Genomic DNA, 271,852 nt, shown 5'->3' on the forward strand with positions numbered 1-271,852 from the left:
CCGTGGAGCTCCAAAGCTTGTCTCTCTCACCAACAGAAGTTGGTCCAATAAAAGATATTCCCTCGCCTACCTTGTCTCTCTCATATACTGGGACCGTCAAAACGACAACAACACTGCATACAAGGTACTTAGTTGTCGAACTCCCATTGAAATCTGTGGGAATTGGGCACCTAAATATCTTTGTGAATCTGGTACATTCATATTTTCCAAGTATGCCCTTGTCTTTATTGGTACCATTTTTCCAAGGTCTTTATACATTTATTTTTATTTTTCTTGAGACCAATTCACTCTGTCATTTTTGAGCTGTGCTTAATTTCATCTCCCTCTTCATTTATTAATGCTGCTACCTGATAAATACTCACCCCATCTCCAATATATTTGTCAACATCCTGTTCATTCATGTTAGCCCCTTTTAGTTGTTAACTCGGACTGTGTCCAGCTGCCCTTCTTTTTTTCAATCAAACCTTTACTGACTCTGGGCTCTTTGTTGCCTATTTCTTTTCCATTCCCAATACAATGTGTTGAGGGTTTCCCCATGTGAAACATTTCTTGTTCCTTACGTTGTCCAGAGGACCAGTGTGTTGTCCCTGTGTCTCATTTAGAACTTCCCTACATTAGTAGGGACATTTCAGTCACTTCCACTCTTTAGTGTACATACATGGGATTTAAATACAACTTTCCATTACATTTTGCTCCCTAAGGGTGAAATCCTGGCCCCATTTAAGTCAATGGGAATGGGGCCACTCAGATGTCTTAATTCCCCAAAATGTGCCTTTCCGGAATCCAGTACCTTTGTTCTCCGGCATTTGGTAACTCATGGTGAAGTTTAGTAGCTTGTCATCATTGGCACCAATTCCTTCCCTATTCTCACATTTTCAGCGGGTATCTTCCTGTAAGTAAAAGTTAGATCCAGGAGGTCTAATTGGCCTCTGATTGAATTTTCTTCTTAAAGATCTTTGATGTCCTCTGTCTTGAGACTCGGCTTGCTGCAATTTTGGCTCTGTTACCCAGCAGATGTCTGGATATTTAAAATTCCTCCTGAGTGGTGTAATCTATAATTTCAAGAACTAGGAACGTAGATCCAGGAATTTTTTTTCCACTCTCCTTTTAAGGGGAATTGATCTCTAGCAGATGCCCTCGCAGTTTCTCCTTTTGTCTTCCATTCCTTGGCTCCTTCTCCAAATAATTCACAGCCGTGCTCTTCATTGCTGAACAGGAGCTAATGGCTTTCCTAATACTTCTGGTGTATGATGCCTCTCTACCTCTTGTATGATGTATACCACCTGTGGCATTCCAGATCTGAGATCTATCTCATCAGGCCTTGTTAATGCCCACTAAATCGTTTAATATCACTTCTAGTTCTTGCTTGTCACCCAAACACTTGAGTACATGTACTCGTTTCAGAACGGTTCCATCCTGTGTTATTCTGTACTCTACAAGTACTCACCGCATTGCCTGAGTTAAGTGAAAGCTCCCCTCGTTCCACTTCCCAGCCCAAGTGAGCCCTGGAAGTTTTAAACCACATTACTGAAACCATCTAATCCAACCAATAATCTCTTATCACAGACATTATTTCAATGCTTTTTTAATCCAGCACCTCCCCATCGGGGCAGACATTTGTTGATCACCAGTTCTTTCTTCCATATAGCTAGGTACTCTAGTGTCTTAGTACCTCCCCTGTATATGTAAATTGAATGGGATGTAGAGGTAGAGAACAGATTATTATCCCCATTTTACAGTTGGGGAAACCGAGGCATAGAGAAAAAATGACCTCGGTCACACAGGAAATCGATGGGAATAGAGTCCATATCTCTTGAGTCCCAGTCTGGTTTATGACCACAAGACCATACTCCCTCTTCCACTCCTGCTTGGCATTTGAAGGAACTCTACCTTCTTTCCAGTTTTCTCCACATGCACTGTAATTGCTGGGAATTCCCTGTCACTCTGCAGGCTGTTTGGCCCCCTTATTTTGCCATCCTTTGCCCTAGTTCTCAGAAGGCAGAGCTCCCTCCTGTTTTCTTGATCTGGGCTACAGAAGTGAAGTTATTAGCCAGCGGTTATGTTCTCCTTGCTTCAGACAAAAAATGCTCCTGAAACCTAACACAAAACAATTAAGCAGGCTTAGGAAATGGCAAAACTTCAAAGCATTCAATTCTAAAGTTTCCCGCCACCCTTAGAGAGCTCAGAGATGCTGTGTGGTTAGCCCTGAAGCAGAAGAAAATGGTATTAAATCTCCCTGAGCAGTTGGGGAAATCCAGAGGCTGTGCCGGATTGTGTGTAGCGAGAGTCTGAAGACAGTGATTTATGAAGAAAGATTAAAAGAGGTAAGTATAGAGCACTTGGCCAAAGTACAGCTAAGGAGGGATGTGATAACCAGGTAAGGACCTGAAGGTATAAAGACCAAAGAGGGAGGAGGATTTCTGAGGCTGGTACGGAAGGGTTAGGAGTAATGAGATTAAATTAATCAAAGAAAAAGTCGGGCTCAATATCTGCAAACTATTTCAGCTGTGACTGGGATAATCTCCCAAGGGAGGTCCCTGAGCTGGGGGGACAGTGTACAATCCTTGAGCTATACTGCACTGGCTGGAAAGATGAATGGACTAGATGATTTACTAATCATTCCCATCGCTAATTTCAGAGTCTGTGAACTATGGCCCTGAATTCAATGGAGCGCTTAAATCCCACGGGAGGCATTGCCTGCATGATAGTCTAGTCTGCTGAGGGCTGTAATACTTCACTCTAATTTTGCTTGGTGGGTTTAGCGTGCGGCTGCTGAGTGGGGTTGGTGGCCTGTGATGTACAGGCGATCAGACTAGATGATCTGGTGGGCCCTTCTGGCCTTCAACTCTATGACATAGAAGCCATGATGCCTGCAAAAAAATGAACCAGCAGCCGTTAATATGCTAAAACCACTGCCTATCACTCTGGCCAGCAGTCTCCTTATTTCCTTGTGCTCCCCCATGGTCTGTTTCTATTCACCTGTTGTCTCCCTCGGGCAGGGACCGTCTCTGTGTTTATACAGTGCCTAGCACAATGGGGTCTTAGGTGCTACCGCAATGCAAACTATACTACTAAGCATGTGCTTACAGTTCAGGATGGGTTTAGATGCGCTGCAGAGTACGGATAGATTTAAGCACATGCTTAAGTGTTTCACTGACGTGGAGACCTACAATTGTAAATAAAGTGAATAACACCATGGGACAGTTAATTATATTCTGAGTAGTCCAGTAGATAGGGACTGGTGTGGGACTGAAAGAGCTGGGTTCTACTCCTGGCTGTACCATTGACCTGCTGTGTGACCAGGGAAAGTTTCTTCACCGCTCTGGGCCTGGGTTTCTGTTCCCACTCTGCCTGTCTATTTACCCTGTAAGCTCTTTGGAGTCTCTGACTCTGTGTACGTACATCACAACGGGACTCTGATCTCAGCTGGGGTCTCTGGGCACCAGCGCACTCTAAATGTTAAGACAATAATTCTGCTGTATTTCATTTGTTTACCACAGTTTTGTCCTATATCTCTGCAATTACAGGGCCAGATTCTGCCACCCTGACTCACATTGCATAGCACCTAACTCGGTGATTGGCTAAAGTTGGGACTAGTGATGGGGTAAGGTCCCATCCAGGTTCAGTAAGGCTTCTGGAATCTGGCTTTCTGACGATAGTGCTCTAGGGCCTGACTCTGCACCACTGATCAGGCTCAGAGTCATCCACACTCCTTAGCCCTGAGCTCCGTTCAGTCATCAATGGAATTTAGGAATGCTGAGATGAGGTACAGATGTGACACCCTCCCATACGACACTTCTGAGCCAGGGGACAGATCGCAATCCAAACAGCATCATGGAAAAATGGATCCATTCTGGCTAAGATGTGAGGGTAGGTGTCTTGCCCTTTAAGGACAGTACTACCTACTCGTCAATCCTCCCTGATACATGGCATGAGCCTTTTACGAGTTTGGGTGATCACACAGCCTGAGGCGATATGAGAAATGAGGAAAGGGGTCCTCAGATTTAGAAGGAATCCTGTTACTGTACCTTTAAGGGCCCAGGACTGGAGGCTTGCAGAGAGTGGGGCAGGGACTCCTCTCAGCCAATAAGAAAGGAGCTGGGAGAAGGGTCCAGTATAAATGCTGCCACCCCCTTCACAGCAGCCAGCTGGGTAGATGATTGTAGGGAGTAAGAAGGTTGCTGGTAGGCCCTCAGTTAGCCAAGAGCAGACACCCGCCTGAGAAGGCTGCCAGCCTGGAGACAAATTGCAGCCCAGCTCCAGGAGAAGAGCTGGGGATCCTGGTAAGGAGAGAAACAATAATTGCTGAAGCTACCCAAGCTCCAGGAGGAAGCCAGGGACTCCTGCTATAAGGAGAGACATAGAGATTGAAAGAGAATTTTGAGGGGACTGGGAACAGAGCTTAGTGGACCAACCCCAGAGGAACCCTTAAAGCCAGAAGCATCTTCTGTTTGTTTGGGATATAGTGTTATGTCTCCTTTTTGTATGAAGTTTTGTAATTAGCCCTAAGGAGGGTATTATTGAGTCAAGAGTGCCTGCAGTGAAGTTATTGGCTTTGTAAGAATGGAAACTGAGGCAGGGATTACATGCAGTGCCATGCTAACTCAGCAGGGGCCACTACAGGGCAAGCATGCCCTACAGCATAAGGCACCACTGTCTCCTAGAAAGAAAGCGGAATGAACCCAGACTTAAGACTGAGTCAGATCATGGCAACAGCCAGTTCTTTCCGTTGAAAATGAAGGGGAAAAGTCTGTGGCTGCAGATCCTCAAGTTACAAATGATAGTGATGAATCTGCTCTGGAAAATTCCTGTGTCAGATATTCTTAAATTATTCTAAATTGAGGCCAAACAAATGTAATCATTAATGGGTGTGTCTTCAAACAATTTCCTCTTGGAGAGTGAAGAGGAAATGAAGGGAAGAGGTGCAATTTTCCTCATCTATCTTTGTTTTAAATCCAGCCCATTGCAGTAGCAAAGACAAAATCAGCAAATAAAATGGACTGAGAAGCTTGACATCAGTTCTTGAAGGAAATTTGTACACTATGATTTTTCACCAACTGACCCAAAATGACAGAACACTCAAAATTATGATGTTTGATTTATTATCCAGTGATGAGGTTGGGAGACCTTAGCTATTAAGAATTTCAATCAGGTGTTTAATCAAATTTAATTGACCTAACAGTAAGTGGATTTTCTGTGTGTGCAAATGTGCATTGACACACACATTTCACTGAACCACACTGTCTTCAGTATAATCCTATTGTGCTTAGATATATAATAGTTAAACTGATTTATGGTGGAAAATACATTTGATTCAGATCTGTATTTTGCTCAGTGTTCTGTATATTTAACTCCCAGGGAATATAACTTAAATATTTATTTCTATAATGAACAGATGATGAAATTTCATATTCATCAAAATGGAAAAAGACGGGGGAGAGCCTCTAGTTGTTAGTAATCCTATTTATTTTCTCATCAATCCCTTCTTTCTTAATCAGTTTTCATCCCCCTTTAGCTTTGCATTAGAATGGAATTTATCTTTACAATAGCATCTGTCATGCTAGAAGTGTCCTAAAGCATTAACAATAAGCTAAAAAGTGGTACCATAGTGACTCTGTTGCTAAATGTAACAGCCACTATGGATTTGCCAATGAGGACAAGGCAGTTGCGGAGAAGGTAAATGAATCCCTTTAATCAGCCTTCGCTGCAAGGGAGAAAGGAGATTCCCAAACCTGAGCCATTTGTTACAGGTGACAAATCTGTCCCAGCTTTAGGTGTCAGTAGAGGTGGTTTTGGAACAAACGGATAAATTAAACAGCCATAAGTCACCAGGACCAAATGGGATTCACCCAAACGTTCTGAAGGAACTCGGAGGTGAAATTGCAGAACTGCGAACTGTGCTGTATGTAACCCATCGCTTAAATCACCTCTGTACCAGACGACTGGAGGGTACCTAATGAAACACTGGTTTGTTTTTTTTTTGGTTTTGTTTTTTTTTTAAAAAGCCTCCAGAAATGATCCTGGCAATTACAGGCCAGTAAGTCTAACTTCAGAACCAGGCAAATGGGTTGAAACTATAGTAAAGAACAGAATTCTCAGAAACCTAGATAATATGTTGGGGAAGGGTCAACATGGCTTTTGTAAGGGGAAAACATGCCTCACTCGTCTATTGTTTAAGGGGGGGTCAATAAAACATGAGGACAAGGGTGGTCCAGTCAATATAGTGCACTTGGACTTTCAGAAAGCCTTTGACGAGATCCTTCCTTTGCCAAAGTCTCTTAGGCAAACTAAGCAGAAATGGGACGAGGGGAAGTCCTCTCACCAGTAACTCGTTAAAAATAGGAAACAAAGCGTTGGGATAAATGGTCAGTTTCACAATTGAAAGTGGTAAATAGAGGGGTCCCCAGGGATCTGTACTGTGATCAGTGCTGTTCAACATACTCAGAAATTATCTGGAAAAGGAGGTGACCAATGAGGTGGCAAAATTTGCAGGTAATACAAAATTACTCTCGATATTTAAGTCCACAACTGAGTGTGAAGAGTGACAAAAAGATCTCACTAAACTGGGTGACTGGGCAACAAAATGGCAAATGAAATTCAGTGTTGACAAGTGGAAAGTAATGCACATTGGAAAAAATAATCCCAACTATACATACAAAATGAGCTCTTACCACTCAAGAAAGATACCTTGGAGTTGTCATGGCTAGTTCTCTGAAAACATCCAGTCAATGAGCAGAAGCAGTCAAAAAAGCTAACAATGTTAGAAATCATTAGGAAAGGGATAGGTAATAAAACAGAAAATATCGTAATGCCACTATATAAATCCATTGTACGCCCACACCTTGAATACTGAGTGCATTTCTGGTCATCTCATCTGAAAAAAAAAATAGAATTGGAAAAGGTACAGAGAAGGCCAACAAAAATGATTAGGGGGATGAAACAGCTTCTATATGAGGAGAGATGAAAGAGTGGGACTGTTGAATTTAGAAAAGTGATGACTAAGGGGGGATATGATAGAGGTCTGTAAAATCATGAATAGGATGGAGACAATGAATAGAGAAGTGTTATTGACCACTTCACACAATGCAAGAACCAGAGATCACCCAATGAAATTAATAGGTAGCAGGTTTAAAACAAATTAAAAGAATTACTTCTTCACACAACACACAGTCAGCCTGTGGAACTTGTTGCCATGGGATGTTGTAAAGGACAAAAGTGGGTTCAAAAGAGAATTAGCAGGGTTGATAAAAATCAATGATTTAAAACGATTTTTTTGGTAAAATGCTTTTTGAGGGAAAAAATTATCTGAAGGTAGTTTTAATGAAGATACATTATAGCTCAAAGATATCTCATCATGGAATAGGGATTATAAATTCTAATTCTATAGTATGAGACAATATATTCATGTAATGTTTAAGAAAAGTTTTGTAAATGAATTCCAATAGTTCATGGATTAGGGACCCAATATTATGGGGTTCCAGGGGCTTCTGTATTGATTACTTAGGTTAATCTTTCTATCTACCCAATGGGACTCAGTGCTCAGCCTAGAAGATACCATCTAAGATGCTTAGTTTTGCAGTTCTCAAACTGTGGATTTGTGTCTCCAGAGGTAACATGCTAGTTAACAGCAAAAATGTTTTTAAATAAATATATAGAGGTGAGAAATAACAGACCTCAACCCTATTGTCCCTCTGCAAATTTGTGTACACGAGTCAATCCCTTACCTCTCTCTAAAAGTGCAAAGTTTCAAAAAGTTCAACAAATAGAAGATTGTTGGGGGCGGAATAGATCTGGACAAGGAGAAGAAGTCTGGAAATAAACATGAGAAGTGAGGGACATATGCTTGTTTTGTTAAAATATTAGATGTTTATGTTGAAGAAAAAATCCAGAATACTTAATATTGTTTTAGTTAAATGAAACAATTGAAATGCCTTTCTGGTGATGTTCTCCTCCTAATACAGCATGGCAAGAAAATCATCCAAATATTAATAATTATCCTGTTGAACTGGAGATAGTTCACCTCCCAGTGACTTCATAAATATCAGCTTCAGTTACCTTTGGTAAATAAAATAACCAAACAATCATTCATTTTCTGATATAGTTGTAAAACTAATCTGAAAAGTTTTCAAAAAATAAATCACTGTTTAAAAATGTATAGTGTACCTTCTAAAAATGAAACCTACATCTATCTCTGTGTTGTGAAGAATATGTATTAAGGTTATAACAACCAACAAGAATGTACTTTTAAGTAGAAAACTATGATTAAATTGAGTCTTCCTGACTAGTGATTTAAATCAAATCCACCCTCAGAATTAGATAAGGTCCTGGGAGGATAGGTCCATCAATGGCTATTAACCAAGATGGTCAGGGACACACAACCCCATTCGTCAGTTGTCTCTAAACCTCTGATTGCCAGAAGCTAGAACTGGACCACAGGCAATGGATCCCTTGATAAATGCCCTGTTCTGTTCATTCCCTCTGGGGCACCTGGCATTGGCCACTGTTGGAAGACAGGATACTAGACTAGAGGGACCATTGGTCTGACCCAATATGGCCATTCTTATGTTAATAGTTGTCACCTAGTCATGACCATTAGAATCAGGCCCTAGGTAGTACCATTTAGCTCAATCGGACTATCATCTGTTTAATGTTAATCATCTGCAACAGGATGAAGTCAGGTCCAGAACCTCAAAGATATTTAGGCACTTAACTCCCAGTGAGAGTTAGACACCCGAATCCCTTTTAGGAGTTAGACCTGGCTATTTCTACTGGGAAGGGCAAGGTTAATTTTTTTTTTTTTTAAATAGTGACAAGTGCTTGACAACATAGAAACCCTTGGAGGCAAAACTGTTTATAGCTCCTGCTTTTTAAAATTTTTTATTTCTTTTGAATAAGGCACCTACGGTTGTTTAAATTTGTAAGTTGCTGCTGTGTAAGTATTTGCTATTGAAATTTAACAGAGAAACTCTAAAAACCAAAACTCCTATTTTAGCTCAACTCCTTAGCTGTGCTGCTAATACCCTGGCAAATTAAAATGGAAAGAGTTCTACAACTTCCAATCTCTTGTCCCCCTTTTTGCACTTCATTTATTCTGGGCAGGGAATCCAGCTTGCTCAGTGTCACATTCTGGTTCTCATGCATTAGCAGAGAATGCAGTTGTGCGCTAAGTTATTCAAACGCTGTTTAAAGTGCTTTCATTGCCATTTTAAAAGCAATATGAAAACAACCCTAGTTGGGATTTGCAAAGTCCCTCCCCTGTTTTGTGTGCCTATGTTTGCTTACAAAACCTAGGTGTCTTGGATTTGTCTTCCCTGAGGTTAATAGTCCTAGCCCAGAGCCAGCTCCCTCAGGATTGTCCTGGAGTCTCCAGGTATTAAAGATTAATCTTTACTTAAGGATTGTGTCATGTGATAAAAACTTCCAGGAATATCTCCAACCAAAACTGGCAACCCTAGGGGAGAAACAGTCACAGAGGGAAGAAGGAGCAAGGAGACTAGCTGGGGAGGCTGGAGGGAACATGGCTGGTCCCTGGGTCCAGGGTGGGGCTATAGAGAAGCTATAGCTGCCCTGGGTTGTGTTATTCTCGGGCTAGTTTGCTTCAAGTACCAAAACCAACGTGATTTTCCAGCGACCTGCTTCCCTTCTCTCCCCCCCGTAGCTCTTGCCTTTGGCCTTGTCTCTGTGCACCACAGCCCCCTTTAGCCCCCCAGCCCTGCCCCTGAAGCCCCCCAGACAACTCTAGCCCCCCCAGCCCTGCCCCTGAAGCCCCCCAGACAACTCTAGCCCCCCCAGCCCTGCCCCTGAAGCCCCCTAGCCCCCTCTAGCCCCCCCCGCCCTGCCCCTGAAGCCCTCTAGCCCGCCCTGCCCTGCCCTGCCCCTGAAGCCCCCTAGCCCCCTCAGCCCTGCCCCTGAAGCCCCCAGGGTCCTCTCCAGCCCCCCCCAGTAACGCCCGGGCGGGTGATCGCGGCAGCGGGGCTCAGGCGCGGGTCTCCCCAGGGAGACTGGTTGGAAACTGCCCTCGGGGAAAACCCCACGGCGGGGGGGAACCGGCCCCGGTCCCGGGCCGGGCGCGGCCCCTTTGACGCCGCCCCCAGCCTGGCCGACGCGGCGGGCGGCCTGGCGCTGAGGGCGGCGCAGGGAGCCGGGCGGAGGCGGCGAGCGGCGCGGCCCAGCCCAGCGGAGCAGCGGGGATGGCCGGGGGGCCGCAGCCGGGAGCCCCCGGAGCCCCCTCGCCGCGGCTGCCCAGGCTGGGGCTGGTGCTGGGCCTGCTGGCCGCCCTGGCCGCGGTGAAATACTATCGGGACGCCGAGGCGGCCCGGCGGCAGGTACCGGAGCGGGGGCGGCTCCGGGGGAGGGTAAATTGGGGGGCGCGGGGGTTAGTGCTGGGGGCTACGGGAGGTTTGGGGGGCTGGAGAGGACGCTGGGGGTTGTAGGGGCCGGTTGGGGGGTGGACAGGACGCTGGGGGCTTCAGGGGAAGGGTTGGGGGGCTGGAGGCTTTGGGGGCTTTAGGGGAAGGGTTGGGGGGCTGGGGGTTGTAGGGGCTGGTTGGGGGGTGTACAGGACGCTGGGGGCTTTGGGGGAAGAGTTGGGGGGCTGGAGGCTTTGGGAGCTGGGGGTTGTAGGGGCCGGTTGGGGGGTGGACAGGACGCTGGGGGCTTTGGGGGAAGAGTTGGGGGGCTGGAGGCGTTGGGGGTTGTAGGGGCTGGTTGGGGGTGGACAGGACGCTGGGGGCTTCGAGGGAAGGTTTGGGGGTTGGGGGGAAGAGGTGGGGGATGCTGAGTGATTGTGCTGGGGGCTTTGGGGAGACTTTGGGTTTTGCTGGGGGGCTCTGATTTGGAGGGGTGTGGGGGGCTGGGGGGTGGAAGGGTGCTCTGGGGAGATGCTGCTAGGGGGCTCTGGCTGTGGGCAGGGGGCCTGCCAACCTGGGCACTCCTAGGATTCTCTCTGCTCTTCCCTTCTTGTCCTTGGTTCCCTATTGTGTGTCTAAACATGTATTTTTATTCTAATTTAGCAAAGTACCCTGGTCAGATCCCAGCCCCTTTTCCTGAGTGGACCTGGAGAATCTTATTATTTAGCGTGAAATTTCACTTCTCTCTGAACTGTAATGACCCCCTCGCTCCCCAGCCAGGACAACTCACAATCCAGATCTTCTCAATGCCCCAAATCCCAACCTAGCTTATCCGTAGAAGGGAGAAAAAAACTTACAAAATAAAACCGACACAGGTTCACACGGAGGCACCTACTTCAGCAGCAAACTGGGATTTGTGTTGAGGAGAGAAATTGAAGCACTTGGCTGTGGGTTGTCAATAGTACTGGACAAACATCCTATATATTGTTATTTATGTGTATTGTAGTGCTTAGGAGCCCCAGTGATGCACCAGGACCCCATGTTGCTAGGTGCTGTACAAACATGAAACAAAAGGATAGTGCCTGTCCCAAAAAGCTTACAATCTAAGGCCATGTGTGCAGTGTGGGTGTTACAGTAACATTGCTATGGTAGCGCAACTTTGGTGCTGTAAACCCATGGCGTAGGCACAAACTACAGGGAGAGAAGGGGTTTTTCCATCACTGTAGTGACTTCACCTCCCCAAGTTATGGTAGTTTGGTCGATGGAAATAGGCTTCTGTCAACTTAGCTGCATCTGCACCAGGCATTAAGTTGACAAAGCTATAGTGCTCAGGGGCATGGGTTTTTCATGTCGTCCTAAGTTTTAAGTGCAGCCCAGTCTAAGACGCAAAACAAGTGCAGAATTACAAGGAAATGGTGAGGCAGTATTGGTCAGCATGACAGGCACTGGTTTCATCACACCAGTAGCCTAATCGTGGTCAAGTTTTTGTAGGTTTCATGGCAGAGGCGAGTTTCAAGGAGAGATTTGAAGTATAATGAGTTAGTTTTGCTGTTGTTTACTGGGAACTGCTGCCAAGCATGATGGTCAGGATTGGAGAAAGCACAAAGATGTTTGTTTGCAAGTTTAACAAGGTGAAGAGGTAATGTCCAGTGACGGTTCTGGTGGCAGGGTGGACTGAGTGTAGGCTGGCAGGCAGGAACATGTTCATTATAATCACATCTTGGGCTGTGGGGAGATCAGTTCTCTGTATCTTCGTTTCCCCATCTGTAAAATGGGGATAATTGACTGTGCCTACCTCGCTGGGGTGCGTGGTCAAGGATTGATTTAGAATTTAGATAGTTTGTAAAGCGTGATGTAAGTGGCATGCAGCCAAAGGTGAGAGATAAGTTCTTAGCATCTTAGACCCTGATCCTAGAAGCTGACTCAGGCAGGCAGCCTCTTGTACCCAGCCAGCTAGTAGCATGATGGGCCTTATGGTAGTAAACTCTTTGGGGGAGGGAATATGTCTTGCTCTGTAAAATGCAGAATAAATTATGAACTAAGGCACTGATCCATTGAAGTGGTGGGACTGCTTACATGAGTACAGCTAACCATGTATGTTAGTCAAATCAGGACCAAAGCTCATAAATTAGCAACAGGATGTATATGTGTAGATATACGTACATACCTGTATGTATTTCTAGTTTAAAACCTCATAGTTGAAATCAGTCGTTAGTGTGCTTGTCAGACCCTGAGTTCAGGATTCTCCTTCTGCTGCAGCAGCTGAGAACCTTTCAGACTGTATAAGGATACAGTTCCCGTCTTAATTATGGGCATTCATGCTGAAAACCACTGCAAGACAAGCAAAGGCACACGTTTACATTGTACTTGACCTTGGTTCCTGTTAGCTCAAAAGATTTTAACTCAACTTTGAAGTGACCTATAAAGAAAAAACGAGCTTTGGGGCCCTCTTGGTGTTTTGTTCTGTATAAAGAAGATCTGAATTTCTTTTAAACTTTTTTTTTTTACACTAGAAATTCAGGTCTTGTCTGCCCTGAGGCTGTATGGTTACTGTAGAACTTGTGAAATGATATTGCAAGAGTGCAAGTTGTGCAACAGAGAAAGAAATAGTGTTTTTTATCCAACTGATTAAAACTTTTTTGTTTTAATAACTATGTAACTCAAATGACTAACATGAACCTTGGAACAAGGTCGTCTTTGTTAAAGATTCTACTCCCCCTGAATTCTCATTTAAGGTGGGAAAGCCCCAAGTTTACATCTAGGAGGACCTCCAGCAAAGATCAGACTGCAAATTCCTGATATTTCAACGATAAAACAGTAAAGAGTAAACTTTTAAAAGTCCTTTTTGGCCTTTATGTATCACAAAAAAGCAAAAATGGTACAAGCCCATTTTATAAAAAACATGATTTGAAGGTGACCATAAAGGGCAAATATCTCTGTCCTTTACTGCTGCTGTAGGAGATGCATAGAGAGTCTGAGAGGATTTCAGTTGATAAAACTCTTTTCTGACTGTCTTTACATAAGAAATATCAGGTCTCGTCTACTCTGCTCTTGCGAGGGATTCAATGGATGACAGGCAAACAGGTTGGATTGGGAACCGTAGAAGAAAACGTTGAAATCTGAACAGCTGAGAGAGTTTTTCTGTTCAGATTTTTAAAATCTTTTTATCCATTTCCTTTGTTAGCAACTACCTAATTCAAAGGTCTAACAAACACTTGGGGGAATAAATCTTTGTGAAGACTCCGCTCCCTGCCACTATTACATTTGGGGGCTGAGAAAGCTCCTGCTCTTTGTCCTGTCAGCAAAAACAGTGAAGGCAAAACTTTATTATTCCTGATATTTCCAAGGTTAAAATAAATCTTAGGTGCCTTTTTTGGCTTGCTTTAACATGTGTGCTATAAAAAAGCAAAAGGGCACAAACCCAATTTCTCTTTCCCTTTGTCCTTCTTCACCATCTCTCAGAATTTCAGGACTGATTTGCTCACTTCCATGTTCCGGATCATTATCTCCTGTAGGGCGGAAGCACTGGGGTTTCCCTTTCAGCAGGTCCATGTTGAGGAGCTGGAGTGTCCATGCTGGGCATATATAAATCAAGAATTCTGATGGAACAAGGCTGTGTGTGGAACTGATGTACTGTTGGAATATTGCCTGGAAATGTGCCTATCAATCTCATTTACTCGATGAGCACCAAGTTTAACTCATCTTGCAGAGGGGAGTGATTGCTGGAGCTGAGATTTGATAGGTTCGAGTCCTGATGGCACATGTACCGGACACACTTGGCCAGGAGTGAGGGTGTGCGTTTACAGGTCTAGGAATTAGTACTTAATATTCTAGGAAAAAATCCTGCTGCCTGGAAATGTCCCACTGCTTGTCCCGTCTGAAAGATGTCTGAGATACTGATCGGACATGCAAATTGGCTCTTATCTCTCTCGAGAGTAATTCATTCTGGAGTCTTGCAGCACCAATGAGCATAACATCAAACATCTATATTGAGTTCTCTACATCACAGCTGCTGTGCTTGATGCTGTTTGGGACAGCATTTCATCCATATGCATGGGATATAACTGGTGCCTTTCCTGTTTGACGGGGCACTGGAGGCCAAAGATAGAGGTTTCCCAGGTCTGAGTGTCTGTGCTGTCTGCTCACTGTAATGTTGGAAGCCAGAGCCTAACCCACTGAAAGGCTCATCAGCTGTTGCTCTCTGAATGGAATCTCTTGGGGTTCAGATCAGTGGCATTCTTGACCTGCTAAACGGGGGGGAAAAAGAAAGGACCAGAGACTGGAGAGGGGTCATCAGATAAATGATTGCAGACACCAGGGGAAAAGAGAAGGAAAGGACCCTCTGTGACCATCTCTAGAGCTCTGCATGTGCTCAGGATGGTGTGATCTGTGGAGGGAAGCCCCTGTATGAAGCTGTTTACTTGTCTAAGCTGTTCTGGCTCCTGTGCCTGTGTTCGCTGCTCCCTGCCAGACGGGCTCTTGAGGGGGACGCAGAAGGAAATTGTAAAGCAGTGGAATGGGCATTATAAAGGCTGTGTGTTTGGATTAGGGGAGTGACCTCAGCTCCTGGGCGATTCCCATTCCAGTAACGCTAGAATAACATCATTGGTAAACGTGTGCATCTAGCTCCGTAGGTAGGTGCATGGCATTTTACACACACAGTAAAGCTATGGTCCCTGTCCAAAGGAGCTTGGGGTGTCTTAGGGGATTGATCCAGTGTTTGAAATAATTAGCATGCTCGTTCCCTTTCCTTCCATAGCATAGCTTTTGTCCGCCCTCTTTTCCAGGTATTGGGTTCTCACCTTGCTTCAAACGGGCCTTCTTCCCGCCCTTCCGCGGTTCATGTTCCAAGAGCTTCTCTGCTTGCCTTTGTTTTTTCTTTGCCTTCCTTGGCCCAGGAACTACCGTATATGGCTCCAAGTGCTTCTCTCATTGTAACTGACAGGCGCTGAGCCTTCCAGCCTGCATTAAATGGTGTTTCAGGCTGGCAGGCAACAGATGGAAACTAAACTGGTTCAGGAGCTTTGGGGATGTTAATGGTGCTGCAGGCATCAGAGGACACACACATCTAAGCAGCAGAATGAGGAATAGTCTCTTGCTCCTATAGGCTTTGCACAGGGGTGGGGGGAGCTGTCTCCCCTGCCAGTAAAGCCCTGGATCTGCTGCTGAATGGCAATGAGGAATATGACTTGTCTGACTGCCCCACCACTCCTTTCCTTCACTCTGTCTCATTTTCTTCTCCCTCAGTAGAGCAGCTCTCTCCTTCCATCTGTGTATTGTCTCTTTCCTCAACTGCGCTTGCTGCAGTGTGGAACTGTCTGCGTCTGTTCCAAGCGAGAACTGCATTTCTGTAGCCCAGGGGTTCTCAAACTGGGGGTCGGGACCCCTCAGGGGGTTGCGAGGTTATTACATGGGGGGTCACGAGCTGTCAGCCTCCACCCCCAAACCCCGCTTTATATCCAGCATTTATAATTGCTAATTATATAAGAAAGTGCCTTTAATTTATAAGGGGGGGTCGCACTCAGAGGCTTGCTATTTGAAAGGGGTCACCAGTACAAAAGTTTGAGTAAAACTGCAGCCCCTTCTGTTCGAGGAGCTCCTGTATCTTCAGATTGTAACAAATGAGGCCATGCAGGCTGCTCCCTGTGAGATCTGAAAGGGTTAGTGTCTGATGGGGGAAACTGAGGCCCAGAGTGGCTGTGATTACCCACTTCCCAAGGTTATACAGTATTGATGGCAGAGTAGGAATAGACTGTATGAGTCCTGGATCAGTGGTAGGATCACTAGGCAACACTCCCCACCAGGAGCTGTGAGGTGGAAGCTCTTGCCTAATCACAATTTGCTTATGTGCTCTAGGATGTGAACGTGGTTCTAGCTAGAGCGGGTCTCCGTGGCAAGCGATGTCTGTGGATATTGGTTGGAATGTAAATGTTGATTTGGCCGGGTTCACTTCCTTTAAACATGGGAGGGCCCAGTTAGCTCTCCTCCTCCTTGTGAAAAGTGACTCTTTAGAGCAAATCCTCAGGTAATCATTGGTGAAGTTTGAATAGTCTATATTTGACCGTCTTCATTCACGTGACGTTGGCTAGCTACCTAAGTCACCGTGTCAGGATGCTGTAAAAATGCCCTGTGGTGAATGCTCACTAGCAGCACAGAGCCTCCTGCAAATAGCAGCAGCTGGCAACGTTCTTGCAGGCCCAGAATCACTCGCTGCTGCAGTTGACAGATTCCTTGGACAAAGACTCACTAAGAGAGAAGACAAAACAGAACAAATGATTTGTTGTCAATTATTTGTTGTTCATCCAGATATAGTTTTAATACATTCATGGAAACTGTTCCTGGATCCCAGTTGCTATTGTTGATAGTGCAGAGTCCTGCTAACTGTGTTACTCTTTTTATTTGATGGCTTTGTTTGCAGTTGTAAAGGATGTATAATAACTCAAGGGCTGATGGGGCCTAGATGAACTAGTAAAACAGCTCCAATTAAGACCTACCTGCCTCTCTTCTTCCCAAACCAGGAGATGGCCTTGAAGTCTCTGGGGAACGAGGGGCTTTTTCTCTTCTCCTCTCTGGACACTAACAATGATCTGTACATTAGCCCTGAGGAGTTCAAGCCAGTGGCAGAGAAATTAACAGGTAGGTATTTACCTTGCAAGGTCAGTTGTGCAATAAAGGAAAGGAAGGCTGAAGATCTCAGCACTGCATGTGCACAATGGCTAATTATCTTTTTTTGTGCTGGTCTGGGGCTGATTTACACAGCGAGGGGCTGCAAAGCTTTAAGTGTTTTTGGAAAGGCTTAAGCGTCAGACACCACTTTCACAAAGTGCACTTTTAATAAGACTGAATCTCCCTTTGCTGGACTAGTAAAGTGCACAAGTTACTTTGTCCAGGGCTTAAACGGGATTTGGAATGGATGAATACAACGGATATAGCTCAGCACTGGCTAGACCAAAACTATTTCATTCATATTTTCCTGTGGCTTCCGAAGTCTCTGTCATGCAGTATCAACGTAGCAAATGTTTCTCAGCTATGCCAAAATGCATGAAACCCTGTGATGTCAACATAGCATGCAGGAGGGATTGAACTGCAACCGAAATACCAGGAATACTTTCTCATAATGTAATGAAACAGCAGCGTGTGTATCTGCCCCCTGCTGGATGCCCCAGGAGCCACTGAACCATGTGTCATAAACTTTATACTGCTATCAATTAAGGGGAGATTCTCCTTTAACTCAAGTAGCAGGGACTTGTGCCCTTGAAGCAGGTGGGTCTGAGTTCAGTTGCTAAGGGCTGTCACATGCAGCAAAGTGACAACTGCGAGGTTCCACGTACCTGCCCATTAGACTATTATAAAAGTATAATCATTTCCCTATGGTGTTAAATAATTGTTCTGTTTAGGTGTTACTCCTGTCCTCGAATTTGAAGAGGAAGAGACACTGGATCCCAGTGGGGAGACGCTATCAATTGTTGCTAAATTCCAGCCCCTTCTCATGGAAACAATGACAAAGAGCAAAGATGGTTTCCTAGGAGTAAGTATCATACATCATGTGTATGAATAGAAAACCCAAATTCCCAGCAAAACCCATGCAATGTAGTAGAGGCTCTAACTACCCCCATAGGAGTGAACATATAGTGCTTATTTTGTCAGTTGTTCCTTCTGTGAGCAGAGATCAGACTGAGCCAGTGTGCATTGGTGCATTTTGGCATTTTTGCTGGTGGCATCATCAGTTTATTCAGCACTTAAACATTTTTTTAAGAATACATGTACGCTTCCAGCTCTTATGAACGTGCAGAAAATCTTCCGTACGTGACCCGGTGCAGTGTTGTCTACAGGAATTTGCAAAACCATTTGAAACAATAGCTTTGAGAATCATAAACTGCCCCCATTTCTCAATGAGATGTTAACTCTGGAGTGTAATGGTGCCCACCTTATATGTGACTATTTCCATGGCATTTGTTGCCATGTTATCTGACTACTTGCATTATCAATTTATTTTACTGCTGGCCATTTTTTGCAGAAACTTCTAGCTAATGTGGGATTTTAAATGGTGCTTTGGATTGTGGGTGGAGTTTAAAAGGAGTACCACTTTCTCTAATACCAGAATCTGACTTCTGTGCAGTGGTTCATATCCATCTGCCTCCTATAGAACAAAACTCTTCAAATGTTATTACATCCCATTAGCTCGTTCTGACACGTGTTTCTCTTTGTAGATTTCTCATATTGCGCTGTCTGGCCTACGGAACTGGACAGCCCCAGCAGCCCCTATGAGCATAATGTTTGCCAAGCAGTTCAAAGCCTTTCTTCCCCCAAAGAATAAGATCGAACTCGGCGATCCCTGGTGGATAATCCCAAGTGAATTAAACATCTTCACCGGCTACCTTTCCAACAACCGGTTTTACCCTCCGGTCCCCAAGGGCAAAGAAGTAAGAGCACCACTTAATATGAACAGTGATCCTTCTCAGTGGGAGGATATTGCTTCTAACAGATGCTTCCATATTGTCCATTTTGCAATTTTCACATCCTAATGAGCAGCAGGTAGCCAATATCATCTTGGGCTGTCCTCTCATCAGATCTCACACACTAAGCATGGTCACCTCAGTGCTTGGATGGGAGGGTGCCAGAGAAAATATGCATGCTACAGGGAGTGGTGGGGGTGAATCAGTAAAGCCTTGTTGAGGATGTTCAGCCGCTCTTGGAGGGAACCCTAGTGTAGACAGTTCTCTAGCTTGCACAGCTGTTTCCAGTGCCATATCAGTTGCATTTATTTCTATACTAGGGTTCCCTGTAGCTGATATTAGTGGAGTTGAATGAGTCTCAGGCCAGGTCTACACTAGAAACTTTTGCTGATATGATTATGCTGTTAGGGGCGTACGATTTTTACGGCATTTCTTTACCAGTAAAAGGCCTGGTGTAGACACAAATTATATCAGCAAGAGTGCTTTTGTCAGTGTAGCTTATTTTGGTTGGGGACCCAGTATATGTCTACACAAAACGGGGGGGGGGCAGTATAGCCAGCATCACAGAGAAGGAAGCAGCAGCAAATGACAGAGAGGAATGGAGGCGGCTAGTTTCCACATGTGTGCCATTGTTGGCCTGGGTAGGATATAATATATAATGTAGACTGGGCCTTACCAATGGTGGAAACGCTCTGTACAGAACTTCCCTAGTGTAGATGAGGCTGTAGTTTGTCACTTCTCTGTAAATCGATGTCTCAGTGCAGTGTTAAGGGAGCCATCTTTCAGAGGAGAGGTAAAAACCAAGAATTTTGTTTGCGGTCTCAGAAGATCCAAGGCATTTATAACAATAGTACGGGGTATCCACAGCAGCCAGACCAACTACTAATCAATTTAAATAACAAAAATCCTCATTTAGTCTGACTTGGGTAAGATTTTCCACTCCCCGTCTAAACTAATTGTGTAAAATTAATGTGCTTCGTCAAACGGTGACCTCATGTTCCACCCCACAGCGGTCAGTGAAGTGATTCTTGTATGTGGTCTATAAAATCAGTCTGTAAATGCTCTGCCCTCATGGGTGTTTGGTTAGGCTTTAATTCTGCCATATTGAGTACACTCCAGTGGATGGTGTATGCGATCACTTCAAATTGCAAACTGCATCAAAGCCTTATTGTTCAGTATAATGCACAACATGAAATCCGATCCGCTTGCAGTACTCAGCCTCTGTGCTCTGGAAATATTGCGTATATGGAAGACAGTGGTTAGTACGCTTCCAGACAGAGGATAAATGTGCAAGGTGGTGGAAAACTATAAATTATAGAAGGGAGTCCAAAAAAATAGAAGATGGAAATTGTTAGCTAGATCCAAGTCATGTTAGTTGTTTTATCTTCCTGTTCTTATAGGGGAGTAGTTTTAGAAGTGTAGCTTAACTGAGGTCTACATTAAAGGCCGTTGCTTTCATTTTTTTTGCTACCTCTCCCAATTCTTTCCATAGATCGTGATCCACAAACTCTTGAGCATGTTCCATCCTCGTCCGTTTGTAAAAACTCGCTTTGCTCCTCAAGGAGCTGTGGCCTGCATCCAGGCAATCAGTGAGTTCTACTATAGGATAGCGTTCAGGTAAGAACTTCCCAAATGGGACTGGGAGATGCAGGGTGTTAAAGGTGGGGATTGGTGCTGTTTTAATTAGATCTGCATCTTTTTAAAGACCTAATTTTCCCCCCCATTCAAAATAGAATCAAAGCAGCTAGTATAATGTGGAGGTTGGGACTTTCACAATTAGTCTGTTAATTATGTTCAATCTGTTTTGGGGGTGGAAGAAACCTACGAAAGGGGCTGTCAAGCAAAGGGGTCATGACACTGTCCCGGGCTGCCAGGAGACCCTGGGTTTGATAAGACAGCATTAGATCTGGGGAATGGGAGGGGGAAAATATGGACATGTCCAGCTGGCAGCAGCCCCATGATTTCCCCGTCCTCCAGGGAACATAAACCAGGAGCAGCATGTGGGCATGTTACTTAACTGTGATTATGCTCCCTAACAACATATGTAAGTGACCGAGGGCTGCTAAGCAGCTTGCAGAGGAGAAGGGTGTGTCCTCCAGGAAGTGGCTTTGAATGTGTTACTTCCCTTACGGCTCCATCCATGGATCCAACGCTCCTGTTTTTGTCTGAACTGACTGGGTGAGAGGCGCTATTGCCCTGTAAGTCCCCAGTCCCAGGTCTAAGCAAACGCCCTCTATTTGGTGATGTCCAGAATCAAAAGGGGAGGATCTAACTGTTTTAATTAACAGATGGAGCAGTTCTCTAAAGCCAACAGTCCCTAGAAGCCTAGAAGAGTGATTCATCACGCTGCTCTGGTTCATCTTGCAGACAGTTCTTGTCTAGTCTGTTCTGTTCAGGTCCTTGTATGGCCGTTATCATATGGGGAAATCAAAGCACAGGGAAGTTAAATGCCGTTATCACCATAGTATCTGAGTCAATGGCACTGGAACCAGGAGGGCCAGGGGGCCATACCCTTTCCCTTTTTAACATGGTGTAGTTTTGGGGGGCTGGGGGCGGTGTTGCCCCCCGCAAACTGTAAGCCTCGGGCAGGTGTGGAGCAGCAAAACGCAGCTCCTGCTGGCACCTCTCTGCACCTGCTCGAGACTTGCAGCTGGGGGGGGGGGGCAATGCTGCCCCCCAAACTACGCCCACGTAAAAAAGTGGGGGAGGCATGGCCCCTGTCCCCTGGTTCTGGCACTGGTGGCCCCCCCACTCCTACAAAGGTTCCGGCACCCTTGATCTGAGTGCCTCCAGAAGCCCATGAAACAACATGACTAGCATCTGGCATGTATGACCCTTTCTCTCTCCTTCTCCCTGGTTCTTGGTCTTGCTTAGGGCACCAAGGCTGATGATGATCTTCCTGTTTCAGGATCCATGCCGAGTTCCAGCTGAATGAACCTCCAGATTTCCCTTTCTGGTTTTCCCCTGGCCAGTTCGCAGGCCACATCGTCCTCTCCAGAGATTCCTCCCACGTTCGAGAGTTCAAGCTCTTTGTCCCTAACAAGAGGTATGACCATCTCTTTTCAGTGTACGCTGAGCAAAGACCTGAGATTAATTGGAAACCAGAACATGAGTGAAGCTCGAGGGGCTCTGCGATCCTGCAGCTGTGCTGTGAGTGTCGGAGATCTAGAGGATGTTCCTTGCACGTACGGTGCCATCTCCTGTCTGATGATCTCAAAATGCATGTGCTGTTTTAAACAAGATTTGCATCTCTGTGAGCCAGGTATCCCTGTCCCCATCATGTATATGGGGAAATCAAAGCACAGGAAAGTTAAATGACTCACCTAAACTCACACAGAAATCTGTGTTCGGGTACGAACTGGAACCCAGGAGTCCTAGGTCATTATCCCATGCTCTGATTACCAGGTAACAGTCTCTCTCCTCCACACAGTACATAAATTACCATGCGGGTAATAGTCTATAGTCAGATTTCACTCTTGAGCTCTTGGGACTGGGACCCAAGAGAGCTAGAATCTGTTCCTGGGTCTGTCACAGACTTGAAGTCACTTTGGGTTCTTTTGCCAAGTTGCTTGAACTTCTGGGCCTGTAAAAATAAGAAATTTCTCCAACCTGTGCATGAGTCTTAATGAGTGTTTGTAAAGTGCTCGGAAAACTTTGGATGAAAGTTACTAAATGTATATTCTCCCCTTCATTGCTTGAGCTACTGCAAACCCATATTCCCGAGGAATGTCTGGCTAGCTACCCTTGAAAGAGTTCCAGAGATGGCTTAGTTTGCAGTTAGAGGTGAGGCTGCTGTTATGACTATTGCGCATGCAGCAGGGCCATTGAAAGCCCCAGAAGAATCATGCAACGCCTGTGTTCTATTACACGCCTCCGGGCTGTTTACATTTTGCAATAAGTCCCTTGTAAATAAAAGTGAAACAAGCTCCACTGTTGTCATACCTAAAACTGAGAGAACCCCATATTGCAGCGGCAACACGTTTTTAGTAGAGCCACTGAGAACACTTAACTTAGCCAAGGATCTGATTTGTTTAACATACTGTAAAATGGTAATCCTTGAAACATCGGGATGGGGAGAAAAACCCTGGTGATCTCCACGTGTGTTTTGGTGCACTGGAGTCTGGCATAGTGTGACTCACTTGCTTTGAGATATTCTTCACTTCATATTTCAAAGGCTAATGTATTGTGTTGTATAGGTTTACACTCTCTCATTATTTCTCTCTGGCAAGTGGCTGGAAGCATTTCAGGAGATAAAAGCTGACATTTTTCTCAGCCCACGGTGGCTTGAATCGAAATTGTATACAGAGCATTACCCTGGTGACTTGATACTTGCAGTTCTGGCAGCATGTTCGTTATGGGAGCTCTTTGCTTGCAGAAAAATATGTTTTACAGGAATGGAATTCCCAAATTCTCAGGGTTTGGAAGGAAGAAGGGATACTCCTCCCTCCCAGTATCTAAACACATTTAAAGCTCATGCATGACTCTGCCTCTCCTTTCGTCATATTGGGCAGGCACTTGGGCCCTGGTCCTTCAGTGGGATCCAAGAGTGGTGGACCTACGCAGAACCCCACTGACTTCAGCAGAGCTGTGCAGTGTCCCTTGCACACCTGGCCTTTAGTCCTGAATCCGGCCTAGGGATGTTGGATGTTTAGGGAGAAATGGCTCAAGTTTAGTTGAGTTATCAAGTGCAAAGCTCTTTCGTCTGCACATGGCTGTTACTGAATGTGCTGGATTCTCTTGCTAGGTCTCTCAACGTTGACATGGAATGGCTATATGGGGCGAGCGAAAGCAGCAACATGGAAGTGGATATAGGTTACCTACCTCAGGTGTGTAATAACTTTCTCTCCTTTATGTGTGTGCAGCATCTTAGTTGGGATTCCTCGTGATCCACCCCATGGCAGCTTGGCAGTGTTACCTCTATCACTGTTGTTTTTCATGTGGCTTCTTGTAAACTTGGATGTGATCCTGGTGTTTCCAGTGTATATGTGGGGCACTGTGCAGAAATGCCACCCAGTGTTCTTAACTCATTATTTTTATCATGAAACACAATATTTAGTGTTTTTCTTGAAGCCTGAGCTCCTGGAGTCATGTGATTACACGGGAATCTTGGTTTAAAAATTAAAGTTCTCGTATGACCCAGATGGCTATAGAGGAGGCACTTGGGACATCAAGTGTCAAAATCCAGAGAGCAAATAAAAAAACATAAAATCTATTTGGCTTAAAGTTAATTTTTTTTTTAAATCTGTTGAGTGGGGCTGACTTGTGATTTTTGGATGTGAATACAAATCGAACGGACGATCTATCCTGTTGTCATTAAAATGACTCCGAGACACTCATGTGTGTACATCTTTGTTCTGGCATGGGCCTGCACTTTGGGGGTGGGAGCTACAAACGTAACTTCCTAGGGACTAAACTCTCTGACCTTGTTGTGCAGATGGAATTAGAATCTTCAGGGCCGTCCATCCCTTCCGTGATTCATGACGAAAACGGCAACGTGATGGACAGCCGAGACCCTGCGGGGGAGCCGATTCAGTTTGTGTTTGAAGAGATAAACTGGCAGCGTGAACTAAGTGGGGAAGAGGCAGCCCAGAAACTGGAAGTTGCCATGTACCCATTTAAGAAGGTAGGAAAATAGCCCACTCCATTGCTGCGTCAGCATTTTGTTTGGAGGGGGCACTCCACTGAGATGCTCCAATCATCCCGGAGAACTACCAGAGCTACGGGGCAAGGTCCTGTGCTAGTTTGATTTAGAAATAAGAGGTGACTATAGACGTATTAATATTCTGCACCTCGAGCACCTGCCATCCAGGTGCATTGCCATTGGACTTGGATGAATCCAGCCTTGCAACACTTCAGTGAGCTAAGTGTATGATCCTGCTTTACAATTGAGACCTGGGGGAGGGGAATGGTCACAGAGAAGCCCAGGGCCTCGCAGAACACCGGTGGTGGAGGCTGGAATAGAGTTCTGATCTCACATGTTCCAGGCTTATACTTAATGTTGGCTCACTCCTCATTATAGTAGCTACTGGTGCTATTTTGAGAGAGGCGAATAATGGTGGTTTTCTTTTTGCACCAGCCGAAAACCGCAGAACTATCTTAGGGACTGAATTTTCCTTATCAGCGGGAAATACACAAAACACTTGTGGCTCAGCGTCTTGCAGGGAAAAGTGAATCTGTAGCACAGGGTGACCAAAATAACTTCATGCTCCCGTGGCAGTTAGAGTGGATCGCTGCTCCCTGCCCCTGATTCCTTGGCTGAGGGGAAACGTAAGAGCAGCCATGGGAAAAGATGTCCTTTGGAGCAAATGTTTCCAAGATGTTAATAAAGTTCAGTGTGTGTGAATGATTGGAGACATCTTTCTGCAGAGTGTCTCTGTGGCTAGTTATTGATACCTTTTCTAACAAATCCTCCTGGATGTGTTTGGATGAGTAGAGTACACAGCTGTGTGCCAACGCCAGCTCTGGGTGTGTAAATGCGGACAAATAGCCCACGCGCTTTGCTGATGTATCCGTAGAGGCATGCTGGAAATCGGTCCCTCGGCAAAATTGTTGAACAGGGTTTATGAGAAGAAAGTACAAGATGGTTAAAAATTCCTTGAAGACTCAGGTATCCTAGGTAACCATGCCTCTAACCTTCCCAGTTCTTGCCTTTCCATCGTTGCTTTCATCCGGGGATCTCATAGCACTTTAAAAACAATGAAATTGAACCTCATTCCCCACACCTGGCACAGGAGGGAAGAGTTAGCTCCTTCTGTACACGTGAGACTCATGGAGAGACCTTCAGCAAGTCAGGGGGAGAGCTGGGAATAGAACCCACAAGTCCTGGCAATAGCTTGTGATTTAGAACAGCTCCGCTGCAGATTAAAGGGATGGTATAATCCGGTGGGAGGCAGGAGAGCACGGAGGCTTAATGTAAGGCCAGGAGGGGAGCTGAGAGTACTGCTGCTGGGGTTTAGTGGCTGTGTCTTTACTTGTACATGTGCCTGTCACATCACCTCTAAACCCTGCCTCACCCCATGGGCTGATTTGGGATCAGCTTCTCCAACTGGCTCTCTGCTTGCAGGTTTCGTACCTTCCCTTTACGCAGGCTTTTGACAGAGCGAAAGCTGAAAACAAACTGGTGCACTCCATCCTGCTGTGGGGCGCCTTGGACGACCAGTCCTGCTGAGGTGAGCTGCTGCCGACCTGTAGAGGTGTGTTCGGGGGACTCTGCAAGAGCAGCCAAGCCACCTTCCCCTGCCAGCTGGGCAGGAAGGGCAAAGAAATGCTTCATCCAGGCTTCCGCGAGGCCACTGGGATCAGTGGGGAAACCAGCTGCAGGTGTCTCCTGTTACACTGCATTGGTAGCAAAGCCCCTGGGTTTGAACTAGAATCGCTGCCCTAAATTCTGGGAAAGGCTGATCAGAACCCTGCAGCTGCAACCTATAATGGGCCCATACCCAAATTCAGATGTTTCATCTCGGGGAAAGATTGGAGCTAGGTCTCAATCTGGTGGCTTAAACCCATCTTTACTTCTAATAGATTTATACTGGGGTAGCCCACAGTGCTACAGCATGTTTCCCTCTTCTCCCTGTGATACCTCTCTGCCCCTGCCCCTGCCCCTGCCCCACATCAGTCTAATCAGGCAGCTGCAGCCTCTGGCGAATACAGCACGATTCTTCCCCTGCCTGGCACCTTGTATCATCTCGCATCTGTGCATAGTGGGTGGAAAATGCTGCTAAATCCAGGTTCTCCTTGTCTGGCACCCACTCTGCACAGGTATAAATGGCAGCCCAAGCTGCAAGGCCAAGGAGAATCGAGCCCTGTACCTCCCAGAATGCAATGAACCATTCTGATCCAAATAGCCTATTCTGCCTGCCTGGGACCGCTAGTTTCTGCAGGCTGCGTCTGGGTTAAAGGGGAAGATGGCTGCAAATGGTTAATTTACTCTTGGAGCACCCATTGTGTAGGGGCTCACTTGCAGTGCACACTTAAAACAGTAAATTACATAACACAGCCTGTGATGGGTATAACTAAACCCTCCTCTCCTTGCTCAGGCAGAAATAAAACTTTTTGTACCCGATCAGGGGTGTCCCATTCAAGCTGCCATGGTAGCCTTCAATTGGCAAAGCATTAGCACCCCAAGTTACCCCTGCAACATTGTGTGTCAGGCAACTTGGCAAACCAGTCTCTCTCTCTCTGTGCCAGGTTCGGGGCGAACTCTCCGGGAGACGGTCCTGGAAAGTTCGCCCATCCTTGCTCTGCTGAACGAGAGCTTCATCAGTAGTTGGTCACTGGTGAAGGAGCTAGAAGAGCTACAGGTAAGCATCATTGTAGCATCTGGCTTCCATGCGTGTAGTGCTGGTAAAAGGTACCAGCTTGACAGTCCTGGGGACTGAAGAATTTACAGAACAAACGATAGTCCAGTGGCCAACATTCTAGGGATGTCTGGGTTCAATTCCCTCCTCCGCCAGCTCCCGCAAGTCGCTTGGCCTCTGTGCCTCACTCAGCATCAGTAAAATGGGACGAATACCCCTCCCTGTCCTGGAGGGGTGTCCTAAAGATTGAAGGTCTCCCATGTCCTTAGACAGTACTGCGTGGGCAGTCCTGTGCCTCTCTCTTGACCTGAAGTGACCGCTCCCCCTGGCCACGGGAGGGTATTGCACTGTTGCAGGTAGCTCTGCCGATGAATGCCAACAGTGTCACATAAAGATTCATGCAATAGCCAAGAATGGCTGGATAAATAGCTGACGGGTGACTGGATGGTCTGCAGAGCCTTTCATCGCTATCAGTCCAGGTTAGGAGAGGCAATTGCATTGGAAGTTTGAGTTTCTGTCCACTTCCCAGGAGGACAAGTGATTGTGCAATGTGGACGCTAATTAGCTCCTGTGTTGGCTGCCCTGGATTGGCCTGACTGAGGCTGACCTCCTCCTGGGGGTCCCTTTAGGTTGACCGGGGTGCTCTGGCAGGGGGAAGCTTGTGCCAAGTCTCAAGCTGTGCGTGTTCTGCATGTATAGGGCGGGTGTCTGTCTCCAGGCGTCTCAGTCAGACTCCTTTCACTAGAATAAAAGCAATGCACAGATGGAGGTAAGCTAAGGAAAGAGCGCGGGAGTCTCCCTTTAAACAATTGCCGTGCCAGGGTTAATCACTAACCAGGGAGCTTCATCTGTAGCTGGCCCTGCCCTATGTAATTACTGTGTCCGTCTCTCCATGCACCCCCCACCACAGGGGGTTGTGAAGTGTGCACCAAGCTAAGTGCTCCGGCTTCTGTTGGCTTGTAGCAGACCCTTAGTAGATCATTAAGGGTGCCTGTTTCCTAGCTCGTTAACGTCCGTCTCAGCTTATGCTAGGAGTCTAGATGTCAGTCAGTCACAGTGATCCAGACTCTGAATATCCAGACCTCTGGCGAGCGGGCAATGGCAGGGGTGATATTGACTATACGGTGACAAGGTACATTCTAGTGGGGTGTCCTGACTGAAAGAAGCAGTCAGGCAAATAAAACAGGATCCCTTTTTTTTAATGTTACCATACTGAAGAGCTGTTCGGTCTTGCCTTTGCTGCCCCCACCCTATGTTCCTTCTGGTGTTCCCACATGCATATTGCATTTATTTTTTCTCCAGTCCATTAGGCGTGATACAAACTCTCACTCTTCTGGGGTCCTTTTTTTTACAGACTAAGAGGCAGAATGAATTCTACAGCAGACTGGCTGACCTGCATCTAGAGAAATATAACTTCCCCGTGGAGATGATGATCTGCCTTCCCAACGGAACCGTGGTACATTGGTCACGTCGGGTGGGCCAGGTTTTGGCCTTTCCATCTGTACCCCACTCTGTCCTCTTTTCCTCCCGCTTTATTAAGAGGGCCTTTCTCAGGGAAAGGCTTGAAAACTACCTGGCATATGTTAGACACTAAAATCTACATGCTAACTGTACTTATTGGGGTGACTGTAAGGGCTGTGGGGTAAAATAAGCCTATGCTGACTTGAGCCATCAGAGCCGCTTGTAATTACGAAATGACCGAGATGTTTCACTAACGGCTGAGCATTCGCGAAGCGCTTCTTATTGTCCGTGAACTTAGCAAACGTTCACTGATCCTCACCTAGCCCGACAACTACACTTCCTAGCTACCTGCGATGCACCCAGCATGCTCTTAGTAGAGCTGAATGAGAAATGGTAAATAGGACCATTTTACAGATGGGGAAACTGAGGCACAGAGTTTTGTTCTCTGTCACAAGGAGCTGATCTCCGAGCCAGCCTCAGGGCTCTTGAGTTCCTAGCTCCCACCCCTGTCTCCACCCCTCCCTCTCTAACTGCTGTTGTCTGCTAACTTCTAAAATACCTGCGATTGCAGCCTTGGCTGAGCTCCCGTTGGTGGATGCCCACCGGGCTCCTGTGCTGGACCCAAGCCTCTGGATCTCATGGATCGCCATGAGGCTGGGACTCTGCAATCTAGACATTATCTCTGGGTCTCTAGCGCACTCTCAGGGTGCGGATCCTCTATCTGGCACCCTGCCTGAGATATGGGGCACTGCAGCCCACCTGCCTAGGCCCTGAAACTAAAGCCGCTCTCCCAAGCCTCCACAGTGGCTGTTGCATGCTCCTCCAGCGTCCCACCAAAGTTGGTGACCCATTGGGTTTCTCTTTCACCATTTGGGGCTTTGAGACAGTTAAGGCAAGTAACACACCATTTGCAAAGGAGTCTAAATGAATCACACTCCACCAACATAAAAAATATATACAGATCTATGGAGAATAACTAAAACGGCATGCAGACCCCTGTCTCTGTTTCCTCACCCCTCCGAAGACTCCTTGGGTCGTAATTCCCATCTTTGAGAGTGCACTAGATTCTTCTGCTCCACTTTCTTCTCCTGCCTTGTCTTGTTTTCTGGCCCTGGTCTGTGAGAACGCCTCTCTTTTAACAGCGGATTCCAACAGCTTTGTCCTTTCCTGTCCCTCCTGTGGGTTTGTCACAGCGGATCAGAATCATTACAAGTCAATAGACTTTGGGTCCATTGCGTCCCCTTTGGACTTAAACAGCAGCTCTTAACACTTGTATTGGTTTGGCTAAATATTGGCAATTGAGATGTCCACACCCACTGTCTGCAGTAGCCCTCTAGGACTAAGTTAACCCTTTGAAGCCAGGTAGCAGAAACGTGGTAGCAACCATATAGAGGAGCATATAATAATTAATAAAGTCTCCCACGCCTCTCATGTCTACTCCCTGAAGTTAACTAGTATCTAGGGTTTTTTTTCCTGGCTCTGCCATAGGGGGATTCCTGTATGTTCTTGCCCAAATTACCTAAGGCTTGATATTTTCAGAAGTACCGAGCAGCCATAGCACCCACTGTGGTTCATGGGAGCTGCAGGTACTTAGCGCTCTTGAAAACAAGGCCATCAATCTCTTGGTCCCTCCATTCCCCATCTGTAAAATGGGAGCCATCCTTGCCTTCCCTCCCATAGGGGTTTGGAGGCTTCATTCATTGACAAAGAGCTTGGAGAACCTGGGACTTAAGGTGAAGGGCAAACTACCTAGTAGTTGGCTATAGGCTAATCCACTGGATGATGCAGTGTCCTTGTACCTGTGCTTATTCAACTCCTTTCCTTTCCCAGATTCATCATATCAATGCCAACTATTTCCTGGATATTACTTCTATGAAGCCTGAAGAAGTCGAGAGCAGCATCTTTAGCTTCTCAACCAATTTTGAAGATCCTTCTACTGCAACCTACCTCCAGTTCCTGAAGGAAGGACTGCAAAGAGCCAAACGGTTCCTGCAGACCTAAAACAAAGGCAAGTGAACTCGCAGCAAAGATGGCCAAAGATTTTAGAGTTCTTCTATTTTGACTAAGGCAATTGTTCCTGATCTACAGAATGGACGTGGTACTGATACTAAAATGTAAAATATTCTAGGACTGGAGTCTTGATCTGAATAGTTGGGCTGTAGATTCTAGAACACATCTTTTTTTAAATACTTAAAAGGATAAGTTAAGTGAAATTAGAGTTTAGGAAACTTCTACAGGAGCTGAAATACTATAATTTATATACTTAATACATTGTTTGTACATATGTCGCAAAGTCTGATCTGTTACCAGTCCTCATATTTTCCATCTTTAGTTAAAAGATTGTGTATAGTAAAACTCCTGTTATAGCTACGCTGACTGAAAATCAGAAATGCTTGTTATCTAGGGCCTACTTTCAACTCTCATCACTCTTGCTGCACAGCACCATGCAATAGTCCCAATGAAATTAAGTGCTTATGTTAAGTGCTACACCAAAGTGAATAAGCATTGCAGAATTGGGTCTCCAGTGTAGAATGCTTTCTACAAGCATTTTGCAAACTACACCAATTCTCTTTGCTTCTTTGTGCAATTCAGAGTGTTGACTCTGATCTGTAAACTGTTACGTATTTAGGTCCTGAGTAATTGAGATGGCCTCTTTGAGTTGCTACAGCGGCCAGTCAGCTAGGACACCTTTGCTGACACTGTCTAGATCTGAAGGTAGGATGTTCTAATTGGAGAGCATTCAACTCTAGAAATAATCCACTCCCAGGTCTGCTAGAGCCCAAGTGAGTTGTGCTTCATGGCATGGTGTAAGACCCCATTTTATTTATTCAAGCTTTTGCCTTCGAAGAGGGATTATCAAATTGATACGGTGCAATTGGCAGTGAGGAATTAGTCAACAAATGTCTTCAGTGTTGTTCAGTGCCTTGAGAGTTCTTATTCTACGAGATGTCCTGGATGTGACTCCAAAATGCCAGGGTCCTCCAGAAGTTCTCCCATTTCCTGTACAACATGCTAGTGTCCATATTTACCTTTTTTTTGCACGTTTCATGTGTCCAATTTGCATTATGTAAATAAATCCAGTCCTCCTTCAGAAGCAAAATGCAAAAGTTTCTTTTGAAATGGAAGGTTCATATTGTTTCTTGCACATTACCTCCAATTTAAAAGTGGGTGTTTTTTGTTTTTTGTTTCTACTAGCTGCTTTGAAAACTGCACCTGAGAATTTTCAAAGTACAAAGAATGAAGGAGAACTTGCCCAGACAAAATGCTTTTCATCCTTCATCTCTAATCATCCTGAGCAGCAGCATTTACTTTATATAAGTACTTGGCCACAAGACAAACGTGGCTTGAGAGTGGGGGTTAAATTTAGTTAAGATCAGAGAGACAAATTTTAAATCACAAAATTCTTCTATTATGAATGATATAATAACTATTGGATTTTACATAAGAACATAAGAGTGGCTATACTGGGTCAGATCAATGGTCCATCTAGCCCACTATCTTATCTTCCAACAGTGTCCAATGCCAGATGCTTCAAAGGGAATGAAAAAAACAGGGCAATTATCAAGTGATCCATCCCCTGTTGTTCAATCCGGCATCTGGTAGTCAGAGGCTTAGGGACACCCAAAGCATGGGGTTGCATCCTTGACCATCTTAGCTAAAAGCCATTGATGGACCTGTCCTCCATGAACTTCTCTAATTCTTTTTTGAACCCTGTTATAGTCTTGGCTTTCACAACATCCTCTGGCTACGAGTTCCACAGGTTGACTGCACATTGTGTGAAAAAGTACTTCTTTTTGTTTGATTTAAACCTGCTGCCTATTAATTTCATTGGGCGACCCCTAGTTCCTATGTAAAGGAGTAAATAACACTTCCTTATTCACTTTCTCCACACCAGTCATGATCTTATAGACCTCGATCATATCCCCACCTTAGTTGTCTCTTCCAAGCTGAACAGTCCGTCTTTTTAATCTCTCCTCATGTGAAAGCTGTTCCAGTCCCTTAATCATGTTTATTGCCCTTCTCTGTATCTTTGCAATTTCTAAGATATGTTCTGAGATGGAGTGACTAGAACTGCATGCAGCATTCCAGGTGTGGGCTTTCCATGGATTTATATAGTGGCATTATGATATTTATTGTTGTCTTATTGATTTCTTTCCTAATGGTTCCTAACATTCTGTTAGCTTTTTTGACTACCACTTCACATTAAGCAGAGAACTAGCCTTGACGACTCCAAGACCTCTTTCTTGAGTGGTAACAGGTAATTTAGACTCCATCATTTTGCATGCATAGTTAGGATTATGTTTTCCAACATGCATTTATCAACATTGAATTTCACGTGCCATTTTATTGCCCAATCACCCAGTTTTGTGAGATCTTTTTGTAGCTCTTCACAGTCTGCTTTGGACTTAACTATCTTGAGTAATTTTCTATCATCTGCAAACATTGCCATCTCACTGTTTACCCCTTTTTCCAGATCACTTATGAAAATGTTGAACAGCACATGTTCCTGGGGGACCCCACTATTTACCTCTGTCCATTCTGAAAACTGACCTTTTATTCCTATCTTTTGTTTCCTGTCTTTTATCCAATTACTCATTCATGAGAGGACCTTCCCTCTTAGGACCACTTAGTTTGCTTAAGAGCTTTTGGTGAAGGACCTTGTCAAAGGCTTTCTGAAAGTCCAAGTACACTATATCCACTGGATCACCCTTGTCCAAGTGTTTGTTGACCCTCCTCAAAGAATTCTAATAGATTAGTGAGGCATGATTTTCCTTTACAAAAGCCGCATTGATACTTTCCCAACAAATTGTATTCATCTATGTGTCTGATCATTTATAAAAAGGATTTTTGCTTTTCAGTAGCCATAAACCATTACTTTTGTGGCAGCACGTTTTAATGCACGTTCCTGTAGGTAGATGAGACAGCATCCGTGGTAGACAATCAAAAGGAGCCAATTGCTACAGACAAATAGCAGAGCTGTTGTCACCTTTTCTGCTCTCTGAAGCACATTTGAGTCCAAAACGCACTCGAGGGACCAAATGGAAAGGAGAACACCCCCCAACGCTCTGTACTGTTTGGGTATCTTGTTTTTTTTTCCTTCATGGGTGTGTAACCCATGACAAAAAGCTCACCCTAACCTACTTGTTGTAGTGACATTCACCCATGGGATGTGTTCAGTGGTGAGCTGGAGCTGGTTCGCACGAACCGGTTGTTAAATTTTGAAGCCGGTTTAGAACTGGCTGTTAAAGGGGTGGGAAAACTGTGGCCCGCGGGACCGTCCTTTCTATCCCACCTGAGATCTCGGCTGGGGAAGCTACTCCAACACCCCTTGAGAATTTTTACTTACCCAGCGGCACTCCGGGCCTTCGGCAGCACTTCGGCTGCGGGTCCTTCACTCGCTCCGGGCCTTCGGCGGCAGGTCCTTCAGTGCCGTCAAAGACCTGGAGCGAGTGAAGGAACCGGTTCTTCAGCTTCTGGCAACTCATCACTTGATGTTTCCCAGTATTAGCTTTCTAACTGTGTTGTGTTTTGGCTCCGGCTGGCATCTCTGAAACATTAGAAATACATTACAGCCTCAGGTTTGGCAGCATGTTTGATGGTGATTGTGACAGTTCAGTGTCTGTAAACGGTATTGTCTGAACAAAAAGAACCTTGATCACTCATGCAAGTAGCCTTAGCCACACCGCAAACATGCAGTATCCCCAATGTTAAAGGGACTCCATTGGCTCTGGCTGCGATTTGGGGATTGGGGGGGGAATCCTGGCCTTAGCTTAGACCAGGGGTGAGCAAACTTTTTGGCCGGAGGACCACATCGGGGAATAGAAATTGTATGGCGGGCCGTGAATGCTCATAAAATTGGGGTTGGGGTGCGGGTTCCACCTGGGGGTACAGGCTCTGGGGTGGGGCCACAAAAGAGGAGTTCAGGGTGCGGGAGGGGGCTCTGGGCTGGGTCGGGAAAGTGGGGTGCGGAGGGGGTGAAGACTTTGGGATGGGGCTGAGGATGAGGGGTTTGAGGTGCAGGAGAGGGCTCTGGGATTGGGATCGAGGGGTTGGGGCGCAGGGGGAGGCTCCAGGCAGTGCTTACCTCAAGCGACTCACAAAAGCAGCGGCATGTCCCTTCTCCGGCTCCTACCTAGAGGCACAGCCAGGTGGCTCTACATGCTGCCCCGTCCACAGGCACCACCCGTGCAGCTCTTCTGGGGGCATCTCTTGGGGTGGGGGCAGCATGCAGAGCGGAGCCTCCTGGCTGCCTATATGCATAGGAGCCGGAGGGGGGACATGCCGCTGCTTCTGGGAGCCGCGTGGAGCTGCCCCAGACCCTGCTCCCTAGCAGGAGCTTGAGGGCCAGATTAAAATGGCTAGCAGGCCAGATGTGGCCTGCGGGCTGTAGTTTGCCCACCCCTGACTTAGACCAACCTTTAGGTTTTATAAAACTTAATATAATTAGAAGCACTTTCGTTGCTTTAAAAAAAAAAAAAAGTCTCAGGGGGTTTTAACCTTTCAACCACCCCTTGTATAAATATCCTCAGCTTGGGGAAAGAGATCAAATGGTCTGCCCTCTGTCCAGCTTTGCAGTAGCAGAACCAAAAATTACGGGCCCCACGTGAACAGCTAGAGATTGTTTTCAATTTCTTGCGGCATGAAAAAAGTGGGATTAAAATATAAAATCTCCAGGGCCTCCCTGTCTGCATCCAGGAGTCATCAATGGCTCTGACCTTAAATCAGTGAGAAGTGCTTTATACCTGTACTCAGAATCGCTTAAATTTTGCTGGCAGTGCTGTTAGTGCAAATGACCCCAACTGGAGGCAAGAAAAGCATCACTGGGCGCTAAAGGTAGCGATGATGTGTTTGCATCGTACTACTGTGGAAAGACAATCGGTGCAAGTATTTCTCTCACTGTTGTGCTAAGGTGCATCCGTCACCACAGCAGGATAACCAGGAAGCAGTGCTAGGAACTCTGGGATACATTCACCGAGGACAAAGGGCCACAATTAGCACAGCATCAATGTGGACCTAGGGCAAAACCTTCCACTACTACAACACTGAATGTGTCTACGGGTAGTGGAAATTAGAACGGTTGGGTTGACGTTGATTGATAGGGTACCAGTGAATCTTTAAGGCAGACAGTGCCTAAGACATTCCCAACCAAATTAGAACCCAAACCGAGACCTATGGTATCCTTAACATTGTCCAAAACGGCTACATCTCCCTCTTATGTCCCTGAAATGGGCATTTTCCCCACCTTAATTAGAATCAGCTCATTAGAAATTAAGCTTGGTGGGAAGAATTCTTCAGTTTCAAGAATAATCAATGTACTCCAGGGGCTCGGAAGCTGTTGCATGGCTCTCAAAAGGCGTTTGATTCCAGTATTAATCTTGCAGTCGTAAAGCTGCCTAGAAGAACTATTTGCTGTTTTTTTACTATTGTTTAATCTTTGATGGAGTTTTGAGAGGTGAACTCTGAACAAAAGCGGTGTCTTAAACTTTTTTAATATGCGCCAAATTTTTCATATTTTTACTGTATACTTCATAGGCTTTTATAGGCGGTTTTGATATCTCCGAAGAGGATGGAAGTAGAAACCTTTTTTCCCCTGATCATCTGTGCTTTGTGACGGCCTGATCTTAAATCATTAATGGGTCAGGGCTGATTTCCCACAGCTGTAATTCAGGGAAAAACTTATTTCATTTCCTCCTCCTCTGTGAGTTTTTTAATCAGCATATGTAAAATATATTTTCATCTAGTGTTCTTGCCCAGAGACAATTCACGTTTAGAGGTGAACATTCTCAAATCGTGTATTTTTTACAAAAGTAAATGTTTCCGTTCTGATGTGTGAGACTAATTTTAAAACACTGTAGTCCGGCTATGCTGGACAGTTTCTGTAGCGGTATTTGAGAGAGCTCAAGGATTATTTAGTGTAGTGGAGGGAAGAATTACCCAACATAAAGGAATACCAGCCAACCTATAACTCAGATATATACTGTGTGTCAACCATTGATGGTCTTCATTTGTGTTCCCTAGTCATCTTGGAATTAAACAGCGGTGTGGTAATAAGCTAATACACACAGAGGTCAATATGGAATAATGATTTTTGTGTTTTGTGCATACCTCATTCTTCTAAAATGGCTTTACATACTTAAATACCTATTTATAGGTTTGTTCATAACTGCACCTGCAGAAAAACCATTACATTAAGCATTAGCTCAGTGTTCTGATTGAGCTTTACAGGTAATTCTTGTGAGAAATGTTCTCAATTTTATCATCTGTACCAGCTTAGTTCACTCATTTTTGCTTAGTAATAATAAAAAAAAAATCTGAAAAATAAATGCTTGTTTGGCTTGTCATTTGGATATGTTGGCAATTGGACTAAATCAAGACTTGTTTCCAAACGAGTAACGTGAGAAAGGATTAGCAGGGTTGAAATGGCTGGACACATATTGAAAGATAGGAGGCATAGATAGTGTGAGGGAGAGGACGTCAAAACTTTTAACGTCTCAAGGCCAATATTTTGAGCCAGAGCCAACACAAAGGTCAACTCAGGGGTGAAAGTAAAATTGAAAACTTACCAGTATGGGGCTGGCTCCGCCCCCCCAGGAAGAGGCGGGGCCTCAGGTGGAAGGGGTGGGGCTGGAGGGTCAGTGTCCCCCAGCCAGCCCTTCCATGCTGCCTGGCTAGTGCTGCCCAGGGCTCCAGTGGTGATGTAAAGGGCCCAGGGCTCTGGCTGCTGCTACCGCAGCAGCGGCCGAAGCCCCGGTGCCCTTTTAAATTGCCAGCCCTGGGGCAGCTGCTCCTCTTCCCCCCAACCCCCCTGTTGGCAGCCTCGAAGGGGGCAAAAAGGGCAGCGATGATAAAGTGCTGCCATGGCAGCACTTCAAAGAAAGGTGGTAGGGGCCGGTACCGGCAGCCACCTTTTACCAGTACGCCATACCAGCCTGTACCGCTTTACTTTCACCCCTGGGTCAACCCTCTTTGCATACTGCAGAGCCTCAGACCCATACAATCTCATTCTTCCTAGGCAAAACTCCCTTTGATGCTGCTAGAAGTTTGGCAGTGCGACACCTACATTAGAATATTGCTGTCAACTCTGAACCTCACCAAGAATCTTAGAAGGAACAGATGGTGAAAGTTCTGGAACTGACAAAGGAATCCAGAACAAAGTCCATTTTTGAGGCGACTGATTCTCCTGTAGTCTGGATGTGGATAGACTCAAATGCCAAGGTATTTAAAGTTTGACTGGGTAAGGCCAAATAGGCTATGTTGCCATAGAGATGGGATTGGAGTTGAGATGCGCTGACTCCTGGACCCTTCCTCATGGGGCATGTTTGTGTCACTTTTCTGCCAATGGCTCTAGTCTCTTCTTTAGCAACTGGCCTATGCCCAAAACTCCACAGTAAAATCAGGAAGAAACTGAGTCAGACAAGGTAAATTCCCTTGTCGCAAACTGATTGTGGCCGACTCCTCTCGGAGAGCTCTAGCTTGAAGGGTTACGGTACTGGTGTAGTGGGGGTGAAGGACGTTCTGAAATGGAGTGGAGATCAAACCCCTCACTGCTGAGCACCCCCTAACAATCCAAAATCACTCTGCATTGTGTCCTTAAGCTAAATCATCCCAATCAGCTATGGGAAGGCCCCTTGCAAAGTGAATAATGCTACTAAATTGCTACTACGTATATACCGTGGCCTTCTGGTCTTTGATTAAAAATTGTTCGGGCAGTAGGAATTGGTGTGCAATGGTATTTGATAGCTCTGGTACAGTTGAGAGACTGGGCAACCTCCAGCATGGAGAAATCTGTCTCTGGATGGGGTGGAGAGTAGGGATACATTTTGCATAGCTGAGTTGTGCACCTTACCTGTGGGAGCACCAACCAGCCCTTGGGAAGGATGTATCCCACCACAGGAATGTAGGCATCTGTGTGTTGGAGGGCAGGGAAGGGGAGCTTTGACAATGCCCGTCAAACCAATATGCATCCTGATTTGGGTACTCCTTCAATGTGTCCCCTGTGGTCGTTCCTCACCCTAACCAGTCCCTGCATGTAGGCTTCTACCAAAGCACTAGGTAGAAGGGAAGGAGCAAGGACAAGAGCAGCATGTTGGTGATGGGGCACTACTGAACCTGAAGGGGATCAGAGGAAGGTAGAGCTGGTTAGGAATTGTCCCATGAAAGAAACAGTTCAGTTGGAAAAGGTCAATTCATTAAACCACAAATGTGTGATGGAAATAATTGCTTGGAACTACAGACATGTTCTAATTGAAACCTGTCTTGGTTCCGGATGGGCTGCTGGGAACCCTGGGTTTCTAGAGTCTGTGACTAGGGCAATCTTGCCCTGGAGCCTGTTAGCCTGAGAACTCCAGCTCTCAGTGGGGCTGGCTCCATAAGGCCCCAGGCTCCAGCCCACTTCTCCCAGGAACTGGGTGCACCTGGCTGCTTCATTTATTTTTGGGAAAGTTGAACCAAAATGGTTTGATTTCTTTGGAACTGTCCTGTTTTGTTCTGAAAGTGCCTGAAAATTGGGGAATTGCCAAGGGGACAGAAATTCTGATTTTTTTGACTGGCTCTACAGGAGGGATTCATAGGGATGGCCCTGTGTCTCTGCCCTCCTATAAGATAATGGGGGTTCCCTGCGCCTCTCCCCATGTCTCTGCACCCCCGCATGGGGTGAAGGGGGCTTCCTGGGGTAGGGTTGCCAGGTGTCCAGTTTTTGACTGGAACACCTGCTTGAAAAGGGACCCTGATGGCTCTGGTCAGTACTGCCAACCGGGCTGTCCAAAGTCCGGTTGGCGGCGCAGCAGGGGCCCGGGTCTAAGGCAGGCTCCCTACCTGTTCTGGGCTCCTGGACGCAGGCGCCGGGTCCCTGCGGCCCCTCAGTGCTGGGGCGGCCAGGGACTGGGAGGCTCTGCGTGCTGTCCCTGCCCCAAGTACCAGCTCCGCAGCTCCCATTGGCTGGGAACTGTGACCCATGGGAACTGTGGGGGGTGGTGTCTGCAGGCACGAAGGTGCAGAGCTGCCTGGCTGCCCATGCATCTAGAGGCCACAGGGACGTGGGGGCTACTTCCCTGGAGATGTGGTGCTACCGGGCCCCCACCCCCGGTCCAGCCCAGCACCCCCTCTTGCACCTCAAGCCCCTCATCCCTAGTCCCACCCCAGAGCCCCCTTCAGCTGGAATCTTCCCCAGCCTGGAGCCCCCTCCTGAACCCCTCATCCCCAGCGCTGACCCCCCTCCCACACCCCTGCTCCAGCCCAGTGAAAGTGGCAAACAGTGAGTGGTGGATGGACCGAGCGGGGGGCGGAGCCTTAGAAAGGGGCGGGGCGTGGGCGTGGCTGCAGAGAAGGGGCGGGGCAGGGGTGTTTGGTTTTGTGTGATTAGGAAGTTGGCCCCCCTCTCCCCAGGGCCCCTGTGTCTCTGCTCCAAGGAGGACGGGGGGGCCCCTCTTGTCTCTGCCTCCCCCGCCCCCCTTGCTAGGGCCCCTCCCTCCCTTCACGCCTCTCGCCCCCAGGGGCGGAGTCAGCCCAACAGCGCCACGGCACGTCTGGATGTGACGTCACCACGCACTGGAGGGCCCGTGCGACCCTGGCACTGCGCGGTGGCTCACGGGAGGGGGCGGAGTCGCTCGCTCCCCAGCAGTAACCGGCGCGGCGGAGGCGCCATGCGCCGGCTAAGGCGGAGGGACGCGATACTGCGCAGGCGCATAGCGGGGGGCTGAGGAGCTATCGAAGTATGTCGTGACAGCTGCCTGAGTCGGTTATCGCCTTCTACTTCCGGGTCAGGGCCTGATGGCTGACCGGAAGCGGAGGTGAGACGGGAAGAAGAGGAGGCGGTGCCGGTACCGGCGGGTACCTCCGTGGAGAGAATTTCAGGGGGAGGGGTGACTGCGGTGGAGGTGCAGGAGGGGTTTGCGGCAGGTAAGTGAAGGGGGGGGAGTCGGGGGCGATTGCGAGGGGAGGGGGCGCGCAGGGCGGGGGAGTCGGGGGCCGTTGGGAGGGGGGGGCGAGGGGGGCGCGCAGGGCGGGGGAGTCGGGGGCCGTTGGGAGGGGGCGAGGGGGGCGCGCAGGGCGGGGGAGTCGGGGGCCGTTGGGAGGGGGCGAGGGGGGGCGCGCAGGGCGGGGGAGTCGGGGGGCGCGCAGGGCGGGGGAGTCGGGGGGGCGAGGGGGGCGCGCAGGGCGGGGGAGTCGGGGGGCCGTTGGGAGGGGGCGAGGGGGGCGCGCAGGGCGGGGGAGTTGGGGGGCCGTTGGGAGCCGCCTAACTGAGTTATGTACGAAGCGGGACGTGTTTTACTCTCAGGTATTGCCTCTGCCACTCTGGGTTTATCGGTAAAGTGGGTGAGAGACTGAGAGTCCCAGGCCTGGACTGGGGGAGAGGAGGGTGTGAATACAGGACCTCGCTAACAACACCCCCAGCTTGATCGTTCTGCAAACCTTTCCTTCTCTAGTGCTGCCCTTGCTGGGTTTTAAACAGCAGGGAGGTCTACTCGGAAGCAGGTCACTGTCTGTCTCTCTCTCTCTCTCTCACACACACACTTTACATATGAGGAAGCTGAGGCACTGTGAGGTGAAGCTGATAATCAGCAGTAAAGGTTGACAAGCCAGGAATAGAACTGAGGCTCCTGCTCTAACCACTAGGCCACATTCCCTCCCAGAACCAGGACTAGAATCCAGGAGTCCTGGCTCCTGATTTGACACTGAACCACTTCACCACACTCCCTCCCGAGTTCATCTTGTCCAGTCTTTTTTAGTTGGAATTAAAGCTGCAACACTAATAGTCTCCAATTCTCTCCCTAACACAACAGGAAACTGGAGCGTGAATGTCTAATTTTCATATCGCTTCCTCAGGGGCCCGAATAGTAAAATGCACTGTGTCATCATCATTAAATGTTTTTTTTTAAAATGAGTACTATTAAAATAAAGCTCCCCACTCAAACCAAAAAGGTCCCTAGCCCCACTTGGGACAAGGCTAGGAAAACAGATGAGCCTGGCTTTCTCTAATGGGCATATTGAGTTTCTTGTATTTTCCACTGCATGCATCCGATGAAGTGTAGCTCACGAAAGCTTATGGTCAAAGAAGTTTGTTAGTCTCTAAGGTGCCACAAGTCCTCCCCTTCTTGTATCACTGTAACTCAAGAGTGAAGCTTGAGTGGTTTGTCTCTTGAAACATGGGAGGTTTCTCGTTAATAGTGGAAGCAGCTGAGCTTATCCTGGAGCAATACAACCATACTCCATACTGCAGTTGTTGTCAATTCCTCTTTGGCTTCTCCCCCATTGATTACGCTGCGGGCTCCTGGGTACACCAATGTTTGTACTCTTGTGTAAATGACATGAGCCAGGGGACAGTTAATGGTGGTTCTGTGCATGCTGCAGGCTGAAGAACACTTTGGCAGTGCCCCTCTCTGTCATGCGTAGTTATTTTTGGTTGACTGAGCTGTGATACTGTTAGCATATGTCACTTAGCTGACCTTGGCTCAGTATGGAGGAGGGCTGTCATGTCTTGTTTTCTCTACATGGCTGATGTTTGTTTGTCCTTTGCCACACTTGTTGCTCTTGAGCCACCAATTTTGTGGTAGTCACTGCTGAAAAAAGGTGGTGATTTTATCACAGCAAACCTGAGGTGAACTTGTATTTGCATATGAAGGCACCTGGATGCTATGGTGACTGCAGATCTCATTAGAGACAGTTGCTTGCTTCATGAAGTTCTCCACGTAATTCATATAGTACTAATGTTACTGCAAGGGATGAAAGTGAACTATGGCAAATTAACCCTCTCCCATGAGAAATCAAGGAGAGGAAATGAGCCGGGGGAAAAAAATTCCTTTCAGACAACTAACTGCTAAATCTCGAGAGGCCTGCTTACATTAGGGAGACATGTCATTTTAAATGCCTTTTTTGGCTTCTCTTTGGATCTTGGCAGTCAGAGCAGCAGCTTCTTGCTGCTGACCTTTGTCAGCATGAGACTTTCTCCGTTGTTTCGCTGGCGCTTGTTAAAACACCCGAGGCATGTTGAAAATAAGGAGCTTAAAGGGACACCATCAGCTGAAAGGTAGTCAACTTCAAAACCCTGAGTTAGATGTATTTCCAAGTATACACCTACCGCTGAGCCCCCCCTTCCCCCCCCCCCCAGCCAATCTCTATGGGTTTTTAATCACATTTTACTAGTTTTAAATACCCTTCTCTCTGTTGTGTGAGAGATTCTCTCTTCCCCCCCCCCCCCCCAAACTCCCATCCGGAACTGACCAGGGGAACAAAAATCCTGTCAAAGGTACAAAGTTGACAAAACAGGAACACCCCCCCCCCCAAAAAAAAAAAAACAAAAAAAAAAAACAAAACCTAATTATTCTCCTCTGTGCCCATCAGTAGACGATTCTCTTTCATGGGTCTCAAGCATCCTTAAGGCCAGATGGAACCGCCAAAGCTTAATGTTTTTGGATGGTGTCGTACCCTCCCCCTCCGGTTCCCCTACCAGTAAGTGGAATGTTCTGATCCTGTGCTGGGAGTAGTACAGTGTTCAACTGCCTCCAACTGGCAGTTCCTTTTCACTACTAGCAGGTGAGGAGCTCCCCTCTAACTGCTCCTGTGGGTTGGGGGCGTGTGTGTGATTTTTCTGCCTTTGTTCTTTCCACCTTCCTGGGGAGTGTGAGTTTAGATGTGAGAGGCCTGTCTTTACAAAACCTTGCTAAACACATTTCCTGTCCCCTTTATCTGCCTGAAAACCTGCCTCGTTGGTACCTACCTCTAAGGAGCTCAAATAAGAGATGCCTCAACTTACCCACTATCCTCATTTGGGAGGCAAGTGCCATGGCTAAGAGGGAGAAACTGCCAGTCACCATGGTAACTTCATGGCAGAGCTAAGAGTAGAACCCAGGAGTCCTAGCATCCAGTCTGGCTCTTGAACCATGTGATCACACACTCTCCTTAGTTCATTTTGTACAGTATTTTTCAGCTGGGATTAAAACTGCTTTTTGAGGAAGGCTGCCTGGTTACCTCTATTCAAGGTCCAGAAGTACTGTGAGTTCAGAAGGACAACATCCCACTTGATATTCACCTCAGCTGTTAGGGTGGCAGAATTCCTTGGCCTTAGGGGCCTATCTTAAAACCACTGATGCCCAGAAAAGGGCCACGTTAACTACCCTTCTGATAAACATAGGGCTCTTTGTAAAGTTGACTTCGATATTAATGTTAAATACACAAATGCAGAACTTGTCCACATCTAGGCTCATTGTGGGGTGTTGTTTTTTAGTGAGAAAATCTGTGTTTTTCAAGGTGAAATAATATGAAGCTGCCTTATGTTTCTTGGCACTGCAATTTTCATCTCTGATTTAATTGATCATCCAGTTTGGGAACCTTCTCTACGGCCTGAGATGGAAACAGAATCAGTAAGTACAACATTTCTTTGAAAAATACTTAATTATGCAGAGCCAGGGGATCCCAAAACTCATTCTGCAGAACACATCATGAGAGAGACCGTCTCATTTGTCATCTCTCTTCCCAGTACCTCAACCTTTATTGCTTGTTTAAGAGCTGCAAGAATGGACTGTCACTTCATATACTCACTATCTATTGGGTTTTATTATATATAAAATTTAGCTATTCTGTTTGGAATTGTGAGATTACAAATACATTAAGGAACTCTTGGTATACCATAAATCAAGTGTTGCTTTGGCTTTCAAATCTATATTATAGGAATTGGTGCATTTATAGCCCTGGTGACTCAATTTATTATTTAATATACGGGTAAACAATTTAAAACCAGCACTATCGGGTAGCTTAGGTCCAAAATACAGACTTTGGGTGTCTTAAAACATTTTTGTATCAACCAACTATTAATAGAGGTTTTTGCATGAATTGAAAATAATAAACTTGTTTGGATTTAAACATTTACCTCCAGAGTTTACCAAAGTCTAGAAGATGACTATAAACAGACATAAAACTGACTAAGGAGGTGATTTTCAAAGGCGCAAATACCAGTTAGGCACCTCACTTTCTTTCATTGGCTTTTATGGTTTTGTAGAAAGAAGACCCTAATTTGAAAATAAATATTGGTACTTGTTGGTACTCTTGTTAACTTTTTATTCTTTTAAAAATGGCTAAAAGAGGTGCAGTAGGTTTGAATTTAGTTTATATGGTGGCTTTTGATACTTTCAGAAATTGCCTTTTTAAAATCTGTTTCTTTATTTTTTGAAATATATTATAAAATATTGTCTTGATTCTCAGACTATCCCAATTTGGCAGAACAAGCCCTGTGGCTCATCACGTAGTGTTGTCAGGAGGATTGGGACAAATCTTCCTTTAAAACCCTGTCCTAGAGCATCTTTTGAGGTAAGGGGAATGCATGAGAGATTCTGGAAATATATACAGGACTCTGCAGTTCTTTAGCAACAGAAATAATTCTGATTTGCCATTCCTTCCCATAGCAAAGTAAAGTATTTTTGAAATTGAAAATGCACCACATGCAGTCAATAGGGTTGTATAAATTATCAGTTTTAACAATTTTAACTCTTCCTAGTTTTGTAAATCCCTGAAATGATCAGTGGCAATCTGGGAACAACACGTTCTATACAATCATGCCTACAATCGGGAAGGAGCGTGAGCTAATGATCAGAGGGGACTGAGTCCAAACTTTTGGATCCTATTCCCAGCTGAGCCACTAACTGAGTGTGTGACCTTGGGCAAGTCACTTAACCTCTCTGTGCCTCTGTTTCCCAAACCATAACATGAGGCTCATGATACATACCTACTTCATTGGGTGTTTGAGAGTTAGCTCAATAATGGTATTGCTTTGTAGCTGAAAAGTGGTGTTCGTGTGGATGCCAATTTTTTTCCTTTTTTGGCTGCATTTAGGCAATAGTGAGTACATTTTTGCAGGTTCATTTTCCAGTTTTATGATACATATCAAAAAAGCTAAGAGGACAGTTTCATAAACCAGTACATGAAACGCTGGGTGTGTTTATCTGAATCCATCTACGCTGGCTTTGTACAGCAAAGGCTCAGCTATGAATCTGATGCAGAGAAGGCTTCATCATCTTTAAATTGTACCAAACACATTAAACAGAACAAAAACCATTATGTTTATTATAATGTCACTATGTTCTTCCTAGGTTCTACCAAACATTTCAGATCTGTATCTAAACGATGGACCTCCAGTCCCCCACTCTGGCAGATATTGCATGGATAGCAGCAGATGAAGGAGAAACCTATGCTAGAGTCAGGTATTTTTTACTTTCTTTCTCTCCCCATATCTTTCCGTTCTTCCATTCTTCCTGGGTGTTTTATGAAAGATAAAACAGTAACTGATCAAATGCTCAAAATTTCTCGTCACTTAGGCATCTGACCAGAACAACTCATTGATTTATTTTTTTTCTTTGAAAATTGTTCCACAGAGAGGAGGGGATGAGAAATTTTGGCCAAGGACACAAGGGCAAACTCTTACAGAAAGTGCCAGGGGATACTTAACGTTCAGCTAGAGTGGCTGGGCTCTTCGCTTTTAAGATCGTAACTGAAAGACCTCCACCTAATAAACTACATGGTGCTCAGGGTATCTACTTCGGAAGGATGAAGGGCTGTCATATCCCTTCTGGGATTCACACCTAGTGGTCCAGGGAGTCCACTTCTATCCATTTCACTTTTTGAAGTTCTAGGGAAGGCCACATTAATATTAATGTCTTGTGAAAAATAAAATGTAGGCCTTTTGCAGTTCGAGAAACTGTGAAATGGGAACAGGTGACGCCCCCATTTGCATACACTATCAAATGCCACTCCATTGTACAGAAATGTAAACCAGCCAGAAGAGAGGAATATAGAATCATAGAATATCAGGGTTGGAAGGGACCCCAGGAGATCATCTAGTCCAACCCCCTGCTCAAAGCAGGGCCAATTCCCAGTTTTTGTCCCAGATCCCTAAATGGCCCCCTCAAGGGTAGAACTCACAACCCTGGGTTTAGCAGGCCAATGCTCAAACCACTGAGCTATCCCTCCCCCTCCTGGTTAAGGCTCTAGACTGAAAGTTTGGAGGCTTGCTTTTTTTGTTCCTGCATCTGCCACAGACTTCCTGTGTTGGGCAGCAGTTTTTGTGTAGTTTCTGTGCCTCATTTTCCTCCTTTATAGAACAAGGATAATATCTACCTGCCACGAGTATCCTGATGTATTGTTTGTAAAATGCTTTGCACTTCTTAGGTGGAAGGCTGTAGAAATACAAAACATTATTGCTTGAGTGGGGTCTGTTCCATTTGTGTGATTGATGGGCTTTTGTGCTGTTCTTCTTAGGAGTGACACTCGCCCATTAAAGCACAAGTGGAAGCCCAGCCCATTCTTTGTTATACAGCGAAATGCTTCAGTCCCCAACTTGAGAAAGCAGGAAGAGAAGCTGCTGGTCTTGAAGAAACCTGGTTTACCGGCCCTCAGTCGGACGACAGAGCTTCAAGATGAGCTGAGTCACCTGCGGAGTCAAATAGCTAAAATTGTAGCTGCAGATCCAGGTAGGAACATAAGTCTTCTTTTCTAACAATAAAAGGCTTGAGACAATGAACCGTGATGATTCCACGATAAAACGCAGTGAGTACTGGTCAGATACTATATCAAAACATTGCCAGTATTCTGGCTTTTTGCATACAAATGCAAGACAACAGATATTTTGTCGTCTTTGGACCCCTATCTCTAGCATGTGACTTAGCGATCTAATACAATATATGTTTGTAGTGGTATGCATAGCCAAAGCTGTCCAAACAGCTCATTGTTGCAACTACAGCTGAGTGGAGCATCGTAGGAGTTCGACTAGTGGGGAGATGACAACCATGCTGATCCTATTGCTTCGTAAGAGCTGGCAGTGGATTAAATGGAATACAACCATTTCCAGTATCCATGTAGTGAACATGAATGACATAAACGGCTAGAGTTGTAGTCAGCCATTGTGAATTCTACGTTTCTTCCTTCCCCTTGTTTGTGCAATGTCCTCTATGATGTCAGTAGAACGAATGGTACTGTTTGTATGTATTGGCATTTGTTTAATACGTTTAATATTTACAGGGGAGGGATAGCTCAGTGGTTTGAGCATTGGCCTGCTAAACCCAGTGTTGAGTTCAATCCTTGAGGGGGTCATTTAGGGATCGGGGGCAAAAATTGGGGATTGGTCCTGCTTTGAGCAGGGGGTTGGACTAGATGACCTCCTGAGGTCCCTTCCAACCCTGATATTCTATGATTCTAATTAGTACTACCAAAATCAACCGTAACTGTACTGGAGAGAGAAAGGTAGAGGGTGTTTTAGTTTCCAGACTGAGCGACTTCCATTGAATGAAAAGGTTGGGGATTTAGTCTTGTCATTCTTGCCCCCAGGCCTGTTGTTGATGTCTAAAAAGGGTTGTTTTCCTCTCTCTTTGGGAGTGTGATGTAAATGTTCTGGTTTTTCGTGACCAGAGATGAGTACTAATTGTTCTCGGGCCAGTTAAGCTTTTTGAGAAGAGGCCATCTGGAGTTCAGATTATAAAGCCAGAAGGGATCATTGTGATCATCTAGTCTGACCATGTGCACAACATCATCTTGAATTAATTCTAGTTGGTTGACTGCTGCCTGTCATAAACACACTGATTTTAGTTGTGTTTTAAGCTAAAAAAATGCAAGTAAATTTAATGTGAAAGGGGAAATTCCATCCTTCAGTTTGCTCTTATGGTCTAGCTTCCGCTGGGTGGCTCTGGAAATAAACAGGATGCTATTTTTGGTGAAACCTCGAAGTACACAGTGGCATCACATGCTTGTTCGTACTGCTGACCAGTCTCAGAGCCGTGCAAGACCAGAAGTACCCTTGAGGCCTTGTCAATCTTACAACTTTAAAACCTTTTAAAAGTAGCAACTTGGCACATTCCTGGAACTTGAACCTTCTCCAAAACAGCTTCTCTTGTAGGAAGCTGCATCTGTTATTCGTGTGCAGTGTACTTGAACTGTTGGTGTACAACCAAGGTACAAAGGCAGTGGTTATAATTTGCCTTTCTGACAATGACATAAAAGGGGGGAAATTGTAACTTTGTTATGGCAAAAAATGCGAAAGCCTTTTCCATTTTTAAATAAAATGCAGTGAGCTTTGAGCAGGGGGTTGGACTAGATGATCTCTTGAGGTCCCTTCCAATCCTGAGATTCTGATTCTATGATGTCATGACACTATCTTAAATACTGCTGTTTGTCATGGGAAATTGTGTAAGTGAAATATCCTTTATTCTGCAATTAAATATAGTTTTGCTTGTTTTGTTTTTTTAATTTAAAACCCAGGGCACTCTTCCCTACTCGACTACAGAACCAAATCTAATCCTTCAGGGAGAAGGAGACAGTTGAGTAGGGTGACCCTTCTATGAAAAATACCTTGTCCTAGGATCTGTCCAAAGTCATAGCTGTGACGAACTTACAACCTTATAAACAATATAAGCAATTGCTTATAGTTAGTCCTGTTATAAGGGGAGACACTTACTCATTACATCCTCAGACGATACTGGATTTAGTTTGAATGTTGGCCTCTGCATTTCAGACATGAATCGTATGTATTCGGTTCAGCCCATTTTAACTTATTTTATCCATCTTTAATATATGAGATGCCCACTTGGAATACATAGGATGTTTTTGTCTAGATCACAGTTAATTTTTAAATGAGATGCGGTACAAAGTTGGCCATCTAGTGTATCGATAATCCACTCAGGACAGAATTTGGCCACAAGTTCATGGGTCACAGTTACATGCACAGAATGCCTAGGGGAGAGCTTGTGTGAGTTTGTTTTTTTCAGATGTGGAAACTGAGGCAGAGAGGTTCTCTGGGACAAGACTACACCAGATGAGAGTGAAAAAGCTGCCTTTAGAACGTCAGATTCTTGATTCCCAGGCTTGTATTCTAAGCAGTGGACATGCTGCCTCAAAAGTAACTGAAGGCAGAATTTGACCCTTAAAATGTCAGTGTACACTGCCTCTTAATCAGCTGTTGGTACCTTTCATTCTCCTTAAGCCGTACGGCGTCAGGAACAGCTTTAACGCTTCCGAGTTCAGTAGTAAAATGGGGTTTTAATGATAGAATAATTATGGCTCTTGCTCAAACCACATGAGCCTTGTCTCATCCCCACCCTCTCCCTATGCCAGGTGATAGTATATTTTTGTGTAACTGCCTACCCTGGTCCAGTCATCATTTTCCAAAAAGATTCACTCAGTGATTTCATGCATGTAGGAATTGTTTTTGCTGGTTATTTTGCTAGGAAACTAGAGTATTTTCCATGCCTTTGGATAGGGCATGGTGCATTCTTTCTTAGAGGCAGACACACTCTGACATGAGTGTGATACTATATCACAGAAAATTAAGAATTTTTCCAAACTCTTCCAAGATACTTTGTGGTCATATTTAGGTTGCATATGTAGAACAATAATTACTTTTTTCCTGATCTCTGGTGCATTTGTACTCTTAGAAAAAGACAAAGCACAGACGAAGGGGGAAAGGCATTAGCTGATCTGTATGGAAAACAATCCGTAATTTAACACAGAATGTACTGTGCAGAGGTCAGGTAGTTTAAGGGAAGTATATTTGCATCTTGTTGTCTATTAAACCATAAGGTATCACAGAACATACACACTAAAAGGCTGAAAGAACTCTCCAGGGGTGGAGGAGACCGTGAAAGTGAAGCATGTACCCTCTTTGGAAAGGCTGTTACCCTCATTCTTCCTCCTCCATGTAAGATCCAAGAGGAGCAATCGAATTAGAAACACAGACTGGAGAAAATGTCTTGAGAGCAAGATGCCGGATCAGTCAACTAAACTGTTCAACTCCCCTTAATTAGAGGAAGATGATGACTGAGCGAATAAGAGGTCTACATGGGAAACACTGATCATGTGTTTCTCCCTCCCTGCTCCTTCCCTGGCAATGTGACCAGGTTTGTCAGCTCGCTTATAAGGGCTTTTTGCAAAGTCTACAGCATATTTTGATTTCAGTACTTTGGAATTATAATTGAGAAAATAGTTGCAGCCAAGTAATCTGATAATCCAAGTGCTAACTACCATTCTCAATCTCCTTTTGGAGGTGTTGGTGGAAAGTAATAGATACTGTGTAACTGGCTTTATCTACATCAACAAAATGACTCTGGTCGCTGGAAACTGAAAGCGAGTCTGTGTAGTTCTGTAACCTCCTTTCTGACATAGAAAAGGCCCTTCTAGAAGATGCGTGTACTCTAATGTTAAATAAATTAGGGAAAAATCCAAGGTCCCAAAAGGCATTCATATCAGAGTCAATATTTAAAATGCAGGAGTGCCTAGTTCCCAGTCGTGTGTTCGTACTGTCATGTGTAGAAATGCCTGAGATCCATGTGTAATGGTTTTCAGAACAAAATGGAAAGGAACGACTTGGTAGAGGCATTGTGTAAAGGGGACAGCCCTGGTTAAAGGCCTGGGATGGTGCTGTAGGAGGAAGACCCTGGATTGGAAGAGGAAGAATGGCCTTCTGCTTAAGGAATTCGACTGGGACCCAGGAGACCTTTGTTCTGTTCCCAGATTTCACAGATGTTTTGTTTGTCCTTAACTATGTAACTTAATCTCTGTGCGTGAGTTCCCACCTGTAAAATGGGAATAATGCTTTTCTGGCTCCCAGGGGGCTTGTGAAGATAAAGTCTATCTTTGCAAGATACATGGTAATATAGTGATGGAGGCTGTATGTGGACCCAGATTTGTAGACAGAAGCATGGTATAAGAGGCAGTGGGGATGAGCACTGGAGGGGCGGGAGGGCTGTAGGAAGCAGTGGGCATGTGGAGGGTAAAAGGGAAAGCCCTGGGCCATGTTTATTTTTGCATCACCTGGGGGAGGTTGGCCAAGATCTGAGCTTGATTTATATTTTACTGCTTAGAAAAATAAGGTGATTTGGCACTAGTTTACGTATCCACGTTTATTGTTTTCTTTTTCAGCTTCCGCTTCATTAACGCCAGATTTATTATCTCCAGGAAGTTCAAATGTATCTTCTCCCTTACCTTGTTTTGGATCCTCATTCCAATCTACAACTTCCTTTGTCATTAGTGATATCACAGAGGAGGCAGAATTAGAAATTCCGGAGCTTCCATCAGTTTCCGTGCTTTGTTCTGCAACCTCTGAATGTTGTAAACCAGAACCAAAGGATGTTGACGAGGAAGATTCTGTCTCTCTTTCGAAGGCCAGCAGTTTTGCAGACATGATGGGCATCCTTAAAGACATTCATAGGATGAAACAGAACAAAGATTTGTAAGTCTCTCCTGAACCTCTTTTATTTTCTGAATGAATGTTCCTGTCCTCTTTTATTTTTTGTTTGTTTGTTTTGTTTGTTTCAAAGCATTGTAGACGCACGGAATATTGTGTTTATCTGCTGGTCCTTCGTGCTATAATCAAGCTTTACGAGGAAATATTTGTTGTACATTAGAACTGCTGCTATTTCTAGATCTGTTTTATTTGCCTCCAAAATGATTCCCTTTGAGCCGAGCCAAGCCTTTGAATTTAAGGGTAGAAAACACTGGAGAGAGGGGGGAAGTAGTGCAAGTCTGCTAGTGCGCTGCTTGACCACTCTGCTTCGACCCATCCACGCCAAAAATCATCTTGCTTTTTTTATTGTTTAACAAAATGTGTGGGGAGAGGAGACCTCCATGCTGCGACTCTTCATGTGTGAAGCCCTCTGAGACGCTGCCTTACTATTGTCAGATATCTGCACACCCCTCACCTCTAAGCTCTGTGTGCGTTCCATGCAATGTCTGATTAGGCAAACCGCCCACCTCATGCCTTTTTCCTCATAAGTGCTGTCCTGAAAGCAGATTTATCGTACTGTTGTCTTGTAACCTGGGAACGCCAAGTCATTGACATGCTTACCTATGCATTGTCGGGAACAGGACCCTCCCAATGAAGAAATACCTTCTCTAATATCTCAGCTGGCCTTTGTACTGTCCTTGTTTCACATGGACAACATGGAATTAGACTGACGAAGCTCAGCCCTTTCACCAGCGCACCCCAAAATCCATGTGGCCACTTCTGTGGTATTGTGGGGAGCCCTATTCGATATCAGAATAAAGAACATTTTGAATCATCATTATGCTCCTTATGAATGTTATGCCTAATCCAATTAAAGAGAGAGTGTCTGGCACCAAACAAAAGTATACCAAAAAATAAAACACTGAAATATACTCTGTACAGCTCAGCCTGCACCTGAAGTATCATTGCTCTCAAATTTTCCAAAGAAATATTATTCAGAAGTGGAAATATATCCCTCCTCCATTATAATTCTTGTCATTAATCTTTCTGGAGGCTGGAGTAGGAGTCAAACTTAAATGAATTTCTCCCTCTCATGAATACACACTGGATATGTATCCTCTTTTGAATTGCAGATTGAAGTTTTTTCCTGCCCGTCCAAAGGAGCTTTTTTTTGGCATCCTTTGCAGTTTTGATTTATCACAGTCAAAGGAGATGTAATTTGCAAAAAAAAAAAAAAAGGTACTTGTCGTTTTGCAGGATTTAGCAGGGTTGCATCAATTTCCGTTGTCAGGCATTAGGTAATTTCGTCTGCAATGTCGTATTTGGGAAATGTGAATCATCTTCTTTTGCTGATAGAAAACCAGACTTTCTTCAGAATGTTAAATTTGAACTCCCATCAGAAATGGGCTAAAACGTAGCTAAAGTGCCTACAAGCATTTGTTACACTTGTGCGACACAATATTTAACCCTAATTGCGTAAATTCATTTTCAAATACATAAAGTAAACTTCCCCTGGAGGCTCATTTTCAAATACATAAAGTAAACTTCCCCTGGAGGGGAAATTGCCAAACACCTGGGGCATATTGGGCCTGGGAATCGTGCACTATGCAGAACAACGCTGATTAGGGAAAGACCTGCAATAATTTTTTTCAGCTGGGAGATTCAGGAAGCTCATTCCATGTGTCAGAAGCTGCAGAGAAGGCGGCTCTCACACCAGCATTCCCAGGTTCATTGGGAAGGTGCTTGATGAAGAGGGATTGGTGCGGAGGCATTTCACAAGGTCTTTGAGGGGGACCTGGAGCAAGTTCGTGAAGAGTTTTAGGAACAAGCATGGTGACTTTCTGAGGCTTATTCTTAAAATGACTCTTGAACTAGTGGATGCACTTGGTTGAGCAGCTTGGTTAGCGTGAGAATGCAGGTCGCAATATTATCCCCATGTCTGTTGAGTCATCTTGTGTACGCTCCTGCGTGGATTAGATATGGAGCACCACTAGCCCAGTGCCTTCAACAGACGTAGCTGAAGTCCTCCTAAAGCCTTGTCATGGATGGGGTCGGGGCCTTATGGTACAAGTGCTCATATTTTGACTTTATGCCTCCCTGGCCAAAATGCATAGGGATAACTAATGCTGAATGAAAAGGACGGTTCGTGGAATGTTTACATCTTGTTCCTGAACCAGCCGAATAGGAGAAGGAAATAACAAGAGCTATGGCTCATACACAAGGAGAAGATTGCCGCTGGAGGGTAGGGGGAGAGAATGTTAGACATGACCTCTCCCTAGGATCAGCAGGAACGGAGCACGGCCACTGAGAACAGTCTAGGTGAAACTGTGCCCGTCTGTGACCCGAGGATTTGAAGGCAACCGCAGACTTTAACTCTTCCAGCAAATATACACCCCCATTGTGCAGGGAGGGCTCTAGTGTGCACCCTCAGGGCATTTCAGATGCTGTGCCGGACAAGTCCTTTCACTTTAAGATTTGATGGTGTTGACATATATGTGGCTGGTTATGCAGATAGTTCTATACAAGGTGTGTGTTTGACTTTCAGGGTAGCATCCTCATCTGTCCCAGTCATTCTGTTTCCCCAAATGAGATGGAATTGCATGATTCCCCAGAAAGTCAGTATACAGACACCTGAGCAGTAGGTGAGTCTCAGTCCTCAGGATTAGGCTATTGTAGGTGGGGGGAAGGTAGTCTGAGCCATGGGAATGGTAACACACAGCTATGCAGAACTGAGGGTGGCATAGAGAGAAGAGCCCCAATTTTCTTGCTGCTTATTTATCAGCAGTTCCCATTGACTTCACTGGAAGTCGCTCAGATGCAGGAGCAAGAGAATGGGACCAGTATAATTTTAGGGACTGCCGGTGGTATGCATGGACTGCTCCGATCGTGCTGCTGTAGCACCCTAACATAGACCCTTCCTGTGTCGCCGGAAGGGGATTTTCTGTCGATGTAGTTAGTCCACCTCTCCTAGAGGTGGTAACTAGGTTGGAAGAATTCTTCCACCCAGCTAGCTGCCTCTACACTGGGGTAGATTGAGTTCACCATGCCACAACATTCTTCAAAGCCCTGAGCAACTTAACTAGATGGATCTAATTTTTAATTGTAGACCAGGCATGTATCTGATGGTTTATGCCTTTATCCAAAGAAGGGGCTAGTCCTTCTCCAGGTAGCTATGTTCCAATGGCCTTATTCCGTGAAGGGGAGCTATTACCAGTAACTATTAGCACAGACGTCTGTAAAGTAGAATGCAAATGTCTTGTATGAGGATATCTAACAAATTCTATCCCACTGGGACTGGACGGGCAGAGAGCCCTGCTTTTCTGTTCAGCCAAGGCCCGTTTCCCACAGGGAATAACTGCTCGCCTGATTAACAGGAGAAGCTGAATCACATTGTATGCAAATTTATTTTAGTGTGTTTCTGATAGCTCTGTTTTTTTTCCTGATTTAAATTGGTGTTCAGAATGAATGGCCCAGATCCTAGGCAAATACTGCGGTAGCAATAACATGAATTGCCATGTCTCCAGTGGATTTACCGAAAGATAACGGCATTCATTTGTGGAAAGGTTGTGGTGATGTGTGTTTTCCCTAATGCTTCCTCTTACGCTGTATGACCAAATCTATAACCATAGCTTCACACCATATATTGCTTCCTATTGCCTTGCCTCCAATGTACAGTACAAGCACTTGGAGATGAGGGTTACAATATCTGAATGAGAGCTGGGTGAATAGCTGTGAATAATGTATTCCTTGTGACTTAGCAATTAACTGGTGAACAATTGTCTTTGTTGTTTGACCAGCACAAATTGACGATTGCCCTACACGCTGGCCTCATACCATGGTGACGTGCCATATATCTGTTGAGAGTTGGTTGGGACTCCCTAATATGCTGTGGGGGTGAGCAGCTTGTACCTCCCCGACCAGCTGAATACAACAGTTATTGTGTGCCTGGAAAGCAACAAGATCCTAGAAGCCCGGATTTCTTGTGGTGAATTGCTGGGCTTTTGCTGTGTCTTATCCTGTTGACATCAGTTCCGTATTTCACATAAAATGTTTAGTGAACAAAAACAAGTGAATGTGAAAAGATCTAGTGGGGTTATGCTTAGAACATCTGTTATTTCACAGCTGATGTACATTAATGAGTTGTGAAATATCCTGCCATAGCCACCTATAGTAAATGATCTCAGTCAGCTTAGAACTGATTATAGAGTCCTTGATCTCTTTGAGGTTATTGTGGTGATTATACGGACATCCCAGCAGGTGTAGAAGCAGCATCATGTAGAAGAATCATGAGGCAGCATGAACTGAGGTTGTTTTCAAGCGGCAGCCTCCCTGGGGTCTGTCCCTCGTCTGACCAGTTTCCCGAACTCCGACGGTACCAGAGCCAGCAGTATAAAGTGAATGTGTAAAAAGGGAGTTAAATGACCATTTTAATTTTTGTGGGTGGAGATGCCATTTACACCTAACGATGATTAAATCAATGCTTCTCTGATGCTCCTGTTTAGGAACTGGTGTTAAAACCCACAGCCTGGAAACTTCAGGAATGAGTATGAGACACATTTGCATGTTTCCACCATTAAAATCAGAATAGAGCCCTTTTAATAGCTGATGCCCTTTGGAAAGGAATGGTCTGTGTAGTGTTCCAGCTGATCCGTTCATTCGGTGTGTGGTTAAAAACATTTAGCGTGAGGATCTGCTTTGAATGTGAGTACGTTTTTTTAAGTACTGATGGTGGGACTGATCTAATTCAGGTGTAATTGTGCATTAATTTGTCCATGATTACTTCCCTGGTTGTTGTAGTTCTTTGGTGAGAATTTCTAAAGAATCAAGATGCTGATATTTAATTGCAGTGCTGCTTGATGTTGGTTGAAGGTACCCCCTCTGCTGCCAGTTGCCGGGTGTCAGTTTTCTACAATAGCTGCTGGTTGTGCGCTGTTGCAGGAGGCTTGTTCTCTCCCTCTCATAGATTTCCCCCACACCGCTTTTAGCTACCCATGGTGGGGATGAGCTTCTTCCTTGTGATCAGTACAACTTCAGTCTTTATTGCTGCAGTCTCACTTTGCCTCTTCCTGCATCTGCTCTTGGCTTCTCTCCTGTACCCATTGCCCTTTGGAAGCAGTTTCTTGGAACGCTGGATGATTTTGGATTCTCTTAAGCTTCCCCAGCTTCAGTAGTTCTTTCTCCCTGTCTCTGCACTCGTATCAGAGGGGATCCTGATTCTGGTGAAATCAGTGGGGTGTTTCTATCTACCGTCATGATTTAAAAGCTGAAGTTAAACTATATATTACAATTGTGGGCTAAGGCCTTGCCCCTTGGGTTACTTGTGAACTTCTTAAATTTAATCACTTGGTCTAGTAAAAGCTTTCAGTGCAAATTCAAGATTAAGTGGCTGCAGGTGTTTAAAACAAATACAGCAAACTGTAATTTATTTTTTGCTTTCATCTAGTTAAAAATAATAAGCTCTTTTAGAGGCTTTTAAAAGATTTCAGAACTCATGGAATGTTTTCCAGCCTATAAGAAATTTTTTACTCTAAAATATTAAACTCTGAAATCAGTGGCTGTTATGGGATCCTTATTTTCAAGTATCATGAATGACCCAATATAATTCATACATTTTTGGTTTCTTGTGAAGTAGGTTCCCTTTTTGTAAAGTAAACTGATCACTAGGGCTCATAAAACGCAGGACCCACTGCTTACCTGTCATGCAAGACTATTGTTGGATTATGTGAGAAAAGGGGAGGTAAAGCAGAAGAATCCTGTTTTTATTGTACAAAGACATGCAAGTGAGCAGTGTACCCATTTCACAATTAACATCATCATAGATAATTAGTTCTAACTATTTCAGTTCAAAGTAATGTCTTTTGGTTTTAATAAAGAAGGGGGGCAGCCTGCATACAGCTTGTATTTTGCACATTTCCTCTGACCTGTTAACACTTCAGATTTAAAATTTTGGAGGTGGGGGAATGAAATGTAGACTGAGATTTTCTACACCACTAGGGGCATTTAGACCGCACAATTTCCCCTTGAAATTAATGGGAACTCTGTCTCTACATTTCCTAGGCAGCTTGCAAAATCTCAGCCTTAATGAACATTCGCTTTGTCTTCTATTCAGGTTTTGCACTTTACCCAACTCTGACAGACTGTCAGGGTTCCCAGTGCTGCGGTGAGATGCTTAAATAAAAAGGGGGTTTCAGAGATGCACCATTTTCTCATAATTTGGTTTATAAAACAATTTTTTTAAACAAAATCCTAAAGCTTGGGCCTAGCAGAGACAGTGTCCTCTGCAGCCTTTGGAGAATCTCTACCCAAATTGCTGTTAATAAGTTAATTTTGTATCCTCCATCAGGAACCGAACTTTACTGAAGGAGGAAGACCCCGCTGTTCTTATATCAGAAGTGTTAAGAAGAAAATTTGCTCTAAAGGATGAAGATGTAACCATGAAAGAAAACTGACATTACACTTCCATTTAAATCTGTAAGCAAGTGTATCGTGCTCCTAAGATTTTTCTTCACAGTAGCTGCCTTCCTCAGGATAAAACTTTTTTGCCTCTTTACTAATTAGAAATGATTTCTGCGCTGGAAACTTATTCAAGAAAGAAACTATGGATTTGCAGTGTTTTCCACGTCTCTAAATATATAAAAACTTTTTAAGAAAAAGGAAATCGTTTTCCACATATATTTTGAAGCATTGCTGGTAACAGATTCTTCTACAGAGTGATGCTAAATGAAGTTATCTTCCTATCTGTGTTTTCCCCAAGGTGACTTTAACTTGAATCATTAATTTGACTCATGATGGTCTTGTTGCAATATGACTAGCTACTAATTTATAATATAAATGGACATAAAGCATCTAATTCTTTCTTCGTTCAGGGAAAGTCTGGTGCAAAGCTATCAATGAAACTAAATTGCTTCTTCCTTCTAGGCTGTCAGTTTTTAGGAAGTTCTTACTGTAGCGAGGGTGGTTTAAGAGCTTACATTATTTTCTCAAAAAAGGATTCCATTCCCTAAAGTTTCTTCCAATTACTTTCCTGTCCCATTTGGGATGGGAGACATTAGAGGGAATGATCAGTCCATTTAACCAAGCTCAATTTGCTAGACTGGTGAGTGACTTTCAAATAGTTTGTAATATTTGAAAGATCAAAATATCCCAAGTCACCTTACATGACACTTATATCCTGCCCTAAGGTAACTTGTCAAGAATTCCATGTGTTTCATTTAAAATGATCTTTTTATTCAATTAACTTTATTAAAATTCAGTAAGGATTTCATCCAGTTAATGTGACTTAAAGTTTATCTACTGAATCATCAAAGCTAGGAGTTGAGTCCTGTAGGAAACCATGTGGGGAAAAGGAAAGGAGAGAGTTAAATCAAAGTCACTGGTTGAAGTGTCATTCTGCGCTAATATGTCTCTCAGCTGTCTTCAAGGTAGATGATGATAATGCTTTTATATAAATGGATCCCTGTACTTAGTTCTCCAATGATATTTGCAGGTTTCCTCAATAGCCAACAGCTGTGCTGGGTTTTTTTTGAGGACTGGTTCTGTCTGTCTGCTTGTACTGGTATCTGAAACGTTGCTCGTAGCAGAGTATTGGTTTTTGGGCTGTTTCTGCTGCAGCAGCGGGCATGAATCACCCTGCTGCATGTTGCCTCAACTTGACATCTGTCTGTCAGCAATCACTGGGTCCTGTGGCTCCCTCTTCCTAGTCTCTCCTGTGTTGCTTTCTTGTGAAGTCATTCTACTGTCCTTACAACTCAGCAGAGAATTGAAAATTCAATGCATGCCTGTTTAAAATATTGGGTGTCAGGAATGGGGTGAGTGAGCAGCTCCCACACCATAATTCCCACAATATTTGTGCTGCAGGAAACTATACATGACATTGTCATTCTGCCTGAAACACACCACACACAGTTGGTATCTAACCCCATTAGTTCCTACTTATCACCACTTCTGTAGGATGGGAGAGTATAACTGGGCGGCCTGGCTAGCACATATTTTAGTCCTTGGTGTGGAATAATATTCCAAAGGTCCATTGCACAATTCTACACACACACGCAATCCTCTGCTGAGTCAATAGGGAAGATTAGCCATGTTTTCCCAAGAATGCATCTATATCTACACAGCTGTGGCCATACTGTATTGTCAGAGGAAAACATGGGAGCCTAGTCCCACATAAAAGGGACAATATGGGGTCAGCTAATGCAAATGATTGCACTTTTGTGTGATCTTCCTGCCCTATACTATCATGCTGCTTCTGAATGGGGTGAATTGGCCTCTCTCTCCCCAAACAGATGCAAATGTACCTAAGCCAGATTCTTCCCTACACTGGTGGTGTGACCAGTGTGGGGAAAACCTCACTTCAAGTCCAGATTCGCTCCTGCAGCCAGTAACTGGCTTAGAGAGGGAGGAAGCTTGCTCTGTTAGAAGCCCCTGGTGGTAGGGCCAGCAAGAAAAGTCACACTGTGACTTTCTTGCTGTCCCTCCTTACTGTGGCAGTTGTGGGGCCCTGCAGATTGTGAAGCCAGATCTGGCGATAGTGGTAATGTCAAGGTTTCTATTTTAAAATAAGTAAACCTGCCACTGCACTCTTGCTTTATTTAAGCACGCTGGTGGCAATCACAATTAGTACTGAACGTCTAGGATCCCTCCCTGTACACAGCTACAAACTTTGGCTTGCAAGGTCTAAAATGCCTGTTATGTACATCTCTTCCTTCTCCACACCAGCTGCCTTGGGTGGGGATGGTACAACTACAGTTTCTGATGATGATCTTTGATTTTTCTATTGAGCAAAGTAGCTTAATCCTACTAATTTAATGAAGGGACATGTATAGCTGACAACTGTGCCCCTTAAGAAGCATTATAGCATGCACACTCCCTTTAAGTCAAAATACTGGTCTGTTGCTATAGTAACAATTACCATACAGCAGACCATGGGGTCCATCTAGTCAAGTAACCAGTACCACATGCTTCATAGGAAGTTGCTTGCAACTTTGATCCAGTGCTCATAACACTAGTCAATTAGGGGTTGTTTTGTCTGCTGACACAAGAGGCTCTGTGTCCTTTACAAACTTGTTTTTAAATATTCTCAGGGCTGTTCTTAGCTATATACATGTCCAGTCCATTTTTGACTCTTTTAGTGACATCCTCTACCAGTGAATTCCACAAGCTAACTGTGTTATGATTAAACACTTGACTGGGCAGCTGAACCTAAATTTGGGGGGCAGATAATCCACCTGTAGATGTGTTGTGAGACACTAGACTACACAGTGTGGATCCTCAGGCTTGTGGACTCTGACTTCTGAGACATACTGCAATATTCAGATCTTACAAGATGAGTGGCAATGTTTTAAATTAATGGCAAGGTGTCTCTTTTCCCTTGAATAAGTAACAGGTCCTTATTCTTCAAATGTGGGATTGAAGTACCCTTCATGCTTCCTTTTATATAGCACCACCACTAACCAGAGCCTTGCCAAACATGCAGATAGATGGTGTCACACAGATACAATGTTTGACAACGTGGTCCCTATGTTCATATGAGCAGGGCACGGGTAGGAGCAGATGTGGAAACTTGATTACAACCCATCTTGCTATAAAATTATCACTTTATTTGCACATGTATAATCAACAACAATTCTGCATGCAGCATAAATAGCCTGCGTGTGTGGGTCTATACCACTCATAGCCAAAGGCCATATATGCAAGGTGTATGCTTACACAGTCCTTGTATCTTAAAGAAAGTGATGCACTGTGGAGGCTTCAGAGGAATTTTCACATACATTAAAAAATGTCAATTTTTCAGCAGCCCATTGTATTCAGAAAAAAATTACTACTGAATCAATGTTTGATAATTCTATTTCCTTCTGAATCCTCTGTGAATAGCAAATCATAGCATGACTCAGGCTCACATAAATTAATGGCTGTAGTAGCTAAAGGAGTCCTGTCCAATGCCCCTGAAGAATAAACTTTAAAGCAATCCACAGAGGGTGGGCTAGGCACCCTCTGGACAAAATTGGTTTTGTCCTGTAGATACTTTTTCTGCAAAGGAGATCTGACATTCTCATAGAAGCACTGGTGAGAAATGACTCTGTATCCCTCTGAATCCTGGGTAAACAACTGTGTGGTAGGACTACTCTTACTGTCCCCCTGCTCTCCTGCTGAACCAGCCATATTGTGAGAATTTCTTGTCCAAAAGTCAGCAAAATTTTGACTACTGTCTCTCAAAAGCTCTGTTTTAGCTTTTCGCCCCTGGGAGAGAGGACAATTGGTCTGCTGGCCTTCGTTACCCTTGGGAACAGGACTTATATTCTCAACCTCTGAGAAATCCATGAAAGAAATTCCACGAGAGGGCAGGTTTTTGCATCTCCTCCTACCTTGCTTCATCAGGTGTTTAGGTTTGAGACCCACTCTAGTTATCCCCCTCTTGGAGCACAAATGAGCCTCTTTCTCACCTATCCAATAACTCTCGCTCTTGCTTGAAATTATCCCATTTGCTACAGAAACACTTCCAGTGAATGAGTCAGCTGAATTCCTGTGAGCCAGAACCCTATTGCCCTCTGAATCCTGGGTGAAGTTTATGGAGACAGAGTCTTCTGTCTCACCAGCAGAGGTCCTTGCAATGTCTGTGTGCTCACTCCTGCCGTTAGCCTGTGCTTGTGGGAAGGTATAGTTCACCAGGGGAATGCTCAAGCCTTGTGTGTTTTGTACAAGCAGCTGGCTACACTCCTGAATGTTGTCCTCCTGAGGGCTCAAGGTTGGTGTCTGGACTTCCTCTAACTTAGCAGCTCCCGAGTTCTTCATAGAGGAGGCAGCCAAGAAATCAGAGCCTTTTCCTAGGTGTGTTTTATTTGACATAAGAGGATATGGCTTTAAGTTTTCTTCATCATCCTTTTCACCTGGAAAAAACAATGTATTTGAATAAGACAACACAGCTGATATGCAAGCTTTTCAAACTCAAGATGAGCGACCACACAATTATGCCTCTCCCATAACTCTACACTGTGCCCCACCCCTCCTTTAACTAATTTGGACATGACCAGACTCTCCCCTGTTTCACAACATCCTAATAGCTCTACCTCCTTGTAGAAATTAGTGAGAGGGCTGGTCCAATATGTGAAGCAAGAGGACAGTCAAGCAAGTTCTGCCTCTCATGAGGGAGAAGTGAAGTGACATCTGAGCAGTTCCAAGCTCCCCTTGGTTCTCTGTCTCTTCCTCAGGCCTCCCTCCCACAAAGAGTCAAATTCCAACTTGAGTAAAGCCATTCCACCTACCTTAAGTTCCCCTTACACTTTCAATAGGATGTGCCATTTAACAGTTATGTAATGCCTCTGCTTTCCACACCTAAGGTGGCTGCAGTGATTTTGAGGACACTGTATATTTGTGAAGTGCTTTACCAATGAATAGTGCAATAGAAATTAAGATTTAATAAATCTTCCTCTGATACAAAGTGGTGTGATTGATTAACTACTGGAAGATGCTCCACTTTTCGAAATTAGTGATGCACAAGGAATGTGGAAAACTGAACTGTAAAATTTTCCAGACACCTCATCATCTCTTCAAACGGAGGAAAGAAACAACAGAATAAGTCTTCTGCTTTTGAAACCATTTGAAATAGTGTAATTTCTAAATCCTACCTCAAGATTCTAGCTTTTTCTCAATTTCAGAATAAAGAGTTAATATTTACACAGCAATAGAAAACTTTGTAGAAATTACTGCAGGGAAGTCTCTAAATCTTGCCATCGGAATCTATACTGAATGAAAGGATAGTGGCCTTCATGCAGTAAATCCACAGGGAGCAGGAAACAGCACAAAGCATAAGCAGAGGCTGAATGGCACTACTACAAGCCCGGCCCACTAGAGACAAATAAAAATCAGACTCACTCAGAGTAGTGTGTGCACGTGTTTAAACAAATATCATGCCAGATTACTAGGCTCAGCTCCCCACAGGCCATTGTTGCGCTCGCTCCAACAGCCAGAGCACACAAATGTAAAAAGCACTTTTCATCATAAACTGAGCCATGGCTTAGCTCGCAGTCAGCGTTTCTGAGCTGAAATACCATGTTAGATAAAATTCAACGACACTAGATGGACCCAGTTGACTAAACCAATTAGAGGTGTGTCCATAGTATGAGTACACTCCTTCCCCTACCATTTCCTCTCAGCTTCAAGACTTCAGGGTTAACATGCTACCCTTCCCAATAAAGGTCCTGATCCTGTAGCCCTTCCACAGCACAATGCTCCTGTTTAAATCAATGGGAGTGTTGCACAAACAGTGAATTGTAGCATCAGTTCCAAATTTATAAAAACACATGGGATGAATTTGGCACCTAATTCTTTTAGGTTAATCCCAGCCTTTAACATTAGTAGGGAATACAATCTGGCAAACGTGGGAATGGATCTGAATGGTCTTTGTTCATTTTGGGTCAGATTTACCCATCCCATGCTATTTAGCCTCTAATCTACTTTAGGCTACCTGACAGAAGCAATGCTGGAAAGTGTCCAGACTCCTAACTGCACACCAGTAAAGGCATTCTCTGTCTCTGCCCGTGCAAAATGCCTTAAAATGAGACTAGGTGGTTTTTCTGTCCTGTCAGGAAAATATATATATATATATATATATATATATATGTATGCACAGAGATTTGGTCAATCTTTCGAGCGTACTCAGAGGAGGAAGACTCCCCAGCCAGCAAGCCATAATTTTTAGCCAGGTTCTGTGAATATTAACCTGATCCTGAATAAGTAACATATAATGTAGCATGATATAATGTTTCACTGTAACTTCGCCATATTAAAAAGTTCTGTGTGTGGGTGTGTGTGAGCGCACAAAAATTGCTCTACAGTACCTGTTGGTTGAATGCTGAAGAACGAAGAGATGGTAGTTTGCCTGGTATATGGCTGAGAAAGTCTTGTCTGAGTAAAATTAACTGAAATGTGACTATTACAGTTCCTCTCAAGAAGTGGATTTGGCGTGTTTGAAGTTGGCTTGGATACAAGAGTCTGGGTGGGGAGAGAAGTGCTAGAGTGAATTTAACTTGTTAACAGTGACATAACTCCCCTCTCCTTGTTATTCCCTTTATCTCCTTTCGTCTACAGTTGTACCACACTGCTTGAACAACCCTCTTCCCCAATAAGCCACATTTCCTACCTCTTCACCTTTTTTCCTTGCTTCTTTGCACTGCTAGTCTCTATTAGGATACTCCCCTCTGCCACATCTGAGACAATTCAGTGATGGCTCATTTTAAAAAAAGGAGAGGTAAAAATACTCTAAGCTGCTTCTTCTGCCAATCTCTTGTTCCCATGCTATTTCATCCCCGCATGTGAGCCCTCTAACTTGGATTGTAAACTCCTGAGGGCAGAGAACATTGTGTACTAGGTTTGTAAAGAGCTGTACAAAGCTATGACATCACAAACAGTACAGATTTATTACCTGTATTTTGCGCTTCTTTAACTTTGCAGTGTCCAGCCAGATGCCACAAGTCTCAAACTGTTCCGCAGTGCTTCTTTTTCTTACACATTTCATGGCTGATCCTTTTTCTGTATACAAATAATGAGGGACCTGCTGCAGCGTGAAATAAGAAGGCAGGCTAGAGCATCATTAGCAGTGTTCTTGTATATACTCTGTGCGAGGACAGGAACAATTTCCAGTGCAGTAGTGGGAGAGTGGGCAACAGCGATACGAAACTGACTCACTGTGAGACCTTGGGCAAGTTATTTCATCCTTTGCACCCCATTTAGCAAGGGATAATTTGGTAACTGCTTGGGAAGCCCTTTGAGATCTACTGTATAAGTGCCAAATAATTATTTTGATGATGTGCTTTGTAACTGGCTGCTCCTAAAAACTTTTGCTGCTTCTCTTTCACACAGTTCTTAGCACAGCTGGATTTATAATTGCTGGAAACACTTGAGGCTATGGCTTCACTGCAGAATTAATAGGAGTTATCTACACTGGAGTTCGCCTAGCTTCAGTGAGACTTGCCACACGGTGGGTATGTATATATTGCAATAACTGAGATGTACCCAAGCTAGCTTTCATCTAGCTAGCTCAAGTCCCAGAGCAGCAAAACCATGGCAGCACTAGCTGTACGAACTTGCCCAGAAACCTGGGTAGTTACTTTCGGAGGGGGGAGGGAGCCCTAGTCCACACTGAAGCTTATACTGCTTTTGCTTCACTGTTCCAGGACCCAAACTACCTAGCCCAGGTATGTCTGCTCAAGCTGCAATCACACACCATGGCTGCAACCTGAACATATCCTGTGAAGTAGCTCAGAAGCTGCATGTCTATACTGGTGCTGCATGCACTGTTGTGTTTTAAACAGGGCCACGGTGAATGGTCAATAGCTGATCTGCAGGGAGGAGATGAGACAAGGGCCTATGGCCCAGGGCAGTGCGAGAGAAAGGGGCATAGGAAGGCCAATAAGGCTCCATCAGCAGCTCTTTAATGACCTGAAAATCAAAAAGGAATCCTACAAAAAGTGGAAACATGGACAAATTGCCACGGTGGCGTACAAAAAAACAGCACAAGCATGTAGGGACAAAATCAGAAAGGCTCAGGCATGAAAGGAGTTACACATGCCAGGGGACATAAAACCCAGTAAGAAGAGATTCTTTAAACATATTAGGAGAAAGATGAAGGAAAGTGTAGGTCCTCAACTTAGTGGGAAAGGAGAGCAAATAACTGATGACATCAAGAAGGCTGAGGTATTTAATGCCTATTTTGCTTCAGTCTTCACTGGAAAGGTTAAGGGTGAGCAGATACTCAACACAATATTAACAACCAGGGGGAAGGAACATAAGCCAAAATAGGGAAAGAACAGGTTAAAGAATATTTATATAAAGTTATATGTATTCAAGTTGACAAGGCCTGCTGAAATTCATTCTTTGGTTCTTAATAAACTAGATGAAGCAATCTGAGAACCATTAGCAATTATCTTGAGAACTCATGGAGGATAGTTAAGGTCCTAGAAGACTGAAGAAGGGCAAACATAGTACCTTATCTTTAAAAAGGGGAACAAAGAGGACCCAGGGAATTATAGTCCAGTCAGCCTAACTTCGATACCTGGAAAGGTGCTAGAACAAATTATTGAACAATCAATCTGTAAGTACCTAGAGGATAACAGTTATAAAGACTAGCCAGCATGACTTTGTCAGGTTTACTAGCCTAGTGGATGGGGGGGGGAAGCTGTAGAGGGGATATATCTTGATTTTAATAAGGTTTTTGACACAATTTCACATGACATTTTGATAAGCAAACTAGGGAAATGCCATCTATATGTAATTATTATAAGGTGGGTGCACAACTGGTTGAAAGACCACATGCAGCATGGTTTTCCATGGTTCACTGTCAAACTGGGAGGACATATCTCGTGGGATCCCTAAGGGGTCAGTCCTGGGTCTAATAATATTCAAGATTTTCATTAACAACTTAGAAAATGAACTGGAGAGCATGCTTATAAATTCTGGAGATGACATCAAGCTGGGAGATGTTGCAAGCACTTTGGCAGACAGGATTAGAATTCAAAAGGACCTTACATTGGAGAAGTGATTGAATTCAACAAGACGAAATTCAATAGAGATAGTGCAATGTATTTTATGTAGAAAGGAAAAAATCAAATAAAAGACCAGGGTGGTAGTACTGCTGAAAAGGATCTGGAGGTTACATGGAAGATATGGGCGGTAACTGTCCCACTCTATTCAGCACTGGGGAGGCCACAGCTGGAGTACTGGACCCATTTCTGGGCACCGCACCATAGGAAAGATGGGGACAAACTGAAGCGAGTCCAGAGGCGCTCAGCAAACATGATAAAACGTTTAGAAACCTGACCTATGAAGAAAGGTTAAAATAACCTGGGCACACCTAGTCTGGAGACTGAGGGGGGACGGGATAGCAGCCATCACATATGTGAGGGGCCGTGAAAAAGAGACCGATTGTTCTCAGCAGCCTGTGAAGGCAGGACAAGGAGTAATGGGCTTGATGGGCAGCAAGGGAGATCTAGGTCAGCTGGTAGGAAAACTTTTGAACTCCCGGGACAGATGCTAAGGGAGGTGTGGGGGGGCGCTCCCCATCACTCCAGATGTTCAAGAACAGGCTGGATAAGCCCTTGCGTGCTCCCCCCACCCACTGCTGCTTGCTCCCAGCCCTTCCTGAGCCCCCCTGCTCTGAGCCCCCGGCTCCCCATCCCAGCCTCGCAACCCACCTCACCCCAACCCTTCCTGAGCCCCCCCGCCCCCTTGCTCCCAGTCCCTCCTGAGACCCCCGTCTGAGCCCCCCGCCCCCTTGCTCCCAGCCCCTCCTGAGCCCCCCTGCTCTGAGCCCCTCGCTCCCAGCCCCTCCTGAGACCCCCGCTCTGAGCCCCCCCGCCCCCAGCCCCTCCTGAGCCCCCCCACCCCCTTGCTCCCAGCCCCTCCTGAGCCCTCCCGCCCCTTGCTCCCAGCCCCTCCTGAGCCCCCCGCCCCCTTGCTCCCAGCCCCCCGCCCATGGCTCCTCCGGGGGGCTCTGAACGGCGGCGAGCTCCCCCACAAACGCCCCCCACCGGCCCTCACCGGGCTAGCGGCGGCCAACGACCTCTCCCGCCGAGCAGCTTCCCTTCCCGCCCGCTCCCCACGCCCGGCACGGGGGGGCGGGCTGGCCGGGAGAGGGACCAATCACAGCGTCCGGCTAGGCCCCGCCCCTGCCCCGCGCGGCCGCAGCGAGGGGCGGGGTTAGACTCGGCTCTCCGCGCGCGCGCCCGGCGCCCCGGTCCCTAATTGGGCGCTGCGGAGCGAGGCGTCCCAGGGACCCGCCCCCGCGTGGCAGAACTATGAGAAGTCAACAATCTCACAAAGGGGGCGGGGTGCAGCTCAGGCCGCACGTGTTTATCCAGCGCCTAGCAGCCGGGGGGGGGAGCAGGGGCTGGGCCATGGTTAAGGGGTCCGTGCCCCCCCCCACTATGCACAGTAAATAATTCTGTGATGAGGGAGGAGGAGGGTGGAATTTAGGCAGAATGGGTGTGTTTGTACAGCACCGAGCACAAAGGGGTCCTGTGCACACCCACACGATGAGCAGTCAATAATTACAGGGCAGGGCGGCTCTCTGGGCAGCTGTACCTAGCGGTACCAGGTCCCGCCCCTCTGGGAGCAGTCAGAAGGAGAAGGGGCGGCGGCCAGGAAGCAGCTGCGGCGCTGCGATAAGCTCCCAGAGGGATCGGTCAGGACCACTGTGGGTGGGGGGGCAGGACGGAGCAAGGTGTAGCCAGGAGCGGGGAGCACCGAGGCTCTAGCATGGTAGTGCACAGGCCCCCCAAGCATGGCCTGCCACCATCCTAGGTGCTGTACAAAGACACCCATTCTGCCTGAGTTCCACTCTGCTTCCCCCTCATCATAGAATTATTTACTATGCATAGCGTGGGGGTGCTCAGGCCCCCTAAGCATAGCCCAGCCCTGCCTTGAAATCATCATGCCACTGGGGGCGGTGGAAGATCTACACCACACACTAGGTTTGCATCTGCTTTTACTGGCTTCATTTAACAAAGGTTAAGTTCACCCCACAGCAGAGGGTGATGAAGCCCCCACATTTTACTTGTTAAAGCTTTCCGAAAGGCAGATGGTCATGCACATGCTCTCTGCCTCAGGGTGAATTTCTCTTCCGCACGATGGGCTAGCTATGGGACAAATGGCTCCTATTTATTGTTATAAACAGGCAACAGACAAAGCCAAGCCCAACATTGCATAAAGATGGGAGGCAGGGAGGGAGGGATTTCTCAATTGCTTTGCAGATTGGGTAAGGGGAGAACGTTTGTAAACTAGGAGTTAAAAACTAGCACCCTACTCCTGAAGCCTGTTCCATCAGGGTGGATCTGTGCTCCTGTGTAACCCAATTATCCTCCACTGCTGGGTCCATCACCATGGCACCAGTAAGAGGAGCAGGGCAGAAATTTTTTCTTAAAGCTAGTTGATTTTTAAAAGGTTTGTCAAAAACATTGCACCTAAAAACGCAAATAAAGTGAAGTGTAAAGGGGAAGTTTTGTCATATGTTTACAATTAATGGTCTTGAGTTTTTTGTACTCAGCCTATTGCAGCAAGATACCAGATCCTCTAAACAAACACACAGTACTAACCTGATTAGACCCAATGTAAACCCACTCAGCTGTTGTTTCAGCCACTGGATGAAACCCAACAAGTGCTGTTTGTCATATGATGCAGCAAACTGGAATCCAACATGGTAGATTAAGAGAGGGACAAGGTGGGTGTGGCAATATCTTTTGTTGGACCAACTTCTGTTGGTGAAAGAGACAAGCTTTTGAGCTCCGCAGAGCTCTTCTTCAGGTCTGGGAAAGGTAATTGGAGTGTCTCCCAGTGTCTTTCCCAGCTGTGAACAAGAGCTCTGCAGAGCTCAAAAGCTTGTCTCTTTCACCGACAGAGTTTGGTCCAACAAAAGATACCACCTCACCCACCTTGCATCTCTCATTTTCTGGGACCAACATCATGGCTACAACTACACTACAAACACGATAGATCAAGACAATTGCAAAAGAAACGAAGCTGAATTGCACATTCGTTTTATTTTGTGCTCACCGCATATAACACAGGATCTCCAAAACAGCACTTGAGGGATACCTACATAAATGCTATGTGTCCTTACTGGGGCTTTGATTCCAGCCTGTCCTGATTCCCTTATCGGTTATGCTGCTCTGAAGCTGGCACAGCAAAGTAGGGGATATTTGACAATAGAGTTTGGTCATTTGAATGGATACCTTTGCCGAATGTTATGGCTTGCCAGTTTTCACAGCTCCTGATCATGCCGGCTATTACATGTTTGTAATATGGTCACTGCTGCAGACACTATGGAAGCTGTAATATCATTCTGCTGAGCTTGTGATCACAGAAAAGATTGTTCATGTAGCCCAGCAACGCCGCTCCATGCTGGGTCCAGACCTAGGGACTGTTAACAGGCCGAGCTCAGTGACAGGCTGAACTTGACACAGTCAATGGGAGTTGTGGGAGTGCAGAATGGCACTGGATCAGGCCATTCGGTCCCACACAGGACTTTCCAGATGGACGCCTAAGACAACAGAGGCAAGTGGGGCTAGCAAGGCAAGCCATCCTCAGTAGTGTAACTCATCACTGTTATTGTTACTCTTGCCTCCTTTGGGGATTAAAAAAAAAACAGAGTTAGCATTCAGTTCCTTGGGCCAAGGATGGAATGTGTGCGTAAGAGCAGCAGGAAGGAATGGCCTGCAGTATAAACAGTGACGCGCCAGTAACATCTGCTTTGAGAATTACCAGCCGGAGCAAGGGGGCTGAATCCTTTGGCTGCAGAAGAGCCTGATCACTCACGGAGGCTGCAGATGGGTCAGGCCAGGAGAGGCATCATCTCCTCAAAGGACAAGGAGAAGCTTAGTATCCATAGAAGTGTTAAAATGAACATCATGACCAGGGAACGTCCCACACCGAAGCTCAGATCCGAAAACTCTCAACATTTAGGGGATGTTTGAAACCTGCACTCACATCTGAGCTTGAATTTTACACATGTTCCCCCACCTTTATACTGAGCCCTAATATGCCCAAACTAGGGGGCTGTTTGAAATCTGGTTCCTAATTTTCATGGGCCTATTTCCAGTTGCAACAGGACTGAAGATAAAATTGCACAAGCTTTGCTGTGCTGCATTCAGTCCTGCTCCTCCGGGGACTGCTTGGCCTTTCAACACAATGCAACCAATCCCATGTGCTGCCCGGTCTGGGGCTGCAAGTGAGACGATATAGTCCCCCTCAGAGGAGGCACCGGCCTGCACGTGGTGCTGCAGCAGGTCTTACGGTGGAAGCTAGGAGCATGGGAGACATTGCTCACACGGGTCAGATCTCGTTCTTGTTGCTCTAACAGCTCCTCTGTGGCTGACCAATTACCTCCTACAAGGAGTTCAGCAACACAAACTCTGCTGCCAGCAAGAAGATGTGCAACTAAACAAAGATCCATGTCAGCCCTGCTCCTGCCAACAGAGGTTTGGCCATTCTTTCAATGGCAGCAGGATCAGACCCCAGGGCTTTTTTCAAAGCCCACCAAGCTATCATCTACATCTAGGCATTCCCTTCCCTGAAGTCTTTCCAAGGTGAAAAGTAGCCCAAGTGTTTGCAAATCAGTTTTAAATCACAGTGAAATAATTTTCAAGGAAGCAAAGCTTTTAAACCTGTCCAGGAGTGATCTCTGGTGAAGCACAAATCCTTCCTGACCATTGGTGATGGGCCCTACTCTTCACCCCAAACCAGGCAGCCCCAGTCTGGGGACATCAACGCAGCTTGGGCTGATAATCCACATTGACTGATCTAGTCTATTCATATGACATATTAAATATTTTAATAGTTTATACAAACGAGAGATCAGTCCAAACCAAAGCTCTTCCAGACTTTAAGAATGGTCCCTATTCCTGTCACAAGTTGAATCCAAATCCTAGATCCAAACACACCCAAACACTGGAGAAGTTCAGATCCGGACCCTTCCCCATGTTTGGGAGGCACATGGGTGTTAGTTTGTTGCCATTCTAAAATCTTAGGGGCAGCGAAATCCTGGATCCCCCAGTAAAGTAAACTAAAATTCAAACTACATCCTAAGGCTTTTTGTGTCGCAATAGAGGAATAAAATATTTACATTCAGAAAATACCACCTACCAAGAGGATAAACTTTAAGGAGAACTGAAGTCAACTGGCTCATTCAAGCTCCATATTGTTCATGCTTGTGAAAAGCTGGAGTGAAACTCCCTCGCTTCAGGATTTTAGGAACACAGAGGAACCCTTCAAATGGGTTGTGGGGGACACAGAGCTGGTAAAGTCACTCCTCTCCCCCTTCAAGGGAGAGAGAGAGGAGAGAGGCACTAATGCCTGTTAATTATATGATTCTCTAATATTTGTTAACATTTACACAGTGTCTTTCATCTTCAAAGCATTTTACACACATTAAACTGCCATAAGAGTTTAGCGCCTGAGCCAGAAAAGTCCATTGGGAGCTGCAAGGGCTCAGCACCTCCCAGGATCGGCAGAACAGAAATGCACTGATCAAATAATTTTAAATATGTGGGTTATGCATCTTAAAGTCAATTGGTGTCCAGTGAGCACAGCTATGCTTCTTTACAAAGCTGTCTCATTAGCCATTAGAGCTCTCCGATGAAATTTGTGTAGGCTTAAGAACCATGCATATGGCTAATGCATTTTAAAGCTTATTTAAAATACTTTCTACCTGCCAGGACTTGAATTAGGCCCCGAGAGGTCTTTGATTCCTCCTGCAGCCATAATTACCCAAACCAGATCAGGCAGCTGGATTCCTTACATTGCAGTAGGCTCCAGCACTCGGAAACGACAGCGTTCGCAAACCATTTTTCGCTTACAGCTCTTAAAAATGGTTTCAGGAGAACCTGCTTTGCTGGCTTCTGCTGCCCAGCTTAGACAGGTCAGAATTTTTTTTTTTTTATCATGATTATTGAAAACCATCACCAGGAGCAGCCGAAGTAACCAGGTTCCTGAAACCCTTTCAGACTGGACAGAGTGAGAAAGCAATTTCAGGACATGGTCAATTTCGCCACTGTGGGCAAGGCCTTAGTCTAAAACACTGGAGGGCAGCAGAGGAAAGGGAAACCCGGGGGGAAGAGGTGGAATGAGCTCAGGTCCTGGAACCAATTTTAGAACCAAAATTAAGTCTAGGTTCAGATCAGTTGTTTTAAAACTTTTCTATTCACCCCACCTCCCAGGCCAGAATCTTGGATCATCTTTGCCTCGGCTTTCTTTCTCCTCCACAGCCAAATTCTTGCTAAATCTCAATCACTGCTTCCTTAACATCGGCCCTTTTTCATTAACCCAGTTGCTGCAGCACTCACCCCAAGCTGAATCCCCCTGCCTTTGAACACAATCATCTTCTCCTCCTTAGTCTGTCCCAAAAACTGCTGCTAAAGTCATCTTCCTGCCCTCCACCCACATTCCACCTGCTTCAGTCCAGGCCCCCCATCTTGAATCTTTCCCATCTCTTGCCACATCGAATCCAGGCTCCTTGTACTCACCAATCTCGCCCCCCACCCATAGGCGCCGACTCCGTGGGTGCTCTGGGGCTGAAGCACTTGCACTGCGAAACACCTGTTTCTCAAGGCAAGCGCTGGGAGGGAGGGGCGAGGAGGAGGAACGCAGCACGCTGGGGGAAGAGGCCGGGCTGGGGCGCAGATTCGGGGAGGGAGTGTGAGCACTCACTTTCATTGGCGCTTTTGCCCCCACCTATCTCTCACTGCTTGCAGGTCCCCTTCCTTCTGCTCCTTTTCCCACCTGCAGATTCACCTCTGCATTCATGCCGCCCCTATGCCTGAGACACACTCTGGCTATCAAGTATCAGGGGGTAGCCGTGATAGTCCGTATCCACAAAAGCAAGAAGAAGTCAGTGGCACCTTAAAGACTAACAGATTTATTTGAGCATAAGCTTTCGTGGGTAAAAACCCCACTTCTTCAGATGCATGGAGTGAAAATTACAGATGCAGACATAAATATACTGGCACATGAAGAGAAGGGAGTTACCTCACAAATGGAGACCCAGTGTTGACAGGGCCAATTCGATCAGGGTGGATGGTGTCCACTCCCAACAGTGGACGAGGAGGTGTCAATTCCAGGAGAGGCAAAGCTGCTTTTGTAAAGAGCCAGCCATTCCCAGTCCCTATTCAAGCCCAAATTAATGGTGTTAAATCTGCAAATGAATTTTAGTTCTGCGGTTTCTCTCTGAAGTTTTTTTGTTCAAGCACAGCGACTTTCAAACCTGTTCTAGAACGTCCAGGACTCTGGCTACGTTTACGAGAGCGTCTCTCTTTACCACTCTTGCCAATGCTGGTGTAACGACAGTGCCGGCAGCTGTAGTAGAGACTAGCTGCCAGTGGTTTTATCACCCGGATCAGGTCTGCAAGACACGGTGGTTAAAACACCAGGGATTCTCATTATTGCTACCTGCAATGGAACTGAACCCGTGGTGGCAACAGAGGGAACTTTTAGGGGTACAGGGGCAGTAAAGACAAAATTTCCCTCTTCTCAGTGGCCTACTGGCCTCTCTCCTCCTTCAGATCCTGCCTAGAAACCCATTTCTTCCAGCTATCCTTCCTCCCTTCTCCTCTTCATCACTGATAACCTCCTCCCCCTCCTGATAGGGCCTTGTCTTCAGTGTATCTTGTCTTATTTAGATTATAAGGGCAGGCCACATGTCTTTCTCTGTGTGTAAAGTGCCGTGTAAAGTTCCTGTGCTATATAAAGTGACCTGAATAGAAAAAAAATGTCTGTCTTGTCCCCTTGTTTGCTTCTTTGCGACATGTAAAGACAAGCTGGACTTGTTTTTTCTGTCTTAACTTCTGCCTGAGAAATATTAGAATTGGCCACTCCTGGTTTTGCTAGACCTAGATCTCAGCTGTGCAAGTCAGCTTTCTCAGCCCTTAGATGTCGGGGCAGCGGGATGCATATTTAGCAAAGAGAGCGTTGCTCCCAGCTCTTCATTGAGGTCTTTTAAAGACAGCACCGGAATTTCGAAGGCAGAAAATCAGCAGAAAAAGAAACCGGTTTAACACTTATACACACATACACCTTTCCAGGTCTTCTTTATCCATCATAAAAAATCCAAAAGAGCACAAACTTCCAGCATTTTCCCTTTGCAGATCACTTAACAATAGCACATTTCCAAGCATTCCATCACACTTTACACTTGTCCATAGCCAGTTTTGAATCCAGATTGTTATGGTGGCATCCCCTCAAACAGCCAGGATGGGAAAGATCAGGAGCTTCCTCTCCACAGCTTTCATTCTCCTTTGCAATTCAGTTTGCACTTCACTTTGCTGGTCATGTAAGCGGCAGTGAGGAGGCAGCAGGCTACGGTGAAGAAGCACAGGGCAGAGAAATTGTGAGTCTGGTTACCATGCAGACTGGTGTAGATCTCCCTCCTTGACTCATAGTCCAGAGCCACCGCCTGCACCTGGGCTAGGGTGCACAGCACCAGAAAAACGTGGAAGATCTGATGCCCCTGCCCAAAGAAATGACATTTCCCCGGAAACCATTTCTCTGGATAAGGGTACGAGAAGAAAAAAGCACCGATAAGAAAAAACAGCACCTGGCATTTGTGGTATAAAAGGGCTGGATCGGCCTGCTCAGAGGGCTGAACAGTGTAGAGCCGGTGAATTACTGGGCTAATGTCTAGAGCATATGCCAGGCCCAAGGGCATTTCCTGACACACCCTGCTCAGATGGCGGGGAAGCTGATGGTATCTATATTTAGCATAACAGGAACCTGCACACGATAACCAAGCTAGCAAAGCAGCCCCCGGCATGTAAAACCCCATGATCCTTGCATGCCAGTCTGGCTCAATGGCATAGTAGTAATGCACCAAGGCACTGCTGTACTGGTAAATGGCTACTCCCACATAGTCCATGAAAAAGAAGCTATAATGCCAGACCTCTGATTTGGCTTGGAGGAGGTGAGCCAGGGTGCTGAAGGTTAGGTAGGTGATAGAAGCAATGGCAATGATGAACAGGGGATGGGCATGAGGATCGCTCACAAAATCCACCGTCTGGGAAAGACGCTGGAACCTCAACAGCAGGATTAGTGCAGCCACGAGGTGAGTCCAGACGTTGACAGCTTCGTTGTGCGGCTGGAAAAGCGTCAAGAAGTAATACTTCCAGGTCCGGTTGAGGGGTCTGTAGCCGGTGTGAATGTAGGGTTTCCAGAAGACCTTAGGCACATCTGAGGTACCCACGGTGCAGGGAGGCGAGGGGAATGCCGTTTCCAGCAGCCTGGGGACCTGCCAAAGCTGCTGCACATTAATGAAAAGGCGACTAAGTTTTTCCGGGACAATGGTTGCCATGACAAGGAGACCAGTACACTCAATTGCTGCCAAGCAAGCGAACCTTCATGAAGAGAAGAAAGGAAAGTTTAGTTAGTTTTAAAAGCAGCATTACTGGGGATCAACATGTAGGGTTCATTTGTTTGTTTTTAAATCTTGGCAGATCTGCTTATCAGAGATAATGGTCTCCCGACATTTACAATAAATGAAGAATGAAAAGTAGCATGGAGGGTTTTTTTGATTTGGGTTTAAACACTATTATTTGTATTACAGCAGGGCCTAGAGGTCACAAGCAAGTTTGACCCCATTGGAGCAGGGGATACAAAACACAAATACTCTAAACACATCATTTAGATTCCCTAACACATTCTGTGGGAGCAAACTGTTATGTAGTTGCATTCTACTCAGAAACTACTGTCCCTGAAGAGACAAAAACCAAACTTCTGGGCTCCTTTTACCACATTCACACTGGCCTTGGAAGTGTATTAAGACGACCCTGTTCTAGGCTAGAACGTTCTTGGTTTTTTTTAAATGTGTTTACCCTAACTCTATTTGCTAAAGACCTGTTTAAACACAAAGTTCAAACCCCATTCCAGGCTCTGTGCAACTGGGCGCTTTAGATTAACTCTTACATTTCAGACATGAACCCTGTCAAGGTTCCTTCCCCACTCTGAACGCTAGTGTACAGATGTGGGGACCTGCATGAAAACCTCCTAAGCTTACTTTTACCAGCTTAGGTTAAAACTTCCCCAAGGTACAAACTATTTTACCCTTTGCCCTTGGACTTTCGCTGCCACCACCAAACGTCTAACACCGGTATTATTATTATTAGGAAAGAGTTCATCTGGAAACGTCTTTCCCCCCAAAATCCTCCCAAATCTTACCCCCTTTTTCTGGGGAAGGTTTGATAAAAATCCTCACCAATTTGCATAGGTGACTACAGACCCAAACCCTTGGATCTTAAGAACAATGAAAAGAGCATTCAGTTTCTTAAAAGAAGAATTTTAATAGAAGAAAAAGTAAAAAAGAATCATCTCTGTAAAATCAGGATGGTAAATACCTTACAGGGTAATCAGATTCAAAACATAGAGAATCCCTCTAGGCAAAACCTTAAGTTACAAAAAGACACAAAAACAGGAATATCCATTCCATTCAGCACAGCTTATTTTATCAGCCATTTAAACAAACAGAATCTAAGGCGTATCTTGCTAGATTACTTACTAAGTTCTAAGACTCCATTCCTGTGCTGTCCCCAGCAAAAGTATCACACAGACAGACCCAGACCCTTTGTTTCTCCCCCCCTCCAGCTTTGAAAGTATCTTGTCTCCTCATTGGTCATTGTGGTCAGATGCCAGCAAGGTTATCCTAGCTTATTAACCCTTTACAGGTGAAAGGGTTTTTCCTCTAGCCAGGAGGGATTTTAAAGGTGTTTACCCTTCCCTTTATATTTATGACAAAGCCATTGGAACAGCTCAGGGTACAGCTACACTGTGATAAAAAACACACAACACCGAATCTCCTAGCCCAATAGGGTTGCCAACTTTGGTTGGATGAATTCCTGGAGTTTTCATCACATGACATTACCTATAATTAAAGGTTAATCCCCTGAGACTTCAGGACAATCCTGGAGGGCTGGCAACCCTAAACCCAGGACAGCTGACTAAAAACTGCAGTATAGACATTTGGGCTCTTGCTGGACCCCTGGCTCTAAGACCCTCCTCACTCTTGGGGGTCTCAGAGCCTAGGCTTGAGCCTGAACATCTACACTGCAATTTTATAGCCTCTCAGCCTGAGCCTGTCAGCTGACCTGGGCCAGCTGTGGCCATGACACAGGTCTTTTGTCACAGGGTAAATGTACCCTTAGACAAGGTTAGGGGCATTATTTATTATTAATTATTATTATTAACGACCTGCTATCATTACCTCTACATCAAAATAGAAAGAGCAGATACATGCCCCCCCATGCTGATATCTGAAGATGAACCACACGCATTCAGACAAAAAGATTGCTTAGTGCTCTGCTTCTACACTGCATCCCTTTCCCCCACTGTCTGTCTAGAAGATTATTTAGATTGTAAAATCCTTGATGCAAGGACTGTTATTCTAGGTTTGTACAGCAATTAGCAAAATGAGATCCAGCTCGTGGTTGGGACCACTAGAACACACTGTGATATTGAAAAAAATAGGCTTGAGGACAAAATAATATTTCCTGCTCTGTGCAGCTCTGATTAGTGCTGAAATCACATTACATAAAAGAATTCCAGGGTACGAGACAGAAAACTCTTTGGGAGGCAGCCTCCGAACTGCTCCTGCCACCCTCCTCTCCTCCTGATGGGAATCACCAGAATGGGGAGGGTGACAATGGAAAGTAATCACCAACTTCTTCTACACTCCAACTAATCCTCAACAAAAAGAACAGAAACCATCCTGATCCCTGCTGGGGAAGGCATGGGCAAGAAGGCAGCTGCACACGTGGTTCCTGACTCAAATACATTGTTGGTCACATACATTAAGTGATAGAAAATCTTCCATGGTTTGGTAAAAACCTCAAGCCTCGTCTGCACTGAGAATATGTCCTGATTCCTGCTGTCAGTATAGCTGCACACCAGTGCAAACCCCAGGTGGAGACAAGGAAAGCCACGATTTGCATGGGCAGTGCTTATCCAGCTCCGAGCTATATTGGTGGATGGGTGGTTGGTTCATCAATTGTTGGAATCGGAGCAAATGCCCAGTAAAGCTAAGGCCCCAGTTTGCTACATTTTAGGAGACACTGCTCCAGAATCTACAAGGCAATAGAGAAATATGCATTTGAAGCAGTGGTAAGCTTGCTAGGCATAAGCAGACTAAGTATTTACTTAGGCCCCCAGCAGCTCAAGAGTTCCCTGATTTAGTATTACACCCAAAGTACCCTTAACGTGGACTTGTTACCACAAGTGCATGAGTATGTGTTGGTATATTTTTTGGTTTGTGGAAATAATGCACATAGTATTTTTAGTGGGGGTGGTGAAAAGGGACCCAAAAATATTCCTGTAGGTTAGCACCACCTCTGATTCAGAGTCTTAACAGTAGCAAGGAAATATATCATTCACAGAGTGACCTTCCATGTGGCCAAACAAAACAGAAAATAGGAAACAGAAAACAGCTTAAATCAGGCAGCCCCAAGACTGGTTTGAGCAGCACTAATCTTTCACTAGTGAACTTCCTTACAACATAGTGGGAGCAAAGAAACAATAAGGGCCCTGTACAGTACCTAGGAAAATACTAGTCTCATTTACACTCTGAATCAAGAACATCTATGTACCTAACTAGATTTTAACAGTGCTGCACCAAATACCCAGGCATCTCCAGTGCTATAAACTAACTCTCCCACAAGGTATCCCTGACTCATGTTGAGTAGCACTTACATCGGAAGTCTCATAGAGTGCTACTTAATGTAAAGTTTGCAGCATCTGGCCCTAAATGTTTACATGTGTATTTGCTTGTGTACAAACGTAAACATCCTGTTAAAAGCATAAATAAAATTTGGTATATTTTAAATGTCAGTCACTATGTGGTTTCTTTTAAACTGGGGCAGGATCAGCAAAACTCACTTCAATTGCTGGATTAAACTCAGTGTGCCCTGTAGGGATCAATTTCACCTCAATTGAATTTTTATCTTATTTCTCAAAGTTCTGAAAAACTTTCCTCAGACAGGCAGAAACTGATCCAAAACAGAGCTGTGATTTTTTTGTACTTGGTTGCTGGGACTGCATGAGCAGGACCCAGCTATGTACAGGTGGCAGACTCCCCTAAAGCTCAAGGACCAAATTCTGCCAGTGTAAATCCAGGATAGCTCCACTCAAGTCAATAGGCATTCAGCCACATAACTGAGAGCAAACTCTAGCCTCCAGATACCAGGGTCCCTTGATGTGCCATGTATTAGGGGCCCCCAAAAGGCTCAGGGTACTAGGGTTTCTGAGAATTTCCTAATATTAGGATCTATAGGATTAGGGTCCCCCCAGGAGTATGCAGTACCAGGGCTCCCCATCAGTCTCCAGGTACCCGAGAGATCTGTAGCTATTAGGGTTTCCACGCAGGGTACCCCATTTTCTAGTGCCCTAAGTTTTTAAGTATTGGGGTCCCCTGCAGATTCCTGCCATGAAGGATGCCCCAGGGTGTCCCCTAGAGATCCTTGGTATTAGGCTTAAAGGCTATGGGGATCTCAGAGGTTCGTAGTGTTAGGGAAGTACCCAGTATACTGGCTCCCCAAGCAAACAAGGATCTCAGAGGTGCCCGGCGCAAGGGAGTACCTAGGCTACTCCTAGTTCTCAGGGGTCCCCAGAATCGTGCGCTCCTGGCACCCCCCAAACAGCTCAGTCCCTCCCTCGTCCCGCTCAGGTACCTGCGAAGCTCGAATTCCCTCGGCCCCTGTCCGATGCTCCTGGCTCTGCCCCACCCTGGTCCCAGTGGCACCTGGGAGACAGAGGGGAGGGAGGCGATAGCCAGTCCGGCCGGGCCGCCCCTCTGCAGCGGCCGTCATCTGCTTCCCTGCCCCACCCAGCTGGCAGGGACGCCTGCGTCGCTGCAACCCAGGGGCCGAGGAGCTGCAGCGAGGGAGCTGCGCCATCTGGAGGCCGTGGAGACCTGACGCCGGGGCAGCCTGCTGCGGGGGGCGCAATGGGGCAGCAAAGAGAGGGAGATGCCGGGAGCTGAGGGTGGAGGGGGGGTTGCGGGGAAGAGCCGACCCCTGCAGCTCTACCTTTTCCTGCTCGGACATTAATTTCCCTAAGAAGTTATTTTAAAACCAGCAGCTTGAATCCCAGCCTCAGGGTGACCCTGTCCAAAATCTGCCTTGATCAGGCGTGGGGGATTAGGGGCATTTCTAGAATTCAGAGTATTTACATTTTGCAGGATGGGGAGAGGATTTAAGATCCTTGAACTTTCCCCTCTGCCCATGGCTAGCAGCTCCATCAGCCTGTATTTTCTGCATGAAAACGAAAAAACAATGAGGGGTCCTTGTGGCACCTTAGAGACTAACAAATTTATTTGGGCATAAACTTTCCGGGCTAGAACCCACTTCAACGGATGCATGGAGTGGAAAATACAGTAGAAGGTATAAATACACAGCACATGAAAAGTTGGGAGTTGCCTTACCAAGTGGGACGTCAGTCTAATGAAATAATTCAGTTAACAGTAGGATTTTTCCTGCCTTGCTCTCCTACTGTTAATTGAATTGCCTCCTTAGACTGACATCCCACTTGGTAAGGCAACTGCCATCTTTTCATGTGCTGTGTATTTATACCTGCTACTGTATTTTCCACTCCATGCATCCGATGAAGTGGGTTCTAGCCCGGAAAGTTTATGACCAAATAAATTTGTTAGTCTCTAAGGTGCCATAAGGACCCCTCATTGTTTTTCCTGATATAGACTAACACGGCTACCCCTCTAAAACATGAAAACGAAGTGACCATTGCATTATTACTGCTTAGGTCGCTCTATTGACACCTCTTTGTTTTCAAGCAGGCAGCTCCAAAGTCTAGTGAGGGGCACCTGCCTTCCACATGAACACACACTTCTCACACCCTCTCCAATGGCAACCCGTCTGGATCCTTCTGAAAACCTTGGCAATCTTCCCACATTTCCCAGCCCAGCTGAGCTATCATGTTACAGTGGTGGCTTTTCTGGAGCCCAGTATGTTGTGCAAACTCTTTTCACTGGGTTTTAAAATATTTATTGATTCAAATATATGACCATTATCTTTACATGGCGATCAACATCCAATCACACTGGTGTAGCTTCAGATCAAGATTTAAATAGGCCCATTCCCAGGGACACCTGCCTTTCTGCACCGGTTCCTCAATAAAATATAGCTCTATGATGTGAATCTCAGTGTAGCACTTTCCTGCAAATTCCCTGCTGTTTTCATGACACAGTGCTATTTGTACCCATATTACCAGGCATTCCATCTATAAAATAGGCTCAGTAATATCACACAAGTGGGTTGTGAGGTTTAACTCACTAATGTTAGAGAAGAAACTTCAGGTGACACAGGAGTTGACAAAGGTTCTTCTATTGTTTTGTCTTCTGATTCTTCGTGGTTTGGTGTCAGTTTTATCGAACAGGAGACAGGGATCAGTGCAATATCAGACTGCTGTATCTCTGATCTGAATTCATCCCCAAATGGCCTCTCAGCTCTCCTTATTTCAGACCATTTCATCTCGATACCCAACCTGTTTCTGCCATGAAAAACACTTTAGTGACTATTGACATTTGTCAGTATCTGCAAGATCAGGGCGTTAGAAGTACCCAGTGCATTTGGGTACCATTAAAAACCATTAATAAAACACAAGACCTTCAAAATAAACGCAGGTCATGGAGGATGTGAAAAGTGACCCACAGAGAATCTTTAAAAATTTGGCTTGTGCATCTTTTTTTGCTTCTTTATGATGGATAAAGAGCTGAGTTTCTGTTTCTTGACTTTGGAAGTATCAGGAATGTCAAGTCTGGTCTTCTCTGGGGTTGGCAGAAAATGTATTTCATGCCTCAGAGGATGTGTATTTTACACTGAAACACCTTAACTTACCTTGAAGGGTTGGGAGTTAAATAGGTGTTATGTTTGAAAAAAATGCTTTAAAAGTATGATTAAAAATTCCTTCCCTTCTCATTTGCTCAGCTTTCACTCTCTAGACTTATAATTTCACCAGATCTCCAATCATACAAGATTCACCCAGTGCAGACAGAACCTGGATTTCTATTTCTATTAGGAAAAAACTCCTTCTAGGTCTTCTTTATACATCATAAAGAGGCAAAACAAGATACAACCCCCTTTTTCCCCCCTTCACAAGTCACCTTTAAAATAATCTAAAAGTCAGTCAAAAGCCAGTCTAGACAGGTAATTCTTACATTCTGACCTGAAGCTTGCCAAATGCAGGCTCCAGGGCAGTGATTCTCAAGCTTTCCAGGCTACTGTACCCCTTTCAGTAGTCTGATTTGTCTTACGTACCCCCAAGTTTAACCTCACTTAAAAACTACTTGCTTACAAAATCAGACCTAAAAATACAAAAGTGTCCCAGCACACTATTACTGAAAAATTGCTTTCCAATTGTTACCATATAGTCATAAATCAATTGGAATATAAATATTGTACTTACATTTCAGTGTATAGAGCAGTATAAACAAGTCATAGTCTGTACCAAATTTTAGTTTGTACTGATTTTGCCAGTGCTTTTTATAAACTAGGCAAATATCTAGATGAGTTGATGTACCCCCTGGAAGACCTCTGGTTGAGAACCACTGCTCTAGGGAAATGGCCAAAAAAAGGTTCCTGCAATATCCTCAATGAAGAATAAATACTCAGCCATCTGTCCTTGAGCGGTAGGAACAATAGCAAGTATGTCAAAGCCATTTATAAAGGAACACAGATCTTTCCAACTGGATTGCAGACCATTTGGGGCTCTCTAAATCATAGCTAGAGCCCCTATGTAATCCATGATTCGGTGGCTATGGAATTCACCCCTTGATGCACAATTGTGCTCCAGAATCTGAACTTGCATTTTAAAAAAAATTGTCTTTGTAGCACTCATTATTGCAAACATAACCCTGAAAACTTGAACAGAATAAAGGCTTATCTACATAGGGAAATAGGCTGCAGTAGCTATTTTGTACTACCTCCCCATGTGGATGCTTATTCTGCAGTGAATGCCTTTATATAGTTTAGCTTAAATCACTTTGCAAGTGTAATAAGCTAAATATGCAGAAATCACTCAGTGTGGAATAAGGGCTTGTCTACACTACGCAGCTTTTAGCAACAAGGCTGTGTCAACACTTGTCAGGCTTGTCACTGAAAGTCAGCGTGTGTGAATGCTCTCTGTCGATATTTTGTCGGCACTTTTGCCGACAAAATACTTCCAGCCCCGCCAGCGGCATTAGCTTTGTCGGCAGGAGAGCACTCCTGTCGGCAAAACTTTTTATCTTTCGCAGGGGGGCTTTTTTAAGTACCCGTGAAAGACAAAAGTTTTGTTGACAACGTTGCAGTTTAGACAAGCCTGTCTAAGAGCGTATACGTTTGGAACTAGTGTGGAATAACTATCATGTTTTAAATTCACACCCTACCTTATTTTGCAATAGCTTCTCCGTGTAGACAAGCCCTAGGGCCTATATCAATGCAGTGACATCTTCCAGAGTCTGCAGATAACTTGTAACAATACCTGAAAGAGGTGTGAACTGGCCTGTTCATCTGAAATGAGTTAACTCTAAAACATAAAGATGACATAGCAAAAACATCCAGCTAATGTGTTTATTCTGCAATCCCAAATTGTCATCCATACCAGTGAAGGCGTCAACCCCAAATATCCCCTACTCAGATGCCAAACGTCTAGCGTCCCCTGACAATCTCTATGATGTAGTTGGACATCATCACTGCAAAAATCTGTGGTATATTGAAAACTGAAAATATGAGGGCAGCATAAAAAAACCATGGGATTTTATAATACTGGCTATATTAATTTTCATAGTTAATCCAATAAAAAACATATCACAGCCTTGTTTCGCAGCCTTTTCCCACTTTCCAAGCCACAATTCTTCTAATATGGACCCAAGAATTATTATATAGCTTTGTAGTTTCATAGATGTTAAGGCCAGAAGAGAGCATTAAATCATCTAGCATAACCTCCTGTATACTAGAGGCAATTAATTTTCAGTTACACCTGTAATAAGCCCAGTAACTTGGGTTTGGCTAAAGCATACCTTGCAGACAGGCAGCATCTTGAGCTGAAGACATCAAGAGATGGAGAAGGCACCTTCCCTTTGTAATTGGTTCCCATGGTCAGTCACCCTCACTGTGAATCCTAACTTGAATTTGTCTGTTTTAACAAAGCCTGGTGCTCTTTACAGGCTGTCCAGCCTTTCACTTTTTCCAGATGTCTATTCCCTTTCTCTCGCCTCATCTTATCTGTTCCATCCTATCTCTCCCTGTAATCCATTACTTCACTTTTCCCCTCACTTGCTGTGTCATCCTTGCAATTCCTGGGTCCCTCCTTCCTCAAATTCCTTTATTACCCTTCTTTTAAGACCCTTTTCTTCCACCAGTCTCCTTCTTCAAAAAGATGGAAGGAGACCAGTTCAGCCATATCCCCTTTGTGTTGTTCCTTTTGGATATAACAGGATCTGGGTTAGGCATGACCAGATCTTTAGACAGGGCTCCAGGGCCCATCTGGCAACCTACTACAGGAATAATGTCAAGGTTTTAGTGGGTGGTGCTCTTCTTCACAGCATGGCACTAGGGTGCTGACAGGGCTGGGCTTTTTCCCTAGGTGAGACAAAATCAATGTGATGAATACTTTGGGAGCCTCTGACTTTTTTCACAGGAATGGTTTAAATGCAGCACTGTGTATTTCAGGAGAGATGCACTGGACTGGTAGTTGCCAAATCTATGGTTCATTTCTGATTGGCACTGCTGTGTGATCTCAGAAAAGTCACTTTGCCTCTGGTTCTGTCCTGTCTCCCTTTGTATTCTTAGTTTTTCCCTCATTGATGGAGTAGCACCCCACAATACTTGGACTAAATATGCAGAATAGATTCTTGATCTGATCAGATCTGTCATTACACAGGTAGCAGCTAGGAGGAGCCCCAGTCACGGACCAGGGTCTCACTGTTCTAGATACTGTACGAACACCAAATAAAAACACTCCACATGGTATGTAAGGACCTGCAGAAACAAGGTTTCCATATTAACGGCCCCCAGAAAACTGGAGGAGCAGCTTGGAATTCAGGTCAGTAATTTAAAAACCCTAGAAGCCTGGCTCAGCCATCACACCATCCTCAGGACATCAGATGCCCTGGGACTTTTATTCCCATGAAGTGGAGCTGGATTGTGAAGTAACTGTTGCAATAAGAGCAACAAATTAAACGGTGTCCAATTTTGAGCCCTCAGAGCCGTTTTAGCAGTGCTGACCACCCCAAATTCCAGATGAAGTCAGTGGGAGCTGTTAGTGCTCAGTGCCTCTGGAAGTCAGGCATTAGCTGTCTCATGTTTGGTACCTTGCCTCTTACAAGCTTCAGTGGTAAGTGTATATGGTGTCAAGCCATTCAATGGGTACTCCTGTATTTAGCTAGAAAAGTTCTCTGGGACAGATTATAACACAAGCCTGAGTAACAGGGCTCACTAAGAATGAATCCTACCTATGTCTAGGTTGGAGACTTTATGGTTGTATAGCTACTTACATGGGCAATTTGCAGTTATTTCTTTTCCTCATAATTAGCAGTATACATTCATAAGTGTCTACAAGACTGCTTCTAGAGTCTTTCACTTTGGAAGGAAAGCTACTGAGTTGAGTGACATTAAGTGAAATAATGGCCTGTCTCCAGTTAGACTCACATGAATGAGTTAAATAGGGACAACATATGATAACAGTAATTAAGGAAGTAGAGTTTTGGGGGACTATTTTGTAATGACGATGGGAGTTGGGTTCCTCTCTCTTCCCCTTAAGCTCTAACTACTGTTTGAGTTAGAATAAGCTATTTTTTGCTCACAAAGTGTAGCTCCTCTTAATTGATAATAGGTGTAGATTGCACTGTACCACAGTTGATGTACATGGAAAGTACTGGAAGTCTTGATAATATGCCCATTTTTAAATTTAAACCTCTGTTTGTCATTTGATTAGGGAAGTGCAAGAACTGCATCAAGTTTGAAGTCACTTTCCCCTGAAGTCTCTCCAAAAAGCTGCATGGTGACACTTGGATTGCTCACTTAGTGTTTCCAGAAAAAGTTGTTTTTAACATAACAAGTCAGATAAGTCACGTGGTAACAAGGATTTATTTGTTGAAGTGTCAACATCCCGAGGGAGGTGGTTCTGAATTGTTTAAACAAGAACCGTAACAGCTGACAACTGCTGAGGTGCCACAACAAAGCTCTTATTGTAAGATTAAAACAATGAAGACTGCTCTAGGGAAAAAGGATGCTATACAGTATATCCAGTAGCTGGGTGTAAGAAAGAGTGCTGCTTCAGGCTTTTCTTTCTAATGTTAAGGACAGTCTGTTTTAGACACAGTCATCTATAAAAGTTGGATTTTTTAAAATGTATTGTCATATTAGTTCCAGAAATAATTCACTTGTGATAATAGCACTGTGCAGCTTTATTAAGTCACTCAGTTACAGTAGTATCTTATAAGACTGGGACAGTCAGATTTTGAAGTGTAACAGATATTCAGCATGGAATAGTATACTACATATTCCTTTCACAAACATGTCTTACAGAGCTTATACAGTACTAGCCATCAGCCCAGTAGCAAGCTCACTGGAGTAGAAAAGGATGCAACAAGATAGCTACACTGGAAAGACAACACTTTAGAAAAAGTGAAACATGTAAGATCTCCCCTTTAGTCCCCAAAGCAAGTGTACAGTTTGGATCTAACTATACAGCTCTACATCAGTTTTCTAGAAATTCAACAAAAAAACCCACTGGCCAATACAGTCTTTGGATATTTAGGGGAGGGGGAGAGTCATTTTCCAGAATGAAGGTCAGTCAGTTTCGTTCTCACCAGGTTCTTTGCCTTCTTTGTTCTTTCGTACTTCTTCAATATGCTTGTCCTGAAGAAAGGAAAGGTGATTGAGCAATTAGTTGTTTGAATTAGTCTACTAAAGAAACCAAGACTCTAAGTTTGTAGCAGCACTCAGGTCTACACTTCAGCTGCCAAATCTTCTGATTCCACCTTCACACCTGATCCCCAAATGACAGGGTGAATTGTAGCATACGCCACTGAAAGTTTTGAAGATCAGCGACTTCTTACTTCCTTTTTTAAAGTGCATGAAAATTCCCTCCAGTCCCTCTTCCCAAGAGAATTACTATACGTCTTTTGGGGATTTAATAAGATATATAATCCTCTTTAGTGTGGAGACTGACCAAAAGATACCCCCCAGACCTCCAGATATCTAATTAGAGAATTACCACTCTGCCATTAGCAGGTTATGTTTAGCTGGTGAGCAGAGAAAAGAACATACAAGAGTTCGTCCCAAGTGGGAATTAGAACTCGACACCTACTTTCTCCCTCAAGCGCTCCAGTTTAGCAGCCATTTGTGCCTCTCTGTTTTCTTTGTTAGCTTCCATTTTGTGGGTCAGCTTCTCTTCTGCCATTTTGCTGAAGTTATTATTTTCTTCAATTGCTTTCTGAAGCACTTCTTTTTCATGCTCTCGTTTCTCAGCTAATTGCTTCAAGACTTCTGCTTCATGAGACTAACAAGATAGACCACGTATGTTTAGACACAAGACAGATGAACTATATAGCAAGGTACCTAATTTGTCTACATTGGAGACAACATTTTCTACTGCCGATTTCATTTGTGACTGTAGTCTTAACACATCAGGCACAAATCCCCAATGCCTTCCTTCTCTACTTGCCCAGATTCCATCATAGTTGAGTACACAAGAAAATAAGTTCTTGCAGTTAAGTATAAGAATCTAGTAAACTAGATAGCTTCTGAAAGAAAAAGGGTACATTGCTGCCAAGTTTTCTGGGTGATTCTATCCTCCTCCAGTCACCGTACGTCTTAACATGAAGCCATGGACACTAGAGACTATGCAACTCAGATATTACGTTTATGTTAAAAAGCCTTCACATTTGTGGCCCTCCTATTTATAATAATTAGGAATTTGAAGCCATGTCTCAACAGCAGGTGCCATGTCTAGTCCAACTTTCAACCATGGACTTCGTATTAGGAGTGTTTCGGAGATTTACCAATAGCCAGATTTTTCTGGGAGGAGTCCAAGACTTTCCCCATGAAGTAAGAGGTAGGAGGAAGAATTAGAAGGAAGACAACCTTTCAGTAAACTTTAGGAGATCACAGAGTAGCAGTCTCTCTCCCTATTGTATGTCCCACCACCCCCATGTTTGGGGCAATCTCCTGAAGGGTCACTTTGGGAATGAAGTTCAGGTCTTGCAGATATATTTAATACAACTGAGTAAGAGCTTTAGAAATTCTACTGCAAGCCATTTAACAAGCAAACAATCTCCTGCTCTTTTGCAGCGCTATGCTAGCATGTGAGTAGCTAGCTGGTTGTCCAAACTAACAAGTGCCTATATTAAGATTAAAAGGAGTACTTGTGGCACCTTAGAGACTAACCAATTTATTTGAGCATAAGCTTTCGTGAGCTACAGCTCACTTCATTGGAATCCGATGAAGTGAGCTGTAGCTCACGAAAGCTTATGCTCAAATAAATTGGTTAGTCTCTAAGGTGCCACAAGTACTCCTTTTCTTTTTGCAAATACAGACTAATACGGCTGTTACTCTGAAACCTATATTAAGACTGAAAGTCCTGCAATATTAGATTTATCAGAAAGGGGTTTTTGTTGGTTTTTTTAAAAGTGAGCTTTACCTGACTGGCCTTTTAAGCTACTGTTACTTTGGATTTACCTTACGTCTCTCTTCTGCAGCTTCCAACTTTTTCTGAATTTCTTCCAGTGAAAGATCCTTCTTCTTTGGAGGGGAGAGGGGAAATTCTGGGACTGCTTCTTTTGAAGGAGGACTAAGTATCAGCTCAAATGCCTGCCCAGATGCACGCTTTTCCAGCTCCTTCACCTGAATATCTAAGAGAATGACAAGACACATCAGTACTTGGAGCCAACTTAAGTGTTGACTTTGGTTCATTACACGATTCTTAGACTTCGATAACACAGCTGTTTAATGAAGACAGTTTAAAATGAGCAGATTAGCCTATTTAAAGCAGCCGCATAAGCCAACAATACATTTGTTTCTTAAGTCACATAGCCACAACAGTATCTGTGCATCTTTACACATTAATTTATCCTCAACATCCTAGTTAGATAGGCAAGTATCCCCACTTTATAGATGGAGAACTAAAGGACCAAGATTAAATAACTTGCCCAAGGTCCCACAGAAAGTTGTGGTAAAGCCAGGCATTGAACCCTGGTCTTCCAACGCCCTTTAGCCAGCTGGCCAGCCTTTCTTCCAGAACTTCAGACTATGTTTCTCAGGACAGAGCACAAATGGCTTCTAAACTCCTGCAGAACTGACTTTGTCTTCTTATAGGATTTAGGGCATCACATGCACATTTTATAGTCACTTTCATCAACCATACCAGATGGCTTTCAGTTAATCTAATGCTATCTGTTAGCAGACAAAGCTTTGTGTGTTTTCACATGCATTTAATTTAAAGTTTTCTAACCCCTGCATTAAGAGACAGTAAAATAGTACTTTGCTTACTGCTTATTTAACATCAAAATTAGGGTAGTGAAGGAACTTCCCATTTATTCAAAACATTTACAAGTTATTGAGAAGATACAATACAGGAATATTCCATAAAGTTTTCTTAACACATTACATACCAGAAGAAGCCATGACTAAGAAGGTAGACACCAGAAATGTGCTCTGGAAAGACTCCAATCAGTGGAACCCCTAAGTAATTAATAAATAGTCATTAATTCTTTGAGTAGACAACCATAAGAGTTAAAAAAAATTGTTTTACACAGCAGAATGCAACACCAATCAAAAATCACTGTATGTTACAATAAGAGAATACTGAAGAGGCATTAATTACTACAACCGGATGACCTTGCGGTCCCTTCTAACCCTATGATTTAAGAGTTTGTGGCCAATCTAGGCAGTTGGAGAAGTTTCTGCTATTCCAGTGCCTCTAGGCCCAGTTGATCCGAATATTTTCAGACCTTGTTTGCACTTCTAAATTGCAAGTGCCACAAAGTAAGTGTTTAGTCCAATAATTTCTCTGTCCCCACAAAGGGCTACTAATCCTGCTTTTTTCCACCAAAGATTAAGTCATTTCATAAACTGAGGAAAGTAATAGATTTTAAATTTCAGGGGTGGCACTATAGTCCAAAGGAAGTAGATTCAGGACTGCAGCCTATTCCAAATTTCAGAGAATTGCAGTGACAATTTAGGCTTAGTCAACACCATATTTAAGACTACAATGAGACAACTAGTCATTAGACAGCTGTCTCTCAAGATACTTTAAGTTTGGTTGTTCTTGTGCGAATAGGATCAAATTTCCCTTGTTTTTACGCTATGACTGATACCCATCTACTGAAGAGACACCAAGCCACATTATACAGCATGCTCGGAGCATAACCATTTTGTAACACTTAGCTCTTAGGGTCATTTTCCACCCATAGATCTCAAAGCACTTTACAAAGGTGAACAGTATCATTATCAGTTTCAGAGTAGCAGCCGTGTTAGTCCGTATTCGCATCATTATCCCCATTTTAATGGGGAAGTGGAGGCACAGAGGGGGAACTGACTTACTCAAGGACCCAGCAGTGCAGTAACAGAGCCAGGAATAGAAAACTCAGATTTGAGTTCCAGTCCTGCATTCTATCCAGAGGATCCAATGGATACAGGCCAGCTACAAGTGCCTCCATTTACTCATGTACAAAAATGGGTACAGTCCCACTGATGTTGACTCTGTTTAGAATGGTTATTTAGAAGCCATTAGATGAAAAGCACTACATGATACTCTGCACTTTTAAAGATAGACAGTTGAGCCATTTTCCTTAATGCCAGATTATGACAGCCTCACTAAAATAAGAGCAGAGATCATTGCAAAACCACAAAAGCATGACTGATAGTTGAGGTAAGCGAGACAGCTATGAACAGCTGGATTGTTAAATAGCGAAGATTAGAACCAGAACAATAGCTACAGAGGGGCAAGGACTGTAAGCCTGGAATAGTACAGAGGGGCGCCCCCTTTGGAGGCAGAACAGACGGATGGGGCTCTGGAAGAGTAATGGTGGAACAGTCTGGCTATTGTGGGTAAGCGGGGCTGTGGGGGTCAGAGTAAAGAGCTGACCCCCCAGGTAGAGTAATCTCCAGACAGTGCATGGGACAGGCTATAGCTCATGGGGCGGGGCCAGGACCGGCTCCCTAATTGGCCCAATCGAGATGCCCCGGACGGGGCAGGCAGATGCCCCACATAGCCACTCAGAAGCGAGCTCTCTTGAAGCCCCTCCCTCGGCACGCGCGTTTCGAACAGCACCGAATTCAAACCGCTGGAGAGCGCGCGCAGGGGCTAAGGGGAGGGGGCGGCGCTAACTGTAACATCCGGGCACCTGGGTACCCCCTCCCCAGCCACCCCTCCCGCGCGTTTCACCTGACACGGGCCCCCGCCTGTCGCGCGCCAAAGCTCCTCAGGCGGCAGCCCCTTCCTCCGGGGAGCCTCCCCCGGCTCGGCCCCTGCCCTGCGAGCCGGATTCGGTCCCTTCCGCGCCCCTCACCTCGCAGCGAGGCGGCCCCGGTCCCCGCTAAGGCCTCGAGGACGGCAGAGCTGGCTGGGCACCGCCCCCTTCCCCGCGAACAATGCCGGGGCCCTGTCAGAGGAGGGAGGGAGGGGATCGGGGACAACCGCCGCTGCCTGAGCCCACCCCTCTCCCCCTCCGTCGGGAACCGCCCCGGGCCCCCCGCCCACACGGCGGCGGGGACAATGGAGCCCCAGGCGGAGGGAGGGGACGCGCCCCGCCCCGTCCCCCAGCTCATTGTCTCCCGCAGCCCTGTCCTCTTTGTCAGCCCCGCTCCCTCTGCGCCGCGGCACCGCTGTGGGGGACCGGCCGCTCCCTTCACCCGCGGAAAGCGCGGAGCCGCCGCCGCCTCCTCGCCCCAAAGCGGCCGCGGTCCCTGACGGAGGCTGACCAATTCCGCGCTGTGGCGAACACAGCGCCCCCCCGCATTAACCCCGACCATCCCCTCCAGCGCCGATCCGCACCGAGGGGGGGGGGACCTCCCGCGACCGCCGCCCACGGGCACCCGCCCTCGTGGGCTCCCTCGCGGGCACTGACCCGCTGCTTCCCCGCGCCTCTCCTAGGCGCCCTCTGTTCTGTCTCCCCCCCGCACCTCGCTCCGCTCGCCCACCTGCTCCGTCCGCGCGGCTGGCCACACTCAGCGCTTAACCGACCAGCTGCTCACAAAAGCGCCAAACAATGGCACGTGACCAGCCCCGCCCCGCCCCCATTGGCCGAGAGCGGCGGCACGTGTCGCCCAGCGGGGGGGGAGGGGGCTCGCGTGCCCCCTTCGCCTGGTGCATCGTGGGAGCTGTAGTCCACAAAACAGGGCGTGGGGGGCCAGTGCGGGAGGGCCGGGGCCGGGGCCGGGGCGGGTGAAGGTGCTGGGGATAGCAGGGGCTGGGGGCAGGAGGCCAGGGTCTGCCCCCGCTCGGCTCCTCCACGCGCTGCGGCACGCGCCCCCCGCCTCGGCCTCACCGTCCCCACGTGTGAAATGGGGATAACGGGACTCCCTTTGTCTCCTGCTCCCACCCCTGCCTCTGCCTGGGCTAACGCTGTGCCAAGGCTCCGTCCCTCCCAGCGCTCCCCGAAACCCACTTGCCCCCGGAGGATCCCAAATTCCCAGGCACGTGCGAGCCCCAGCCCTTGCAGGGCAGCAGCAGGAAGGCTCTGCCCAGCGCTGGGGCTCCCAGGCTGTCTGGGGCTTTGTCCATCTTTCAGGCGGAAAGAGCTCGGGGCAGGGCCAGATCAAGGCTACAAGGTGCTGAGAGACCTCAGCTTCCCCCCGGGGTGCTGCAACCAGATGCCTGCCTGAGGAGCAGGGAAGTCAGTGGGAATTGAGGCTGCTCTGACCCATTGAAAAGGGGGTCTCAGCGCAGCAACGTGCCCTTTTTGTGCCTTGCCCGTTGGGCTGGGATTTATGATAATGAATACCTAATTCAGAGGGGAGTAGTCCAGCTTCATTCACTAATGTATGTGAAATGCTTTGAGAAACCTTCATGGGAGATGCCACAAAAGGGCTAATTATTATATGACATGTGCTGTCATTTGTAGGAAGCCATACATGTACCTGTTACTTCAATGCGAGTGAAATATAGGAAAGAGAAATCAGAGGGAAACAAAAGCAAGGAGGAGTCTGGTGGCACCTTAAAGACTAACAGATTTATTTGGGCATAAGCTTTCATGGGTAACAAAGCCACGATGCATGGAGTCTGAAGAAGTGGGGTTTTTACCCAGGAAAGCTTATGCCCAAATAAATCTATTAGTCTGTAAGCTGCCACCAGATTCCTTGTTGGTTTTGTGGATACAGACTTAACACAGCTACCCCTCTGATACAGAGTGAAACATGCACCCCCAAAACCATTTACAATCTAAAAGTACCAAGAGGTAGTATAATATGATAAATCCTTGGCACTTCGACAGTATCTTTTAGCCAAAGGACTCAACGTGCTTTGCTGAAGCTTCCCCTAAGCCACACATGCCTGTGAAGGAGGTAAATATTATCAGGGTACAATACAGTTAAATAACAGCATACAGCCTTCATTGATGGTTTTTGTTACATACAGTACACTTGGATTTGTGCAGTTACACTGGAAACCCCTGCAGCCATGCCACCAGCCAGCTAGTCCGATTTCTTCATCCATAATGATTATTTTATAATTACGTTCATGTAGGCTGCTTTAAGAACCATCCCTATTTGTGTTCTGGGGTACATTATGAACAATTCTGGTTCTGAGGTATTGAATTACTAAGCATAGCTAAGTGGTTCATTCCCAGACGAACTTTGAATGAACTAGCTGGGTTTTAGTGTGTTCTTTAAAAATTATTTCAATATGATTCCCTTGATAATTTTTGTGATCCACTCATTTAAATTGCATCAAAAGTCAATATGCATGAGAGGTAAATGACCGGGGTAGAGCAGCCTTAATGTGTTATGAGCCAAGCTCTTTATTTCAAAGGCTTTGTATCTGTAGTATTGAAATAGGAAGGTTTTATTAAGGGGATCCACCCCTGTTGTGCATACTTTAAAAAAACAAGGATTTTACACACATTAAGGTAGGTTAATATTGTGACACAAAATTATAAAGCTTTCAAAACACAAATTATTTTAAACACTTGCTCTGTTTTTTTGTGTGTGTGCTGATCTAACGTCTATTTCCATGGAAACAGCATCCAGCAGCAGAGCTGTTAGAATTAGGTTTTCAGCTGGATCGGCTAGCTCAGCATAGCAAGAGCCATTTTTAAGCAGTATTTTAGAGCTGATTTTAGGCTCTAGTGGCTAGTGTAATGTTTCAGTTTTGAAAGAGGGTCCATCTGCTTGACCATTCAGTAACAGACCTGGTATACTGGGAGAAACAGGGCAGGTGCTGCCCTATCGACAGTGTGGATCACTCTAAATGCTAGCAGCCACATGTTACAGTGCAGCAAGAAACAGCAGCCAAGGGGCTAGTTATAAAATATATATACATACTGATCATTTTGAAATAAAAGAAATATCTTAAGTGCTGTGATTACACTGCTTTAAATATTGTTTGGAATGTCGTTGACCTGCTGAGAGCTTGTCATTCCTAAATCAAGTGTTCTTTTATCATTATGTATTAATTATTATTATCCATATGATTTCAACAGTGTGTTAGGTGCTTGTATTTTAAAGCCTTTTAGTAACAAAAGGGAGCTTGTCATGGGGTGATCTCAAGAGTCACAGGGTCAATGACTTCCTGGGTTTGTGGGTTTTGATTGGCATTCCTGTCACTTCCTGGTGCCAGGCCCTCAGCAGAGACATGAAGAAATGTCATCTGTACCTCCTGCAAAAGGGAAACGGGGTTGGATCCCACTGCCAGTTACTTGGGGCCAGACTCTGTGCCCAGATTCTATACATCTTCTTGGCTTGTTTGCACATAGTAAAGAACTAAAAATAAAAAAAAGGTCTGAGACTAATTATTTTTTCTTTAAAGCTCAGATGCCTTTCCTATATAACCTCTAAAATTTAGAGGCAGCATTGTCCAGTGGCTAGGGCCCAGTTCTGCCTATTTCCTTCTGCGTCACATTGGGCAAATGACTTCACCTCTCTTTGCCTGCCAACCCTTTGTCTGCCTTGTTTATTTAAACAGTACTCTGTTTGGGCTAGAACTATCTTTAACTATATGTGTGCGGACAACACCAACACAGTAGAACCCTGATCTCAGTGGATTCTTTGGCCCTACCGTAATACAAAAAAAAAAAATATAATATTCAACATGTATTTCCAATTTCTTACAGCATTCTCAAACATTTACCTTTTGGGATAAAATGTCTCATTTTTGGTCTCCCCTCAGAAGCGATTTTAAGTTTCATAAAACCCACTTGTTTGTCTGGGGCTGGGCTTTGTCACTGCTTGGCTGGGGATCTCCCAGGGAAAATGCAGTATAGGAAAGTCAGGCATTTAATTTGCATTAGACCATTGTTTATAGGCATTGCTAGTGGGAGACCAAGCAGATTCCTCTTGAGCTCAGTACATGCCAGCAGCTTTTGGTTGCAGGATTCCTTGCAAATAAGAACAATCTTTCCGTTTATGTCAAGCTTTCCAAAAAAGTTCGCCTTTCGGAAGAGAAATTTCCCAATGAAAGGTCACAGTTTCTGAACACTGTAAACTACCAAAAATCAGGGCTCAAGAGTGAATATGCTCTTTCAAGCCTAACTCTAACCAAATCAGCTAACGAATACGTGCATCTTGGCAGCAAGAAAGGACAATGGCACAGCCTGAGGAGGACATTGCAGGATGCAGAAAGGTGTCGATGGCCTTGTTTATACTGGGGATAAGATTTGATTTCAGCAACTGGTGGCTAGCAACCAAGGTCACCCCAAGGGTAGCTGCAGCTGCTTGAAACCAGGCTCAGCTCCACTCACGCAAATCAAAGCTTTCCTGGTCTGATCTGGGTGTTTGTACCAGTGCAGCTACAGCAGTAACTGGCCACTGATTGCTGAGACTGGGGCTAATTCCCAGTACAAACAAGGCCCCTCAGATGTTTATTGAACACCTGAACTCTCATGGATTCAATGGAAGCAGGAGCAGGCTCTTTGTCTTCCAGGCGAGTTGAGGGTGTTCAGCCCCACCGAGGATCAGGCCCCTCAATGAGTCATTATAATGGGTGCTCAGACATCTCTGCACTTGCACTCAGTTCCTGGCAGGATCGGGCCCTTCATTTCCCCACCAATCAACCTGTGAAGCATAAAAACCCTGGGGCCAGATTTTCAAAGGTGTTTAGGTATCTAAAGATGCCCATAAGCAGCTAGTGGGATTTTCAAAAGCACCTAAGCAAGTTAGGTGCCTGAGTCCCATTGAAATCACTGTGCTGTGTGACCATTGACTTCAGCCTGAAAATGGACATCATTACACTTACCTACTTCACAGAATCAATTAATGCTTGTAAAGCTCTTTGAGATCCTCGAATGATAAATGTAACATAAATACAAAATATTTCGAGGCAATTTACTTGGTCACTGCCTCAGGTGCACTAATAATATTTAGCATTTATAATCTAAGGGTCTCAACGTACTTTTAAAAAGGAAGGTAAGTACCCCATGAGAAACTGAGATGTTGTGTGACTTGCCCAAGGGGACACATCAGGTCAGTGGCAGAGCTAGCAAAAAGAATCCATGTCTCCTGACTCTCAGTCCTGTACCTTGCCCACTGGACAACAGGGCCTCTCCTCAAAAATTGTCTGAAAGCATAAAAGACTGTATTAAAATAGTTAGGTTTTTCCTGTAACTGGTAACTGCAATTTGTATTCTTATATGTTTCAAGGTCTCAGCTGGAGGACTGTTTGTACATGGAATTAGGACACAGTGATCAGATTTAGCATGAAGATTAAAGATGCTCCTGTGATGTACTTATCAAAACACCCCACAAAGAGACTGACATAATTAGGCGACAGCTCAGCCCACGGCAGCGCCTTTAACTTGCCAAAACATTTAATCTCCAACAAGAAAATGCACTTCTTGAGTATTAAATTGCCATCCTTACAGTGTCCGTGGTAGATGGACTGACAGATATTTGGTTCGTTATGCAGAGAATGCCTTAAAGCACCTTTGTAAGTAATGTCAATGGCAGATATTTTCTACATTTGGACATATTAGTAACTGTGTCTGAACTAGGAATCAGAAGGGTAGCCGATGCATGGAGTGGAAAATACAGCAGCAGGTATAAATACACAGCACATGAAAAGATGGGAGTTCCACTCTGATGAAGTGGGTTATAGCCTATGAAAGCTTATGCCCAAATAAATGTGTTAGTCTCTAAAGTGCCACAAGGACTCCTCGTTGTTTGAACTAGGAATGTTTGTTGATTTCAGAATAGAAATCCAGTACATGCTTTCTGATGTATTATTATAGCTGGTCTTAAAATGATCTTTAATTTTTAATGATTTTTAATATGGTCGCCTGCTAAGAAAGACATGGGAGCTAAAAGAGATTCAGCACCTGAAGTTAGAGAGAGGCGGCCTGGTTAGAGCAGGGGACTAAAGTCAGGATTTTCTTCCCAGCTCTGCCACTGACTTGCTATGTTGACCTTGAGCAATTCACTTAGGCTCACGTCAGCCTAACAACTCCCATTAAAATCAACAGAAGTTGGGCTCCTAACTTTGAGGATCTGGGCCTCAAATCTCCCCGTACCTCAGTTTACCCATTGGCACAATGGTTATAATAATACTTACTTAGGGTAGCTCACGAGGGTATTGAGAGAGTTAATTAATATTTGGAAAGCACATTGAAATCTTTGGATAACATACATTCCAGACTATTATCCTGCACCAGATAAAGAAATCAAAGAATCTGCAGAATTTGCCAAAAACTAAGACTTTCAAACAAGACTTTCAAGGCGTGATTCCCACTCAGAGAGAGTTCTTCAATCGGTGAAACAGAAATAGTTTGGAAACGATCTGTATATGCTAATCAGGATCTATTTGCTTATGTATATATTAATATTAGCTTATTTCTTTCTTAGTTTTTTGAGACTATTTGGTATCTTTATGCTGAAAACATGAGTATTAGTAACGAAATGCTTTCTTTAGGATTAAATTTTGCCTTTGGCAGTAAGGCAGTCAATACTCTTGGATATGGCCCTGGTTAGAGCAGTAGCTGGGGAGTTAGGGTTCTGGATCCAGTTCATCCACAGACTTGCCGTGTGCCTGTTGGAAACCCACTCAACCTTTTGTGTGCTTCTCTTTATTCCCCCCTAAAACAAGGATAGTAATAGCACCTCATTAACTCAGAGGGGACCATGTCGGTGACAAAAGATATATAAATGCAAATTAATTATTATTATAATATATGGGCACAATGATCCTGAAATTTCTTACCCTTCATAAAAAAAAAAAAAAAAATCACGTGACAGCTGTTGCTTAATGCAGTGTTGGAAGGTGCTCAGATGCTATGGAGGGTGGTATAAAAACCTATATTGAACAGAATAGAACAGTACATTTAGGATTTTATGAAAATACTCTACTGCCTTTTCAACACTTTCTGGCCCCCAGAAATGGCTACTGACAGAAAGTCCCTGTACGTTATATAGTCACAGTAGGATCCTGCTTGTTCTCATATTCACCTTAAGACTGAACTCTATGGTTTTCTCTCTGGATGAAATTCAAACCCTCCACATAACTCCTAAGTAACTGGGCTCTACGGTCAGCTACACCAATCTATATGAGATTCTACATAGTCACAGATCTTGTGGCCCCAACCGTCCTCAACCATTGTGCTAGCCAATGCAAAGCTGGCATGGAGATCCCCTTTCACTGAGAGCACAGAGTACAGAGGAAGGCCCTCCCTTCCCTTTCTTGGCTACTCCCCCTGTCACTCTAGTCCTGATCTTAGGAGATATGCAGGGACTTACACCAGCTCTCTGCACCCTGGCTGAATTTCATCCTGAGCACTTCGCTTGTCAAGGAAGCCCCTGAATAACCAACTGCTGAAGGTTCAGAGATGACCACTGGGCTTGCAAGGCTCTCTCAATAACGGAACAGCAGGAAGAGAAGAGAGGAGATAAAGTTTTTTTCTTAGCCGACTTGAGGTGCACTAATTAGATTTCAAGAGTGTCAGAGTCTCCCACTTCACCTGGGATGCGGAGCAAAGGAGACAAGGTGAATTTGACAACACAGAGAATAGCAATGCATACAGAAGCCATAAAATATTCAACAGAGAAAGAAGGTTCCCGTAAGACATTTGCTCTGGCTCTTTGAAAATGAAATGAAATGAAATAAAGACGTTTGGTGTAGCACTAATTATTCCCCAGTCCCTAATTAGACTCTGGGATTCAAAAGATGGGTTCAGAAGTAGAAGAAGCTCAGAAAACCCATTGTATTATTAATATTTTCTCGGCATGATACCTTTAAAAATGCCACCTCCCTTTCAAGACAGAAATTTACGTTGCAATAATGGGAGGGGTTTTTAGCTGGAAACCCTCTTAAAGGTATATTCCTGGTAAGTAAGATCATTCACATTATTGATCTGAAATGGCAGAAAAGACCTTAGATTGAGTCAACTCCAATTAAAGTAAATGGCCTAGACCCCTGGGTCTCAAAGCTATTTCACATGCAAAATTGGTGGACAACCAATTGGTAAGACAATTTGCTTTTTTTTGCCGGAAAGATCTGTGATGTGAGGAGCAGAATTATTTAAAGTACTGACGTGTCTGACTTGGTCAAAGCAGACAAGGCAAGGTGAAATTGGGGCAATATCAGATTTGTGAAAACAAGCCTTTACGTAACCTAAGAACCCCTACACTGCTGCACTGTGGTAGTGAAGGAGAACCAGAAAATGAACTTATTGTTACACGTATTGCACTAGCATCAAGGAGTCTATTCAGGGACCACGACTCTCAATGTGCTAGGTGCTGTATAACTGCAGAATGAAAAGTTGCGCTTGTCTCAGACAGCTTGGCCATTTAAGAAAATCGACGAGAAGCTGACTTATAAAGAACGGTGAAATGGATGTCTGTTTTCGTTGGCCTAATATAAAATAATTAAACAGTACAACCTGCGGAAAGTACATTTGATCTTTAAAATGTTTTCAGTTGTAATCCTGAGTGTAAGGTGTTTTAAAGATATGATTTTATACTTTAACGTTTGTTTTAAAATATAGTAAATTTCCCTCTTGTTCCCACCCAAAATTCTCTCTCTAAAATTGTTCAGTTCTTGGGTTGACTTCAGTATATATCTTAACTAGAATTATTTAAAACAATAACAGTCTGGAAACAATATATCCAGATCTCACTTTGTTTATTACTAAGTTTGATTTTTTTTTAAATTGAACATTTAATAGATCGATGCAAAAATAAACACAGGAGTCTACAAATACTGTAAAAATATACAAACAAATGCAACCTTAGGCAAGGAGCATTGTCATATCTTGAGATCCTTACCTAGCAGATAGAAATGTTGCATGGAATATATCAGCTGTGACAAAGTTCCTGCTCTACCTTGGTGGGTCTTGCGCTTATTGGTGGATTTGCTCCCCTTGGAGCTTCACGGCAGCCCTCAGCTTGGCCGTTTTTCTGAATTCACAGTCCAGGTTGACTCCTCCTGTGTCTGACCAGGAGTTGGGAGGATTTGGGGGGAACCTGGGCCCGCCCTCTACTCCGGGTTCCAGCCCAGGGCCCTGTGGAATGCAGCTGTCTAGAGTGACTCCTGGAACAGCTGTGTGAAAGCTACAACTCCCTGGGCTACTTCCCCATGGCCTCCTCCCAACACCTTCTTTAGCCTCACCATAGGACCTTTCTCCTGGTGTCTGGTAATGCTTGTACACCTCAGTCCTCCAACAGTCCATGTTCTCACTCTCAGCTCCTAGTGCCTCTTGCTCCCAGCTCACACGCACACCACAAACTGAAGGGACCTCCTTTGTAAAACCCAGGTGCCCTGATTAGCCTGCCTTAATTGATTCTAGCAGCTTCTTGATTGGCTGCAGGTGTTCTAATCAGCCTGTCTTAATTGTCTCCAGAAGGTTCCTGATTGTTCTGGAACCTTCCCTGTTACCTTATCCAGGGAAAAGGGACCTATTTAGCCTGGGGCTAATATATCTGCCTTCTATTACTCTCCTATAGCCATCTAGCCCGACCCTGTCACACAGCATACTGCTACTGTACATTCATATAAATCATCCAGAAAGGCATTTACATGGTTCTGCATAGCATAGCATGAATGTGAGTGCTTCCTTTGCATAAAATATAGACAACCTATGAAATTCAAATCGGGTTCTGCCCTCAACGTAAGTATTTTAAGATGCAACCCCAGACCTTTCCCAGTGGCACTCAACTGGGCACCAAGCCTGAGCGGTAGGAATTGAATCTGTTCTGTGCTTTGCAGAATTGGGCCCATAATTAATGGTTTTTCTGTGTATTTGAAAGAGACATTTTTTAAAAAAAATCCTTCTTAGTCAAGTGAGCACAGCTGGAGAGCCCTGACGTTTCCGTATCACAATACAATGTACCTTCCTGCTGTCCTCTGCTGCATTAATCAACAGGACTGACATCTTGGGGCGTCAGTGCAGGGGATGCTGGGGGAGCCCAAGAGATGCCACGCTGTCAACTCCCAGGGCACTGGGGCCCAGAAGGCATATTTCTCTTTTGGCCTGAAAGCTGCACATCATGCAGGGGGCAGGCTAGCGTCTGACGCGGTCGGTTTGGGGCAATCCCATACCATCTGATCTGCCTGTGGTGGCAGCAGCTTGGGCTGCCACTGCCATCCCTCCTCCTGCAGCTGCTGCCTGTCTGTCTCTATAGCAACCGGGGCAAAGGACCCATCCACTGGGGCCTGGACCTAGGTCTCAGCCCCCTCCCGCCCCATCCCAGCCTGGTGGGCCAGGGGCCTCGGCTTTTCCCTGGCCAGATTTGTCCGTCTCCAGTAGCAGATGGCCAGGAGCAGGTCGCATGGTGAGTGGCCGATCATGTTTCCATTAAAAAAAAAAAAAAAGACCTAATTAACTTTCCCTTCTCCTCAGCCCGGGGTTTGGCAGCTCAGCCACTTTCAGGAATCACCTCGCTGACCTGTACGAAGCTGCTTTACTCTCAGAATAAAATGCTGGCCAGCCAGGATCGGCCGTGCTGCCTCCCTTCAGCAAGGACAGAGAGATGCGGAGGGGAGGGGAGGCAGGGGCACGAAGCCGCGTCCACCCCCTTTTTTAAGGAAATGGACGGCCGGACAAATTGGCCAGGTGGGGAAGACAATCCGGCAGGGCTTTGAACCTTGTACGTTTGCAGGTCTATGATCACCAAGGCTGTGTGCATAAGGCTAAGATGAAGCTAAGTTTCCCCAGTGCCATCCAAGATTTTAGGGAGGATTGGGGGCCACTAACTGGGTTTAGTGTGTGCCTCCTAACATGGGGGAAAGCACTGGGTGGGGACTCGAGAGAGCTAGGTTCTATTCCCAGCTGTCACTGCCCTGCTGTGTGACACAGGGCAAGTCATTTCATCTCTCTGCGTCTGTTTCCCCTCCCCACCACCCTCTATCTTGTCTATTTCAGATTACAAGCTCTCTGGGGAAGGGTCTGTCTTTTACAGCATGCGCAAGTGCCCTAGCACCCTGGAACGCCAATCTCAGCTGAGGCCTCTCGGCCCTAGTGTAAAACTAATAAATAAATAATGCAATAATGATAAACGTTTTTGGATTATTTTAGCCTCAGCTGATCCTATGAAATGTAAAGAGAACCTACTCATCCCTAGGATTCTAAAGTAAGGGACTGGTGCCGAGTTGGCTACATTGTGAAGGCTACCAGATCCGGGCCCTAGAGGCCCTAAATCTGGAGTGAATTTCACAGTCTATCACTCAGAATGCTCTGCCAGCTCTTCTTGGGATAGAAGCCCTGCGGACAGAGGCTAAGTGCATTGTGGCTGATTGTAGTGGCTATGACACTGTATTGCAAAAAACTGGCTAGTATACGGGCGTCACTGGATGGGATCTGTGCTGCCCACCTGTGTGTCATAGGCCTTTTACTGCTTAGAGCTAAGAAAGAGTCTCCTTTAATGCAAGTGGTAGAAACTTGCTCTTTTTGGGAAAGAAGGATCTGAGTTCTATCTCCTGGTGTTGCTCTGATATTCCAAGTGTCCAGGGTGTGTAGCCTAGTGAGAACAGGGAAGCTCGTACAGTAGATGACCATGGATTTGATACAGATATCAATAAACTAGATTTTCTCTTATCTTCACCTCTGTGTGATTTTCCAAGGCTTTGATGCTGTGGTAAAAATCAATATAAAACCCAGTTTATAATCATTAAACAGAGAATGAGGAATTCCGCTCTGGGAAGTTCTTTAAGGGATTCTGCATTGTTTTTAATTAGGCGACATAATGCTGCATGTTTGTCCAAACGGGCCCCATTCACGCAATCTGATCCATGCAAATACACTTGCATGGAGCCCCTTTGGAGCTAGTTGGGATTTGCATGGGCATCTGCTCAGATCAGTTTGCAGTATCAGGGCCTTCATACATTGTGCTCAATCCAGACCTCAGAGAAAGTCTTGTCTTTAAAAAAAAAAAACAACCCTCTCCCCAAAAGACAATTCAAGGGATGTTTGAACACATATTTCAATTTATTTTATTGAAATCAACAGGGAACCTTCAGGTGAGTAAATGTTCGCCTCGTTTCTCTTTTATAAAGAATTAAGCTTCCAAAGAAACAGAGGATTCTGTTGCGGGCACTGGCTGGTAGATACAATTCACTGGGTGTGTGTGTGTGAATTCTATATCGAGTGATCTGACAAGGCTCAAGGGGTTTCTCAGGCTGGGGGAAGGAGTACAAGATACCAGAGGTTAGGATATTAAGACCTTCAGTATCTAGTCTGTGCTGACACTCAGATTTCAGCTGCAGCCCAAGTCACAGCAGCTGCTGTGAGATGCCTTTGAAGTTAGCATAGGTTGAGGGCTGAAATTGCTCGGCAAAGATAAGCCAGGGCTTAAAAAAAAATTTATTCCATTCACAGCTGAGTGATGTCTTAAATGAGACTCTGAGGCGAATCTAAATGGGCCACTTTTTTAAAAGCTGCTTGTTTGAATATTAAAACAGATCAGAAATCATTTTTAAATGCCTAGTTTAACCGGAAGCTAATTCCAAAGCTGCATCTATTACACAGGTGCGCCCACAAGGTCTTTGGGGTGAGGACTAGCTTTGGCCCCACTCCTGCAATCGGATCTGCTAGTGCTGACTCTGTAAGGAGCCTCTGCACACCAGGGATGTTTATCCGCACTGAACATACTGGTTTTAAGGGCCTGATCCAATGCCTATGGACGCCAATGGCAGTTTTGTAGGGCTTTGGAGCAGGCCCTAAATAAACAAACGCACCAAGGAATGTAAAAATCTCTGTGCTGTAGGGAGAATAAAACATGGCTCCAGGCCCACCGCAGCAACGACCGAGAGCCGACGACCCTGCAGTGACTGGCGTGAAAAAAGTTAGTGGGTCACCGCCCATTTCTGATGGGGTAGGTGAATGTAGCATAAACCCCATCACTACAGCGGGCATGGATTTTTTCATGTTGCTGGCTTTCTCAGCAGAGGAATCAAAGATGGGATGAACCCTTGCACTTTACTCTTCTTCCAATGGGACCATCTGAACTAAGCTTTTCCTCCTTGAGGCGTTTCCCCTAAGGAAGGGTTAAGGCTCACTGGCAGGGCGGAGTGGAGTAAGACGGCTTGCTGTACCTGGTTTGTGGATACACAGAGGGCTTCAGTCTTTGGAGTTATCAGTCCAACACCTAATTCTAGTGTTAAATTCATACTAAAATCAAATAATAATAATACTTTGATATTACATAGCATCTTCCAGCAGCCGATCTCCAAACACCTTGCGCAGGTGGGGAAGTCATCTATATTGTACAGGTGGGGGAACTGAGGCACAGAGCAGTTCAGTAGCTTACCCAAGGCCACAGGGGAGACGGCAGCAGAATCAAGAATAGAATCCAAATCTCCTTGTCACCCAATCTCCTAGCTCTAACCACTAGACATCTCTAGAGGGTACCTCCCTCCACACGTGTGGCTGGCATATACCACATAGCAGCTGCGGACACAGTTCTGTTGTATTGTCTGCAATATTTCGATTTATCGGAGGCTGAAATGTGAATGCAAGCATCTGTCTAATAACTGACTGATGGCGGCCAAATTAAAATTCAAGGCTACCTTGGAGGGAAAACAAAGGTTTGGGAATAAAGCATTAATCAAAGCAAAATACTCTGCCCAAAAGGCTCTGGGCTGTTGGACCATTTTACCTTTTCTCCTGGTTTGATTTCATTGGCCTTCAGGATTTTTGCCCTCAGAGACACGCTTCTCCTTGCCACACAATGAAGCACAATTCAATCATCATCTTCATCCACTAGTCCTCTTGTAAAATGCATCAGCTAATGAATGTCTGTATTAGCAGGAGTACTTCAGGCCCCTGGGGAGCTCTGAAAAATGAGATGCACCTTCCACACTGTGACGAAGCGGGACTGTTCTTAATGTTTCCTCTGAATATTAGCTCAGTGGTTTGAGCATTGGCCTGCTAAACCCAGAATTGTGAGTTCAATCCTTGTAGGGGGGCCATTTAGGGATCTGGGGCAAAAATTGGGGATTGGTCCTGCTTTGAGCAGGGGGTTGGACTAGATGACCTCCTGAGGTCCCTTCCAACCCTGATATTCTATGATCTGAATATTGTGGGGGTACCTCAGTTTCCCCTATGCAGTTCTTAAGTATCTAGGTGGTGGGATAAGGGCGTACGATTGTTGCAGATCCCTAGAGGGCAGGTGTGTGCAGGGGTCTGGACACAGAGAATGGCCGACACCCTGTTTCCTGGCAACTGATGGCCTGGGCCCTTCCCCCCTGCAAGGTGAGAGCTAAAGGGCTGGGGAACAAAGGAATCAGGTGCCCTCCTGGCTGAGGAAAGGGACAAAGCCCAGAGGAGGGGGGGCTGGAGAGAGTTTCAGTTTTGGGGCTGGCTGGGGACATGGAGTGAAGTGCAGATGTGATTGTCTGGCTCACTGCCCCCGCCAAATGGACCCGGCTGAGGGGTCCTGTTCTCTGCACTTACAAGCTCTGTTTTAGACTATGTTCCTGTCGTCTAATAAACCTTCTGTTTTACTGGCTGGCTGAGAGTCACGTCTGACTGCGGAATTGGGGTGCAGGACCCTCTGGCTTCCCCAGGAGCCCGCCTGGGCGGACTCGCTGTGGGAAGCGCACGGAGGGGCAGAGGATGCCGAATGCTCCGAGGTCAGACCCAGGAAGGTGGAAGCCGGGTGAGCTGTGTGTCCTGAAGACAGTCTGCTCGCAGAGAGGAGACTTCCCCAGAGTCCTGCCTGGCTTCGTAGGGAGCAGTTCCAGAGCATCGCCTGGGGACTCCGTGACACACAGCTTTTAGTTCAGAAGGTAACCCTGCCCTATGAAACACCCGCTACCTGAGCGCTACGGGCCTAGGCTGTCTAGAACTTTTCAAGTGTCAGGATCGTAGATGCACTTAAATAACATGCAGGTCATTCCCTTGATCTTTAACTGTCCTGGTGAATTGTTTGAGCCATCTAGATAGATTTCCCAGGCATGGTGATGGGCACACTAGAAATGGCATGGTAGTTAGATCGGATAAGCTCCTTTCTACATTAGTTTCTACAGCAGAGAGGTGTGAGGCCTAGGGGGTCTGATCCAAAGCCTGTTGAAGTTAATGGGGTCTTTCCAATAGGCTTTGGCTCCATTGAGGCCTACTGTTAATTATAATCCTCAGCATTACTCTGGCCCTAGGTTTGGGAGAACTTTTTGTTAAGACAATAGGGAATGGATCACTTGATAATTCCCTGTTCTGTTCATTCCCTCTGGGGCACCTGGCATTGGCCACTGTCAGAAGACAGGATACTGGGCTAGATGGACCTTTGGTCTGACCCAGTATGGCCGTTCTTATGACTTGGGGTAGGTGTTGGGGTCTGACTTCCATGACCGCAGTAGTTCATGTCCGGGGAGTTGGATGGTTGGGCAGCTGAGTGGGTCAGCGATGCTTGTCATCAGGGGAACGTAAGAGGGTTCTAGTGGCTGGTGAGGTTTGGGGGCTTGGGAGGTTCAGACAGCTAGAATAGGGGGTAGGGAGGCCCTGACTACTGGATGCAGGTTGGACTGCACAGCTCATCAGGCAGAAGTATGGAGGGATGGGGATAGGGGGCTGGATGCGTGGGGAGGGTTTCCCTTCCCTGCACCCTCCAAAAACATGTATGGGAGATTCAATGCATCTACTCAGCACAGATCCAGGCCAGCCTTGCCCCTCTCAGCCACCTGTCTAACTGTGTGTGTCCCCCAACGCCCCCCACCCCTAGCCATTAACGGAGTCGCACTCTCTCTCTCTTTCACACAGAGAGCATTCATCCCAGGAGCACGTTTCTACAGCTGCTCCTTATGGCCTGTTATTGATTCTGCTGTATTTCACCATTGGCTTTACAGTCAGTTCCGCTGGAGTGGGGATGAAAAGGCAAAGAGCCAAGGCTTGCTGCAGTGCAAGGATGGGGAGGTGTACAGAGCCTTCCCTGGCAAGCAAAGGGCTGAGCACTAACTAGGCAAGTGGGCTTATTGGGGGTTTAGCCTGGAGGAAGGGCGACATGATGGGGCTGTAGTCACAAACTAGGGGGTGGTTAGAAAAATCTCTCCTGTACCCGGGTCCTGTTCTGGATATGCCCATGCCCATTCTGGAGGCCTTGAATAGTCCTGACTCAGCAGTCAGTGTAACTGGACTGGGGCTGACCTCGAAGTGTAGATAAGGACAAACTGGGTTTTACACAGATTGAGCCAACTGGGCCGTGGTGCAAATCCCGCCTTGCCCTTGTCAGTCCAGGCTGGCCAACGAGAGCTGAGCTGGGGCTGTTCTCACTGTGGGGGTTCCAAAGAGCTGGCCACGTACCCTATCGGTACTATCCTTTTAAGAAAAGAGCTGGCTGCTTGTGAATGGTGTACGTCAAGGAAACAGGCTTGACCCAGCCCAGCGTAAGGCAACCACCAGTTCCCAGGATGCCTGCCTCAGTCAGTTCCTCCAGCCAGGCTAGGAACTAAGCAGATGACCTCCTTTCTAGGCAAGAGGAAGGATTCCTCAACAGCTAACTCCAGCTTGCTGTAACCCCTCCTGCAACTCCATCTCCCCTGCCAGCCTCTTCTCAGGGAGGGGAATGGTTATATAGGCACTAGAATCGCTCCGGCTGAAGCGGATTTCCTGGTGCCCCCATTAACTCCTTCCTTACCCCGTAGCTGCATAAGCCCCAATCAGTCAAGTACAAACAAGGCCTCAGTGCAAAATAAGCTCGTTTGAAAAAAGGCCCCTGGGGTTCTCACCTCTTATTATTGGCCATGCCTGTAACATGGGAAGATGCTCCTAACAGATGCCACTGAACATGCATCTGCTCCTCAGGGCAAACGTAGGTGCCGAAGGTGCTAAGTTCGGCAGAGCTGTCTTACCCCCTTTCACTGGAGCGAAGAAACCTCTTGGGCCTGGAGGAGAAGCAAGCCAATCAACCCATCAAGAGAGAGAAAATGGCTTCACTTCATGCCAGATAATACTTGTTTTTTGTGCAGCATCTTCCACACAAGCTGCATCCCAAGGCACTGGAGCTCAACAAAATTTAGAACTAGCATGTAGCTAGAGAGGACCAGGAGTGGGGCGTGAGTGAAGGAGGAGGTATTTTTTCATGCTTTGTGTGTATATAATAAGATCTTCTACACTTTCCACAGTACGCATCCGATGAAGTGAGCTGTAGCTCACGAAAGCTTATGCTCAAATAAATTGGTTAATCTCTAAGGTGCCACAAGTACTCCTTTTCTTTTTGCGAATACAGACTAACACGGCTGTGACTCTGAAACCTATCCTACCCTTGACGTTGTATTCACTGTGACCCAAGCAGTGCGCTGGGAACCGAAGGGTCAATGTGTTTCAAAGTCACCTTCTGAGTGAAACATGCTCATTCCCCCCTCCCAGTCCAAGACGCCTCCCCCAAAAGCCCTTACATAAGAGTCTTGCATAATTAATAGCTCTTCCGGGTGGTGCATTGCTGGAGATGGATTGGACGTGAACTGTTCTCTGCACTCCATGTAACCGTCAGAACAAATCCCGCCCAATGTCAATTGAGGGAGGAAATGGAACTTCACTTCTGCACCAGGGACCATCACTCGCTGTTAAAAAGAGGCTTTTCCTCATTACAGTCTCCTCACCAATTAGCTCCCCAAAGCAATTCATTTCAAACTGGAGAGAACTCCCCAGTTAGCCCTGGTGTTCCCACCCACCCGCTTTGTGGGCCCTGAGGTCCCTGCTCTCTGTAGAACGGCCCTGGGATTCTCTGGAACGTTGCAACCTGACCCAGTCCTAGGGTGTGACAAGTCTCTGGCAGATCGTGGGAATGGGTCAAGAAAAAAATAAAGGACGCTGGCTGTTTAAGATGATTTGGGTCAGTTCTGCAGCTGGATACCAGACTGCCTTAGGGATAGATCTTCAGAGGTGCTGGCGGTTTTCAAGTCCCACTGAGGTCAATGGGAGATAAGGCTCTTGGGATCTGGTCGAAAGGCCATTCAAGTTAATGGGAATCTTAAGCCCTTAGTCTCCCTGCCACACAGAACCAAAAGACGATCCCTTCCCGGGCAAATTTGGAGCAGTACTAAGCACCTTGGACCCCGGCTAAACTCTATGAGAGTTGGAGATGCTTCATACTGCTCAAGGCTTTGGTTCTATCAGCACGTAACAGCCGCTCTCCCCACCCAAGCCGACTGCTGCTGCCAGGCTGTAGTGTGGGTGTCCGTTAACAGGTAGGGAAATGGCCAATACATGGTTACATAAACTCCTCGCTCATTCCAAGAGAGGGAGGAGGAGGAAAAACAACACGGTACATTTTCATTGCACCTTTCATCACAAAGGGTCCCAGAGCGCTTTGCTGGCTTTATATGCACTGGAATCATGTTGCTCACTGTTCAGCAGCCATCTCTTGGGGGAAAGTAACATGAGCAGAGTCTGTCCACACAAACCACTTTTATCCCCAAAGGAAACTGGGTTTCCAAATTCAGCACCTTAAGCAACTGCCTGCAGCAGGCTCCTCTGGAAGGAAGGAGGAAGGATCATTAATGTCATATAATCGCCAGGCTGTATCACCTCCACTAAATCATAAAGTAGAGAAGCGAGGGGTAACATTGTTCACGGCCCCATCCATCTCGAGGCAGAGCTACACGCTGGCGTCAATGGGGAGTTGTCCTTAAAAACGAATGGCACATTATGGCCCTAAATATTTAAAACCTATGCAAAAGCAGCATGCACGGGGAACGTGCCAATGAACACCCAGAGCTAACCGCTGCCTCGTCAGGGTAAAAAACTTGGGCAAGATCCTCAGTGGGTGTAAATCAGCACAGCTCCATTGGCTTAATGCAGCCATGAGACAAGGATCTGACCCTTTGTATTTCAAAAAAATCCATTGCTCCTCTCTCCCCGCTCACACTCTAGATTATGTATTTTTTTTAAAAATTCTTTCAGTTACTAGCTTCTCACCACCCAGGCGGTTTGATTTTATATTTCCCTCAGGGTGGGCAGCAAAACTAGGTTTCCCTTTCTGTTTATAATCAATTTCCCTTTTCATTTACCCCCTTTTCCTCCCCAATCCCTTTGCTGTTGGATTTCCAAGGCAGAAGGGAAATATTTCAATTGTAAGATAAACAAAAATGTTCTGAGTGAAATTAAAAGAATGGAAACGGATTGGTTCTTTTCCTGTTAGGGTTCTTTTACTCCCCCCACCCCAGCCCAGCATCTCTCCCCTCATTTCTGTGAAACAAATCTTGCATTTTGGACTTACGGGAGGTGATTGTGACCCTCAGTACATCCTCCGGGAAAGCAGAGGTTTTCTTCACCTTCACTTTTGGGGAAACCAAGATTCTAGCCCATTGTGCTCTGTCCTTTGTGCTGGTTCCGATGGCCTTCACTGAAGTAGGTCTGTACTCCAGCTAAAGAACTCTTCATCCCCACTCAAGAATCTCTAGGATGCCAAGATGGCTACCGGGCCTCCGCCTGCTCTTGCCTCCGACAAATCAGGGTTGTTACTATTTGCACTGTGACAGCATCTATAGGCCCAAATCGGAGAGCAGGGCCCCATTACAGTAGGCTTTGTACCTGCAGGTAAGATGTGGGTTCCATCATCAAATACAGAACAATAGGTATCCATCCTTATCGCTTGTGAATTTTCCCCTAGAGATTCCCAACCCCTGCTGTGTGGCGCACTACCAGCACACCAGACTTTGGCTGACTGATAAGCCCCTTCCCTTGCCACTGTGAAGAGCTTCTTTGTCGGGCCTGAAAGCAATGTCACTCCCTGCTTTCTATTTGTCGACATGCTCTCCCTCCCCTTGGAGTTTTGGCTCATACCATCAAAAAACTAGATTTTGGCAACAGTAGCCTACACTCCAGGGCAGCTTAGAAACCACTCCTGAATCAGAGAAAGGGACCTTGGCTGATAGAACTGGAGAATGGTCTATTGATGGGGTACAACTGAGCTAAAAGACTGGGAACCTCACTAATGACAAGGCCACTCTCTGGGCTCTATGACCAATTCTCTTTGCATGGAAGGTTGTTGGAACCTTGCTCTTCTAAGGCATGTTTCATCCACAGATCGCAAAGCATTTTACAATCAATTAATATTATTCCCATTTTATAGAAGGGGAAATTGAGGCACAGAAAAGTGAAGTGACTTATCATAGATATCATAGAATATCAGGGTTGGAAGGGACCTCAGGAGGTCATCTAGTCCAACCCCCTGCTCAAAGCAGGACCAATCCCCAATTTTTGCCCCAGTTCCCTAAATGGCCCCCTCAAGGATTGAACTCACAACCCTGGGTGTAGTAGGCCAATGCTCAAACCACTGAGCTATCCCTCCCCCAAACCAGTAGCCATGCCAGGAACAGAACCCAGGTCTCAGTACCAATCTAGTGCCCTATCCACTGGACAGTACCGCCTCTCCTATGATAAAAACAAAACAAAAAAGAGAAAGCTTAGATATGCGTTAGGAACAATATTCTCCATCTTCATTTAATGCACGTTTAAGAGAGAAGAAAATACAGTTTCCAATATATGCACCATTTTACAGACAATACCATTTTGACTGACATAATTACTACAGCAGCATAAGTACCTCAGGTAATTCACAGGAGGGGCTTCTGAGAGTTTAACACAAGGGGAGAGATTTTCCCTCCATTGTCTGAAACCAGGGCAATGTAGTTCAGGTGTAGACAACAAAGTGCATGGGGTGCTGGCAGGAGTCAGAGGGGACCAAGGCAGGTCTCATGTGTGAAGGACTTCTGGGAAAAAATGTATTTAGAGGAGGGATTTGAAGGGGCAGAGAGAAAGGTTTGGGACCTGTTAAAATGGGGCCACTAAGCCACACCCCACATCTGCTTCTGTCCAATAAGGCATCAGTTTTCTGGTTCCAAAATCAGTTCTAGAGCAGCCAGGCACCCCAGTCTGTTCTCTATGGTGAGTTCTAGACCAGAGGAGGGCCCACTCTCTGGGTTCCATGGTCAACCCTTGACCAGTCAGGGCCTCTAGTCTTCCAGTTCCAGCATGAATTCTGGACTAGTGAGGGCTCCATGTCTCTGGATTCCATCAGCAGCTGCATGATTTACACGTGTCTTTTGCAGTTATTGGAGTTGCTCATTTAAGGGGAAACTACTATCTTCTGGTATGTAGGATGCCTAACATCCATGCGGACGGACCAGCAGACAGTGTCTCTAAAGGCTGGAGATGCAGAGAGGCGCCTCTGGAATCACTGAGTCACCAATGCCTTCCAGGAGATTATTCCACTGATCAAAATCTTCCTCCAGCTCTAATTGGGGAAGAGAGATGACGAGAGGATTACTCCATGATTACTACACTGCTGGCAAGGCTCAGCAACATGCATTACAAGAGAGAGGCCTCTGGCCCCATTAGCTGTGCTTGACAATGGCAGGAGTTGATGAGCATTAGTATGTGTGTATAGCTGTTCCCATAGATCACGAGGCTAACCTAGCCAAAGGCACTTGGCTTTGCTTTGTCAGAGAAAGCTGAGGGACCTGTGCTAAGCCCATTTTACAGGGCATTGTCATAACACAGCAAACAGACTCTGCAGATGTGGGGGTGGTGTTTGATTTTTAATGAACCCCCACCCACTTCCCCACATCCGTCATCTGGCATTCTTGTGGCTTGCCCACACAGCAGGATTCTTCCAGAGGGGAGTCCCTCAGTTGGCTAAGTGTTTGGTGTGGCCTAGGCCGTGGGCTGTGCAGACACCCCTGTGAGGTAAGGCAGTATCGTTATTGCCATCTGTACATGGGGAAACTGAGGCACGAATGGAGGGGAATTGATTTTCCCCCATTCACAAAGTGAGCAGCTGGCGAGCCAGCAGTGCTTTGCTTCCAGCCCCATACCAAGGCCACTAGACCAGGTGGCGTTGCTAAGGTTTTCATGGCCTCTTTGCAAAGCTCATGGTTTTGCCTTTAAATCTGGCACTAACCATAGAAGAAGGTCCCTGCCTAACACAGCACAAGACAGGTCACTACACCCCCACTACGCTCTTCAGAATCTTGGCCAGCTCTGTGTATAGGGCAGGAATGAAGCTCTCCACAGAACACCAAGCCCACACATTGGCAATCCTTCTGCAAGCATCGCCTCCTCCAAACTATCAGCCCCTCCTGGCCAAGGAGGCGAGAGCCTCAGCTCAGATGTCTGCGCGGACAGACGGACCCATTGCACCATCCCAACGAAAAAGATTTTTTCTGCCTAGCGCCGTACCAAGATGTTTCTGCAGGAAAGCAAGCGCCGCCCTGTTGGTGATGTCCAAGCCTGTGTATGGGTCCAGGGTGCCTCTGGTCTGGAACACTCTGTTCAGGAGATTCCCAGCCAGAAAAGTGAAGTCAGTCTGACTCTGATGCACAGATCCCCTGGAGAAGGGAGAAGGAAACGAGTCCTTTGGAGACAGGGATGAAAAGCTCTCATCGACGACTTGCTCTTGCTAGCTTTACAGCCCTGGGTTGGGTCTACATTGGATTTGGGAATCTCCCACTGGTAGACACAGATAGTGCATCAGGAATCATCTGACCCTGCTCACGATACAGCTAGACAGCATGGTGGTAAAAATGCTAGTGGCCATGTGAGCTCTGTCTTCACTATGGTCACTAATCACCAGTGCAGTCACTGCTGGGAGATCTCTCAAAACCACCTAGGGTGAAATCCGGGTCCCATGGGTGCTTTGCCATTGACTTGAATGGGAACAGGATTTCAGCCCCAGCGTAGACAAGGCCTAAGTAACACAATCCACTGCCCACCCTGACTCATGCATCACTCAGTGGTATTTTCCATAGGCCATATAAATGCACACAGCTCTCTGTAAGCACATAAGACAAGATCCAAGCCTGAACAGCTGCCCATCTAACTGAGACAAACAGCCTGCAAATTAAAGGAAAGCCAAAGGAGGAAGAGGTCCTGTCGGAGGGCAGATCAGTGTGGGGAAGGTGCTGGTGCTGGAGGTTGAGGAGGAATCTGTAGGAAGGTTTCTTGGTGAAAGAGAAAAGGGAGGCAAAGGGGGTAGCAAAAGGCAGAGAGCTGAACATGGGAGAAAGGGGAGTCAGAGTGAGGACTGGGCATGGGGGACAGGGGCGAAGGAAACACGAGCTGAGCTGTCAGCAGGAGCATGGCTCTGAAGGTGAGGACAAGAAGTCCAAAGCAGATGCAGACAAAGGTTGCTGCACATGAGTGGGACAGTAAAACTTGGCACAGAGTGAGCAGTGTTCTGGGATTGTTCACGCAGCGGTATAATAGTAACCGTTGGCTCGTATACAGCACTTTTCATCTGAAAATGTCAAATCGCTTTACAAGGGATCACAAATAGCACTACCCCCATTTTAAAGATGGGGAAACTGAGACACAGAGCAGGGACGTGACCTGCCCAAGGTCACCCAGCAGGTCAATAGCAGAGCCAGGATGAGCACTCCTGGCTCCCAGGCCATTGCTCTGCCGCTGCCCCACACTGCCCAGACACAGAGTGCGGACTTACAGGATGGTTATGATCTTGGTCTGCCTGTTTCTGGAGCGGAGTCTCTTCATTTTGGCGACACTTTCTGGAGTCTGGAATTTCTCTGTGTTGATAAAAAGCACCGGCTTGGTCACCTTGGGGTAGAGATCATTTTTCAAAGGGAACATCCAGGCATCAAGAGCAACGGCGCATCTGCAGCAGGATGGAAGACAACATGGAATTCTTCTGGTATCTAAAGTCTTCTATTCACATCTGGCCCGTTTCTATAAATGCATCCCCCACTCCCAAGCTGGTGGAGAGTTCTTGCTTCAAGTTTTACTATTAGTTTAAAAGCAGCATCTGTCCGATACTCACTTAAAATGGGCTTCTTTAGCAAGGGCTAGAATTGCTGTCGCTCCTCCGAAAGAGTGGCCCATTACAGCGACTTTAGTCAAATCCACACTCTCCTGCAAAAAGGAGAAAAACTGTAAAGAAGCGAGTCCCCAAACCGCACTGCACAAAGCTCCTGCTGGGGAAGTAGTGACCTCAGGAAAAGCCAGCTTGCTACAGAGACTCTAAGCTGCATTTGCCAGGGGAGTAGATGTTGGAGGGAGTAAGGTCATCTTAGGGGTGACTCATGAAGTTCCACATCTCTCTGAGGCAGGGATGTATTATCCCCATTTTACAGTTGAGGAAACCAAGGCACGGAGCAGGTAAGTGATTTCCCTAAGGTTACACAGTAAGTCTATGGCACTGCTAGAAACAGAACACAGGAGTTCTCAGCTCCCAGTCCCGTGCTCGTTCCAGACCACGGTGCGTCTCGGATTTGGAACCCTCATTTACCAGCGAGTTCCTATTACATTCTGAACCAACACCTCCCCTATTTGAGCTACAGGCTGATAAGCTCAGCCATCCTTGCTACAAGCCACTGATCTTAGCCACATTCTTTGTCCTAAGGAGCCTGGGGACACAGCATTACTAGCTCCACTGTGTTCTGAAAACACATGGGTATCTCCTGCAGCGTTTCGTGACACTTGAGTCACTTGTCATGCATGGCACTGAGGATCAGTGCAGTGGCCATATTCAGACAGCACAACAGAGACGATGGGTGGAAAATAAAAACATGAAGGGCTCGTCTACGCTTGAAATGCTGCATTTGCAGTTGTAGATAATACCTATGCTGACAGGAGGGGTTCTCCCATCAGCGTAGGTAAGCCACTTCCCCAGGGGGCAGTAGCTAGGCTGGTGGGAGGGAGAATTTGTCTATTGACCTAGCAGGTTCAATATGTTGCTCAGGGGTGTGGATTTTTCCCCTGTGTTGACCTAACCTTTTCATGTAGACCAGGCCTTAGGGTATGTCTACTCTTAAAATGCCACAGCAGCATCACTGTAGACACTCCACCTCCCCGAGAGAAGGTAGCTAGGTTGATGGAAGAACTCCTCTCTCAACCTAGCACTGTCTACACCGGGGGTTAGGGTGGCATAGCTACGTCTCTCCGGGGTGTGGATTTTTCACACCCCGGAGAGACGTAGCTACGCCGATGTACATTTTCAGCGTCGACCAGCCCATAGAATGAATGTGCTGGTACACAATTCTGCAACACGGGGCACCACAGTGCAAGTCCCCAAGCAGCAGATGCAGTTAGTATTTATAAGAGGCTCAGTGCTAAGCCCTGGAATGGGAGGCTGAAGGGAAGAGCAGTACTTAGTCACTAAAGAACACCTTCTCTTGCCAGTCCAGGAGCAGCACTGTTGGGCCCTGGAGGGATCTGAGTCTCCTAAAATATATATAGCCGGCTCCCCTAAAATATACATAAACAAAATAATAAAGAGGGGGGAAAGAAAGAAGAGGATAGTGAGAAGAAAGGAAGGAGAAAAAATGGGGAGAATATGGAAGGGGTGCAGTTAAAGGGGACAGAAAGAGAAAAGGGAAGGAGGAGGAGAAAAATAAGACAGCGGAGAAGGTGACAGAGGAGATAAAAAGGAAACGAGGGGGTGCAGTGGTGGGACAGGACAAAAGGGAAAATGAATCAGGGGCTCAAAGGATTCTGGTTCTGCAGTTTCGGCCCCCACGCCTCCAATTCCAGGAGGGCAATCTGCAAATTTCACAGAACCAGGCCCGTTCCTGCCAGTAACACCACCTGCAGGGGCAACGAAAGGAAGGTGTTGGGTGGAGGAGAGGCTGCTGCTATTGCTGGTAGGAAATCAGATTAAAACAACTGGCCAGCTCGGAAGGCAACCCTGCACGGGTTCCAGTGAATCCCTTCACAAACTGCCCTGCACCAAAATGTCTCTCGGCTACAACTGAAGAGTTGGCTGGAAATACCTTCAGTGCAGACAGATCAAACCCTTTGTGCAAGACATTGGTGACAGCTTTGCCGCTGTTGATGTCCTGCACCAGCCTGAGCCCTCGCACACACTCGTTTGCTCTTTGATGAACCTGTAACGAAAGCGTCCCTGGTTAATTCAACCTCTTCTTTCCTCCACACTGATCAAGCATCAACACAGGGATGATGATAATATAGAATAATAATGTGCTCTGCCAAGACGCCCTTTGTCTAAGCACATCACAGTGACTTGCAAAGATTAGTAAGTCTCATTACACCAGGTGAGGTCAGTACGTGTCATACCCCTTGCATGCACACATGGAAAGATTAAAGGGAAGGATTCTCCTCTGATTTATACCACTTTTACCTCTGTGTAACTCCACTGAGCTCAATAGGGTTACCCCTGATTTGTAGTGCTTTAACAGAGCATAAAATCAGGCCCTCAGAGACTTGCCCAAGGCCATTGGGTGAGTTAGCAGCAGGAATAGAATTCGGGAGTCCCAACTCCGGTCTCAGGCTTTAAACCTCACTGCCTTTCTTGGATCACCGCGAATGTGGAGACAAATGTGGAGGAAAATATAGACACCGCAAGAGGCTCCCAAGGGAAATCACTATAAATGTATTGGAAAAGCTTCTTAAAATCCAGTTAATTTAATACCACAAACTGCTGAAGATAAGCAAAACATTTCCACTATACCAATAAGTAAGGAGGGTACTCAGAGGACAGAATGTGTTTTGCTCACTGGATCCACCATGGCCGAACCAGAGGCCAATATGAAAGATAGAGAGAGACTTTCCCCAAACAGGTCCAAACGCCTAATGAGAAACCCCGCTCCCCCCACCCCCGGCCCCCCCAGCTGCTGGGAAGAAGATGATCGCTGGGATTCCTACTGAGGTGCTGTCCCTGGACCCTGCTCAAGGACTCCATTTTTTGTAATAGTGGCAAAAGATATTCCTAAATAATCTGATGAGGTTTTAACACACTGGGTCGCAGCGAGGATCTAATGGATCACATTGCCATAGATCCCAGCGTGCCACCAAAAATACATGCACTCTGGAAAGTCTCTTCCCAATTGGCCGGTATTATATTAGCCTCTGTTAGTAGGTATTTTGAAGCTCTCTTGAGGCCCAGCCTCCTTCAGGCTGTTGGAAGAGAGAAATAGGTTGGAGAAGCTGGATCTGCTCTTCCTTCCCTTCCTCAGCATCCTGGCTACCTCAAACAGTGTGAGTGGGCGTATCTCCATAACACTACACCACCCTCCATATCTGGGTCTTCCTCCATAATGAATAAATTCAGTGCCTGTCTCTCCCGCTGCAGCTGAGCAAAACTGACCTGTTTTTTGAGCATTTCAGGGCTGCCCAAAGGGTTGTAACAGCAACAAAACAGACCAGAGTCTTTGTCAATTTCACTCTGCCGCTGTTTGAGCTCCAGCAGCACTGGAGTGGTCTGTCTGCAGACTCAGGAAGAAAGTCCTGCATTGGGGGTCACGTATGGAAGGTGTTCTCCACTTGCAGAAAGGCAAAGAATTTATTTAACGTGCACGTTTAAAGGGAGACCATCAACTTTAAAACAAAATAAAACAAAAATCTGTCTAAACTTAGTTTAAAAACTTGTTGTTACAAGTAAAACCAAAGATTTCTATAACTGAGATGGGGGGCGGGGGGGAAGAAGAGACCTACTGCAAGTTGCTTTTCCCCCAGTTTGCTTATTCTGGACATTGGACATCACAGTTCATATTTTCCTATGTATAGTCAGCCTGCTGCCCTTGTTTGTATGGATTTTTCTACAATGACAAAGGACAGAAAAATATGGTTTTAAAACCACAAACACTGGCAGGGGTCTCAGGGGCAGCACCGGAAACCACAGTTAATCCAGTTTTTTTAAAACAGGCTACATTTCAGGTTGCCATTGTCCTTTTAAACTCAGCAGAAATTGAGAGTTTTAGGCCCCTCACTTACTAGGGGACTTTTCTACTTGGCTGGGGTGAGCAGGCAATTGGATTTTTTATGTCCTGTCCAAAACAGCAATGGGACGAACCTCATAAAAAGTTAGAAATCAGAGTGCTGATAAGCACCTGGATATTTGGAGACTCATCTGAAGCTTAGCTCAGCCTCTTTAGGCTGCAGAACTGAGCTGGTGCTCGAGAGTATTCAGGCAATTTTCTGTTTCCAGTGAGGCAGGAAATACAGCAAAACCAGGCGGGCTGCTTTCTGCCTTGCCCTGAACTCAGACACAAAGAGGCCTATAAAAGTGTGAAAGGCAAACTAGTTAACCAAATGATTCAGCATCTACAAAACAGGTTCAACTTTAGGTTCAGTTCCAGAAATGGAGACAGGTATGGGCAAAGCAAGAAGAGTAAAGTTATCCAAAACCCTGGGCAGACCCCCATACAGCCCTTGCCCCATACTGCCCTCTGCTGCGGCAGGCTCCTCCCACCCTGGAGCAACGGTGTGGTTTGCTCTAGTGGTGGGTAAAAGGCCAGACAACTTCCTCTCTGGTTCTCTTCCAAAGTGATGTGAAAACAGAAAATGTTCATAAAACACAAGTGCTCCTCCCTCAGCTGGAGACCGTCTGCAGACTTCACTACCTCCATTGCACTGACTTAGCATTTTCAAGCTTTTCTGTGCAACCGTGATGGCATTTCTTTTTTTAAATGAAAAGAGAGATTCTGGGATCATCATGTGACACTGGCAACTGAGGCCCTAGGCACATGCCCATCGTGCGTACGCCTTAGACTGGCCCGGAATTCAGGTGTGATGGATTTTGCCCCTCCCCAAATTGGTTCGGCCACCTCCATCCTAAAAACAGCCCTTCCCTGCCTTCCAGTCATTACCTGTGGGTTTCGAAAATGAAATTCCTTCTGCCCTTCTTGGATCCTTCGAAACGGGATCCATTCCTCCTGCAGCGCAGCCTCCAGGGAATCGGACCCCCCAGCCTCTGCCTTGCAAAAGTAAGTTGTACAGGCAGAATGGTCTCTGCGGGAATAACAGGACAGTGAAGTTAAATCACTGAGCAGCAGCCATGCATCGGAAACATGAGGCATGCAAGGGAAAAGGGGAATATTTAGCATTCGATTCAGCTTCTGAATGCTCCCATTCAAAGAAGATCAGAGACTGCTCCTGAGTCCTAGTGTTGGATCATATTAAAGAAGTTCCGTATTAAAATCACAAATGAGTTTAATTCCCCATAGTTTAAATTCCAGGGTATTACTAATTAAGAGGTCTCTTGGTTTTTTGTACTGTTTCTCTCCCTCTCTGTGTGAAACTTGCACCCTCTCTGTGTGAAACTTGCAAGCTAATTGTGTTAGTACATTCTAAGACAGAGTCTGTTCTCAAAGTAATTCTTTGTAACAACAACTACTCACACAGAGAGAGACTCAAAGCAATACTCTGTAACAACAGAAACAGCACCCAGAGACTCCCCGCCCTTTTGTTGTATTCATCTCGCTTTATTAACAATTGTGATTAAAATAGAGATAGAGGATGTATGTGGATGGATGCTTGGTGTGGATAACAACTGAATGATCAGGGAGGTGCCAGCCTAAGAATCCAGTGTCCATCAGCTGAAGAAGGCGTCAAGTGGAAAGAACCAGAGGACCCCCGGAGGGCAGACTGGAATCCACCCAACAGCCTCAAGGATGGGAGAACCAGAGAACAAGATAACATCTGGCAGCAAGGAGCTGTCAGGAATGTGCTATCTGCTGATTGATTCAGTAACAGCATGATGAAGCAATCCCCATAGACTGGCATAGGAAGAAATTCCTATAAAAATGGACTCTAGAAAGTGAGAACTTTGGGGTCTGATTCTGCAAAGCATCAGATGAGCATCTGACAAGGCCCTGCTCCCTCCTCATGTCCAGGCCACCTGGCCAGTGGCTTGGCATGAGCAACTCTAAGGCTGGTAACTATAACAACAACCTTGCAGAATCTCTGTGTGTGTGTGTGTATGAATGAATGTGTGAATAAATATGAAATTGAATGGAATGTTATAGCTATAACTAACTGCTTACTATGATTCTTTCCGTATTCACAATAAATGTGGCATTTTGCCTTTTCCCCTTTAATAAGATCCTGCTGGTTTTTATTTTATTGGTATAACACTAGGAGGAGAATTCATATCACAAGTCTGCTGAAATAATGATCAACCAGATCAACCCAGAGGGTGGGTGACCACCAGGAAACAGACGGCATCATGCTGTTCCAAAGGGGGTCGCCACTCACCTGTGCTCCAGCACCATCACCAGAAAGCCACGGGAGGCCATTTCTGCACAGACAGCCGAGTAAACGGTTCTGAAAACATGAGGATGCAAAGGGAAAGCAGAATGAGGGCTCGATCCTCTGGCTCTCAGAGATGCTGAGCACCCTCCACCCCCACTAGACTCAGCAGAAGTCCAAGGCACGCAGCACCTCCAGGACTTGCTCCGCTCCTACACAAGTTTTGCTGCAAGTCTCCCTGTTGAAGAGCGAGAGAGTCATAATCTGAGCCCAGCCACGGGAGTGAGGGACTCCTGGGTTCTAATCCCGGCTCTGACATTGACTTCATCTCTAGGATTTGGCAAAGCCACAATGGCCCGTTTTCAAAAGGTGCTGAGCACGCACCGCTTCCACTGATCTCAGCAGGGGCTGCAGGTGCTCAGCACTTCTGATAATGGGGGCACGGAGAGGCTCGTGACTTGGTTTCCGCATCTGTAAAACGGGCAGAATACCACCCGTTTGTGAGGATGGGGCAACATTTGTAAAGTGCTCTGAAGATGAAAAATGCCAAGTGTTATTATTACTAATAAAGCCAGATACAGAAACACTGTTTGTGCAGTGGCTGAATGTACGGAAAAGCTGCCTACCCCGGAGATCTATTAGACTGTGAAATAGTCTCTTAAGGGAAGTGGTGGAAGCCCCATTGCTTGAATCATTTAAAACTAGACTGGACAAAGCACTAGGAAATACACAGTAGGGATCCAGTTTCCACTGCCCAGCAAGAGGTGTGAGATGATCTAATAGGATTTTGCTGTCCCTAGCATCCATGTTTATATATGCAGTAACTAGGGATGACTTTTTACATCTAGCATAAGGTTCTAAGCTATTGGCACGGTATTAAACATAGATTTACAGCAGACGTCAGTGGCTCTAACAGCCGGGGATCACAGGGTCTCATCCTACAAGAGCGGAGTTTTTGCTGACAATGCCATTGTATATCCTGGTCCTCGGCTTTTATAAGGGATTTGCTGTTGGGGAGGGAGGAGGGCTGTAATGGGACTGGGAGCCTTTCACCTCTAGGTCATCAATTTAAATCCAGAGAAATGGGCCAAAGGGGATTATCATCTGCTGGCTGTCTAGTGTGAAACAAACTGGTGTGGGCCTCCAGCCAGCTCCTTGTGGGAGGTGTGTCCACGCCGCAAAAGCCATCATCACAACTGACTCCCACTCTTGGCTGTCCCAGGACAGGTGCTGAAGATGGAATTGGCCATAAAAACTAAGCGCTGCTCTTTGCCCTAGAAATGGTCCCTCTAAAACAGAGGTAAGATACTTCGGGCCAGATTCTCCGCTGATGTAAACGGGCAGAACTCCACTGCAAATGCTGATTTACACCAGTGAGGGATCTGGCCTATTGGCCGAGCAACATGGAGGCAGCTTGCCCTGCCCCTGCTCTGTGCACAGAACTCCTGTCTCCAGAGCTGCAAGCCTGGCATCTTTCACCAGCATTCCAGTCACTTCCTAAAACAATGACAAGAGACTTGCTTGGTGGGGAATCTTGGGGAGCAGGAAACTTTTTAGCCAATTCCTTGGCAGAAATGACTGACAAGTCCTAACCTCAGCCTGTTGGCTGCGTGCATTTAAACCAGCCCCTTGCTGACAGTGCAGACCAGCTGAAAGTTCTGTTAGCGTTATAAGAGAGGCAGCCTCATAGACAGAATACACCTGAGATCCCTCTCCTCTTTCACCCAGGACCAGGGGTGTGGGAAGTGAGGCCGCGACTCTTACCGAAAGGCTCCCAGGCCATGGGAGAATATGATCAGCGGGTACCTGCTGCCACATGACTTAAAAGGCCCGTTCCAGCTCACTGGAACTCTGTAGGACCCTGAAGGAAGAAGTGACAGATGTGAGTGGAGTGAGCCAAGTTGTCAGAGGGTTACAGCTCTGACTCCTGCAGTTGCGGGGCATCCCCCACACTCTCGTTTGTTCTTGGGTTCTTCAGAATCCTGACCCCCTTCCAGCCTCATGTAACCTTCTGTACCAAGGGAACAACAGGAGATCGAGTGGGAGAGGACTGAGCATCTTCCCAAGCCCTCGCAATTTTCTGTAGCCCAGAGAACATTTCTAAGGCACCCTCCATCCCAAAGCGCTTTGTCACCCTGCTGAAATGCAGCTACCTCTGAGGAACAGGACAGCAGCCAAGCAGTACATAGCCTGCAAATGGCGGGGGAGGGCAATTTTGGATGCCACAGCAAACGTCCACACTAATGGAAAGTGCCAGGGGCTCCACTGTCCCCATGGCTCTTGCCTTTGGACGTCTCGTTGGAAACTCCTGCATGTGCAGCAAGCTAAACAGTCTGCATTTTACCTGCTGCAGAGACCCCTGGTGGGATTTGATCCCGGGTGTTCCAGGGAGTCTAGTTAGTTCAAACCTGAGGCTGTGGTCTCTAAACCATCCACTATAGTGTTATATTATCCAGTCCTCTCCCTTTCTTGTGGCTAACCTGTAATCATGCTGCCTTATTAGCTTAGAATATAGACCAACCGCTTCCTCTGACTCTGGAGCTAAGGGGGCAGCATGGGGCCGTTTTCCTATGACCGCACTAACAGCATGCTGTTATAACTGCCTCCATGCATGCTCCCAGGAGGCAGAGAGAGTCTGGGGCAGCCCCCCAGGGGCTGAGATCTATCTGAAGCCATCAGTCCTCTCACCAAAAGTCACACTGAGCAGAGGGGTGCACCACTTCCTGTTCCAGTTGATGTAGTCGGCCAGCCCTTGGCAATACTCACGGCGCGGGATCCAGAGAGGCTGCTCTGCCCCCTCCTGGGGAAGGCAGGGGTAAAACAACCGGAAGAAAAGCCCCTAAAGAAAAGAAGGGAGGATTGCGACACAAATATCACACGTGTGAAACACCCCATCCCACCTAGATCTGAACAGAGAATGTCACAGATTATAAAACCAGAAGGGGCCATTGTGATCATCTGTTCTGACCTCCCGCATCCATCCTTCACTCCAGCATGCAGCCCACACCCTCAATACAGACGTCAAACCAGGTGATCCTCATCTAGCATGTGCCTCTATCCCTGCTCTTTGGCTATGCTGTCAGTAAGTTAGGGGGTTTGATTCACACAGCTCCCAGAAGGCCGGATCCACTCCTCTCCTCACTCTGCTCACGCTACAGGCAGAGGGATAAGCCCCAATAGGGCTGGAGCTATTTGCGCAGAGCCCCCACTGAGCAGAAGGCGCATGGGAGAAGGAACAGACGGAATGGAAAGGGAACATACAGGAGGAGTGTGGACAGAAAATGGAGAGAGTGGATCGGAGTGGGTGGGTGGGAAGGAAGGAAAAGGAACAAATAATGGGAAGAGAAAATAGGTATTCTTCCTCTCAGGAGTTAGTGCCCCATCCTGCAGAACCGGGACCTAGAACACTAGGCTGCCCAATTGACCGTGCTGGTTCTAGAACCCAGACCAGCCAAACCACCACTTTCCGTGTGCCCTGATCATCTTCTGCCTACGTTACTGCAGCCGGCGTTCACATCCTTCTCCGGGACTGCTTCCACGTTGCGCCTTATGCATGGAACAACCTCCTCTGTCAGGTCATCAGGGCACCCCACCATTCAAATCCATCCTATTCCATGTTGTTATAGTGAGGCAGTAGGACTACTATAGTCCAGGTTGAGAAGCTGACGGTAAGACAGCTGATTTCTCTCTGTGCTCACAAATCCACGTGTATTCAGCCGGGTTATATTGCCTGCCCTTCCTCAACTCCACTGGACTTGTATTATCAGCAAAGGCAGAGGAGTTTTGTTATATATAAAAAATCCCTAACGTTCAGCTGAATTGGACTCAAATTGTGCCCTCGCTGGACTGTGTCGCCAGGCAATCTTCTCGATATGACCTTTGTTCTTCCTCCCTCTGTTGGTTAAACTAACTTGCATATTTGATCTGAAAATTACACAGTAAGCTGTAGAGGAAGAGACTATGTTGTAATGTGGCTGTACAGCAATGAGCACATGGGAGCCCTGACCCTTCACTGGTGCCTATGGGTGCTACCGTAATACGGATAAACTATAATCATTCACTTCTGTAATGCCAACAAGAAGTAAGTTCATTATGGCAATTTAAACACATCTCAAAGCAGCTCTGTCCCCAGGTTGCCCAGCATGTCCTGTTTACTCTGCATCTCAGGCCTTGTTACATTGGGAATGGGCCCTGATTCCAGCTGTGGTGCAAACCCCGAGAAGAGACTAGGAAAGCTCTGATTTGCAGCAGCTGAGCTCACCCTAAGCTTGCCCTCTGTTCAAGCTGGGCTTAGCTGGTGCAAATTCTGGCTTTCCTTCTCTGTGCTCAGATGCTGCTACATCAATGGCTGGCCAGTGACTGCTCGAACAGGGGCAAATTCTCAATGCATACAAGAACTCAGACTGAGGCTGGGACACTCTTTACTTCCACATCTTGTACAGCACCAAGCACAGAGTCATGCTTAGTAAATAACAACTGGAGACATGTGCAATGTCAAAACTAACTAGTTTTAAGATGCAGCTTGGTCAGTTTACGAAGGGGATAACATGACGGGATTGGCTTCTATAGCAGGAGACGAGACTCAGTGACCCAGGAGGTCCCTTCCAGTTTTATATTCCTTTGTTCAAGTGTCCAGACACAGAATTCAGTTTAAGGAGAGACCAAGAATCCAGTCGGGTCAGCAGGAAATCTGCAGCTGTAATCTCCTTGCTCACATGCCTCACCCCAGCCAGTCTTCAGAGTCACCCTGAGTCACACAGCAGGCAATCTCAAGTACCCCACAGGCTGCATTTACAGGGCTTGCTGCAAGATCAGTTCCAGCAAAACAAATAATCCAATAGCTGGAAACACCATTGCCTTCCTACCCGCTGATCCTCTGTTTCACGGTGGCACAACTAATGAGAAGCAAAACCCCGAGAGCTAGCAGCGCTCATGACCGTACCTTCCGGTTGCGGCCCACCATCACATCCGTGCAGCCCACTTGGTGAGGTCCTTTCCCTGGGGGCAGCCCGAAGGACTGCACTCCCCCCATGCCTTCCTGAGCGGGAGACAGTGCCTAGAAAGGGAGAGAGGAGGCTGCAGTGCTAGAACTGTTTCGCCCAATGGCTGGTGAAACAGAGCCAGTTCATCTCACTTCCTTCATCTGTTTCCTGTTGAGCAAAACCTCCAACCAAAGCCTAACCTACTGTGCTTTGAGAGCTGCAGAACACTGGCTGGCGAGCTTAGCCATCAGGCAGAGAGAGCAGAAGAGTAAGCAAGATTTTATCAGAAGGCCTATGCCACAACCCAGTGGGACCAGGGCAGTGCAAGGAAGCTGCCTTTTGACTCCCAGAATGATTATGGGCAGCAGGGGCAAAATGAACGTATTGTTCCAGCAGGGCACTGGGAGACAGGACTCTGGGTTTCAGTCTCTGACTCACGGTGTGACGGCAGCTAGATCATTTTTCTCCATGATTCACCTCTGGAAAGTGCTTTGAGCTCCTCCAATGAAAGAAAATGCAAGTGCAAAGTACGGTATTATTATTTAATCCTACAGCCACAGAGATTAGAGATGGAAAAGACTCCTATCCATCACTGTAGTATCTTAAAGAGCCAGATTTTGAAAGGTTCCTAAAGATGTACATAGACACTAAGCAGGCTTCACAAAGATGACTAGTGTTCAAGTCCTCAAAAGTGTTTAGGAGCTTAACTCTTATTGATTTCCATGGGAGCTAGGCGCCTTTCAGGGTCTGGGCCATGGTGCCTAACTCCCATGGAGCGGTGCACGACTGTTCCCCATCGTGTATTTTCTAGCACTTTGTCCGGTCTCCAAGCAAAGGGGCTTTCACCACTTTCCTTAGGAGACCGCTGCACTGTCTTCAAGGCTGCTTGTAACAATGGCTAACATTACAGCAGGATTTGACCTGCAGCCAGGACCAGGCAAAGCCCCGCTCTGCGCTGATCCCTCTTCACTCAGCCAAGCACAGCTTGTGCATTCTGGTGGCTTGGCAGGGCAGCAGCTCTTGTGAAAGTGCTTTTTGTTGGAGTATTAGCTCAGGTGCATCTTGAAACCAAACTTACAGAACACTTCACACCAACCAATGTCCTGCCCTGGCTGCTGTTTATTGTGGCAGTCGCCTCTCGCATGCTTTTTAAGAGATTAACCTCACACCATCTGGACATCTGTAACATGCTAGGGTCGGGACAATGGGGTTCTGTGACTCAGACTGCGGGACTAGAACAGGAGGCAAAGGGTGACAACGCAGGCTTGCTTTTTTCTTTTAAATTGAACGACATGAGTGAGATTTTCTGATTCTGGGAGCTTCACAAGAGCAATACCTGAGTGATAACACTTGGCTCTTTATATAAGACCTTTTATGCCAGGCTCTTAGGGTGCTGACGCCAACCTACAAGGCAGGGAAATATTATCCCAATATGACAGGTGGGGAAACTGAGGCACCAAGCAGGACGGTGACTTGCCCAAGACCACCCAGACAGCTGGAATCGGAACTTCAGCACGGCCACAGGCAGCCCCCCACAGCCCCCGGCCTTGCTTCCTCCCTCCGTCCCACTCTCCCCCCAGTCCCGTGTGCCCCGCCCCACTGGCTCTTGCTGGCTGCCCCACACCTGCCCCCCTTCACGCCCCCCCACCTGTGTCACCCTCCAGCCAGACCTCTGACCCCAGCCCGGCTCCCCCTCTCCCCCCGACAGCGGCCCCCCCGGACAACCGGCCCCCCCAGACGCGGGGGGAGGGGGAGCGGGAGCTGCCCCCCCGGCTTGGTCCCTCCGCCGCCCCCGGGAGCTCAGCGGAAGCAGCAGGGGGCGCGCCCGGCCTGAGAGGGATGGTTCGGGGCGCGGGGCTACCAGGGCCCCCCAGGCCGGAACTACAGCGCCGGCACCCACCTGGGCTGCGGCCGCCCCCCCCCCCCCGATGCTTCCTGGGACATGTAGTGTCATTGCCACGCCCAGTGTGAAGGGTCCCGAAGCTCAGCACTACAACTCCCAGAGCTCCCCGCGGCCTGGACTGCCCCCTCCCCCCTTCCCCCCAGAACTACAACTCCCAGAGCTCCCGGCGGCCTGGACTGCCCCCTCCCCCCTTCCCCCCAGCACTACAACTCCCAGAGCTCCCCGCGGCCTGGACTGCCCCCTTCCCCCCAGCACTACAACTCCCAGAGCTCCCCGCGGCCTGGACTGCCCCCTTCCCCCTTCCCCCCAGCACTACAACTCCCAGAGCTCCCCACGGCTCGACTGTCTCCACCCCCCTCCCCCCAGCACTACAACTCCCAGAGCTCCCCGCGGCCTGGACTGCCCCCCCCCAGCACTACAACTCCCAGAGCTCCCCACGGCCTGGACTGTCCCCCCCCCCCCTCCCCCCAGCACTACAACTCCCAGAGCTCCCCGCGGCCTGGACTGTTTCCCCCCCCCCATCACTACAACTCCCAGAGCTCCCCGCGGCCTGGACTGGCCCCTCCCCCAGCACTACAACTCCCAGAGCTCCCCGCGGCTGGACCGTTTCCCCCCACCACCACCACTACAACTCCCAGAGCTCTACTCCAGGGAGTTTCCTCTCTTTTCACTACCTCTCATACAGGGGGCAGGGACAGCGAGTGAATGGGTTAGAGCAGAAGGCTGGGAAATAGGACTCCTGGAATCCCACTGCCCAGGAATATAGTTCTTAGCTCCAGGGAACTGGTCCTCACCCAACCCACAGGACTACAAGCCCCAGAGTTCTGTAAGGCACAGAGGCCTCAGGACTGCGACTCCCAGAATTCATTGCTGCAGGCCATATCTTCTGCAGTCCTAAAACCGTCAGAGTGGGGTGCATGGACCCCTGCCCCCATCAAGGGTACCACAGTCACAATTCCCAGCTATTTATGTATTCTCCACCTCTTCCTCTCCTCTTTTCACTACAACTCCCAGAGATCTTTGCATGCCAAAGTCTGGGCTAGCGAATGACAATGATACTAAGATGTCTATCTGCTTCTCAGCTGTGGATCTCTGCTACCCGGGTTTCTAGGTGCCATGGCACTAGTTAAGAGGGCACCAGCCTAGTGCAGGCACCAAGGGCCATGTTCTCAAAGCGCTTCCTAGCCTGACCTGTAATATGTGCAAAGGCCTTTGGGACAGGCAAAGGGTGTGTGAATTGGTTAGCTGAGCTTGAGTCCCTATTTGCATGTACTGTTACCAAATGGTCTTGTACACTGAGACACTGAGGGTCCAGGTGTGCAGAAATGTTTCCAAATATGGCCTGGTTAGGAGCGCCTTTAAAAAACGTGGCCCACAATGTGCTGTGTGTACTAGTAAAAACCTTTTGTCGAGGGATTTCCCCCTAAACTCTAGGGTACTTGCAAAAAGAAAAGGAGTACTTGTGGCACCTTAGAGACTAACGAAGTTATTTGAGCATAAGCTTTCGTGAGCTACAGCTCACTTCATTGGATGCATTCAGGAAAATACAGTGGGGAGATTTATATACACAGAGAACATGAAACAATGGGTGTTACCATACACACTGTAATGAGAGTGATCACTTAAGGTGAGCTATTATCAGCAGGAGAGCGGGGTGTGGGGAGGGGGGGAACCTTTTGTAGTGATAATCATGGTGGGTCATTTCCAGCAGTTGACAAGAACGTCTGAGGAACAGTGGGGGATGGGGAATAAACATGGGGAAATAGTTTTACTTTGTGCAGTGACCCATCCACTCCCAGTCTTTATTCAAGCCTAAGTTAATTGTATCCAGTTTGCAAATTAATTCCAATTCAGCAGTCTCTCGTTGGAGTCTGTTTTTGATACTTGGGGCTCTTTTGGTACTTGGGGCTTTCCCCCAGGCTTGGACCCTGCTTTTCATGCACCAACTGCTCTTCCTCTCCCATCCTCCTTGAAATCTCTTTTCAAGTCCCTTTTCATCACTTACCATTGTGACTACCAGATCTCTCACTGTGTCTGCCTTAAGCAGACCATAAGCTCCTCAGTGCCTGGTCTTTGCCTGTGTGTAAAGTTCACAGGACTTCTGTGGTGCTTCAGAAATGATCATAATCATAGTTCTAGTTCAGGGCTGAATAAAGGGATCAAAGCTGAGGTCAGAACTTTTAGCATCAGCCTTTTGCATGGTTCATTTTGGGGCACAATTGCAAGAACAGTTACATTGTTTGTATATATAAGGGAGAACTCCCCCACCCACACCCCAACCTTCTCCTTTCCCACTTCATGTTCCTAAATACAAAATTATCTCTGTGGTCCCAAAATTGGGAAGCCACTGCTCCCCCTTTCTGAGCCCCCTCTCAACTCTACCTGCTTTTGCTGCCTTCCTCCACAGCCTGGGGCTCTTTAGCAAGTTACTATAGACTTGGCCAAACTGAGCTTGACCCTGTAGTTCTACTCGGCAGGTGGGTGAATCACAGATCGGGCTCTTTGTCTGAAAGGGTTCTCCCCATAACTACAGACGGCATGTGGGATTGGAATGCCTGTATGCCCAGAGTTATTGCACTGATGTCACTGAGAATGAGTATGCAGCTGGAATTTCCTGGCCCTGTGGCTGGTTCCGGAGACCCAGTGACTGACACGGAAGGTTTATATATGTTTACTTTGCTTAGCATTTTTGTCTTTACTGAGAAACTGTTCATTTGAGGGAACAGCAGAAAGGGGCTCAAACCACAGAATCTATCTTCAGCTCTAGACTCTGACTACCTTGAGCATTTTGGGGGTGATGACCTAATCCCTTCATTTCCAGCTCTGATTTTTATGATCAGAGACAATATTTTGAGCCCACATCCCTCTATTTTAACAGCCTGAACGTGGCCAAACCCAGTGGGAGTGGAAGACACAAATAAAAGAAAATGATTTTTGAAAACCAGCCCAGGTTTTCAGCTTCTAGCAGTAAGGAGCTGTGCAAAACCCCAGCAAACTCACTTTGTGCATCTGGGATCCATTTTCTCATTTGGCAGCCTCTGTTGGATTCATTTTGTGTATGTGTGTGTGTGTGTGTGCAGAAAATGCTTAGCCCACAGTTAACCAGAGCACATAATAGAGTCATCATATGAAAGATGGCAAAACTAGTCAAGATAATTACATTTTGGACTTAATTAAAATCATGGACACTGATGGCAGCTTAGCCCGAACTTAGCCTGCTCTTTCCAGCTAATTAATACATTTCATTTTGCAGCTCGAATTGTGCCACAATAAAGAGCATGAACACAGACCAACGCGGAGTTGTATAGTGCAGAGCGTAGGTTAGTTCTTGGTAGCGACCTTCATTGATTATCGTTATTCTGATTATTTAGTATTTATCTTACTTATGGGCTCAGTCAGTGATTGTGCCCCATTACGTTAGATATCACCCCAAAGAATTTAGTGCAGTCACTTTGCAGAGGACATTTCAAACTTGTAAAGTTTTAACCCTAAACGTTTGTGAATCTGGCCTTTTTAAAAGGAAAGGTGCAGAAAACGCAACCACCCACGACTGTTAATACAATAATAGCACACCATTATTATTCATAGATTTTTAAGGCCAGAAAGGACCATTATGATCATCCTGTCTGATCTCTTGCGTAACAGGGGCCATCAAACTTCACCCCATTAGTCCTGCACCAGGCCCCTATCTTGTAGCTGAGTTGAATCATGTTTTTTAGAAAGACATCCAATCTTGATTTAAAGAATTATACACACGTAAAGCTGCCACCTTATCCTCTCTTAAATCCCTTCTTAAAACCGACTTGTGCTGTGCTATCTACAAATCACTCCTGTCTGGACTGGTTAGGCAAGCAGCGAGCTGTGTCTTCTGCATTTCTGCAAAACTCTGTTTGCTTTATTGTTATCTTGGCCTCCCATCTCCCCATCCCCACCCTGTTTGTCTGGTTCATCCATCTGTTGCATTCAACCTGACATGTAGATTTGTGAGCTCTCTGGGGTCCCTGATCCTTGGCTGGGGTTCATAATGCAAATAATTAACAAACAACAATAGCAATGACCATGGTAACTGGTGCACAGAAATGCCCATCAGGGAGTGGGGGAGTCTGAAAGTATGGGAAGGGTGTAGACTCCACGGTAGGAGGGGGATTGTTCAGGGTGGTACATGGGGGTGTGACTAGCAGTAACGGGATGAAACGGAGCAACCAGAAACTGAAGGGGAAGTGTCCTGCTGTGAGTAAGAGGCTGAAATTAAGAGGAGGAAATTTAGGCCGATTATCAGGAAATACCTCCTGGCCCTGAGAAGCCCTGGACTGCAGATTCATCGTCAATCGCATGGGTACATTTAAACCAGCTCTGGAGAGAACACACTTTGAGGGATCCCATCTTGGGCCTCCACACCCATCTACTGGGATCTTGCTAAGGCCACCTCCCCGGTTAGTAATGTGGGAAGGCCAGGGAGTTGGTGATCCCCTAGTGTCTGTTCACAGCCCTGCCTGAGTGTCACACCCCCACAATGAACCCATACCGTAGCACATTCCTGCTAAGGTACCAGGGGGGCTGAGCCTACTCGGTCTTTTCCTTCTTTGGCTTTTATGGTGTCATTTCTACTTTGCCATTTGTGTAAACTCGGCCAGAGACAGCATAGCAAGGATCAGATCAGTGCATTGGGTATTTGCCATGTGACTCATATTGCGTAAGCCCCTTTGGCCCTGCGGTGAATGGTGGTATGAGTGGGAGGTTGTATTGCAGGGGATGATTCGATGAACCTGTATGGGGTCTGGTAGCCAAAGCAAATGAAGAGAGAGACATGCTAGACATAGAAAGAGGTGGAATTAGGCTATTATGGTAGTGGCTGATGAATGTAGCTACCATCTGATGGCTGTTCTGGGGATTGGAATTAACTGATTGGCCTCAGTCTACTTCCTGGTGGACAGGTGCCCTCATTAAAAAAAAATAAAAGAATCACTAATAACTCCCTTGTTAGATGACCCAGCAAAGAAGCCAAAACTTGAATGGGTCATGGAAACTGAACTGTGTCCCTGGCACAGGTGGTCCCTGCAGGCCGGGCTCATGATAGCAGAGCAAGGTTTGGAAAGGGTTAGTAACTCTAGGGTGACCAGATGTCCCGATTTTATAGGGAGTGGGACAGCCCCAATATTTGGGGCTTTGTCTTATATAGGTGCCTATTATCTGCCACCCCGTCCCAATTATTCACACTTGCTGTCTGGTCACCCTAAGTAACACATAGTCTAAGTAATAAAATCATAACTAATATTTAATAATTCACTGTGCTCTACAGTGCATTTCATGCAAGGATCTCAAATCATTTTGCACACACTGAGCTAGATTCTTCCCCCACTACATATAGGTCCAAGGGTGCCCTCAGTCCCCACAACTAGTCTTTTAAACATGCCCATTAAAAAGCGGCACCTGCCCCTGGCTGTGGGTTCAACAGGAGTTCAGGGTGTTTAGCACATCGCAGGATCAGGGTCACAGAGATTAGAGACGGAGAAGGCACGTTAGGTCCGTCTGGCCAATTCAGGATTGTTCCCCCCAGTCTGCTCTCCAGGGCTCTGTCCATTCTGGTTTTAAATGACTCAAGTGATGGGGCTCCCACCCCTTCCCTGGGGAGCTGGTCACACAGCTGAACAGATTTTACTGTCAATTTTTACCTAATATTCATCTTAAATGTTCCCTTTCTTCACTTGAATCACTTACCCCTATTAATACCTCTTTGTGCCATGCTCGATAATGCCTCTCCCTCCCTGGCAATTAATCCCTTCAGATGCGTGTAGACAAGGGATGTCACATACCTGGATCCAGCCTGCTTGCTGTATTCATTTGGCCCACGTGACAGTCAGATTCTGCACAAGATTATATTCCAGTTGATTTATTTTATAATTCTATGGTACAAATGAGAAAGTTAGAAATTTGTCAGTAATAATGTGCTGTGACACTCTTGTATTTTTAGGTCTGATTTTGTAAGCAAGTAGTTTTTAAGTGAGGTGAAACTTGGGGGTACAAAAGACAAATCAGACTCCTGCAAGAGGTGCAGTTAGCCTGGAAAGGTTGAGAGCCACTGACAACCTAACAAGACATATGTAGCTTGCTGGCTTTAATCTTTCCTTGTTAATTCATTAAGCCTCCCCACCCCACTCTGATGTACACAAGCATTACTATAATCATGGGGGAACTGAGGTGCAGAGGGAGGTTGAGTCCAGGCTGTACAGCCGGTCAGTGGCAGGACTGGGTGTTCCTTCTCCAAGTCCACCCCTGCTTTGACTACTAGATCACACTCCCTCCCAGAACAGAGTCTAGAACCCAGGAATGTTGGCTCTCAGTCCCTGTGCTAAACTCTGGACCTCTCTCCTTGAGGTGGGAAGATAATTCAGGATTCCTGTCTCCCACCCAGCTCCCTACTCTAGACCACACTCTAGACCTCCAGCTCCCAGGTGTTAGGAGGGGTTCCAGCTCCATACAGACATGGCTGCTGTTTTTCCAGGAGCAGACAGGGTTCCAGAATGAATCATTGCACGGGAACATGTACATAAAGGGCAGACTGAAATGAATGTTTACTAATGAGAGCTGCTTGGCTCTCTGGAGACCAGTTTATGAAAAATAAATCACAGTGCCCTTGCTTTGGAAAACAGGCTGTTAATTACAGGCAGCCTCCCTTTGGGATGTTCACACTAGGAGGCTGAGAATAAATCGCCACAGTGGTGAAAACAGTTACGGAGCCCCTCAGAGTGGTTAACTGTTTAACCTCCACTTTGTCTAGGTTTGGTCTCTTCCTGGAAAAAACTGTGGGGGTCTTTGATCCCAGAGGTTGGCAAGGGGGTCAGCAGCCTACAGCATCAATAGTAACGCATTGTGCCTTGTGCTTAGATACAGTGTTGCCTTTCATCTGAGAACCTTCTCAAAGCACTTTAGGATCAGCACTGGTCCAGTTTTACAGGTGGGGAAACTGAGGCATGGGACGATTTGGCCAAGGTCAGACCGCGCATCAGTGGTGGAGCCAGGAATAGAACCCAACAGCCTGATTCTCAGACACCCAGTTTCTGGGCAGCAAGTTAAGGTGGCTTTAAGTCCCCTTTGGGCTCCCTGGACCGTTTCCTCAGCTGTGTGGCTGTAGGGCCACTGATTTCACTACAGCAATGTTGGTTTAGATCATCTGAGGATGTGGCCCCTTGTGCTCTGGGATCAAACAGGGGTCTGCCAGGCCCCTGCTGTAAGTTAGAGTAGCTTCAAGGCTGCTCTAACTTATGCTCTGCTTCACATGGTCCCTGGCTATAGTGCAGTGTGCTCTGGACATGCCCTTAGTCTGCCCCCTCTGCCAGGGGGTGGGAGTAGGGCTGATGTTCTTGCAGTCCTACACCCTCTGTGTGGGGCTGAGAGGGTGCAACCCAGCATAAAAGGGCCTTAGCTGAGAACCAGGCCCCCAGAATCCAGAGAGAGGGAATGGGGCTGTCGTAGCCTCATCAGACTGGGCTGATGACAGAGCCTGAGGATGGGGATGCAGGGAGCATGGGGATGGGATTGCTCTGGGTCTCCCAAGTGTTTCTCTAGCTGCTTAAGGGCCAGTGTCACTGGTCTCTGGGGTAACCTATAAACACTGGACATGAGGAGCCGGGTAGGTCCAGAATCCTAGTCCCTCGTTGCTGATAAGTTGTGTAGCAGTCTAGGGGAACTGATTGGATGGGTTTCAGTCCAGTCCCCACCCTGACCAGTATTGTCTCATTGTTTCCTGGTGCTCCCCCGTCCCTCTGGCTGTATCCACCTGGTGTCTCTCATCTTGTCCTTAGATTGTCGGCTCTTTGGGGCAGGGGCCAGCTCTTTGTTCTGTGTCTGTACAACACCCAACCCCACAGATTCTTGGTCCAGGTTGGGGGCTCTGAGGTGCTAACAGAATACAAATAAGAAGAAATCGTTTCTCGAGGTTTTATACTGCTGCCCATCCCCGTAGTGTCTCAACGCTCACCATGGTGTCTTCCCAACAGTGCTCAGCCAATGTGCCTCAGGCCTGACCCCTAGGGGTGAAAGGGGAGTTAGGGTACCAAGGTTTATTCAGGCTGCCAGTCGAGAGCGAGTAAGGACTGGGGGGGGAGGGGGGGGCGCGATGGGGTCACCTGACCCTGGCACCAGGCCTGAGATCCACCAGCTCACGTCACATAGGTCATCAGAGAGGACAACGATCAGTTGTCGCCAGCCCAGGCTGGATTGAAATGGACTTATAGGTGACAGATCTCCATAGTCCATTACCAATATCCTGAACCATCCAGTGCCGGCTCACAGGTCCTGTGAGTACAAAGCAGGCTCAGTCCCTGCTAGCTTAGCAGGCTCAGGAGCCAGTGCCTGCCAGTCTAGGTAGCCAAACCCTAAGGGCCTTATTCTGACTGAGCCGGCTCCCGCTCAGGTGGAGTTTCAGGCTAAGGCGTGTGCAGGGTGGAGGGTGACTCTCCCATCTGATTCCTGCACCGCTGGTATGCAGCCAGCTGAAAGTCTGGGGAGGCACCAGGGCAGGGCACGGGAGTCACGAGGGGAGAAGCCAGCCCAAACCTGCAAAGCACACACAGCTCCTGGCAGGATGTTTAGAGAAACCTGCCCAGAAGACGTGACTGGCTTGTACACGGCCAGCAAGTCCAGGCCTCCTTTACCCTGGCAGCTCTAGAGTGGCTCACAATGCCAGCTGCATACACCTCCCGGCTTTTGGCCAGGGCCGAGCATGGGTGTCTGATGGGATGACAGTGTCTGGCACTCCAACCTTTCCCTCTCAGCTTCCTTCCAATCCCCCCCCCTGAGCACAGCAACCTCTGGACTGCGTCATTCTGCCTCCCAAAAGCCAACTCTGCTTCTGCGCCCCGTGCAGCAGGTGCCTGGTGTCTCCCAGAATTCTTTGCAGCTGGGAAGTGCAAAAGGATTGTGGGACTCAGCTGAGTCCCAAAGGCAGCAATTGCAGGGAGGGAGCCAGAAACATACAGCTAGAGAAGGGCGGGTTGGGAGTGGCCTGTGAGGGTCCGTCACCCACCCATTGTCACTTACAGGGGAACCCGAGTCACTGGGTCCCTCAGGCTGCCCTTGTCTCTCCTTTTTCCTGTTGGGGATGGGAGAGGACGGGAAACCCCCAAAGCCCCGTTTCTCACCATGTCAGAATGATTGCATCCCCGTGGCTCACACTCAGCTCAGTAATCTGGGAAGCGTTGGTCCAGATGCGTTTGCTCTCTATCCCTAGGGCTTTCTTGGTGGGCACCCCTTAGCTCTGCAGTTCTCTCCCACTTGTGCAGGAAGAGGTGCAAGAGGCATTTGTGTGTGGGTTTGGGTTGGCATTATCGTGTGTGTGTGTGTGTGTAGGGGAAGGTGGGGTGCCTGGAGGACCACACACATTGTGATCTTCACCAGCTGCTGGGAACGGGCTCTGAGCAGCATTCTAACTTGTCAGTTTCACCTAGCTCTTCCTCTGGGGCTGGTAATGTTGGGGAGTGTTCTGTGTTGTGGGGGCCAGTTGATTCAATAGCAATGGATAGGGCCTGATTCTGCCCCACCTCCTCTGGGTTTCTGCCTGTGTAAGTGTGCTGACTTCAGGGGGTTTGCAGGCAAGCGTAAGCGACAAGAGGCTCAGAGCCTTTGGTTTTTATTTTGTCAGGTTGGTGCGTGAATGTGTCTGTATGTGTGTGCACACTGGTGTGTGTCCACACCCTTGTGCATTGTGTGTATAAAACAAATGGTAAAATGATCTAAATAAAACCAAACTTTTTAGCCATCCCAGAAGAATGTGTCTGGGCTTAGGGAGAAGCTTTCATTAGGACACGTGTCAGCACACCCAGCTTCAAAGGACTTTTCTCCTCCTTAATTCCTGAAGCCTCACAACACCCCGCAAGGACGGAGAGAAGTTTGGTCTTCCCTTGTTCGGCAGATGGAGAAACTGAGGCATGGCGAGAGGAAGTGATTTTGGGGCTGGATTAGAGCACAGCTCTGGGCACCCCAGGGCAGCCCCGCATCCTTGGCCGGGATGGAAAAGCCCATGTTTATGAATGCCAAAGCAGAGTCTTTCATATGACCTTCCTGCTCTGATAACGAGCCCAGAACGCAGACGCAAGCTCAGCGCTGTGTACACAGGCGCATGTGTTCGGGAGTCACTTTGTAAACAGGCGGCCGCATTCATGCGCTCAAGAATGCCCCCCTCCACTCTCCTCTGAATTCACCACTCCCCAGGGCGCCTCTCCAGGTCGCACCTTTGTTTATACATTTCCCTGCACGGGCCTAAGAACAGGGCTCTGTCTGCTGGGCTTCGCCGGGCCGGGTCAAATTATTTTGAAGACGGCTGCTTCTTTGCCACAGTCTCTGATAGTTTCTGAAACAGGCTAAGCCTTCTAACGGAGCACAAGGCATCAGCTCTGTGCCCTAGTCCCTGAGGAGGGTCTGGGTGGCCCCAGCTATGGGGTAGGGGAGAGCGAAGAAGAGATCTGACCCAAAGCAGCAAGTACATGAGCCAGTTATTAATGAAGCCACACGTGGCTTCAGTGAGGCAGGACAGTGCTATCATCCCTAGTTCACAGATGGAGAAACCGAGGCACGGAGAGGGGAAGCAACTTGCCTAAGGTCAACCAGTGAATCAGAAGCAGAACTAAGAACAGAACCCAGGTGTCTGGATTCCCAGTTGTGAGCTCTAAGCACTAGACGGCGCTCCCTCTCCTCTGCAAGAGTGTTGCAAACCAGGGGTGAGTGGGCCTGGCAGGCAAGGGTCCTCGGGCCATAGGAACTGGAGAGGAGGTTGCAGTTACAATGCGGGGATAGAAGGATAAGTGAAGGAGACAGGCAGCAAGTACAGAGCTGGGGTGGGGGGTGGTGGCAGAAGGGGAATAGAGAGCAGGAAGGGTGGGGATAGAAGGTGTATGAAAGCTCTGGGGAGGGTCAGAGGGGAAGCCGGGGGAGAGAGCAGAGGGATGGAAAGCTCAGGGTGTGGAGATGAATGGGAACGGAGAGTTGAGGGTTGGGAGCAAAGAACTAGTGCGCGGAGCAGAGGGCTGAGGGGTACAGAGAGCTGGGGGTGCGTGGCAAGGTGCTGGGGTGCAGAGCAGAGTGTTAGGGCCAAGGAAGGGAACAGCGCATTGGGGGAGGGGAGAGCAGGGCGCTGGGGTGCTGGCCTCTGCAGTTTTGTAACATTCCCTGCTTTCTTCTCTTTCCCCAGCTGCTGATTTCCCCCCCGCCCCTTCCCTTCGCAGCAAGTATTTATGTGGCTGGTACACACCAAAGTAATGCGGTGTCGCTATAGATCATTCTCAGCACCATAAAGCTGGCAGGATGAAATGAGTTTAGTGCACAGGAGAGGAGAAATGATTGAAAATGTTGCAGATTTGTTCAAGGCCTCATCTCACTTTTGCCCAGAATGACTCCCTTCTCTAATCAGCCAGTCCCAGGGCGGCTTCTCTTCTCCCTGCTCTTGATTAAATCAGCCTCTGCAGTTTTTTACATATTTATTCCATGGCCAGGGGAGGGGATTTTGTGTTGTCCCCAGTTGGTTTCTAAGCACAAGGGCAATGGAATTGATCCTCTCTGTACGGGTAGGAGACAGAAGGGTGCTTGCTGCGGTTGACCCTTCTGCACTTTGACTGCGGCAGCCAGTATTGAATCTATCAGAGTTCAATCTGCAGCAAAATCTCCCATGAGGAATCAGTTTGTGTGTATGTGTGTGTCTATATATAGATTTGATATCGATAATGTCTTTATTGTTATTATTTGTATTACCGCAGTGACTGGGAGCCCCAGCCATGGACCTGCGCCCCATTGTGCTAGGCGCTGTACAAACACAGAACACAAACCTGCACCTTCCTTGTGTGTTCACAGCCCTTCCCCGTGTGCTGGGATTGATCCCCCCAGCTTTACAAACACAGCCCTCGAGCTGTGTGGCAAATTATATTTTTTCCCCTGGGGGGAAAAAAAAAATCAATGAAAATTTCCCCTTTTTGTTGACTTTTTTTCAGGTTTTCATAAAAACAAACAAGCCCCCAAACGGAAACATTTGGGGATTTCACTGTTTGGATGAAAACCTTGATGAGGTTGCTGTTTCGCTGAAACTCCATTTTTCATTGGAAAAAAAGGTTGACTAAAAAATGTCAAGCAGCCCTAACTAATCTCCCTGACTCCTGGTCTGGGATGGGGGAGCTGCCAGGATTGGTGCTGAAGGGAGTGGGGTTGGGGACTCAGGAGGTGGCCCTCTTCCCTGTAAGTCAATGCTGAACCAGTGTTCCCTGCCCAGCTCCTGGTCCCCCTGCCCAGAGTGGAGTGCATTGGAGGAGGGGTCTTTCTTTGTGTTTATGCTGCTGCTCACATTTCACCCACATAAGGGATCCTTTGGCATTTACAAGCACTTTCCTTAAAAGGATTAACTTCAACACATGCATTCTGGTCCCTTTACGGCAGGTGATCTTCAGGCACAATAACGAGATTTAAGTGCCAAGGCAGATGCCAGTTTAGATTGGGCTACTGACTGGGATTCATTGATTACAGAAGCCAGGACAGGCTCTGGCTTCTCATCTGATCTGTAGAGAGAGACAAGGGACAGTAAAAAATCTATGTGGATCTTTGACATCTATCCTCTTTCCAGTGAGACTTTTGGACGTTATCTGACGATAGTGACACTCAGTGCTAATTGGGCTTCTGTCTGTGCCATGGAAACCCACCTTCCACTCAGCAGCTACATAGTTGGCAATGCTGAGTATGTAGCTGGAGGACATTCTGCCTGGCAGCTCCGATGAGGAGACTCCTGGAAGCTGTTAGGTCCTGTTGCAGGGGGGCTGGAAACCTGCCAGCAAGGAGCTGAGGTGCTAAAGAAAGGAGAAAGCTGCCCCTTCCTAAAGTGCAGGGGCTGAGAGGTTTCCTAGTTGCGGGTCTCCAGCTATGAGCAATAGGATGAAAGCAAGCAAAAGGGAAATTAAAGCTGGTTGTCAGGAAACATTTCCTGAGAAGTAACAAGATCTGTTAGACTGTGGAATGGTCCCCCAAGTGGGAAACCTGCAGTTTCCACCATTAAAAACTAGACAGGACAAAGCTGGTCATTTTTAACCTGTTTCCAAAATATCACATTGATCTCACTTCTACTATAGCTCAGCTAAGCTAACGGGGTGTAAGAGGAAGGAGAATCAGGCCTTGGCTATTGGTTTGATTTCCTACACACATTGGAGTTTTGAAAACCAGTTTAGCCTTTTTGTTTTTAAGATGGCACTTAAAATATTGATAACGGTTTGATAACGGCATGGTGCCAACTGGCAAGGATGCCAATGTAACTTCCCTACAAATCAGGTCAATTGCGTTACCATGGTGAAGGCTGTGATCTCATAGAGAATGGAATTATCAGATCATGAGCAGAACTAAGTGGGGCAGAGATTCCAGTCAGAGAAAGAGAGTGGAAGGGAGGGAGAGAGACCAGGTGATGGGCGACACCTCAGATTCCCGATATCCCTGTCTGCTCATGTTCTAATGAAACCAAACAACCCCCTCCCGCACCGGAAATCCTCCATCACTTCAAAGTACTGTTAGCAAAGGGCTCCAGGAGATGGATCTGACTCCCGTGCTATTTTATCTTTGTGTTCTGGAGCACTGACCGTGAGTATTGGTGCGCACACAGCTTATGGTGACTTTCGTCTTCCGTTTGAAACCCCATCTCTTTCCAGCAGATGCTAGAAACGAGCCTCCTTACAAATAAAACTGCCACAGGGGCTAGATAGATATTTGATCAGCATGGGTTTTGAAATCAATACATTAACACTAAACACACGTCACTTAAGTTTGTTAGGGGTGAAACAATGCTGATGAGGACTCTTTCTTTGCTGGTTATCCAATATATATATCCCTTTCTGGGGCCCCCAGGCAAGGGGAAAAAGGGGCACTAAAACGAGGTTCACCCCCGGTTCACCAGAGACCTGGCAATGCCCCCCGCATCTTGACCCAATTAGCTATATCTATGTAGCTATCTATGGGCTTGGGAGACAGAGGTGGGAGAATACTTTTGGGAAAGCTGGACCAAGATTTGAGCAGAGCTCCCAAATATCCTCAGCAGGTGTAAATCAGCACAACTCCACTGAAGTCAATACATTGATTTACACCACCTGAGAATCTGGCCGTGTTTTTAATGACTCCCTGTCTGCAAATGCAAAATGACTTTATATTCTTGCTAGAATTAAACATTTTTCCTGCAGGGAAAGACCATGCTGACTGACTCCATCTCTTTCTAATGACATTTCCCCCCACCATCTTCTCTAATTAAATTTGTTACAGTAATTAGTTGGGCTCTGTCTCTTTTTGCTTGAACAGGTTATACAGAGTGCTCGCAGAGAGGAAGGAGAGTTTTGTGGCTAAGGCTCTAAACTAGGACCCTAGACAGCCAGGGTCAGTTCTTAATTCTGCTCTGCCTGTGTGACCTTTGGCAAGTCACTTCTGTTCAGTGTTCTAGCCGAAGAAGAGGCAGGATGGTGCAGCATTCAGGCTTTATTCCTTCCTCCACATATACAGGCTTCTCTTTCCAAGCAGTTCCTGAAAGTAGAGGCCTCTAAGTTCCTAGACATTACCCTATACATGAGCATACTGTCATAGTATATAAAGGCCCATATTACAATTTAGGCCTTCTGTGACACATGGCTAGAAAGGGTTAAACATCCTGCAAAATAAATTAACCGCAAGAGACATGTAGGGAGATAATGTTTGTGTTTTTGTGTATTTACATATGTATGAGTAGGGTCCACAATTAACGGTCCCTGTCTATGCTGTATTCTGATACTTCAGAGGTCAAAAGAACATCCTAGCGTTTAAATGAATTGTAAACATGGGATATCTCGGTATTCATCTCTCTTTGAAATGTACTGTGAATGGTAGAGGAACAAGCAAATGGCCTTATGTTAATTCATATTGCTAAGTATTGGTGATGGACCTCCTTCAAAGTCATCCTAATCACCTTTTGTTCCTGGAGGAAATCCCAACTTGTCAAAGAGGACATGAAATTGTATAAAAGATCCTTGGGTCCTGATTCTGTCATCTCAGATCTGCTTAGACCTCATCAGGGGAAGTTTGAGTAGTAAGACTGAGGTCCCAGTTATGCTGGTATGCCCGGAATATAAGATTTGGACATTGGACTATGACCTATGAACTGAATTCTGAAGGAACTCTTTGCAACTACAAAGCTCATCGTCTCTGCTATGAATCTGAACCTCAATGAATTGAACTCATGTCTGTATGTATATCGATCTTTTAACCAGACTCTTTTGTTTTTTAATACATTTTAGTTTAGTTAATAAGAATTGGCTGTAGCGTGTATTTGGGTACAATCTGAAACATTCATTAACCTGGGAGGTCATGTGTCTGATCTTTTGGGATTGGTAGAACCTATTCTTTTATGTGACGAAATAAAATTTACAGAAATTTTCATCATATTTGACATGTGTACCTGGATGGAGGCCTGAGGCTGGATCACTTTAAGGGAACTGTGTTGTCTGGACTTCTGAGTAACCAGTAAGGTAATAAAGAAGCTGTTTGATGCTGTCTTGCTGAATCTAAGTATTGGAATATCCAGAGCTTTAGGGGGATTGGCTGCCCCATTCTTTGGGGTTCACCCTAATTGAGTGACCACAGCTAGCTCCCCATTGGGACCCCAGTCACACCTTCACACACAGGTTGGACTGCTTTATATAGACCAGTATTGTTAGTTACATAACCTTTCTGCAGGTGTTGTTGTCAGTAAAAGGATCCAGGTTCAATGATCATCTAGGGATTCTGAGACCTGGAATAACACTGGCTCAAGCCCCCACTTAGAAAACTGGGAAAACTAAATTAGCTTCCCTGGCAATACTTCCCCACTCACAAGCACTGAGTCCAGGGGGTTCAAGCAAAGCAAACTTGTGGGGGAAGGGGGGAGGGGACACAGAGTAAACTTGGGAAAGCCAGCAATTAACAAATCAACACTTGCTATTGTGCAGGACGGACTCCCCAGAAGACCCCTCCCCCCCCCAGGTGCCCTGGCAATAGTCTTAACCTCAGGCCTCCTCTCACAGTTGCAAGGGAGTAAAGAGGCAAGACGTTCCTTCCAGCACTAGCCCCTGCCCTCCTCCAGGCTGCTCCACTTAGTTGGGGATTGATTCTGCTTTGAGCAGGGGGCTGGACTAGATGATCTCCTGAGGTCCCTTCCAACCCTGATATTCTGTGATTCTATGATTCATTTACAGTTTGTCATCCAGGCTTGTTGGAGTCCAAAATCCAGGCAGGTCCATCTCCAGCCCCGAAGGGAAGTGTTGCTTAGGTACTCTAGGGGCTGCTGTACCCTACCACCTACCCCAGCTGAAGTGAGGACAGCTTTCATGCTGGGTAGGAAGGCTGACACCAGAGTCCTCAGTTGGAACGTAGCTCTCTGAGGTTTGCACCCAAACCACCTTAGACTCATCCCCTACACAATTTATTACACATACTGAAATACAGCCTTTGCTCTATGTATGCATCTAGAAATAGCAATCTTACCATGAAGAAAGCACTCCCCACAGAAAGCAGCAACCATCTTCCTGCTATCTTTTGTTAGCTTTAGCCAGGCTCTGGTACCCAACCATGCCTGACTGTGATTTAGGTTAGGGTGACCCCTTCCTCATGCACTATGGGTGCCATCCCCTTGCCCCTTTTCTTCCTTGACAGGGATAACAACATTTAATTCCCCCCCAAATTAAAACTTAATTGAAATTTGATCAAAACACCCCCAAACTGCCATCTAATAGAAATGCAAATGAGGCCTGGCCTATTCCCTTGTTTCCCCTTGCTTGTCAACAGGTGATGGCAGCTCCTTCCATGATGGAGCTTCTTTTCCTCTGGAGTTCTCAAGAAGCCGTGATCTGTTCTTCCCCCTGTTCACTCCCAAATAGGTGTCAAAAGCAACGTGGTGCTCCAAAGATGCAGGCTCCTGCCATCTGAGTCAGAAAGGAATCCCTTTTATACGTAAAAGGGATATTATTACTTAAAAGACAGCTTTAGCTTTTTTTTTTTTTTTTTTTTGTGCAATGCACTTGCAGGAGAATAAAATTACCCAAGTACAAACTTGGCTTTGGATTCCTTTCAATATTTTATAGACATCAAACACAGCACTTCCAAAACACTGTTAAATAAAATCCTGATGGTGTCATTTACATCTCGTACTTCAAAGGAAGCGATGAGGTCAGTTTCCTTGTATCTTTAAAACAGCTCAAATGTAGCAGGGGTGTTAGGAGCAGCCCTGGTCTCTGGAGAGCAGAGGGGCTCCAGGATGTGACTGTGACTAGCCAGGAGCTCAAGGGATGGACTAATTACTTAGGGATTGATTTTCCAGGGATATAGGAGCACAAGTCCCCCTGACTTTCAGTGGGATTTGTGCTTCTAAACCCCTTAAATGTTTCTGAAAATCCCACCCTTAATCTGCCCAAAAGGCAGCAGATTGGACCTGCATTTATTTTTAATCCAGATGTTGGGCTCTAAAGACTACTGATCCCAGCATGCAAAGCTTCAACTTAATCCAAAAAGAAAAGGAGTACTTGTGGCACCTTAGAGACTAACCAATTTATTTGAGCATGTAGCTCACGAAAGCTCATGCTCAAATAAATGGGTTAGTCTCTAAGGTGCCACAAGTACTCCTTTTCTTTTTGCGAATACAGACTAACACGGCTGTTACTCTGAAACTTAATCCAAGTGGCTAAGCCAAGATGGAGCATTGCACAATGGGACCTGTAGTCTCTGGGTGCTACATCTGTATTAAAAACACAGTCACAGGCTACACTGTGGAATTCTGTGGCCTGCACTGTGGCCCCCTAGAGGTGTAGATGTGGGCCAAACCCTATTCCCTTTGAATGGCAGAGTCCATTGATTTCAAGGATCTAAGATTTGGCCCCTTGGGCCAGAGTTTCCAGATCTGGGCCACTAAGATGGGTTACCTGGTTCCATATGTGGACAAACACATGGGGACAGAGCTTGCCAGAGGAACTGACCCTGAGAGGTGCTGAACACCCAGAATCTCTCATGATTCATTGGAAGGTACCTATTTGAGCACCCAAATGTGAAATGGGCCCCTGACTTACAGTCCTAAGGATGGAAGCTGGACTCACTGTACCTTAATGCCAGCAGAGAGATCACACCTGCCCTCCTGGTCTGCATCACTCTGCCACCTGGACAATTGCCTTGCTTTCCAATCCATTGTTTCCAGCCGAGTCTTTCCTGTCCCACTTCTTTATTGCAGTGAGCCCTGATGCCCATCAACCCAGCTGTGCCCAGATTTACTCCCATGCAAGTTGGATTGTGGCAAGTCTGTGAATGTCATTCCATTTTTTTTGTACAGCATGGAGGTGCCGTGGGGTCAGAGATCTACCTGTGAATTCACTGGGGCAGGCAGGCCTGACACTCTCTTCCTATGTGTTTGTACAGATCCTAGCACAGCAGTCCCCATTCTCAGCTGGGGCCAGGTCTATTGTAATACAAACAACAATTATAAAAATAATTAATGTATTAGACTAAACCAAGTGTTTGCTCAATAATCTCTTCCTATTGTGTGGTTTATCTGTTCTCTCGTACTTACCTAAAATGTGGGTTTATATGTGGTTGGACTACTAATAATCAGCATTCCTTTGTTACCTTCCCTTACAGGATCTCAAAGTTCCTTGCAAACATTAATTAAGGCCCACAACTCCACTCTGAGGGACATATTATTCCCATTTAATAGCTGGGGAAACTGAGTCACAGTGAGGTGAAGTAATTTGTTGAAGGTCACATGTATAGTCAGTGGAAGAGACAGGAAGGACTCCCAGGTACTTTCCAGACCCTGGCTTACTGCTAGGCAACGTGAAACATGCATTTCCAAACTGTTAGATTATTTCCCTTTAGTGCTTTTGTTAGAAGCTGAGGAAATCAGCGGGTTATCAAAGTAGTCTCTTCTTCGTACCATTACAAATAAGGGCTGCTTCACATAAACATCATTGTTCAGTGAATGCCAGGGTTTGACGTGTGTCAGGGGCTCATTCTTGCACTCATTGAAATCAGCAGCAATTGTCCCATTGACTTCAGACGGAGCAGGAGCAGCCCTTAGAAGTACAACAGTCCTGCTCGTTTTCTCCCAGACTCTGAAGAGCTGCAGCTTCCCATGTGCTGAGCTCAGATCCAGCCAACATGCAGGGAGGGTTTGGTTTGTTTTTTTAAAGGTGAACTTCAAAGGAGCAGTAAAGGGCACAAAGAAAAAAAAAACCATCTTTGCTCTGCAGTTGCTCTTTCAAGAGAATTTCATGCTCATGAAGGATGCTGGCTTCACAGCCCTGGAGACCATTGCTCTGAGTTTATACCCCGAGCAGGTACAGCCCAGGCAGTGGCAGGGCAAACTGCCCCCATGCCATGCTGCCAAGGTGCCTTCACCTGGTTCTGGAGTGACCCCACATCTCAGGGCAAGAGGGGAATTCATTCTCCATGGCCCAGCCCATCCTTGGCCGCTGCTGACACCGGGAACCAGGGCAAGATGGGAAGAGGGGCAATTAATGCCAGTTGCCAAGTGAATACCTCTCTATTAGGAACCGGACTGAGACCTTCCACTTCATCTCACTCATGGCACGGAACAGCCTCAGCCGGTAGATTGTGTGTCCCTGCTGGCACAGACTGCGAAAGTGAAAGGTTCAGTAGCCCACAACTAATGCCCTGAGCCATCCAGCTCTCACAAGCTAGCCTGTGTGCCATCGAATCAATGATGAAAGACCTCCCCATCCCCCGATTATAACACAAGCCTTTCAACCCAGTCAGGTGGAGGCAGAAGTCGCAGAGGGTGCGGCACGATCCTTGAATCATCTTGGTATCAGCCGGTCTCCCTTACAAAGGAAAATCCCCACTGTGACCGGTGTGACCCTAGCAGCCATTCATAAAGGGACTTGCCAGGCAGGGAGGCTTGAGAAGAAAATGAGAATAAGGAGGATTAAGAAAGCGAATAGGAGCAAAGAGTGGAGATTAATGACATGGAAACAGACTGATGAGAAAGGCAGGAGCAGGGGATGGGAGCCTGGAGCCCACTCAGAGTGCTTGCAGCAAGAGGTGCGGGGGCAGCTAGGCAGCTGGATGGCAAAGATTTGATTGGGGAAGGGGCATGGGACGATCACTGGTTGAAAGGATAAGGAGGAACAGAGGACACGACAGGGAGTGAGTAGAGCCAGGGACCCAGGATCTGGAGCTAGAAACCAGGAGATGTAGTGACACTGGGATTGCAGGGACACTCCACGATCTTTCGGAAGTACTGAGCTTTTGAAGCCTCGCTGAAGTAAATGGGAGCTGCAGGTGCTCAGGGCCTTTGAAAACCAGGCCATCATCATTGGTGTTTGGGATACCTGCACAGTCCCTGCCCTCACACTTTCCCTATAGGCCAGGGGCCAAATTCTGCACGCCCCAGCAAGATAATCCCATTGACATAGACAGCAGAATCTAGATCTGGGAAACTAACATCCAGGAAACTAGCCTACAGCCTGCAAAGACAGTGGCAGATTGAATTCCAGATCCTGTGAAGCTTTGCAAGGCGCTGGAAGACTGGGAAGAGGGGGGGAAGGGAATTAGTAAAAAGGACAGAAGGGCATGGAAGACTGTGATCATCGGAGCCCAGGAAAGAGATGGGAGGGGATTCTCTTTCATCTCAGGATCTTGTTCCCTGATCTATTGACTGTGTATTTCTTAAGAATTCCCAATTAAGACATGAAAAGAAAAGGAGGACTCGTGGCACCTTAGAGACTAACAAATTTATTTGAGCATAAGCTTTCATAAGCTTATGCTCAAATAAATTTGCTAGTCTCTAAGGTGCCACGAGTCCTCCTTTTCTTTTTGCGGATACAGACTAACACGGCTGCTCCTCTGAAACCAATTAAGACATGGAAGTTTGGTGGGTCCTTGTCCCAAGGTCAGGCCCAGCATTATTAGAATTACTGGTTAGCTGGGAACCTCGCTGTCCTGCATGGTTGCCACACTCACACTTAGGAAAAACCTTCTGAATCTGCAATTGTCTTATTAACACAATAAAGACCCAAACCCAGCAAGGCAGATAGAAATCACACAGCATGTGTGTCTGAGCATCCACATCCTCCCCCCATCCCTTGCAAAAGGACCCGAAGTGTCCGTCATCCTCATCCTTAACATGATCACCACAAGTGGTCATCATCCTGGCATCTCCCAAGAGTTACATCTCCCAAGGCACACAGGCTGGGACACAACTGTTAGAATGTGTTTATAATGCTGATGTCATTCTGCCTAAGGCACATTCGGTAGAGAGTTCAGCCCTTTCCCCTGATTTGTCGGTCCATTCCCTAGTAGTGGTGGGGTGCCCTTCTCCCTCAGTTTACTAGGCCTTTGCACTCAAGCTTCTCAGCACATACCTCGGTTACCACGGCACGCTTGTGGTCAGGCATCTGCTCATGTTCCTAATGTAAAATATCCCAGGCTGGTATAAACTAGCATCTTGTGGTTACCTGCCAGCAGTTTAGTCATTATACCATCCTATTTTGTGATATCTTACTCCTGGTTAGCTGCTTATGCTAAGGGTTTTGAGCCTTATGCCTTGTTTAGCTAAGTTCTTGTAGGCTTTACATTACTGCCTTCACTTACACCCTTGTAAATACCTCTCCCTGTAGGCTACACTCTTAAGGCACTTTCCAAATATTAATTCTCACAACTGCCCTGTGAGGCAGGCGGCGACAGTGGGTATTAAATATATATGCATGGTATCTATGAGGAAACTGAGGTTAAGGTGGGTTAAAGGTTAACGTGTCAGTGACACACCTGGGGAAATAGCCCAGGGGTCCTGACGCTCACTAGACTCTGCTTCTTCCCAGTTAAAGTCTGCGAGGAACACTGGTGCTCCCACATAACAAACAAGGTGCTGCTACCTTGACTTTAGGAAAACCTGGTGAGACACCACTGGGGGTCTCTCATCAAATTACTTTCCAGTCAGGAAGGCAGCTCCCCAAGCCGGTGTAAACCAGAATTGTTCCCTCTGGCCCAGCGGGATTTTGTGGGAATCCAAATGACAACACTGAACTAAAGAAACGTTATTATGAGTTGATCAGCAGAGAATTTAGTGTGTTAAACACAGCCCCGGGCCTGCATCTCCTCTCATGTACACCGGGGCAAATCTGGATCAACTCCATTGAGGTCAATGACATCACCTTGGTCAGATAGGAGAATCAGGTGCACTGAATTCAATGGAGTTTACTCGGCCCAGTGCTTTCAGGGCTCCTATCTCTAAATAATCATTTTCCAGAAAGTATGAGAGCTGATTCTTCCTCCCTCCTGCTGTGCCCAGAGCTCTGTAATCAGCATCAGGCTCCAAAAGGGAAACTGAATTGCTGGCACAGTGGCTGGCTGAGGGGAGCGCAAAGAAATCGCTGACAAGGCTACAGGAGTGTCTGTGTGGTGACGGCAATGGGGTGGGGGGAAGAAGGTTGGATTTCCTGGCATTCTCCCTCCCTGATAAATGACATCTTATGGGGACTTCCCTGCTTCTCCTCTAAAACCAGATCTCTGCTCTGAATACTCAGAGGCCATGCGGGATATTTTCCCTCTTCCTGCCTACAATGAACGGCTAAGAAGATGCCCGGGGTGTGTGAATTTTTCCTGCTCATCCGATTCTGCGAATAAATCGCTGCCAGGATTCTTTGGTGGCAGGGCGTGGGGAAAATCCCCCTTACAAGCAAATCACTGTTAAGTCACCTAGGAGGTGGTGGGGGTTATTTAGCTTTCTCTCTAAATAAAGCCAGGTCTGATTCCATGCTGGCCCGGGGGGGATGGAGAGAAGATCCCCCTGGCACTTCCCTGGGCCAATCACATCACTGTAAGGGGTGCAGGTGGGGAATGAATCACCTGGATTCCCCCTATATATGAATCCCTGTTACGACTAGCCGGTGCGTGTGTGGTGGGGGGCGATTTATAGGCTCTCTCCCGAGACCCTACCAACACAATGCCTTTGTCAGGCTTAGGCTCCCCTCCCAGGCTCCTACTGGGGGGGGCGGCTGCACCCCCATTGGGACGGGATGAGACAGGAGCAGAGAAGACCCCCCCTGCCTTGGGATTCGCCGCACACGCAGCCCCGCAGATCCCCTTCTTGCGGGCGGGCGCCTAACAGCCAACCGGAGCGCAAGCCCAGGACCTTTCCAGGCCCCTCCCCTCTTTTGCGGCTCGGTTAGGAAGGAGTTAAGTAGAAGCCCCGCCCTCTGAGGGGCTGGGGGACGAATGAGAGACGAGTGGGCGGGGCCGGGATGGAAGGTTGTGAAAGTGGCATTAGAACGCTGTGTGACAGCTGCTGCTTGGCAGCCTGAGAGGGAGAGAGCCAGAGAGAGAAGTAGAGGGACGGATGACGAGACCCCAGATAGGCAGCTAGAAAGAAGCACAGGGGGGCTCAGAAAGAAAATGGAAATCAAAATAAATAGAGAGAGAGAGAGCTCAAGATAGACACACACAGAGAAAGAGACCAACATAGAAGTCCTGAGAGACCGAAAGGCGATCAAGCCAGATACATACCCAGAAAGAGAGCAGGATAAGTAGTCAGCAAGAGAAAAATAGAGGATTGGGGAGAAAAAGATATAAATGTAGTTTAATAGAGAGTGAGAGAAGAGGAAGTGAGTGGAGAGCAAGAAGAAATTAATCATGGATTAGAGCGGACGACACGGAAACAGAGAGAAAATAGGCAGGCAGAGAGAAAGGTGACTAGGTACAGTAACTAGGACATGTTCTGTATAAATATGTACATGCCATACATGCACACAGAGGTAGAGGGGGCTAATTACAGAAGGTAAGGTGAGAGAGCATAGTTCTTCATCCACCCAGAGAAGTGGGAGGTAAAAAAAACCCCATACACATACAGAAATAACTCTCCACTCAGAGAGAAAGGGCTAACCAAAGGGGATACAGAGAAAGAGAGAGCTTAATAACAGGCAGAAAGTGCAGAGAGCTTACTCCTAAAAGACCTCCAAAGACTCTAATGAGGCTGAGGATGTCAGTATAACTCTGATCAATTAGTGACCAAGAGCTGCTTTGATCATCTGTGGAAAGGGCATGGGGACATGCCTTCAGCACTGCGATCTCTTTAACTGGAAATGCTCCCCAAACACAGCAAGAAGCTAGAAGTCAAAGCTCCACAGACAGATCAATCGAAGGATAGCAGATTGGAGCCCCGGCTGCTCTCTTGAAGCTCTTCAATGGCAGAGGAAGTGGTGATCTCTATCTATGGACCATTGAAGGTAAAGGGGAGACTGAGATTAAAAGCTGTCAGAAGTGGAAAGGAAAAGATTTCTAAATGAGAGCATTAGAGTGAGCCACTCAGAGAGACATTTATCTGCTGCCTGCAGGAAAGTGTAAACTTTTGATACATAGAGAAGTCTGAAGGGACTGGGGCAAAAAATCCTACATCTGAACTAAAACAGTGAAGTGTGGGGGAGCTGATTAAAATGACACAGAGTATTAACCCAAGAGAAAGGAATGGTGTAACCTTTTTCTCCAGGGGTTTAAGAGCCAGGCCAAGCAGTGGTAGAAAAATGATCATTGCTTAACACAATTTCATGCTGAAATAAATATTGCATTATAGAAGACAGAATCAGACAGTTTGGAAATCTTGTACGGCGTCAAGAAATTGAAGGGTACAGAACCGAATGGTGCTGGGGAAGCTTTGCTATTAAATCTCCATGGGAGGAGAACAGATTTTAAATAAGAAAAGCAAGAAGAGTCCAATTTGAAGTGTGTGGTGCTGGAAATGCTGGAAGAGCCTACAGGTTAATACAGTGCTCCGAAGTCCTGAAAAAGACAGGATACAAAACACATGCTCCAAATTGCTCCCACTCCAGTTCGGAAGCTGCCATTGGCTAGTGGACTTTGGATTGCGAACGGAGTCCACTGGAATGATCTTCCTTTCTGAATCTACCTGCTGATTAAGTTCACCTCCTCCTGGTTCAAATGAGGAGTCAGGGTCCCAGATGAACATATGCAGACCAGGAAGAAATACATTTTCATAACTTTCTTTGCCTCTTGGCTTCTGCTTTTCTTCTTTGGAGGAGACCAACTAAGACGCCTGGCCTTCCTCTCCAGAAAGAAAGCCACAGTGCTGAAGAACTGGCCCCGCTGGACGGACAGGTCCCTCCTCAAGAGCTTTGCAGATCCCGAAGAACTTCAGAGTGATGGAGGCCACCACAAACAATCTGCCAAAGCCAGAAGGGAGTCAAGAATGAACATCTATAAGCACAGCAGGTGCCGCATGGAAACTTGCTTTGATTTTTCGAGGTGTGAGAAACATGGTTTCAAGGTCTTTGTCTACCCCATGGAGAGAGAGGACCCGGTGTCAGAAAGTTACCTCAAAATAATCACATCCATTGAGGATTCCCGATACTACACCTCCAACCCAGAAGAAGCCTGCCTCTTTATCCTAAATATTGATACTTTGGATAGGGATCATCTCTCCATCCAGTACGTTCACAACATCAACGATAAAATCCAAGGTTTCCCTCTATGGAACGATGGCCGAAACCATCTGATATTTAATCTTTACTCAGGCACCTGGCCGAATTACACAGAGGATCTGGGCTTTGACATTGGACAGGCCATCCTGGCCAAGGCAAGTTTTTATGTTGAGAACTTCAGGCCTGGCTTTGATATCTCCATCCCTTTGTTTTCGAAGGAGCATCCTCAGAAGGGTGGAGAGAGGGGCTGGCTGTACCAGAATTCTGTGCCTCCTAAGAAGAAGTACAAGTTGGCTTTTAAAGGGAAAAGGTACCTGACTGGCATTGGTTCTGACACCAGGAATGCATTACACCATATCCATAATGGCAAGGATATCATCTCCCTGACCACCTGCAGACATGGCAAAGACTGGGAGAAACACAAGGACACACGCTGTGACAAGGATAACTCTGACTATGAAAAGTAAGTCATTACTGATGTTAAGATGTACTCCAATCATTACTGATGTTGAGATGTGATTTATGGGTGAAATCCCTAGGGGATGGAGGAAACTCCACACGAGCCGAGGCTCTGGACCAAGATAAATAGTGCACTGGAATGTAGTTAGCCAATGAAAATGCAAAGACAGAGGAAGAAGGAAGGAAAAGAGGTCTCTCCTGGCTGAGAATCAAATCCTCCGCTGATGTAAATGGCCATTGCTTCATTGGCTGTGATGATTTACACCAGCTGAAGATCTGGCCCTGAACATTTCGAGTCACATAACAGACAGGGGTAATTTCTCTAGTCATCTTCCCCCTTCCCATCCCGCTGTATAAATCACTGCTTAATTTCCGTGATGGGAAGTGAAATGCAGGGCGTGCCTGTTCTGTATTAAAGTTCAAATAATCTAGTGAGAGCTGCTCTTATCTGCGATCAGCGCAGCTGCCCCTCTAATAGGAGATTTGCTTTTTTCCAGAATTCCAGCAGAGAGGAATGATACTTGCTCCCCTCGTCCCCCGCCCCAGCATAAATATTTTTATTGGAGCTGAGCCCAGACTAAACCCTCAGAGCTGAACACCCCCTAACGTGGTGGTGCTTGAAATCTGGATCCAGGCTTTCGGCCCTTGGCCCATAGCAGTGTCTTGGCTGGTGGAGAGGTTGTTTTATCGGAATACTGATTCTAGGCAGAACTTCTTAGTTCGGGAATGACGGGGATTACTGCTGAGCTGTTGCAATGCCGTGGTTGTTAGAGTCTTTACTCACTAAGATCACATCTACACTCAAGCTGGAGGTGTTATTACCAGCTCAGGTAGACACACGTGTGCTAGCTTTAATTGACCTCGCGGCTAAATATAGAAGCATAGCCATGGGGGTGAAGGCAGCAGGATGGTTAGCTGCCCCAAGTACAATCTTGCCTGGGACACTAGGGACTTACTCGGGTGGCTGGTCTGTCCTGTGTGCATCTGGCTACCCAAGCTGGAAATTCCACCTTCAGCTTGAGTGTAGCTGTACCCGTAGGTGCATCTAGACTGCCAAAAAAACCCAACGCCCCTAGCAGCAGTGAGTCTCAGAGCCCGGGTCTACAGACTCGGGCTCATGCAATGGTACTACAAATAGCAGCCTAGATGTTCCCGCTCAGGCTGGAGCCGGGGCTCTGAAACCCAGCCAGGGAAGCAAGTCTAGAGCCTGCCTCTAGCCCAAACGGAAACATCCGCACCTTAGATGTCATAGCGGGAGCTTGAGTCTGTAGCCCTGGGCTCTGAGACTCGTTGCCATGTTTCTGGGGTGGTTTTTTTTTTTTTTTTTTTTGCAATGTAGACGTAGCCATAGAGTCTGATCCTGAGCGGTGCTGAACAGCGACGTGTCCCATTGACTTTACATTGAGAGCGCTTAGCATCTCTCCGGAGCCGCTCGGTTCCTTGAAGGGCTGTAGCTGAGCGTGCACTGGTTCAAGTGGGATTTTCCAGCAGGGCCATGTTGTGGCGTCAGGCTCAGCTCAGTGCCACCGGGCATTTTTGTGACTGCAAATGATCACTGGCCGAAGGGTTCCAGCAGCAGGAACATTCAGGCGAGGCGAGATTGGCTCCAGGGCATGAGCCACCCACTAACCGATGGTGGTGGTTAGGTAGACTCCCCCTGCGGGCAGGCAATTCTATAATTGTTCACTTTGGAGTTTCTTGGCCCCACAGTGGTGCTGGTCCCCGTTGGAGACAGGATTTTGAATTAGATGGACCCCTGGTCTGCTCCAGTCCGGCAATTCCTGCATTTTACTTTTCCTCTGAGCTGTTATTGATGATGGTTGTCAACGAGTCACTTTCCTGACGGTCAATGTGCGTGCGTACTCCGATTCAGGGTTTCGGTTCAAGCCCGTTGCTATCAGGTAGCAAGATGAGACCCAGCAGAGGGAGTCATTAGACATAGTGGAATAATGAGAGGAGAATAAGGACTGTTTTGTCCCCTTACTTTTATACTCCATCACTAGGGATCCCAGTGGGAGTTGTTCAGTCAGAAGTCCTGATGCCTCTAGTTTTAAATATAAGGGATGAAACTCTGCCCAGTAGATTCGAGTGGGCATTTTATACTCCACAGGCAGCCAGGCACATAGGAAACAGACTTCTGGCGCTGGTTGACCACTACAGCAGTGCAGGTCAAAGTGTGCGATGGATCCCAGGATGCGCCTGCCCCAGCCGTGGGTAGCTTCAGATCAGCTCCAGAGGTTTGAGAGGCCATGTCTGTCCCAGGGGTGGGTAACTCTCATCTAGACCCGGCTTTGCAGTCTGAAGGTACCTCATCCACCGAGCCGGCGCTCTGGGTCCCCAACAAACATCTGCACTGACCATGTTCCCTGCACTGCTCTTCCCTGTCTGTGTTCTCTCCATGCACCGTCCGTCAGGGTGTCCCCACATCATGCTACTCCCAGTGGCTCTTGCTGGCATCCCTGCAGTGGTCCCCTTGCTACGCTCTCTCTCTCTCTCTAGCCTCCCCACATCCTTTTGCTTTGCCTCCGTCTCTGCCTTTGCTATGCTGCTTCTCTAAACCCTCACCCGGCTCCCCATGACGCCTCCTCTCCATGCCCTTGCTGGGGCACCTTAGATGGCGGAGACGGGATGGATGCAATGGCTTCCTCTGGAGTATCTCAATGCCACTCTGAGCAGCACCTAGTAGAGGTCACGGGGCTCTGCACAGAGTCCTAATGAGTGGGGCCCCTCTGGACTTTCATTTCCTCCCCTTTCCTTGCCCTGAAATCCTGCCCAGCACCTTCCACACAATCTAACTGAATGCTAAACTCGGACACTTGAGCCCACCTAGGTAGCAGTTGCGTTGGTCGGCTCCTGCTCTCGTTGAAGCCAATGACAAAGCTAGCCCGGGATGAAACCCTACACGTACAGCACACCAGAAACACAGCCACCTCTGAGGCGGGGGGCAGCACCCAGTGTGCCATGCAGTGCTGGGGGGAGGGAAAACGCTGGTTAAAGACCCCTATCCTCTCTCAGAAATAGCCTGGGGACCTTTGACCTTTGCCAGCTCAGTTCTCAAGGTTCGTCTGAAAGACCCTCACACAGTAAGGTGCATGGGACTCAGTATAGCTACCTCCCAAGGCAGAAGGGCTGAGACAGCCTTGGTAGGGTTTGAAGAGGTGCATCCAGGGAGTATCGCCGTCCCAAACTGCACACCTAGCCTCTTGAACTAACGCCTCCAGCCGGGGTCGGGGTGTCATTATGGATCATAACAGCGTCACTAGGTTTGCACATCCCAGGGATGGCTCCGCCCGTCCACAGCAATTATATCCTTTAGTGCAGCACTGGGAAGAGTTTTTTTTTGTGGGGGTGGGGGGGTCCCATTCATTCTCTGCTCTCTTCCCCAAGGGGAGGGGACGGTTGGTGCTTGTCAGATCATAGGAGTCTTGGTAGTGGCAGCTCCCAGGGGCCACACTATGGCTGCAAAGCCCTGGGGAAGATATACATGTTGGTATTTTTTAAAGGTCTGTTCAATATGGTTTCATTAACTAAAGATCATTAGTTCCTCGAGCTGACTCTAGCTAAGGTTTAATAAGGCTACTGGCTCTTTCAAACACTGAGGATCTCGCATTCAAGTAGTGACTGGGTTCAGAACAACGATTCTGGGGGTTGGCTGCCATGGGCACAGGATAGAGTGCCTTCCTTTGCCTCTAGATCACTGGTTGGTAGGGATAAAGCCCATAACCGTCCGAGGGCTGGTGAGCTTCCTAGCTGTAGGACTCACACGGCTCCCATCACTGTCATGTCTGAGCAGCTCCTGATCTGTCATGTGTTTATCTTCATACAACCCTGTAAGGCAAGGCAGTGCTGTTATTCCCATTGTACAGATGGGAAACTGAGGCAGAGAGGGAGGAAGTGACTTGCCCAAGGTCACCCAGGGAGTCTGTGGCAGAGCTGGGGATCACACCCAGGCCTTGTGAGTCTCAGGCTGGCACCTTAATTGCTGCCAAGCTCTCCCTAGTGGCCAAGTCTCCACATCAGAGCCCCCTTTGTTGGCAGCCTCAGAAGATGCCAAGGCAGGAACAGGCCTTAAGGCACTGAGCTACCTCCCAGGCTGAAAGGTGGGTCTTGTCCAGATCCGGGTGAAGGCAGCTAGCCTGGGAAGCGGGCACTTGCTAGTGCTCTAGCTTCTTTTGACGATGGGTAGAAGGCAGCGCTCACTGAGAACGTGAGGCCTGGCACCAACACGGGCGGAGAGGATGGCTCTCTCCAGAGCCCACCAAGGCTTTCTGTCTTTGCTCGTCTCTGCTCAGCGACAGATGCCCTTCAGCAGCCCCATAATAGATTCATAATATCTCCGTCTCGCAGGGAGATCGGATCAACAGGAAAGGCCTCTCAGGGCAACAGCATTAGAGCCATCGTCGGCCGCTGGCATTAGGAGGTAGCGGGAGGTTAATATGTGGCCTGCGTGTGTCATCAGGTGGAGCAGATTATCAGGGGCTGCAGGGAGACTCCGAGGAGCCAGGGAAATGAGAAAAGATCATCAGAATTCCAAAGGCCCCTGGCAGTCTCGCCCGCCTCGCAGGATGCAGTGGCTGAAGCAGGAACTTCGTGAAGGCCTCTCCGTAGCCTGCCCCCATGGGGGGCCTTTCCCTGTGTGGCTCGGAGGGCCGAGGCCACCGATTCTGTTAACTGGAAAGCCACCAGAAACCCAGCCTCCCAGGTCTCGTGCGGACTGGCAAGAGGAGATCGTGGATGGGTCAGAACGGCAGAGACGTCCAGGGCGGCGTCAGATCCTGCCCGCCAAGCGGGTGGCAAGAGCTGCCACATCAGGTCCCCGGAGCAGTGCGTCCTGGTGAGGCTACCAGGTCCTGCGGCTTGGCATGGCAGAGGGAAAGAGGAAAGCAGCCCTCGCTGAGAAACAGGACCATGGAGCACAGGGCAGCCCTGATCAGGATTCTTGCGTGGAAGAGACTAGAAGGGAAAGGGGCCCAGAAAAGGAGAACCCACTACAATGGAGTAAAGCATGACCAAGGCCCTGAGAGCCTGCAAGTGGATATGGAGAGTTGCCATGAAGGGGTCCCCATGGGAAAGGGGGTGCTGTGACTGGACAGGGCTGGGTCTCCCTGTTCCTGCCTCTGCCACAATCTCCCTCTCTGCCTCATTTTTCCCCTCTGTAAAATGGGAGCAATAACTCTCCCTGAGGGTGTGCCCTGGGGCCTTGCAGCAGCACAGCCTGGGCCAGGATTTGGCCCAGGGTCTAGAAATGACTGGTGAAGCCTCCCACTCAGAAGGGAATGGGAGCAGCCTGGACCCACTGCCAAGCCCGGTTGAGAATCAGAAGGAAGGAATGGTTCTTCCCTCTCTGAACACAGATGGTGGTCATGAGAACCTCATTGCAGTCAATGGATTTGCACCAGTGCATGTGAGATCACAATCAGGTCAAGGGTGTTTGTGTCAGGGGAGCTTAGGGAGAATCAGGACAGGTCACTCCCTGATGTGCGTTTCCCGATCTGTCTTCCAGGGGCTGGGGTCGGGATGCCTTTGAGGATACCTGTGGTCTCGGACAGGCACATCCTAGGGGGCCCCCCGCCCCCGCTGCTTGGATAGGTCGCTTCGTGCTGGGAATCAGACCCGCAGCTCAAAGTGCGGATGTTCCTGAAGATCAGGGGAGGGACAGCTCAGTGGTTTGAGCATGGGCCTGCTAAACCCAGGGTTGTGAGTTCAATCCTTGAGGGGGCCATTTAGGTATGTGGGGCAAAAATTGGGGATTGTCCCTGCTTCGAGCAGGGGGTTGGACTGGATGACCTCCTGAGGTCCCTGCCAACCCTGCGATACTATGATCCTGAGTCACAGGAGGTTTAGGTACTCACCCTCTCTGAGCCCGTCTGTGTCCTCCACCTCTGGCGAGCGTCTCTCTCTGCAACTATTTCAGGATCCCTCGTACTCCCAAGAGACAAAGCAAGGGTTTATTTCTTGTGCACGTGACAGAGGCATTGTCAGCCTGGAGAGCTCTGCCTCGTGCATAATTAAAACACCCCTTGCCCTGGAGCACTAAATGTGGCTCTAGCTCAGTAATTGCTATCCCGAGAATTAAAATAAACGGTGTATTAGTTTAACTACCCGGCCACCTGCTGGATTTCACCTCCTGTCAGAGGCCAGGTGCTCTTCATGTCTCATCCATCACAAAGGGAACAGTTCCCCAGGAATTAAAATGCCAGCCCGGCAGGAAGCGTCCTCGGTACAAGAAGGAGAGCGTGCACGTGGGTAGCAGCGAACGTGCGTTGGTTTGGGGAGAGGCTTATGAGAGCAGGAGTCCGAACGTTTGTGCAGGAAGCTGGGACACAGGCCAAAAGAGTAATATGGCATTGATGTGAATGTCCCAGTGAAGGAAGGGAGTTGTTTCTGGTTCCTTCCTGAGAACAGTAAGCTCGGACTCCTGGGTTCTGTTCCTAACACACTGGGCAAGTCACGCAGGCCCCCATTTACAGACTGGGTGCCCAGATTCCCAAAAGGTATTTAGGTGCCAACTGCCATTGATTTCAGTGGGCTTTAGGCACCTAAATACCTGTGAGGATCTGGGCCTGGGTGCCTAAGGTTAGTCCATATTTAGGCACCTGGATGAGGCCTAAATGGGGGCAGGCCTAAATAGGGGGTGGGCAGGGATAGCTCAGTGGTTTGAGCATTGGCCTGCTAAACCCAGGGTTGTGAATTCAATCCTTGAGGGGGCCATTTAGGGATGTGGGGCAAAAACTGGGGATTGGTCCTGCTTTGAGCAGGGGGTTGGACTAGATGACCTCCTGAGGTCCCTTCCAACCCTGAGATTCCATTATCTCACCAAGCACTGAGCCCCAGCTGTTTTCAGGGGGAGCTGCTGGGCACTCAGTCCTTTTGAAAAAACTAGGCCACTTATTTGTGCATCTAAACGTGAACTTAGGAAGTTGGCTTTAGGCATCTGCTGTTTAAAAATCTTGACCCAGGACTCCTGGGTTCTGTTTACGACTATCACCGATCCGAGTCAGTTCTTTTAGGCCAAGCTATGTCAAACGCATATGCAGGCCTGCTTTTCAGCCACACTAAGCACCTGACTACAAAATGTGGGTAGTATTTCCCTGTTTCATAGGGGCTTAATCATTAGTCTGAGCAGGGCACGTTGAGATCCTCAGATGAAAGGCATCCTAGAAGTGGTACGGTTAGTACAGAAAGAGAAAAATCACCGTTCGGACAGGACCAAGGTCAGATCTTCACCAGAAGGAGCTTTGGAAAGTGAAATGCCTTCCCCTCCCCATACTCAAGTAATCCAGTAAAATGGTTTGCAAGCACAAGAAGATTTACATTGAACAGAGGATGGAATTAGACTTATGATACATGGGGAGCACCTGGCCGACTGGCAGACTGACATATGGGATGGAGTGGAAGGGTTCACTCCATAGCTGGGATCAAGGTGACAAAGGGCTCTGAGAATGGGTAGAAGGTAGAAAACTTTGATACATTTCTTATTTCCCTAGCCAACAGTAACCCTTGCTGTGCTGCACACTTTTAAGAACTGGCAAGGTTAAGAATTGACATTTGCATTGCACCCTTCCTCCCTGAGTCCTCCCCAACAGTGGGCCAGATTCTGGTGTCAATCCAGAAGAAATCATAAGATCATAGTAGTTAGAAGGGACCGCAAGGGTCACCTAGTGATACAATGTGAGGGAAAGGGGAGATTTTGACTAAGGAAGCTGAGGCAACCCCCCTGCTCCTCTGAAAAGTGCCCTGGGATCTTTAAAGTCCATGTAGAGCAAATGGAAGCTTGGTTTTTAAAGGTTTCATTGGAAAGATCTGCACCCAGTAAGCTGCCTGGAACCGAATGCAGATCTACCCTGGAAGGATGAAGGGCTGAGCGTGGGAGGAATGTCTAAGAGTTACATTATTTAACAGGGTTATCCAACAGCCATCCTAGGACTCCGCTGAGCTGTGGGCTCGATCCTGCACTCCTTACGGGGCCAGACTTCTATTCATTTCAACTGCCGCAGCAGGCCCTATGTGAATGCCAAATGCCCATGTGATCATGCACGGACACTTGCAAAGCAGAGCAAGTGAAATCTTCACATTGATACGGAGGGTCAGATTTTCAAAGGAGGCACAAGGCCAGGGGAGCAGCTGGAAACCCTATCCGTGCCTGTGGGCCAGCCCCTGTTTGGCACAGATTTGCCAGCCCACTGGGTGAGGGCTCATTGGGGCAGCACCACCCCGGACCTTCGTGATGTGCAAAGTTAGGGCCCAATCCTGAGCATCCCCCACCAACTTCCGTCGGTCGCTGTGGGGGTGCAGGACCTTTTAGGCGCCACTCCGCGCTCTGCGGGATCAAACCCAATTTAACCCAAACCAGATCCTTTAAAAAAACAGAACAAAAACCACCTGGGAAAAACTACGTACATAAAGAAAGACAAACATTTTGCAGCCTCCTGAACGAAACAGGCAACATGGGAGAAGGCCCTGGGAGAAATGATTGATTGAGCTTTATTTCAATCACAGCTGTATCGAGTTAATCCTACCCTAGCCTTTCTGATCCTCATTGAAAGACAGTGACGGCACAAACATGTTCACAAGTTGCTACTGTCTCGGCAGGACAAAACTGGACCCATAATGCGTAAGTATTTCTGTTAACAACAATAATTTGCCTTTATGCAGCGCTTTAATCCCAAAGGCTCTCATGGCACTTTGCCAACTCTCTGGGCACTGCCTTGCAAAATCATTGTGGCAGCCAATTAGCCCAGGTAGAAGGGGTGGCGGGGAGGGGATGAAAACGTTACAGGCCTGGTTTCTTTTACACCAAAGCTCCTTTACACCACTCTGCCAGTGTAAATGGGCCTTAAAGTGGACATCAGTGTAATTTACGCCTACTGGAAAGGAGAATCAGGTTCCCCTAACACAGTGTATTTCTCTAGCACCTTCCACGTGAGGACTTCAGAGCACTTCACTGGAATTACTTCACTCCTCTCTTTAAAAAAAAAAAAAAAAAAAAAAAAAGGTCTTTGCCCTTTAGCTGGTGGGGATAAATGTTGGTTTTTAAGAACAGGTTAAACACCTGTCAGGGATGATCTAGATGTACTTGATCCTGCCTCAGGGTGGATGAATGGATCTCCATGACCTTCGGAGGTCTCTTCCAGCGCTCCATTTCTGTGATCAGTGAATTCATGCCTACCTGGAATGTGAGGCTTACAACCATTTTACAGCTGATTAACGGAGGTCAAGGACTACACTGGCCAAAGTGGCCTCATCTGATACGCCTCAGTTCTGGGTGTCCAACTTGACACCCCTTGGGCCTGATTTTCAAAGGTGCAGGGCCCCCGCACTCTGCGTGGACTCCAGTGGGCCTGGGGGAGAGGGGGGAGAGGGTTCAGTGATTCTTAAAGTCAGGTCCCAGGTGGCCGAGGTTGGGTACTGCAAATTCGTGGCCATTTAAAAAGGGATTGTGGGAGCACCCCTGTTGACCCACTGCTTTGAAAAATGTAGGGTTCAATCAATCCCTACCATCTTCCACTCCCACAGACGTCAGCAGGAGTCCTCCAAGGTAAAACAGGGGTATGTCTGTGCTGCATGCTGACCGCGTGTCCTTACACATGGTTTGGCCCAACCTCCCCAGCCACCATTCACACACACGCTTATGTGGCCTTTGAAGCCATGTTTGCTTGCCCAGAGCAGGCAACAAACCCCAGCTTTCCCGCTTCCCAGTCCCCTTGTCTTTGACTAGTAGCCAGACATCCTTGCTTCTCAGTAATCAGTTCTATTGCACTCACCTTGTTAAAATATCCTTCCCCGTGCGGGGATGGGTGGGAACAGGCAGGTCGACGCCGGTGGAATTTTGCTCCTGTAACAATGCTAACAAAATTGCTTAATGAAAACGGCCTCACCCTGATACCACCCCTCCCCGCCCAGCACATTACACATAACTGCGCCTAGCAATGCATTTTGCATACTAGGGTATCTTTGCATGAGCAGCTGAGATGAGGCCAGGACCATTATGAAGGGAAGATGAGCAATCGTCTTGTCTGAGCTGGGAATGCGACGACGCTGTCCTCTGAAAAGAGACACTGTCTGTAGCACAGATTCATTAAACACCCGCAGATCATCGGCGTCAAGAATTAAAATGGGCCTTTGCTTGCACATGAGTGCTGGAAAGCACCAGGCTGCCCCTCTGGCTGACGTAACATCGGTACATGCCTTGTGAGCCCTGGTTTGAGTGAGCCTAAACAACTCTTTGGAGGCTAATCTTGTGAGGCTTGTGAGGAAGAGCGGTGAGAGAGGCATGATCTAGCAGGCTGCATGCTGACGTGGGAGCCAGGAACTCTCGAATCCTAATCGTGGCTCTGACACACTCCTCTGTGACCCTGGGCAAGTCACTTAATGGCTCCCTGCCTCAGTTTCCCCACGTGTTAAATGCAGATAGTAACCCTAAAATCCTGGCAGTCAGCAGTCAGCTTCTCCAGGGTCCCTCTCCATCCCCCTTATTGTACAGTGGTTATTGTACAGTGTCCTAGCTAGTTGTAGGACTGGAAGTGCAGGGAAGCCAAGAGCCCGTCCTCAAAAGCCCTATTCCTCAGTGCCCCTCAGCAGCTTGGTGCCCCATAAACTCTAAGGCTACTGCTCACATGATAGCCTGGACATATGAGCATGATCATTGCTGGCTGTATCTGGGGGTAATTGGGTGACATCGGGGTCAGGGGGTCTGGGATCACTGGGTGCTGGGGGGTTGCTATTGAGTAGTTAAGTACTCAGTGAAGATAAAACGCGTCTCATTACTGCTAGCCTGTCCTAGGCACAAGGCTTGATAACACTTCCCTGGCAGCTGGCCCCTTGGAAAAGAGAAATGTACCAGATTTACGTACCTTCTGCCCAGCCACCTGCAGAAACCAGGATATTAGTAACAGTCGCCATATGGCGTTTAATGAAAATATCACTTCCATTAGATCTAGGCAGGACACGCACTGGCCCGGCTGTGCTGCTTGAGGAGGCAGGCGGTATCAAATCAGGAGCTGGTAATCTCCAGCTACAGGAAGAAAGCACTGATTAAAAACAAGAGCCAGGGCTGGGCTGATGGCCCAGTATTCGCTCTTCCTAAGATGAGGGCTGGAGTCCCGATCCAGGGCTCGTGAGGTCTGAGCTAGTAGAGATGGGTGTATTTTGGACCCAGCACACTCAGTCTCTGGGGAAGGGGAGGCTGTGTCTGGTGACACTCATAGCAGTCTATATCCAGTGCAGGGGCCTGGTGGGCTCTGCATGGACTCCCACCAGGACAGTGGCCATGTGACGTGACAGCCACAGAAACCAGCACGTCTCTTGTGGATGCCCCATAGCTGCTTGGAAATCTTCTACTGGGCTCCCTCCCACCCTGCGCAGCTCCCTCTGCAGGCAGGGCTAGAGCACTGTTGGTCTCTTGGCATTCATAGAATATCAGGGTTGGAAGGGACCTCAGGAGGTCATCTAGTCCAACCCCCTGCTCAAAGCAGGACCAATCCCCAATTTTTGCCCCACATCCCTAAATGGCCCCCTCAAGGATTGAACACACAACCCTGGGTTTAGCAGGCCAATGCTCAAACCACTGAGCTATCCCTCCCCCCCTAAAGCTATCCCTCCACTGGCAGACGGTGGACGTTTTGGCCTGTCATTTTCAGCAGGGCTCCCCAAGAGTGGTCACAGAGCGCACAGGTGCGTCCCGAAGCACACTTGTGGCCCATCCATGAACTCTCAGCCCTCAGTCCCGATCTCACTGAAACCAGCAGCCAAACTCCCACTGAGGTCAGGGGGCCAGGCTGAAACCCTCCCACAAGAATGGGTCCATCCATGGCAGTTTCGGTTCAATTTTCTCATGGTATCAGCACCAATGTTTCTGCAAACAAATCTTAACTCACCAAGGCAGCGCTGGGTTCTTAACCTGTTTTGGTTTATTGAGCAGCTGCCTGCCCCAGACCATCGGCGTAGAACAGCTTCATTAACCTGGTGCTTGAAAGTGGATGAACTAGAATCTGTGACTCATGGCCTTTAATGAGAAGAAAATGTAACGTGGTCAGAAAAACAAGGCAAAGGGGAGATATGGGAGGAAAAAAACCACTTTCCAGTTATTGAGCCTATTAGAATTTACTGTCCGCAGACTCTCAATGGGAGATGTGTTATTCCTTTTGTATTTTGTACATGAAAATACAGTCGAATTGGGTAATAAGGGTTAATCTGGGCAACTGCTCGTTTGATTGTTAGGGCCAACAGATTATCACCTCCAGAGCTGTAAAATAGTGATCTTTCCACATCAGCCACACATAGCCATGCAAAATCACCATCCTGCCAGGACCAGATGAGCTCCGCTGGGCATTTTAATGTCACGGCAGGTCAGTCCGGTTATAATTGGCTCTGATTGTCAGCTCCTGGAGGCACTAAGGTCCTTTATCTGCAGCCGAGGGGCACCCAGACAGGTGTGAAATTCATTCCCACCTCTGTAAGCATGGCAGAAATGACTCTCTGCCCAGCTCTCACAACCCACTGATTGGTACAAGGGAGGGGCAAACACCCTGGCTGTCACCGCAGGAAATGGCTGTGGGAATGTATGTTTGGTCTGTAGGGGCAAGTGGTCTCAGATGCATTTCTTTGATAGCGAGACAGTGAACTTGATGTAAAAGCCCAGTGGAGACAGATGCTGTATTTTACCTCGATGTAGCCAGCCATGGTAAAGCCCAGATGGAAGGTATATAGGGTTGACCTCAACTGGCTACATCAACTAGCAACGAGATCTCAGATTTTCCTACTCGTGTCTATGTCTCTTTTGATTCTGAGGGTTTTCTCCAAAACCCACAGGGCCAGATTCTGAGTCATGCTAAGGCCCCTTTACACCTCTCTGGCAGCGTAGAGGAGTAATCAAGTGTAATTTGCACCTACTCAAAGGCATCCTTAGGCTCCCAGAGATGCGCAAAGGAGCCTCAGGCCCTTAATTAGACATTTGAATTAGGGTGACCTGATAGCAAGTGTGAAAAATCAGGACGGGGGTGGGGGGTAATAGGCGCCTATATAAGAAAAAACCCCAAATATCAAGGCTGTCTCTATAAAATCGGAACATCTGGTCCCCCTAATTTGAATGAAGTTACGTACAGGGGATAATCAGCCAGGGATGGGCAGCTTTAAGGTAACAGAAGGCAACAAAATCCACAGAACCCTTTGGGGGTCAAGGAAGAAGCCGCCTTTGCTGTCCTGGGGCAGCTTGCCCTGGCTGCTACTGCTGCTGCAAGAACACATGCCAGAGCAGCGAGTCCTGCATTGACCCACCGTGCCCTGTGGCATCCACCTGCCCGACCATAATCCCTAAGGCAGATGAGTCTGTGCCCCCTGCCAGAGGCCCCCCCCCCACTATTCGGTACCTTCTGAGCAGGTGCCATCCCCCAGGGCCATCCCAGAGTGAGACTGGGAAGCTGCCCCCTCACCCCCCCCCCCCCCAGGCAGCAGGAAGAACCACCTCTCACCGTTCTCTTCTCCCTGCTGGCAGCCTCCTCCCCTCTGCCTCGTCCGGTTGGCGGGCCAAATAAAACGCTCTAGCAAGCTGGATGCAGCCTGCCTCAGCTGCCCATCCCTGATCTAGGGTGACTGTGTGACTTAGGAACCTAAGTCCCATTTTCACAAGTGATCTGGGCCCTTGGGGCTGGATTTTTAAAGGTACAGAGACACTTAAAGGTGGGATTTTCGTGGCATATTCAGATGCCCCTCATTGAAATCAATGGAATTTAGGTGCTTAGGTGCTTTTGAAAATCTCTATATAAATCTTTGAAAATCTGGCCATTAATAGGGTCAGTAGAAGAATTCTTTTGCCCACCTAGCTGTGTCTTCACCAGGGGGTTACGACAATCTAGCTACGGCGCTTGGGGTGCAAAATCTTTCCCAGCCCTGAGGGATGTAGCGACATAGATGTAATTTTTAAGTGTAGACCAAACCTTAGACTCCTCTTACCCCTCATCTGAACACCTCCTAGCATGATGGTAAACCTTGGGCCTGGATTCGTGTGGTGCCGGGTTGGAGAGATCTTCCTTGAGCAGGTTCCGTGGTTTACCAAGAATTGTTTTAGGATTTACGTCTTAGAAATGTACGTGCAGTCCTCGTTACAGACACTTACCCCGCTATAATAAAACCTCAGGGGTTCATCCATCATCTACAAAGAAAGCATTTCTCCGGTTCTTCTTCTTCTTTCGTATAGCTTGGGTAGGTAGCAACAGCTACAAATTTATATCTAAGTTTGATAGCCAGCACATTGCTGCAGCAGTGAGCTGGTGAACGTCCTGCAGGGCCACAGCAAAAGAACGAAGGGGACACTCAGATATGATGTGCTCCATCGTTTGTGACTGGTGACCACCTTCGCATACAGGTGTTTGCCTTGTTTTTCATTTAAAGAGGGTTTGTCCACATCTCCCATGAGACGTCCTGTTGCGATTCAATCTGCACCAGTCAATCTGCACAAATCAAAACCTGGTGGTTTCTCAACAGGATCAACGATGAGCGGTTTTTGAACGGTCGAAATGCTCCACGTGACTCTCCACAGAGCCTCAGCGTCGAAGTTGGGCGTAAGGGTCTTGATACAGTTCCATAAATGGTTGTGGGATTTTAATCTCATCTTTGGTGGGTTCTGCAGGTCATGGTACAGCAGGATCCTCACGTTTGCAGTGACCTAGTGGAGAAAGAGAGATGTCTGAGCAGCTCTTCTAATCTATGGAGGCTGGATGTGCAATAGGACTGGGAGCCAGTTGACTGGAGTCGATTTGAGCACCCCGACACTATGCGCATGACATTATTGAGTTGAGTGCCCAGGAGTTAAGTGTGGCTGCTGTGAGATCACACTGGCACACAATATTCAGCTGCAGGATATATCAAGGCAAATGCTGCAGTTCGTAAGATCAGTGGACTGGAGCCCAGTGATGTTCCCTCCAGTTTTCTGGTAAGCGCGACACGAGACCTGACCATATTGCGGGTGTTCTCGAGGTGCCGTTGAAAGGTCAAACTCCGGTCCAGTGTAACGCCCAGATACTTTGACACTACGTTGCACACGCACCGGAAGTGGGCAGCAGGTCTGGTGCTAGTGGAGGAGGAGGGGCAGGAGGCTACGCACACGCTGCTCTTGCCTGCAGGCACCGCCCCCCAGCTCCCATTGGCCAGTTCCCAGCCAATGGGAGTGTGGAGCTGGTGCTCAGGGCAGGAGCAGAGCACAGAGGCCCGGGGCCCCCCTGCCTAGGAGGTGGACCTGCTGGTCACTTCCAGGGCGCAGTGCGGTGCCCCAGGACAGGTAGGGACTAGCCTGCCATAGCGCTGCAGCACCACTGACTGGACCTTTAACGATCCAGTCAGCAGTGTGGACCGGAGCCGCCAGGGTCCCATTTTGACCGGACACCTGGTCACCCTAACCAGGCCTCAGATCCAGGAATCCTTTCACCCATCAGCTTGGAGAGGTTACCAGGCCTCAGATCCAGGAATCCTTTCACCCATCAGCTTGGAGAGGTTACCAGGCCTCAGATCCAGGAATCCTTTCACCCATCAGCTTGGAGAGGTTACCAGGCCTACAGTCTCAGGGATCTTCTCTCAAAGGGCATCTTCCTCCAACTGGCCTCTGGTAGCCTTTTATCAGGCCAGGTGCTCATTAGTCAATTAACTGCCTAAGGAGCTGGCTGGCAGCTCATTGCTTAGAGGTGGCCTGAGATGGGCTGGTTGTCTTTAAAGAAGCTCTTCATGGGCAGACCGGGCCCTGACACCCGCTTAAAGGGATCAGTCACCCACCCTGGGACAATCAGACATTCACCTAGAAGAACAGGGTTCCATCCTGCCCTTTGCTCTGGCCCTCATTCCGTTACCTGTATGGAGCAGCACTGACTGGCTGCCAAGCAAGCAGGAGCACAGCACAGGGGAAAGGAGGAGCTTATGGGAGCCCTGCTAAAGCAGCCGGTGGTTTCACCTGCAGGAGAGCTGCGAGGCAGGGGAGTGAGTGGGAAGAATTAGCAACTCAAGGCTCCATTGCCTACAGACACCTCACCTCTGTGCAAAGCCTCTCCTCTCCTCTCGCACAAAACCCCACCGAGAACCGTTCTGCGGCTGGCGCCACGGGGCTGTCAAACCACTGGAGAGGTGATTGAGCCCACTTTGCCTGGTGGGGGAGCGCCCGAGCTGCCTCTTGCTGCATGTGGATGGGCTTATGTGAGAGCAGTCCCCCTTCCCCAAAGCTATGAGCCCAGAGCAGAGAAACAAGTAGAGTGCTCCCGTTCGCACGATTCCTAGGAAACACTTGGAGTGCTTGGTCGTCGTGATCTCAGCAGCTGCTCGGAGAACGTTTGGAGACCCTCACGCCCCTAGAGCCCCCAGTTATTGTTCAGGTAGGATGAAAAATACTAATGCTGAGACAGCCAGCCTGGGCTAGCGCCTAGCACCTGGGTTCTCCTCTAGCTCACGTACTCATCTGGCCCCCGTTATTACCATGGTGTCTGGGCATCTCGCCGTCTTTAATGTATTTCTCCTTGCCACACCCCTGTGAGCTAGGGCAGTGTACAACGGGGACGATAGAACAGAGCAAAGTGACTTGCCCAAGGTCATGCAGCAAAGCTATGGCAAAGGGACTTGAACCCAAGTCCTAGGCAAGCAGCCCAACCACCATGCCTAACACTCGCCTTTGCCACTGACTTGGGGGGATGGTGAGAATGGAAGCGTTCCAGGGCACAGGCCAGGCCATCCCAGGTCCCTGTATAGCACCCGGTGCGTTTTGGGTGCTCCTCTACTAATAAGTGATGAGGACCCTCGCAGGGCCTCATTTTCCCCATCTGAACTGCGAGGATAATGGTACCTGGCCACCCACCTTTGTAAAGTGCTCCCAGCTCTTGGGCTGCAAGGTACTTCTTCTGTCGGCATCAATGTTGTTCTCATTAGCTAGCCAAGCACATTTCATTGCAACCACTGATCCCGCAATGGTCTTAAAGGCACAAGGAGACCTGGGTCCTTTGCTCAGCTGTGGCACTGATGTAATTGTGAACAAGCCACTAACCCGCTTCCTGCCTCAGTTTCTCCATTAGTAAGATGAGAAGAATATGGGCTTTCCTCAAAGTGGGGGGGGGGGGAAGAGATCTCTTCCAGGTGAGTGGATAGTGCCTAGAATTCGTATGGAACGTGCACATGGTAAGGATGCAGCCAAGCCAGAACTCCATCTCTAAACACCCCCAAATCTTTGAGGAGGCTGAGATCAAAAGCAGATCACCACCATTATAGGGGGGCCTAGTAACCCTAACCTTGCTCAGCGCCCCGTTGTTCTGGGTGCTGTGCAGAGACAGTCCCTGACCTGGAGAATTTACAGTCTTAATAGGTGGGAGGGGATGTGGAGATGAAGCAAGTTTCCCCTGGTCATGCCGTCAGTCAGTAGTAGAGTAGGGAACAGATCTCAGGTTAGCTGACTCCCAATCTGGGGTGCTAGTCAGTAATCCTCGGTCCCTCCCATTTGGCTTTCTTTTAGTGACATCAAGGACACCCCACCCATCTCCCCAAATTTGGTGAGACTGGCTCAGAACTAACAAGCCAGGCCCAGTCCTCTTGCTCCCAGAGGCCGGAGAGGGCTGTACCAGACCCTCACTCCCGTTCCTGGTTCAGTCTCCTACTCTAGAGGTCTGGAGTATTTCCCCTTTCACCCTAGAAGCGAAGCGAGACTAGATAAGTGGCTGCCCCGTTGTTAGCAGGGGAAACATGGGCCTAGCATGGCAACAAGCTGCCTGGCTCTAACTTTCCAACTGTATGTAACACATGCATGTTACTGCATGTATCATGTAACCTGCCTCCTTCCAGATTACGCTCCAAGCAGAGGAAGGGCTTGCAAGCAGCTCAGGCTCCCCTCTGCCGCAGGGAATTGCCTGCACAAACAGGTTCTGTGCCCTGATGAAGCACGTCTTGTAGCATCTTTGTTCTGCTGCAGGAAGAACGCTGGTTTAAAAAAAAAAAACACAACAACACACCAACACCCCCCCCCCCCCGACGCTTTTTGGAAAAGCTCTTCTCGATCCAATTAGTGAAACCCACCGTCGTCACCCCCTGGCCCCTCATCCCAGACCTGCTGTTTTGCTTCTGAATGACAGGAGCGGATGAACAGAGATCAGAGAGTTTATGTCCCTCGGGTTGTACGAAAACAGGGAAGCACTGAGGATATTATTGCTCGGAAACCACAGAACGTCAAGAGCAAAGTGTTTCCATAAGGCCTCAGCCCTGCCAGCATCGGCTGCCACTTTCTCATTTCCTTGGCTGATAAGGCTGACCTCTGACAGCCCTGAAAACACCCCCCTTTCCCGCTCTCTCTCTCTCTCTCTGGGTACAAATACCCCTTTTTCTCTGGCCCTGTAGAAGCATGAGATCTCCCCTTCTCTCTTCTTTCCATGGTATAAATTCCCAGCAGGATGGGAATGAGGGTAACAGCCAACTCCTGAGTTGCCACTTTCCTTCCTGGCGCTTCCAAGTGAAACTTAGACCCCTCTTCCCTGCCGCTTTGCTGAAGCCGGGGCCTGAAGTTAGTTGCATGTTTCTGGAAGGGGAAATTTTTTTACTTCTTAATCCGGCAACGTAAACCACAGGCTGCAGTCTCCTCGGTCCCAGTCTCCTGGGGCTCTGAGAGTGCAGAGAAAGAATCTGGGTTCCTTTCAGGCCATCTTTGGTTAAAATTCAGCAGTGGCCAGAGCTGGCTGCTGCTTCTCTGGAGACTCACGGAGCCCCTGGATCTTGAGTTATGCCACAAATTGAAAGCATGGCAATGGCAGAACATTCAGTTTGGATGCCACGTCTTACAGAAATCGCCCTGGCTCTTGCATGTTTATAGCAACAGCTGTTTCATGCCCAGTGCCCTTTCCCCATCGAGCTGAAATGTCACCTTTGTTGGGGTCATTCCTTTTCAGCGGCAAAACACCTTGCAATCGCTAGAATCGCAAACTTGAACTCTCCTCCTTTGAGGGTTTTAAAAAAACATTAGGAAAGAGTATGGCCCAAAGCAGTGGTTTTCAACCTGACCATGTTGCGGGGGGAGGGATAGCTCAGTGGTTTGAGCATTGGCCTGCTAAACCCAGGGTTGTGAGAACAATCCTTGAGGGGGCCACTTAGGGATCTGGGGCAAAAATTGGGGATTGGCCCTGCTTTGAGCAGGGGGTTGGACTAGATGACCTCCTGAGGTCCCTTCCAACCCTGATATTCTATGATTCTATGTCTAAGATTTCCAAAAGGGTCTGCACCTCCATTCAAAATGTTTTAGGGGTCAGCAAATGAAAAAAGGTTGAAAACCACTGGTCTGATGGCTAGCACAGTGGCCTAGGGGACAGGACAGCTGGGTTCTAATCCCAGTTCTGCTAAGACTTGCTCTATGCCCTTCATGTCATTGTCCGTTGTATCCATTTAAATTGCAAACTCATCAGGGGAGGGACTCTCTCTGACGGTGTGTTTGTACAGCACCTAACACGATGAGGCCCTGGCTTTGATGGAGGCACTACTGCAGGCGAATAATAGGGCTGGAAATATTTTCCTATGAAAAACTTTGAACAAAAGGGAAACTTTTTTTGTCATTTCATTCAAAATTTTAATTCCACCGAGTTTTTCAGATTTTCAGTGCAATGAACGTTGCCAGCTTGTTTTAGGATCTGAAAGAGGAACAGGATCCAGGGGCAGCGCTTTGATTGGTTTTATTTACCAGCTAATTAGGATTTTCCCCCGGAGGCGCCAGCAGCGGAGTTGAGAGAAGCAGCCCTGCCCGAACAGACTGCGGCTGGCATTTAAGCTTCAATCATTTTTTGGGGGGAGGGAGGGAAGAGAGTTTCACTTTTGTAGCCTTGTAAACAAGTTCGGTGATAGGCTCCGTCTGAAAGGTAATCGCTGGCACCTACAGAGAACTTTCCGCCTGAAGCAGCGGGTACTAGCCACTGCTACTGGCCTGTGGATTACTGGGTCCAGGCGGCAGGGCGAGAAGGAACGGCACTCTACATCCAGGGGCTCCATCCCCACAGTGGGTGGGCACCTGACAAACATGGGTGATTTATCTCAGGGCTGTATTAGTCGTGCTTCACAGGTGGGGAACTGTGATTAAATGATTTGCCCCTCTTCGGGGAGTCTGGGGCTGCACTGGGATTGGAACCCAGCCCTCATAAGCCCCACCTGAGAGCCTTAACCCCAAGCTCATCCTTCCGTCTACACAGCCTTCACCCCCAGCTCACTGGTTCAAATCCCGTCCCCCTCCGCAGCAGCCAAAAGTCATTGCCCTCGGATAGCTGGTTAGTGGCCTATTGGAACGGAAATGTAAGATGCAAGCCAGTTTCATCTGAACAATCATCACCACCAAGCCGCCGCCAGAACAAGGGGCGCTAAGTGGCTGCGTTGTTGGCAGCCCAGGCCTTGGGGCCACGCACGCCACGGAAACTGAACTCCCCGCTCAGCCCCACAGTTGAGCCGAGGCACGTCGGCGGGGTGCGGACTGCTTCTGCTCTGCTCTGAGGAGCCCTCCAGGGCTGTTACGCCAGCATCTTTCCCCAGCCTGGCATTAGCATCTCTTTTTAAATAGCCAGTTCCTGGTCTCAGCTCCTCTTTGGAGAGACTGTAGTGGGGTCATTCTGATTTACACGGGGGTCATGGAGAGCAGCGTCCTGCCAAGCGGGGAGCGGGTGTAGCGTGGACACAAGGGGACAGACTGTGTGCTGAGCAGAGGCGCACCTGCCGCAGAATCATTGGGACGGGGCTGGAGCGAGAAGACGCGACTTCTGCTGCTGTCTTGAAAGGGGCATCAATGGGACACCAAACCCTCTGTGAAGGGGATACGGCTCCCTCTGTGCTTCCCCAGGGTGTGTCTACACAGTGATAAAACCCCACAGCACTGAGTCTTAGAGCCTGGAGCAGCTGACTCAACCTGAGCTTAAACACAGCAGTGAAGACATTTGGGCTTGTGCCGAGCCTGGGCTCGGAGACTTCCCCTGCTCTTGTGGGCTCCGGCCCGATCCCCAAATATCTACGCTGTCATTTTCTAGTGCCACGAGCCAGAGTCAGCTGACCCAGGCCTGCCACAGCTCCATGGCCATGCAGACATAACCCCGAGATTCCTTGTGACTTGGTTGACTTCAGGCAGTGGAGCATTTGGCCCAAGTGAATTAAAATAGGGCCTCAAAAATCATGCCTGGTGTTCGCAGGGAATTGGGCAGAAACGCCACTGGACACGTCAGTATTTACACTGGAACTTGCCTTGAGCTCAGTAATGAACTTGTCACCCACACCGGCGTATAAGGGCAGCACTGACATTTCTTCTAACACAAGCGATCAGAATTGGGGAGCCGGCTGGATTCGGCTTTTAGTTACACTGGGATCGTTTCAATGGAGCAGCTCCCGAAGGACACGGGTGCAACTGGCCCAGGACGTAACATAGCCAGTTTGCCACATAAGTCCCAGCATTCAACGAGGGAAAGTAGCTGCAAGCCCAGAGATGCATCCGGGGGTTTGAGAGAGACTCTCGCTCCCGAGGCTGTAGCTGTCCTTCGCCCTGGCTTGGGAGCTGTAGCAGAACAGAGGGGGGCAATCAGCAGAGAAAGCACTGACCTTGGCCTTTGCTAATGACATTTCATGGGAATGGGATTTTTGTTGAGAGCCTATTTTAAGTTACCCTCCATCTCTGCAGGTAGCGCGAGTAAGAACAGGGTTGTTAATGAGCTGAAATGAGCCAATGGGGTTTTCAGCATCTATCCAAGGAGTCTGGCTGAATTCCCTGGAGGTGGTTTTTGTTCATAAACTTTATGCTGTCAATACATCAACTCCCAGCTGTGGCTAATTTACCAAATCCAGCCAGCTGCCTGCAGAACGTGCTTGGGACCCGCTGACAGGAGCCATCAGCGGGGAAGGGTTAGGCTGATGCAGATTTAAATGAGTGAAATGGATTGGGCTGTCAGAGGGAAGCGCTCCTCCGCTGTGTCGGGGTGGGGCGTTCTGGGTCTGTGAAAGCCTGCCTGGCTGTATGGTTCCAAGCTGAACGGGGTGTGCAGAGAACGCCTGCAGCCCTATTGGGTCCCCCAGGAAAAAGTGCACAGCAGCCAGGCTTCCAAATTCCCATGGGGGCTTTGAATCCTAAGTTATGGGGTATCTGGAGGGGAGCTCAGGCCTGTTATACAGGTAGGGGGGGATTTTCAGATGCACCAGTGTGGCTTTCAGGGGGACTTGTGCACCTAAGTCACTTCCGTGACTTTGAAAATCTCCCTGCCCTGTATGACGCCTGCTGGGCGAGCATGGTCCTGCCAGCGTTCCCTGCCTCAACTTCCTTCCCCAAAGTGGCTTTTCTTGGCTCTCCACACACAGCTCAGAGCTGGAGCTGTGGCTTAGCCCTCCAGCCAAGTTGCAAACACCCCAAACTTCCTCCCAGGGAGTACAGAGCCACCTAAAAAACAGCCCCAACAAACAAAAAGGTCCTTGTGGGTCTTCAGCGCTGGGACCAAACCCTTTTAGGGCCCTCTGTGAGTCTTTCCCCTGCTCTGGTATGGAGCACTCCGCCCCCAAGCCCGGTTTTGCCAGAGTCCCGGTGTTCTCAGACCATGGCCTGCTTACCTCCCGGGGTTCGGTTCGGTTTGGTTCGGCTCGGCTCGGCTCGCATCTGGCTTCCTACAGCCCCTACCTAGCTCAGAGCCTTCTGCAGTGCTAATACCCAGACTTTGCTCCCTCAGTCCTTTTATAAGGCCCAGCTGTCCCTTAAGCTATCACCTGACCCTATTTCACCCCACCCCCTCAGGCTGGGAAGCAGCGAAATAATTATGACACAGGTGTGGCTGGCCCCATCTCCCCTTAAAGGGGCCAGTCATCCTTGTGACATCACCCATAAGGGCTAGCAACAAAAGGTATGTCTATACTGGAGGTGCTGACTCCGTGGGTGCTCCGGGGCTCAAGCACCCCGTGGAAAAAAACAGTGGGTGCTCAGCACCCAGCAGCCACAGCTGTTCCGTGGCGCTGCCGATCAGCTGGTCTGCGGCTGGTGGGAGGTGCTTGGGGGAGGGTGGAGAAGCCATGTGCAAGCCAGGGGCCTTGGGGGGGGAGGTGGAGCAGGGGCAGGAAGAGACAGAGTGAGGTCAGGGCCTTGGAGGAGGGGGCAGAGTGGGGGTGGGACCTCATGGTGGAGCGGGGTTGAACACCAATAAAAGTCCGTGCCTATGGTCTGTGCTGCAATCACAGGATGTAATGACAGCTTGGGCTGACATTCCAGAGCTAGCTTTAATGTAGCCACTTCGAGTCCCGGCGTGGTGAAGCCATGGCCGAGTACGCTTCGGTACAGGTGGGACAAACCTGCCCAGAGCCCCGGGTGATTGCTCGCAGGGCAGCCCAGGGTGAAGCAGAGGCAGCTGTGGCTTCATGCTCTGGTACCCGGGCTGGCTAGATTGAAGCGAGTTCGGGTCCATCTACTCACGCTGCAGTCGCTCCCTGCGATTGCTGCACAGACAGACCCAATGTTGGGAGGTGGCTCCAAACTCCTTCAGAGCTCAGAGGCGTTGGATCCATCCAGGGCTCTGTGCGTCACCGAGACAGGAGCCTTGACAGGACCCGGTGACTTTCCCTTGGCTGCAATCCAAAAGGCAGCTCAGGGCCATATGGATTTAAAGAAAGCAAACTGTTGATCAGGGTTGGAAAACCTCCCTGAGCAAGGCTCCAGCCAAACCCGCAAGCCAGGCCAAGAGGAGCAGACTGCTGGGCTTGCCAGTGCTGGGACTGTTCGACGCGAGCGGCATGAGAACACCGGCTAAAGCACTGGCAGCCGCAGTAGGAGCTGAAGGCCCTCCAGCCTGGAGCCCTTTCTCCTGCAGTCTGCTGGGGCAAAGGCAGCGAGGACCAGCCACGGGGCGTTCTCTGCCGCTGCACCAAATCACCAAGCTGCTGCAAAGTCAGGGCAATGTCCTGGTGCCTGCCCAGTGCTCTCAGGCAAAGGGACGGCCCCTGCAGGACTTGGGGAGGGATGGGGAATCTTTCAGCCCTGCTGCTTGTGAGCACGGCAGAGATAATGCTGGTTTCTGGGCAGCGTGCTTGAACAGGGTTATCCCAGCACGGTTCAGTGAGTGCAGACAGCAATGCTGTTTGCTAGCTCAGTGAGCTGAAACCTACGCTCGCCCAGCCGGGATGGAGCCTCAATCCACCCTTCTGATCTATAGCGTGGGGAGCGTAGAGGGCTCAAAATAGCCCTGCCCACACTCGAGCCCAGCCAGCAACGTGAGAATCTGGGGTCAGCTACAGAGTGGACAGGGCCTGAGTGGGAAGAATGGGGTCCTAGGAAGGGGCAGGGAAAGACGGTGGGGATTTCCAGGGACACGGGAGACTGAAGGTGATGGGGGGGGTCACTGGTGCAAGTGTAACAGGAGTGGTGGAACAAGCCACCTTGGTGTGTGATTTGCTCAGATCCTGCAGTGAGACCTGGGATAACACAGCGGCGTAACGGAAAAAGGTCTGATTGTGTGTGTGTGTGTGTGAGAGAGAGAGCGAGAGAGCATTGACTTGTTTATTCTCGCTTGGGTGAGACAGGGATACATGATTTTGAGGCCAGTGTGCTGTCATCACTACCTATTGCGCAGGCCACTGTGACATCATCCCCTAATATTTGAGCAGGTGTCATATCACCATGAAATGCTTCAGTCAGTAGCATGACATCACTGTCATCCAATTCTCAGGGTGGAGCATAGCATCAGCACACAATGCTTGGGTGGGTGCACCATCATTGCTGGGCAATGCTAGGGCAGGCATGATGTCGCAGTGGAATTCTTGATGGTTGTGACATCATTGTTATGTAGTGCTAGGGTGGGTGTGATGTCATTCCTGTGGAATGCTCAGGCGGGTGTGACATCATTGCTAAGTGCGATGTCATCCCTATGGAATTCTCAGCTGGGTGTGATATCATTCTATGCAGCGTTGGTGTGGGTGTGATGTCATCCCTGCGGAATGCTCAGCTGGGTGTGACATCATTCGATGCAGTGCTGGTGTGATGTCATGACATGTGGACTGCTCAGACGGGTGTGATGTCTTTGCTGATCCCCTAAGCAGGAGCACAGCCCTTTTCTGGCTAGGCTAGAGCAGGTCCTTGAGTCGGTCCCATAGAACCCTTCCAATCCAACACACCCCTGGATGTTACATGCCAGAGGTGTATTTCCCCCCTTCCCAAGCTACCAGGAGCTGAGCTCGGCGCAGCCCGAGAAATAGTGGCTCCTTGTTCTTTCTGCCCCTTCCCTCCTTGTTGGTGGAGCTTAGAGAAGAAACAGAAAGGTGGGTCTGTCCAAAAGGAACATAAATACTGGATTTTCCGGTGCGGTTGCAGGGACACAGCCATGAATGTGCCTCTCACAGGCCAGCTGCACAGAAACCTCTTTCATAGCGAGGGGCTGAGCTTTGGAGAATGAAACACTGAAGGGGAAACAGTCACCCTCAAACCAGGGCACTTCAGGCACATTAATGAAGGGGGAGTCACCTGGAGGAGGCACCGGCCTTCGGCCTCCAAGGAATTAGCCGGGGGTGGGGGAGGCGGATCATGCTGGGGAAGTTCTTTACCTTTGCCAGGGCTCGCAGGGAAGTGAGCACGCAGAGAGGGCGGACAAGAGGCTGACGAGCCTGGGACTCATACATGAGGATCCAAGAGAAACAGCGACCGGGGGAAGGCTTGGGAGACGGAAGCAGCAGGCTGGAAATACCTAGACTCCTTGGAACACCCACAGTCGGCTCCCAGCTTGCTCGAGGCGGGTGGAGGGTCTTACATGAGACGTGAGCCAGCGAGGTCTGAGGAGAGGCCTGCTGCCTTCATCAAAAGCAATGAGGGTTTTGCCTTGGGCTTGGGAGGAGCAGGGATCCCCCAGTTCTGCCTCTGCCCTTACGTGGACATTAAATATCCTGGGACAAAGGGATTTTTTTTCCCCAGTATCCTCAGACGGAATCTCTCCTCCTTTCCTCGCTGCTGCCGTGCCAGCTCTCACACGGGGCAGCTTCTGCTTGGGTTATGCCCGGGTACAAGTCACCCGGAAGGTAACTCCGCTGAAGTCAGGGGGTGCCTTTCGATTCACACCAGGATAAGCAGGCAGAGTCCGGCTTGGCTGATTGACGGGGGTGGGGAGTGACTGTAAGGAAAGGGGGGCGGAGGAGTGGGGGAGCACTGGAAGGTGAGTGTGCAGGGAGGGGGGTATTTAACCTGGGGTGTGAGAAGTGGGATCGGGGTGGGACGAGGGAGCCCCTGGGGTAGTTTTGTTCCAGGCAGGCTGTGCCATGTAAAGAAACGTCATCAGAATAAACAGGGCCTGGACCAGCCTGAGTTCTGGCCTTCTTCCTGCTGCCGTCTCCAGAAACGCTCTTCCTCCAAAGCTGCGTCTGCCCCAGATACTCTGCCACCCCCCAGAATCAACTCATCTTCCGCTCCGTGCCTTAGATCACCCTGCCCAGGCAGGCAGCCCCGCCCACCCAGCAGGCAGCTGGCAGGCCCCCATTCCTCCCCATGCCACGCTGCACCTCCCACCGACCCAGGGGCCCATGTACTGGGTCCCACTCCTGGCTCCGAGTCTGAGTCCTTGGAGTGGGGAACAGAGTCAGGAGCATGTGCCCAGGAGCACGTGCCCAGTTTGCAAGAAAACTCAGCTCGGACGCGTGTTCATTCCTGATCTAGGCATCTCCACGTGCAGGGGCGGAGAAACCACCTTGCTTTATGGGGCTGTCCTGTCAGGAACGCTCCCAGGGCCTACCCAGCAGAAAGCTGCATTGTGCCCCCATACACGGGGCTCTGGGAGGGGAGTGCACGGCTCTGTGAACAGGACTGTTCTGAGATCTATGCCTGGCTGCATCTGCTTAACAATGTGTCCCGCATGGCTCTGTCTGCGAAGGTTAAGTACGCCCGGTGGCATGAGGCTGCGAGGTGTATAACGGGCCTCATTCTGGTCTCGCCGCTTTACACTGCTGTAATCCAGAGTCACTCCTCTGATGTTCCCCTCTGAGTGGAAGGGCCGTCCTATGGACTGGCACTTGGGAGATCTGGAGTCAATTCCCTGGCTTTCCTACAGACTCCTGGTGTCACTTTGGGCTGGTTGTTGAGTCTCCCTGTGCCTCAGTTTCCCCCCTGGAACATGGGCTGATAAGCAGGGTTGGTCGGAAACAAGACATTCTGTTTCACAACAAAATTTGAGGTTTTGACTTTTGTTTTAGTTCCGTGGCAGAGGTAAAACATTTTGAAATTTTTCGCAAAATTAATGAGAGCGAGTGAGCGCCACCCCAGAATAGCCAGTTGCCTGGAGGTTAGGGCACTCCCTCGGATGCAGAAGGTTGAGGTACAAGTAATCTGGGTTTCCCACATTCCAGGCAACTGCCCTGACCAAGTAGCTATTCTGGGGTGGTGCTCTTGCTCCCCCGCCCCCGCAATTCCATCCTGGACCTGAGAAACCTTCTGAATGAAGTGGCATTTTCCAATGAAAAAAACATTTCATCAAAAACTTCCCACCCAGCTTTACTCATAACTCTTCCTTGTTCTTGTCTCTTTTCTTCTGAGTTCTTTGGGACAGGGACTCTGGCTTCCTGTGTGCTGCAGCGTCTGGCCCAATAGGGCCATGATTTCAGCCGAGCCTCTCGGCACTGTTATCATGGTATTATTAAAGGTGATGGGTGTGACCAAGCACGTTGGCCCACAGTGAGCTCGCATCCTGTCTGCCTTTCGGGGGTGTTGCTGAAGTCATAGAATCACAGAATCATAGACTTTAAGGTCAGGAGGGACCATTATGATCATCTAGTCTGACCTCCTGCATGACGCAGGCCACAGAATCTCACCCACCCACTCCTGCGACAAACCCCTAACTTATGTCTGAGCTATTGAAGTCCTCAAATCGTGGTTTAAAGACTTCAAGGGGCAGAGAATCCTCCGGCAAGTGACCCGTGCCCCATGCTGCAGAGGAAGGCGAAAAAACCCCAGGGGCTCTGCCAATCTGCCCTGGGGGAAAATTCCTTCCCGACCCCAAATGTGGTGAGCAGCTAAACTCTGAGCATGTGGGCAAGACTCACCAGCCAGACACCCAGGAAAGAATTCTCTGTAGTAATTCAGATCCCACCCCATCTAACATCCCATCACAGGCCATTGGGCATATCTACCGCTAGTCCTCCAGCCACAAAACAAGGATTGGGATTCCCAGCATCCCTAAGATAAAAAAATGCGGCCTATAATTTACATTTTACAAACACGGCTGCCCTCCAGGAAGCAGCGGCAAAGGGCAGGAGCCAGCAGAGGAGCCGTCCCGGCCCCTTCCCCTTCAGGATGTGGAGAAGTCAAACACGCTCCCCTCTGCAGTGTGTCTTGTCCCTTCCACTGCACCGTGGGGGTGGGGTGCCCTGAAGCCACGCCTGCTTCTGACCCCCACTGGCAGCACAGAGTCCCCATGTCCTTGTCCCACAGGTACAGTATTGCAGCTGGCACAGGGGGGCAAAGAGGGACCCTTGAGTCCCTCTTCTCTGTGCATGCAGGCAGGGCAAGTTACAGTCTGAACTTTTCTCAGTAGCAGCCAACAGGACAGCTGTGTGACGCTGTCCCTGGTGCCTCTGGCCCCTCTGCGTGCAGGCCACATCTCCCTTTCTACACAGCGTTATTATTTTTTATACTGTGTTAGCCCCCTGCTCCCCCAAATCATGGACCAGGACCACACTTTGCAAAGAGTTGTACATCACACTGAGGATCATGCTTTCCTGTGGCTCACTGAGATCAGGACCCTCTGATAAATGATCCCCTCCTGTTTGACAAATGTCTTCTATCATTTCCTCATGTATCACGCCTCGCAACTCAGCTTGTTGGCGTACGCTCGTTGGGTGAGCAGCTTCCCGGGATTCAGCATCACATGGAAGAAGAAGGGCTCACCTTTCTTTGAGGTCTGTAATATCACAGTCCAGATCTGAGGGCTCTCTGTGGGAACAGGGCTGGGAAGGAGAGAAACTCCGACCAGGACAACGCTGAGAGAATTAGGAAAGATGAGCAGAGTCTGGTTTAAATAGGGTGGGACTTGGAAGTTCCCTTAGGGGCTGATGCCACTTGAAGAGCCTAAACCTGGAAGTTGCTGAGTGTCTCCTGAGAGGGACTGAATGGCCTCAAACCTGTTGGCCTGTATTAGATAGTCACCTTGCAGGATCGGGCCCTGAGCATGGTTCTACTAAAAACATCACAAGAGATAGAGGGTCAGAGGAACTGCACCTACTCCAACCCAGCATGCAGCCATGGTGACACAGAGAAGACAGGATTTGGCCCTTTCACCCCTGCTGGGGATTCTCCTGGCACAGGGGGCAGGAACTCCCTTGTGGGCAAAGAACCAGTGTAGTTGGCTCCAATACCATGCAGGCAGTCTGTTGGCCCCTGAGGACTGTTGCCAGATGGTGCAAATTAGAGCAGCCCCCAGGCTGCTCTAACCTATGGTGGCTCACAGGGCCCAACGGAGAATCAGGGAGTTGATTACAGTAATCAACTATACCACCCACTGCACTGACTGGAAACTCAGCACAGCAGAAAATCTGGCCCAGTATTTTGGGCTCCAAGAGTAACTTAGAAGGGTTTAAGAAATACGAGTACTATCTCTTGTGCTCTCAGTGACACCAGAGATTACGGAAATTGAGAGAATTTGTACTAATTGGATTTACTTTGATCAATGGATTCCAGTTCTTTGCTGTTTGCATTTTACTCAGCTTGGACTGTGGAAACAGCCTGGTCAGCTGCACTCCGGTTTAAGTCAATTGCACTTTCAGGAGCACGAGGCTGCAGGGCCGGCTGGGTTGCCAACATAGCAGAGGAATGTTTAGCTTAGACAAAATATTGTTTTCATTGGTATTTAAAAAAAATCAAATTTCATGAAACCATTTGCATTAATATTAGGCTTTACAAACCTAAACTCTAGGCTTCAATTGGCCAGTGTAAAAACTCACCACAACCTCCACACCACAGAAACCACCCTGGCATTTGGCACTAATTGCCCCCCTCTGGTTGGCAGGCTCGGGGGTGATGCTGAGGACTGATCTGACCACGAAAACTGAACTCCCCTTTTATTCCCAAAGGGTGGTCTGTTTCCAGCTCAGAGCTGAGGCATGCTGGTAGCGGGGTGTGTGTGTGTGGGTGTGTGTGTGTGTGGAAACTGGCCTGATGCAGCTCATATTGTGCTTGTTCTGTGGAAACATAAAGTACTTCAGTCTCCAGGGCTGATCTTCGACCGACTCTTCGCCACACAAAATCAAACAACTACAAACCGGTTCTTAAAACACAGCCCAAGTGACGCTGATGTCTGATGAGAGTTCTGGACTCTCTCCCCTTCTAGGGATTTTCCGGGCATGGAGGGGTGGGCATTCCCGAGAGTGCATATAGCCAGTGTAAGTGGCTTCAATGCCATCCTTTCTGCAACCCTTGCTGCAGGGGGCACTCCATTGGCAGGTGGTCCTTGGAGGGCTGGGTTCTCAAAGCTTTCCAGACTGTGACAGGACCTCCCTGTTAAATCTAGCTAAAAGGAAGGGAGGGTTGACAGCCCCCCGGTGGAGAACCCATGCCATAGGCTGCAGGGCTGGGGTGGGGGAGGGCACTTTTTGGCTGGGCCAAACCAGAGTGACCCTGTGCCCCTGTGCACCAGGTGGCAATGCCGCTGGTTCAAATGTAGAGGGGGTGGGTGTAGGGGCTCATGGGCCGGTGGCAGGTCAGGCGGCAGAGGAAAATCTGTGCTCCCTGCCACTTTAAATGGGACTCCGCAGCCCCTGTCTAAAGTAACATACAGCTGAGATAGGCACAATAGGTCACTTCTGGTCACTCGGCCCCCGTCAAGGCTAGTTCCCCACTCTGGCACTCTGAGTGCAGAAGGTGGGGGCCCGCAAGAAGTCTAAAAATTAATACCGGGCACTCCAGGCTTGTATTAAACTTCCGAGGTTACAGCTTTTCTCTGACCTTGGATGGGTAGATGCTGCCACCACCAAAGTGCAAAAGACCCCTTTTAGGACCCAGGAAGGCGCTCCTGGGAATTCCTGTGGGGTACCCTCAAGCTCTTTCACCCCCACTCCGGGGAAGAGCTGAGAAAGAAAACAAAGGAAATCAGCTGTTACCACCAGCTAATTAAAAAACGTGCACAAACCTCTTAAGACACAAAAATTCAAATTCTGTTCTTAAAAAAGGTAAATTTTATTAAAAACAAAAAGAAAGAAATACATTTGAAAACTCAGGCTATTGATAGATTTTAAAGGAGCAATTTCCAAAAATTAAGCACCGAAACTAGCTTTCTTGGGGGTTCAGCTTGAAGGTTACAAGCAAACAAAAGCATCTGGGGTTAGCACAGAGGAGTCCACTAGCCATAAGAAATAAACCTGATCGCGTCTTTCTAGACATTTCCTGATCGACCTACATAGCTGAGTTTTCAAATAAGCAGTTTCTAGGTATGATTCTGATGATTTCATACCTGGCCCAAGCTTCTCACAGTTCCCCTCTTCCCAGACACAACAACAGACACAAAGGGGAAGTTTTTCCCCAATTTTAAAAAGTTCTAGCCTTCTCATTGGCTCTTTTGGTCAGGTGCCCACTCCCTTTCTTTTACCTATGGACTTTTTTTAATCCTTTACAGGTAAAGCAAATAGAGAACAGCTACTAACAGGGATTTTATAGCTAACTGGCTGGCTGGGTGTTCATAAAAGGGAGCCCCCTTCATTTATCACAGCCCCCGACACCAGGGTGTCTGAGCACTTCACAAGCACTGATGCATTTAACCTCACAACACCCCTGGTTGGTAGGGAAATCTCATTAGCCCCATTTCACAGATGGAAAACAGAGGCACAGACCTGCCTGCAGTCACCTGCGAGCCAATGGAGGAGCCAGCCACTAAATCAAGCTCCTCTGAGTTTCACACCAATGCTTTTTCCACACAACCATCTCCTCTCCAACACGCTGTGGTCATATGCCTGGATGATCACAGGCCACCTTGCCGGAGGATCTAAACACACTGAGACCCAGGAACACCTGGGTTCTCATCCCAGCTCAGACACTGACACCTCTCTTTAGCCTTGGGCAAGTCACTTAGTTCTACCTCTGTCTCAGCTTCCCCCTTTGTCAACTGGGGACGATGATAGTGGCTTTGTGCGTGGGTGCATGGAGGGGGGAATCCTGAGGGTTTGACAAACACTAAGGCATATTAAGCTTTCCGAGGCAGCCCCCTCTGGGGATAAGAATGGGATTTAGGTTGTGAGCTTTGAGGCAGGGACCGTCTGTTTGTCCAGCACCTAGCGCACTGGGGTTCTGGCTCATCACTGGGGCACCCAGGAGCTATGGTAATACAATCATAATAATGTAATGCCTTTCTTGGCTTTGGTTTCTGAGTATTTATTTACAGCATTTGTGCTGTCACCACACTGAGGTCATCGGCTCCAGCCAGTGAACCAGCTGCATGTGATGCTGGCTGGCACGCCTCTAAAAGAGATCTTTGTGGCCCCAAAGCATCTCCGCTACATGACACCCGGCTGGTAGATGGCACATTATCGACTGCTCCCTATTCAACAGTGTCCAAAAGACCAGCATGGTGCCAAACATTTTCATCCTAAATAAATGTAACCATCTCATTAATGCCCCTTCATATTACTATGGCAGTGGTCAACCATGGTGCTGTTACACGTAGTCTTACAAGTTTCTTTTTTTTTTGGCAGACAAGCGTTTAGTCTTGGAAGAAACCGCTGTGTTGTGTTTTGTGATGATGTTTCTTTCTGGGGGAGCTGTAGCAAGCAGCGGGGAGGGTGCTCCCTGCCTTAGTCTCTCCAACTGGAGTCAATTCTGGAGGCGGAGGTGCTCCCTGGCAACAGCACTTTGGTATTTGTGCTCAGATTTGTGACGGAGAGGACGCCTGCATGCTATTTGTGACCACCTCTGTTCTAGGAGTGACGTATATGAATCCTCGAGGTCTTGCCACTGAAATACAAGAACAGCGCTGAGGATACTTAAGTCGACAAGGCGGGTGGGGGAGCTTTGTGGCACATGGAAGGAAAAGAGAGCTCTAACCACAGGTTTCTAACCAGAGCTGCATTTTGTTCCCAGGTTTGACTATCAGGAGTTGCTGCACAACTCCACCTTCTGCATCATCCCCCGCGGCAGGCGGCTGGGCTCCTTCCGCTTCCTGGAAGCGCTGCAGGTACCACTGCGGGCAAGACAGCGGGAAATGTCTGTAGTCAGTCCGTGAATTTCCCTCCTCACCCCAATCCCAGGGCACAGGAGCCTCTGAGAATGGAGAGAGAGAAGCAGGGCAAGAGCCTGAGCCTTCCCCCACCCCACACACTTATCTCAACGTCTCCAATTCTGCTCCTCAGAGATCAGTGCCCCTTCCCCCTCCTCCTTCCTCTTCGCTCCTTCTACCCATCTTCTCCTCTCCCACTTCCATCCCCTTCCCTGACACCTTCCACTCCCCCACCCCCATCCCCTCCCTCTGCCGCTAGCCCTTCCTGTCTATTCCCTTGGTAGAGAAGCAGCCATCAGGAGGGTCCCTGAGGAAATCATGCCTGCCTCGGGCTGGCCGTGAGCAGGGTTAATGCTCCTAGGTCTTGGACGAAAGCAGTCTTTGAAAGGGGGCTCTCTAGAAATTATTTGGGCTTCCAATATCACTAGCCAGCTGCTGTGCGCCTCCCTCAGGCCTCCTGTTTCCCCCACCCCGTCAGACCCAGGGGCCGGGCTGTCGGCCCCTGAGCTGGTGGGTACAAGGCTGACTGGCCTGGGTCTCATGAGCGTGGTTGTCTGCTGTTTCTCATCCATCCAGGCTGCTTGCATCCCAGTGCTGCTCAGTAACGGCTGGGAGCTGCCATTCTCCGAAGTGATCGACTGGAGTAAATCGGCCATTGTCGGGGACGAGAGGCTCCTCCTGCAGGTAACGCAGCGCCTGGCACAGGGTGGCACAGCAGACAGTGCCATGGTGTGAAGTGCCTTTCGCTCACAGCACCGGAGAATTACTGGCCATCGGATCTCCCTGTTCTGGTGGCGGACGGGTGGATCACCCGTTAGCCGACGGCTGCAACAGAGCCGGACAGGGCAGCCAGCCATCAGAAATTGGCCGACCAGTCGTCCCCTCTCCCAACCCTTGTCCCCTATCTCCCGCGGCAGATGTGTCCTGCCTCACCCTCCCACAGCTGGCTTAGAGCCCTCCCCGCGCTGCTCCCACTGAAGTTTGCTATTGACTTCGGGGGAGGGCAGGCAGGACTGGAAGGCTCATTAACACCCCACAGGGGCGGCTTAAGGGAGAGAGCTAGAGAGGCGTTAATCAAAGGCCTGAGGGGACACCAGAGAAACTCGCTCTTTGCTGCAAAATGCATTGCCTGCAGGTGATGGAAAATGGTGCCTGGCTTATGCCCTTGTCAGCGCAAAACAGTGGATTTGAGTAGGCCCTATATAAACAAGCCTGCTGTGCACATCTGCACGGAACATTAAAGGCTAGATTGTACCTTTAGGCTCAGTCTGAGCAACGGCTGGCATTTAAGCTTCCCCCTGCCAGGAGTAGCCCTGGGAGGAACAAACCCCTTCCCCCTTGCTTTGGGTGTGTAATAATTTGCTACTGGCCTATACCAGCAGCAAGTTCCAGTGAGCCCCAGGACAGCTCAGCTGTGCTGGCTGGCACGCTGAGGGGGAGAAGCCAAAGATCCACCTACCCACTCCCCCACACCTGCTCCACTGGGGGTAGTGGGGTGGCTGGATCGAGGCCTGGTTTTGCTTAAAATGTTTTTAACCCTCTGGCCAGGGTTAGGGCCTGGCTCCCCAGTTCCACAATCAGAAGGAGATACGTTGCCTGGCTGCATAAACCTTACTAACCCCGTCCCCTCTCTCTGTCTCCCCACTTCTGTGGTTTTTGTCCTGCTCAGATTCCTTCCACCGTTCGCTGTATCCCCAGTGACAAGATCCTGGCGTTCCAGCAGCAAACCCAGTTCCTGTGGGAAGCATATTTCTCCTCCGTGGAGAAAATAGTGCAAACCACCCTTGAGGTGAGCCACAAGCTTCTGGTATCTCTCCCGCAGCAGCTCCCTTGGTGACCGTTCTACGTAGTTTGGGTTTTTTTAAACAGGCAAGCAGCAGCAACAACAGCTGGGACCAACAACAACAGGGTGGTGGCAAATCCCACCCTGTCTCCATCCCGTAGGGGGAGAGAGCAGATCAGGGCAGAGGGATTGGCACCAGCTCAGTGCAGGAGTGAGTAGATGGATGGGAAATGTATCGCTACGACAGTGCCAGCCACTAGGGGGCACTGTAGGGAATGGGGCAGGAGTGCTGGTTGTGGGGGAGTGCCTAGCTACTCCAGTCCCAGCCTCTCCCAGCAGGGTGCTGTGGGGTGTGGGGCGGGGGTGCCGGCTGATGGGCTTGCCTAGCTCTACAAGAGGAGCGTGAGCCTGTGTCAGCCTCCTTGGGCAATATTTTGGTGGACTTTTCTGCATAGGGCTGGGAAAGGCTCAGAGCTCTGGTCCCTGTGTTAACAGCTGTGATTGGACAGAAAGATGAATTTGTTCAGCTAAGTGGAAGGGGACAATAACAGATGTTGCCCACGGACCTGTTGCCTTCTGGCTTCAGGGCAATTCAAATCCCTACTGTCTCCACTCTGGGCACTCGAACTCACATTTTCCTGAGTCACTCAATGGAAAGAAAAGACTTTAACTGGACATGATAAGCAGGATGCCTTGACCACAGGAAGCCAGCTGCCGCACAGCATCTACCAGGGCTTCCCAGCTCTGCCCCATGGTTGGCTTCTAACCCAGTTTCTCCCTGGAGCGGAACATGGGCCATTAGCCCTTTGTCTGCAGAGAGACCACTCTCTTCCTTTCAGGCATCGCTGGATGGCTGTGGATAAGCCAGTAAAGAAATAGGTTCTCTAGCTCATTATGTACCAAGCTTCCTTCTCTTGTCTCCCTCTTTGCCTTTATCCTGTTCTCCTCCCCTCAAGACCACAGGTTCAAATCTCACCCAGCTCAGTTATGACCAAAATTGACTATCTGCTGGCTCTTCAGCGGCACCTGTGAAATGAGCCTGGGGGGGTCTCAGCGCAGCTCCCAGTGGACAGGTTGCCACTCCAGAGAGACCATCCCCAAAACTGATGATCTCAGCAAGGCCAGGAACTCAAGCAGACCCAGGGCCAAAGTCATCCTCAGTGTAACTCCACTGCAGGGGGTTGGACTAGATGACCTCCTGAGGTCTCTTCCAACCTTAATCTTCTATGTTGCACCAGGGATGAATTTGGAATCCTGGTGCTCTCTTATCTATCCCAACAAGCCCCTGACACACAGGGCGGGGGAAGCTTGCCCTGCCTTTGCCCTATGGTGAGGCAACTGGTGGGCTGAGATCGCTGGCCAACATCTCATTGTTTCCTTGAACTGTTCAATGCTCCCTCCTCTCTGTCTTTCTCCCCCTGTTATCTCTTAGCTCACACTTGCGCGGTGAGCTCTTTGAGGCAGGGGATATATTTCGTTCTGTTTGTACAGTGCCTAGCAGACCAGGGTCCTGGTGCTCCTGGGTGCTACCACAGCACAGTACATAAATATAATAGTCATAGAATATCAGGGTTGGGAGGGACCTCAATCCCCTGCTCAAAGCGGGCCCAATCCCCAGCTAAATCAAATAGTCATAGTAACAATGATAACAGAGGCCTTCAGGCCCCAGGGCCATCCATGCCACCCCTCTGCCCAATGCTAAATTCACACACAGCAAAGCTGTCAGGCTGTGAGTCTTTTGAATGGCATTTCCCCTTTGGGAGCAAGACCCAGACTCATCGTTATCTTTTACACAAAGCCTCCCATCAGAAAGGAGAAGTGTGCGATCGTGTCAAGATCCAGGGCTCAACCCCCGCCGATAAACAGAAAAGTGTTTGACATCTGTCTGTCACCGTCATTTCTGAGCAGCCTGCCAGCATGGGCCGCAGGGAGGCCGCGTCTCCCAGTTATTCCGGTTGGGTCGGAAGAAGGAAGTGCCAGGAAGTCTGGTTTTGTGCCATTTCCAGCCCTGTTGTTGCTGCTCAGCAAGGCTGAGATAGTTCGAAGCAGAACGTTTGGCCGCTCAGCCAAACCAAAAGCTCGACTTTCTGAGGTCTGCTCATTGCTATAAATAGGGAGCGAGGTCCAGGGCCAGATTTTGTACCCTTGGGGAGGTGCCAGCCCACCCCATTGAAGTCAGTGTGGCAGCATGAGCAAAGGGCTCAGCATCTGGATCCAAAGTGCTCTGAAATCCTGGGGGGGCTTGTTCATCTCAGGATAGAGATGGGAGATCTAGCAGTTCAGTTCTAGAGCCCATCTTGGTTTCAGCCCGTCTCCTAGTTACGCATTTAGCCTGTATTCTGCTTCCACTCACTGGTGTACATCAAGAGGAACGCTACTGAAGTCAGTGCCGTTAGCCTGGGGTAAAGCTGGTGCGGCAAGAGAATCAGGGATTTATGCATTGACCACTGTACAATATAAGCAGGACCCCACCCACCACCCCAACTTTCAGGACTGAGGGATGGTTTCAGATGGAAGCCAGGCAAAATTCAGTGACAAAGTCGGGCAAATTGTGGTGGATTTGAATCAGTTTCATGCTGATTTGAATCTCAGGGCAAAAACTCAGGGGTATGATCCCTCCCTCCCCAAATCAACGCCCCCCCCCACTCTGTTTGCACAACTCCCTGGCCAGCCAGGTCCTGCCATGCTGCAGAATGCAGCACACCCTTTGTTTGGGTGACGTTGGGGGGCCTGGGTTGCATTTCCCCAGCCCCGGGTTTGCAACTGGATGTTGTCTCCTCTGCTGAGCACTGCTGGCTTGATGCGCCTGCTTGCTGCTAGGGTGATGAAAGCAGTCTCTATCTCCCACCAGATAATAAAGGATCGGATAGTTCGTCGAGAATCCCGCCCCAAGTTCTTGTGGAACACCCTGCCTGGGGGGCTGCTGGCTCTGCCGGAGTATTCCACCCACCTCGGTGACTTCCCTTTCTACCACCTGCAGCACGGTAGGAACCGCTCCCTCCGCCCACCCCGGGTGTGCCCTGGCGCTTCCCTTGGGAACCCCTGACTGATCCGATCTCTCCCTTTTCAGGGTCCAGCCCCTCTGGCAAGTTCACAGCTTTCATCCGGGCCGTCTCCCCTGTGGTCTCCCTCTCCCAGCCCATTCTCAAGCTCATCCAGACTGTCTCCAGATCCCAGCACTGCGCCCAGGTCAGGGGCAAAGGTTAACCCCCCCCCCCCTCCAGCCACGCTCCTGGGTTCTAGCACTGCGGAAGAGAAGGCGAGGGCCCAAGCTACTGCTTTGTTCTCCCTGTTAGAACTAGAGACAGGCCCGAACCAGGTACCCCTGGGCTTTGGGAACATTTGGATTGGATCTGAACCCCTCTCCCACTGCATTGACTGGAAGGGCCCCTATTGACTCCAGCAGGCATTGGATCTGGGGCCATGGTGCCTTAGACCCACTTCTGACAACGGCACATGGAGACCCAGAAAGCCACGGAAAGGCTCTGGTAGATCAGCAGAGGTGCTGAGCCCCCGAACCTCCACCAGGAAGTCAGCCCACAGCTGGCGGAAGTCAGCATAGCTCCATTCGCACCAACGGAGCAATGCTAATTTACACCTGCGGAGGATCTGGCCCAACTGATTTCAATGGAGCGATGCCGAATCGCCCCATGTGCGGATCTGACCCACGGACACCTATGGCGTGACACTGATTTATGCCAGCTGGGGGATTCGGGCCCAGTGACTCCAATGGAGTGACACCAGTTCTGGAGCTGGCCCCAGCACCTCTGAAAATCAGACCCAAAGGGTTTATCTGGGGCAAAGGGATGGGAGAGGGAAGAGTTTTATGTACCTTTATTAATCACCCTCTTTAACTAGACCTCGCCCCATGCCCGCAGCCCCGGGCAGGAGCATCCAGCCTTGGCATTACGATTTTTAATTTCGAGCTGGGAGAGTACTTCCAGGCTCCAATTAGAAGCTATTTGCATAGCAAGTAGAAGTTAAAAGCAGCCACAGGTGAGCGGTTGGGCCCCTAGTGACGCCCGGGTTTGTTTGATTAAAGCGAGGGTGGTAGCTGTGAGCCAGGCTCGAACTTTCCAGCTGGGTGGGAGGACTGGGAGGCTGTGGGTTTGGGGCACACCCTCCCGCCCCCTCCCAGACACACAGAGCCACCCACATGTGCTGACCTAGGCGCCCTCGGCTTTGATTTTAGATCCTAGTCCTGTGGAGCTGCGAGAAGCCTCCCCCACCGAGGGGGAAATGGCCCCAGACAGCAGTGCCTTTGACAGTCATTCACGGCCGGCGGAAAGTAAGCAGTCGCCGGGTTGGTTTGTTTGTGGGCCTGCCGTCCCGGGATTTCTCGGGCGGGACAGGGAGGGCTGTGAACGGGCTATGCACCCCCCGGTGCACGGTGGGGCTGCTGCTCTCCGTGCTGCGGCAGCCCGGCCCTCCCAAGGGCCAGGGGAACGTGCAGCCGGGGAACGTGCGGCCAAAGAACCTCAGCCTGGATTTGTGCATCAGGGAGCGGCTCAGCGGTGGCCCAGCCGGGACTCAGCGGCAGGTGCCCGCTGCTCTGCACTAGCCTGCGCTCTCCATGGGATGGGGAAGGGACGGGAGGGGCTCTGGCCCCCTTCCTGACTCTGCTGTTCCCTCTCGCTCCAGGTAAGCGACCGTTTCTTCCCGTACTCGGCCATCGGGACGGATGCGGTGCTGAGCCTGGATGAACACACCAGCCTGTCGACCAGCGAGGTGAGACCCGGGGCTGGAGAGACCTAGATAAAGATGCCTTGTGGGAGAGCAGGGTCTCAAGGGGCTTCACAAGCTGTCCACGGATTAGCCACTGGGCCAACGGGGCCTATCCCGAGTGGCTCCAGCCAACCGGGGGACCCTGGAAAAATGAGCGCCCCCGTGCCCCAACTCACTCTGCCCGCCCAGTGTTCCTGCCCTGTCCGGCTCTGCCAGCTCAACCAGTGCTCTGACCCCATGGGGTAGGGGGTGGGGTGGGACTGCAGGCAGAATGGGTGGGGCTCAGGGCCCCACAAAACCATAATCCGCCTCTGTACCCAGAGCACCATGGAAAGTGCAGCCACCTCTCGGCTGGAACGTGGCAGGAGTTCAACAGGGCACAGCAACTCTACAGGTCGTGTGATGTGCCGAGTGCCCTCAACTCCCAGGGCCTCCAAAGAATGCTCAGCATCGCAGGATCAGGCCCGAGTTGAGGGCAGGAGGGGCAAATAAACTGTGGTGGGAATAGACCCTGTAATAATAATCAAGCTAGAATCTGGCCAGGACTTTGGGGTTAATGCCCCCCTCTTACAAAAAGTGCCCTGGCCCCTGAGCAGCCAGAAGCTCTGCTTTACATCTCTCCAGCACAGCGCCCCCCGCCGGGTCATTGGCACTTACCACGCTGGGGCACCAGATCTCCCAGGCTAAGCAGGGCTGGGCTGGCTGAGTACTTGAATAAGAGACCTCCAGGAAAAACCCACATGGCAGCATGCCACCTGCTGAATCACCCACGTCTCTCGCTGAGACACCTGGCTGTGCCCGGCAGGCCCTCCACCCAAGTACACGCCTGGCCCAAGGGTGCTTACCGCGTGTGATCCGGCAGGATCACATGGCAGCAGGCAGCCTGGCTTGCAGGCGAGGATTGAGGCATTGCGTTTCTGTTCTTAGCTGGTTGGGGTGTGGCTTGGGGGAGAGGATCCATGTCCTTAAAGGGAGTAGGGAGGTGCAGGTTGCATGGCACAAGGTGTCGAGGCTCGGAGAGGTACTGAGGATGTTTTGAAGACGTGCCCTTTCTTCGCAGAGAGTAGCGATGGTGGTAAAGATCGAGTGGGTCAAATCCAGATGGGCTCTGTCCTAGCCAGGGTAGTTCTGCTCTCCGCAGTGTTCTCCTCCAAATGATGGAGGCGTTTGTCTCCGGATCTGCTGCTAATCGGCCCTGCTCTGGTGGTGACCTCTCTCCGTCTGGCTCCCCAGGTTGACTTTGCCTTTGTGGTGTGGAGGAGTTTCCCTGACCGCATCGTTGGGTTCCCCATGCGGAGTCACTTCTGGGATTCCAACCAGAGCCAGTGGGGCTACACCTCCAAGTGGACCAATGAGTTCTCCATGGTTCTCACCGCAGCTGCGTTCTATCACAGGTAAAGCACCTTCTCCAGAACTTCCGGCCTGAGGGTCCCAGGGAGAGTGAACGCTGGAGGGCTCTGTTCTTCCACCCAAAAGCTCCACTGGAAGATGAACTAGCTTGAAGCCACCCAGTGGTAGGAACTGTCTATAGCCCAGACATGGAGGCTTCAGTCATAACAGGCCTGCGGTTAGATAGCACCTTACAGCTGAGGATCTCAAAGCACTTACCCTCGACTGAGACGGTGGCTGCCATTTGCTACATGTCTGTGCAGCGTCCAGGACAACGGGGCCCGGCCTGGCCATGTGCTGGAAGTGGTCCTGCAATGTAGTAACGGACTAATCGAGCCCCATGCCCCGGGAAGGAGTTCAGTAGGGCTAACCTGCTTTGGTCCTGCTTTGAGCAGGGGGTTGGACTAGATGGCCTCCTGAGGTCCCTTCCAACCCTGATATTCTATGATTCTATGAACCTCCATTTGGACACCAGGACAGGGAGAGAGAATCATAGAATCATAGAATATCAGGGTTGGAAGGGACCCCAGAAGGTCATCTAGTCCAACCCCCTGCTTGAAGCAGGACCAATTCCCAGTTAAATCATCCCAGCCAGGGCTTTGTCAAGCCTGACCTTAAAAACCTCTAAGGAAGGAGATTCTACCACCTCCCTAGGTAACGCATTCCAGTGTTTCACCACACTCTTAGTGAAAAAGTTTTTCCTAATATCCAATCTAAACCTCCCCCACTGCAACTTGAGACCATTACTCCTCGTTCTGTCATCTGCTACCACTGAGAACAGTCTAGAGCCATCCTCCTTGGAACCCCCTTTCAGGTAGTTGAAAGCAGCTATCAAATCCCCCCTCATTCTTCTCTTCTGCAGGCTAAACAATCCCAGCTCCCTCAGCCTCTCCTCATAAGTCATGTGTTCCAGACCCCTAATCATTTTTGTTGCCCTTCGCTGGACTCTCTCCAATTTATCCACATCCTTCTTGTAGTGTGGGGCCCAAAACTGGACACAGTACTCCAGATGAGGCCTCACCAATGTCGAATAGGGAGACCTAGGCCAAGCTTTTGAAAAAGAGGAGGCTAAAGGTAGCTCCCTAAATCCATAGGCAGGGACCTGAAGAAGTGGCCGGGATGCAGGGAGTGCTGAGCACCCAGCCCTGTGCATCCAGGAGCGCTTCGACTGGTGCCCGTTTTAGAAAGTCATGGCCTGAGGGTCGAGGGCGGGAGGAGAACGTGGGTCTCCTGCTTTCAGCTCACAAAGAGCAGCCTTCATCCATGCCACGGATGAAGCTGCCCAGCCAAGTGGCCGGTGCATTAGCCTGAGCATTCGTGGCTGGGGAAAGTCCTCTGAAACAGAGGAGAGGCAAGGAACACAGAGCAAGGACAGGGCCTGTCTCCACCCCGGCCTGTGGCGCCATGTGGAAGGAGAGAGCTGCCGGGACTTGCATTGTGACTGTAGGAGGCCTTTGGCCCATGGGACATGCTCTGGCCACCCCCAGCCTTGGGGAACGGGATGGTCCCTCGGTGGCAAAGCCAAGCGCAGCGGAAATGTACAAGCAGGTCCAGCAGGCTCATGCTCTTTGAGACACCCCTCCCGTCTCTCCCCCCCACCCCCACCGCAGATATTATCACAGTCTCTGCCTTGCTCACCCCCCCGTCCCCCCCCCGCCAGGTATTATCACAGCCTCTTCACCAATTACCTGCCTGCCAGCCTGAGGAGCCTGATCGATCAGCTCTCCAACTGTGAAGACATCCTGATGAACTTCCTAGTGTCTGCCGTCACCAAGCTACCTCCCATCAAAGTGACCCAGAAGAAGCAGCACCAGGAGGTAGGGAGCTGAGAGTGGTGATTTGGGGTGCCACCGAGACAGGAGCGTACCAGGCATGGCGGGGGGGGGGAGCATAGAATCCTCAAAGTTAGGGTTCTCTTGGGCCCCCTCGGACAGTGCGGATGGGTCCTGCTGCCTGGGCCCCGGTGCCCTGCCCTGTTCAGTCCTTAATGACTTAAGCAACAGAGCTGCCTTGTCCCCGAGGGAAGCCATCCCGCACCCTGGTAGAGCTCACCACTAGGCAATGTTTCCCAATAGCCTAAAACATCCAGGCCTTACGTATTAACCTCTCGCTGCTGCTCAGTGCCATATGCCCAGGGGCCACCCTAAATATTTCCTTTACGTCCTCAGGGCTTAGCCCTTTCCAGCACCCGCAGAGAGCTCGGTCTGCTTCCCACCATGCCGCCCAGCCAAGTCCCTTCAGAGCCCTCCTCTTGGGGCAGCATAGCTCTGGCCCCCGGGCCTGCGGCCACGTGCAGAGCACAGGGCTGGCGGCAGGCAGGCTGTGTGCATCCTGGAGGAACCAGTCCCAGCTCAGCTCAGAGACTGCTGTGCCCTGTAGGGCAGAGGGAGGGGGAAGGAACTGGAGATGGGCAGTCCCCTCAGGCCAAGACAGCAAAATAAAAGACATATACTTACCAGATGGGCGGGAGGTGCAGATTGTAACTGTTAGGTGCAAAACGTTCCCCCTAGAGCTGCAGCAGCTTGTTTCTCCCAGATTTAAAGGGCCAGCCCCAGGAAAGGCATTCTGGGAAAGGCTCCTATCAGAGGGCGACCCCACTGGCCACTGCTTCTGCTTTCCTCCGGGTCCTGGTCTTAGGCCACATCCCCTACAACGAATAACAGGAGCAGCTGCAACACGGCTCCCCCCAGGGGGTTCATTGCTCGGGGTGGGATCTCTCAGAGAGCTGGGGAGTGCCTGGTTCTCTGGCTTGTTCAGGGCCAACCTATGGTGTAGGTGGAGAAGGGAAAGCCGTGGAAACTCCCAGCTCTCCCTCTGAGCTATCAGCCCCTTAGCTCCTGCACCTCAACTTCTCCTCTCTCGTTGCCTTTGGTTCGCTCGCCCATGTGTTCTGATCACAGTGCTCCGTCTACCTCCTTCTGTGGTTTTGATGGCTTCCCCTCTCCCTCCTTGGGGGCTGACGAATGAGCTACGGGGTCAAATGCCTCTAATTTAGGGTCTGCTCCTTGTCCTGCTGAAATCAATGGCAAAACCACCATTGTCTTCTTGGGAGCAGGGTAAGTCCCTAAGTCTGTGCAATAGCCCTGAGCACTCTCTTCTCCTCTTGCGCCCCGCAGAGGTCTAAGAGCGCGGCCGTCTCCAGCGGGAACCTGCAGTTCTCCCAGCGCCAGGACTGCCTCAACCAGTTCGCAGCATGGTTTGGCTACATGCCACTGCTGCACTCGCAGCTCCGCCTGGACCCCGTGCTGTTCAAGGACCAGGTGTCCGTGTTGCGTAAGAAGTACCGGCACTTAGAGAAACCCTAGCACCGGGGAGAGCCCAGCGGAGCCCTTGGGAAGCAAAGCTGGAAAGGAGGCAGCCACTGTCCTGGACGCATTATTCCCATGCTCCGAGGATACCGGACTGAGCTGGGATTCCAGTGCTACAGACTTTAACGTTACTGACCTAGCCGCCGTTACAGCCACGCGAACGGGAATCCCAGTGGGGCCTGGGGCAACGTTCCTTGCTTAGCCCTCCCTAATGCTGGGCTCTGAGCGGGATACACTCACATTAACAGTAGCTGGCGAGATACTGGAAGGAATTTCTGTCTTTATTGGGTTTTACCAGTACAAATAAAGGTTTCCAGGGATGCTGGGCGCTTCCATTTCTTGACCTGCCTCTGGAGTCTCAGCTGGGTTTGAATGTATATTCCATTGATTGTCCTGGTGGCAGCCACAATCCCTATTTCAACTCACCAGAAATACAGGAGCAGAAATAGGGTCCTGTGGAAGTGCGGGAACACAATCCAGGGATCATCCCTCCCTCTGCTGCCGCTAGGGGTCAGCACCTGTCCGTGATACTCACACTGGGGAGCTGTTGTAATGTTTGCTGCCCTGTTAGGAGTTTGATCTTCCATGAATCCAAACTCATTTAATCTGGAATAAGCATCAAGGGTCTGTTTTATACCCATGCATTGAACAGCTCAGACTCAGCACAAGGCTGAGAATGAAGCCCAGTCATCCTCCCATCAGCAGACAAAACTGGTTATTGTCCTCAGATAAAAATAACCGTGGGTCCAGTCGGATGTGCCTCAGAACAACTATTGTGTCCGGTTCTGGATGTGCCACCTAAGGGCCCAGGGAGATGTCTAGAAAGCTCCTGTGTCTGCGACTCGCCTTGTCTACCTGTTCTTGCCAACCCACGAGGTCAAAAATCATGAATCAGGCCACCAAAATTACGAGAGATGATTTTTAAGCCTGAGAGGTAAAAAAGTAGTAAATGGTGCATTTTTTCCTTTGCCTTGGGATGATGGAACATTTAGGGGGTCACATTTTTCCAGGTTTTCTCTGCAACCAGGAGAGCTAAAAACGTACTTTTTTATTCCCAGTGAAAGCCAAGAGTCTCACATAATCACCTGACTCCAGGAGCTGGGGCTTTAAGACAAACATCAACTATCATGCGATTTCTGATTAAAATCGCTAGGGTTGACAACAATGGCTACCAGGCACGTTCTGCTCAACACAGCAGCACTAGTGTAAGGCTCGTGGGGTTAAATCACCTCGCACGGCAATCGTGTGCACTCAAGAGGGACTTTATTGTTCTTCCTGATGGAAACTTAGCTCAGGCTCTCGGCGGGGCAAAGCAATTACCTCCAAGCCTGTATCGTTTCTACGTGTTCCCCTAAAACGCCTCCTAGCAGCGTTCTGTATTAAGCAAAGCCATGCAATGGGAACCAGGACACCTGGCTTCTACTTCCAGATCTAGCAGGAAAAGCTGTTGAGTAATCAGAGCAGGGAACAGTGAGGCAGAACGCCTGGCTTCTCATCTTAACTCAGGCTCGCTTTGGCCCAAGGTATTCCGGTACCTCACATCGAATCATAGAATCTCAGGGCTGGAAGGGACTTCAGGAGATCATCTAGTCCAACCCCCTGCTCAAAGCAGGACCAATCCCCAATTTTTGCCCCAGATCCCTAAATGGCCCCCTCAAGGATTGAACTCACAGCGGTGGGTTTAGCAGGCCAATGCTCAAACCACTGAGCTATCCCTCCCGCACATAACTTTGAGGCTTTGGCCTTTGTGACCATGGCGAAGTCACTTAGTGAGCCCTTTTAAAAAATGTAGGCCTAATTATGGGTGCCCAGCTTGAGACCCCTCAGGCCTGAATCTCACCTTGTGTCGAGCACCCCAAATCCTGTTGAATCTAAGGGGAGTAGCGGGTCCTGCAGCTCAGGCCCTAGGGTTACAAGTTGGGTGCTTGGCAAATGGACACCAAGTTAGCAGATGCTTTTGAGAACATAGGCCTTGGCCGCTCTGTGCCTCAGTTTCCCATTGGTAAAAGCTACTTTTCCCTAGCTATACTTCCTTACCTTCAACCACCATTCCAGGGGACATGCGGATGATGGGTTCTGCTCAGAGAGGTATTGTGGGGCCTAATGTTTGATTAGCTAACCGCCAGTTGGCTTTTGGCTCATGCACTAAGCTCCAGAGGTCCCAGGTTCAATCCCACCCACTGACGACCAGGGTCTATCATGGTTACATGAGCACAAAGGGTTAGCTCTGTGTGCTTTGGCCTAAAAAGAACTCATGCGGGACCGTGGACTCAGCAAGACAGGGCACCGTTGTGCAGAAATTCACGCTGTTAAAGCACTGCAGCAGCTGTTGCCAAAATTCTTGTGGCACTGCTGTGGGGAAGTTCGCAGCAGAGTCATATTGTTCAGTTTCTGAGCTGAACAAAGGCAGCATTATTAGCGATGAAACCGACAACCTGAGCGCTTGCTGAGCAGAACCTGTCAATGGCAGAGAAAGAAAGAAAGGCCAAACGGAAGTCATTAGCTCCTAATTAAACAGCCATAAACATGAATTTGGACCAGCCTCAAACAAGAAGATAAATGAGACACAGCAGCTGCTTTTGAAGCAATGTGCCGAGGAGGCAGTTAGGTTGCTGCCGGGGTCTCCAGAAGTGCTTTGGTTAAGGTTCTCAGGATTATGGGCTCAGAAAATGATGCTTATAAATAAAGCTGGAGCGAGGCTGGATGGAGACAATGAAGTCATAAAGAAATCCTGACGGTGGATTTCCCACTGGAATTTCAGCTGGGGTGATCTGAAGGAAATAGCTGAACATGTTGTGAAAGCTACAGGGCTCCCACAGCGTATTTCTGATCATTCAGCCTTTAATTGCTTCCCCATGATACAAATATCTCGCCTTTATCCCTCTCCTCTGCCAGGTTCCACAAACGGGAATTGCCTCACCCACCCCTGAAATGCAGCCTCCTCTGGGGTGGAATGCAGCGGTAATTGAGCAACACACACCAATGGCACACAAGATTTTGCGGAGGGAAGTGAAGAATACCACTTCCAGCTGAAATTGTTGGCAAGCTTTTAGGGAGGCAGATGCCCAAATTGGAATTTAGCCAGGGCACGGGAGTTAACATCCTGTAATTCTTGTAGAAGGGGTCCAGGACTGTGTAAATAGCTATGAATGGTCAGGATGGCTGGCTACCTAGCAAGACAGTGTTGCCTAGTGGAGCTCAGGACTAGGACCAGTGATACCTAGGTTCTAGTCCCAGGACAGCTGCTGGGTGATCTTGGGAAGTCATGGTGCCTTGCTGTGCCTCAGTTTCTTCATCTGTAAAATGGGGACAGTAATAGCTCATTCATAACTAATGTGTGTGAAGATTAATTAGTTAATATCAAGTAATTTTCTGTATAAGTGTACTTGTTTTTAAGTCTCCTAGTCAAGTCCTAACCAAGCCCAGTCTTCTTAGCTTGGGAAGGTTGCTCAAAATCCACATCTGACACTGACCCATTTGACTCACAAACCTATTAAAACCCTCCGGTGAGGTCAGCCTGACTGTGAGAAATGAATGGAGATTCCTACAGACAGGACCAGATCTTCAGCAGGTGTAAATGGATGGAGCGCACTGTCTGCAGTGCTGCTAAGCTGATTTACGCCAGCCAGGCCCTTGTGAAGCTACGCTGATTTACTGCAGCTGAGGATCTGGCCCGACAAGGTGAAAGCGGTTTCTCTAGCAGAGTCATTAAGGCCAGGGCTTTCCTTGCCTTTGCTGCTTCGAAAAATGACAGCTCCACCCATCGCCCGAGAGAGCCGTAAAAACGTTCCGAGCAGTCTATAAACAATGGGAAGCCAAGCCCGTCAGGAGTGATTATTTCATAAAGAGGGTGGCTCGTAACCTCTGTGTCGTAAATATCACTCCACCGCGGCTGCATAAATAACCCTGGTTTTATTTCCAAGCCGCACTGCGAGCGGCACCGTAAATAATCCTGGGACAATCATTCGTGCAAGGGAGCAGGCCTCGTTGCCCATAAAACATGCCTATGGGCACAGGCTCCCTCTCCCTGCGGGGGCTTAGCTCCGTCTAGGCGGTGCTGAGCACCCATAACTCCAAAGATGTCGAGGCCCGGCTCGCCCTAAATCAATCTGTCACTTGGGCATCAAGGAACTCACCTGATGGATCTTTCTGCCAGCGCCTGCCACTAGTGACTGACCAGAGGCAACCAACCCACTGGGCTGTTCATACCCTTCCTGCCACTGGCTGCAACGCACCTCACTGGCTGTTGCTGGCCTTCACGCGGCACTGCTGTGAGGAAGCTCGCAGCGGAGCCACGTTCAGTTTCTTTGGGCCTAGCAAAAGCAGCGTAGCAGAGATGAGCTGCTGAAAGCAGCCATCATCCCAAAGTCAGTTATCCCCCCCCACCCCCCCGCCCCGCTCCTCCTTTCTGCTCTGCATGGTCACGGGCAATCTTCGTCAACAGGTGTGAGCTGTTAAAACCTGGCTGGGCGGGGGAGGGGTGGGGGAAGGAGCTGTCATAAGCGCCGGTGAAGGCAGGATGGGGCCTGACCCGTGAGGTTTGCACCGTTGAGGTTGGTGGGGCTGAAACTTCCCCCTCACCTGCGTGGAGACCCAAAGGCACCAGCCTGGCTGCAGCTGGTCTCTCTAGTGCCCCCTGCAGGGCCCACTGGGGTAACGCAGCACCCACTTGTCAGGGCTGTGCCTCTAAGGGCGGGTTGACACGGCAATAAAAACCCCACAGCATGGAGTCCTGGAGCCCAGGGCAACTGACTTGGTCTGCGGGGCTAGAAATTCCAGCGTAGCCATTCAGGCTAGGGCTGGAGCCTGGACTCAGCAAGAGACCCGCATGGGGTTTCAGAGCCTAGGGTTCCAGCCCAAGCCCAAATGTCATTATGTTCCCCCCGCCCCTTTTATTAAGAGCGGGAATTTATTTTTCTGTCTCTCAGTGTTCAGCATTTGAAAAATAATCACTTCCCATCCATCCATCAGGTTTCACTTCCTTAGCATTCGGCTGTCGATGCCATTGCTTACCCAGGCAGAGAATCTTGCAGGAAATGCGTAAGACTGCCAGTTCTGCGTAAGGCCCCCAGCGACTCTCCCTCTGGTAGCGTGTGCAAGTGACTGACGGGTGCAAAAAATGGGGAAGGGTGCAGAGGCTCATGAAGCACGCAGGTCTTCCTCATTCAGGGGGAATGGGGCTGCTCGAATTCCTAGCAAAGTCAAAAAGCCAACAGCTGCCTGCAGCAGCATCACATGAGCTGGGCTCATGTAGAGCTGGGGGTTGTATGCACATCTGTCGGCTGGGGGGAAGCAACAGTGCGGGGACTGGAAGGCTTTTGCTCTCAGCGATGGCTTGCAGACATCTGTCCCTGTTTGCAGTGCTTTCTAGGGGGGCCTTTTAGAGCTGTTGGTTTTGAAGTGGAAGTTTGCAGGGGAAAGAAAATGGAGAGGGACAACTGGTTTTGGGGGAAGCAACGTAACTGGGGTCTAGTTTATTCTGGTGGAGATCATTAGCTATGCCTTAAGGTAGGGCTACACTGAAATTAACGACCTATAACAGGGCTGCTGGCTGGCCCTTGTCAGCTGACTTGGGCTCACAGGGCTTGGGCTAAAAAGTGCAGTTAAAATTAAGTAAAATTGTGTTTTTAGTGGAGTGAAAAACAATCGACTAAAATAGAGTAGGTAATGGCAGTAACAGTGCCTGTTACAGAAAGTAAGCAGATTTTATTTATCTCTACTAAAGAGAGTGTACAAAGTATACACGTGTGTTTCTGTTATCTACGTTAAGGCTCCAAAACTGATACCTGAAGGCTTGGGATTGGGAATATCTTGCTGTATTATCTCCTGATTGTTCTAAACTTATATATACACTTAAAATATGGCTTTAGGTGGTGTTTGTATATATATGTTTTTCTTTCTTTATATAGAAATTAGATACAGTGTTCCCGTCAGCTAATTTCTAAGTTATTAGCGGCAAAAAACCTGAGTTCTCAGGTGCCTATGTTGCACCGCCCCCAAAATGTGAAATGGCGCCCCTGGATCAGACTAGACGTTCCCGCTGCTCCTATGGCAAACCAAGCAGACGAGAGCACGCTGAAGAGTACACGGCTCTCTCACACAGAGCATGAAGCCAGAGGGACAGAATCGTTTGATCTGCTTTATTTTCAGAATATTAAAAGTGATGCTCCCTGTTTGGGATGGGATGAAAGTGAAATAAAAAGAAAAGCAAAGAAAAGAAAATGTCACTGTCTCTCAAACACAGCGCAGGGGAGAACACGGTCATATCACCTCATCCCAATGCCCCAGGGACTGGCACCCTGCTGCCTCCGAACGGCCACTTGACCACAGCGCGTCCTTGTTCGGGGAGGCGGCAAAGGAGCTCTGAGGTCGCAGCGTTTCCAGGACTGTTGGTCCACAGTCGGTCACTGATTCCCCCGCCCCGTGCAGAGAGGCGCTCAGTCGGAGGGGCTCTGGCACTCCCGGCAGTCTCTCATGTCCTCAGAGTAGTTCTCGATCTGGATGGTGGTGGTGTGGAAGTTGAACGCCCCTTGCAGTTGGGAACTAGCCTCCTTCAAGATTGTCTGTGCGTCGGTGTTTTCATCTGGAACCAACACAAGCATGGAAGCTGGAGAGGTCACGTGGTGGGGTATAAGTATAAGTAGGGGCATAGCGAGCAGATCGAGGGACGTGATCGTTCCCCTCTATTCGACATTGGTGAGGCCTCATCTGGAGTACTGTGTCCAGTTTTGGGCCCCACACTACAAGAAGGATGTGGATAAATTGGAGAGAGTCCAGCGAAGGGCAACAAAAATGATTAGGGGTCTAGAACACATGACTTATGAGGAGAGGCTGAGGGAGCTGGGATTGTTTAGTCTGCAGAAGAGAAGAATGAGGGGGGATTTGATAGCTGCTTTCAACTACCTGAGAGGGGGTTCCAAAGAGGATGGATCTACACTGTTCTCAATGGTAGCAGATGACAGAACGAGGAGTAATGGTCTCAAGTTGCAGTGGGGGAGGTTTAGATTGGATATTAGGAAAAACTTTTTCACTAAGAGGGTGGTGAAACACTGGAATGCGTTACCTAGGGAGGTGGTAGAATCTCCTTCCTTAGAGGTTTTTAAGGTCAGGCTTGATAAAGCCCTGGCTGGGATGATTTAACTGGGAATTGGTCCTGCTTCGAGCAGGGGGTTGGACTAGATGACCTTCAGGGGTCCCTTCCAACCCTGATATTCTATGATTCTATGGGGTAAAAACTTGGCCTTTGAGCCTCCAGGGTGCACTACATCCATAGACCCAGATAGATCTATCGTCTCGCCAACAGATAACAGTGCTCCAGCCCAGTCACAAGTGACAGGAATCGCTGGGTGAAAGGCTAGCTGCTGCATCATACAGGGGGTCAGAGGAGAGGACCACCATGGTCCCTTCTGGCTTTAAATAAAAATAAAGAAAGCTAAAAGTGATTTTTTTCAGGACACAGTCACTATCTGGAGTCCAGTCGGGACTGCCTAGGCCAATCAGTTTGCAGGATCAGGGTCTTAAACTGTATAATCTGGGGGGTGCAGGGAATCACATTCTCTTATCTAAGCGAGACCTATGCAAAACCCACCCAAACCACAAAGGTCTCTTGGGATGGAAACTTGTGCAAAGCCACCAAAAAAAAAAAAAAAAAAAGGGCCCCAATTTTGTACTAAAGGATCATGAGCTTCTGGGTGAACCTAAGCAGAGCTCTGAGCTGGATGCAAAACCAGGCAAAGCTGGTGCAGCATTGAGGAATCTCCCATGATCCTCCACGTCCAACAGCTTTTCTGCCAAGAGCGCTTGACGCCTCCAAAGCGCATCTTCTTGGAGCATGCTGCTCTACCCCCAGGGTCCGATCCAATGCCACCGGAGCGACGGGAGCACTTCTACCAGGTCCTAAATGTGTGCCGTGTTGCTTGTGGCTGGGTTGGTCCCAGGATGTTAGACAGACAAATGGTTGAAGTGGCATCTTTTAGTGGACCAACTCCTGCTGGTGAAAGAGACGAGCTTTCCAGCTCTTCTTCAGGTCTGTGTCAGCTCGAAGGCTCGTCTCTTTCACCAGCAGGAGTTGGTCCAGTAAAAAATATTCCCTCCCCCACCTTGTCTCTCTAATGGGCAGGCAGGGTAGATACTTACTGATAGCTATATGGACTGACAGCACTGGGTGCGAGACAGTCAGGGCCCAGATGTGGAGGCTGTGAAGGGCTTTCACACCATTGATGGACAGCAAGATCTCCTTCACGTTGTTGAAGTCCACCCCTTTTGGGGTACCTTCAAGACAGCAAGAAGCACACAGGGTCAGAGCCCCACATCAGCAGGAAAGGGAGGTACCCTGTAACCCACAGGAGAACATACCACAGGGGCGGGACCGGATTAACTACCCTGCTCTGTGGAGCTCCTTACCTTCCATCAGAACAAGGACGACATCCCGGAGGATGGTGAGTGTGGTTCCAAGGACCAGGATTGAGAACAGGAAGGTACAGATGGGGTCTACGTATTTGTACTCTGGCTGGTGGGAGGAGGAAAGCAGTTACTCAGCATATTTAATGTAAAGCTCACAAATGCCTCATACTCAAACAATGGCCCTCAGACTCCGCGTAATCTCATTACACAATGCTCAGTGGTTTCCTTCCTGAGCTACTCAGCTTCATGCCAAACGAAAATTCCATTTTTCATCTGCAATTGTACTGTGTGTTGTGACAGCTGAACAGATCACAAGCTAAGCAGAGGTGCAGCCTGGTCACTGCTTGGATGGGAGGCCTCCAGGGAACATCCAGGTGCCAATAATTCAAAATGCTGCACTATTTCCTCTGAGTAAAGGTTTGCTGGTATAGGAAAGTGTCCAGCAGAGGGCAACAAAAATGATTAGGGGGCTGGAGCACATGACTTATGAGGAGAGGGAACTAGGATTATTTAGTCTGCAGAAGAGAGGAATGAGGGGGGATTTGATAGCTGCTTTCAACTACCTGCAAGGGGGTTCCAAAGAGGAGGGATCTAGACTGTTCTCAATGGTACCAGATGACAGAACAAGGAGCAATGGTCTCAAGTTGCAGTGGGGGCGGTTTAGGTTGGATATGAGGAAAAACTTTTTCACTAGGAGGCTGGTGAAACACTGGAATGGGTTAGCTAGGGAGGTGGTGGAATCTCCTTCCTTAGAAGTTTTTAAGATCAGGCTTGACAAAGCCCTGGCTGGGATGATTTAGTTGGGGATTGGTCCTGCTTTGAGCAGGGGGTTGGACTAGATGACCTCCTGAGGTCCCTTCCAACCCTGATCTTCTATGATTCTAGTGTAGAAGCAATTTATAGTGTCAAAAAAAGTGCATAAGAGATCCTGACACAAGCATTTTTTTGGCAGCATAATTGTACATGTGAAACTCTGAGCAGCGTAGTAATGTTGCAAATAAAATCACATCCCTTAGCGACATTACTATGCGGACAAAAATTTTCAGTATAGACCTGGCCTGAGTGTGGACCCCAATGCCCTAGCGTAGCATCACCGGACCTCCTGCTTCCTTGCTGATGAGAAGAGAAGCAGAGATCCTGACCATGTGTGGACAATAAGGATCATATAGCACAGAGCTGAGGCATCAGTGTCTCCACTAAGTTCCAACTTGGATAGCTGCATCCCTGCATTCCCCTGAAGTTTCAAGTTCACACATAATTCCTTACTTTCTATCCTACATGGTTGTGCAATGCTGCTAGGCAGCTGCTGCATGCCATTCCAGAGGTGGCTGCATTTCTGTGGTGGGTGAAGTAAGTGAAATGCAATTGAAAAAAAAAATTTCATATATAATCTGTGTTCTGCCACTAACTTCCTCTGTGTCCTTGGGCAAGGCATTCGGGGAAACTAAGGCAGAGAGGTTAAGTGACTTTCTCAAGGACAGAGAAGGAATTACCAGCCGAGCAAAGATAAAAACGCAAGAGTTCCTGGCTCCCAGTCCTGTGCTCGGACCACACCTGCGGCCTGTGCTCAGACCACACCTCTTCCTTCCTCCACCTAGGACAGCACGCTTCATGCTCCAGCTTCCATGCCACAACAAATGAAAGATCCCTCGTACATCGCGCAGTGGGGAGTTTCCAGCCCTCTGCGCCCAGACACTCTTAGCAACAGAGCCCGTACCTTGAAATATATGATGTATGCAGCTACCAGGACGCCAACGCTCTGCAGCAGGTCCCCGACCACATGGATAAAGGCGGCCTGGACGCTGGTGTTCCCCTGCTTGCTGTGCCCACGGTGGCTATGGCCGTGGTGGCTGTGCCCATGACCTGACTGGTGAAGAGCGACTCCCATTCTGCAGGGAAAGACGGAGCAGCAAGGTCACTGAGCGTGGCACCTCAGCCCACGGCCTCCTCCCATGCCTTCTGCACCAGTCGAGACAAGCCCTGCCTGCAGAGGGGCAAAGCCACCTCCCCTCCATCTCCCCGTGCAGGGTGCAGCGCGAGGTTCCACCCTGCTCTCGCTGCCAGCTTCCGACCCGGACTGCAACGTACGGCGCTAACCACGGACCCTCTGGCCTGCGTCACTCTGGCTCAGTAACAGAGGGCCTGGAACCCTGACACAGAGGGAGGCTCAGATCCTCAATCCTATGCCCCACTGCTTGGGTCAACAGAACCCCAGTCTGGTAGTTCCCAGCAGAGGCCGAGGAGACAGCTGAGAACCCCGCAGCCCCCTTGGTGCCCTGGATTCTAGTGCAAGCCGCATGCAGCGGACACTAGCTCCAGGGAGCAGGGCGGGTGGGAAGGAGGGGAGAGGAGCACAGAGCCCTTCACAGCCACTTCCAAACTCACTTGCAAAATCCCTGCTGGCATTCTACCAACCAAGGCCCTGCCCCTGCTCCCAGTGGAAATCAACGGCCAGACTCTCAGGGGCTTCCAACGGGAGCAGGATCGGGCCTCGGGAGACCGCTAATCCCCGGATTAATCGCCTGTTTGGACGGGCAGGCCTTTCGGATTGGCCAGAAGAAACATTCCAGCGTGAGGGATTAACCTTTGCAATTTGACCAGCAATGAATGACCCTTCCCGCCCCATCGCATTGGAGTGTTCTCAGAGGAGCTAAGAGCCAGTGACTCGGCCGGACGTACATGATATTCACCACCACGGCACAGGCGGAGGTGATGAGCATGGCGTCCCCTTCGATCTCATAGTTGTTTGAGAGCAGACGCTCCACGGCCAGATAAACCAAGACTCCGGTCACCACCCAGATCGACAGCACTGAGACCAGAGCCCCCAGGATCTCTGCAGAGACAGCCCGGCACACGCAGGGTTAGAGAGCAAGAAACACACAGCAAATCCTCCTCCAGACACCCAGCACTCGCCACCCTGTGGGACAGCGGCCACGGAGCCTCATGCAGGGACTTCTTGGCTTCACGGCTGCCTCCCCAGGGCTGCACAGAATCCCAGATTCCCCCAGCGCCAGGGACTGAGAGTGGGGTCTGTGGTGAGCCACTTCCGTTGGCCTTATGCAGCTCCTGCACCAGGGGAAATTGCAACTCCTTTATGGTCCATATACAGCACCGGAGCAGCATATAGGGGCTGGAGCTGGGACGGGGGTGTGCAGAATTGACCCCTAAAGGCTGGTTTACATGGGGAAATATTCTGGCATAGCTCTAGCAGAATAACGATTCTTCCACTCTAGCTATACTGGTCAATTTCCCCAGGTGGACTAGTCCTAATTATGTTTAACAATTCTAAGTCACCCCCTCATTGTTAGTTGCTTCTGATCCACACCTTTCCTCCAGCCCCTCGGCTCGTCAATCACACCACTTTACCCTCCCCTTCTGCCCCCCTCTGAAACATAGCTGACGTGTCCTCTCTGAATTCAGCTCTCTGGGCACAAGTTGCACCTCTGTACTCTGCCAGTCTAGTTAAAGCTACACAACCCCGTCTAGTGTGGATGCAGTGACGCTGGTATAAAGGTGCGTACCCCTGTATCATTTATACCTGTAAGGGAAGGGGCATAAGCTATACCAGAACAAGGTCTGATCTACACAGATTTTGTACCAGTTTATTTCACTCCGAAGTGTAATTTTTTAAACCTAGTTACTCTGGTACAGCTGCTGGTGTGGATGCAGTTATACCTTCCCATATGGAAATGAGCTATTTATTAGATAAGCACCTTTATACGGGTAAAACCGCATCCATACTAAGCGGATACCATTTTAACTATCCCAGGATGGGTAAAGCAATACAACCTTTGAGTTTAGACAGGGTCTAATGGACCTTTACCCCAAGAGAGCTACGTGTGTGCTCGGAGCGGTACAGATGTAACTATTTCAGTTAAATGCCACCTCCCCGCACTGAAATCATGATAGCCTATTTGATATATGATATGATAGGATAGCCTGTAAACATCTATTTACAGACCAGGCCTCAGTCTGCAAGGCTGGTGGTCCGGCACTTTCCACAGCACTAGCTCAAAGTTAGGAAAAAATTAATGACGTCAAGATGACGACAGCAGAAAAACACCGTGGAGATGGCCGGGAATGGAGAGCGGAGAAGGGGACTGGGTACCTCACAAATGCCAGATGGAAGAGACAGACAAAGGGAGACTGGCAATGGGAATGCTAACAGACCTTTAACAACTGCAGCACTAAAGAGCCTCTGTAAGAATGTAGAGAGCAAAGGCAGTTGGCGGTTTCCCCGCCCTTGGACAGATAGTGGGCTGAAATAAATCTACCCAGCATGTGGGCTTTCAGCTGCTGCATTTCGCAGAAGGCTCTCCTTGGCTTCAGCAAAGCTGTTCCCCTGGTTAGAACTGCAACTAAGTGATGAGCTAACTCTCGGGTTGTCCTCAGATGGAAGTTAATAGGGGTGGCCCTTAAAGGAGGGAGGGAATTACTGTACCCAAATACCAGGTCAGAACAAGGAAAGGGGAACATCCCATTCCAGCAGGAGTGCCACGGGGCTGGTTACGACTGGACCCAACGTGATGGGGAAGTACTTGCTGCCAGAAGGGCCCAGTGGCTCAGCATGGGTGTTTGCTGGGGTAGGGTCCCACAGGGGTAACTAATGATCTTAGAGCCAGAGGTGCCAACGATCCTGGAAAGGTGGATCCGCAGGGGCAGTAAAAAGGGACAATCACAAGGCTCACCGGCTCGGGGGAGTTGGGTTAGCAAACAGCTTGCACCCAGATTTCTGTGATCCCCCCTGTGCATTCTGTGCATTCAGGTGTGTGCTCTGCAGGGTTGGGTCTGTTGGATCCCAGTTCTTAGCCTGCACTGGCCAGATGGGACTTGTGTGGGATCTGGACATCTTCCCCATCCCCCACTGCTCTGCAAGTGTCCCTCCCTCCCCTCTCCATTCAAGAGCCTTTGCAAACCCCACACCAAGGAAACTCCCTTCCTTTCAGATAAACCCAGCAGCAGAAAGGAGCATTATTAGATGTCACCACACCCAGCGTTGTTCTTCCATTGAGCACCTGGGCTTCATATCTTGCCCTGCAGGGGAATACACTCAGCAAGTTACCTGCTCGGTGCCAGCCAAAGTTCATTGTTTTGGTAGCCGGCCGCGAGGCCATCCACAGGGAAAACAGGCTGATCATCATGCTGGCGAAGTCCGTCAGCAGGTGGGCTGCGTCTGTCATGATGGCCAGGCTGTGGGACAGGTATCCCCCTGAAGTCGTGGAGGAGAAAGAATGAGTCAGTGAAAGGATGGAAGCCCCCAGGAGCATCAATGCTGCCCCTATGCCCGTCACAGACAGGGCACGCGACCAGTGCCGAGGAAACCCTGAAGAAAGATCAGAGTCCATGTGATGGCGGGCTCCTGAGACCAGAGGGGCTCCTGGTTATAACCGGAGCCTGCTGCAAAATACTCATCTGGGTTTTCATTGTGTCTGCCACTTTAACCCAGGGCCCCTATGGCAGTTTTTGCCACCAGTTTCAATGGGCTTAAGATCAGGGCCCTAAGGTTTGATCCTACCAAGTGCCCACCTTGCGGGACGAAGCCCTTACCCAGATACACAATTATATTTTTGGGATTAGCTGTTTGAACAATGAAACTACTTCTAGGGCAGACCGTGGCAGCTGTTTAATAGCCACACATAACAGTTTAGGGAGGAGGTGGAGAAAAATCTCTTGTCCAATCTAGCTGTTCCAGCATCTTGGCTCTTACCAGCCAAGGAAGCCATACAACATAGGCTACTTTGGCGTCTTACCTATGACTTCTCCCGTCATGAAGACCAGGCAGATCACAGATGCGATGTAGAGTTTCCTTCGAGCCCGCTGCTTTTCGGAATCGTAGTGGCTGCCAGCAGCCCAGTTGGAATGACAATGCTGGTTCCCCGGGAGGCCCAGCTCGATGGAGGACGTGTCTGGAATGTACTTGAGCATGGAATTATGAAAGTTCTTCTCGGAGATGCTCAGATAGGACCTGAATGACAGAGAGTCACCGTTACTGACCACTCTTGGGAACTGCTGGCTGAGAAACTCGGGGAGAGGGTCTGAAAGGGGGAAGGAGATTTCCAATTGAAATTAAAATGATGCCCCTTTGTGCCCAAGGCCCTTCCCTTCCCACCCCCCAAAGGAAATGTGCCCCAGGGTTTTCAAGAGAAGCTAGGGATTTTTGGGTGCCCACCTTGAGACGCCCAATTCTCAGATAGTGCTGGAGCACTCACCCTCTGAAAGCCAGACCCCTTGGTGGCATCTCATTCTGGGCACCCTAAAAATCAACAGTCACTCATGAAAGCCCTGGGCCAAGTCTAGCTAGTCTCCCCTGCTTGAAAACTCCCCTCCATCCAGGAAGGACTGGAAGCTCTAAAGCAGGAGGTTCCCTACCCCTTCCTTCTTCCACCCGTCACTCATTCCCTGCCAGGCAAGCCCTCCTTTTCCCCCCCCTTAACACTAAAGGAACCACAGTTATTCCAGCTGTAGCCCCCATTTCCAAGTTCCTCCCAATAAGGGCAGCAGATGGAGACAGTGGATTGGTTTGGTCCCCCAGACTAAATTACTGGGGAGCCCTTCTGTGCCAGAGACACCCTCGCCCCCCAGAAGGGCAGAGACACACCGGGCAGAGAGACACCAGAGCCAGGGAACCTGTTCAGTCAGAAGCAGGTGCCCTGGAACCCAGATCCTCAAACCTAGGTAAGTACATAATGCCCATTGGCACTGATGGGAGCTGGGCACCTAAATACCTTTGGGGAGCTGGGCCTGGCAGCCTGGAATGGGGGAGAGGAGGCTGCAGCCAGGCTGGGCTCTCTCCCTGGGGTCCCACAGTGCAGGGGGGAGACAGGCCAGCTTGGGGAGCTGCAGAGCTGGGCTGGGGGAAGCACTGGGATCCCCTGCAAGAGATGGGGGAGACACAGGGGACAGAGTAGGGGGAGGGTGCTATGGGGGAAGGAAAGCGGGACTGGGGTTTGTTACTGGGAGGAGGCTCAGAAGGGAGGGGGGGTTACACGATTGCCCCATGGAGGGGGTAACTGAAGGGGGAGAAATCGCCTCTCACCTGGCTCCGGGCTCCTCCAACAGGTGCCGCTTCTCCTCCCCGTCCCCTTGCGCCATCCTCACCTGCCGGGGCGCGCTCGGCTCTGGCTCTCCGCGAGGGTCCCCCTGCTCCAGCCACCCCCCCGGGCTCGCAGCTGCCTCTTTATCTGGCCCCGGCCGCGGCCCGTGTGAAGCGCCGGGGACTCGTGTGCAAAGGGCCCGGCGGGGGCGGCGAGCTCCGGCCAGGCCGGCTGCAAACTTTGCAGAGCTGCCTCCCTCCCCGGGGGCCGGGCACCCCGGCAGCCCGCCCGGCGGGGAGCCGAGAGAACCCCCGGCTGGCCACTCCCGTGCGCTCCGCGGGGCGCATTGCGCCTGGAGAAGCTGCGCGCCTCCCCCCGGGGCAGCGAGGGGCTTCACCCCGCCGGGCCCAGCCCTGCCTGGGGGAGGGGGTCTGGCCATGCACCCCTTTGGCATGCTCCAGCCCCGAGTCGCCCCCTTCCCGCCGTGCCAGTCCCCCCTCCCGGTGTGAGCCATGGGTCCAGCTGCCGCCGCCCACCCGCCCCCCGCTGGAGCCTGGCTCACTCCACGGAGCAACTGAGAACTAGACCCGCAGCAGGAATGCGAAGCTAGCTGATCCCGCAGCTCCATCCTGCCCTGAGCCGGTCACCTGTCCTGGCATCGGGGCGCCCGGGCAGCAAGACTGCCATGGGGCAAACTGGAAACCTCCGGCCACATAGAACTCAAGGAGCGTAGCAAACTCCCGAGCCACGTGTGAAACATCTGCGATCCCGCCCCAGTGCTGTAGCCCCCTTCCCCACACCTTCGCCCCCAGTGCCAGGAGGAAAAAGGAATGGGAAGTCTTGACTGAGTTAGACCTTGGAGCAGTTTTAATGCATATCTGCTTTTAAATCGATTTCGTTGAACCAGTGCAAATCCCTGTGTGAACCCTCTTAAACTGGTTTCGAACCTGGTTCCTTTAATTGAAGTGATTTAAATTAAGGTGATTTGAATTTAATTTAAAGATTGTTTAAATTAAGGTGGTTAGACTTTAAACTAAGGGGGTTAGAGTTTAAACCTGGCTCGAATTTGAATTGGTTTAAATCCATTCAATAGCGTCCACATGGGTTTCACTAAATCAGTTTAACAGCATATCTTTAGTTAAACTGGTGACACTTTTAATAGAGACAATCCTAACAGAAACAGTGGTAGGGCTTTTGGGATATTCATGTAGCCATCCAATGTAGCTTGTGTTTGAAATGCACTGATCCTGCAAAAACGTATGCATGGAAGTAACATCTGTTGAGTTCAATAGGACCAACTCACCTGCATAAAATGATTTGTGTCTATAAGCTTTGCAGGATAGGGCCCCGGATTGTAAACTCTGGAGCACAGATCCCCTTTCCTCTCTCAACTGTACAGATGCTGCTCAATAAATAAGTGATCTCCTCTAATGTAACTTGGGGATGCACCAAGTGCTGTTTTTAATCTCCCTCTACGTCAAGCTCTTTGGGTCTGTTTACTGGAGGACCATGGTCTAAGAATTGTTCACACAGCTGCACAGTCAACCTGGGGAACTCCTTGCCAGAGGATGTTGTGAAGGCCAAGACTGTAGAAGGGTTCAAAAAAGAACTAGATAAGTTCATGGAGGATAGATCCATCCAGAGCTGTCCCATCCATAGGGCAGACTGGGGCAACCGTGCCAGTTCCCACGCTTTGTGGGGCCCGGCGCTTCAGGAAGACATGGGGGGGGGGCAGGGCAGCCCAGGGGACTAGCAGGAGGCCTGGCGCCAGCAGCAGGGGTCAGGCCTGCACCCCGCACCCACCCCCCGGGTTCGGGTTCGGCTCAGTCTCTATGGCAGCAGCAAGGAGCGAGCCCTCCCCAGCTGGCTCCTCTCTGCCCAGTTCCCAGAGTTGCCTGCTGCCGCAGGGTCCTAGTGCCCCCCAAGCACTAGTGCCAGGGCAGGCTGACCCTGACCCTGCCCTTCCGCCTCCGATGGACCTTTTCCCTTTCCGGAAGGACCCTCTACCAGCGCAGGGGCGCCCCTCACCCCTAGCACAGGTGAGTGCCAGCCAGTAGTCTCCATCGTCCCTTGCCTGTCGCCCAGCACTGGTATCCCCCCAGTACCCCACCTCTCCCTTCCACTGCCCTTTCTTCCCTCTCCCAGCACTGGGTGGGGTCCTCCAATGCTACCCCCAGCCCTTACCCCCCTGCGTCAGGGTCCTCCTTGCCTTTCAGCTCTCCAGCCTTGGGCTCCCTCTCCCTGCAGTACCAGGACCTGAGGTCCCACAACTCTGCTCTCTCCACCCCCACCAGGACTGGGGTCCTCCATCCATCTGCTTTTCTGCCTCCCCTCCCAGCCCCTAGAGAAAACAGATCCTAGAGCTCCTCTTCCATCATGGAGGAGGAGTTCTAGGATCTGTGCTGTAGGATCTGCTCTAGGATCTGCACTGGTAGACACAGGCATTCCAGACACAGGGATTCCTTGCCCTGGTCCCCAGAAGAGACAGCTCCTTTGGCCTGGGAAGGGTGGTGAGGGCTTGACTGAACATAAGAACAGCCATACTGGGTCAGACCAAAGGTCCATCTAGCCCAGTATCCTGTCTTCTGACAGTGGCCAAAGCCAGGTGCCCCAGAGGGAATGAACAGAACAGGGAATCATCAAGTGATCCATCCCCTGTCGTCCATTCCCAGCTTCTGGCAAACAGAGGCTCGGGACACCATTCCTGTCCATCCTGGCTAATTGCCATTGATGGACCTGTCCTCTACAAATTTATCTAGTTCTTTTTTGAACCCATCTTGTCCTTCACAACATCCTCTGGCAAAGAGTTCCACAGGTTGACTGTGTGTTGTGTGAAAAAAATACTTCCTTTTGTTTGTTTTAAACCTGCTGCCTATTCATTTATTTAATGGCCCCCTAGTTCTTGTGTTATGAGAAGGAGTGAATAACACTTCCTTATTTACTTTCTCCACACCAGTCATGATTTTATAGACCTCTATCATATCCCCCCTTAGTCGTCTCTTTTCCAAGCTGAAAGTCTCAATCTTATTACTCTCTCCTCACATGGCAGCCGTTCCAGACCCCTAATCATTTTTGTTGTCCTTTTCTGAACCTTTTCCAATTCCAATGTATCTTTTTTGAGATGGGACGACCAAATCAGCATGCACTATTCAAGGTGTGGGAGTACACTGGATTTATATAGAGGCAACATGATATTTTCTGTCCTAATATCTCTCCCTTTCTTAATGATTCCCAACATTCTGTTCACTTTTTTGACGCCACTGCCCATTGAGTGGATGTTTTCAGAGAACTCTCCACAATGACTCCAGATCTCTTTCTTGAGTGCTAACAACTAATTTAGACCCCATCACTTTATATGTATAGGTGGGATGATGTTTTCCAATGTGCATTACTTTGCATTTATCAACATTGAATTTCACCTGCCATTTTATTGCCCAATCACACAGTTTTGAGAGATCCTTTTGTAGTTCTTCACAGTCTGCTTTGGACTTAACTATCTTGAGTAGTTTCGTATCATCTGCAAATTTTGCCACCTCACTGTTTACCCGTTTTTCCAGATCATTTATGAATATGTTGAATAGGACTGGTCCCAGTACAGACCCCTGGGGGACACCACTATTTACCTCTCTCCATTCTGAAAATGGACCATTTGTTCCTACCCTTTGTTTCCTATCTTTTAATCTTTAATCCGTGAGAGAACCTTCCCTCTTATCCCATGACTACTTACTATGCTTAAGAGCCTTTGGTGAGGGACCTTGTCAAAGGCTTTCTGAAAATCTAAATCCACTATATCAACTGGATTCCCCCTTGTCCACATGCTTGTTGACCCCCCACAAAAAATTCTAGTAGATTGGTGAGGCATGATTTCCCTTTACAAAAACCATGTTGACTCTTCCCCAACAAATTATGTTCATCTATGTGTCTGACAATTTTGTTTCCTTATTTTTCTGTAGTCCCCCTTTCTGAAATTAAATGCTACAGCATTGGGCCACTGTGGTGTTTTTCCCGCCACAGGGATGTTAAATTTAATTATATTATGGTCACTATTACCAAGTGGTCCAGCTATATTCACCTCTTGGACCTGATCCTGTGCTTCATTGAGGACTTAATCAAAAGTTGCCCCTCCTCTTGTGGATTCCAGGACTAGCTGCTCCAAGAAGCAGTCATTTAAGGTGTCAAGAAACTTTATCTCTGCATCCTGCCCTGAGGTGACTGGCCAGCTCAGTGCTTTGGCATCATTATCAGCTCTGGCTGGAGGTGTCTTGGGTTGACACTCTCAAAGCCTGGCATGATGTGCCATGGCTGGGCATGCTCTGTGATTGGCATGAATGGTGGTTGCATAAGCAATAGCTGGCAGTTCTGTGGTTGGTGTGTTCAGGAGGCTCCCTGGTTTTCAGGGCCTGGCATGCTCTGCAGTTGGCATGACCGGTAGTTGCATAAGCAGTAGCTGGCAGCTGCATGGTTGGCATAGTCCAGGGATGGCACAACCCTCATTTTCATGTCCAGGAGCTGGCATGTTCTGGAGACATTTTGCTCTGCGCTGGGCATGAACTTTAGCACAGTACTTGGTACGACCCAGTGCTTGGCATGATCACTGGCTCTGTAGTTACCCTGGTCAGTGGCTGGCATGCTCTGCGGTTGGCATACCTGTGATTTTCAGTGGCCAGCAGGAGTCACAGCTCTGGGGTGTGTCAGAAGCTGGCATGCTTCTGCAATTGACACAGTCAGCACTTGGCATGAGCAGCAGCTGTCGTTGGGGAGGCCAGTGCTCTGCAGTCTCCATGATCCATGGGTAGCGTGCCCACACTTTGCACGATTGATGTTGGGCAGCTGTGCAGTTTGCACTAGCCATGACTGTCAGACCGCCCTGCTTCCCATTCTTCTGCAGCCAGTGTGTCTCGCGATGCACGCGCAAACAGCGGATGGCTCTGAGAAGCCAGACATCCCAGCCAATAACCCGTGGGCAGGGAGGAGGGTGGCATCTCCCTTTGAGAGAGAGGGGCACCTTGGCTGAACCCACTCAGGGACCCAGCGCTAGAATGAGTGTGAATAATTCCCCGGTTCTCCTGGGACCCTGAACTGTGATCGTAAAACCTCAGTGCATGTGCGATATTAGCTCTGGGGTGTGTGTGGGTGTGTGTGTGTGATATCAGATCTGTGGTGTGTGTGTGTGATATCAGATCTGCAGTGTGTGGGTGTGTGCGATATTAGATCTGCGGGGTGTGTGTGTGGGATATTAGGTCAGGGTGCGGGGGGTTTTGATATCAGATAACAGTGTATGTCTCATTGGATTTGGGGTGTGTGTGTGTGAAAGAGTCATATGCGATCGGGTGTGTGGGTCAGTCATATTAGCTCTGGGGCATGAGTGTGTGCGATATTAGATTGGGGGGATGTCAGATCTGGGGTGTGTGTGTGTGTGAGAGACAGAGAGAGATTAGAGATTAGATCTGGGGAGTATGTGTGTCATATTGGAACTGGGGTGTGAGTGTGTGTGTGAGAGAGATTAGAGAGATTAGATCCGGGATGTGTGTGTGTATCAGTCATTAGATCCAGGGTGTGTGTGATATTGGATCGTGTGTGTGAGTGCATGTGAGGTGTTGCGTACACCAGTCAGTAGATCAGGTGTGTGTGTGATATTGGATTGTGGGGGTGTGTGCGTGTCACACTGAACACGGGGAACGGTGCCCCTGGCAGGGCAGCACGGCGGCAACAGGAGGAGGGTGGGGGAACACAGTGAAAATATTTTCCACGTCTTGGCCTGAAGTCATTCTGGGATTTCTGAAAAAAAGTGCTGTATATTTTCAGGGCTGTGCATGAGTGGCCGGGATTATGACTAGCCCCCTTTCCTTCTGCCAATGGTGGCTGATTGACTCAGCTTGTGTGAAAGATCATTATTCATCCAGGGGTCAAACCATGCTAAGAACTTTCCACTCGTACAAACCACAGATAAGACCAGATCTACTTTATTGTGACAAAGTGCAACATCAACCCTAATAAATCTCTTGTGAGTTAGGACTATGCATTGCAATGCAGAACTTTCTCTTCAGCTGCCTCTTTCTAGTCCCCCAAAACCCTTTCTTGTAGCTAAAGTTACTTCTGTCTGCCGAGGTCTGGCACGCCCCTCAGTGTATCCCCTACAGGTTGCAAACAAACTTTTCAATTCTCAGAGTCAACATCTTCAGGGCACGACAAACTGGTTAGCAAAAGAGTTTTCTTTTCAAAATACACAAAATTCAAAGTCCTGTTACAATTATATACAAAATAATAGAACAATATAAAACGTATGAAATATTCTAGTTTGCACCCATGTATAAAAGTGAGCTTCTATGTGCTTCGGTCAAGTTTTCATCCTGAGTTAGCAATACTGTCGTATGGCCAGGTGGTGCCCGACCTTTTCTTCTTCAGCTGGGACCCCAGCCCACTCCTCCCGTAGCTCCCATGAAGTCAGAGCGTTTACCCCCACCCCATTGCTCCCAATCACTCAGCTCTTTGGCACTTGGGGAGTTTCTTCTGGCTTGGGAATTGCTTCTGCTCTGTTATTGAGGTGCTGAAAGAGAGGTGGAGGAGAAGAATTTCAGTGACGCTGATGGAAGAAGGAGATTGGGAGATGTGGACCGACGGGAAATGCCTCCCTGTGCATTGAGGTAGCACATGCCCCACTAAAGGGGGCTTCCTCCACTTCCCTTGGGGAGAGTCTTCCATTGTGAAATAGATCTCGCTGTCAGGAAATGCCTTCAGCTGCATCCCATTGCTCCTAGTGATAGCCCCTAAATATGTTCTCCTTTTGCTCCTGGATACCTGTCCCATATGTGTGAACAGCACCACGTGCATCCTGAAGGTGAGCCATGGTACTTAGGAAAGCCAGGTATGCTGGCTCCAAAACACCACTCCAGTCCTGACCCTCAGAGAGAGAACATGCACACATGTGCTTTCGAGTTATGTTGTTTGCTCTTCACCTTAGTGTCCTGTTTACCTTAGGCCTTTGCAGCTTCTTGGTGGGCGGGGAAGTGGGGCATACATTAATTACACAAGGAAAGCAGGAGAGGGTCATCAGTCTGAATGGGGGTGCAGGAGCTTTCTCCAGTGCAGAGCTAGGATGTATCAGTTTGAGCCAGCAAGATTTTAAATCTCTCAATGAAACATACACTACAAATCCTTTCCTAAGAGAGATGGGTGCGCAGCTGAAGCCTGATCCACAGCCCATTGAAGTCAATGGAAGACTAGTCCCATTGATGTCAACCGGTGTTGGATCAGGTCCTGGGGCTGTGGACACATTTTCTGTCTCTCTCTGGTGAGAGTCAATGCTGAGGAGCAGACCTCGCGGCCACAGGCATTTTAATGATGTTTATGAGGGTTTGGATAATTATCACGCAAAGGGAACACCAGTGACTGTGGCACCAGACCGCTAACCTAACTCCGAAGGGTTATTACTATAGTCTGGGTCCTTGTCCTGCTCGTCCCTCGTCACCAGGGCTCACAGAATCACAGGACTGGAAGGGACCTCGAGCGGTCGTCTAGTCCAGCCCCCTGCACTCGTGGCAGGACTAATTATCTAGACCATCCCTGAGAGGTGTTTGTCCAACCTGCTCTTAAAAATCCCCCATGATGGAGATTCCACCACCTCCTTGGGCAATTTATTCCAGTGCTTAACCACGCCAACAGTTAGGAAGTTTTTGCTAATGTCCAACCTAAACTGCCCTTGCTGCAATTTAAGCCCATTGCTTCTTGTCCTAGCCTCAGAGGTTAAGAACAACAATTTTTCTTCCTCCTTCTTGTAACAACCTTTTACATACTTGACAACTGTTGTCATGTTATCTCAGCCTTCTCTTTTCCAGACTAAACAAACCCAGTTTTTTCAATCTTTCCATCTAGGTCATGTTTTCTAGACCTTTAATCATTTTTGTTGCTCTTCTCTGGACTCTCTCCAATTTGTCCACATCCTTCCTGAAATGTGGCGTCCAGAACTGGACACAATACTCCAGTTGAAGCCTAATCAGAGCGGAGCAGAGTGGAAGATTTACTTCTTGTGTCTTGCTTTCAACACTCCTGCTAATACACCCTCGCTTTCCGTGATAAACAAAAATTCTCTGATTAAAAAAACATTAAAATCTACATATTTCCATGATTAAAATGGAATGCTGAACTTTAGTTTCCGCAGCCACAGTACAGAGGAACCCCATTTAGCCGATCTAACTGGGGCCGGGCCAAATGGGATAATCAAAAATTGGGATAATCCAGAGACCTTCAGCCCCGGGTGGTGGGGCTCGGGCTGTCAGCTGCAGATCTGTTAAAACGGAGAGCCGGATAATGGAGGCTCAGATCAACGGGGTTCTACTGTATATGTTTTTATTTTTTCACAAAATGTAAAAACTAAAGATTCTCTGTAAAAACGCAAAATCCGTGTTTCTTCGTGGCAAATGAATTTCTAGGATCCCTGCACATCACAAACCCACAGCATTTTTTCCTTACCATTCACTTTCCTTTCTTGTGACTCCTCCTCTTCTGTTTCTTCTTCTTCCTCATTTAGCTCTTCCTCTTCCTCATCTCCAAGCAAAAGTAACGGGAATTAGAAATGGAGGAGGGATAGCTCAGTGGTTTGAGCATTGGCCTGCTAAACCCAGGGTTGTGAGCTCAATCCTTGAGGGGGCCCTTTAGGGATCTGGGGCAAAAATTGGGGATTGGTCCTGCTTTGAGCAGGGGGTTGGACTTAGATGACCTCCTGAGGTCCCTTCCAACCCTGATATTCTGTGAAAGCTGAAGCCCCATCCCCAGAACTGTATTTTCAACACAGGAGGCCACTTATAAAAGGCAACCTCCAAACACAGCAAAATATTGTCCATGCACTTAGGAAGTAGGAGAGAAAGATGTAAGTCTAGGGCTGAGTACGAACCCCAGGGAGTCAGCAGCACTAGAGGGTATTAGTCCCAGTTTTACCAGTAACTTATTGTCTAGCCTCGGGTGGATCACTCTGCAGCTCTGTGTCTCAGTTTCCCTATCTGGTAAATGGGTATGGTGCCAAGACGGAGCATTCCCAGTTGCTATAAACCTTGGGCCCAGCACAGTGTCCACTGACTCTGGTAATATATCGACTTCAGCAAGTGTTGTTGGATCAAGTCCCAAATGAATAACGGACCTCAGATCTTGCCAGCTAACTAACTGGAATGAGCTGAAAGTGTTAGAGCAGTCTCCTCTATCAAAGAGGGGAAGTGAGTCTAGTGGGTAAAGCACAGTGCTGGGAGACAAGAAATCTGGTTTCTTATCCTTGACCCTGACTTGCTGTGTGGCCTGGGGCAAACCACTTCCCTTCTCCGAGCCTCAGTTTCCTTGTGGGTTGTGAGGCTTAACTCGCTAGTGCTTGTAAAGTGCTTTCAGATGCTCGAATGGGAGGGGCCAAAGAAGGGCGCAATATTATTATACCTGTTCCAAAGTCGATGGCTCTCAAGACTTCTGCTATGTGCTCCAGGTCTAGGGTGAAGTAATCCAGATTTTCAAAGCCTTGCTCGATCTTCCCCAGACGGCCGCCCTTTGAGGCTTCCACAATTCTGGGGGCGATAGACATAGGGTTTGTTTCCTTACCTGCTGTTCCTCCAGAGGAGAGAATTACCAGCTAGAGTGACTGCATGTTCTAGCTGGAAAAGATTATTATCCAGGGAGCAAGACCCAGGGAAAGCCCTCTCTGAAATCCTCCCTCTCACACAAGGTGCTCGAGAGATGTTCCCACCCTCCCTTTGACCTCTGCCACAGGGCATTGTATTAACGCCTTCCGAATCCCTGGCGATTCCCAGCTGACTGCTCTAGACACCCTCTTTCAGATGATCCCTGGGCACCTCCCAGCAATCATGGAGCCTGCATGCTGAGGGAGGGTAAATGGACTGCCGTGGAGCTGGAAAGGCAGAACTCTTTGGCCTCTGGACGCAGGTGTAGTTCAACAGGATACACACCCTGTCTCCAGGTCACACTTCATCCCTTTCTGGGCTTTTGGCTTTATTGGTAACGCAATTAACAGCATCAAGCCCAAGCCCTGGCTTTCTCCTGAAGCTCAGCTGGTCCTGCATTCCCTACAGCACCTCTCTATCCAGACTCTGCCTTACCCAGGGCTTGTCTCCAGTTGTGCCTGTTTCACTAAGGTGTGATTTTAAACCAGCCTAGGTAAACTGGTACAGCCGCCTGTGTGGACACTCTGATTCTGGATTGAACTCAAGCTGAATCAATTAGGAATCAGTTTAAGCTAAAGTGAAATTAGTGTCCCCACAGCCTTTCCCACCAGCATAACTAGCTCAGCTTAAAAAAGCCAGTTCAGTTAAACCAGCTCAACTTTCTCCTACAGCCGAGCCTTCCCAGAGATGTTCTTTTATATCCCAGTAGGAGCTCATGTGATCCACCCACCGGTGTGACTCTGGAGTAATCGTACTGCCCCCTCTTGCGGAGTTCACACACCTCAGTTAGACAGGCTCAACAGCGAGCTCAATTGCTAGGGCCCTACCAAATTCACGGTCCATTTTGGTCAATTTCACAGTCATAGGATTTAAAATGTTATAAATGTCATGATTTCAGCTATTTACATCTGAAATTTCATGGTGTTGTAATTGTAGGGGTCCTGACACAAAAAGGAGCTGTGTGGGGGCGTGGGGGGGCAAGGTTATTGTAGGGGGCTGGAGAGCAGCGGCTGCTGGCTGGGAGCCCAGCTCTGAGGACAGAGCCGCCGGGAGCCGCAGCGCAGGAGTAAGGAGGACATGGTACACTATTGCCACGCTGCTGACTGCGGAGCTGGGCCCTGCAACCCCCCGGCAACTCCCTTTGGGGTCAGGACCCCTCGTCTGTGAAACACCGGTCACCCCCCGTGAAAGCTGTATAGTATAGGGTAAAAGCACACAACAGACGAGATTTCACGGGGGGAGGCCAGATTTCATGGACCGTGACGCGTTTTTCATGGCCGTGAATTTAATAGGTCCCTATCAATAGCCCGAGAACCTGCCATTCTATTCCAGTCTCTTGCTGGTCAGAGGGGATCGTAACAGAGAAACTTTACAGCAGCTCAGAATTTGCTTTCCCCTGGATACTTTTTAAAGGACCCGGGCTGCTATTGGGAAGGGGTCGGGGTGCTAACCCCCGTTATTTTCTGGGAACAATCCTCAGGTGGATTTTGACATTGCTGTAGAGTCTCAGACCGTGGCACTGAAGCAGCAATTGAAAAATGCAACCCCGGGGACTTACGTTTTAATGAGCTGCTTGGCATTCTGTGAAGAGAGCAAAGAAGAGGGAAAGAACAAGGTGAGTAGCAAGTTACCAAGAAGGTGATAAAAGCAGCAGTTCAGGTTAGTATGAAGCTGGCCCCAGGTGCCGGGTCGCCAGTGCTAAGCAGGGTTTGTCATACCAAGTGGGGTCGGGGCTGTGATTTGGGGGCTTTGACTAGCAAGCCTCTGCCCCCTCCGCCAGAGTTAGATCACCCTTGCCAGCCGCTCTTGGGAACTCTAGGTTATTCCCTCCTGCTGGGTTGAAAGCCCACTGTTCTCCCTAGAAACCCAGTCCACCCAGGGACACACAGAGGCTGGATCCTTGGTGAGGATAAAGGGATGAAGTGGAGGGTCAAGGTTGGTGAGGGGGCAGAGCTGATTTGGGCTGAGACGGGAGGAGACTGGGAGGCAGAATCCTGTGGGGTTCAGGAGGGTGGACCCAACGATCTGTGTAAGGAGCAAACCACACTGCTAGATCCAGGCTCCACCCCTCCCTTGGCTGGAGAGGAGCCACTCACTGTGAGAAAAGTGGCCCCTCCTGTCTCCTCCAGGGACTGAAACGCTGTGTCCATCAGCTTGGTGGATTCCTCCAGCTGCTCTTTGTACTGCTGGATCAGAGCCTGCACCAAGCTAGTCTTTTCCTCCTGCTCCTTGGTGACCTTCTCCAGCAGCTCGCTCTTCTTCTCCTCCAGGATTGCAATGAGGGCATTAATCTTCTCGCACAGCTCCCGCTTCACCAGCCGGCCGTTCTCCTGCCAGCAGACAAAAGGCATGAGCATCTCGAAGCAAAGGGGACAGGCACGCTCCCAGATCTCCCCCAGAGGCATCACAGCCGCACCGAACGATCCCCGCCGCAGGCATTCAGTGATTACAAATGCACAGAGCTCAGATCTCGGGGAGCCCCCAGCGGAACTCAGACCTAGCCCTTCTCTCTGGGCACGGCAGTTTCCAGAGGCTCCCTGCCACGTGGCAATCCCGATTCTCTCGCCGATGGTACAAATATACTGGAACTAGCAACAGCGGAACCGGAAACCAGTTTACCTCTTACTAGTGGAGGCCATGTTCCTGGTGGTGAGAGCAGGGCACTGGAAGCCAAGATTCGGGGGTTCTACCCTCAGCTCCGGCACTGACCCAAGACTAAGTTATTTGGGGGAGCGCTCATCTGTTTGTTCTGTGATTGCACAGCGCCGGGCGCCATGTGGTCCTGGCACTCCTTGGCACGACCATAACGCAAGAAATAACAACTGGCTAATCCTGGGCAAGTCACTTTACCAGGGCTGTGACTCAGTTTCCCTGTCTGAAAAATGAGGCTAATAACGCCCGTTTCACAGGGAGATGGGAGGCTCAGTTAACAAAGGTTTGTAAATGGCTTTGTGAACATCACATGGAAGACAGAATGCAAAATATTCCTGTTAGTGTCAGCAGATACCCTCCCCCTGGGGCCTGGTAGGATTACTTTAACCAATTCCAAACATCAGATGATGACCACAGTGTGACCATCCCCTATTTTACCAACTGGACCCTTTAGAATAATGCTTTGCATATCCATCATGCTGAGAATCTCAGAGAATCATTAAATTAAACTGCAGTTTTATTAACTCAAATTTTGCAAAATGCTATATGACCTGAGGGCCAGAGCGATGATGTGGATGCCTGGATGGGATGGCATGAGTCTCATGGCTGTGTGAAGACCACAAAACATGGAGGAAGACTGATAGCCAATGGCTCTCGTGTGTTGTTTACTGTTCATTGTGGTGTCACGGTTTGCACCATGGGAGAATGTATGTGTATATATACATATATATACACACACATATATATAGTCTAAAGTGCCTCTGAGCTCCCCATCCTAAGAGCAAGGTGCTGGCCATTCTCCTTGTTTTACAACAATTTGGGGTGTCCAATGAAACGTGGGTAAGAATTGAATCCTGCTGCATGATTAGCTTAATGGGGAAACAGACACAGGTGGGTTAAATGACTTGCCCGTGTCGCCCAGTGAGTTTGTGGCAGGGCTGAGAATGAAGCACAGGAGTATCAACTCTCAAAACTTTGCTCTAATCATTAGACCCTGCACCCCTCTCAGAGCTGGAAAGAGAACCCAGGAGTCTTGCCTCCCAGTTGCCGGCTCTAACTACTAGCTCCCCCAGTCCCCATCTCTTTCTTGTAAAAGCCCTCCCATTGAATTAAACAGGATTCTCAGTCACGTGGACTAAGAGGGAAGCTGCTCCCGACACCTGCATTAGCCATTCAAGGACATTGCTGGGGGTTGGATTTCATTTTTGCCACTCAGATTTCAAAGGGCTCGGTCATTTTTCCCATTCCTCACCTCAGTGGTTTTGCATGAGTCCTCCAGCTGGCTGATTATTGTCTGGACTCTGTCGTTCCCAGCCACCAGCATGGAGATGCAGTTGCTCAGCTCCATCTGTGAGAGGGGAACAGAAATAGATTTAACCCTTACCCTTCCAGGCACGGGTGAAGGCCTGTAGTGCTGTCTTGAGAGGGAGAGAGGGCGTTGGTACGCAGACAGGACAGTGGGCCCCTACACTGAAAGCTAATCCCTTTTCAGGAAAAGGAGAGGTAGGCGAAGGGGGAAAGGCCTTGGCACCGTCTGCAGGATGGGGCTAGAGAGGAGGAACACAGTCTCAAGGCTGGGGATAGATGCACAGAAAGCAGAGCCTCAAAACTGTCTCCATGTGGTGGGGATGGAGCCAGATGGGCAGCCTGGTCTGTGCTGGGCACCTCTGGTCCTGTTGGGTGGGTGGGACAATGGCACTAGATGATCAAGGAACTTTACCATTGGGGCTGGGAGGGAATCCTGAACAGCAGGAAAGGATGGTCCGTGGAAATGCATGTGGGGAGAAGGAGGAAGGTTTGGCTCTGGGAGTTTGTGACACAAGGGCCCATCCTAATCTACCCAAATGGTCTGTATTCCAGTGAAAAATGGACATCTGTCTGCTTAGGGCTCCCGGGTTTCTACCCCATTCAACAGGGAGGAGGGTGCCCCGGTGCATGCTGGGGGAGATCTTGCCATCCATGGATCCCACCCAAGATACCCTGGGAAAGACCTCAGCTCTTATGGATCTGCTTCCAGCTGTAGACACTGCTCCCTGCGGGACTGGTGCTGGCCCTTGCTCCCCAGCTCTCAAGTGACTCTAAATATAGACAGGTTACTGCTTCACGACGGCAGCCCCTATTAATACCCCAGTGCTCAGCCTCGGAAGCTATTCCTGAAAGGCCCAGCTCAGCACATCCCAGATGCCAAATAGGAGGAGCCCATCCCCTCGGAGACCTCATCTACATTCCAAGTGATCGGATGTGAACCTCAGCTAAGGTCAAGGAGCCGCAGCCCCTGGCCCCGCTGTGGAGCATCCAGTTGAGGCCAGGCCAGGGTTTAGTACTGGCTGATGGGCTCCTTTCCCCGGGGAGAGGGAAGCAGCAGTGACCCACTGAATGCATTGTACATTGAACTCAGTGTACAGTGTACAAAAAACATTCGGTACCTTTTGCCCTTGGAAGACGTTCTGAAGGGGTGCAACTTCACAGTCTTTGTGAGCTCCGAAGACTTTGCACATGGAGCAAGTGGGGATCTCGCAGGTCAAGCAGTAGATGTTGATCTTCTCGTCTTCGTGCTCCTTGCACATGGGGTGGTTTCCTTTCTTCAGGGGCCTGCTGAAGACGGCAAGAAACCGAACAGGGTTAAACAGCCTTGAGTGGCATTTAATCACATTTGAGCTGTGGCAGATACAGATTGAAACACCCACCGGACGATGATAGGAAGCAGATACCGGGCTGTGGTCTACACAGCTGAAGAACGACCAGCACTGGCCTTCTGATTTATAAGGACAGATCCTGATTTAAGTTACACCAGTGCAAACCCAGACTAGCTCCAAGGCAGTCACTGGGTTCAGTGGAGTTAATCTGGATTTACAGTGGTGTAATGGAGACCAGAACCTGGACTTCACTTTGTACAGTGGAGTTTGGATCAACTCCCAACCCGTCTCTAATGTTACCCTTGTCAGTGATGTAATGTTTAGAGCCAGCGCTTGTACGTGCCAGGATCTCTGATCAGCTCTCTCTGTCCAGGCAGAGCTCTGTATTTAATCACAGCAAGCGAACCCTCCAGGACCTTCACTCCACAGCATGGAGAGCATTTCTGGTCTAGGCGTCCCGGGAGAGATTTTTACTGCTCGGGGTCAATCCCCAGCTTCTCTGCAGAGATCTGTTTAAACAGATAACTCTCACCGGCTTCCACTTTCCAGCAAGCATCACTCTGTCACCACACACCAGTGTGGCAACTGGGACCACAGACAAGCCTGTCGAGGGAAATTTGGGGCCCCAGTGCATCATGTTTGCTGGGGCATCATGTTTGCACCATGTTTGCTGGGGCCCCACCCCCTTCCATGTTACATTCTTTACACAGACATTACAGACAGCTTTGGGGGCCCTCTAAGCTTGGGGACCTTCTCCCTCCCATCAGCCGTGGCCACGGAAACCACTGGGTCCATCAGGGTTACTGAGCTACTAATGGCTAGATCCAGGATTCAAGGATGATGCGGAATACCCTAATTATAGACACATGATGCAAAGGCTCACTCTGTCCTCTTTAAGGCAAACCCTCTGGTGCTGCTGGCTCCTTATTTCCTTCTGCAGAAACCTACCATACATTTAAACACAGGCGGTTGGCCAGGAACTTTGACCTGCTTTCCCCCCTTTTTAGGCAGGGTGGCTGCAGCTGAGAGCTCTTTAAAAGAGAAGTTAAATAAAGTCGCTCGGACCAACTTCAGGATGGAGAACCCAGAGCAGCCAAAAATCACCAGTCAGGCTGCCAAAAGTCACGGGTTTGGCTTAAAATCATTAGACTAGAACAGGGGTTCTCAGACTTTACTGCATGGTGACCCCCTTCTGACAGCAAAAATTACTACATGACCCCAGGAGGTGGGGGGACTGAAGTCTGAGCCCGTCCAAGCCCTGCTGCCCCAGGCTGGGGGGCCAAAGTCTGAGCCCCACTGTCCTGGGCTGGGGGCCTGTAACCTGAGTCCCACCACCCAGGCCTGAAGCCCTCGATCTTCGTCACCGGGCAGTGGGACTCAGGCTTTGACCCCGCATGGTGGAGCTCGGGCTTCAGCTTCAGCCCCAGCCCCGGGTCCCAGCAAGTCTAATGCCAGCCCTGGTGACCCCATTAAAATGGGGCCACAACCAATGTTGGGGTCCCGATCCACAGTTTGAGAACCGCTGGACTAGAACGTGGGGTGCTTTTGTTGGCTGTCTGGGTTCTGAGCATTTAGGGGTCACAGTTTCAAACTTTTCTCTGCAACCAGGAAGGAGACTCGCTTTTTAAAAATAAATGAAAGCTGAGAGTCTCCTGTAATCTCCTGGCTCCAAGAGCTGGGCCTCTCAGAAAACTACCGAATAATGCAAGACTTGTGATACAATCCTAAGATGTAGCAACCCTGCAACTTGGACACATCACTTTCCATCTCTGATGCCTGTTTCCCCTGCCTCAAAGGGAACTCAGTCTTGGTTGAGGCTTCTAAGTACTGCAATGGGAGGCATGGATCAGCATTCATGTCACACTCCCTGTCAGTGCCCAGCCCGGGGTGGGGGAAGCTAATGATCCAACCAGCGGATCAAATTCGGTGATGAATCCTGGTCACGTGCCACCTGAGGCATCTTGTGCATATGCTAAGAAGTACTAGGATAATAATAAGCATCGGGGGCGGGGGAATATGGTAGTGGTCTATAAACTCATGACTGTTGTGGAAAAACTGAATAGAGAAATGCCGTTTACCCTTTTCCACAATACAAAAACCAGGGGTCACCTGATGAAATTCATAGGCAGCAGGTTTCATACAAACAAAAGGAAGTATTTTTTCCATGCCATATACAGTTAACCTGTGGAACTCATTGCTAGGGGATGTTATGATGGCCAAGACTATAACTGGGTTTAAGAAAAAAGAGACTGGATAAGTTCATGGAGGATAGTGCCATCAGTGGCTGTTAGCCAAGATGATCAAGGATGAGACCCCCTACTCGAGTGACCCTTAACCTCTGACTACCAGAAGCCAGGGGTGGAAGACGGGTGGATCACTCCAAAATTTCCCTGTTCTCCCCGATGCTGTGGTACTGGCCGCTTTCAGAGACAGGACACTGGGCTAGAGGGTCTGACCCACTATAGCAAATAACAAAGCCTATCACTGTGGCATTGTTTCTGATGCTGTTCCACCTCATCACCTAGCCTATTACCATGGCCCTACATTTATGCTCATTTGGCCAATTATTATCTGTGCAACAGTGCTCATATCCAAGCCAATCTCAATTCTTTTCTCAAGTAGGAGCTTGAGGCAAGGGGCCAGATAGATCCTCAGCTGGTGTCGATCGGCCCTGCTCCATTGACTGCAATGGATTGATGCCAATTTGCAGTAGCTGAGGATCTGGCCCAGGATATCCCATGCTTCACTAACAGCTACTGCATTAACTCCCTCCTCTCTGCAACGTGTTTTTAAAAGGCGCCGTCAAGCTGATCTGGGCATGATTTGTTCTTTATCCGTAGCGTTAGCTCCATTACTTCACGATTGGAACTGGATTTAGCAGACATCCCCCAACCCCTTTTTAAAAACACTGGTACCATATTTGCCCCCCATATAGCACCTGTCTCTGTCTCCATGACTTCCAAATAATATTGCCAGTGATTCAATAAATTCATCTGTTAATTCCTTTAAGGCCTTGGAATCCATATCTGCACCTGCTGACTTATAAATACTCTCTTTTTCCTATTCCCCTGCCTGCGTGTGTTATCAGCACCTACATACTGAGTCATCACTTCCTGGTCATTCATGCTTTCTCCCTCTCGATTTCTGATTTAGATCAAGTTTTAAAAATGAAGAGCAGGTCCCTGGAATCATTGCTGATTTCACACCCTTCTTCGTTTATGAATGGATCTATTTTCTCTCTCCTGTAAGTCCTGGTCGTATTCCCTTTAATCAGCTATAAACCTGCTGTCCTTATTTTCTCTCCTACAAACTGACCGTGACTTTACATTCCTGGTTAGTCTCCTCCCCACTTCTCCAACTAGCACAGAACCTTTCCTTCCCTTCAGACCACTGAGCAATCCCTGCTGAAGCCCCGGTGGCAATTTCTGATTCTTTGTATTATTCCTTTTCAGGGGAAGGCTGCATGTGGTCTGGGGTGAAGCTTATACTTCACGTCTGTACGGTGCCCAGCGCAATGGAACCTGATCTCTGACTGGTACCTCTGGGTGCTAAAGTAACACAAATAATAAGGAATCATAGAAGTCTAGCTTTCTTCTACAATCCCAGGGCTTGATTGTCTTCTGCTGCGGTGTAAGGCTGGTGAGATTTCAATGTAGCTAATATCTGGTGTTTTTCTTAAAGTTTCGGCTGTTGGAATCAAGAGATGGCATGAGAATCTTGGCTTTTATTAACACTCTTCTGCCCCGCCACTAGATGTCTAGGGCTTGTGATTGTGGAGAAAAGCTGAGTGCATTCCAACAGCTCTGAACACAACGGGCAAATAACAAAGACCAACCATCTATTTCCCTATCCCACCCCCCAAATCATGAATGTTGAGCCCATCTCATGGCTTTTCAAGGCTTGACACAAGATTTTTGACTGGGGTTGGCAGTACTGCGTGACTCCTGATTACACTGGGGTGAAAGCAGAATTAGGCCAGGGAATTGTCATGCTTCTTCCAAATCCACCCTGGTCATCAGTTTTCTGAAATCCCCAGAATTTGCTCTCTTGAAATCCAACCATGTTGCACCGCCATTCTCTCTGACTCCACTCCTTTGCAGGGGGAGATCCCAGGAACTCAGTAGGACCAAGCTTTGTTATTGCCCCCCGTTCTCACTTATCTGGTTCATTTGCTTAAGCAAACTGACTGGCTGCTGGAAAAAGGAAAGTTTCTTTCACAGGTTTGGGTCAATAGTGAAGCTTGGGATCCAGGGATCAAATATTGGTGGTGTCAAATGACTGTCTGGTCAATATGTGACATTTGATTTGCAGTGGTTTGGATGAACATGGACTGGGGGAAATGATCTGGATTAGTGCAGGCTGGATGTGTGATACCTGTTTCAATGTGGCCATGAGGGTGCTCTGCCTGGGAGAGCTGGATGAGTGCCAGGAAGAACAGGAATTGAAAATCCTTCATCCCTGGGAAGTCTTCCCCATTAGCTCTTACCAAAGAGAAACTGTGGAAGATCATTCCACCTCCGCTACTGAGAAACACTGGGACTGGACAATGCAGACAGAGGGGAGCCTGGCTAACCTGGAGTACTCCTGCTTGTAGATGTCAATGATGTTCTCCACCAGGAGATTTCGCTGCAGCCCGTAGACTCCATGCCGGTCCAGGATCACTTCATGACGGCAGGAGGGGCAACGAAAGCGCCCCCCGGAGAGGGTGGTTCCCCGGCTCTGCCAGTATGGGTTAGCAGCCTGCGAGTATCACCAGCACAAGGTCAAAGGTCAGTGTCTCGCCAGGCACACAGACACTCACAACATCCTTAAAACCCACCATTGCGTTGTCGGAGACAGTGACATGGACTCATTTAAACATCACCCTGTCCCCTCAGCATTCCCCTGGGACAGAACATGCATCCCTGATGTGCCCATCACCAGAGGGTCTCAGAGCCCATCACGCTTTGCATTCATATAAGCACCTTCCATCAGAGGATCGCTAAACACTTTATGATCAGTGAATTAAGGGTCACAAAAGCCCAGTGAAGGAGGCAATTATCATCTCCATTGTACAGCTGGGGCAGCTGAGGCAAAACCAGATTAACGAGATTTGCCCAAGGTCACCCAGTAAGTGCATGGCAGATCTGGGAATAGAACCCAGGAGTCCTGAGTCCTAGACCTCTGCTTTAGACACCCCCCTCCCCACCCACCCCTGCCCTTTAGAAAACGCTTTAAGAGCAATGTTAGTATGTAAATGATATTTCCCTATCGCGTAGGGGAATGTTGTGAGGTTTAATTTATTAACGTTTTAAAAATGCTTTGAGATCCTCAGATCAAAATTTGCTCCGGGGGTGTTAAAAGGTTTATCAATGGACCAGATCTCAGGGTCCTGACCCAGTGCCCACTTCACTGCTCTGCACCTTCTGGGGTCGCTTATACCTGCGGGGAAAAAGCCGTCCAATCAGAATTTCCCTCTTGCACTAGCAGGAGCGGGCTACGTTGACCATGCACAGGTGTGAACAGGCACATCAGGGGTGTGGCAGCTGAGAAGCCGACTCTTTTTTTGCAGAGGCAAAATTCCCAATGAGGAGTTTGACCTGAGACCCCGACATTCTGCCCATTGTCCTTACGAGTAAACAGAAGCCTGCCCATGGGGGAAGTGCCCTCTCTGTCCATTTCAAGAACCAACCGTTAATTAGAAACCAGCTGGGACAGCCCCCAGCTCCCTGCACAGCTGCCCCCAGCCCCGTATGGGGCTTTGGGGAACCTGCATCCCTCGAGTCCGTTCCAGCAAGCAGGGTCTGATTTCACCCTCCGGGCCTGGTTTTCTCCCGCTTTCTCTTTATTACTGGGAACTTTTGACACTAACCACAGCTCAGCAAGTGAGGGAGCAAGATGGGGCCCAAGCAGTCAGTTTTATCAGCTGGCTCCTCCCCCGTCTAAGCAGAGAGAGCAGACTCTTGCAGCAGGGGAGAAGGGTCCATTCTGGAGCCATTTGCCAAGCAAGGCTCAGATGCCATGGTCCTGATCCAACTCCCGTTGAAGTCAAGGGGATTCTTTCCCAGGGGAGGTGGCTCTAGCCCGATGGTACCAGCATACATAGCGAGAAGCCTCACCCACCTCTGATGGACAAGCACAGCCTAGAAGAGGGCAATCTACTGCACTTAGAGCCAGAATTTCTGGTCTACCTAGAATCAGGTCTGTCCCAACCCAGCATCGGCATCCCCAGTCCTCGGAACATCCCCAGCCAGGGACCACACATGGAAGACTGGCCATTCCAGCCACTTCCCAGCTCCCACCCTCGCTGAGTTCTCCCGCAAGCAGACTGGCTTCGGAGGTTTAATCCCCTGTGAACGCGCTGTAGGTTTAACACACAACTGCCCAAGGATTGCCACCTGTGGCCAGGCTTCAGGAAGCAGCCTGTTTAAACATCACAGGCTCCGTTTGCAAGGCACTGACCTGGAAGATGTCACTGGCACATTTCCGACACAGGTTGTGCTGACAGGGAAGGATCACCACGGGCTTGGTGAACATTTCCAGGCAGATGGGGCAGATCAACTGCTTCTCCAGGTTCTCCATGGGGTTTGAGTCTCGGATAATGCTGGACTGGTAATCCATTGTGCCGGCCGACCTCTCCAAGTTATATCCCACTGCCGGCTTCTCCTGGCTCGTTGGCAGCTTCTCAGTAAACTGTCCTAGCTCTCTCCTGGCTTCTTCAACGGGACCACGTTCTGAGCTCAGCTTCTTGCTCCTTTCCTAAAGGCTCCTGCCTTTGTCTCCTATGACATGTCTATTTATAATTTATCTCAGGGTCACATGTGCTTGAGAAGGGGTCGAGTTTCCAGCTGAAATGCCTGTCACATGTGAGAATGAGCAATCAGCCCTCCAGAGAGCGAGAGGGCTGTAAACAGGGCCGAGGACAACCTGTTCGGGGCTGGCCGCAGCTACATTTCCAGGGATTTTGTGGTGTCTTTCAGAACAAAGAAACTGGAGTCGTAGCTGTAAACAGAGTCATCACCCTCCTGAGCCCTCGCCTGTCCTCAGCCTTCTGCATCACGAAGGGTTAACCGTGAAAACCCCCCTTGCTCCAAACACACTCCCCGTTCTCATTGCTCGGCCTCTGGTAGGACCTCTTGATCCCTGCTCAGCATCCCAGATTTCCACACAGCCCCCTCGCAACTCCCCGTCTCTGAGTGCTGTTCTCTGAGCTTCACAGCCACCCAGCCCTGCTCAGCTCCAGTGGGCCTTGCATCTTCTCTGCTCCTCAGGCATCTTCTTGCACTGCATGAGTGCAGGAGACTGGACTTGATACCTCGAAAAGTTCCTCCCAGTCCTACGATTCTAGGATTCTAAGTTCTGTTAAGCCTCTAAATGCTAATTAAGCATGTCACGGCATTATAGACCTTCTGCAATCTTGTTATCGTTAATGCAACATGACACTACAAATGATCACTACCCAGGGTGTATTTGAATTGTTCGGCACACCAGGAACCCTTATTAAGATCAAGTTTACAGCTCCTCCAAGCCGCTTCATAGAATCATAGAATATCAGGGTTGGAAGGGCCCTCAGGAGGTCATCTAGTCCAACCCCCTGCTCAAAGCAGGACCAATCCCCAATTTTTGCCCCAGATCCCTAAATGGCCCCCTCAAGGATTGAACTCACAACCCTGGATTTAGCAGGCCAATGCTCAAACCACTGAGCTTCCCTCCCCTCATACTCTCCCTGGGTTCTGTCACCACGCTGATTGTCTCCCACCCTGAATATCTTGCTCATGTTGTCATTAGTCATGTTCTCTGTATATATGCATAATAGATTGCAAGCTCTTTAGGCGTAGGGCAGGGGTGGTGATCTGGCCCGTCAGGGCTTTGGATCCGGCCTGCGGGATTGCCACCCCCATGGTGCCGCGGGGCTAAGGCAGGCTCCCTGCCTGCCCTGGTCCCACACTGCTCCCATTGTCCAGGAACGGGGAACTGCTTAAAGTAAGCAGCGCCGGGCCGGAACCCACACCCCGAACCCCTCCTGCACCCTGCGCCCCAACCCCCTCCCCTGAGCCCCCTCCTGCACAGCACACCCCCTCCCACACCCCGCACTGCCTCCCGCACCCCAACCCCCTGCCCTGAGCCCCCTCCCGCACTCCGCACCCCTCCCTGCATCCCCCACCCCTTGAGCCCCTTCCTGCACACCGCACCCACTCCGGCATCGCAACCCCCTGCCCTAGCCCTACATTCATGGCCCTGGATGCAGTTTCCCCACCCAGATGTGTCCCTTGGGCCAAAATGTTTGCCCACTCTGACTTAGGGTCTTGTCTTAGACACATCTGTGTGTTTTTAGTGTGCCAATCATTCTATTGTCCTGGCATCAGCAAAGTGCCTGGCTAGCACGACATAGTCCACTTCCTCTGGGTAAATAGCAACAAATCTGCATGTACTGATGGGTATGTCTACACTACGGAATAAGGTCGAATTTATAGAAGTCGTTTTCTTAGAAATCGGTTTTATATATTCAAGTGTGTGTGTCCCCACAGAAAATGCTCTAAGTGCATTAACTCGGCGGAGCGCTTCCACAGTACCGAGGCAAGCGTCGACTTCCGGAGTGTTGCACTGTGGATAGCTATCCCACAGTTCCCGCAGTCTCCGCTGCCCATTGGAATTCTGGGTTGAGATCCCAGTGCCTGATGGGGCTAAAACATTGTCACGGGTGGTTCTGGGTACATATCGTCAGGTCCCCCTTCCCTCCCTCCCTCCATGAAAGCAAGGGCAGACAATCGTTTCACACCTTTTTTCCTGAGTTACCTGTGCAGACGCCATACCACGGCAAGCATGGAGCCCGCTCAGGTAACCGTCACCATATGTCTCCTGGGTGCTGGCAGATGCGGTACGGCATTGCTACACAGTAGCAGCAACCCATTGCCTTCTAATAGCAGATGGTGCAGTACGACTGGTAGCCATCCTCGTCGTGTCCGAGGTGCTCCTGGCCACGTCAGCTGGGAGCGCTTGGGCAGACATGGGCGCAGGGACTAAATTTGGAGTGACTTGACCAGGTCATTCTCTTTAGTCCTGCAGTCAGTCCTATTGAACCGTCTTATGGTGAGCAGGCAGGCGATACGGATTGCTAGCAGTCGTACTGTACCATCTTCTGCTGGGCAGGCAAGAGATGAGGATTGCTAGCAGTCGTATTGTACCATCTTCTGCCGGGCAGGCAAGAGATGAGGATGGCTAGCAGTCGTACTGTACCATCTTCTGCTGAGCAGCCATGAGATGTGGATGGCATGCAGTCCTTCTGCACCGTCTGCTGCCAGCCAAAGATGTAAAAGATAGATGGAGTAGATCAAAACAAGAAATAGACCAGATTTGTTTTGTATTCATTTGCCTCCTCCCCCGTCTAGGGGACTCATTCCTCTAGGTCACACTGCAGTCACTCACAGAGAAGGTGCAGCGAGGTAAATCTAGCCATGCAGAGGCCAGGCTAACCTCCTTGTTCCAATAAGAACAATAACTTAGGTGCACCATTTCTTATTGGAACCCTCCGTGAAGTCCTGCCTGAAATACTCCTTGATGTAAAGCCACCCCCTTTGTTGATTTTAGCTCCCTGAAGCCAACCCTGTAAGCCGTGTCGTCAGTCGCCCCTCCCTCCGTCAGAGCAACGGCAGACAATCGTTCCGCGCCTTTTTTCTGTGCGGACACCATCCCAAGGCAAGAATGGAGGCTGCTCAGCTCACTTTGGCAATTAGGAGCACATTAAACACCACACGCATTATCCAGCAGTATATGCAGCACCAGAACCTGGCAGAGCGATGCTGGGCAAGGAGGCAACGTCAGCGCGGTCACGTGAGTGATCAGGACATGGACACAGATTTCTCTGAAAGCATGGGCCCTGCCAATGCATGCATCATGGTGCTAATGGGGCAGGTTCATGCTGTGGAATGCCAATCCTGGGCTTGGGAAACAAGCACAGACTGGTGGGACCGCATAGTGTTGCAGGTCTGGGACGATTCCCAGTGGCTGCGAAACTTTCGCATGCGTAAGGGCATTTTCATGGAACTTTGTGACTTGCTTTCCCCTGCCCTGAGGCGCATGAATACCAAGATGAGAGCAGCCCTCACAGTTGAGAAGCGAGTGGCGATAGCCCTGTGGAAGCTTGTAATGCCAGACAGCTACCGGTCAGTTGGGAATCAATTTGGAGTGGGCAAATCTACTGTTGGGGCTGCTGTGATGCAAGTAGCCCACGCAATCAAAGATCTGCTGATATCAAGGGTAGTGACCCTGGGAAATGTGCAGGTCATAGTGGATGGCTTTGCTGCAATGGGATTCCCTAACTGTGGTGGGGCCATAGACAGAACCCATATCCCTATCTTGGCACCGGAGCACCAAGCCGCCGAGTACATAAACCGCAAGGGGTACTTTTCAATAGTGCTGCAAGCTCTGGTGGATCACAAGGGACGTTTCATCAACATCAACGTGGGATGGCCGGGAAAGGTACATGATGCTCGCATCTTCAGGAACTCTGGTCTGTTTCAAAAGCTGCAGGAAGGGACTTTATTCCCAGACCAGAAAATAACTGTTGGGAATATTGAAATGCCTATATGTATCCTTGGGGACCCAGCCTATCCCTTAATGCCATGGCTCATGAAGCCGTACACAGGCAGCCTGGACAGTAGTCAGGAGCTGTTCAACTACAGGCTGAGCAAGTGCAGAATGGTGGTAGAATGTGCATTTGGACGTTTAAAGGCGCGCTGGCGCAGTTTACTGACTCGCTTAGACCTCAGCGAAACCAATATTCCCACTGTTGTTACTGCTTGCTGTGTGCTCCACAATATCTGTGAGAGTAAGGGGGAGACGTTTATGGCGGGGTGGGAGGTTGAGGCAAATCGCCTGGCTGCTGGTTACGCGCAGCCAGATACCAGGGCGGTTAGAAGAGCACAGGAGGGCACGGTACGCATCAGAGAAGCTTTGAAAACCAGTTTCATGACTGGCCAGGCTACGGTGTGAAAGTTCTGTTTGTTTCTCCTTGATGAAACCCCCCGCCCCTTGGTTCACTCTACTTCCCTGTAAGCTAACCACCCGCCCCTCCTCCCTTCAATCACCGCTTGCAGAGGCAATAAAGTCATTGTTGCTTCACATTCATGCATTCTTTATTCATTCATCACACAAATAGGGGGATGACTACCAAGGTAGCCCAGGAGGGGTGGTGGAGGAGGGAAGGAAAATGCCACACAGCACTTTAAAAGTTTACAACTTTAAAATTTATTGAATGCCAACCTTCTTTTTTTTGGGCAATCCTCTGTGGTGGAGTGGCTGGTTGGCCGGAGGCCGCCCCACCGCGTTCTTGGGCGTCTGGGTGTGCAGGCTATGGAACTTGGGGAGGAGGGCGGTTGGTTACACAGGGGCTGTAGTGGCAGTCTGTGCTCCAGCTGCCTTTGCTGCAGCTCAACCATACACTGGAGCATACTGGTTTGATCCTCCAGCAGCCTCAGCATTGAATCCTGCCTCCTCTCATCATGCTGCCGCCACATTTGAGCGTCAGCCCTGTCTTCAGCCCACCACTTACTCTCTTCAGCCCGCCACCTCTCCTTCCGGTCATTTTGTGCTTTCCTGCACTCTGACATTATTTGCCTCCACGCATTCGTCTGTGTTCTGTCAGTGCGGGAGGACAGCATGAGCTCGGAGAACATTTCATCTCGAGTGCGTTTTTTTTTCTTTCTAATCTTCACTAGCCTCTGGGAAGGAGAAGATTCTGTGATCATTGAAACACATGCAGCTGGTGGAGAAAAAAAAAGGGACAGCGGTATTTAAAAAGACACATTTTATAAAACAGTGGCTACACTCTTTCAGGGTAAACCTTGCTGTTAACATTACATACATAGCACATGTGCTTTCATTACAAGGTCGCATTTTGCCTCCCCCCCACCACGTGGCTACCCCCTCAACCCTCTCCCCTCCCCGTGGCTAACAGCGGGGAACATTTCTGTTTAGCCACAGGCAAACAGCCCAGCAGGAACGGGCTCCTCTGAGTGTCCCCTGAAGAAAAGCACTCTATTTTAATCAAGTGACCATGAATGATATCTCACTCTCCTGAGGATAACACAGAGAGATAAAGAACGGATGTTGTTTGAACGCCAGCAAACATACACTGCAATGTTTTGTTGTACAATGATTCCCGAGTACGTGTTACTGGCCTGGAGTGGTAAAGTGTCCTACCATGAAGGACGCAATAAGGTTGCCCTCCCCTGAAACCTTTTGCAAAGGCTTTGGGATTACATCCAGGAGAACCGCGAATGCCAGGGCAAAGTAATCCTTTCACATGCGGCATGTTTGGGGCTCTGATCCGGAGTGGCCGTTTGCCTCTCTGGTTTTTTGGTAGGCTTGCCTCAGCTCCTTGAGTTTCACGCGGCACTGCTTCGGGTCCCTGTTATGGCCTCTGTCCTTCATGCCCTGGGAGATTTTGACAAAGGTTTTGGCATTTCGTAAACTGGAACGGAGTTTTGATAGCACTGATTCCTCTCCCCATACAGCGATCAGATCCCGTACCTCCCGTTCGGTCCATGCTGGAGCTCTTTTGCGATTCTGGGACTCCATCATGGTCACCTCTGCTGATGAGCTCTGCATGGTCACCTGCAGCTTGTCACGCTGGCCAAACAGGAAATGAGATTCAAAAGTTCGCGATTCTTTTCCTGTCTACCTGGCCAGTGCATCTGAGTTGAGAGTGCTGTCCAGAGCGGTCACAATGGAGCACTCTGGGATAGCTCCCAGAGGTCAATACCGTCGTATTGTGTCCACAGTACCCCAAATTCGAGCCGGCAAGGCCGATTTAAGCACTAATCCACTTGTCAGGGGTGGAATAAGGAAATCGATTTTAAGAGCCCTTTAAGTCAAAATAAAGGGCTTCATCGTGTGGACGGGTGCAGGTTTACATCAATTTAATGCTGCTAAATTTGACCTAAAGTCCTAGTGTAGACCAGGGCTCAGTGACTCCCAGGAAACTCTAACAAGAACCGCAGGGCTGTTGTGAGTATCCACAGCTCTTTAGCAGGAGGGCTTGTGCATGGCAGGTCACTGGAAAGACGCTAAGGAGAATCCAGAGACGTGAGTGGCCCTACCGCGGGTTTCCACACAGCTCTGGATTGAAAAACATCCTGTTTACCTTTCAGTGAAAACATGGCAGGCCAGCTGACTGGTGCAAGCCAAATGTCCCCAGGGCAGAGCGACGGGTAGGAGAACCATGGGAAAAACAAACTATATTTAATTGGGACTGGAGGCATGTGGGCCAGGAATAGTTGCCTGCAGGTTGAAAATCTCGGATCGATTCCCTGATGTGCTTTTAACCCCAGCTACCTGCTTCCTCGCAGACGTTCCAGTCACGCTGAAATGAGGCGCAGCCCACCAGCCTCATGCCACGGCAGGTGAAACTAAGTTCTTGCTCTGCTCAGGGGACAAGCAGCTGTTGTTGTAGGGATAGCTGGGACCAGGGATTGGGTGGCGTGATGGCAACTGCAATTGCACTGCGGCAGCCCGTCCACTGGTACTTTAACCGCCGGCCCCCCCCATGCGTCTGGCTCACGTCACAGTGGTTAAAATAGCACCCGGTCTGCACTAGGGTTCTGACCACTGGCGGAGCGGCACCGTTGACCTTAATGGCAAGAAAGGCTCGTGTTGCCAAGGCCCAACTGGCACTGCCGAAAACGGGGACATTCTTTAGCTGCAGCTGAATGGCACAGCTGCCGACTTTCACGCAGCAAATAAGCACCCCGACTTTCACAGTAAGCCAAAAATCAAGCGAATCCCATTTCAAAACAAGGCCAACCCAAGCCAGTCCCTGAACCCCAACACTCTTATGTGTCTAGATCCCGCCCGGCCTGCAGTCTGGGACGGTGGTGGGCCCGCTGTGCACCCCTGACTCTCTCCCCCACTTGCCCCTGCTTGCTGGGAGCCAATCAAAAAAAAAAAAAAAAAAGCAACAAGCTACAGGCCAAAAACTAGCCAACAAGCAACTCACAAGCCAATTAAGCCCAAAACAAGCCCAATGTCTGAGTTTTTTTCACAGGTTTGGCATGTCTGCTTGAAAGAGGTGCAAAGATAAATTCCTTCCTGCCTGGGGGCGCAGGCGGCGGGGGGAAGAGACAAATCCCAATCTGGCCATTACACTTGATAAAAGTGCAGGGCCAACACATGGGCACACACGGCACATGACTTTGGGGAAGTAAGAGGCCACCCTTAGGGAAGACAAATTAAAAATGAGCACGGAGCGGGAGGACCTGACTTAAGAGGCAAGATTAAAAATCCTGACTTATGGTTAGCTCGGCTCAGTGACAGCTGAGGGGAGACTAGGGTTGCCAACCCTTCAGGATTGGCCTGGAGTCTCCCGGAATCAGCATACATCTCCCGGCGACTATTGAAAGCAATCCAGGAGAGTTTAAGAAAATGACATGACGTTATGTTGGGGGGGATCTCCCAGAATAGCTTCAGTCAGAGTTGGTAACCCTAGGGGGGTAATGACCAGGGGGGCGCTCCCTCCAAGGAGCGAGAGGAGTTATTCTGTGTGGTGCAGGGAGGCAGAGCTTGGCCCAAATGGCTGAAATTAACCAGGGGAACGTTTCGGCTGGGCTGGGCTGGGCTGGGCTACGGAATAGTCTCCTGATGGAAGCCCCCTTGCTTAGAACTATCTTGGCCAAAGCAGTAGGAAATGAACTGCAGGGAGCAGGCTTGTGGCCAGGGCATGGGCTGGGTCAGCTTTTCTATCCCTAACCACTCGGGTTCTATAATCCAGCCTTCAATGCAATATAAAACCCTCCACAAGTAGGCAGTGCTGGCAAATGTAGAGGAACTAAAGGGCACCATATTACAGCTGGCCATGGGTACCTCACCACAGGGTAATGTTTTTAGAGGAGAGGTAGTGAGACATGATCCCCCCTGCACTGTGTGCACTCATTTACACACACCTGGGCAATGGGAGTGTAAGATGCTCCCAGATCAGAATGGTGGGGCTCGGACATCCATTTCGAACAGGGTAGGGTGTCTAGTGGTCACAACCAGGCAACTGGGAGTCAGGACATCTGGGATCTGTTCCCCGTTCTGCCACTCACTCAGCATGGGGCCTCTCATGAGTTACTGTCTGTGCCTCAATTTATCCACCTTAAATACCTACCTATCAGAGGGGGGTGCTAGGAGGGGTAAGTGTTTATAAAGTACTCTCAGATCCTCTAATACAACACAGTAGAAGCATAAAGCATTGTTCTTTGTCAGTTACTGCTGAAGGCATTCTGTGCCAAAAAATTTAAAATTCTGCGCACAATATTTTAAAATTCTGCAAATTTTATTTGTCAAATAAATGTGGAGGCTCCAGCATGGCATTGGGGAGCACAGGCCACTGGGTGCACAGAGGTGGGAGATCACTATGCAGCTCCCCCCGCCCCTCCGGGACACGGGTTGCACCCAACCCTGACACAGTGCAAGGATCCAGCCTGCCCCAGAAATACCCCAGGGCCCTGCCCTTCTGTGTGGGCCGGCAGACTCAGTAAGGCAGGATCCAAGTGTGGAGGGGCTTAATGTGGGTGGTATCCCGGTGTGGGCTGACAGGATTCTGTGTGGGGCAATCTGGGTGCGGGTGGCTCAGTGGGGGATTCAGGTGCGGGGTGGGGGTGAATCTGGATGTTCAGGGGCTTGTTGGGGGTTCTGGGTGTCACAGTAATGGGACTCTGCAGGGGGGGCCAGATGAAGATGGTTGGGGCTCTGTGCGGGGAGGTTGTTGGGGGGGGGATAGAGCTCGGCAGGGTGGTCTGGGTGTGGGGGGCTCAGGGGAGGGTCCAAATGCTGGGAGAGTGGGGCTCAGTGGAGTGGGGATCCAGGTGCAACTGGTTGGGGCTCAGTGGGGTGGGGACCTGGGTACGAGTGGCTCTTTTAGGTGGTCCAGATGCAGGGGGAGTGGGGCTCATCGGATGGGGGGGGTTGTGAGTGGGGGCGGGGGTGAGGCTTGGCAGGAGGGTCTGGGTATGGAGGAGGACTGGATGCACGGGGGTTGGGTGGATGGGAGAGCAGCTCCCTGTACAGGGATCCCTCACGCTGCAGCTGAGGAGCAATGGGTGCAGGAAGTGGAGGGGGGAGTTTACAGAGCTTCCTGCAGCTGGGGGAGAAATCTGGGGGTGGGTCTGACCCAGCCCCGGATGCCGCGCAGGAGAACTGGAAATCCCGTCCTCCCCTACGCACCTGAAACATAGTGCTGGGGAGGGTCACGTGACCATTCTTGTAGCTTCCCTTTGTTTCCCAGTCAGAAAGTCATTTTTCTGTGGTGAAGCAAAGAAATCTGCAGGGGACATACATTCTGCGCATGCGCAGTGGCACAGAATTCCCCCAGGAGTAATCAGTACCCAACCAGACACACACGACAGACACTAGTCCTGCTTCTTAATGCACTACTGGGAGGTACTCTGATATCACAATGATGCGCATGGAAAAAGAAACCGAACGGAATTGAATCACTACAAGTGGGATGAAGTGGGAAAGTTCTTAATGTTTTCTCTGAACACTGTGTGGGTGCCTCAGTTTCCCCTAGGCATTTCTTAAGTATCTAGGTGGTGGGATAAGGGTGTGTGATTGTTGCAGAGCCCTAGAGGGCCAGTGTGATGGTGTCTGCACAGAGAATGGCCGACACCCTGTCTCCTGGCAACTGATGGCCTGGGCCCCTCCTCTGCAAAGGAGCCAACTGAAGGTGTTGGAGAACAAAGGGATCAGGTGGCCTCCTGGCCCGGGAGAGAGACAAAGGCCAGAGGAGGGGCTGGAGAGTTTCAGTTTGGAACTGGCTGGGGAAATGGAGGGATGCCCAGATGGGGCTCTGGGCTCCCTGCCCCCCAAGACGGACCTGACTGAGGGGTCCTGTTCTCAGTACGTACAAGCTCTGTTTTAGACCATGTTCCTGTCATCTAATAAAACTTCTGTTTAACTGGCTGGCTGAGAGTCATGTCTGACTGAGGAATTGGGGGGCAGGGCCCTCTGGCTTCCCCAGGAGCCCGCCTGTGCAGACTGGCTGTGGGAAGCGGACGGTGTGGAAGGGGATGCTGAATGCTCCGAGGTCAGCCCCAGGAAGGCTGAAGCTGTGTAAGCTTCTGGCCCTGGAGACAGTCTGCTCACAGAGAGGAGGCTCCCGCAGAGGCCTGACTGGCTTCGTATGGAGTAGTTCCAGGGCATCGCCCGGTGACTCCGTGACAACAAGTAAGAAGGGTCCACGGCATTCTTAGCTTCTGTTCTGGCTAGCTTTCCTGCCCACCCCTTCAGAAACAGAAGGTGAGTTGGTTGTAATTGCACACAGCTACGGGCTATCTTTGCTCAAAAGCCCGTTTACATTTCTTCTATCTGCTGTGAAAGGCAGAGAGATCACACTCCTCAGCTGATTAATCAGTAGATGCAAGTTGGGGGGCAGGGACCAAGTGGGTTCTTTCTGGGACCAAAACAGCAGCTGACTCAGTGGGGTGGTGCTCCCCTCACCCACAATCTCCGTATGCTGGAGATCAGGCTGAACTCGGAGATCGTCTTGTTGCAGCCTGTCCAGGAATCCTACCAGCCAGTAAGCAGCAGTTCCCTGACTCAGTGACCAACCATCCAAAATCTGGGAAGCGTCCAGAGATGAACAGTGCTGATGACAGCAGCAGAGGGGTGCTGGGAGCGGTACAGGAGAAAGGGCAGGAGGGAAGATTAGCGCATGAGCCCTGAGCCAGACATGGGCAGGGTTCGTGTGGCTTCCCTTCTATTTCATTACAGGCTACAATACTGTAATGGGCACCTAGGACTTCTCAGCCAGCGCTGGGTAGCAGGGCACGACCATTCAGAACTTCACGGCAGCAGCAGGGATAAAGAACTCAGATCGATCTGCTCAGAGCGTCTCCTTACCTGCTGTGAGGTAAAGGAAACGCTCCGTCAGCTGTTAGCTGGACCTGATGATGCTAAGTGACATAGGATGAGCCCCATTTAACACATGGGGAAACTGAGGCATGGTGACTTACCCAAAGGCACAGAGGAAATCCAGGGCAGAGCCAGGAACAGAAGCCCAACTCCCAGGCCTGTGCTTTCACTGCAAGACTATCCTTCCCCTACCCATAGAGGGGAACTAAAATCCAAGGCGCCGTTACCCTCTTCCCCCCGTTTCTTTGTGATGGATAAATCAGAGCTGAAAGGTTTTTATTTTTAGCCTTATAAATAAATGCTCTGGTTTTGTCAGAGGACCTTGTCGAGGTCTCAGAGCAATCTCGCCTTCACTGCAGGGGTGTTGAATCTTTAACACTGGCTACCTTTATTGATCATTATTTATTACTTGAATTATAGTAATGCCCAGGGGGCCCAACTGAGATCATGGCCCCATTGTGCTAGGTACTGAAATAAAAAACCCTGAGAGCCTGGATCAATTGAGTGGGGCTTGGGGGGCTCAGGCTGTGGAGCTAAAGTTTGCAGTGCAGACATTCGGGCTCAGGCTGGAGCCTGGGCTCCGAGACCCTCCCCACTCAGGGTCCCAGAGCCCAGGCTCCAGCCCGAACATCTACACTGCAGTTTTAGCCCCGCAGCCCAAGTCAGCTGACCGAGGCCAGACCCTGCTGTGCTGCGAGTCTTTTCTTGCAGTGTAGACATACCCATAGCGAGAGCCAGTCCCCGCCCCAAAGAGCTTACAGGCTCAACTGACAAGACAGAGAAAAGGCAGGAGGGGACAAGATAGGGCAAATGACTTGCTCAAGGTCCCGCAACAGGTCAGTGACAGACCCGCCAAGAGAATGCAAGTCTCCTGCATCCCTGGACAGTGCTCTAGTCAATAAATGGCCCTGCTTCGGACACATACCGTATTTCCCCAGCTCACAGGGGGATCGCGAGGGTTGCCTCGTTCCTGTGTGTGAAGTGCTAATGGGCTTTGAGATCCACAAGATGGAAGGAGACAGAGATTATTTTTTTAGCAGAGTGGCCGGCATCAAACGGCGCATTTGCCTTTGACTGATGTCACAGCATAAACGTGGGGGTGAGCAAGCTGCTTCATGCCCTCCACCTTCAGAGAGCCCTAAACATTTATGGTGGACGCTGTGCCATCCCAAATAAAATGTGGCTGCATCGGTGACACTTTGGGGTTTTGCTCAGATCAAACCCCAGTGGGATTTTTTTTGTTTGTTTTTTTTTAAGCACAGATTCCACTGGCTGCCAGTCTCTGGGGCAGAAGTGTTAATAAAAGAAGCTCCACCCAGTAACTGCTCCATGGGGCAGAGAGATCACATAGAAGTAGAGTTGCTAATTTCGTCCCAGCTGCTCAGCACCCTGCAAACTCATCAGCAGAAAGACTGGAATGGAGAGACCTTTACTGGGCTAGAAAAGAGGGAATTAAAAATAGAACAGTGGGAATTCAAAGGCCAGTGTCGGCTGCCTTCCCTACCTAGGGACAGTTGCAGAGTCTTGGCATTAAATACACATATAAACAGATAATGCATATATACTTGTGTGCAGGCAAAACATTTCCCAGGCACCCAGGCCAGGAATCTCTTCACTCAGCCTGAGTCAGTGGCCCAGTTTACAGTTCCCAAAGCACTCTATAAACTGCGTCCACAGAAACATTCTGCTTACTGCTGAAATGCAGCCACCCGTGGGGTGGAGGGCCACAGCCAGACACTGCATATTACATTTTGCAAGGATGCAGGGATAAAACCCTCGGCAGCTATGCAAAAGGGTCTTTGAAGTCTGTGACGAGTAGATAGGATCCTGTTTTTTTGTAGGGTCTCGACACACACATGATAACCAGCAGGGAACTCTATTTCTCTCCCATGGGAGGATAAAGGCCTGTATTGACCATAATGAAACAGTAAGCAGGACTCTCCGTCTGGGGGAGGAAGAGGTGCCAGTATTGAGCGCCTGTTCTCGGGGTTCTCATGCTTGTTTGGGCCCCGGGGGTGAGGGCTGTGGGAGAGTTTCTTGACCCAAATTAACGAGTGTAATAATGAGCTGTTCCCTCTCAGTAGTATAAGGGCCCCACCGTCAATCAAACCCTAACCCCGCCCCTCGACCCCTTAGCCGCGCCCCTTGACCTCTTAGCCCCACCCACAGGAAGTCCCGCCCCTCGTGTTATTACTTCCGGGGTCAAGGCTGCAACATGACCGGAAGCAAGGTATGTCATGTGACCCCTTTAACAACTCCTCCCACTGCCCTCTACCAATCAGGATGGGTTTCGCCCCCGTAGGACTTCCCCCAAGAGGAGCTTTGACCAATCAGGGCGAGTTCCGGGGCGGGGTGTCCTCTCCGGAAGTGGGTCTTGTGACCCCTCTAACAACTCCTCCCCCCCCCACCCTCTACCAATCAGGATGGGTTTCGCCCCTGTAGGACTGCCCAGAGAGGAGCTTTGACCAATCAGGGTGAGTTCCGGGGCGGGGTGTCCTCTCTGGAAGTGGGTCTTGTGACCCCTCTAACAACTCCTCCCTCCAGCCGCTACCAATCAGGAGGGATTTTGTTCCGATAGGACCAAGAGGAGATTTGACCAATTAGGATGAGTTCCGGGGGCGGAGTGACCCGTCCGGAAATGATTCATGTGACCCCTCTAACAACTCCTCCCACCAACCTCTACCAATCAGGCTGCCCCGAGAGCAGATTTGAACAAAATAGGGCAGGTTCTGGGATGGGGTGAACCGCCCAGAAGAGGGGCGTATGACCCCTTTGCCAATCAGAGCACAGCACCATCACCCCATAAGGCCCAGCGTCGGGCAGAAGAGGCTGTCTTTTACCAAGAGCGCATGTTTTAGAAATCGTGGAAACATGGACTCCTTCACCACCCCCGTGAGAACTTCAGACTTTGTTTTAGCCCCGAGGGCCTTTGGACTTGTGTGGAGAAAGCGCTACATCAGCGAGAGTTCTGAGGAGGACCCTTTGGCCCAGCCGTTGATGGACACGCTGGAAACCGACCCCGAAACCCAGCTGCTTGTGAGGCACCGCGATGAGCGTGATGGCCTCTTGTTGTCCACCCCCGAGAGGTGCAAGGTGATCATGGCTTGGGGGAGTTACGGGCGGACAAGGTAAACGAAAAAGACATGGCTCAGGTAAATGAATGTTTAAGAAGTGACGGTCGGGGTGGGGGTGTGTAATGGGGGAGGGGGGGGCCTAGGAACCAGGGATTGTGTAAATCTAAAACCAAGCAGTGGAGTGCTTACGCTGTTTCTTTTTTGAAAAAAATCTCTCAACAGCTCGATGATGCCTTTCTGGAGGCCTTTGAGAACTTACACATCGGTAGCCCTGTGGGAGTAAATGTATCATGCATCAGCTGTTTTTGCTCATGTCTGAGACACAGCTCTCAAGAGGAAAAGGACAAAATGGAAGAATGAACCAGCACATGTTAGGAGTCATGGCGTCCACTTTTACAGGCGGTTGTAAAAGGTTGTGTTAAACCAGGCGATTGATAAAACTTGTTTAGATGTGTTAATATGAATGTTGTCCCCCACCCACACTTGTGTTAGTAAAAGATGGTACGAGTAACAGTCATGTCTCCACAGGCGGCTCTGTTAAAGAAAATATATTACACCCCCGGGGAAGTTGGGAGCTTTGGTGGGGTGAACCCTCTTTTTCAAGTGGTCAAAAAGCATAGTAAAACTTTAAATAGAAGACAAGTAACAGCTTGGCTTTCAGACCAGGATGCTTATACTTTACACAAACCGGCTCGAATACATTTTAAAAGAAACAAGACCATTGTTTCAGATGTGGATGCGCAATGGCAGGCAGATTTGGTGGATATGCACCAGTTCTCCAAACAGAACAGCAATTTTAAGTACATCTTAACAGTGGTAGACATTCTATCCAAATATGCCTGGGCCTTAGGCCTAAGAGACAAGACGAGTGGTGAGATATCCAAGGCCTTTAAAGCTATATTTAGCGAAGGTCGTGTGCCTCAAAAATTACAAACCGATTGGGGGAAAGAATTTTTAAACAAACCCTTAAGCAGATTGTTAAAACGGCATGGCATTCACCATTTTGTTACTAATAATGAAGTCAAAGCGGGGGTTGTGGAGCAGTTTAACAGAACTTTAAAAACTAGGATGTGGAGATATTTTACAGCCCATAACACCTTTCGCTACATCGATGTGTTACCTGACTTTATAAAGAGTTACAACCAGAGCTTTCACAGAACTATACGTACCAGACCTGCTGATGTTAACCCTTCAAATTCTCTGAAGGTATGGAAAATGGTTTATGGAGATGGTTTTAAAATAAAACCGGTTGTTGCCCCTTTTCGAAAAGGCGACCACATGAGACTATCTAAAACCAAAGGAGCTTTTGAAAAAGGTTATGAACAGACATTTACCGATGAGATATTCATAGTGGATGAAGCCTTAACCAGGGGTCAGAGACCTGTATACCGATTAAAAGACTACGAGGGTGAGACAGTTACTGGATCTTTTTACCCTGAAGAATTACAAAAAGTAAACCCCAAACGAGACAGGATTTACAGGATTGAAAAAGTTCTAGCGGAGAAAGGAAAAGGGAGAAAAAAGCAACTACTGGTAAAATGGTTGGGGTGGCCTGATAAGTTTAACAGCTGGGTGAAAGCTTCTCAACTCTGTGACATTTAGACGCAAACAACAAACAAACAAAAGTTATTCCTCCCCGCAAAGACAGAGAAGATGAGCGACGGCGAGTTTTACATTACTTTGCCCAGCAATGCCAGCTCTGAAGTTTTTCCCCAAAACACCAGCTCGAACTTTACAATACAGCTAATTAAGCCCTTGGATCTCCGGGGTGCCTGGGAGGTGGGGTTAGTGGAAATACAACACCCGCACAGCTGGAACACTATCAACAAAGACACCCCTTTTGAAGTCACCTTTGGAGATATGGCATGGAGTTTCATCCTATGACAAGGTTATTATGCGTCCATACCCGAATTACTGGATCATATGAACAGTGTCATAGCTCGTCACCCCGGACCGCCTGAGATGGTTATGAACTACGACCCTGTGGGTAGAAAAATTAGACTTAAATCTGCCGCTTTTACTTATATGTTTTCTACCAGCGGGGAGCTAGCTAACATTCTGGGCTTGGGCCCCAAACACAGCATCCAAAAATTCCCTTTCTCAGCAGACATTACAGGGGGGTTTAATTCTTTGTATCTGTACACGGATATCGTAGAACATCAGTTTGTGGGGGACTTTTCTGTTCCCCTGTTACGTTGTGTCCCCGTCCAAGGAAGGAACAACGAGTTTGTCACCATCACCTACGATAAACCTCATTACGTCCCTATCAGTAAACACCACATCGACACCATTACCATTGAAATAAAGACAGATCAGAACAAAAGCGTCGCATTTCGCTTTGGCAAGATGATCATCAAGCTACACCTGCGCCCCCGGAGAGAGCGAGTTTTCTAAAAAAGCAAAACAGTATTATGGTGATCCTAAAAAATTACGGTGACCCCAACGTCTACAGAAACTATTACAAAGCCCAGGCGGGATACGCCCTTCCCGGATATCATGGGGCCCCCGTGATGTATGGGGCAGGCATGGGTGGAATATTCCGTAGCCTCTTTCGAAAAGCCGTACCGCTTTTGAGGAGGGGGCTAGAGATTATTAAACCCCATGTAAAAAACGCTGCTCAAAACATAGCTAAAGACGTGGTAGGTCACGTCTCCCGCGCTGTTCTGGAGAAGGTGGGGAACACAGCTGCACAGGAAGGATCAGGGCTGATGTACATTAGAAGGAGGAAGAAGAGAAAGAGAAATGCGTCATACCCACGACACGCAGGTCCCCCGAAACCCTTTAAAAGAAAGGCTTTGACTCGCAGGGTCAGCCATAAGCGAAAGTCCAAGAGGAAGCCTGGGCGAAAGAGGAAACACTCGCCGGCTGATACGAGAGATATATTTTAATCAACATGGCTTTCGTTCACTGAAGGTCTGAAGAATGCACCAAATCCGAACTAGACTTGTTCCAAATAGCCCCTACACAGACCAGCACTGAGAAAAGCATCTACATCGAGGTGACACCTCTGTCGGCCGTTACGGAGTCTGCCCCCATTGACTTTTTTATAGCAGGGAATAGCGTAGATTATATGGATTTAAACAACACACTGCTGTACCTGTGTTGCAAGATTGTAAAAGGAGACGGAACTGAACTTGACGCGGACGCCGAGGTGGGCCTGGTGAATTACCCAGTGGCCTCTATTTTTAGTCAGTTGGATGTCACGCTCGGGGACCGCCTTGTAAGCCAAAGCAACAACTGTTACCCTTACAGGGCCTTTATAGAATCGGTGCTCAATTACAGGAACAACACCCTCGCCACGCAATTTTCCGGTGGCCTCTTTTACAAAGACACTGCCGGACAACAGGAAGACACAGACTTGGATGGCGAGAATCTAGGGTTTGTGAGGCGTGCAAAGCTGACCGCTCAAAGCAGAACAGTAGAGATTCTGGGTCATCTACACAGCGACCTGTTTTTTCAAGAAAAACTATTGTTGAACGGAGTGGATGTGAAAATTAAACTGACGCGCAGTAAAGATCCTTTCTGTTTAATGGGCAGTGGAACCGAATGCTTTAAACTGCGCATTCTATCAGCATCCCTTTTTGTGAAGAAAGTACGGGTGGCCCCAAGCGTTCGTCTGGGGCACGCCGAGGCCCTGCTTACTGCTAATGCCAAATACCCCGTGGACCGTGTGGGAATGAAAGTGTTTAGCATCCCTGCGGGCAGCAGGGTCAGTAACCAGGAGAACCTGTTCTTGGGACAGTTACCCAAAATGCTTGTCCTGGGGTTCGTGGATAACAATGCCTTTAGCGGAAGTTACGCTAAAAATCCCTTTCATTTTAAGCATTACGATATTAATTTTGTGGCCTTGAATGTAGACGGAGAGCAGATACCGACCAAGCCTCTGCAACCAGACTTCGAGGCAGGACGCTGCGTGAGAGAATACATGAATCTGGTACAGACAGCTGGTAAACACATGAAAGATCGTTCTCTGTTAATCGACCGTGAGGAGTTTGCACAGGGTTACACCATATTTGCCTTTGACCTGTCCCCCGACCAGGAATGCGCCGATCACTATTCCCTGATTAAAACCGGGAACCTGAGAGCAGAAATTCGTTTTGGGAAGGCTTTAACCATTACCATCAATATGATCGTGTATGGGGTTTTTGACAACGTCATAGAGATAAATCAGAGGAGAAATGTTCTGTTTGACTACATGTGAACATGGACACCGTGCAGCTCTCACGTGTCTTCTCAACGGACCCTTACACGAAAAAGAATTTCTTAGACGTGTTTCCCTGAGATTGGCTCCCTGGCGGCAAGCTGTCTCAGAGACCCCTAGGTTTGGTGGTCAACACGCATCCACACAACCGACCGGGTGAACACTGGCTTGCCGTATATCTGGTGGAGCGTAACCTTGGAGAGTTTTTTGAATCATACGGACATCCCCCAAACAGTGTGTTCTTTCCTAAAAGCATTATGAAATTTTTAAACAAAAATGCCACAGACATTGTGTTTCACAACAGACCATTACAAGACCCCAGCTCCGTCGCCTGCGGCTATCACTGCGTGTTTTTCTTACACCATCGTAGCAAGGGTTTATCTTTTGACCGGATTTTAAAATTGTATTCTAATGATTTAGTGCAAAACGACCGGATGGTGATGAATTTTGTAAAAAATAAATTTAAATACTTGGCCATGCCTAGCCTTGCTCAAAGCATGTTTCAACAAGCCCAGACATGCGTATCTTGCAACGCTTTTTATAGTCATGTTACCCAATAAAGCACCCCAGGTGAGGGGTTTAAAGACAATCGATGTTTGGCGTGGTTTTTTTAAAAAAAACAAAACACAATGACCCAATTCAGAAATGTTTTATTTAAAGCAAAACATTACCAGTTTAAAAAAAAAAATAGAACGTGAAAAAGATCACAAACTGAGCCATTCGTCTCTTTTAGCCAATTTTCGTTTTTTAGATGGCAAAAAAGGGGTCACTGTTTCTTGGTCCACACCGGTGTCGGCGATCAAGGCCTTGAGGCATTCCAAAAGATCTTTGTTGGTCGCAGTTGCCCATGACGGAAGATGGTATGTTCGGTTCCGCCATGGCATTCATAAACACATCCCATCCTTTAGGTACATGTCTGCTAGGAACAGAGCGCGTCTGGGTGACGGCCCTGACTAAGTCGAGCATGTTAGAACCATTAACCACAGAGCCTTTGTACACGAAAGACCCTTTATCGGTCCATGAAGAAATGTTTTTATCTTGGCCCAGCTTATTTAGCAATACTGATGCATTTTTCTTATAACGCTTATTCATGTTATCCAACACCTCCTGAGCAACAGAGTCTGAGGCCTTTGGTATTTCGGAGGGTTTGGCAGTCACACTCTGTTCCTGTTCTGGTAGAAACAGACTTATTTTTCCTTTGTCCACATCGCTCTGCTTCACGTACATTAGGTACCTTTGAACCACGGTGCTGTAAAGTTTAGCCTTTTCATATTCACCTAAGTCAGTTCTTTGAAGAACAGATTTCATTTCAGCATCCAGTAAACGTGTTGCGGTCATTCTGATATTTTCCTCTGCCGGAGGGGGAGCACTTAATTGCTCCAACTGCCGGCTGGGCACCTGGTACATTTTTTCTGCATACTCCATTATCGATTAGTTAAAAGCCCCGTTATCAGAGGGACAGCAAAACTTAACAGGGGTCCGATAAACCCCCCAGACAGCTTCACCAGACGCTTCTTTCTTTTAAGTGAAACCCTTTTATTACACAAAGTTTTTATAAGCGTGTGTTTCTTTTTCAGCACACGCACTTGCTTCGGTGTTAAAGGTACGTTTCCTTTTAAGGTGTTGAGCGCTATTTCTGAGATGGCTGCTACTAGATCGTCAGAGGCCGAGCACAGTATAGCCCTCCTTTGCTGCGGGGACGATTTGCTAAGTAATTTTAAAAGGCCCAGGTTTCTTTTCACGCAGCTAGACATGTTTTCAGGCAGCAACCCCGGCTGTTAAAAAGGGGCCTGCCAATAATTCATCTCTTTTTATACCGGGCTGTTCTTTTTAAAGTATAAACTGCCGGCCAGTCTGGAGGGAAAAGACCAGTTCTTAGCCTATAAGCTTCTGGTGTGGAAGCATTTAAATCCACCACGAGGTAGCCATAAGGCCTTTTGGTAGCATCCTCAAAAGCTTCTAGAAAGAACTGAGCTTTGCCGGGGTACATTTGCCGAGTGAGTGTAGCAATTTGTAATCTGTCCCTGGGGTTTTTGAACAGAACCATGTACTTTGTGTTTAGGTTAATAGTGCGACTCTTTTTTCCCTGGCAAAATACGTTCTGAACTATCTACATAATGCTCAGGTTCCTGTGATGCAGGTACTTGGTAAAGGCTTTCTCGATTTCATCGCTTTCACAAGCGGAGTTCATCAGATCGTCTATAATAATCATGTTCACTTTATTGGTAGGAAACAAACAGTCATCGTCAAAAGCATCAGGCAGCCCCTCCACAAAATTGAGAAAGGGGTATTTATAGAGCAGTTCTTTATACAGAGGTTGCCAACAACTGTAACACCCCACGATATTCTCAGGCATAACAGACAATGTTTGTTTGGCATTATCCAACACATTTTTTATAAAGTAACTTTTCCCGCAGTTGCTAGGCCCCGCGAGAATTGCAGAAAAGGGGTGTTTCCACCTCGTATCCATTTTTCAAAAGCCGTAGGGCAGGGTTTTAAACCCTTCTCCTAGGACCCTCTTGTTGTAAACGACTTTCTGTGTTTTTTTAAGGGTTTTTGTCTCTATTTGCCACTGATTTTTGTTTCTTACAATAGAGGGTTACTGCACCTCTGTCTTTTTTGAGGGGTTTTCTCGCAGACCCGTGCAATAGTCCAGGACTAGATCTTTCAAACTGTCAAAGTTGATCTTTTCACAGTTTGCTACGTTCAGGGTAATACCTTTGACCTTCATACAGGCCTTTCCTCCCGACAGTTTATACCCGTATGTTTTTGGGCCTGCCGACACAAACCCGGTGATGTGTTGATCTGGTGGGATCTCGCTAGTGAAGTCCCCTAAATAATCCCCCAGAGGGGGAGTCCAGGCCCCCTCCCTTTTCACATATATCACCGAGTCAGGGTCGGGGTACAGGCACCGCTCTTGCAACCCATCTAGGAGGCTGTATTGTTCTAAGCGGGCATAAGCGGTGGGGAAACAGGCCATGAAAACATTGGTATTGCCGGAGACAGAATAACGGTCCTTTGCGTGCTTCCAAGATACGCACGCTGTTTCATCGTCAATAAACTCACAGGATGAAACCTCGTAGTTGGGGGAAAATAGGTACTGAAAGAGTTCGTCGGGGTCTCTCACGATGCTGGTATTGGGTAGGTTGGTTCTTTGGCCGAATTTACCCCACAGAGAATTTAAAAACAGTTTAGCAATTTGGCGTTTAGCAGGGTTTAACCTGATCTCGTGTTGGCGTAAAAGCACGCCTTCTTTCTGGTAGAAATGGTTAACATACTTATTTTGTTTGTCTTCGTCTGTGCCCCAACTGGGATACCCTGAAGCCTCTTGTTTCTGGCGGAGGTGTGATTTTATGTACTCCGAAAAGAGTTCATCAGATTTTTCATTAAAATGCCAGATTTCATAGATTTTAGCCACCACGTACCCCTTCGCTATGGCTGCGTTCAATTCCACCGTGCACCAAGTCCCCAGGATGGCCCTCTCCTTCTCAGCGTGGGTGCACGTCTCCCGCTGCTCGGTTTCCGCGCAGGTTCGGCATAGCGGGAACATAAGCTTGCCGCCCACTCTGACAGGTAACAATGGGAAAAAGAGGCCTCGTGGGGGGTACAATTTAACTTTTGCAATTCCAAAATAATTTGAAAGGGATCCAAATTTGTCGTAAACTATATCGGGGTGCCCAATAGGGTAGTCTTTGGTTTTGTTTACAAAAGGGTACAAGCTGGTAAAATCATAATAGTGGATTTCTTTGCCGGGCTTAGGTTTATAATATAGACGGATGGCATTTGTCCTCCCCTCAAAAAGAGCATCCCTAGGCATGAGAGGCTGGGGTAACTGGGCTCGGTTTAAAAAGCTCGCAAGCTCCCTGTCTGTTTCTTTCATCACCACCCACTCGTGCTCCCAAAGAGTCCTCACTACAAAACTAAGCCGTTTTAGATAGTCGGTCTTGAGCTGCGTCTTGTAATTAAGAAATCCAAAAGTTGTACCCATCATAGGGTTTTGTGCTTTTTCACAATGACAGGCAACACAGCCATGAAAAAAACACCCATTAAACTCAAAGGCTGTGTGTACCCCGTCAATATTGGCATAACCGTCTAAAAAGTAGGGGCCTATCTGTAGTTCCCCACCCTGTAAAGCATGCCGTATTTGTATATTTTCTTTTTGAGAGATATACAACAGCCACTGGATAGATGGGGTCGAATATCTCTTTTTCTGTCTGTGATAGTTGTCTGGAGGGAGAAGAGCTACCGTGTTAGGCTCCAAAAACATAAACCTGTACATAGCCATGCAGACGGATGCCAGCGTTATGTACCGGAACGGATCTACACACAGTTTTATCTCAGTGAATTTACTGGTTTCTCTCTCTACTAGATCGACCTTCTCCGTCATATTCATAATTTCTTTTCTATATAGGATACAAGCCTGTCTCAAAATTTTTACATCCTGCTGGCAGTAATACGCAAGCTCTTTCTGCAGGTCAAAAGTCTCAGAGCTGTGGTCTTGATACCAGTCGAGAAACTCTGCTTTTTCCCTGGGCATCATGTTTTCTACACCGTAGTGCTCCACACCGGGCATAGGCCCCACATAATTTTGATTTTCTAAAGTGTTAAAAAAATGTGGAAAATACCCTTTGCAACCTTCAAACCCCATCGCCTGTGGGAGCTTGCTAAGCTTCATGGGCAAGAAGTTTAAAGAGTCTATAAAACGAATGCCAAGGGCCTTAACTTCCACACACATTAGTTTACGGCCCTGAGTGATCAGTTCTATGCACATCTTTTCCTTCAGTAACTGTCTAATGCAGAAATACGCATCATAACCTTTGGAATTGTGTGCTAGGAACATGTAGTCCCGGAACTCTTTGCCAATAAAGGTCTTAACAAACATAGAAAGACATTCGTCACCCTTAAATTCCCAGGATTTTTCCAGCTTTAGGGACATCGCAAAAATATAATTGGGAGTGTGCAAGCCTGTCTCCTGCATGCATTCAAAATCATAAAAAATATACTTTTCTGATGATTCGGGCTTTCTAAGGCTGTCCATAAAACAGAGGTGAACGTCTACATCTCCAACGATCAAACCCTGACACTGCTTACAACGCCTCCCTTTACACCTGTGCCGCTTGTCCACGTACGCCTGACACTTATCGCACAAAGTTTTAGACAGGCATTCAACTTGGTTTTTTGACGCACAGTTGACATGTCTGTCTAAACACTCTTTGGACCGACAATACAGTCTACAGCTAGGAGACCTCAGCTGCACACCCACGTTGTCAGAGCATATGGTGCTCAAGCAGAGACGGCAACGATACCTGCAAGAGTTGTCGTGACTGTACACCGTGTGGCAAAACTCACAGTAATTTTTTGCTCCGAACAACTTTTTCACATCCAGAACCCCATAGTAATGTTCATTGTGCAACAGGATGAAATAAGTCTTAGGGTACACGGGGCCCCCCGTTTTAAAAAAAACCCAGCCACCTTTCACCGCATACAACACCACCTGTATGTTAACTCCTAAATGCTGTTCAAACTTTGCTACGTCACTGAGCAGAACCTTTTTTTGATCTGACCACCCCAGTTTCTCGTGCAACTTTCTCGCCTCTGCTAACAATTCTGCATCTGTAGGTTTATGACCGGCCATGACGGCCAAGAGCCCTCCCGCAAAACATAGATTGGTACCGGTGTAAGTCAGGTCTACTAAACATTGTCTCTTTTTATGAATAATCTGACTACTAAGGATAGAATTTAAAACTCTTTGAGCGCCCCCACCCCTATTTTTTACAACTGTCACAACAAGGCGCAACGTCCCATCGAGATGCAATTCTCCATTGCTCTGAAGCAGCTTTGAGGTCGGGTTTAATAAATCCTCAGTGGACAGCTCATCCCTAGTTCTTCTGACTGAAAACAAAGGGTTAGTTAAACGACGGCTCTCTAAACGTAACTGTACGTAATCATCAGGGCCTACCCTACCATTAATGTCATCAAGAACTAGCTGTATCCCTCTGTGTATGGCTTCAACAGCCTGTTGAGCTGAATTTATTTGCTCAAGATGGACAAAACGAAACTCCTCACAATACACCGACCCCCCAAATCTAGGTAATTCACGTTGCCAATTTCTCACTCTCTCCATATACACCTCTGCATTTTCAGGGTTACTTGGGGGCTCCTCTACGGAACCATCAGTGGCATCTTCTACATCCGATACTAATTGAGAGTCAGACTCTGAGACGCCTCCGTGAGGGTCATTGGGAGTAGATGGGACTCCGTCTAGAGAGCACTCTGGGGAATTTTCTAAACCAGAGTCTGATTTCGCCTCCCCATTTTCAGACATGCCAGTTTGAGAGCCTCTGGTAGGGGGCATCTCTTTTTGGTTTTTTTCCCTCATTACCTCTTTAGCCCTTTATAAAATTTTTACAGCGACCCTGGCCTGGAATTTTTTGGCAGCCATCTGTTTATCCCCCAAGCGCCGTCCGCCCTTTTGTTTACACACGAGCTGATGTGCACCCTTGAGGGTACCCCTTTCCACACCTAGTCATGCCTGATCAGAGCCACCCTTTCCAGCCCCCCTTTCTTTTAGGCCCCCTGAGGATTCAGCATCCATCAGTTTTCTGAACAAAGCGTCGTATTTTTTCCAAATCTTTTTAGAATGCCGTAGTTTTAGACCCCCCCGAGGATACAGCGTCCATCAGTTTTCTGAATGAAGCATCAAACTCTTCCCAAATACTAGAATGTGGGGGATCTTTGTCAGTCCTTAGTTTTTTATGCACAACCCCTGGAGCGCCTCCTCTGGGTTTGTGAATGTGTGTGTTTCTGTACACATTCAGAGCCCCTAGAGCACCTGCTCCGGGTTTGTGAATGTGGGCGTTTTCGCTCACAGTGTTCTCAGGGCTTGGCGTGGCGGTGGCCGCTGAGGAACTGGAGTTGTGTTTGCATAGATGTTTTTTACCAGAGGGTTTTGTTTTGTCCTTGGGTTTACATCAGTAAATGAGGTTTGGATTGGGCTGATGCTTCATCTGCACTCTTGTGCTGTTTTGCGTTGTTAAAGGTCTCAAAGCAGATTCCTGGTTCTTTGGTGGTTCTCGGGGAGGGGTCCTTGTAGCTCCCACTACAGCCTTGTCAGAAGGGCTGCATATGCCTGCTTGGGGCAGGGGGGGGGAAAAAAAAGCATTTTACAAAAACGTAACTTTGCCAGCTTTCTCACCCACACCTATGTATGTACTTAAAATACAAAACCTCATAAATTAACCAGACTAATAAGCAAAATATATTTACCCGGCTTCATCCATCCATCCGTCACTGATACTTGTGAATTTTTTCTTTTCAGTTGTCTCTTTCCTTTTTCTTTTGAGCATTTTTACCTGCTCACGTTTTGACCGTGCTGTAAAGCAAACAACATTCTAATAAAACACATGAAACTGTCTAGTAAACTTTAAAATAAAATAAAAAATATCCATTAGGGTGTTTTTTCTATTTAAAAAAGCCATAGCTTTAAAACAAAATAATCCATTTCAGGCTGTACAACAAACACAGGTTTTGAGTTTATTTCTACCACTTTGAAAACAACACCCACAAATTTTTTTTTTAAAAAAATACATCTGATTTTGCAAAGTAAAAACCCTGTTAATTGGAAACACACCATCACCATCAGTTTGTAGACATATACTTTTTAAAAATCACCTATGTTTTACACACACACACACACACAGAGTTTAAAACACTGTTTGCAACAAAATACTTTTCAATAAACCCACATGCTTTTAAAAAGACCCCTGGTTGTTCTGGCCCCCGCCTCGCCCCAGCCATGTGTGCTTGGGGTCTTTGGGGTAAAAAAAACAAGCCAAAATGTTAGTTAGTATTAGCTCCCAAATCCCTATTCAACCTATGTAATACCTGAAGTTATTAAGCACAACTACAGTTAAAAATGGTTTTTACCTTGGCCTGGTGATGAACTGCAACTTAAAGTTACTGGCTCCATGCTAAACAGATCACACTGCAATAAAGATATGCACCATTATTTACTAAGACAGCATGGCCAAAAAATGACATTATATAATATATATATATATATTTTCAGAGTTAAAGAAACCAGGGAACATACCTCCACTTGCAGTCCAGCAGCAATTTAAGAGAGTTTCTGTTGAAAGAGACAGTCTCCAAGCTACCTGAGGTTTTGGGTTTTTTTTACACCATCCTAGCTCTTTTGTTTCAAAATAATTAGCAGGTTGATTGGATCACCCCTCCCTAGCATTCCCTTTTGTGATCGGGGGTGGGGAATAAGTTTTCTGCACAATTGGGCTGCTTTTCTTTTTTATTCTTTAAGTTCAAATACTTTTTGTCCGTCCCCCCCGTAGGGCCTTCTTACAGTAACCATTTCAAGTGAGGGGCCCTTTGCAGATATCAATGAATGTCTTGGGTCTTGTTTTTGTTTTTAAAAACATGTTTCTTTCATGCTTAAAGTTTGGTGGGGCGGGGGGTGATTTCTAGAAAAACTGCCCCGTGGCCTTCAAACAACTCCTAGGCCATATTTAAACTGGCCTATAGCATTCCACCAACTCCAGGGGTTATATTTAAACTGCCCAATAGCATCTGCAAACTCCTGAGGTTTTATTTCATTTCATATTAATCAGAACTCACCATCCTCACCCACCCACCTCCCTTACTATGGGTGCACCCCCATCAAAATTAACCCTATGGCAACAAGGGTGAGTAATCACAGTCACCCTGGCTATTCAGTGAGGGGGGGTGGTTAAACCCGTTCAGTTCAACAGAATAAGTCAGCTCTATTGTACACAACCACATGTCTGAACCATCCCTGTTTGTTTTATTGTAAACACATTTTTAGGATATTTTTCCCCCTCCCACAACATACATTTCTGCTTTTTTTTTTTTTTTTTGCTGTAAATGGGTCTCTCTTACACAAAAGACACAAGAGCTAGGTTCTCACAAACAATTTTTTTTTATTTAAAAGACATACAGCTCCTTGAAAACAAACCAAGATGCTCCATTAAAAAAAGAAGGAAAAAAAAAGACTTTAAGCTCCCTTAAGGGCCAGAGACCTTTTAACAGAAATACAGATAGTCACAAAGCCCTTTTCAATAGATTTTTTTTTTTAATTTACAGCTACCAAATTTTATATCGCATGTTTGGCCCCTCACCATTTTCTAACTTAATCCTTTTAGATTTCTTACAAATAGCCTTTTTTCTTAAGCAGGGTTCTGTAACTTTTTGTGCGGACCAGATGGTCAATATAACGCTCTAAGCAGGCATCTTCCGGTTTGGTCATTTTCTTTAAAACATGGCCAGGGTCTCCACTGAATTGCACAGCATTTATCAAGGTCACCCCTTGTGCTAAATGTTCTTGGATTAGGCACAGACATTGCATAGCATAACCTACGGCAATCACAGTGTTTAATAAGCTTTCCAAACACAGCTCAGCACACAGGCCCCGGAGCTTGCAGTTTATATCCACTGAAGTCCAAGTCACACAGTCGTGGTGCCGCTGGCCTGGTGCATCTATGACACAGCCCTCACAATCTTCAAAAAGCTTTTCCCTAAGACAGTGATTAAGAACAGAATAAACAGCAACGCGTACAACAGTCCGCATGACTTTTTTACGCTCACGACGTGGCACTAGCTCAGTCAGTTCCATGCCAAGCCTCCTAAACTCCTCATAGCCGTCATCCTTGGAGTCCTCTTCAACATTTTGTATCAGCGTTGAGCAAAAACAAGGTGGGCCTGGTTCATCTTCGCTGCTTGGTGCAATGCTGTCCAGGGTCTCCGGGTCCTCTAGAAAGACATCATCGAACTGTCAAGAGATTTTTTTTTTTTTTTTAAAGAAACAGCGTAAGCACCCCACTGCTTGGTTTTTGATTTACACAATCTCTGGTTCCTAGCCCCGTTACACCCCCAACCTCGACCGTCACCTCTTAAGCATTCATTTACCTGAGCGTTCATCTTGTCCACTAGTGACTTCCCCGAGCTGCGATCACCTTCCTCCTCCAGGGGGGTGGACAACAAGAGGCCATCACGCTCATCGCGGGGCCCCACAAGCGGCTAGGTTTCAGGGTCCGGGGTATCCATCAATGGCTGGACCAAAGGGCTCCCCTCAATCGCCCCCTCCTCCTCCTCGGAACTGTCGCTGATGTAGCGCTTTCTCTGCGGTTTGTCGAAGGCCCTCGGGGCTAAAACAAAGTCTGAAGTTCTCACAGGGGTGGTGAAGGAGTCCATGTTTCCACGATTTCTAAAACACGCGCTCTTGGTAAAAGACAGCCTCTTCTGCCCGACACTGGGCCTTATGGGGTGATGGTGCTGCGCTCTGATTGGCAGAGGGGTCATATGCCCCTCTTCTGGGTGGTTCACCCCATCCCAGAACCTGCCCTATTTTGGTCAAATTTGCTCTCGGGGCAGCCTGATTGGTAGAGGTTGGTGGGAGGAGTTGTTAGAAGGGTCACACGAATCATTTCCGGACGGGTCACCCCGCCCCCGGAGCTCATCCTAATTGGTCAAATCTCCTCTTGGTCCTATCGGAACAAAACCCCTCCTGATTGGTAGCGGGTGGGGGGAGGAGTTGTTAGAGGGGTCACAAGACCCACTTCCAGAGAGGACACCCCGCCCTGGAACTCACCCTGATTGGTCAAAGCTCCTCTCTGGGCAGTCCTACAGGGGCGAAACCCATCCTGATTGGTAGAGGGTGGGGGGGGGGAGTTGTTAGAGGGGTCACATGTCATACCTTGCTTCCGGTCACGTGGCAGCCTTGACCCCGGAAGTAATACCCCATGGGGCGGGACTTCTGGTGAAGGGGGGCAGAGGTCAAGGGGTGGGGTTAAGGGGTCAAGGGGTGGGGTGGGTGTCACATGACACACCTTGCTTCCGGTCATGTGGCAGCCTTGACCCCGGAAGTAATAACCCATGGGGAGGGACTTCCAGTGGGTGGGCCAAGGGGTCAAGGGGCAGGGCTAAGGGATCAAGGGGCGGGGGTAGGGTTTGATTGACGGTAGGGCCCTTATACTGATCAGCCCCTCTCTCTGAACTCATTGACCTTGAGTGCAGGACCAGGACAGCAGACAGGTCCCTGTTTGCTCTTGGATGCTGCCACCTGCAAGGAGAACACAAAGGGTCACAGGGCAGATGGCAGGTGGCCCCTGTGAAGAGCCCACCCCGATTGCCCATGTCCCACTGGGAGAGATTTCGGGCTGTCTGGCATGTCCTCTAAGAGCAGGAAACTCCCTCTCCTCTCTACAGCGGAGCTACTCCCGGCACAGGACACCTGCCGCCCTGGGCACTGAACTGTAACGCCCAGCTCTGGTTGGCGCCGGGAAGGTGCAAGAGGCTGCTGAATGCATTGCCCTGCTGCGTTAGATGGGGAGCCGCTGAGTCCCAAGGGAGAAACCTTTCCCTGGTGCAAGACCATAAGACAATCACAGCTGCTATTTCCCAACTCTCTCCAGCACCGAGCTCTACAATCGTCCCCTGCCCCCTCACGATCCTCCCTCCAGCTGAGGTGCTCTGGCGGAAATATTCGCCAAACTCTTGTAAGGTTTAGTGGGACTATTCGCCCCGCCCTACCCCTGTTCCAGACGACGGTGCTCTCAGCTCCTCAGAGGAATCCGAATCCTGGATAAAAGGCACCTCAGCAGGAGAGGGTTTAATAGCATTTAATCGTTGATTCGCACCAGCCTGGTGCATTCCGTCCCTACAGATCAAATGGTGGGATTCACAACGGGATCTAGGCACCTGACTCCCATCGATTTGTGAATCCCACCCAAAGTGATTTACAAAGGTGGGTTCTAGAGATGGGGAAACGGAGGCTCACAGAGGGAACGTGACTTGCCCAAGGTCACCCAGCAGATCAGTGGCAGAGCCAGAAATAGGACCCAGGTCTCCTGACTTGCAGTTCTGTGTCCTATTCACCGCCCCATGCAGCCTCTCTATTATTTAGCAGAAGGCTTGGGTGGGAGATGTCCCTTATTAATCCAATTTACAGATATGAAAATCTCCCAGCATCTCCTGGAACTTTCCAGGATTCATCTGAATTACCAGAAAGCTCAGCTGATTTTCCAGATATGGCCCCAGTTGGCCCAGCTACTCATGGTTTGTTTCCTGGGCTTCTGCGGGGACGGGGTGGGGGTGGAACATCTTCAAGAGAACAAGGACAGAGCTGGTTTTAGTTCAGGCCATTTCTGAGGTGGCCAAAAACCTGGCCCACATGATCAGGGTGTCGCTTCCAGATCCATCTGGGAACTCAAGCGATAAGCAGGTTATTATTGCAAATTCCGGCACCCGTCCACACAGAGACCTGTAAACACTGGCAGCGGGGGAGGAGGAGGAGGGGGGAAGCGAGCGGAGGCCAGGTTAATTATAGCACCTTGACTCATGGTGTCATGATGACAGCTGGCCTCGTGTTTATCATGCAGGCAACTCCCAGAGCGGGCATTCCAGCCTCATGTAAGTGTGTCCTCAAGGGGGGCCGGACAGTTGGCGATTTGTTACTGACAGTTACTGACCTCCTTTAACGCTGCCTAGTCTGAGGATGAAACTATGCTAGCTACAGTTAAAGGGCCCATCTTACACTAGTTGGGACCAAGGTTAACGCGGTGCAGGGGGGTGTCCACATGCAGCGAGGGGGTCACCAGCTCTGCTGTGTTTTGCCACCACTCAGGAATGGGGTCATCCTAAATTCTACCATGGTTCTTCCGCTGTGTTGCTTCCCCGGGGTCTGTGCAAACGGCCCCACTACCTGCCCTATGACGGTGGAAGAAGGCCTCCCACAGTTCGCTGGAAAACACACCCATAACGACTGCCACTGAAGGAGGCTGGGATAAGGACCCAGATTCTCCCAGAATGCACCAACACAAAACTGGCTGGGCAGCGCGACAGGGGAGGACAGGTCAACGCAGATCATGGTGGGGGCGGGGGGAAACGCTCCCGTGGGGATGTAGCCGATGAGCTGTGGTCGCTGCACCGGTGCCAGAGTCTGGCTGCGTGTGACAACACGGTTCGATCTGTAGAGATGTGGCGGCTCACCCAGATCCAAAATCTTGCTCCCGCTTAGCGGAGCTAAGGTTCGCTGCCCTTCAGAACACGCCAGCCAGGCCCGTCTTTGCTTGGGCGTGCACCTCGGCTTGGACTAAGCCCGCCGAAGTCAATGGGAGCGGGTGGCAGAGCTAATGGAAGGACGCGGGGGGGTGACTGTGCCCCCCACCAGAGGCCTGTAGGTAGATGCGTGGTGCCTTTTCAAGCACGTTATGCAATTGACAAAAGGAGGTGTACGACCTGAATTTCCACATGGGATTGGAGAGTGAGCCCCCTCCACACTCAGAGCACCTGTCCCGTGAGGCTAGGCCCAGCTCCTCGCTGCAGGCATTGTGACCTGGCCCCTGGGGTGGCATGGCGACCCTATACACCATGTCACAACACCACTTACTCAAATTTGGCCCTGCTGCCTCCCTGTCACGGGGGAGGGGTGGCTGGGCCAAACCTGAATGGGGCTGTGATCCCCTGCACCAGGTACCAAGACCTGAAGGGAGGACCCAAACCCAGCCCCACGCTGAGGGACAGGAACCACCGCTGCAGGGTGAGTGCGAGGGCAGGCTCACTCTCCAGCCCACCATCAACTTATCAGCACCCCCAGGGGAAAAACCTGGCTCTGCCCTTGACTGGGAGCAGTGATTGCTCAGCACCAAAGTCAGATCACGCCGCTGGGCACCTAATTTTAGGAACCCAAGTTTGAAAGTTTTGGCCCTGGGCTGCAGCCTGGCTCGCTCAGATGGGGATAACTGAGCCTGGTCCCATCCATCCTGCATTCTAACCTGGCTAGGGCATTACCACCTTATAGCACAGCGTCCTGCCAGAACAGTGGGTGCACATCTGGGTCCAAAGCTACAGGAACCTTTGAGTACCAAGTGGCTGCTCTTTGCCTGCTCAGATCCTCAGCTGCCAGCATCTCAGGCCTTGTGTACATGGGGAAAATGTACCGGTAGAGTTATACTGGTATAACTCCTATACTGGAATAATAGTGGCCTTGCTCTGGTGTAGCTTAATTCACTCTGAGCTGGTAAAGTTCCTTGTGTAGACAAGTCTTTCTTCTATCAGATAGCCTGCAATCCTTTGAACATAAATGAAACCCTCTAAGACCAGATTCTAGGCCATTTGCCTAGATCTGGGGAGATTTGCACTGTGTTGTTGATGATCTAACCGAGATGCACCAGGAGAGGGGATTGGGAACTTGGGGAGCAGAAGAGGGACCCAGACCAGGTACCACAGCATGAGCCTTACAGCATTGAGCAGGGGGCTTCAGAACGTCAGGAGGAAATAGGGCCTCTTTTGCTGAGCTCAGAGATCTCACTGCAAGTGCGGCTGCCTGCAAATGAATGGGGGACAGGCTGGAGCATGGTTTTAAATGGCCGGTTAGCATTCTGGAGACACGTCTTTTCATATTTAAGTGTGTGTGTGTGCACGAGAGAGAGAGAGGCGATAGGGCTGGAATGCCAGCCCTGGCGACCCCACTCCTCTGCTTAGTCACAGGACATGCATCCATGTACAGCGGGGAGACAGAGAGAGGCGGTGCAAGCTTCCCACACACGAGCAGTGAGTCCACGCCCTGGACCACCTCCAGAGGCAAGGGGAGCTCTTAAAGGCCTTGGACTTTCTGCTGAGAACGCAAACAAGAGCGTTGTCCATTAGCATCTGCTGTGGCCGTGCTTCTTTGCAATGCACTGGGGACTGGACTGAGACCTTCCAAGCTAATTGCATGCAGGCCACCCAACAGCCGTCAGATCCCAGTAATTTTAGTTAGCCACCTACCAGGGCTAGATTTGACCTCGAAGCAAAAGGCTTTGTCTCCTCTCATCAATCCCCCAAGCCGTTGGTTCCTACAGCCTCGGCCATAACTCTCCTGCTGAAAACTGGGAGCGTGTCAGATGCTGGCAGGACAGAAGGCAGGGTCAGAGACTGCTAGCGAGTCTTCATCCTCCTTGAATGAAGGCTTAACAGGCCAGATTTCAAAGGTGTTCAGGCACCTACAAGATCCAGGCAGGCAGAGTGGAATTTCCAGAAGTGTTTAAATCCCAAATGTTTCTTTGCACCCTTAGGTGCTTAAATACCTTTGAAGATCTGACCCAACATACCTCAGCACACAGGACTTAGAGAAGAAGGTCAGTCTTCACATGGCGTCCGCAGTACCCAGCTATTCATTCATACAGCCTCCTTCCACAAGGATCAGTACGTGCTTCGCAAACTATACATATAAATGCTCTGCTGAGATGCAGCCACCTGTGGGGAGGAAAGTCAGCAGCCAGCTAGGACAATGGCACCAAGAGAAGGAGAATTTTGGAAAGGAAGAATCTTTTCCTCTTATGCAAAAAAATCTAAAAGCCCTTTCATCTATAAATATCACAGTGTTTTACAGAGGAAGGTTAATAGTGTTATTCCCCTCTGGAAAATGGGGAAACTGAGGCACAGTGTGGGGTGAGGTGACTTTTCAAGGCCACACAGAAACTCAGTGAAGAGCTGGGGAGAGACCCAAAATTTCTTGACTCCCAAGGACTCAGAGTCCCAGCCCGGGGGCTCTCCCTGACGCAGTCCCAGAGCAGAGGGATTCCTCTCTCCCTGGGGGCCGGATGGGGAGAGGGGGCAGCAACCTCCTCCCGGGGCTGGAAGGAGACAGGTTCAGCAACAGTCAGTAAGTGGGAGGGGAGGAAGAGACCACATGCCCCAAGCTCTCCCATCACTGCCCCACACCTCGCTCCATTTCCCTCCACCCCCCATTCCCCACCCATCTCCACTCACTGCCATTTACCAACACATCCAGGCCCACCTGTGGCTACGCACCTGCACTAATCAAGTGTGTGGCCCTTGATGGACTTTTCTGCGGTCGCACAGGCATGCAGCTTGGAGGGAACACTGGTCAGAGGTGCCAGCAGCTAAGAGATGCGGCACCATCCCCGGGGATCAGTGCAGGACTACGCCCTCCAGTACATCTCCTAATGGCAACAACAACAACGAACAGAAACCGATTGAATTGCCACAGCCCTGCAGTAACTGTGAACTCCTTGGGGCAGGTACCATCTGTTTGTTCCATTTCTGCAGGATCTTTTGGGGGTGTGTTTCTACAACCCCTAGCACGGCAAAGTCCTGGTCTAGGGCTGGGATCCCTATGGGCTACAAGAATACAAATAATGAAGCGTTATGCTACCTACTTCCCAGGCAGATAAAGGACAGAGTGGAGAAATGACTCCCCCACGATCATTCAGCAAGTCAGTGGCAGAACCAGGAATAGAAGCCCAGAATGCAGGCTCCCCCTCCTTGCTTTCGGCACAGGATCATATTGCCTGGTGCCATTTGTTTGTTTGAACCCAGAAACAGTTTGCACCATTACGTGGTTCAGAGC

The 271,852-nt window shown here is 48.5% G+C and overlaps 9 protein-coding genes across 12 annotated transcripts; 3 read left to right on the forward strand and 6 right to left on the reverse strand.

The window, feature by feature from the left end:
* Nucleotides 1-10,163: 10,163 nt before the first annotated feature.
* Nucleotides 10,164-34,394, forward strand: SELENON (selenoprotein N). Its single transcript, XM_077838064.1, has 12 exons — nucleotides 10,164-10,325; nucleotides 16,868-16,985; nucleotides 17,747-17,877; nucleotides 18,560-18,772; nucleotides 20,298-20,422; nucleotides 21,714-21,851; nucleotides 23,550-23,631; nucleotides 24,240-24,428; nucleotides 25,869-25,974; nucleotides 26,993-27,105; nucleotides 28,457-28,558; nucleotides 30,394-34,394. Exons 1-12 carry the CDS (start codon nucleotides 10,191-10,193, stop codon nucleotides 30,562-30,564), a joined length of 1,623 nt encoding a protein of 540 aa, XP_077694190.1. The 5' UTR covers nucleotides 10,164-10,190; the 3' UTR covers nucleotides 30,565-34,394.
* A 5,747-nt stretch (nucleotides 34,395-40,141) lies between these two features.
* MTFR1L (mitochondrial fission regulator 1 like) lies at nucleotides 40,142-59,024 on the forward strand. Its single transcript, XM_077838145.1, is given in 8 exon segments — nucleotides 40,142-40,461; nucleotides 43,787-43,922; nucleotides 44,761-44,865; nucleotides 45,645-45,692; nucleotides 45,694-45,755; nucleotides 46,810-47,021; nucleotides 51,457-51,766; nucleotides 58,104-59,024. Coding segments are annotated over 7 exon segments (933 nt in total). The 5' UTR covers nucleotides 40,142-40,461; nucleotides 43,787-43,832; the 3' UTR covers nucleotides 58,210-59,024.
* A 2,332-nt stretch (nucleotides 59,025-61,356) lies between these two features.
* AUNIP (aurora kinase A and ninein interacting protein) lies at nucleotides 61,357-68,473 on the reverse strand. Of its 2 annotated transcripts, none has more exons than XM_077838144.1 (4): nucleotides 68,294-68,473; nucleotides 65,181-65,287; nucleotides 64,597-64,750; nucleotides 61,357-62,646 (listed from the first exon to the last, which is right to left on the reverse strand). In XM_077838144.1, exons 2-4 carry the CDS (start codon nucleotides 65,271-65,273, stop codon nucleotides 61,589-61,591), a joined length of 1,305 nt encoding a protein of 434 aa, XP_077694270.1. In that variant the 5' UTR covers nucleotides 65,274-65,287; nucleotides 68,294-68,473; the 3' UTR covers nucleotides 61,357-61,588. The 2 variants fall into 2 exon arrangements, with proteins under 2 accessions (XP_077694270.1, XP_077694269.1); XM_077838143.1 differs by having other exon boundaries at nucleotides 65,181-65,309; nucleotides 68,294-68,324.
* A 5,672-nt stretch (nucleotides 68,474-74,145) lies between these two features.
* Nucleotides 74,146-81,085, reverse strand: PAQR7 (progestin and adipoQ receptor family member 7). Its single transcript, XM_077838035.1, has 2 exons — nucleotides 80,947-81,085; nucleotides 74,146-76,629 (listed from the first exon to the last, which is right to left on the reverse strand). The coding sequence occupies exon 2, from the start codon at nucleotides 76,584-76,586 to the stop codon at nucleotides 75,528-75,530; it is 1,059 nt and encodes a 352-aa protein (XP_077694161.1). The 5' UTR covers nucleotides 76,587-76,629; nucleotides 80,947-81,085; the 3' UTR covers nucleotides 74,146-75,527.
* Nucleotides 81,086-87,659: 6,574 nt separating this feature from the next.
* STMN1 (stathmin 1) lies at nucleotides 87,660-93,484 on the reverse strand. Of its 3 annotated transcripts, none has more exons than XM_077838028.1 (5): nucleotides 93,415-93,484; nucleotides 90,885-90,954; nucleotides 89,953-90,125; nucleotides 88,583-88,774; nucleotides 87,660-88,131 (listed from the first exon to the last, which is right to left on the reverse strand). In XM_077838028.1, the coding sequence occupies exons 2-5, from the start codon at nucleotides 90,895-90,897 to the stop codon at nucleotides 88,063-88,065; spliced, it is 447 nt and encodes a 148-aa protein (XP_077694154.1). In that variant the 5' UTR covers nucleotides 90,898-90,954; nucleotides 93,415-93,484; the 3' UTR covers nucleotides 87,660-88,062. The 3 variants fall into 3 exon arrangements, with proteins under 3 accessions (XP_077694154.1, XP_077694155.1, XP_077694153.1); XM_077838029.1 differs by having other exon boundaries at nucleotides 93,397-93,417; XM_077838027.1 differs by lacking the exons at nucleotides 90,885-90,954; nucleotides 93,415-93,484 and having other exon boundaries at nucleotides 89,953-90,147.
* Nucleotides 93,485-113,258: 19,774 nt separating this feature from the next.
* On the reverse strand, nucleotides 113,259-127,863 carry PAFAH2 (platelet activating factor acetylhydrolase 2). Its single transcript, XM_077837934.1, has 10 exons — nucleotides 127,729-127,863; nucleotides 125,475-125,625; nucleotides 124,551-124,647; nucleotides 122,793-122,861; nucleotides 121,406-121,547; nucleotides 118,571-118,684; nucleotides 116,620-116,711; nucleotides 116,287-116,457; nucleotides 115,026-115,174; nucleotides 113,259-114,081 (listed from the first exon to the last, which is right to left on the reverse strand). The coding sequence occupies exons 1-10, from the start codon at nucleotides 127,816-127,818 to the stop codon at nucleotides 113,987-113,989; spliced, it is 1,170 nt and encodes a 389-aa protein (XP_077694060.1). The 5' UTR covers nucleotides 127,819-127,863; the 3' UTR covers nucleotides 113,259-113,986.
* Nucleotides 127,864-153,903: 26,040 nt separating this feature from the next.
* EXTL1 (exostosin like glycosyltransferase 1) lies at nucleotides 153,904-200,257 on the forward strand. The gene is made up of 11 exons (XM_077838009.1): nucleotides 153,904-155,579; nucleotides 188,604-188,697; nucleotides 189,316-189,423; nucleotides 190,409-190,528; nucleotides 193,374-193,506; nucleotides 193,593-193,711; nucleotides 194,715-194,810; nucleotides 195,164-195,250; nucleotides 196,481-196,641; nucleotides 198,297-198,453; nucleotides 199,753-200,257. Exons 1-11 carry the CDS (start codon nucleotides 154,645-154,647, stop codon nucleotides 199,939-199,941), a joined length of 2,199 nt encoding a protein of 732 aa, XP_077694135.1. The 5' UTR covers nucleotides 153,904-154,644; the 3' UTR covers nucleotides 199,942-200,257.
* Nucleotides 200,258-206,241: 5,984 nt separating this feature from the next.
* On the reverse strand, nucleotides 206,242-216,892 carry SLC30A2 (solute carrier family 30 member 2). Its single transcript, XM_077838154.1, is given in 10 exon segments — nucleotides 206,242-206,527; nucleotides 208,081-208,215; nucleotides 208,348-208,453; nucleotides 210,065-210,236; nucleotides 211,027-211,180; nucleotides 213,410-213,556; nucleotides 214,098-214,312; nucleotides 215,384-215,501; nucleotides 215,504-215,772; nucleotides 216,882-216,892. Coding segments are annotated over 10 exon segments (1,473 nt in total). The 3' UTR covers nucleotides 206,242-206,381.
* Nucleotides 216,893-223,625: 6,733 nt separating this feature from the next.
* Nucleotides 223,626-236,925, reverse strand: TRIM63 (tripartite motif containing 63). Its single transcript, XM_077838155.1, has 9 exons — nucleotides 236,767-236,925; nucleotides 234,899-235,065; nucleotides 230,116-230,284; nucleotides 228,942-229,037; nucleotides 227,134-227,367; nucleotides 226,596-226,618; nucleotides 224,799-224,923; nucleotides 223,835-223,925; nucleotides 223,626-223,665 (listed from the first exon to the last, which is right to left on the reverse strand). The coding sequence occupies exons 1-9, from the start codon at nucleotides 236,923-236,925 to the stop codon at nucleotides 223,626-223,628; spliced, it is 1,104 nt and encodes a 367-aa protein (XP_077694281.1).
* Between the last annotated feature and the right edge of the window lie 34,927 nt (nucleotides 236,926-271,852).

This window comes from Eretmochelys imbricata, chromosome 19 (genome assembly GCF_965152235.1).
Source record: "Eretmochelys imbricata isolate rEreImb1 chromosome 19, rEreImb1.hap1, whole genome shotgun sequence".
Taxonomy (NCBI): Eukaryota; Metazoa; Chordata; order Testudines; family Cheloniidae; genus Eretmochelys; species Eretmochelys imbricata.

What these genes read in the sequence shown, in the direction of transcription:
- AUNIP (XM_077838144.1), bottom strand. Translation starts at nt 65,273, where the DNA reads ATGAAATGTGTAAGAAAAAGAAGCACTGCGGAACAGTTTGAGACTTGT. An exon ending in TAAAGAAGCGCAAAATACAG is followed by an intron (nt 64,751 to 65,180) that starts GTAATAAATCTG and finishes CTCCCCACCCAG; the next exon opens with ACTCTTGTATCCAAGCCAAC. An exon ending in CTTCAGCATTCAACCAACAG is followed by an intron (nt 62,647 to 64,596) that starts GTACTGTAGAGC and finishes TGTTTTTTCCAG; the next exon opens with GTGAAAAGGATGATGAAGAA.
- PAFAH2 (XM_077837934.1), bottom strand. Translation starts at nt 127,818, where the DNA reads ATGGGGGGAGTGCAGTCCTTCGGGCTGCCCCCAGGGAAAGGACCTCAC. An exon ending in TCTGCTCAGTGTGACTTTTG is followed by an intron (nt 124,648 to 125,474) that starts GTGAGAGGACTG and finishes TTCTTCCTTCAG; the next exon opens with GGTCCTACAGAGTTCCAGTG. An exon ending in TTCATTTTCGAAACCCACAG is followed by an intron (nt 118,685 to 121,405) that starts GTAATGACTGGA and finishes CTTTCGTTACAG; the next exon opens with GTTCATCAAAGAGCAAACGA.
- TRIM63 (XM_077838155.1), bottom strand. Translation starts at nt 236,925, where the DNA reads ATGGATTACCAGTCCAGCATTATCCGAGACTCAAACCCCATGGAGAAC. An exon ending in ACTCATGCAAAACCACTGAG is followed by an intron (nt 227,368 to 228,941) that starts GTGAGGAATGGG and finishes GTCTGCTGGCAG; the next exon opens with GAGAACGGCCGGCTGGTGAA. An exon ending in GAGGGGCCACTTTTCTCACA is followed by an intron (nt 226,619 to 227,133) that starts GTGAGTGGCTCC and finishes CTCTCTTCACAG; the next exon opens with AATGCCAAGCAGCTCATTAA.
- STMN1 (XM_077838027.1), bottom strand. Translation starts at nt 90,147, where the DNA reads ATGTGTCTTGTCATTCTCTTAGATATTCAGGTGAAGGAGCTGGAAAAG. An exon ending in CTGCAGAAGAGAGACGTAAG is followed by an intron (nt 88,775 to 89,952) that starts GTAAATCCAAAG and finishes CTATCTTGTTAG; the next exon opens with TCTCATGAAGCAGAAGTCTT. An exon ending in TGGAGCGCTTGAGGGAGAAA is followed by an intron (nt 88,132 to 88,582) that starts GTAGGTGTCGAG and finishes TCCTTTCTTCAG; the next exon opens with GACAAGCATATTGAAGAAGT.
- PAQR7 (XM_077838035.1), bottom strand. Translation starts at nt 76,586, where the DNA reads ATGGCAACCATTGTCCCGGAAAAACTTAGTCGCCTTTTCATTAATGTG.
- EXTL1 (XM_077838009.1), top strand. Translation starts at nt 154,645, where the DNA reads ATGCAGACCAGGAAGAAATACATTTTCATAACTTTCTTTGCCTCTTGG. An exon ending in GATAACTCTGACTATGAAAA is followed by an intron (nt 155,580 to 188,603) that starts GTAAGTCATTAC and finishes TTTTGTTCCCAG; the next exon opens with GTTTGACTATCAGGAGTTGC. An exon ending in TTTCTACCACCTGCAGCACG is followed by an intron (nt 193,507 to 193,592) that starts GTAGGAACCGCT and finishes CTCCCTTTTCAG; the next exon opens with GGTCCAGCCCCTCTGGCAAG.